General features: G+C 42.5%; 9 protein-coding genes and 1 non-coding gene across 15 annotated transcripts; 3 read left to right on the plus strand and 7 right to left on the minus strand.

Moving 5' to 3' along the window:
- Positions 1-11,939: 11,939 nt before the first annotated feature.
- Positions 11,940-15,676, plus strand: LOC130184827 (serotonin N-acetyltransferase-like). The gene is made up of 3 exons (XM_056400874.1): positions 11,940-12,880; positions 13,178-13,332; positions 13,432-15,676. The coding sequence occupies exons 1-3, from the start codon at positions 12,724-12,726 to the stop codon at positions 13,798-13,800; spliced, it is 681 nt and encodes a 226-aa protein (XP_056256849.1). The 5' UTR covers positions 11,940-12,723; the 3' UTR covers positions 13,801-15,676.
- A 1,553-nt stretch (positions 15,677-17,229) lies between these two features.
- On the minus strand, positions 17,230-29,193 carry evplb (envoplakin b). Its single transcript, XM_056400871.1, has 22 exons — positions 28,696-29,193; positions 26,146-26,245; positions 25,885-26,039; positions 25,576-25,699; positions 25,357-25,488; positions 25,222-25,263; positions 24,953-25,114; positions 24,580-24,687; positions 24,385-24,480; positions 24,168-24,278; positions 23,728-23,874; positions 23,467-23,621; positions 23,243-23,340; positions 22,944-23,116; positions 22,642-22,820; positions 22,385-22,523; positions 22,059-22,252; positions 21,780-21,930; positions 21,600-21,683; positions 21,356-21,493; positions 21,165-21,257; positions 17,230-21,026 (listed from the first exon to the last, which is right to left on the minus strand). The coding sequence occupies exons 1-22, from the start codon at positions 28,734-28,736 to the stop codon at positions 17,541-17,543; spliced, it is 6,108 nt and encodes a 2,035-aa protein (XP_056256846.1). The 5' UTR covers positions 28,737-29,193; the 3' UTR covers positions 17,230-17,540.
- Positions 29,194-33,118: 3,925 nt separating this feature from the next.
- Positions 33,119-38,777, minus strand: ddx5 (DEAD (Asp-Glu-Ala-Asp) box helicase 5). Of its 2 annotated transcripts, none has more exons than XM_056400872.1 (13): positions 38,616-38,777; positions 37,713-37,878; positions 37,487-37,583; positions 37,269-37,402; positions 37,119-37,184; positions 36,719-36,860; positions 36,475-36,635; positions 36,186-36,358; positions 35,981-36,091; positions 35,812-35,873; positions 35,661-35,720; positions 34,090-34,311; positions 33,119-33,865 (listed from the first exon to the last, which is right to left on the minus strand). In XM_056400872.1, exons 1-13 carry the CDS (start codon positions 38,666-38,668, stop codon positions 33,456-33,458), a joined length of 1,857 nt encoding a protein of 618 aa, XP_056256847.1. In that variant the 5' UTR covers positions 38,669-38,777; the 3' UTR covers positions 33,119-33,455. The 2 variants fall into 2 exon arrangements, with proteins under 2 accessions (XP_056256847.1, XP_056256848.1); XM_056400873.1 differs by having other exon boundaries at positions 33,695-33,865; positions 34,077-34,311.
- Positions 38,778-40,205: 1,428 nt separating this feature from the next.
- On the minus strand, positions 40,206-89,006 carry smurf2 (SMAD specific E3 ubiquitin protein ligase 2). The gene is made up of 19 exons (XM_056401018.1): positions 88,460-89,006; positions 66,826-66,864; positions 65,553-65,661; positions 60,977-61,110; positions 58,036-58,101; positions 57,286-57,370; positions 56,972-57,055; positions 56,120-56,334; positions 54,212-54,296; positions 53,026-53,184; positions 52,846-52,893; positions 48,014-48,215; positions 46,357-46,460; positions 45,980-46,094; positions 45,323-45,501; positions 44,702-44,960; positions 44,413-44,614; positions 43,110-43,185; positions 40,206-42,964 (listed from the first exon to the last, which is right to left on the minus strand). Exons 1-19 carry the CDS (start codon positions 88,509-88,511, stop codon positions 42,865-42,867), a joined length of 2,313 nt encoding a protein of 770 aa, XP_056256993.1. The 5' UTR covers positions 88,512-89,006; the 3' UTR covers positions 40,206-42,864.
- Positions 89,007-90,983: 1,977 nt separating this feature from the next.
- On the minus strand, positions 90,984-94,564 carry kpna2 (karyopherin alpha 2 (RAG cohort 1, importin alpha 1)). The gene is made up of 11 exons (XM_056401019.1): positions 94,442-94,564; positions 94,101-94,216; positions 93,852-93,992; positions 93,368-93,456; positions 92,991-93,259; positions 92,807-92,901; positions 92,309-92,572; positions 91,944-92,177; positions 91,613-91,795; positions 91,341-91,490; positions 90,984-91,244 (listed from the first exon to the last, which is right to left on the minus strand). Exons 2-11 carry the CDS (start codon positions 94,155-94,157, stop codon positions 91,155-91,157), a joined length of 1,572 nt encoding a protein of 523 aa, XP_056256994.1. The 5' UTR covers positions 94,158-94,216; positions 94,442-94,564; the 3' UTR covers positions 90,984-91,154.
- An 864-nt stretch (positions 94,565-95,428) lies between these two features.
- On the minus strand, positions 95,429-120,832 carry bptf (bromodomain PHD finger transcription factor). Of its 5 annotated transcripts, none has more exons than XM_056401005.1 (32): positions 120,091-120,832; positions 118,035-118,857; positions 115,219-115,439; positions 113,316-113,501; positions 112,934-113,113; positions 110,969-111,181; positions 110,766-110,851; positions 110,111-110,463; positions 109,560-109,691; positions 109,252-109,381; positions 108,844-108,979; positions 108,439-108,723; positions 106,788-108,321; positions 106,469-106,593; positions 106,165-106,293; positions 105,905-106,055; positions 105,665-105,788; positions 105,329-105,572; positions 104,615-104,782; positions 104,022-104,158; positions 103,809-103,920; positions 103,464-103,708; positions 102,092-103,241; positions 100,467-101,932; positions 100,298-100,380; positions 99,922-100,147; positions 99,320-99,819; positions 99,060-99,236; positions 98,650-98,842; positions 98,007-98,091; positions 97,615-97,801; positions 95,429-96,270 (listed from the first exon to the last, which is right to left on the minus strand). In XM_056401005.1, exons 1-32 carry the CDS (start codon positions 120,602-120,604, stop codon positions 96,231-96,233), a joined length of 10,335 nt encoding a protein of 3,444 aa, XP_056256980.1. In that variant the 5' UTR covers positions 120,605-120,832; the 3' UTR covers positions 95,429-96,230. The 5 variants fall into 5 exon arrangements, with proteins under 5 accessions (XP_056256980.1, XP_056256979.1, XP_056256981.1 ...); XM_056401004.1 differs by having other exon boundaries at positions 112,934-113,116; XM_056401006.1 differs by having other exon boundaries at positions 95,429-97,156; positions 112,934-113,116.
- A 952-nt stretch (positions 120,833-121,784) lies between these two features.
- Positions 121,785-121,866, plus strand: trnas-aga (transfer RNA serine (anticodon AGA)). The gene has a single exon. It is a non-coding gene; the product is annotated as a tRNA-Ser (tRNA).
- A 3,729-nt stretch (positions 121,867-125,595) lies between these two features.
- Positions 125,596-154,769, minus strand: grb2b (growth factor receptor-bound protein 2b). The gene is made up of 6 exons (XM_056401783.1): positions 154,609-154,769; positions 152,975-153,230; positions 134,915-135,012; positions 131,546-131,668; positions 130,775-130,943; positions 125,596-128,828 (listed from the first exon to the last, which is right to left on the minus strand). The coding sequence occupies exons 2-6, from the start codon at positions 153,050-153,052 to the stop codon at positions 128,643-128,645; spliced, it is 654 nt and encodes a 217-aa protein (XP_056257758.1). The 5' UTR covers positions 153,053-153,230; positions 154,609-154,769; the 3' UTR covers positions 125,596-128,642.
- A 1,402-nt stretch (positions 154,770-156,171) lies between these two features.
- On the plus strand, positions 156,172-159,306 carry mchr1b (melanin-concentrating hormone receptor 1b). Its single transcript, XM_056401879.1, has 2 exons — positions 156,172-156,543; positions 156,825-159,306. The coding sequence occupies exons 1-2, from the start codon at positions 156,474-156,476 to the stop codon at positions 157,853-157,855; spliced, it is 1,101 nt and encodes a 366-aa protein (XP_056257854.1). The 5' UTR covers positions 156,172-156,473; the 3' UTR covers positions 157,856-159,306.
- Positions 159,307-163,166: 3,860 nt separating this feature from the next.
- On the minus strand, positions 163,167-223,655 carry usp43b (ubiquitin specific peptidase 43b). The gene is made up of 16 exons (XM_056401437.1): positions 222,635-223,655; positions 216,560-216,706; positions 199,845-199,948; positions 194,804-194,896; positions 189,775-189,910; positions 189,188-189,332; positions 183,339-183,501; positions 181,196-181,307; positions 173,892-173,995; positions 171,449-171,526; positions 171,191-171,320; positions 169,145-169,487; positions 168,136-168,294; positions 167,414-167,587; positions 166,109-167,224; positions 163,167-165,564 (listed from the first exon to the last, which is right to left on the minus strand). The coding sequence occupies exons 1-16, from the start codon at positions 223,259-223,261 to the stop codon at positions 165,554-165,556; spliced, it is 3,642 nt and encodes a 1,213-aa protein (XP_056257412.1). The 5' UTR covers positions 223,262-223,655; the 3' UTR covers positions 163,167-165,553.
- Positions 223,656-224,717: the final 1,062 nt, after the last annotated feature.

Consider the following 224,717-nt stretch of genomic DNA (forward strand, 5'->3'; position numbering starts at 1 on the left):
GGTATACTAAGGCATGAAGACTCATAAAAGCGACATAAGGTCATAAAAACACCATAGCATAGTATAAATGCATAAAACATAGTATAATAAGGCATAAAAAGGTCATAAAAACATCACAGGATAGTGAGGCATAACAAGTCATAAAAACGTCATAGTATAATAAGGCATAAAAAAGTCATAGTATACTAATGTTAGGATTAGGACCTTGTGTTCCTTTTCTTTCCCTCTTGTGCTCTGCTTTTTTCCCCTCCCTCCAGTGTGTGTGTGTATGTGTGTATGTGTATGTATGTGTGTCTGTGTCAGCTGGTCGAGGCTTCCGGATTCCTGCTCCCTCCAGTTTCCATACTCACCTGCTTCTCATCATACAATCAACTCCACAACCGGCCGCAGTATAAAGGACCAGTTCAATTTACCATTCCCTACCATTCTCTCGTTTGTAAAAGTGGTTTTAAATCTGCGGCCAAGCTCAGCTTGCTGTTTGCTCTAAGTCTTTCTGAACTTTTTGTGGTGTAAAAAATGTCATAGGACAGTTAGGCATTAAAAGCCATAAAAACGAAATAGTATTGTAAGGCATTAAAGGTGGTAAAAATGACATAGTATAGTAAGGCACAAAAAGTCATAAAAACTTCATAGTACAGTAAGGCATAAGAAGTCATAAAAACGACATAGTATAGTAAGGCATAAAAAGTCATGAAAACATCATAGTATAGTAAGGCATAAAAAATCATGAAAACATCATAGTATAGTAAGGCATAAAAAGTCATGAAAACATCATAGTATAGTAAGGCATAAAAAGTCATGAAAACGACATAGTATAGTAAGGCATAAAAAGTCATGAAAACATCATAGTATAGTAAGGCATAAAAAGTCATAAAAGCATCATAGTATAGTAAGGCAAAATAAAGTAAAAATATAGTAAGGCATTAAAAGTCATAAAAACGACATTATATAGTAAGGCATAAAAAGTCACAAAAACGACATAGTATAGTAAGGCATAAAAGTCATGAAAACATCATAGTATAGTAAGGCATAAGAAGTCATAAAAACGACATAGTATAGAAAGGCATAAAAAGTCATAAGTATAGTAACGCATAATAAAGTAAAAATATAGTAAGGCATTAAAAGTCATAAAAACGACATTATATAGTAAGGCATAAAAAGTCACAAAAACGACATAGTATAGTAAGGCATAAAAAGTAATGAAAACATCATAGTATATTGACGCATAAAAAGTCATGAAAACGTCATACTATAGTAAGGCATAATAAAGTAAAAATATAGTAAGGCATTAAAAGTCATAAAAATCACATAGTATAGTAAGGCATAAAAAATCACAAAAATGACATAGTATAGTAAGGCATAAAAAGTCATGAAAAAGTCATAGTATAGTAAGGCATAAAATGTCATAAGTATAGTAAGGCATAAAAAGTCATAAAAACGACATCGTATAGTAAGGCATAAAAAGTCATGAAAACGTCATACTATAGTAAGGCATAAAAAGTCATAAAAAAGAACATAGTATAGTAAGGCATAAAAAGTCATAGATATAGTAAGGCATAAAAAGTCATAAAAACGACATAGTATAGTAAGGCATAAAAAGTCATAAGTATAGTAACGCATTAAGAGTCATAAAAACGTCATAGTATAGTAAGGCATAAAAACGTCATAGTATAGTAAGGCATAAAAAGTCATGAAAACGTCATAGTATATTAAGGCATAAAAAGTCATGAAAACATCATAGTATAGTAAGGCATAAAAAGTCACAAGTATATTAAGGCATTAAGAGTCATAAAAACGTCACAGTATAGTAAGGCATGAAAACGTCATTATATAGTAGGGAATAAGAAGTCATAAAAACGACATAGTGTAGTAAGGCATAAAAAGTCATGAAAACATCATAGTATAGTAAGGCATAAAAAGTCATGAAAACATCATAGTGTAGTAAGGCATAAAAACGTCATAGTATAGTAAGGCATACAAAGTCATGAAAACATCATAGTATATTAAGGCATAAAAATTCATAAAAACGACATAGTATAGTAAGGCATAAAAAGTCATAAATATAGTAAGGCATTAAAAGTCATAAAAACGTCACAGTATAGTAAGGCATAAAAATTCATAAAAACTACATAGTATAGTAAGCCATAAAAATTCATAAAAACGACATAGTATAGTAAGGCATAAACAGTCATGAAAACATCATAGTATAGTAAGGCATAAAAAGTCATAAAAATGTCACAGTATAGTGAGGCATAAAAATTCATGAAAACATCATAGTATAGTAAGGCATAAAAAGTCATAAAAACGTCACAGTATAGTAAGGCATAAAAATTCATAAAAACGACATAGTATAGTAAGGCATAAAAAGTCATGAAAACATCATAGTATAGTAAGGCATAAAAAGTCATAAATATAGTAAGGCATAAAAAGTCATAGTATAGTAAGGCATAAAAAGTCATAAAAACGACATAGTATAGTAAGGCATAAAAAGTCATAAAAATAACATAGTATAGTAAGGCATAGAAAGTCATAGTATAGTAAGGCATAAAAAGTCATAAAAACGACATTGTATAGTAAGGCATAAAAAGTCATAAAAACGACATAGTATTGTCAGGCATAAAAATTCATGAAAACATCATAGTATAGTTAGGCATAAAAATTCATAAAAACAACATAGTATAGTAAGGCATAAAAAGTCATAAGTATAGTAAGGCATTAAGAGTCATAAAAACGTCATCGTATAGTAAGGCATAAAAAGTCATGAAAAAGTCATAGTATAGTAAGGCATAAAAAGTCATAAAAACGACATAGTATTGTAAGGCATAAAAATTCATGAAAACATCATCGTATAGTAAGGCATAAAAAGTCATAAAAACAACATAGTATAGTAAGGCATAAAAAGTCATAAGTATAGTAAGGCATTAAGAGTCATAAAAACATCATCGTATAGTAAGGCATAAAAAGTCATGAAAAAGTCATAGTATAGTAAGGCATAAAAAGTCATAAAAATAACATAGTATAGTAAGGCATAGAAAGTCATAAAAACGACATCGTATAGTAAGGCATAAAAAGTCATAAAAATGTCACAGTATAGTAAGGCATAAAAATTCATGAAAACATCATAGTATAGTAAGGCATAAAAAGTCATAAAAACGACATCGTATAGTAAGGCATAAAAAGTCATAAAAACGACATAGTATAGTAAGGCATAAAAAGTCATGAAAACATCATAGTATAGTAAGACATAAAAAGTCATAAATATAGTAAGGCATAAAAATTCATAAAAACGACATAGTATAGTAAGGCATAAAAAGTCATGAAAACATCATAGTATAGTAAGGCATAAAAAGTCATAAATATAGTAAGGCATAAAAAGTCATAAAAACGTCATAGTATAGTAAGGCATAAAAAGTCATAGTATAGTAAGGCATAAAAATTCATAAAAACATCACAGTATAGTAAGGCATAGAAAGTCATAAAAAGTCATAAAAACAACATAGTATAGTAAGGCATAAAAAGTCATGAAAACATCATAGTATAGTAAGGCATAAAATTTCATGAAAACAACATAGTATAGTAAGGCATAAAAATTCATGAAAACAACATAGTATAGTAAGGCATAAAAAGTCATAAGTATAGTAAGGCATTAAGAGTCATAAAAACGTCATCGTATAGTAAGGCATAAAAAGTCATGAAAAAAGTCATAGTATAGTAAGGCATAAAAAGTCATAAAAATAACATAGTATAGTAAGGCATAGAAAGTCATAAAAATGACATCGTATAGTAAGGCATAAAAAATCATAAAAATGTCACAGTGTAGTAAGGCATTAAAAGTCATAAAAACAACATAGTATAGTAAGGCATAAAAAGTCATAAATATAGTAAGGCATAAAAAGTCATGAAAACGTCATAGTATAGTAAGGCATAAAAAGTCATGAATATAGTAAGGCATTAAAAGTCATAAAAAGGACATAGTATAGTAAGGTATAAAAAGTCATAACAACGTCATAGTATAGTAAGGCACAAAAAGTCATAAAAACGTCATAGTATAGTAAGGCATAAAAAGTCATGAAAACCTCATCGTATAGTAAGGCATAAAACATCATGAAAACGATTTAATACAATAAGGTATAAAAAGATCATACTACAGAATGGCATTAAAAGTCATAAAAAGGACATAGTGTAGTAAGGCATAAAAATTCATAAAAACATCATAGTATAGTAAGGCATAAAAAGGACATAGTGTAGTAAGGCATAAAAATTCATAAAAACATCATAGTATAGTAAGGCATAAAAAGTCATAAATATAGTAAGGCATTAAAAGTCATAAAAACGTCACAGTATAGTAAGGCATTAAAAGTCATGAAAACGTCATAGTATAGTAAGTCATAAAAAGTCATAAGTATAGTGAGGCATAAAAAGTCATAAAAACGTCATAGTATAGTAAGGCATAAAAAGCCATAAAAACGACATCGTATAGTAAGGCAAAAAAGTAATAAAAACGTCATACTATAATAAGGCATAAAAAAGTAATAGTATACTAATTTTAGGATTAGGACCTTGTGTTCCTTTTCTTTCCCTCTTGTGCTCTGCTACTTTCCACTCCTCCTGTTTGCTTGTCTCCTTTTTGTCATCTGTGTCTGTATAAGTGTGTGTGTGTGTGTCTGTGTGTGTGTCTGTGTCAGCTGGTCGAGGCTTCCTGGTTCCTTTTCCCTCCAGTCTCCATACTCACCTGCTTCTCATCATACAATCATGTCCGCAACCGGCGGCAGTATAAAGGACCAGTTCAACTTACCATTCCCTACCAGATCTCCTCTTTGTACAAGTGGTATTAACGCTACGGCCAAGCTCAGCTTGCTGTTTGCTCTGAGTCTTTTCTGGACGTTTTGTAATCCTGTTGTGTTTGTGCTTCAGATTCATACTCCAGCCATCCTGACATCCTGACATCCTGCCATCCTGCCACCTGCCCGATCCTGTCTTGTCTTACCAGCTTGGATTTTGTTTGCCTACTCAGCTCTGTGGATTCCTGTTCGTGAATCTATCCTCGCCATTACCCTACCGGACTTTCTACAGCCCCATGCCCTCAGCATTGTTACCTATAGTTCAATAAAAGACTTGTTTTTGTCACTACTCTGTGTTCTCATTGTGGGTTCAGATCATACCAGAAGAAGAAGGCATGAAAGAATCATAGTATAGTAAGGCATGAATAGATCATAGTATAGTAACACATGAAAATTCATAAAAACAACAAAGTATCATGAGGCATTAAAAATCATAAAAATGTCATAATGTAGTAAGTCATGAAAAGTCATAAAAACTTCATAGTATAGTAAGACATTAAAAGTCATAAAAACGACATAGTATAGTAAGGCATAAAACATCATGTAAACGATTTAATACAATAAGGTATAAAAAGATCATACTACAGAATGGCACAAAAAGGCATAAAAACGTCATGGTATAGTAATTTATTGAAAGTCATAAAAACGGCATAGTCAAATAAGGCATAAAGAGGTCATAGTACAGTAAGGCATTAAAAGTCATAAAGACAACATAGTATAGTAAGGCATAAAAAGTCATAAATATAGTAAGGCATAAAAAGTCATGAAAACGTCATAGTATATTAAGGCATAAAAAGTCATAAATATAGTAAGGCATAAAAAGTCATAACAACGTCATAGTATAGTAAGGCACAAAACGTCATAAAAACAACACAGTATAGTAAGGCATAAAAAGTCATGAAAACCTCATAGTATAGTAAGGCACAAAAAGTCATTAAAACGACATAGTATAGTAAGGCATAAAAAGTCATGAAAACATCATAGTATAGTAAGGCATAAAAAGTCATGAAAACATCATAGTATAGTAAGGCATAAAAAGTCATGAAAACATCATAGTATAGTAAGGCATAAAAAGTCATGAAAACATCATAGTATATTAAGGCATAAAAACATTATAGTATAGTAAGGCATAAAAAGTCATAAAAACGACATAGTATAGTAAGGCATAAAAAGTCATAATTATAGTAAGGCATAAAAAGTCATAAAAACGACATAGTATATTAAGGCATAAAAAGTCATGAAAACGTCATACTATAGTAAGGCATAAAAAGTCATAAAAACAACATAGTATAGTAAGGCATAAAAAGTCATAAATATAGTAAGGCATTAAAAGTCATAAAAACGTCATAGTATAGTAAGGCATAAAAAGTCATAAAAACGTCACAGTCTAGTAAGGCATAAAAAGTCATAAATATAGTAAGGCAGAAAACGTCATAAAAACGTCATAGTATAGTAAGGCATAAAAAGTCATAAATATAGTAAGGCATAAAACGTCATAAAAACAACACAGTATAGTAAGGCATAAAAAGTCATGAAAATATCATAGTATAGTAAGGCATAAAAAGTCATGAAAATATCATAGTATAGTAAGGCATAAAAAGTCATGAAAACATCATAGTATAGTAAGGCATAAAAAGTCATGAAAATATCATAGTATATTAAGGCATAAAAACATTATAGTACAGTAAGGCATAAAAAGTCATAATTATAGTAAGGCATAAAAAGTCATAAAAACGACATAGTATATTAAGGCATAAAAAGTCATGAAAACGTCGTACTATAGTAAGGCATAAAAAGTCATAAAAACAACATAGTATAGTAAGGCATAAAAAGTCATAAATATAGTAAGGCATTAAAAGTCATAAAAACGTCATAGTATAGTAAGGCATAAAAAGTCATAAAAACGTCACAGTCTAGTAAGGCATAAAAAGTCATAAATATAGTAAGGCAGAAAACGTCATAAAAACGTCATAGTATAGTAAGGCATAAAAAGTCATAAATATAGTAAGGCATAAAACGTCATAAAAACAACACAGTATAGTAAGGCATAAAAAGTCATGAAAATATCATAGTATAGTAAGGCATAAAAAGTCATGAAAACATCATAGTATAGTAAGGCATAAAAAGTCATGAAAATATCATAGTATATTAAGGCATAAAAAGTCATGAAAATATCATAGTATAGTAAGGCATAAAAAGTCATAAAAACGTCATAGTATAGTAAGGCATAAAAACATTATAGTATAGTAAGGCATAAAAAGTCATAAAAACGACATAGTATAGTAAGGCATAAAAAGTCATAAAAACATCACAGTATAGTAAGGCATAAAAAGTCATAAATATAGTAAGGCATTAAAAGTCATAAAAACATTACAGTATAGTAAGGCATAAAAAGTCATAAAAACGACATAGTATAGTAAGGCATAAAAAGTCATGAAAACATCATAGTATAGTAAGGCATAAAAAGTCATAAAAACGTCATAGTATAGTAAGGCATAAAAAGTCATGAAAACATCATAGTATAGTAAGGCATAAAAAGTCATGAAAACATCATAGTATAGTAAGGCACAAAAAGTCATAAAAACGACATACTATAGTAAGGCCTAAAAAGTCATGAAAACATCATAGTATAGTAAGGCATAAAAAGTCATAAAAACGTCATAGTATAGTAAGGCATAAAAAGTAATAAAAACGACATAGTATAGTAAGGCATAAAAAGTCATGAAAACATCACAGTATAGTAAGGCATAAAAAGTCATAAAAACGACATAGTATAGTAAGGCATAAAAAGTCATAATTATAGTAAGGCATAAAAAGTCATAAAAACGACATAGTATATTAAGGCATAAAAAGTCATGAAAACGTCGTACTATAGTAAGGCATAAAAAGTCATAAAAACAACATAGTATAGTAAGGCAAAAAAGTCATGAAAATATCATAGTATATTAAGGCATAAAAAGTCAAGAAAACCTCATAGTATAGTAAGGCATAAAAAGTCATAAAAACGTCACAGTCTAGTAAGGCATAAAAAGTCATAAAATAGTAAGGCAGAAAACGTCATAAAAACGTCATAGTATAGTAAGGCATAAAAAGTCATAAATATAGTAAGGCATAAAACGTCATAAAAACAACACAGTATAGTAAGGCATAAAAAGTCATGAAAATATCATAGTATAGTAAGGCATAAAAAGTCATGAAAACATCATAGTATAGTAAGGCATAAAAAGTCATGAAAATATCATAGTATATTAAGGCATAAAAAGTCATGAAAATATCATAATATAGTAAGGCATAAAAAGTCATAAAAACGTCATAGTATAGTAAGGCATAAAAACATTATAGTATAGTAAGGCATAAAAAGTCATAAAAACGACATAGTATAGTAAGGCATAAAAAGTCATAAAAACATCATAGTATAGTAAGGCATAAAAAGTCATAAATATAGTAAGGCATAAAAAGGCATAAATATAGTAAGGCATAAAAACATTATAGTACAGTAAGGCATAAAAAGTCATAATTATAGTAAGGCATAAAAAGTCATAAAAACGACATAGTATATTAAGGCATAAAAAGTCATGAAAACGTCGTACTATAGTAAGGCATAAAAAGTCATAAAAACAACATAGTATAGTAAGGCATAAAAAGTCATAAATATAGTAAGGCATTAAAAGTCATAAAAACGTCATAGTATAGTAAGGCATAAAAAGTCATAAAAACGTCACAGTCTAGTAAGGCATAAAAAGTCATAAATATAGTAAGGCAGAAAACGTCATAAAAACGTCATAGTATAGTAAGGCATAAAAAGTCATAAATATAGTAAGGCATAAAACGTCATAAAAACAACACAGTATAGTAAGGCATAAAAAGTCATGAAAATATCATAGTATAGTAAGGCATAAAAAGTCATGAAAACATCATAGTATAGTAAGGCATAAAAAGTCATGAAAATATCATAGTATATTAAGGCATAAAAAGTCATGAAAATATCATAGTATAGTAAGGCATAAAAAGTCATAAAAACGTCATAGTATAGTAAGGCATAAAAACATTATAGTATAGTAAGGCATAAAAAGTCATAAAAACGACATAGTATAGTAAGGCATAAAAAGTCATAAAAACATCATAGTATAGTAAGGCATAAAAAGTCATAAATATAGTAAGGCATTAAAAGTCATAAAAACATTACAGTATAGTAAGGCATAAAAAGTCATAAAAACGACATAGTATAGTAAGGCATAAAAAGTCATGAAAACATCATAGTATAGTAAGGCATAAAAAGTCATAAAAACGTCATAGTATAGTAAGGCATAAAAAGTCATGAAAACATCATAGTATAGTAAGGCATAAAAAGTCATGAAAACATCATAGTATAGTAAGGCACAAAAAGTCATAAAAACGACATACTATAGTAAGGCCTAAAAAGTCATGAAAACATCATAGTATAGTAAGGCATAAAAAGTCATAAAAACGTCATAGTATAGTAAGGCATAAAAAGTAATGAAAATATCATAGTATATTAAGGCATAAAAAGTCATGAAAATATCATAGTATAGTAAGGCATAAAAAGTCATAAAAACGTCATAGTATAGTAAGGCATAAAAACATTATAGTATAGTAAGGCATAAAAAGTCATAAAAACGACATAGTATAGTAAGGCATAAAAAGTCATAAAAACATCACAGTATAGTAAGGCATAAAAAGTCATAAATATAGTAAGGCATTAAAAGTCATAAAAACATTACAGTATAGTAAGGCATAAAAAGTCATAAAAACGACATAGTATAGTAAGGCATAAAAAGTCATGAAAACATCATAGTATAGTAAGGCATAAAAAGTCATAAAAACGTCATAGTATAGTAAGGCATAAAAAGTCATGAAAACATCATAGTATAGTAAGGCATAAAAAGTCATGAAAACATCATAGTATAGTAAGGCACAAAAAGTCATAAAAACGACATACTATAGTAAGGCCTAAAAAGTCATGAAAACATCATAGTATAGTAAGGCATAAAAAGTCATAAAAACGTCATAGTATAGTAAGGCATAAAAAGTAATAAAAACGACATAGTATAGTAAGGCATAAAAAGTCATGAAAACATCATAGTATAGTAAGGCATAAAAAGTCATAAATATAGTAAGGCATTAAAAGTCATAAAAACATTACAGTATAGTAAGGCATAAAAAGTCATAAAAACGACATAGTATAGTAAGGCATAAAAAGTCACAAAAACGTCCTAGTATAGTAAGGCATAAAAAGTCATAATTATAGTAAGGCATAAAAAGTCATAAAAACGACATAGTATAGTAAGGCATAAAAAGTCATAATTATAGTAAGGCATAAAAAGTCATAAAAACGACATAGTATATTAAGGCATAAAAAGTCATGAAAACGTCATAGTATAGTAAGGCGTAAAAAGGCATAAATATAGTAAGGCATTAAAAGTCATAAAAAACGACATAGTACAGTAAGGCATAAAAAGGCATAAATATAGTAAGGCATTAAAAGTCATAAAAAACGACATAGTATAGTAAGGCAAAAAAGTCATGAAAACGTCACGTAAGGCATAAAAAGTCACGAAAATGTCATAGTATAGTAAGGCATTAAAAGTCATAAAAACAACATAGTATAGTAAGGCATAAAAAGTCATAAATACAGTAAGGCATAAAAAGTCATGAAAACGTCATAGTATAGTAAGGCATAAAAAGTCATGAATATAGTAAGGCATTAAAAGTCATAAAAAGGACATAGTATAGTAAGGTATAAAAAGTCATAACAACGTCATAGTATAGTAAGGCACAAAAAGTCATAAAAACATCATAGTATAGTAAGGCATAAAAAGTCAAGAAAACCTCATAGTATAGTAAGGCACAAAAAGTCATAAAAACGACATAGTATAGTAAGGCATAAAAAGTCATAAATATAGTAAGGCATTAAGAGTCATAAAAACTTCATAGTATAGTAAGGCATAAAAAGTCATAAATATAGTAAGGCATTAAGAGTCATAAAAACGTCATAGTATAGTAAGGCATAAAAAGTCACAAAAACGTCATAGTATAGTAAGGCATAAAAAGTCATAATTATAGTAAGGCATAAAAAGTCATGAAAACGTCATAGTATAGTAAGGCAGAAAACGTCATAAAAACGTCATAGTATAGTAAGGCATAAAAAGTCATAAATATAGTAAGGCATAAAACGTCATAAAAACAACACAGTATAGTAAGGCATAAAAAGTCATGAAAACATCATAGTATAGTAAGGCATAAAAAGTCATGAAAATATCATAGTATAGTAAGGCATAAAAAGTCATGAAAACATCATAGTATAGTAAGGCATAAAAAGTCATGAAAATATCATAGTATAGTAAGGCATAAAAAGTCATGAAAATATCATAGTATAGTAAGGCATAAAAAGTCATGAAAACATCATAGTATATTAAGGCATAAAAAGTCATGAAAATATCATAGTATAGTAAGGCATAAAAACATTATAGTATAGTAAGGCATAAAAAGTCATAAATATAGTAAGGCATTAAGAGTCATAAAAACGTCATAGTATAGTAAGGCATAAAAACATCATAGTATAGTAGGGCATAAAAAGTCATAAAAACGTCATAGTATAGTAAGGCATAAAAAGTCATAAAAACGACATAGTATAGTTAGGCATAAAAAGTCATGAAAATTATATAGTACAGTAAGGCACAAAAAGGCATAAAAATGTCATAGTACAATAAGGCATAAAAAGGCATAAAAATGTCATTGGATAGTAAGGCATAAAAATATAATAGTAAATAGTAAGTCATTAAAAGTCATAAAAACGACATAGTATGGTAAGGCTTAAAAAGTCATGTCAATGTGTTTTAGGTTAAATCTGGTTGCTGTGGACAATATAATTTTGCTTTCAGTGTCAGAGTGGACTTTGTGCATTGACTTTAACCGTTTATATGCATTATGGAAATTTGCACACGGTATTGTCCCGTATACACTTTCTTCTGTCCAACTTGTTCCCAGCCATTGGCTCACAGTCAGTCTGCCTTACTATAAAGACAGGTGGATCTTGCGCTGCGAGCTTTCTCCCCTGAACGTGACAGTCGCGACCTGATCCAGACAGTGTGTGGTCACTGTTCTCCTTAACACACAGCGACAGGACTGTGCTGTCCTCTCTGTGAGAGGAGATAAAGTGTCTGTAATGCGCCGAGTTGTGGAAACAACTAGTGTAATCCTTCCTCATGTGACTCATAGTAATAATCACTTCATAATGAAGAAGCACGAGAGACAAAGGCAGAGTGAGAGCTGGCCGATCAGTCAGTCCACAACACCTCAACATCCTCCGGTAAGTGTCACGGTAGACTTGTGCTTGGAGAAGTTTGTTTTCATTATTTAATTTCATTATTTCACTCATTATATTGGAAGCTAATACATGACCAATTGCTTGTGATGTCTTGAAATGTAGTTATTACTATTTGCTATGTACTATTGTTGTGGCATTTTCCCAAAACTTTTGTGAACTGCTCCTTGGTCGGTGCCCCCACCCCCTGTGAACATGGGTCGCAGTCTATTATTAATAGGCCTGAAGTTCAGTGAAAAGCATTTGTTTGTCAAGCTGTCAATTGGTTTTAGAGACAAAACCCAAACGGCAACAATGGACACAGGTAATTGTAGGGTTCAGAAAATTGCCTGACACAGTTGTGACCTTCATTCATTCACTGACATCAAATATTCAAATGCAAATTAGCTGGTGAATCACAGCCGGAGAGAGCTGTCCTATAAATACGGACACAAACCATCCTGTCCTCCTCGCAGGGCCCGACAGAGGTGATCCTGCTTGAGCGGGAGAGAAGGAGACAAGACCAGTTTCTTTTTGGGGAGAAGAGAGTGAAATCGTATGATGTCTGTTGTGGGCGCGCAGCCTTTCATCAAACCAATGCAGTCAGTACCGTCAGTATCGCCTGGTATCCAAAGGAGACACACGCTTCCCGCGAGCGAAGTCCGACCGCTCAACACGCAAGATGCAATAAGCGTCTTTGAAATCGAGCGAGAAGGTAAGTGATCAATCTCATCAGTCAGGAATTGGAGGAGAAAATCCGCTGATTCTGCTGAGTGAACCGACTCATCACAGAGACGGATGGCTTTGCCTAAAACTATTCCTCATCTGGTTTTGTATTTAATTTAGTCACTTGAGAGATTTTCTTTTATTTACCTTTTAAAGTCACCGTGGTAAACTTCTATTCTACGATTAGTAAACTGTTTATCCAGCGGTCTGCGCCATTTCAGGTGTGCGTAAAGTTGTGCCATACTATTATTGCGCACGGGCCAACCTCTCTCTCTTTCTCTCTCAGCATTTATCTCAGTATCAGGTGATTGTCCCCTCCACCTGGATGAGGTGCGTCACTTCCTCACGCTGTGTCCGGAGCTGTCCATGGGCTGGTTCGAAGAGGGCCGGCTGGTTGCCTTCATCATCGGCTCTCTCTGGGACCAGGACAGACTCACTACAGTAAGACATCCTGCATGTCTCCACCTTTGCCATTTAAACCCTAAGAAAAAAATGCAGAGGCATGAACATTAATTATGATTTCTAACCACTGTGCTCCAGGAGGCACTGACTCTCCACAAGCCCTGCGGCTCCACCGTCCACATCCACGTCCTCGCCGTCCACCGCACCTTCAGGCAGCAGGGCAAAGGTCCCATCCTGATGTGGCGTTACCTGCAGTACCTCCGCTGTCTGCCCAACGTGCGCCGGGCGGTGCTGATGTGCGAAGACTTCCTCGTTCCCTTCTACCGCAAGTCAGGCTTCAAGGTGCTGGGGCGCTGCGCCATCACCGTGGCCAACCTCACCTTCACAGAGATGTGGTACCCCATCAGCGGCCACGCGTACATGCGCCGCAACAGCGAAGCCATCCGTTTCCCTCAGCATCCCCTGACTCTGCCGCTTACAAAGACTGACGAACATGTTGATGTATGACATGCTGGTTTCACGCGGTAGCCGCACAGGTTGACTTTTATTTAAAACCAGTGTTGTACTCTGTAGGATGTGTCAGAGTTTCTCTCAGTTCTCAGTGGCTGCTTACTCTTATTTGTTGGACTTTGTTTTCCTCTAGTCTCAAACTGAAGCTCATCTTGTGTGAAATTCTCTTAATGTGTACAATAAATCCAAGAATGTACTATACTGTCATGTGATGTATTATATGTAACCAACTTCACTTTGTTAGACTGTGTGTATCACTCACCTGTGGGAGGACTAGAGTAGCGTGTTGAACTATAACTCTAAGTGGAGTTACATTGATGATGTGTTGCATTTATGGTAGACATATGGATTCGTGGCTGTACAGTAAGCTGTCTCCTGCTTAGCACCTTTCTGGGCTTTCCATAACTATGGACTGACGTCAGCGAGCAGGCTTTAGCTCGTCCAGCTCTATTAGGGGGCTTTAGCTATTGTAAACATCAGAGGATTTAGAAGAGGATCCATGCATCAGTTAGACCGCACGTCCAATAACCTTACATGTATGCTGCAGGTTTTTGGTTAGACGATACAGCTGTTGCAGTTTGTTAAGGCAGACTTTGTATGGTGATTTTTTTTTCTTTGTTTGTGTCTGTTACAGTATCACAATTTAAATAAAATGTTTTATACTGTTTTTTTTAAAATGAAAAAGTTTTTGATTTGTCCTCTCTGAGATAATTCACGTTTTTTCTTTTACCAAAATATAATTTGATGCAAAAATACATTTCTTCCATATCCACACTGACCGACACGCTTATCAGATCAAAGAACTACTGCAGATTTTCTTGAACACCTTTATAATGAGACACGCCACGCCTCCCTGTGTCATCTTTATGCTGGTGTTTTCAGATGCCTCTGAACTGGATGCACAGAGTTGGTGGGAAGCTTCATGCTCTTGACTGGAGCTTTAATCCATCACATAGTCACCGACTCATGTCTAATCCACCAACGTGCCAGGGTGAGCAGCTCCCGCTCCTCTGAAGGACAAACTTGGCACTCACAAGTGGTCACCTCAAAAATGACCCACAACTCCAATTAGCACGGAGCGAGCAGGGAGTGGGTGCTTGAAGTCTGATGCCAGTAATTTTTTAGATGTCATATTGTGCCAAAGTATTAATTGTTTACCACCTTCTTATACATAGAAAATAATAATAATAATATTTCAGTTTTGTCGCTGAAGTCAGAGACAAACTGATCTTTTAACTCTATCAAACAGTGTTTTATATTCACAGTAAAATAGACTAGTAGCAGCAGGTTAGTGTTTCTTTGTTCTTTCCATGATTCGCCATATTTACACATTGCACACGGCCTCATGGAGAAGCAATACCCCAACAGAGTCTAGTCACACAGACAAGGATCACAAGGCAGGATACCGATTCTAAGTATTTTGGCAGTGATATTAAATTGACACCATGGGAATGTGCAGAAAAGAGCAATCGTCAGCTGTGTTGTCTTCTCAGAAATCTAAAGTATTTCAGGTTGAGACTCCCTTTTCTAAATCTCACTGGTCAAGTGTACTTTGGGGAGGACAACTGTGATAAAGAGTTTTCACATTTTCAGCCACATTTTCTCCTGCAGACGGAAAGTGTCTGCAGGATGAAGATGGCTCGCAGCGTCTTCGGTTTCAAGCTGATGCGGCCAGCTGGCATCTTTGCACAGTTGGCTGTCGGTGAAGTCTGTGATTCAGTTTATTTCCTCTGGCACAGGGTTTCAGACCAGACCTGGAGAGTAAGACAAACTGATGAGGAACTTTTGATAAACGTATTTTAGGATATTCAGGAGTCCATCTGTGCTGTGTCTTGTGATGGTTATTATAAGTATCATACTATCTGTTTATGTGTTTTTATGCTTTTATTTAAAATCTCTGAAATGTGGTCACTGCTCCTGATATTGTGGAAGAGGGAAAACACAGCACAGTGCTCACTGAATAACAGCGCTTTAAATACCAATTGATATGGTATTGGCATGATTGCAGGGCAGGCATACAGGAGGCTTCGTCATCAACATTTACAGAGGGAGCGAATAAGAGAGAAAATGTGCCAATGCTCATTGTCAAGGTTTAAACCATCAGCACCGCAGCCTCGTTTAATAACAATAATAATCCAGCACCAAAACAAAAAGGAGCTGCCAATTATCACATACATCATTCAGGCAACGGTGCAGTCAGTGCAAATGAGCCATTTATGTTTCCACGTCTACTGTATGTGATGTCGTTGTAATGCTGTCGGGTTATTTTGCATGCTTTTACCAGGAAAACAAGAAACAATAAACATCCCATAATCCACAATTTGATTCCAGACCGAAGGTTGCACGCTTTGCTGTCAAAATGTTTACATAAAAAAAACAAAAAACTGTATAAATATGCAGCCAACAGTACACACTGGCTGTTTTGTCAGTACAGCATCATGCTATCTAACTGCTTCAAGTGAGATGACACAACCATCAGGGAACATCCTTCACCCCCACCACCACCCCCCACCCCCTAGACACAGAGTGGGGCCACTTCAGCCTCCAGACAGGCTCATGTGCAGTAATCCCGCAAAGTCCTTTCAGTCACCGGGTAATCTGGCAGGCAGACATCCCAGCGGCAGAGAGGCCGCATATTCCCACATCAACGCTGTTTACTGTAACCTCCACTGCGAGGTCAGACAATTCCAAAAACCAAAACCACCTTAAGATTTCTCAGGGCTTTTGTTTCATTTTTTTTTTTGACACGTGCCTCATCCATGTAGACCTGTGAGTTTGACCTGGTTAACCTTAACACACTACGTGCTGGTATGTGAGTCATATCTAATCTGTATCCTTAATCCATCATTTCCAAGCATATGACTCGCCGGGGTTTACGAGCATTGTGCATCCATTTTGCCATGAGACTAAGTATTACATGCAGCGGATGATTCACTGTCCAGCGGATGATTCCAGGAAGTTCTTTCTGGAAATGGGAATTAACAGCACGCCTCATGAACTGTCTATACCCCATATTATTACTGATTACTGATTAGCACTACACAGAATAAAGCTGAGGCTGATAGAAATGTCATTACTATTTCATCATAAACCAGAATCCTGGACAAATTAAAATATTGACCTGAATGAATATTGGCACTAATTGAAAAGTTGAGGGATTAACAGAGTTAGTATAATTCATCTGGAAGAATTAATGTGAAGTAAATTGTGTGTACAAAATCTAATGGGAATCCTTCCCACAATTATTGAGTTAATTCAAAATTGAACCTGAATGTGGAGCTAAATGTGAGCAAGGTAATTAGGATTCTTCCTCTGGGCCCTTACGCCTGTAAAAACTTTAAATCGACTCAGTTTACAGACATACTGTAAGTGCTGTAAATGGTTAATGTATAATAAGTTTTAAATAACAGAACAGAAAAATGAAAGTGAAGTTTGTGGAGTTTAATAAGCACTTGTGAAGGATTCAGTTAGAGAATGCTGAATAAACAATATCCCATAAAAAATAAACATTACCCTCATTTTTACAGCTGACCCGAGAATAACCCCAAAACAAGAAGTAGATCCACATGTACAGTCCCACCAAAAATTTACTTTTTTTCTTCCCCCCATTGTTTTCACAATGTATTAGTGTACGAACATATCCACTTTTCATTTATTTCTTTACGTGTATCAATTAGCATACACCCTCTACCACCAGTGGCTGAAGCGAAAATGCCAACACACCTTAAACCACACATCTAAAGATTGTTGTAAGAGTTGAACCGATAGTTTGAGTACGATGGAGCATTTGTGGCATCGGTGGAGGCCACAGGAAGCAGCAGGAGCCCTGTGCTGATGTCTCTCTTACACCGATCCATCGCCTGCTTGTATGTTATCTTCTCTTTGGTGATGGGGTCTACCAGCTCTTTTGTGTGGGAAGCCTCGTCTTGCAGATGACTGTGTGTTTCACTGTCAATTAGTTTGGCGGCGAGAGCTTCTTCGACAGTGAGGCGACCTGCTTTAGCGGGATTCACCAACCCGCCGGTCAGGTACTGCGCCTCCATGTACCTTCTGGCATTTTCTCTGGGGATATATCCTTTCTGCGCTGCCAGACCTACTGCGAGACGGTCTTTGGTCACAGGATCCTCGACTCCAGTGAAGGCTTTCTGGGCATTCAGGAGTTTATACATGTGAGCTGTATCAATGAGACCATATTCAGCTGCCTTATGGACAGAAAATTTGTCCTTTTTGGCGATATCAACAATTCCACCGGAGGCTGCCTGTGCCTCAAGCAACCTAAAAGCTGTATCGGTATCAATGAGTTTGCGGGTGAGAGCGCTTCTGACGGACATGCGGCTTTCAGTGGTGTTGTCGTAAATACCAGAGATTGGGAAATGCTCATCGCCTGAAGCATTGAGGCTGTTTGAACTGCCGCTGAGGTGAGTGTTGAGGTTGGTGTAGGAGGACCTCAGAGAGGTTGACATGGAGTTCAAGGGAGAGGTCGGGGTGGGTTTGGTGGGTGATCTTGGGGTTGTTAATGGAGGAACGTAGGGCTTTCTGGTTTCTCCTGCGACAAGGAGGGCAAACTCAGAAATGGGCATTTTCCCTTCCTTGTAGCGGGTCACGTCGTTCTGAGTCAAGCGACCATCTCTCAGAGCGTCCTTGACAGAGTACTGCTTCCCGCTCTTGCGATCCTGCAGAATTGTTGTATCCCCATCTGGACCAGTTGAACTGATCTCCTCCCAGTCACACTCCAACTCTGACAGGTGGATATACTGGTTGCGAGCAATTAGCCCCTGCACGTAGGCCTCATAGGGAGACATGTCTTTACCGGTTTCTGGATCCAGGATGGTGATCTTCGTGGAAAGATTTGTCTCTCTGGTGTGAGTTTCATTCTGGTCCTCCTTCTTGATGTTGCTCTGCAGCTCAATGATGACTATCTCCTTCTGTTGTATTAGGTCTTTTTCATTCAGGATCGCTTTCTCCAGCCTTTGAATTTCACTGGATGTCTTGAGACTCCTTTGCCTTGCCATCTGGTTTCTCTCACTCATAATCTTGGACTGCTGCTGGAAGGTAATGCTGATGCTCTGTCTTTGCGACTCTAGCATTTTGAGCTGGCTGAGGAGATCCTCTTTCTCTCTCTGCAGAAGATCTCTGCTACTGATGAGTGTATTCTCCTCATGAGAGGTCACAGACTTTGATGTCTGCAGATGGGAAATTTTGATGCTGATGCTCTGAATTCCATCTTCCTGGTTCCGCCTGTGATTTCTCTCCTGTGTTACCAGCTCCCTTAGATGTTCCCTTTCAGCCTCCACTGCTGGGTCTTTCTCTACACGAACAACTTCTCTGTAAACAACCTTCTCGATAGACTTTTCCTTTTGCAGAATCTCCAGTTTGACCCTCAGGTTGCGGATTTCTCTCTCTAGACGATTGATATTGTCACCTTCGGTCTCCATGTCAACACGAATACCATCAGTCAGTCTCTCCAGCTTTGGATCCCTCTCCACTTTCAGGACCTCCTCGATGACGATCTTTTCCTCAACAGGCGTTGGATTGTTTTCCAGTTCATAAATGCGAGATTTGACCTGCCTGAGCTCTGATTCCATTTGAATCTTCCTCTGACGATCATCCATCTGAGCCAGGGTATTCTCTCTCTCTACAACCAGGGATCTAAGATGTCTGACTTCTAACTCAAGCTTCCTTCGGGCTTTAATTTCTTCATCCAGGGTCCTGTTCAACTTCTCATGCTCCAGGATCTGCTTGGGATCCTTCTGAAGACGTACCACGTCCTGCATTATGATCTTCTCCTCTGGCTTTTGCCTTTCAAGCGTAATGAATTGGTTCTGGAGGTCAAAGAGAAACTCCTCCACACTGCGACGCTGCTGAATCTCGTCTCTTACGTTCCTCCGAAGTCTGTCAGCCTCTTTCTCCAGAAGAGGATCGTTCTCATATTTGATGAGCTCTTTATTCACTAGCCTTGTCTCCACTTTGGATTTCTCAACTTTCAGCTCATCTCTCTCTATACGTAGGTGGGTTAGCAGCTCCAGGATGGTGTCGTAGTTGACTTGCAGACGGGAGACTTGGTTCTTCAGCCTTTGCAATTCCCTGACGACCTCCGGGCTTTTCTCTTCCTTGATCATCTCCTTCGTTACTTCCTTGTACTCCACTTTGGGTTTCTGAAGGCGCAGAGTAGTTAAACTGGTTGTCACCGTGCTGATGTCTTTTTCCAGGTCTGTACGGTGTCGGGCAGAATCCTGCAGCTCCTTCTTAAGACGTAAAAGCTCTAATTCCGTCTCAGGATCAATTCTGTAGATCTCATTGACGATTTCCTTGACCTCGACTTTCTGCCTGAGCTTATCGACTTCACCATAACGCAGCTGAAGGGTGGTCAAGTCCTTCATCAGGATAGCGTTCTCATCTTTCTCCTCTTCCAAGGTGATTCGTAGTTTCTTGGACTCTTCAAGCAATTCTGGGTCTTGCTGGACTTGCTTCACCACCTTGGTGACTACCTTGGGTTGGATGGTGGGAATGACCCTTTCCAGTGTGTTTATCTGGCTCCTTGTGCTGAAAATGTCATCATTGAGGGACTTGCACCAGGACTCCTCCTCCGCAATGTCACTCTGGAACGTGAAAACAGCCTTCAGCATCTCTGGATCCTTTTGAAGTCTCACCACTTCCTTCTTAACAACCCTCTGCTTGATTTTAGGTTGCTGCTGAGCCAGGACCGTGAGCTCAGTTTTCACATGGACTGTCTCAGTATCTCTCGTTTGGAGCTCCAGTCTTATCCTCTGCATCTCATCTCTAATCTTGGCTGCCTCTTTATCAAGCTGCGGGTCTCTCTCGTATTCAGTCAGTACCTTGGTCACCAGTCTAGGTTCGATTCTGATCAGCTGTGTTTCCAGTTTGAGAACCTTCTCATTCATGATTTCTATCTCTGAGTTGGTTCTTGACCTCTTCAGTGATTCCTCCTGGATGCGCTTTTTCAGGGACTGCAATTCCACTTCCACCTTGGGGTCACGGTAGTACTGCACCACCTCCTTCTCCTCCAACCTCTCCACTCCTCTCCTGCTCCTCAGAGAGACAAACCTCATACGGTATGTTTCCAGGTCTTTTTCAGCATGTAAGCGTCTAGCAACCTCCTCATTTAATTCTTTTTTCAGGATATCGCTTTCCTCCACGTCCTTCTTTTGGCTCTGTAGCTGCAGCTGCTGATTGACAACTACCTGACTGACTCTCTCTTCATTCTGTACATGAATAAAACAACAAAGGAAAGAGGTCACTTCAGAACAACTGACAGTGATGATTTTTGAGCAGAACATCGGGTATTATTCTACTGTAACATGACTGCTGTTGATATTATTTTGATCTAATCGATATCATACCCTGGCCATTATGTTCTTTGCCGTCCCCAACTGGCTGAGTAGCTGGTTGTTCTCTGCAGACACCTCAGAGAAAAGGTTCAGTAGATTTTTCTCCTTTAGTAGAAGCAGAAGGCAAAATGAGTTTAAAAGCTGAAAATTAAAGAGTTAAAATGCGGAGAATTATCTACCTAACAAATATCTTTAGGCCGTACCTTTCTCTGTACATCCTGAGCCATAGTTGAAGTTTGATGTCGCTTTAGAACTGGTTTCTCCTCCTCCTCCTCATCGTCGTCATCGTCGTCGTCGTCATTCAGAGTGCTGCGGTAAGTTTTTGACTTAACCTCATACTCCTGAAAGGAAATATAATTAAACGTTGATGGATTAGGCATTTGGAGGTACGTACCTAATGTAGTGTAAATGGTATGATATGAGAATAATGTCATTGTCTGAACTCACATTTAAGACACTCTGCAGTTCACGGGAAAGATCCTTGACTCGGTCTAAATCACCTGATTTCTTCCTGATGTCCTCAATCACTTTCTAAACATGGGACATGATTAAATAACCACAGCTGATAAGACAAAGCAAAGCATTTTTTTATATCATTGTTGACAAACACTAAACACTTCCACTCACCTTCTGAGAGTTCTGCTTAGCTGTTATCTGTGCCACACCATCAGTGGGTTTGATCTTGTTATTGGGCAAATTGACCAAGAAGAAATCCAGTGACTGAACAGCATTCTGGAAATCTTGGTTTTTATTGTTTGCTTCCTTTATGAGAGCGGACCTAAAGCAAAATATAAAACAAATACTCAAAACAATACAATTACAAGCAAAATACATTTGACAGGACATCAGAGGAATTACGAAAACATATATATATGACAATAACGCCTGAATCTGTTTTCCTCTCACCTCTCCTGGAGCTGATTATTGACATTCGTGAAACGGTTCTTCAGATGTTTCACCTCGTTCTCTTGGCGGCGGATGTCAGGACAGTATTCATTGAAACCCTTCTGCAGGGAGCTGCACGCCTGCTCAGTCAGGTCCAAGTCTCTGCCTAACTGATTCAACGCATCTTTCTTTGAGGCGACATCCTTACGCATCACCTGTTTAGTGTTTGGCGGCAAAAAAAAAAAAAGAAAGCACACATTTAAAGAAAGAAAAACACATTGGGTTTCTTTGGGCGTTTAATTTCTAGCATCACATGAACCAATGACTTAATCGGTTTTTGGTTGCACCTGCAGCTGCTGGTTGCGGCTCTGGAGGCCATTAGGTTGATGAAGAAGGGTGCCATCTTTGGCCAGCTGGTCCTCAAACCCGGAAACAACGCCTTCCACATTGTGCATTTGTTTTTCCAGGAACATGGAGGCTGTAGCTCTGGTGAAAGGAGGGAGGCAATGAAAAATACGCAAATGACATTTGTGGGAAAATGTGAAATTTCACTTTGAATGCTTTTATGTTTAAAGAATATATAATTTCATTCTTATCGTCTTACTTTTTATTATAAACATCAATGAGGGTGTTGATGTCGTCGATTTTATTATTGGCAGCACTGAGTTTGACAGGCAGGGTCGAGGCGGTGGGTCCCAGGGGTTTCTTGGCCAGAATCGGCTCCATCTCTCTCTGGAGTCCAAACTTCTCAGACTCCAGCTTCTTCACCGCCAGAGCAGATTTCTGGAGAGCAAGTCATACGGTTCGAACTGATCACAACCACCTAGATGCATCTGAACATGCTCAGGACTAATACAGGTAACGTAACTGCAGGTGATATTATCAAAGCTTAATGTTCATGTTCACCTCCTGCTCTTGCAGCCTTTTCGCCAGGTCTTGCGTGGGGCTGCGGTTGTCTAGTGGGGTCCTCAGCCGACTCAGGATTTCTTTTTTAATCTGCTCCAGGGCTTTGTTGGTCTTGTCTAGTTCATTAGCTATCTCTGCAGCTCTGGGATCTTCCGGGGCACTGTGCGCAGCGGCTGAGGAGGAGCGAAAAACAACAACATTTCTACAATGAGAAGTTAGATAAGCCCAGACTTTTTCATGATCTTTTGACCAGGAAAAAAATTAAAAGATAAATAAAAAGGTGTGTGTTTTCTTCTCACCTGCCCTCTGAGGGCGGATCACCTCCACAGTGGGGCTCTTCAAGGACGACATCAGTGCAGATCTGCGGGTCTTGAGGTCAGTCAGTGCGCTGTCCAGGCTGAGCACACACAGACAACGTGTTTCATTAAAATCCATCACAGGTGAATCATCAGTCAGTTAGTCTCTGCTGTAATCACATAGAAAAAACAAAGGAAGGAAAACATAGTGTGTTTGCACTGTGTACCTGTTTACTTTCTCCAGGGCCTCAGCATCAGGCGGTGGGACCATGAAACACGCCCCGGGGAGGGTTACGATCTTCCCACCGCTGTTCTGAAGCTCCCAGTCCTTGTTATCAGAGTTGGACTTTAGGGTGAGCTTCTCACCACGTCTCACTGTGCCCTGAAACACACACAGACAACACGATCAAATAAGAGATGATAACGACAAGAATGTTTTTTTGCAAATTTAAAACACTTCTGAAAGGCACACTGATCTTCTCTCCTACCTCCTCATCGGCCCAGTCACACAGAGACACTGCAGTGGTGAGTCTGGTGGGATTCGTTCGTCGCAGCTTCAGAGGGACAACGTTGCTGCTGAGCTCCCTGAGGGCGGCCAGGCGCTGCTCGTTCCTCTTCACGGCTGGTTCATCGCCCTGAAGGTTTTATTGAATTAGATCAAACGTTACACCAGCAGACAAGGTTATTAAGCATTTCTCCATTATCTAACCAGGTGCAGGTGGAAGTGATTTTGCTGGTCATGAAGAAAGCTCCAGAGGTTTGAAGAAGAAGCTACACATTTCACATGTTTTGGAAATATACAATGAGTCCACACGCCCAAAACTATATGAAAAAGTTAGTTATAGATCTTCTCTGACACAGTGAGGCAATCCTTCCAGACTTTCTACAGTTGCACCGAAACCTTGACATCAGAAAACACTGTTAGTACCTCCAGTTCCAACAGGACTTCAGGGTTGCTCTTGTTGGCCAGAGACCTCGGGTCCAGAGTGGAGTTGAGTCTCTCCAGGGAGTCAGACAGCGTCTCTGCATCCAGCTGGAACTGCAGTGAAACAAACAGTCACTTCTTAACAAACTGCACTGGTGAACCGGAAACTATCTGACTCAAAAGAAGAGCATCATCACAGTCAGCGGGAGAGCTCCTGTACCTTCCTGTAGTCTTCAATGTTGTCCAGGTGTATCTCCTGGGCTAGACACAGGTTGAGAAAGGCTTGCCACTCAGCCTGCACAGCATCTTCGTGTGTCTGATGAGAACAAACGACTCCGTTTAATCTCATTTTATTTGATGCAAATGATGACTGATCATCGTTACCATACAGATACGCTCCTCATGTCAGATGTACCTTTACTGTTGGGGTGCCAGGGTGATCCATTTCAATCAGACGATTTCCCTCCACCTGCAGCTGGTTGACTTCACGCTCATGTGCAATCAGTCCGTTATTTTTGAATTTCTGTAAATAAACATAAAGTGAGATGCAGAACACATGACACAGTGTTTTCAGTGTTCAAATCAAATCCTCCCAGCAGCTTAACAGTTACTATGTACTGCACTGGTCACACCAGTTGGGTCCCTAGCTGGTGTAACTGGTGGATTATGCTTGAAGGCGAGCAGACAAACAAAGTTTTATCACTCTTCTGTCCCAAGTCTCTCCACCCATGGAAAACCCATCAATCAATCTACAATCTACCAATACTGACGCCACTGTGGCCCCTCACCTCGTACTCCATGCGGACACCTGGGGGGTCGATCATGCGATCGCTCCAGTCTCTCTGGAGGATCCTGTCCTGCTGGCCCGACAGGTAGACCAGCTCCTTGCTGCAGCTCTGCAGGTACTCGTACAGAGAGGCCAGGTTGCTGCGCCTGTGCTGGGAGGTCTCCTGCAAAACGCACAAGTTGCATGTAACATATACACACCACGCGAACACGTGTAAGTTACACACATCCCTCCGAACTTCATGGTGAAGTGGGAAAAAAAACAACTCACGAAAAGTTTGGCATATTTCTCTTTGAGGGCGACGTACTGCTCCTACGAACAAAGGAGATGAAGAGACATGAATATGTTTCATCCTGCGTGTCGTTCTGCAGAGTGCGCGCATGTGTCGGTGTGTGATGGTGTTACCTGGGAGGTGGTGGTGCTGGGCTGCAGCTGGGAGCTGTAGGCCTCGATCTCCTGGTGCAGGATGTTGTGTTCTGCAATCTGCTTCTCCACATCGAACAGTTTGGGGCCATATGTCTCTGCCTTCAACTGCCTCTGTGAAACACAACGTTCAGAAGAAGATGTTTAGCTACTGAAACCAAAGAGTTTTCAGTTTCTGTGCTTGATGCTGCATCAACTGACCAGTTTTTCATCCAGCAGAGGACCCCAGCCGATCTTCTGTGCCAGCTCCAGGTCTTGCACCTGGTCATACAGTTCCCTGTAGGCGGCGCAGTCCCTCCCCCAGCGGTCATGCAGGTTTCTCACACTGAAAACAGGAGAATCAGACACACATGTATTACAGTAGGCCGTGAGTAGACGGGCGGAGAACAGTAAAAGGGAATGTGGAAGTGAAGCTGTTTCGGTGGAATGTGATGCATCTAGTTTCAGGTGTGTCTGTTGGCATGTGTCCTCGTGTTTGTGTGGGTTTTAATATGTCTGAGATAAACTCACTCCTTCTCTATCTCGGTGGCCTGCGGGTGCTGCAGCCTCTTGGATTTGTCCACGTCCATGAACAGATCCTTCAGCAGCCCCTCGGCCTCCGCCAGGTTGTCTGCGTTCTCCTTCTGGTGGATCAGCTGCTGATTCTTCCCCTCGCGCTCCGAGTCCTGCGCAGGAAAGAAACAACGTCGTTGTCAGATGAAAACCTCTCACCTTGAACAGACATGTGACTCTAGAGCTTATATAGCTGCGGTGAGCGTGTGGACTTCTTACCAAAGCCAGCAGCTCCTCTGAGTGCAGGATGTTCTTCTCCACCTGGTCTGCGTTCCTTTGCATGCGAGCGATCAGCAGAGCCAGGTCGCTGGCCTGAGACCTGGGCGGAAACACCAGAGAGAGAGAGAGACGACAGTCAAACATTCACCTCTGCACAGACACTTGAGATGTTTTTTTGTTTGTTTTGCATGATTTGAAGATATTACAAAACTAATATCTATAAACACAGTTGGAAATAATTATGTTTATATATTTTAAATCAGATATTTTACTGTCATTGAAGTCGCTTGCTAATGGACTTTTATGCTCAACTACCTTTAGAGCAGAGTAGCCTGCAGTTATTCTATTTCAGCATCTTTTACACTTTCTGAAACATAAGATTTGACAGCGCCTGGTTTTTACAGTGGATGCATTGAAATCTTTTAGTTCAGATGTTCACATGTGGAACGACAGGACGCTGAAGGTAAAGTGTCAGACGTGAACATAAAACCCGGTAAAAGAAATCCTCATTGGCATGTCACTCGTGAAAACTGTCTGCAGACCTGTTTGTGCTCTCTGAGTGTTTGTTCTGTCAGACGCTGTGATATGAAAGTCAAGTATTTATCCTGACACACCCAGATCAAGACCCAGGGGACACACTGTACGGGTGGGGGGGTGGGGGTGGGGGTGGGGGGGGGGGGGGTGGGGGGGTCCCTCCCATTAGCAGTCAAGAATGTGGCCCTGTGTGTGACACAGACATTCCTGCTGAGATGAATGTGTCACTCTGTGTCACTTATCAAAAGAATGGGGCCATTAATCTCCGGTGGGTTATTACAGCAGCAGTCAGACATTAAGGCTCATGCAGCAGGTGGAGGAGGATTAGTTCCTGCATTTTTTCTTTTTTTTTTACTGCTCCCACTGGTGGAAAGTAACTGAGTGCATTTACATGAGCACTGTACGTCAGTATTTTCTTTTCATGCTACTTTATAAAGCGAATGTTGCTCTTCTTATTCTACTCCATTCATTTGAAAGCTTTATTTAGAAGTTAGAAGCTCTTCATTTGGTTTGTGATGCTTTGTTATAGATGAGACGACCCAAAGGTAAATATGAGTAGAGCTGAAACAATTAGCGGATGAATGGATGAGTCAGATGACAGAAAATTAATTTGTTTGATTTCATTCATGTCAATTTTCATGACAAAAATCCCAATGTGATAAATTGCTGCTTTAATTTTAATCATTAATTAATTAGAGGTTTGAATTGTGAGGGAGCCACTTTGCATTCTGGGTAATTATGAAGGACATTTCTCACAATTTTTGAAGTTTTACTAAAACAATCAATCAATCAAGATTGACATATATTGGGGGCACCCTGACAGCCCAGTGACTCAGGTGTTTACCACGTGGGTCCCCTGCTCTCTATCTCACTGTTTCCTGTTTCTCTTCACCCCCCCCCCCCCAAAAAAAAAAGCTGCACACACATTAATGCATGAGTAATAATAATAATCTAGGACCATTTTTATTCATTTACTTCTACTTCAGCACATTTTCCTGATTATAAGTAACATTCTTCTCCTCACGTAAGATTTTCAATGTAGGACTTTAACTTGTATTTTTACACTTTTACTCAATGAGGTGATGACTGAAGACTCCCTGCACCACGCGCAGCCTCTTATCTCTGGAAGCTTTCTTGCCATAATCACAAATATTTCTTATCAGAAGCGATGGGAATGCGTGCAGGCGGGCACACCCAACTGTGAAGGCACCCCCCACACCCACACCCACCCCCACCCCCGCGCGACAGGTTGCTCCCATGGAAGTCAATCACCTGCCTAGTCACTGTTGATAGAAGTGGGGGTGAGATTGCGCAATCTCAAACGTCTAAGTGTCCACACATTTATAACCATGTGCAACGTCATAAATCATGACTGATGGCACCAGTTGTAAACCTGCATGACATCGCAATGACGACAAGCTGCACCATCATTTATTACACCTCCTCAGGTGGATTACAGCACCGAGGCACGCTGTTGACCTATCAGCTTAATGAGTCCACACAGCGGATACACACCTTGGGCAAAGATACAAATAAAAGCAATGTGGTCACTGTCAGTGAGTCAGGTGAAGTGACAAGGAGACAATCAGAGAGGTAAACTTGACATGTCAAGTTAGAAACACGGGGGTGTTGTCAGAGCAAACAGGAAAAGACTTGAGACTTGTTATAATAAGGGACGGTTCATTCATTTTCCCAAGCTCCTCGTGCTCCTTCAGCGTTTTCAGAATGAATGAATGTATTTTAACAGTAAGATCATCGTTACTTTCATATGGCACCTGACTCCTGTGGTGCATTTATATATAAAACAGCTCCTGTCCTGTGCAAACATTACTGGGATCATGGCACAAAAAAATCTCCACACGCAGCATGAACCGGATTTTAGCTTGAGGGAGGAAAAAGAGCAGAAACAAGACAAGAGACAGTAATATAAGACTGGGAAACCTGACACACACACACACACACACACACACACACACACACACAGAGAGAGAGAGAGAGGAAGTTGTCCAAACTCACTTGCTGATCTTTACGGGACTGTATTCCTTTTTACTCGACATCTTGAGAGACTGTTCAGAACCGTCCGTGTAATCTGAGTCCGAGCGGTGTTTTCTTCCAGCTCCTCACTCTCCCCTCTCCTCTCTCTCTCTATCTCTCTCCTCTTTTACTCACTCCTTCCTGTCTCTTGTGGCGTCTCCCCTCAGTTAAGGAGCGTCCACCTGTCTCAGCTCCTCCCCGGCCAGCAGGTGTGTCGTCAGTGAAAGCAGTGGAGGAGCAGACCGGGCGGACCTGTTCCGCGCTCCCGCCGCTTCACAGACGCTCTGACTTGATATTCTAGGAGCTTGGACTCCGCGCGTTCATTCTAGCCATGTTTAATAGATCTCCTTGCGTTGTTAAAGCATGAATAAGAAGCAGGTTGTGACCCGTGAAAGATTACACTTTAAAATCCATAATATTGATTGAGTTCTCCTGTAGTCTTAGTTTTGTGACTTTACATACCTACCTACAGAAACGGCCTCTGACCTCTACAGCTGCTGCTGTTATCAGCTCCATGCTACACAGGGACATTATAAAGCACTCACTGTTTGCACATATACAATCTCAGAGGAATGCAGCAGAACAGGTCACTCCATGACTGAATTTCAGGATCATTATTAAAACGTCCTCTTTTTGTTTATTAAGACAGGTCAAGCAGGTGATTCATTCAGTTTGCCATGTGTCATATCTCCATATTTGTAAGTATAACTCACAGAAACTCAAAGGTCTGTCAGAGACTAAAAACACAGAAAGGAAGAACATGAAATCTATATCTATAATGTAATATATCTAAGAGATGGTTATGATCAGATTAGATCAGAAGAGTCAGCAGTTTTTCAGGTTGTAACACAGTGTCAACAGTGTTGGGGAGTAGTGCATTACATGTGATTAAACTAGCAGTTTAACAGTAGCTTGCTGGTAGTTCAGCTACATTCATACGTCCATAGTTATTCAAGTAATTTAAATTGCTTTTTTCTGCTACTACTGAAACTACAAATAATTTGGGGCCATAAAAGGAAATGAAGGGTTGTTTATTTTTTATTTTGCCACCACACCACTGTGATTGACTGACCTGTCCTGACCACTGTGAAGGCACCACCATGCCCCCCCCCCCCCCGGGCCATGGGCAGGTGTTCATCCTTGCTAACAGCATTGTGTTAAAACTTCCTGAATCTCAGCCTGAGGAAGAATCACCACTGAAGCAGTTATTGTTTACAAAACCAAAGCTGACATTCAAGTACTTTCTCAGGAATAGTGGAGTATTTCAGTTTTGTGGTTCATGATTTGACCTGTGAACAAGCAGGTGCTTTTGCATTATATTTTGTTATAATTTTTGTATCACATGTTCATTGTCAATTTGATCTTTTTTGGTCACTTTTTAGTAGCTATATTTAACCAAACAAGATTTTCGCCCTAGTGTAGCTTTGCTGTAATCCAGCTTCTTCCAGTATAAACTAATTAGTAACTCGTACAGTTATTCGAGCGTTAACCACAAGGTGTAACTTTTCACATTCGAGTTTTGGCAAATGCAGCCTGTGAAATCAGGATGTGTCTTATTAATTAGTGGCATTTTTTTTTTTATTACACTGAAGCCTCCTCTGGGATTATTCCACCCCCAGTGTGACACAGAAGGCATTTCTGATTATCAGTGGTTATCTGTCACACACCCTGTGAAATTACCTTTGTTGTGTTCTAGGAGTGAAGGTCTGGTGAGAGGAATGCTAACTCCACCTGCTGCCAAAAAAGAAAGCTGATAAGAAGGTGCATGTACAGTATCTGACATAGGTTGTGTGTGTGTGTGTGTGTGTGTGAGAGTATGTGTTAAGACAAAACACAGGTATGTGGCGTTCATAGTAAAGCAGGTGAAGGAGGAGGGAGCACCTCTGCAGGTAGAGCGGAACAATGCGACTTCTTTCCGCCTCAGTGGGTAGAAGTTGGTTCAGCATGCTGCTCCGGCTCATGCTTGCGGTGGGTGTGTCTGGCGCACACCCAGAGCAGTTACTCTTCAAGCCAACACCTACATACCTGCAGGGAGAGAGGGAGGGGTCACATAGCAGGAACAAAAAGGTTAAAGTAACCGAGATCACTCACACTCTAACATCTGAGTGACAGCAAAACAACACAGTGATGATTGAATCTCACCCGGCCTCGACATTGGTCCCCGGTGGTACTTTAACTGTTTTCACACTGTCGTTTGAAACATTGATATTGTTAAAAAATATTGATTATTGCAGCTTTGCTAACGTGTAAGTAAAGTCACTCATAGTGATGATGCTACAAAGAGGTATTACCTGAATCTGCAGCTCCTCCTTACAATGAGTTTCAGCTCATTGTTTTGGTTTTCTGTTTGCAAAAAATATATATACATACATATATATATATATATATACATGCATACAAATATAGATAAAAGAGCCTGATGTTTCCCTCAGGAGTTGGTAGAGACTGAAGAGTGAGCTTTATCAATGTTATGTTCACAGTTCGTTTCCGCTGTTTTGCAAAATGACCACAGTTGATTTTACACTTCTTTACAAAAGCGCTGATAAGCAGTAACATTTGTTTTCTTCACATGGTTCAGATGTTCACGTTACTGTGTCCACCTCGCCCACCTGTTTAAACTCCACATTGTGCAATTCACCTGAGATAAGCACAGAGTGTTTCACCTCCGATAACCTGTGTCACTTATTCTTCGGTTTCTTTCTGCCGACATGTTTTTTTTTTGTGTACAAATGATGCTGTCAACAGCAGGGTGAGGCCGTCTCATATCATCAGGATTAAAAAAAAAAAAAAACAATTCTCTTACTGATGAAACGAGGGACGCTCTTTAGTATTTACCCAGAGAGCGTTCCACACATACTTCCAGGCGATGCTTCTGTAAATATGTGGAAAGCTATTTAATTCAGCCGCGCCCACAGCACTTGAGAACAGCAGGGACTCTGGTGTGTTATCAGCAGGAGCCACTGACCTGTGACCCGGTATCAGTCTTTTTAAAAGAACACACGGCTGAGGTGGGGCAACAGCTGAACAATGACACCCGTCACATGGACTAAAGGGCCCAGTTAACAACATAATGACAAAATTTATCATTCTTAGCATCAAAAACATGAGTACCAAACAATACTAAACAATTTATATGTTTGACAGCAGAGAGATTCACTCTGAAAATATGATAAATACATATATTAGAACATTAATCACTTGTTTCTTTATAAAGTACCTAATAAAATTGTGCACAGTGTCCGACAGCCAAGATAAATGAGTGGTTTAGACTGTTTTTCCTTTAAATGAAAAGTTTGAAATTCCAACACACTGAACACTTTAGGTGATTTTATATTTCTGTTCCCATGGGTCAGTTGTTTCTCAATCTGCCCATGTGCAGCAACACAGTTTTCTCATGCATTCATTCATTCATTCATTCGCCATACCGCTCATCCTTTCTGGGTCGAGGGGGTGCTGGAGCCAATCCCGGCTGACGTTGGGCGAGGGCGGGGTACAACCCTGCACAGGTGGGCCAGTCTATCCACAGGGCTGAAATATAGAGACAAACATTCATGCTCACACTCACACCTACAGGTAGTTTACAGTCTCCAATCAACCTGAACCTGCATGTCTTTGGATTGTGGGAGGAACCCGGAGCAGCAAGAGGAAACCCATGCAGGCACGAGAAGTACGTGCAAACTCCACACAGAAACCTTTCTTACTGCTGCGACAGCGCTAACCCACTGGTGCACCGTACCGCTCATGTCAGAACAAAGCACTTCAGACAAAAAAAAAACACACTGGTTAGTGTTTGTTTTGTTTTTTTGAGGGTGGAAAAGGCCGTTTGTTCCTCCTCCACAAGATGGAGACGGAGCTTGAAAACAGCTGACGGGTGTATTTGGGTTGAGGAGAGTTTAAATTGTCATTGTTTGAGACTTTACTGGCTTTTGTCATGAGATGTTTTCCGAGAGCCGTCATCAAATTATCATTAGCGTGGCCAGTACATCTCCATTATAAGTCATCTTTACCGGCATGTGATGGGCACAAGACTGACCGGGAAAACAAGTTACCAATCCCTCTCAGCTGCTGGGACACAGGACAGGAAGCGTGCACGAGGGAGGTGCTGATGTGCATGTCATATACATTTCTAATTTTGCTACTTATGTTTTGGCAACAACAACAAAGCCAGAATCACTGTAACCACCAGTTTCCCCTTGCAGATGTTATACAATATCACACACATGAAGCCTTTGATATTAAGTGACATGCTGGTTTGAGCAGTTACCATAGTGACTGGACATGGTGCCTGAGTTACTATATTTGTGAAACATGACACCTGCTGGAGAGGAAGGGTAGACCCAGGGTTAAAAATCAGATGTCACTAGTAACCTGCAGAACTTTTCCAAATTTAGAACAAAAACCAAAAAACACCAAAGTCTCTTTTTTTTGTTTTATTTGAAAGATCATGCAGTGCACGTCCAAGGTAGGAGCTTAACATCACTTTCAATGATACACGTGAAAAACCAATACATTTGTAATTACCTAGTACAAAACAAAACTAATTACCGAGGAATGTAACAAATTAAATAATAGGAAAACAAGTGTGCAACACAACTACTGCTGCACTGCAGATCTTAAAAGGTTTGATAGGAGGTTGAAGTTGTTTGTAACCCTGTTGAGTAAATACAAAAATTCTGGATTATCTATTGAACTTAAAACATGACAAAAAGCAATAAATTACTTCTTTCAAGTGTGTGGTGCGTTTACTGAGAGAACTGAGGAGGCATGGGGTAGGGCACCAGCGGAGCAGGATGCTGCTGTGGAGCCTGTGCCTGGGGGAAGGGGAAAGGGGGGTGACCAGCGCCGTTCTGTGCGCCAGGCTTGGGAGCAAACTGCTGGGCCTGGAAGTTGTTCTGGCCTCCAAAGGCTCCCGGTTGGCTGTTACCAAAGTTGGACTGTCCATTACCGTTGTAGTTGCCTCCACCGAAGCCGTTGCTGCTGGTATTGCCCCCATAGCCTCCATTCTGTGTGTTTGTGCCAAAGGCTTTGTTTGGTCCGTTGTCAAACCCTCTACCGTTATCCCTGTCCCTAAAACTGCCAAAATCCCGCCTTCCAGAATACCTATCCCGGCGGTCATCTCTGTAATCACCACCTCTGCCTCCCCTTGAACGACCTGGAAGAGAAAACAAGCTTTTAAACAAAGAGAAAAAATGGCTACAGTCATGTTATGTATTATTGTATGATTTTTTGTTAAGCAAAAACTGGCTTGATACCGCTAAAGTTCATGAATCCATCCCCTTCTCAGAACAATCAAAAAAAGAAAAAAGCAGCAGGAAAAAAAAAAAAAAGTGGCTGCAGTTCACAGCACAGTTTCTGTATCTCACCAATTAGATTTACCTCCTCTGTCTTCTGCCATCTGGAGGAGCTTGGGGTTGATTGCCTGGTTGGCCTCACGAAGCACAGAGATGAGGTCGCTGGCCTGCCTCATGTTGTTTGGAGTGAAGAAGGTATAAGCTGTGCCTGTCTTTTGGCTACGAGCTGTTCGGCCAATGCGGTGGATATAGTCCTCTGAGTTGTTGGGGTAGTCAAAGTTGATGACAAATTTCACGTCTTCAACATCTGTAAGATTGTGTTGCGTTGTGGCATAAAGGAAGAGGAGGACAGCACACAAAAGACGTGCGCCAGCGCCACCACAACAACCAGATCAAAAACAAAGAGGCCAAGTTAGTACTGTCATGAGGTGGAGATAGCGAGTAAAATCCACAAGCTGCAAAAAACTGGAATTAGGCAAAGCTACAGATACGTTTACTCCACGGGGAGACTACGGTGGGAAAAGAGAAACGATGCACACTCCATTAGCTTCCAATCCAGTGGGATAAAATAAAAACCCTCCCCCTCCTGAGCCACTGGCAACCCACCCTCAGAAAGAATGGATCAGAAGTCTTACCATTTTTTGGAGTATGCATTCACTAGTCCATTCCCATTGCAGCACACGCCCCACATACTGTCAAGTGACCCTCAGGTGTCTGTACACAGTAGGGCTGCTATGCACACTACTGCCTCCTAGTGTTCTCAAACTAGCACTTAACCAATGTCCCTTCGTCACGCTCACTCATGAGATGCTGGCTATAATGCTCACACTGCAGTGTCTCTTGCCAAGAAAAGCGGTAGCTCTGAACCAAAATGCAGGATGCCTACAAACAATGCATCCCGACTCTCGGCATGGCAAGATTTTTCCAGACCCAGTGTTCACTTGATCTTAATGTCTCTCGTTGGCAGGTCTCGACATGACTTTGAAACGCAGGCGAGGGAGGAGTGTGAGCTTGGATTTTGTCCAAGTGTGTCCAACTAGCATGTCCCACTGTCACCAAAAGCGCCAGTAGCCATGTCATTACAGAGGTGAAGGTATGATCGATCTGACAGACTGCTCTTCCGACAGAAGTTTAGGAAACTGCAACAGTAATGCCACCCATGCTTTACAACAGGTTTACACAACAGAAAGCACCTTCCAAATGACTCAAATGGCTTGCAATGCAGTGCCCAAACAAATATGCAAGACAATAGGAGACAGTGTAGCTGGGCTTTGAGCTGGGACAGTTACAGAGCCTGGGTGTGTGAAGCAGTCCAAACCATTGCCAGAGAACAGACGAGCATATGGGGGAGGAACTGTGGCCAGCCCTCAACTCGCCCCCCTTTTTAGGCAGGCCAGAGCGTTATGCTGCACTTGGGCCTGGTCACCTCTGTATATCTGCACGACTGGGAGACCCGTGCCTCGCCAGTCAGGACACCTCCAAGAATCCTCCTTCCCCCTCTGGAGACCTGGGCTTGTCATGCCAAGGCCCTGCCATATAGACTGCTCCTTCAGGTCAGGGGAGAAACTCAGAAAGAAGCAGAAGAGTTAAAGAAAGCAAATACACTTTCTTTTTAAAATACTTAGGAGTAAATAACAGTTCAGGGAGGATACTGACCTAGACCTCTGGAGGCAACATCTGTGGCAATGAGAATTGGAGCCTTTCCATATTTGAACTCTGAAATAAAAAAATAAATAAAATAAAAAGATTAAATACAAGACTGCTAAGATTACCCTGAGATGTAAATTTATTGGTTATTCAAGCTTACCATTGAGAACCCAGTCTCTTTCCTGCTGGCTTTTATCTCCATGGATTCCCATAGCCGGCCACCTAACAGAAGTGATGGGGTCAATGTTAATTTTTTTGTACTTCACAACTAGAAAGTCAGAACAACAGAAGCTCTCATGTTTTGAATCTGTATTCATTTCAACACGTACCCATCCCTTCTCATCCTCCTCGTGAGGTCATCACATCGCCTCTTTGTCTCTACAAAGATGATGGTCTTGTTCTCCTTCTCACTCATGATTTCCTCAAGCAGACGGATGAGTCTGAAAGAAGACAGTTGCTCCGTAAAGAATCTATCACTAATGTCAAAAGATCTGCTTCAACACTTGGCGTTACCAGCATGGACATATTACTCACTTGTTCTCCTTCTCTCCATCATTGCAGACATCCACGATCTGCAGGATGTTGTGATTTGCACTGAGCTGCAGTGCTCCAACATTGATCTGGACATACTCCTTCAGGAAGTCCTCTGCCAGCTGGCGGACCTCTTTTGGCCAAGTGGCACTCCACATCAGGGTCTGACGGTCAGGCTGCAAAACAGTACAACAATTAGCAACCAGTTTGCTCAAAGTAATATACAGACAGTGACATGGTCTTTCACTTCTGAATGTGTTAAAAGCCACTAACTAAATCAAAAGTAACTTACTCTGATTTGGTCGACAATTTTCCGGATCTGTGGCTCGAAACCCATGTCCAGCATTCTGTCAGCCTCGTCCAGTACAAGGTAAGTGCAACGTCGAAGGTTCGTCTTTCCTGCTTCAAGGAAGTCGATGAGCCTTCCTGGGGTGGCGATGCAGATCTCCACACCTATAATGATAGTTATTGTAAGAGTTACGCGCTTGACACCAAGGAGAATGTTTTAAGTGTTTCGCAAAAGAGATAAAAAATACCTCTTTCCAAGTCACGGATCTGCGGTCCTTTGGGTGCTCCACCATAGATACAGGTGGACTTGAGGCGAGAAGCTCTGCCATATTCTGCAGCCACCTGTTGCACCTGCTGAGCCAGCTCACGGGTTGGGGCCAGCACCAAGCACTATCGTGGGGAAAATTATAGGTTTTTAGTCAATGAACAGGTGGGTATGCATCTCACACCACCATGATCAGCGTTCCTTATTCTTTCCTTCCTATTCTGAGTGCTGAAATAAGAAGCACATTGGGGAGGCTACTTTCTGGTCATTTTTCAACATCAGACCACTTGTATACATGTTACATTAATTTGTGATTTACCAAAAGCCCATCTCTGAGATAAAAGCATGGAGAACTAGTGTGCAACTCTGTTGTGACTACTTACAATTGGACCGTCTCCACGTTCCAGGAAAGGCTGGTGGTTGATGTGCACGATGGCAGGCAACAGGTACTGCAAAGCAAAATAACACTATCAGCACAGGTCGTTGGAGTATTTGTTGATATTACAACTAATGTCTTTTGTCAAACAACTTACAGACAGCGTTTTGCCAGAGCCAGTCTGTGCAATGCCGACCATATCTTTGCCACTAAGAGCCAGAGGCCATCCCTGAGCTTGGATGGGTGTTGGTTCAGTCCAGTTCATTTTGTTGATCACATCCATCACATAAGCTGTAGAATAGAGGACAGCAAATTAATTGCAGCACACACAAACCACCTTTGAGGTATAGTTTCTCTAATTATGGTAAAACTTACATGGAAAGCTGGCCTCGTGGAACTTGGCAATGGGATTTGGGCACTCTCGCCCCTTCACTGTAATTGTTTTGGCCCTCCGGTATTGTTCAACTTCTTGCTGCAAGATAAGAGCAAATGAAACTTCAGTTCAGCAGTCATAACCCATTGCATAACTGCAACACGTGTGTGAGGGAGCACATTTCAAGCTGTGTTGCGTAACATTTCATGGACCACGCAGATTACATACCGGTGGCCTCCGGGTAACGTCGGGATGCTGCTGATAGAAGTTTTTCTCAAACTTTGGGAGCTCGTCCAGGTTCCAGTGTTTTTTCCGCAGCCGATCACCAGGGTTGCCGAACTTTCCTCCACCGCCACCACGGTTGCCACCAAAGCGAGGAGGACCACCGCCATAGCTGCAATAAATTAAGTCGTGGTTCACAAAGTCAGATGGGACTGAAGTTATGGCATTAACGGGGGCAATAACAGCAATTCAAAACGATCAGAGCACCATCTTAACTGCGTCACTCTGAAATTATATAGCTGCCATATACTTTCCAGCCAGCAGAGGAACAATGGAAAAACAGCCGGCATTTTGTATCCGCATTCAAGCTGCCACATGGCGAAAAGCCGACTAGCCAGCTGTATTAGCATCACTGCTCCGCGCTGGAGCAAAACACATTACATGTGACCAACAAAGTAAATATCGTGGGCAGACTATCGTGTAAAATATGTAGATAACATAGTAGTCCAGCGATTTCCATAGTCTGTGCTGATATTAAGTGTTTCTTACGGGGATGAAATGAGAAATGTAACGCCGGGTTAGCTAACGGGAAGCTAAAGCTACCCTGAAGCTAACGGAAAGCCACCGTGCCGGGGCACGAGGCCAGACAAGGCCTTGAGCCAAAGACAACGGGCTCCGTTCACCGGAGGCCTTGGCCTTGTGTGGGTAAATAAAGCCGTACAACTGCTTGCTTTTCACATTTGTAGGCTCTCAATTAAAAACAAATAGTTAATTGTGGCAATTCCTTCGAAATTCAACCACAATATTTAGTTGAGCGTCTTATTTTTTCGGCGACGAGTCTTGTCAGCCATTTCTACGAATCACACAAGAGCAAAATTGGCCTCAAATACGAAAAAGGAATGTACTTACCCTCTATCTCTATCTCTGTCCCTGCCGCGGTCTCTGTCGGAATATCCAGGCATTTTGTAAACTAACTTTATAAATAAAAAAGATAAATACTCAACACTGTGGCTTAACCGCCGACTAAAAAAACCCGACCGGCAGTGGTGCTGAAATGCCGGTAATGTAAAAATGAGGTCCGGTTTATATAGCAAGAGGAAGTACACCTTCCGATGTGTTCATCCGCCATACGGTTCCCGACTTCAGTGTTTGACGACTGAAAACATAGACACACAGCGGAACTGTGATACTGTTTTAAATTCACTGTAACGCTTATCGAAAATATTACACAAGGATCCCCCAAAGCCCCTACTGAATATACTTTATGATCTAGCTTAGAACAGTTTCATGATTAAAGTTTTAAAAATCACACACAATTGCTTGTATAGATCTTAAAGATCAGGAACTATATTTGGTATCTACTGTTACACTTAGAAATTGCCAGATTAAAGAGAAAATCCTAAAAACTCTCTTTTCCGGTGCTTCCATCTGATACACAGTATTATTACGACGTATGTTGGCGGATGAATATGTACGAGACAGAAACCGGTGATTCGGCTTTTGACTGTGCTTCCGTTGGATTACGGTAAATGACGTCATCCAGACCAACCCAAACATACAGGGAACTATTTTTTTTCTTTTCCATTTGTAATGAGATCCTATGTGTGATACTTTTTTTTTTTTTTACTTAACTTCTGTTGAAATAAGTGAACAAACAAATGTTAATGACTTATTACAGATTATTTTGTTACAGAACTAGACTATTGATACTCAAAGTGTGGCAGAAAGTTGATTTCTTCCAAAGGAGAAGAAAGACATCATGAAGACTACCTGTGAGTTTTATATGAAAAAGAAAACTTGTCCTAACATAGATAAACCTCTACAGAAAGTGAAGTTTATTCACTAACTTAAATGAAACCCAAAAAACATTAAACATTGAGCAGTAACTCTTTTTATGGAAGTTGCCAAAATTATGTAAGGTGAAATGCACAAACATTTTCACTTATTGTTGATAGTGATCACTGAGCCAGTATTTGCAAAGAAGGGAAGAATCAAAATATGAACCATTATTATCATAATAAAATTTAATCTTCTATCCTCTTCTTTCCAGTCTGTGCATAAAATTTGTCAAAACCTGTCTGTACTATGATGCAATTACACATCTATGAAAATAACAAAAATTGTACCTGAAACCAGCCCCCAACCCCACCCTGTTCATTGTCATTTTACCCCATTTCCCTGCCCCCCTGCCCCCCCAGCCATCTGCCAGACGTTTTAATCCAAAGTGGTAGCAGTGAATACACAGTGGGTGGTCAGGGACTTGTAACATTCAAATGTAAGGCACAAGTCTTTGCATCCCCCACTTGACATTTATTCTCAGCCACTAACAAGCCCCTGATAATTTGACCTAATGTAAATCCTTTCTGTACCAAAGGATCTGTTTAAGAACACAACTATATTAGGTAATCTAACAATAATTCATATTAAATACTTTCTTATTCATAACAGCTGAAGCAACTGTTTAAAAGTTAAAAGAAAAAGAAAAAAAAGACAGATACATCTTTGTACAAGGCCTTAACATTGTTAGACAAAGGCAAGTTTAATTAGAACTAATTACACACAAAAATAAAATACTCTTACAAAATGATAGTGTTAACATACATCAAATTGCATCAGTCAGCTATGAGAGATATAGTCCTGCTAAGTGGATCATGCTATTTAAAAAAAAAAAAAAAAAAAAAATAGAGCGGCATCTCTCAACTTTGACTTGTTTAATAAAAAGTTCAGTTCTTCAATGAGAGGCAGCTACGGGGCAATGCTGAGTAATGTAGTGTAGGAATAGACAGTAGGGCGATCAGCTTGTGCACTGGACTTAAAGGTGAATGAATATCTGGTGCAGAAGTCACCATTAAATACACATGGCAACCTCATTCTGTTTGTGTGCAATTCCTCTTTTCAGTTCAAGAAAATCCTTTTTTCTACTTAAGTTAAAGATAAATTACAAGTTGTTTGATCCACATACAGTATATGAACAATATCTTATTACTGTACAAAGCACCATCTGAGGACACTTTTCACTTTGCATACACTCGTCTACATAAAAGAATGAAAACGAACAGTTCATTTTTTTGTTTTTGTTTTTTTTTTTAGTGTATGCAAACGTTAAGAACAGTCCACGGTCATAGAGATTGCTAGACAGGCAGCATCTTCTGAAAACATTCAAGAATTTCATTTTAATGGTAGAAAACAATCCCCCTTTCTCTCTAAGAAAAAACAAAAAAACAAAACAAAACAAAAAAAAAAAAAAACCCCATCACTGATAGAACTGTATAGCAGGCTAAAAACAGGAGTTCATCTTATTCAGTTCACTTTCAACCAAAAGCACATATGGAGACATGCAACAATTACTGTGTGTTAATGGTCTGCTGTGGGCAAAACAATGCAAATGACAACACTTTCTTTTTCTTTTCTTTTTTTTTTTTTTTTTTTTTTTTAAACCGCTTAACATTCAGGAAATCAAGACAAATGGTCAGAACTGGTCGTCGGATCAAAGGACACTACAGACTACGTATGACATCTCCTGAGAATGTGGCTAGGTAGAGCTCTTGATTTCTTGGAAATGTTTCGTGGCCACAAACAGGTATGAGCATGAGTAGTGTACTGTGCACTTTAAGCAGTAGTATGTCTATGAGTAAGGTTGCCAATATAAGACAAAAGTTAATGCTATTTAGCACCACATGGCGAAAAAGGTAGTGGAGGTGTTACTTTTTCCCCAAAACGACAACATGGAGGCAACACAGAATAGATTATGATGGACTTTGGACTCTTCTGAACAGAATACCATTAGAAAGTAATGGTAGGCTTCATGCTAGTGACATTAATATAGCCCAGCTACAAATGACGAACTGTTAAAAAAGCGTAATAGAAGGGAAACAACACACCACCATATGCAGCTCCAGGATGAAATCAGTAGAATTTAAAGGGTGCTCAATATTTGCAAAGATTCATTCATTCAAAAATGTTTATGGCACTCAAGAGGACATTGTGATTTTAAGATTTTTTTGCCCTTAAGACAAACCTCTCCTTGTACAGTACGAGAGAGGTCGTGTCAAGAAATAAACCACAGCATTCTTTAGTGAAATTCAGTCAAGCTTAGTTCTGTTTTCACAAATTGTCTTCTATAATTTAAACAGTAACACTTAACATTTAAAAGAATTTATTTTTCTGAAACAATGGAAAAGGGGTTTCTGAAATATAACAACAATAAATTATATATATTATATAGAATTTTATTGTTTCTTTTTCAATTTTCCCTGTTATATAAAAATAACACATTTCAAGCTATTCATTCATTTATTCATTTTCAAACAAAACTAGCTGTCAAACGTACGACGAAATAGGGTTTTCTGGGAATGCAGCGCTAGTTGTTGGGCAGCGACTCGGGAGCAGAGGTCCCTGCTGCCGTCTTTGGAGAGGGTTGTAAACAGTCGGGGCTCTGCCTAATTCAGTCTCTAGTCTCGCCGTCTCATCCACGCACACATCCCTGTTTTTCCAGCCTTGGCGTTACTGATAGCCCCAGCGTGATCACTCTGAGGCACCAAACAGCCCGAGTCACGCACACTCCGCATCCAAATTTAGTGTTTCCAAGTAGGTTGTGGTAACCAATAATAACCCTGTATTCTAGCAAACAAACCAGTCTTGTTAATGTCGTTTCAGAATGGACCGAGCTCGTGTTCTGCTTGGTAAAATGGAGCATTGCTACATGGATACAGTCTATTTTTTTAAATGCTAAAATGAACTTAGAAAAAAAGAAAAAAAAAAAAAAAAAAAAAAAGAAAAAGGGAAGAGCCGGCAAATTTTTGCAGGTTCCACAAGTTAGTAAATAGTCTGAGTTATTAGCAGCTGAAGAGATCCTTTTCAATGATAAAAAAAGACATAAAGGAGGGCCGGAGGGTCTAAAAAACCCACAGTCAGATGACATTTTCTGGTCTTCTCCGCCCCACCCTCCCTTAGCTTGGCCACATGTCCCTGGGAAGTGTGTGCGTCCCTGGGTGAAGCAACCGTGGATGACCCCCGTCTGAGTGGATTGATTTGTTGGAGGTGTGTGTGTGTGTGTGTGTGTGGGGTGGGGTGGGGGTGGTGGTGGGGGTGGGGGGGGCACATGATAGCCAAACCATGTTGCTTCTAGCTGTTGCAGAGCTCTGCCCTCATCAGTGACTCACTCTACAGCAAAGCCGCACGTCTCCTCGATGGCAGTGAGCAACTTGTCGTACAGTTTGTCGTAGTGCTCGTACGGAGGAATGTCAATCCGATTGAAACTGGGAAAGGAAAAGAAAAGAAAAGAAAATAAAAAAAGAGAGAGGGTGAGAGCAGATTTTAACAGACAGAAGATGAGCTTTACTACTCTGCCCTTCAGTATTAAAAGCAGATCGGAGAGTCTCATAATGTTGACAGTCTGCTCACCAGGTGTGGGCTTTGGGCAGGTTGTTGGTGCTGGCATCAATCTGATGGATGGTAAAGAGCCGTGGGCCTGCGGCACCTGTAGAGACAAACCAACACTTCAGTGAAACAGACTCTCTCACACCTGCAGATACAGATATTTACAGAGTTTGACATCTATTCACAGCACAGTCTCCTGGACGACTGCTTTTTATTCATAGAGATGAGGTCTGCTTTAAGTCAAGAATACGGAAGCAAAGAAAAGGACGAAAGGATTTTAATCTCGGAAGCAAGTGATTAATTGTAAAATTTAATCACTACTGAATACTTAATGTTAAAATTTAAATACCACTGAATTTATAACACTGAAATATTTTAGGCTAATATCTATTATTGTTCTATCATCATCTATTAATACCCTCTATATGAATTTATGACTTTTATTCTGAAACTTCCAGGTAGAGATGAATGGCCCAGTGAAAAACCGCAGGAGCTGCATTTTTTTATTTTGATAAAAAAGGTAAAAATGTGTCACAACATACATAAATGAAGCATTGTGTTTCTCCGCGGACACCCCCGGCCTACAAATCATTTTCTCCAGACATAAAAGAAAATGTTTGTTTGGTACAAGAAACAAGGAACTGACTTTGTCCCTGAACTGTGGCCCGCAGACTTACAGACACTTTAAGTCCAAGTTTGTGTGCGAGTTGTTTTTGGGTCTTTTGGCCTCTGCTGATGTTTTGACCGAGACAGGATGGCCATGTTATATAAAAGGTGTGTAAGGGTGCTGTCTGCCTGTGGATCATGGTGTACTCCTCATGCCTGGGTGCTCTGTCTCTGGGCAGCGCCGTCTGCCAGGATGGACCTGCTGAACCACTGCACTATGCTCAGACTCAGGGTTCATGTCAGGTCGGAGAAACCCAGAGACACACACACACACACACACACACACACACACACACACACAGAGAGGCAAAGAATCCCAAACACACGTCCCAGATTGTGTTGACAGAGCTTGTGAGTGGTCAGCAGGCTGTGTGTAACAAAGACACAGTAAAAGCTACACCACCACACCTTCGTTAACTATTCATCTGATGTTAAGTATTAACATTTCGCACAACTTTCACCTGCATGACCTGGCTCAGTCTGGTCCAAGTCCAACCCACAAACAGAGCAATTCACACCGAGCCATATCATTAAATCACAGTGTTCTTACAAGCATTAGACTGTCTCGCATTTATTGCATAACAATAAATATTTACATTTTACAACATTTACATTGCAAAACACGTGTGCGCATGTAGTATTTTGTCCCGGCTGTTCTTACCTTGGAGGGCCTTGAAGCCCTGCAGAGGAACTCTGGAGGAGCCGGTGACAAACTGCAGCAGCCGCGCTCTGCGCTCCTCGTCGAACGACTCCACGGCTTTCCAGAACCATTTCACAATGTTGCTGTCCGGAGTGCAGTGTTTGAGCCGCGTGTTGGACTTCCAGTCGTTGATGTCGATTTTACCCAGCCCACATACAATCAGCTACAGGTACAGAGATCATGTCAATACGCTGGATTTACAAACCTGAAGATGAACTGAGAAATAAGACGCGAGGACGCATTTAAATACCTCCAGCTCCTTCTCGTCAAAAGCCTTGAGCAGGTGTTGGGGGATGACCTCATTGAAGCCCTTCTGTAGAGCCAGGAACTGGGCCTCTATTCCTCGCAGGAAACGCCAGTTGACGTAGAGCCGGACGTACTCCTTCTTGGTGTCCTGGGTGACGGGGATGCTCTTACCGTTGGGCTTGAGCTCGTGCTGGATGATCTCTCCATAGGCATTGTGTTCTACGCAGAAGGTGTGGTCCAGCACACCTGTGATGTCATTGTCCCTGGAGTGAGAGAGCAACATTAGAATTACTACTTCAAGGTAACAATAGGATTTTTGCACAGTCACTGTTGGTAAAAAAAAAAAAAAGAAATACAAAGAGTTTTTCATTCAGTAAAACCACTGATGTAAGAAATATTAAAAAACCCTGGGGGGCGCTGTCGTCATAGTGTGGGAGAGAGATTTTAATGTGGGCAAAACACCAAACTTTTTTCTTTTTCCTTTTAAAATTTGAATACATGTAACGTGCATCGAGTGGTCACAGAAATACTGAGCATCACGCTGTGAGTAAATGAGTTGTAATTCTTCACAAATCCTTTCGTTTTTCATTTAACACAGAAAAGTCAATTGATTTCTTCCACGTACAGAATCCAGACGAGACTGTTGTGCAGGTCGGGGTCAACAGACTCCATGTCGTCCAGGGTGATGGGTTTACCCAGCAGCTGTTTGTAGAAGGGTAGAGTGAAGCCTCCGTCTATGTAGTGGCCATGGAACACTGCCATCCCCATGATACGGCCAACGAAGTGAAAGTATGACAAGTGCTCCTGCAGGGAGACAAAAACATCTTCAGTTTCCAAATGAGCAGACAGCATGTTCGGGGCTGAGCTCCAGTTCTCCTCTGGACTACATCTAACGTACACATTAGGAATTTGTTACTCAATATTAAACCTCTGAATTCCCCTTTTGACAGACCGTGCTGTTCTAGGCGATACAAACAGTAAACAACCAAAACAGCACAGTGTCAACACAACAGTTAAAACCACAAGATCATGCCTGCTGACTGGAGAGCAGCGGCTAAATGGACCGACGCCAGCCCAAACAAACACAGAGAGCGACAAAGTTGTGTAATAGAAGACACAACGACCCAAACCTCTTGACAGTTTCTGAAGTGAGGCCTATGTCTGGCTGCATAATTTGCTTAACTGGGTTGAGAACTCTCCATACAAAACGTCTTGAGTCGGCGTGTGAAAGCCACGCGAGACAGGTCGATGCTTTGTGTTGTCAGTAGTGACTGAGACTCACGGGGTTGACGGCAGAGTCTGGGTTTATCTGCAGTGTGTAGATGTCATCGCGGGAGTACTGGAACAGGCCATAGTACGGGTTCAGCATCTCATGCGACAGCAGATAAAGCCACTCCCTGGAGATGGCAAGGGAGAAAAAAAAACTAATTAGATCTTCTGTGTAACTGTAACTCGGAACATAGTGAGTAAAAACTTTAGCTGATGAAGAAATTACTACCAAAAAAAAAAAAGAAGAAGAAGAAAAAACCAGACAAAACAAACAGTGAGTAAGTTGTGTGGTTTGGCACTCTTCCACTAGGAGGCAGACCTCTTTATGCAGCTTTTACAGAACCAAATTCTGTCCCATCCACCACACTCCATTCTTCTCCGGCCTCTTACCTGGCCACGCCGCCATAGTCGAGCCCTTCTTCTCCTCTAAACTTCACCATTAGCCTTTTCCACAGGTCCTTCGGCCTCATCTTCATCACCTGTCGATACGATTCCTGCAACACAGACACAAACAAACTTTGTCAAAAGACGGTAACAGCGTCGGTTAGGCAGCTGTTTACACCTCTGCACTGTGTTTGCCCTCCTAGCTGCTGGGGCTTTATGGTTCTACATGATCGTCTGCAGAGAAACAGTTAAAGAGAAGACTATCCATCAGTTTGCAAGTATCAATGCGAGGGGGCCAGACTCCAGTGATGCACACACTCTCTACACTTATGTCATTCACAGCCCATGCACTGCATTATGGCACCCGTTTAAACACGACAACTGGTGGACCAAAGGTTGAGACTGTCCTAAAAGCAGTGAAGTTAAAAGCTGCACAAAAAGGAAAGTAGTGGGGAGTTCTCTGCACACACACAAAAAAAAAATGAGACAGATGCAGTGTGGCGTTACAGCAGTCACTTTCAAAAGGCTCTCTGTTGTGAAGCCGAGATCTCTCCGCCTCAATCGGTGTTCATCCCATGTGCAGACGGCTCACAGCGTCAGGGGGAGGGTTCGTTTAAAGTGGATTAGGGGCAGTTATAATAAACATAGCCATAAGACTATAATAACACAGCCTCTCCGACAGCCAGGTTCCACTGTGCCCTCCAGATACAGCAGACAACTGAGAGGTGCTGTGGGAGAAATGGGAATGTCTTATCTACACCGAAAAGTACACATAAAGACAGCTCTGACAGTCCACCAGCTAACACTTGCCTATTCAGTCATAATTTAATGCTTCAGCTGGTCTGGAGAAGCTATGCAGTTATGTCTCGCTCAACCTCAAGACGTCTTCTGCCCCCCACCCCCTCCGCCCCTCTCTCTCTCTCTCTCTCACATTGAGATCAGCCAACAAAAATGTCTTCGTTCAGATTAACAGACGCGGCTGTTCCAGCACATTCCAGTGCATATTTTATGAGGGTCATGCAGTCTGTTGCAGGTGGTGTTGTTCTGATGAGGGCCCTGCACCTCCTAGATGCAGGGGAAAAAAAAAAACTCCCCCGCTGAGAAAATGTACTTGAGAAAATCCTCATCTCAAACAAGAGGTCTGCTTTAGATTTTGAACAGACTACCTTCACACTTCAGAGATAACCCGTGTGTGTGTGTGTGTGTGTGTGTGTGTGTGTGTGTGTGTGTGAGTGTGAGAGAAATCATTCTCACAGCCAACTGTTATGGGCAATGACCTTTATGGGGGTAGAAAAGAAGAGAAAAACCCCTCGGAGAATGTTTAACATAACTTAGGTGAGTCTATAAATAACTTTAACACAGAATGGAGGGTGTGTCTTTTCTTACAGTGCCAAATGTAAATGTGTTGGCTGCAGTTTTGGGGAAATGGAGTGCTGGTGGTTGTGCAATGGAGCAAATATTACATCACTGTCGTGTTTTTCTAGCATTCTGTTATGCATTTTTTATTTTTTTATTTTTTATTTTCACGCATCCTCAGGCTGTGACAACTGAAATTCCCACAGGGTTAAATTATGTATCTGTTTCTGAGTATTTTTAATAACTCGCAACCCCTTGTGAGCTTCAGATGATATGATAACATGACTGAGCTTGTTTTTTTCGTCACCTCAAAGATCTCCTCACGGGACACCTCAATGCGGCAGTGGCCGGCCTGAGGCTGCTGCTGAGACAGTTCCTGGCGGAGGATCTTGAGCTTCTGAACAAGGTCTCTCTTGTACTTGGGCACCGTGAGGCACTCGGCCTCCTCTGGGAGCTGACCGGGGGACACCAGAGCCTGCTGGGCCTGATCCTTCAACTGGTTCTGACGACTGGAGGGCAGACGACAGGGAGAGGGAGACAGCAGCAGCAGCAGGAGGAGGAAGAGGTAGAGAAAGGAGTGGCATGGGAAAAAAGCGAGAGAGAAACAGGCCAAGAAAAAGAGAGGGGGGGGGGGGGGGCGACAAGATCAAAGACAAAAATGGTAAGTCTTAGGTGTACCAATACAAAATGCAAACATGCTTACTGGTGAGAAAAAAGTAAGCAAGCACTTGTACAAAAATAACAAGAGCAACGCCAAGAAACTCAAAATACAGCTTTCTGAGAGTGAGAGTTCTTTCTCTGTCCTTTGCTGACTGCAGAGAACGAGAAGTAAACACACTGAGGTCATCTGGGAAGCACATCAAGTCAAACCGCTGCCACGGCCCCTCGCAGACAGACAGACATAGGTGGAGGTGGGATTACGGGAGGTAGGACATCTCACTCACTCACCCTCACTCTCCACCCCCTCACACACACACACACACACACACACACACGAGACGCACGCACAAACACGTACGCCGCTTCCTCTCTCCTCCTCTCTACCTGGCAGAAGCCTGGTGGTCTCACACAGAGAGAGATCGCTGAACTAAAATAAGTTTTGGAGGGGGGGGGGGGGGGCAATGTGACAGAGGGAAAGAAAGTTCTGCAGATCTCTGTTGCTTTTGAATCATCGTGTACCACTTGTGGTAACGCAGGGTCACTGAGGCCACCTCGCAGAGGCGTACTGGTTCATTTTGTCGAGTCTAAAAGTTTGAGAGGCGGAGAGAGAAAGAACACTGCGGACACTGTCACCGACAAAGTCATAACATGTACCAGCCTACAAAGCTAAGATGTAGGAAATAAATATTTAGTCGAGACAGGATTTATCACCTATTTTACCATTATAAATGTGTAATTTATGTGAAAAAAAAACACCTAGACAGAAGAGCTATATCAAGTGAAAGCTAGCTGGGGATAGGAGGTAGCCATGGCTAGCCTTAGCTAAAGCTAAAACTAAATGTACTAATTTAGATGTAAACCAATAAAATTATCCATTTGGATGAACCAATGTTTCTAATTTAGTTTGTTGTTCTACAAAACTAATGAGGCAGTAGCTAAATGCTATCATGATGGATAAAGAAAAAAACACCTGCTAAAGCTAACTAGTTTAGCAGAACATCAGTAGCTGCCAGCTTAGCTTCAGACTTAAGTGGAATTCATGTGGTTAACCTAATTAATTCAATGTTCGGTTTGATGTTTTGTTATTGTTGTTACTGTAAACTAATAGTCGAACAGACACAAACAAGACACGTTTAATCCAAGACAAGAAAAAGGTGAAACACACATTTTGTTTGTAGTTGTTTTCCCCCCTGAAGAGGCAGAGTGCAGCATCTGCATTTTTTATGGTTTGCCCAGAGACTGTATATAAAAAGAGCTTGCCTGAAAACTTCACTGCTTCTGTAGTTACTGCTCTCTGCCTTTGTAGAGCAGTGTAGCCTGAATGTACAAAAGTTTAATCTCAACTGATTCAAAACTTTGCTGCTGGCTTTCAAATAATTTCTCATAGTTGTCTTTTCACTCTAAAGCCAATGTGTTAAAAGACAAAAGAGTAAAAAAGAAAGTAGCATTTGATGCAACATTCGTAAACAGTAGCCAAGAAGTGTAAACAGTGCGGCCGTGAACCGTCTGTATCTGTGGGTAATGATGACAGAGGTCTCGACTCTGGCGCAGGCCACTGGATGGCGAATACGACTTTGAAGCGGGCGCTGTGTTTGGGAAGACAGCCTCTGAGGGTGGCACAGTAGGGAGGGGGCACACAACACACACACACACACACACACACGCACAGAATCAAAGGAGCCTTTATGGGGCCAGCACTAAAGGATTATTTGCACAATGGCCTTTTGCACTTCAGTGGGGGGTAGCAGGCACACTCGGCCTTGAGCAGGGTCATAAACACCAGACTGTAGAGCCGAGCACAGAGGGTGGCGGGAGCATACACATGTCAGTCTGTGTTCATGTAGTACGGATGTATACATAGGATGCAAGACTCAAAGTGATGCCAAGGTTAAAGTAAACAGTTTCACTCACTCTGACTCTTTCGTAGGTAATTACATCAAACCACTGCAGTAAACAAACAGAGGAGGAACCTCGACCGTCAGCCAGATCACTTCTTGTCAGATCACTTCACGTCAGACGTTCATTTAGCTCCAGACTCCTACTCTAAAGTATCCGCCCAACAGCTTGCATTTTCCACTAACCGCAATGACAACTTCATCTTAACAAAGTGACTGAAGAGCCGCAGTGGATTCTGCTGGGCAGACACCAGAAACCAAACTCAATCACTTCCTGCTATCCCAGAAAGCCACAGGGCCCCATAGGACACTCGAGACCTCCTCATGAATCCCTTTATTTCCTGCAGACTAGACTCAGAGGGAGGGAAGGCGAGAGAGGGAGAGGGGAGGCAGGAAGGGCACTCTCCCGACAGCACCCAAACACTGTAGACAGCTCAGAGGGTGGGTGGGAGGGAGGGAGGGAAGGAAGGAGAAAGGAGGGCACGGAGCATCTCTTCCTGCACTTTCACCCATAAATCAAACATTCCTGCTCCGTGTCTCCGGCTCTTTCCATCATGGTTGCAGGCAAACATGATCCACAGCTCTCTCCTCTCTTTACAGCTCTTCACTGATGAGCACGACTCTGGTGCATGTTACCTGAAGTCGCTCTCTGCAGAGACAACTCACGGTAATAAAATGCAGTGTTTTCGCTCCGAGACAAACCACTGACGGTCTGGGAAATGACACAGTTACTTCTCATGCGACTGTACGCAGGGCAGTCCTGCAGCCGGGTCTTTAAACCGGCCAAGGATTCAGTTACCTATTGAACAGTGACCTTGACCAGTCAAGGAGCTTGGATTCAGCAGAAGATTACAAAATCATAGAGGAAATATAACCAAAACCGTGCTGTGGATGCTTAGGCAATGTCTTGAGCAAATAAAAAAGGCCAATAAACTTTAACTTTGATGGACATACATAAATATACATACATATATATATCAAACATTCTTGTGGAATGACGGCACCAGGGGCGAAAATTTCTAAAATCCCTGACTTGATAAAAGGCAGATGTCTTGATGGAAATCCATGACGACTGATATCTTTTCCAGAGTTTTGTCACAAGCGAAAAAAAAAAAAGTCACTCCAAAGTCTTTTCTTTTTTGCAGTAATAGAACAGCTTTCACTTAGGACAGAAACTGTACCCAAAAAAAAAAAAAAAAAAAAAGATCATCTATTACACTTTTCATGTAATTAAAATGGATTGAGGAAGGCTTAAGTTAAACCTCAGTCACGCACAATTTATAAAGAAGTTATTTCACAAATCTCTGGCCAAGGTCCATGTGTCCTTGAATAACCAGGAGATGTACAGCACTCCACAACTCAAATCTAAAATTTCATATTATTTAACTTTTGACTTCACAATAAAGCCACATAACAAAAAATGTGCAAATGTGCCCGATGACAACGACACAGCACTAAAAACACGCGCAGTTACACACACGCTAATATTTTTCTCTGTATAAAATAATTCCTGTGTTATTACTTCTAAATAAATTACACATTTCCTGGTTTTTGATGTGAAGTAATTACCCCACCACTTATTATCCTACCAGAGCACATATACAATAGAAATTCTATGCATGAGATTTTCACACATCTGGGCATAATCATGCTCATGACAAAAATGCCTACATTAAAAACAAATGTGGCGTGCCAGGCTACATTTTTTTTTATAGGACCTTTCAGACAGCCGTAGATGAAAAAAAGCAAAGCGAATACAAAATCCCAAACACGTTCTTTGATCCATCAGAACAGGAAAAAAAGAAACCTGATCTCTCCGTCGATGCATTCCGTCTCTCTCTCTCTCTCTCTCTCTCTGCACGGAGGAGGAATGAGGTCAGGCGGAGGAGGCCCACCAAGGCACCCGTACACTGCTCCACCTTTGTGCAGCAAAGGCCTATGGGTAATTCTATGGCTATTGTAGCATAGTATGTGTTTGAACAGCTGCACGGAGGAAGAAATTCTCAACATGTGCATCCATGCACACAGGCATGTATGCACGCACGCACGCACACACACACACACACACACACACACACGGTTCATTCATTGACTTGGGCATCAAATTTATGCTCCGTTTCCTGGACGTGAGACGCTCCTCAGCTACAGACACAGCAGCCTTGGTTTCCACTCTGCTATCTGATGTCTGGCCAAAGCCAGCTTTGTGACGGATTGTGTGCTAAAACGCCTTTATGATCAAAACCTCTGTGGAGCTGAGGAATTTGAATTTTTTTGTGTGGAAAGAAAGACTGTGGAGGAGTGTGCTGTTTATGTATTTCTGTACGTGTGTGTGTGTGTGTGTGTGTGTGTGTGTGTGTGTGTGCGCATGCACGAACGTCTGCTCAGCACAAGCGCTACTCTTGAGCGCTGAACCTCTACAGGTGGTGAACACACCTTGGCACGGGATCCCACTGTAAAACATTGACCGAGGGGGAGGCAACGTGAGTAAGTCTGTGAATGTCTGAGTGTGTGTGTGTGTGTGTGTGTGTGTGTGTGTTCCCGTCTGCGTGCAGTGAGGACTACTGGCGACGAGCCCAAACCTTACCTGACATTCTGACTTTCGATGCCTCCTCGAGAACCATTAGGGCTTGGACTACAGACACGAAACAAAGACAAAACAAAGACAGAAAATAAATCTCTCTGCTTTTATACCCAGTTTTTTTATGTACCGTCTAAATTATTTCACTATCTCATTTCTCTGGCTCAAGGGCGCTGTCGAACTCACTTTAGGACTAGATGCAGGTTGGCAGAGAGGCGTGGGTCTGTGAACTGCGTGGTGCGGTTGTTGTGGTCGACAAAGTAAACCCTCCCGGTGGCAGTGTTCCTTATCTCCCATCCTGGAGGTAGAGGACCCAGCTCCTCACAGTTCACATTGCTCAGATCTCTGAGGTGCAACAGAGGAGAACACAACACCACAACAAAGCATTAGTGCGCGAAAACTGAGGGAAAATAGAAGCAACGTAGGGTGGGACAGGAGAGAAGAGAGACAAAGCACGCACACATCAAATTCTAGATATAAAACATACCAAAGCACTGACGAACTGGACTCAGGCGGACAGCAGGAGTCCGAGATGCCTGAGAAATCACTTTTATTCTATTTTTCTTCTTCCTCCCATCTAAATTATTTACTGCTGCCCTGCAACCCCTTTCAGCTGGACTGGAAATTAAAGCAGGCTCACTATGCTGGCGCTGACTTTTCTGTTTTGCATGGTTAAAGCCAAAAGGGACCGCAGCCTCACGAGGGATGAGAGAGCTTGGCAGCTAAGCCATCTGCTAATGTTGGAGCTGTCTGAGGAGCACTCAGTAAGGTGTGGCGTGACCAATAGCCTCCTATCAAGAGCAATAAAAATATCATCTATCACTCATGTACTGATAGAATGCGAGCGAGCAGCGGCCAGGTATTATAATAGCAGTCATGTTTTATTGATAGCGTCTGGAGTGCACTGGGTTGCTGTTTTTGCACATGCACATTGAGATCTCCTTGCGTGTGCGTTTCTTTTGGAACACGGTAATCAATAGGACACACATGCCTGAGCGAGGATTGCCCAACAGCTTCTGGTACGGCTGACTGAGACCTGTGTGCTGTTGGCCATGTGTCCCCAAAAGTGAGGCCTTTCAGGGGCTCGTGCCAGACGAGTGAATCCCTCCCCGAGCCCCGTGACATGGGTCTTCTCACAGCATGTCAGACTCATAATCTGCTGCAGTGTTTAAGTTGACTGATTTAGGCATCTGTGGAGACCCACACCCCATTTCCTCATTCATGAATTTTATTACTCTTGCGGTTTATGTGCCGTATCTTGCAGTGTTATATTGAGGGATAGTGAAAAAGAGCAAAACAATAAAAAAGCGATAACAGAGGAGCATGATGTTGTGTCGTCTCCCGGAGGTCGTAGATTCTGCAGCAGACGTACCTGGGTACTCGGGGGTCGTGCCACGTGCTGACACCTGTCTGAGTGTGGAGGAAGTACACTTGGCCTTGCTGTGTGGTCCTTTGCTCTGTGTAAAGATATAAAAAGGAGGTTAATCAATGCAAGATTTGTGGATCCTTAGTGTGAATAGGTTTTTTTTAAAAATGAATAAACTAGTGCATTTTGCATCAACCTGGGCATCAGGTGTAAGTCAAATGTTTAACATATATGCAAAATGAAACCGAGTTTAATTCATGTGCCACATATAGACAGGTTGTGCTTATAATCTGTCTGGGTAAGAGAGAGATCACACAGATGGAGATAAAAGGACTGCCTGAGTCAGTGGAGATCCCAAAAGGCAGCCAGGAAGAGGCAGAGGAGGGAGTGAGGGGACGGGGGGGAGGAGGAGGAGGAGGAGGAAGAGGTGAGAGACAGGGTGAAGAACATTGGAGAGGAAAGAAGAGGAGAGACGGGGTTGTCTGACTTTTGAGTTGGTGAGCTCATTCATCACGGGCTGACAGAGATATTTCCATGGAGCTGCCTGCCAGAGAGCTCTTCTCTGGCATCTCTTTGGACCTACCGCCCTGCTTTAACATGCATGTACACACAACCTCCCAAAACCCCCACCCACGCGACGAGTGCACGCTATACGTTCACCACACGGGGGTGACGTCTCTTGGCTCATATGTGTGTGTGTGTGTGTGTGTGTGTGTGTGTGTGTGCGCTCACATGAGGAGAATCAAAACTGCTGACAGGTTTTCACAGGAACTGCCCAAGCAGTGAGAAAGTGAGGCAGAGATAGAGAGAGCAGGAGTTATGGAGACTAGCGTGGTGCGGCTCGGAGCAGCCTAATCTGTGGGACTGAGGGCAAAGCTGCGATACGCTTCTATGGCTCTGGCTCCCAAATCCTCCACAAGATTTCACTGTGAGGATAAACAAAACTCCCTAGGGCTGTGTGGGGATCGCAGTTTGTGTGACTGTGTGTGTGTTTGCTTTTACATGAATGCGTCTGATTGTTTGACTGTGTGCAGAGAGGAGAACAGAGGGTGTGGGGGGGGGGGAGTGAACGGCTGCCGCCAGCCTTTAACAACTAGATCAATTCAATTAGATTGTCTAAAATGGAGCCAGTATTTCAGGCTCCTTGTGTGGAGCTGCAGCGTCATCAGAGCAGCTGGACTGAATGAGGACACAGATTAGCCGGGTTACTGAGCCCAGTGTTGAGCAGGGAGGAGGGCAGAGGCGAAAAAAAAAAAAAATTAAGACAACGACATAACGACGATGACACGACTCTCAGTGGAAGTGGAAACGGCCTTTTGATGGGGCATGAAAACAAAAACAGCATGTTCTGATGTAATCAGGATATTCAATATGTATCCGTCGCATCAGAAAGCTGGAGTCAACGTGCCGGATCAGGTGTTTTCCAACCTCTTTTAAAGACGTGCACCCAACAGCCCTGACAGATGAGCTCGACACCCCCAGTCATGTCCCGAATGCGTTCCTTTCAGCTGGTTTTTAAACTGGATGTTATTTAACACTAGTAATTATATAAAAGTGGATATTAGTTACAGTAACTTTTTTCCCACAGTTTTTCCACATACCACCGGGGAACTGCAAGCACTGTTGTTTGGAATCTCTGGTATAGTGTGTCATCCAGTGTGTTTCCAGTGGATGTGTGTGTGTGTTTTCATTTCCATCATCAGTTACCAGTGTTGTGGTTTATGATCTGCTCATTTTTGATAATATATATCCAGACACATACGAGTGGCATACACTACACCAACCTTGAACTATTTTAACTACTTAAAAAAAAAAAGAAGGAAGAAGCAACAAGGCCGTGATGATGCATTTTCCGTAAGGTTTATATTTTCCCAGCTGGAAGGCAACCAGCACAACAGCCCCGCGGTAACTAACCGTAGCCCTCAGGCAGGTCCGGGGGCGTGTGCAGGTGGGTTCTGCTCATGTAGTTGCGGTGCCTTTGTGAGCGGACCCGTCTCTCCTGGGCCCGCTGGTCGCCGTCACTGGGTGGCAACGCTGTGGTGGGCGTGGCCCCGTTCGTACTGATGGGCGTGTTCTCATCCACGATGCAGCTGAGAGGCCGGCCAGGGCTGGAGTACTCTGATGCAGGCCTGAGAGGAGCAAACGGGGAAGGGGGGGAGGAGGAGGAAGAGGAAGAGGGTGATGGGGAGACAAGAAAAGGACCAAATTGAAAAGGTTAGGTAGTGGTTAATCAGTGTAAGAAATAAAGACAGAAAATAATGTGTAAGAGGAAAGAAAACGAGGACGACATCGCCCTGAACACAAACGGCAACAAATCAATAGGCACCATTTAGAAAGTCTTTTGCACTAACTAGGAAATCCATGCAAGGCAGCACACAAACAGACTCACTGAGTGAGTACTGAGACTGCCTGAGGTAAAGCGTGGTAAGAGCTGAGAAATAAAAAAAAAAAGGAAAGTGGCTGATAAAGACTGTAAAACGGAACAGAAGTACAAAAAGTCGGAGACAGAGCAGGGAGGAGACGCCGTAATTTCCACTCTTGTCAGCTCTGTAACTTCCCTGGCTCCTCCACATCATTAAACACCACTGACTGGAGCTTTGTGTCTGACACCTTTTTTTTTTTTTTCTCAAGGAGCCCACTCCGGTTTTGGACAGAGTTCCTCAGTTTGGGAGCACTGAGGTCAGAGATGAGGTCTTCCATCGGCCTGTTGCTGTTAGATTTAAGAGGTCTGGGTTTGAGTTTCTGTGGGCTGCAGAGTGTACTCACCTGGTAGGCCTCTCCCACTGTGTGGTGCGTGTGATGTGGTTCAAGTACTGGATTCGTCCAGACGCGGTCCTCCTCTCCTCCCAGCTGGCAGCAGAAACACACACAGACACAGCAGTGAGCGGACATGGTTAAGTAGCCACAGAACCATCTAGTAGTCTCGCTGCTGTCTCACCACATGAAAATCTTATATTCTGTATATCTTTACCCCTGTACCTGAAGGCAGCGTTTCTTTTTTTTTTTTGGGTTAGGATTTGCAAGAGCCTCTAAAAAAAAATCCTCCTATGATGATAAGAGATTTCCCCCAACTCACTCACCCATCTGGAAGATCATTGTCAAACAGGCGACTGCAGTCCACCACAGGGCCTCCTGTGCCTATCCGGTCCCTAGACTGCAGGCTCACTGCAGCAACACATGGCAGACAGATGCACACACTAGGATTACTAGACAGCAGATTACAGTGCAGGCACAGATATTTTATCGAAGCACAAAATTGAGCTATATATCTTTATGAGTTACAGGAATAAGGTTAAATTTTATCAGTGGTGTACTGCAGCGACTGGTTAAAAGGAAGCAGCGTTTTTCTTCTACCACTCTTATTTTTTCCTTTCTGTGGGGAGAGTCTGGAATTATGGCATTATGAAATTTAATCCTAAAAATGTACACAAATACTGATAAATGTGACATTTAAAACCATCGAAATGACTAGAGCTCAAAATATTTCACATTTATATCGTCATAATAACATTAAAGAAAATCCTCAAGGGTATTTTTCACAAATATATTCTATACATCAGCGTGCAAGAAACAAAGGAGAACACGGAGGCTCGTTACAAGCTCCATGATCACTACAAGAACTGTCAAACAATAAAGGATGACTCAATATTTTCATGGATTAAACAGAAATTAGCTTTAAATCACCTTCCTTCTAAACTTTTGCTTTAAATGCCGCCTATGAGAGGTTCATATTCCACCTTTCATGATCATTTAACACACAGTTAATGAAGGACAACATGCTGATTTCTTTTTTAATGCAACTTCCATTTGATTACATTTTGATTACTCACCCACTATCTGGCCTCTGACTGTGTCACTGTCATTGGGACTCAGCTTGTTCAAGTCTAGTCTCTGGTCTGTTTAGGAGAGGATGGAAAGAAGAAGTGGAGACAGAGAGAGACAGAGAGAGAGAGAGAGAGCAGAAGCAAAGGCAGGGGGAAAGAGAAAGAACACAATTAGACAAACAGGAAATGAGAATAAAGATGAAAGAAGGAGAAGTGGGGACAAAAAGAAAGAGAAGAGAGGATTCATTAGTTTCTGAGAGATGCATGTAAACTAGCATCTGATGGGATGTATTCTTTCCTCGATGGACAAATCCCATTGCTGTGTATCATTTACATCACTCAGAGTCAATTCCTCTCTCCCTCATTATCCGTCTCTCATTCTTCTGTCTGCAGACCACAGCTTGGCTTTGCCCTGGAACAGATGGTCTGGTCTGTGGAACAGCCACGGGCTGTAAAAATCTCACTGAGCATCGGTACAGAGCAGGCTTCAGTTCAAATGCAGAGGTCAAACATTTGACAAATTTCAGTACAAAGCCTGCACTATTCCGCTCAGTCTTAGCATGGACATGAACTTCTGCCAAAGTCTGGAAACTCTTTGTCTGAACTTCTTAAAGTCTGTGGAATTTGAGAGTGAGGGAGAAAGAGAGAGATCAGGCGGAAAGAAAGAAAAAAAAAAACAGACCTAAAAAAAAAAAAAAAAAAATGTCCAAGTTGCCTGCAGACATGAGAAATGCCACTATCTGCTCTCTGTTGTCTGGGTGCCATGCAGATCAGCTCAGGATGTCTGTCTAGACTAAACAGGGACCAAAACAGGCAATGGTCAAACCGTTACAAGGCTGGCCAGAGGTCAGCAGCCGCAGAGAAAACACAAAGCTCACACACACACACACACACACACACACACACACACACACACACACAGTAAAAAACGTATGCAGAAAAGTGCACTCACACATTGGAGATGCATAAAAGTATATACATTTAAATACTTGTGCAGTCATATACACAAAGACGAGAAAACGCAGACACTCTGCAATTATATATAAACATTACAGTCAACCAAAGACACTCTGCAATTATACACAAATGTTGCAGTCAGCCCTGTGCCCTCACTAAGGCCTGCGGAGGGGGACAACACTCAAACTGCTGCTAAAGGCGCACAAAACACAAAAGAATGACAAATACACGGAGGGGGAGAGACCACAACAGAGAGAACACAACTAAATCTACGCTTACACTTAAATAGCTGTACAATTATGCATGTCTGCGTGAAATGACCGGTTGTCTAGATCGGCAGACAGAGATAGAGGGAGGTTAGTCACAACGGCATTTTGTGTTTATGTACGTGTGTGCACGGCGCTGCCAGTCTATGTAGGAGACCGACGCTGAGACGCAAGGGGTGAGGGGGAGGCCAGGAGGAGAAAGGAAATGCAGAGGCAAACCACTCACAGCTGTGGCACAGGGTTCAGGTTTCCTGTGTCGCTCCAGGAAAACAACAGTGTCAGGGGGCTTCTAGGAAAAACCGGTGGGATTCTTTCCCGTTCAGGCCTACGAGGCCGCGGGCCCGGCGAGCAGGTACCGGCTCACCACGCAGAAAAAAAAAAAATAAATCACTCCAGACCGCTTTGTTGAAGCTACAACTGTCTGGCACTGCTTTTACTAGGAGCCATTTGCTAAAGCCTGTATCTCATTTATCCAGTTAGCTTCTGACATGAGACATTTTTACTGTAATTGCAGGGTGATGTTGATTGGCTCTTCCTGTTCTGGCAGGGGCAGAGTGTTGACCCCTCTCACACCCTGGTCTGGCCTCTGTCAGCCCTAGTGAGGCAGACAGGACATTAAAAGGAGCTACTCTATGTTCAGTCACTTAGCCCTGACAGCAGCACCGGGTTATTAACCTCTGCTTCTTATCACACTACAGGTACAAGGACTGCCTCGATGGATGCGGCCTCATTTTTTACAATTAGGGCTCCGGCAATCGGATCATTCGGTACCAACGATTGACGTTTCATGGATAATTGCGATAAGCGATTCAGAAGTTATTCTCCTCCGCAGTACAGAGTAATGAACTGAGTGAATGAGAACGACACGTAAATAGCTTAAAAAAAAAAAAAAAAAAAAAAGCAAAACACACAAGTCACGAATAGTTTGGCAAAAAGATCTGTGCTACAATTTAATAATGTCAGAATAAGCTGATCTGGAAAAACAGAGTCACTGCATCACAGCTGCCTGCATCCTGCACTGAGGTATAAGACAATAATTTTGGAGTAAAACAGCACCAACAAATTTGTGTCTGTTTTTTGTTTCTAATAAAATCACACTATATATAGAGTATACTGATATTTACCACTAACCCCCGGTTCTTCTACGAGGACCTCGACTGCGCTAAAAGCTTTTAAAATGGTAACCTGTGGAGCTCTGGACCACTGGTAGCAGGATGGAGTGATGGTTTTTATGAGTGTGTCCTTTGTTTTATTTGTTTTATGCACGCGCGAGAGGACACATGCAGGAACACGTGTGGCGGGATTCACATCCTGCCTCAGGTTTCACCCTATTCTGCTACAATAAGGGCAAAGAAGAAGAAGACTGATTTACTGACTTAAAATATATAAAAACAAACTTTGCAACAGTTTTGTGACGAAGGAAATGCTCTCAGACCTCAAAAATACCCACAATGCCTTTTGTTTAGAAAGACTGAAAGTAAACGTATGTAAATATTTATGATATTAGCCGTTAAGTATCCATTTCTGTACCAGCTTATATTCTATGGAAACCTTAGCAACACCTAAGGCTTACATCTCGCAGTCTTACATTCAATTCTTACACAGACCAGACAGCGTCACATAGAGGTCAGAGATTTGTAAAATTAACAACGGCAATAAATCAACTTAAAAATGCGATTGTGCGTAGACAGGATGCTGCAGCTGATCCACGGTCTGACACTTACAGCCTGTGTCTTTAAGGCGGTTGATGGCGTTGGACAGAAGGCGGACACAGCCCAGGAACCCGGCCCCTTGCTTCTTGTGAATCTTCTTGTGATTCCACACACTGATGGTGATGGAGTCTGATTTTCCAATGTATCTGAGGGGAATAAATGAAAGGAGACATAGTTAATTTTCAGCGTTGAGAGGCCGATGTGACCGGTTTTAACGAACAGCGTCTGTGATTCAGCTTCAGTTTCTGTGATAATCTTCGCCCCGAAACATAATTGCTCATTAAACTAAAGCTGTTGGACTTTACTAGAGAAGCAGTGGTGATGTCAACATGTAACGCGTCACATGTTGACAAAGAGTCTCGCTCAGGATGTACCCGGCAATGCAGGGGAGACACACATCCGCCACAGAGGCTACCGCTCAAGTCTACCTCGCCAAGGACGCATTACAAGACACAGTCAGGACATGGAGGAGGAAGAGGAAGGTGGGGAGGCAGAACGGGATTTTCCAGCCAGTAAATCTGACCCTGAGCGTCTGAGTATGAGACAGAAAACCGTAAGCAGACTGTGATCCTGTGAATCATTTATAATATTCACAGCAGCCCGCCGCACATATCAGCAGAAGTGATTTATCTGCGGACGGAGGGAGCGGAGATACAGTAGAGAGAGAGAGAGAGGGGAGATAAAAAATTTTTAATTACAATGACTGGATGAGCAGCCAAAAAAAAACTTCCTACTACAACTGAGAAAACACTGTAAACTGTGGCTGTGTTTCAGATCGCAGGAAAAGAGTCAACATTTGTCTTTTGGCTTTTTTAAAAATAAGGCTGACAACAACCTTTCAGCTCTCGAGCCCCTTTTGGGGCTCGTAACATAACATTTTTACAAAAGTAAAAATAACTTTTCATAATAAATGGGAACGAAAGAAACAAAAAAAAAAAAAAAAAAAGGTAAAAATGACCAGCTTGATTAAATCTGTTAATTGAAAACGTAATTAGGTATGAACAGTCATCAATCACGCTGTCAAATGTAGAGGGCTGTAATATTACTCTTATAAATTGAGGGAGTTTTGCCTCCTAAACTAAATTACTGAAGCTGTGCAGGAAGAGTTTAGGGATTATCAAAGTTATTACAGTTCATCCTGAGGGGGACCATGAGTGTTTGTACCAGGTTTCATGGCAATCTGCCATCCATAGAGCCAATCCACTATCTTAGCCAAAAACAACAATGTTAAAGGAACAATCCTTTGCCTGCTGTGCCAGTAAAGAACTTGATCAGGTAATTACACTGTATTCAGACAGACAACGACAGGCAGCTAAATAAAACAGACAAGATTATTTCCTGATGGCGTGTACCCGTCTCCTCCTGTACATTTCATACCCGCCGTCGTCTCGGCCTCTCCTCCTGTGTCAGGCGAGACCGGGACGTGATAAAGTCTCACCCATGTGAACCTGTTGTGGCACATCTGCTCGGGTGGGCTCCCTCCTTCAGTCAAAAACTAATCATCTGTACGATTGGCAGGACTACATCCCACTGTAATTATCATGCTGCTTACTAAAAGGGATATGAAACAATGGGGCTGTGAGTAAGACGTCTGGACATTTTGAGTCCATGCCAAATGCCTGTCTGGGGTGCGATGTGAGAGAGCTGCTATGTCAGACAGACGTGACGGGAGGGAAGTATTATAACCAAACCCTAGTCATCTGGATCACCCTCCATGTAATAAAATTCATTAGTCTGGCTAAGATTTTTAATACCAGTTGCAGGCAATCACACACACACACTGCATAAGAGACAATGGGAAAATTGCAATAAAAAGGAAAAACCAGCAGATTTAAAGAGGCAGATGTGCTTTCTAAATACATCCTTTTATTTGGCAGACTGTATTCATGCAAGACGCATCCTGAGCACTGTTTTTAGTAGCTTTTTGTTTTTTTTTTCTGCACCAAATTCCTGCCAGGAACATATGGTCAAAATAAAAGAAAAAAGCCTTACAGCAACACTAACAATCTGAGATACAAACGTAACAATAAGGGCAGGAGGACTACTACGATTCAAAACCTGGGACTTGATCCTTGCCGTCGCACTCAGCAGGTTGGCAGGTGTTACGTGGACTTACACCTGTGAACAGGACTCTGTTAGCTAAACTTAACACTGTAAAGTAAAGTCAGGGTGTGAGGGTTAAATGTGCTTCAGGGAGATACAACTTCACCAGGCAGTAGGTATGTGGAAAGACTGTGGGGGTGCTCAAGTGATTTAATAAAGAAAGAAGGAATTTGCTATTAAAAAAATCCACATATTGAATCAGCTGTAAGACCTGAACACTACAACAGGAAGTGTGAAAATGAATCAGCAGGCGAACAGAGAGGTTTGAACAGTTTGGTTGAAATAACGTGATTCATACACTTCAACTGTATGAGAAAATTATTGTTACAATATCTGCTTTTTATATAATCAACAGGGTGAAATAACATCCGGTTTAAAATGAAATGAAATGAGCATATTTGGAACATGTCAACGAAAGGTTACTTGAGTTCATCTCGAGAAACTGCTCTGGAAAGATTCAAACTAACTGTAGTTTGAAACGAAAGTATAATAAGTACACCAGGGGGGATATTTGTTAATTAACGTGATACACGGTGAGAATTCACACACACACACACACACACACACACACACACACACACACACACACACACACACACACACACACAATACAGACATCAACAACACCCTGGAACCGATCAGTTCTCTGATAAACATATAGATCAGGGGAATCTCTTATTCTTCTATTGCACTGTGGCACTAAAGCTCTTCCTTCTCCGCAGCCTTACTTATACTACGCAGTACTACTGAGGATGTAATAGAGCCTTTAATAGTGATGCTATTTAACCGGGTGCTTGCACAGAAATTCAGTCCACCACCAGTTCAGACACTGGTAGGAAAATAGATGGATGAGTGTGTGTAAATAATTGTCGTCTGGACCGGGTGCTTAACATTGCAGATATAGTTTTTATTAATGCTGAATCTGAAGGGCGTCCATTTAACCAAATGTGAGTTTGCAGTGGCAGGAGACTCACTTGAAAACAACGTCATGGCGCTCAGTAAGGAGATGAAGACCCTCTTAAAGAAATCATTAAGTTACCAATAATTACTTGCGTCCTTGTCCTCAGCGGGAGTGACTGTAATGCTAACGTTTTCCCTTGATGTTTCCATGTGGTTCTTGAGTCATTGTCTGTTTTACACACTCGGTTCAGGCAGAATGAGCCGCAGTGGCACGCAGCCACACCGACTGTGTCTGCTATCCCTGGCATGTCGGCCACATCCTGCAGCAAAACTGAAGGGTCACAGTTCACGGGCCAGTTTGCTGGCTGCGGCTGACCAACGAAACCAAGCCCGAGGGCGCGCACACACACACACATACACACAGACAAACACACACATAAACAGGCACACTTCAACAGGATTTCTACACCCTCACATGAGCACATATAACAAATGGAAAAAAAGAGTCACTGCCAACAGCTTTAATGCACTAGGCTGTATCGGGAACACCAGGTGTTGCAGGCCCTATTTTAATAAGTGTGAGCCAGCCAGACGGATTTCTAGGCTGCTCTCAGTCAATTAAAACCCGTCTCCTCCAACACACCGTCTGAGAGTCCTTCTGCTGGCCATGAGGACAAACACCGGCAGACAGTAAAGTGGGTACAGCGATGTTTTTTTTTCACATAAACCCAAGGCAGCCACGTCCGTAGGCTCCTGGTACGAAGCGATGCAGAGAAGCTCCGCCGAGGCCACGAGTCTGTGTTCTCCCCTCCATCTATTTATCTTTAAGGTGTGCGTACGTGCGCGTGACTTTTTCCCTCTTGTCAAATGTGACATGAGCAGCTAATTTAACAGCCATGTAGAGAGAGGGTCCTGTATCCCCGGCAACCAAACAAACGGAGACATGTGCTTCCTCTTGCTGTTGGCTACGCATGACGGTTTGGATAAACACCGGGCGAATACTGGAAACTTTCACTCTCACATTTTCACTCACGCGCTCCGTCTCTATTTTTTTCCAGGTTACTTTCACAGGACGAACCATCTTTGGGAAAAAGGCAATCAGGGTGCAACAAGACATGCACGTGTTTCAGTCAATGGAAGAAAATACTATTGGAGACTCCGCTCCTTTTCGGCGCTTTAAATACTGTTCCAAGGGACATTTTTAGACTGTTTGCTGGCGCTGCAGGGTTATGTCATTACAGAGAATCTAGATAAGTGAGAGGCCAGATGCAACGGCTGTTTACATCTGTTACTGTTCAGGTCCCGTTAATGGCACTGGCCCGACACGTCTCGGTGTGCTCACTTATCAAGGTTAAATAAAGAAAGACGTAAAAAATTGTGAGGCATTGTAACAGCACAAGTATTGCCTCAAACTGCTGTTTGTAATCAGATTAAGTCTTTAGTTAGGTGGGAGGTATTCAAATAAACCGAGAAGGAATCTAATTTTTTTTTCCTCTCTCTCTTTCTCTCTAAAAACAGATGCAAGAAATGACTGTGTGAAGTGCGATGAAAGAATAAAAAATAAAAAATAAAAGCTCTGACTCACAGGTCGTAGTGTTGATTCCACTTGGGGTCAAGTGTGTTCCTCACAGTGTCTGTAGAGTGGCATTGCCCCGAGCCGTCCACAACCACCTTGGCAAAGGGATCGGGGAGGCCTGCAGAGAGAGAAGAGAAGACAGCGACGCCGTACACTCAGCCACTCTGACCAAGAATAAATATCAGATAACAAACTGTTTGATGACACACACATGACAACGTTTCACAGCAGTGTTCGCTTGCTACGCGGCAGATGGGGGTAAATACAGCTGACACAGATGCTGTGGTGTTTACAGCGCTTGTTTCCAGACATCGTCACAGATTACTCATTATTTACGTCCACAAAATGTTTGTCTTTTGATGTCAAATGAGGTCCTTTTTTTCAATATGGCCATTCCAAGTTAGATGATCAATAGCAGTTATCAGGAAAATTATAAAACCTTTGCTGGTTGCAACATATGTGTTGGGTGTGTTGCGCAAAGCTGCTCTCTAGTCCCTGTTTTACATTATTAAAAACAAAGTGCAGAAAGACTTTGGCTTCTGATGATTTGTGATGGACATCTGTTTTTATTTCCAACATTTTGTGCACAACATGATTCACCTCTCCTCAAAGCAGAGAGAGAGAGAGAGAGAATAATGATAATGCAAATGAACCTCGGTGCAAATAAGTGGATGTGGTTGGAGCACGAACACTAACGGACACAAATGCATCAACAGACAAGTTTTATCTTTAGTTTCAGTGCTGCTCTGCACCAGCTCCCTGACTGAATGTTTGCTCAGCTCCTGAGCGTTGGAATGGCAGGAATGGGCACCACAGAAATCACCTGAGTGAGCAGAAGACCTTTACATGCTCATTCACCATGACAGCCCGACCCAAACACACCAAAACACTCACAGCACCGCAGACACCTACACACGACTTATTAAGTCTTTAGAAGACTAAATGAACCGGCTGTTGGTGGTTGTGGAAAAGTATGCAGTGTATCAGACACAGTATGTCAGGGCTCACGCTCCAGTCCACATTTTTGTGTTTAGAGCACAATGTAGACAACACTCTCCTTCTACCAAGGACATGTGTAATAAACCATCCACATCTGCTGAAATGGCTGTGTAAGTGGATCCTATTGTGTTGTTGACAGCTAACAGCAAAGAGCACCACATTTCTCAGTCTCGAGAGGTCTGTACAGTGAACGCAGCATATATCCACAAAACCAGGAGGGAAAACAGGGTGTGAAAAGAACAGACAGGTTTATCATAAACAGCTGTGATTGGCAGGTACTTACGGAAGAAGTCCTTCTTCACCAGGTTTTTGGCACAGAGGACTGAAAAAAAGTAAGAGTCAAGGGTTAATTTAACATAAACACTGAATTCACAAATAGTAAAATCAGAGTTAGGAGGTTAACAATCCTGCTGACGACCAGCACGGCCGTCTGAAACGGCTCATTTACTTACTTTTAAGTTTTATGTTTTTACTTCAGACGCATATGTTAGAAAAGTGGCAGGAATGTGCATGGGTGGGCAAGCAGGAAATGATTTGTCTAGTTCAGGATTGAAGTAAGAAAACACTGCAGAGAACAACTGCATCACGGGTCTGAGTCACACACAGACTAACTTTGGTATAGACTACACAAACCATCGCTTGCCTACAATTAGATTGCATTTCTATAGCACAGAATGCCAACAGTGTACGCCAAGACACCTTGTCAGCAACAGCAGAGGAAGCAAATCCAAAGCTGCACGTTAAAAACTGAAGCTTTAGAGCAATTAAGACCTGTATTAGTTGTATCATTAGATTACGAAAACATGTCACTGTGTATTCGTCGATACAACGTTCAGCCTCTCAGCTTAGAGGAGGTGATGTTTTGTCTCTCGCTCTCCTTCACAAAGCAGCCTGCCTGCAGCAGAGAGGCTTGATCTTGTTGATCTACTCCAGGAGCCATGGAGGCGGTTGCTGAGGTGATGAGGCAGAGCCATTTACACCCTCCCTGCTGTATATGTGTGGATGGAAGTTCAGTAACCACCTGGGCGTCTGGAGTTACAGCCAGTGAGTCAGGCACATGGAAATACAGTTTCGGCTTAGCTTGTTTCTGTGATAGGGTTTGCTGAGGAACAGACACTAATTGGTCTGAATACTGATCTGGTATTGGGCTGGATAAGGATGAGACAAGATTAATATATTTGTAAAAATATATACTGATAAAAACCCACAGCAGTGAGAGAGCAGTTCATATTTTTCACAGCAGTCATCTTAAAGAAACTGTGCTAAAAATAAAAAGCTTCACCGCTTCAAAGACATTGATGTGATACGGTTGAAAGTCTCACTCCAATCAAAAGTGTGTTTCGCTCATTATCACTTCACTCGGATGTTTGAGTTTCACTCTGCGGAGCGATGTATGTGCAGAGTTTGATGCTACAAGGCTGATCTCACGTTGAGCTGCCGAAGAGGGAGAAAGTCTGGGCTTACTTTAAACCCGACGGTTAAGACGTGTACGTACTGTAGCAGCATGACTTTTTGACATTACACAAGTTTGGGAAACCAGTGGTGATCCGACTTGACAAAGTGTGGAGTGGAAACTCGAAACCTCCTGTGCACATACGTTGAGAATCGACTGGAGAGAATCAGGAGTCATCTTGAGTTAGTTTAAGATTTTCAGTGCGAGAGAAGCCAGAAATCCAAACATGTACGGACTGGATATCACCTTACAGTATTCTTTTTATTTTTTTTTACTTGTTTTATTTCTGCATTACTTCATTATTGGAAAATTATAATATTTATTATCAAATTTAATCAAATTAAGTTTTTTTTTTCCTATTCTTACTTTTAAATTAGATCTCAATCTCAATGTGACTTCCTGATTAAATTTAAGTTTAAATGTTTGTGTCTTTTAACTGTTAAAAAGGAAAATTAAACGCTACTAGAGCTGCAACCATCAAAATTAATCTGTAACTTTTTAGTTGCTTTAGTTATTTTTAAGCAGAAACATTTGCTGGTTCAAGCTTCTACAATTCGAGGATTTTATACTCACACATCACATGACAGTGGACTTAATATTGCATATGTGGGGAATTATATTGTGTATTTTTCATTATTGGCATCGTTATTGACCATCTGGCATTTTATGGACCAAACAAAAAGATGAATTGCTAAAAATACACAGCAGATTAATCAATAGTGAAAAATAATAGTTTTTTGGAGCACTAAAGAATATATTTTGGAACTAGAATGACACACCACTGTTGCACTGTTTAAGAAAAGCCATTAATTTACCCTAAATTGTTCCCATCCATCCACAATGTTGACATACGGTCCTAGTTTTGTTGTAATGTAATAGCCGACTGGTCTAAAGATGTCAGCTGCAATATGAAAGGCGCCATGCTGCCATATGTCACGACCAGCTCCAGGGCTGGATTTGCAGGTGAAAAAATAAGCCAATTAATCAATTAATAGAAAAACAACTGGAAAATACTCTCAAAATATTCTCGTGGTTTCAGCTTCTGTTGCTTTTCTTTTCTTGTGTGGGAGCAAACTGAATCTCCTTGGACTTTGGGCTGATGTTTGGACCAAGTCAAAGATGTAAAGATGTCACTTTGGACTTTTTCCACCATTTTCTGATGTTTTATATATCCGATTAGAAGATTAATCAATGATTAAAACAATGATCAGTCGCAGTCCTAGCTGTTTTTTTATGTGCCTTTTCTCTGGCTTGGTGCACTCCCCTCGTGTGCAGGTGAGAGTGCTCAGACTTTACTTTGCTAACACAAATAGACAAAGGCACACCCACAGTGGCAGACTGCAGCTTAAGCCATTCAATATGCAGCCGTTGCCTATTCATCTTACCCACCCCCCATCCCATGCCACACATACTCAGACACACAACCACACCATTTCAAATATCACCCTGAATCACTTTAGGCCTGAGCCGGAGCAGTTTTTGCCCGCAAGGAAACGGGAGGAGGACGAAACTTCTAAAGAGACGTGTCGACAAAATTAAATACGCAAATCACCAGCTTCACACACCAACATGTACTTATGCGTGGTGTTTACAGCTGCACAAGGGACACACACACACACACACACACACACACATGCAGGGTTGAGGGTTTAATGACGAAAGCCCCATTAAGAGACAGAGAGGAGTGAAAACAGACGACTAAACTAGATGCATACCCTCCTGGGTGGGGGTGGTGGTGGGGGTGCAGAACATGCTCGACAGATGAGGAAGAATTTCTTTCCGCAAACATCCCTGGGAATGTGTTACGTTCCAGTGAAACCCACCTCATTTCTAAAACATCTGGAATGCATCGCTTTTGGTCGCACTCTTCTTGAACACTCAGCCGAGCATGTGCACGCACACACGCACAGGCCCCCTGAGACACCTTGCTCTCCACTCCAACTATTAACATCACTGAGGAATAAGTGTGTGTGTGTGTGTGTGTGTGTGTGTGTGTGTGTGTTTGGGCACACTTGGAGGCTTTGAGGGAGGTGGACAAGGTAACAGGTGACAGTTTTCTGTGTGTTTCCACAATGTTTCTGCCCAAACGTCATAGACAACATGAGTATAATATATATATAAAAAAAGAGCTTGACAGTGATTTGATGGTGTTTCCAGAGGTGGGGGGGGGGGGCATCAAGCACTCTGTTCCCTAAGTCCAGAAGTCACAATGCAATTAATCCACATGAGGTAGAAGAGAAAGAATCGTGAACAACTGGGAAATTTTTACTTCTATAAAAGGTAAGGCTGTGGCAACAACACCTACATTCGTAGTCCAGACAGGAACGAGGAAACGACAAAGACAAAATGAGACCGGCTGCAGGGTAATGCACGGCATGACATGGCTCTCTCACACACACACACACACACACACACAACACACACACACACACACAAGTCACCTCAGCTTAAACCAAGCTAAGTGTCGGGAAACCTGCAGACCCTCCTGTGCATAAGCAGTCCTCAGCTAGCCACACAGCAGGAAGGCAACACTACAATTATACCTATAAAGGCTCCTTATGAAAACATATAAGGGGGGCTGACGTACGGCCGAAAACAGAACGTGTACAGAAAACCACTGGAATGGTAGACACGGGGAAACAATGCAGGAGGGAGGCCAATTAAGAGAGTCTGAGGCTACAGAGGAGAGGAGCGTGAAGACGGCAATCAGGGCGCAGCTGAATCCAACCATCAGAAAACAGTTGTCATTACACACTGAAGAAACAGTCATTAAAAAAAAAAAAAAAAAAAAAAAAAAAAATGTAATGATGATGTACATGGACTTACATTGAGCTGTGTTTTACAGATGTGCATAATGGGCAGTTTCCACTCTAAAAACCTGGCATTACACTCTGACGCCGACAGTGTCATTTGTTACGCAAATAGTTGTGCAATAAATTTTTTTTTTTTTTTTTTAAAAAGGTGAGGAGCGAGGAGATAGTGACACTAAAGCTCAGCAAAAACAGGAAGCACCATAGAAGTTTGTTAAACGGTGGGCTTAGGATAAAAATTGAAGCTTCCACCTCGACCGTGTAAGGTGCAAATCATTCCTTATTAACAGTCGTCATGGCAACACGATAGGAGCCAGAAGAAGTTTCCTCTGACAATTTCTAACCCCCCCCCCCCAAAAAAAAGTACAAAACAAAATGCAAATGAAAGCACGGTTCATCTGCTGTTGTTATGTTGTTCTTAATATTATGAATTGGTTCACGGAGATAAACAGTTGGCGGCTCCAATTATACAGTCTGGTGCCGCTAAACGCTCTCAGAAGAAGAGAGCGCAATGAAACGATGCAATTAAAGCAGTCAAACCACAAATGATGGATGACATGAAGGAAACGTGACAATTATGTTTGTCTCATCGCTCCACAAGGATCTGATGAAGTCACATGCTTCACGTACGTCGTGATTTATCTTTTATTTTATTTTTTTTGTTTTTGGTGACCATATCTACGTGCGACACGGCCGCCCTTACCTCAAACAAAAAGACATGTCAAAGTACAGCAGAATTGATCAGTAAAGTCCGTCTCTGTGACAATGTTTTGGTTACGGTCTACTTAGCTTAGCCGCGCCTGCACAATGTGGTGAGTTCAGTGAACAAAGAACTACTTATGGAGTTAGCGCAACAGTTAGCGTTGGCTGCACATTCGAAACTCACAGTCATCTGACGCAACAGGCTTCTTTCACTGCTTAAATTTGTTTTACTCAATCCCTCTGTAAATATCTAGTGCGACCCAAGCCAAAGAACACAACGTTTCATTTCTGTAGGAGCCCGTCTATTCTCCTTTTACTCCTAAGCTTCCACTTACAGGAGAAAAAGTGAAACTACCCAGTCTTCACATCCAAAAAAAGAAGGGGGGGGGGGGGGGGGGGGGGGTCAGAAACTGGCCTGAGCCGACTACTTCCTTTAGTTAAGCTAAGGTAGAGTGATTGATGCTGCTCCGACGTGAAGAGGGTGGGGCTGGGTTTGTGGGACCCTTGGTTAGAGCTGCCATGTCACCCCTCTATGGCAGGATTCAGTTTAATTCATGTTTGATGATCTTCTCTAAAGGATTTCTGCTCTGACAGTCACTTCCCACTCTTTGTACGCCGTCATCTGAATTTCTAACACGCACCCCCCCTCCCCCACCCCCCTGAGCATTTAAAGTCTCTCTAATGATGTTGTTTTAATTTTAAACTGTGATGTGCTGAATTTATTCTGAAAAGAAATCAAATAAATAAACAAAAACAAAAGGAGTAGCGTGTTGGGGGGGGGGGGGGGTCTGAATGTAGGGCAGGCAGGCAAGGGAGTGCGGGGAGAGAGACAATGAACAGAGAAGCTTAATATTTTAATCCAATGATTCAAAAATTAAATGTATGTCTTTTTTTAATATACTCAGGGATCTATCATTAGTAGCTAAATGGCCCAACACACACAACAGGCCATTATATGCTGTTGCCTCTTTACCCGCCTGCTCAAAGAAATCCCCCAAAATTGATGCTGTTATGGGAAATGGAGTCCTGATGACAGAAGCCTTTCCCAAGAAAAGGAAGTGGGCGAGCTTGCACCTACAGGGCAGTGTCGTAAATCTGTTGTTTTATTGGTCACCCCGGACTGGCTTTCTCATGCTCACACACACACACACACACACACACACACACACACACACAAATGTAATTATGTGCTCCCTCTCTTTCTCCTTGTACATAAAGATGGAGGAGAGACACATACGTCAGCAAACACACACACACACACACACACACACACACACACACCGAGTCAACCCTCACAATGTGATGTGAGACATACACACGACCCTGAGATTTAAAATAAAAAAAAATAAAAAATGATGGGAAAACTGGAAACATTAAAAAGCTCGTTTCAGATGCCAGCTACAATCACATCATTATTGTTCCATGGCTGCACTGTACACAGAGTTTTTTTTTAAGGGAGTGGCAATATTCAGTAAAAAAAAACAAAAACTGGAATGAGTTGCCAGTGTTAATAAAGGGTGAGGGGTGAGACCAATTCAGAGCTGAATCAGAACTGAAAAACAGGAAGAAGAAGAGTGAAAAGAACTACACAGGATTAATGTCCTCATTCCTCAAAGGTGTGTTGGTGGGTGGATATTATACTGTCCCCAAAATAAAACCTCTCCCCGAGCCTGTAAACATTTCTGAAAGAGAAAGACAGTTACAGGGGAGCAAAAACATATTATAGCACAATATTTCACGAAAGAAAAAATGTGAAGAATGGGACAATGTACATCATAAACTCAAAAATGGACTGCTATATCATCCAAATCTTACGGATGTTTGGCAGTTATGTTCTTGTCCTTGGTGGGAAATATAAAAGCTGCTTCTCTGAACATGTTTTATTGGGGTGTTGGCCTGGACAGCTGAAGGTGTTTGGGAAAGAAACTCCAGCGCGTTTTCCTCAATATCTGAACAATGAGATTCTTATCTAGAACAATTAATAACTTTCATTATTGAATAATCTGCCACTTAAGTTTCTCGATTAATTGATAAATCGCTTTGTCAATAAAATGTCAGACAACATTGAAAAATACCCTTTATGATTCATCAGAGTCTAAGATCATGTTTCCATCATATACGTGTTAGAATAAAAAGGTAAAACCAGAGAGATATCTCGAAGTGATTACTCGACTATCAAAATACAGTTGCCGATTAATATTCTGCCAATCGACTAATCGATGAAGTTTTCATTTTAGATTTGCTTGATGTATATTGTTATTTGAGTCATTCGTTATTTGCATTTGTACACAGTTTAAGCGTTAGAAGATTATATTTTCAGGCAGATCTTGTGTCATATCACGAGCGTTTAAAACAGCCAAGTCTGCATCACATATAGGACTGAACCATGAGACGAGGGTCTTGTTACCACTCAACGCATTCTAACTTTCACAAGACACACAAGACACTCACTCCGGAAAAGCATCACATAACCCCTGTGCATCTCGGCCCATCTAAAATCCTCCGTTGTCATAGCGACGGCAAGTATCGAGGCAAAGCTGAGAGAAGGGTTTCTCTGTGTCGCCTGTGTTTCTCATTCCGGTCGCACCGCCTCACACAGCCAGGGACTGCAGCGCTGACTGATGGGGCTGAGGGAGGGGTGATGCTGGAAGGGGGGGGGGGGTTAGAGACACCCCCGCAGAGAGACAGACAGGATGAGCGCCACCGAGAGATTCACAGCAGGAGACGGGTGCAGCCGTTTAAAAATGACAATCAACGAGAAAAAGTGTATCGGAGGCCTTTTTTTTTTGTTTGTTTTTTTCTCCACTGCAGCAAATCACTTACACCAGAACGGACAAGTCAGCGCACAGTTTTTCACCGCCAGCTGGTTTTGTAGGAGGCCGTCCATACAACACAACATCAGTCAAACACACAGGCGCCTGAGCGCGTTCGCTGTGAGTAATAAGTTTAACAGCTCCATTCGAACGATGGCTTCACCGAGGCCCACCTCTCCATCACGGGCTCCTCCACACGACACTTTTGAGCAGGAACAGGGATCATATACAATTCCCTCCATCTGATAAATGAGCAAAACCTTTTAGGCTGAAAGGCGCTACACGAGTATTGTTATTTTGAAACTAGACCAATGTAGACGTGTAAGGAATTTGAGGGTGTGATTGCATCAAAGCATCGTTTCAAAAGTAAAAAATATATATAGCATCACCTAACAACCACCTACAGCCTCACACATTACCACAGGAAGGAACAAATACCTGGCAAATTTGTCAGTGACTAAGTGGAAATATAACCTGGTGGCTCACATAAGGAGCAGGGGTGTTGTGCGTATGCTCTCGGTAGCTGCCCGGCTGACTGCAGCTTATTAGTCACATAATGGCTTTCCACATTACAGCCCAAACAGGGCTGCCTCCCCGAGGACAGCAGAGAGGGCTAAGCAAACACCACATACAACTGATTATGAGCTCAGATTTGCTTAGCTCGTTCCTTTTTTTTGCCGGGGCCTGTCTGTCCCTTCATAAACTAATTCCTCCGAGTGGCAACAGCAGCTCTGTGCGGGCAGAGACCGAGACCTTGGGGTGAAGTTAAAGTTCCACCTGTGGGGAGAGGATGGGCCGAGTTTCTCACAGGCTGGGACACAAAGAGCCCCACTGTGCAGGCGAATCAATGAAGTTCACCAGACTCAAGCCAAACACCTGGGGAGGGGTAGGTCACGTGACGTCTAGTGGAGGGGAGAGGAGGGGAGGGGGGGGAGGGTGTCACCATGGCAGCAATCGCCGGTCGAGAGAAAAGATGAAAAACCGGGAATCTACTTTCGTCTGTCGTCAACCGATATATTTTAACAAGTCACACACCAACACAAAGAAGCATGGGAAAAGAAAAGAGCAGTGTGGGGAAAAGAGGGTTCACACTGCCTCGAGTCTGATGCTCTGCGGTTAACCATCACACTGGAGTCTATGAGGTGGAGGAAATGGGGGTGTGGGAACAGAGACGACCGCCCGGTCATATTGCACCATTCCCATCCCTGTCCTCAGTCAGAACCGTGTGGAAACACAGCCTAATAAGAGGAAGAGGGAGAGAGGAGGCATTTCAAAATATCAGCCGTTCTCTTGGTTGCATGGAATCCCAGCCGTCTGAGAACCTAAACAAATCTCTTCAGGCCTACTAGCTCAGGTTGACCCCAATCTGAACCTCGCTTCCTGTCCACCTGGTTCCTCCAGTCCAGTGCACTGACCCAACCCCGCCAGACAGTCTGACACATCTTCAGGGAACAGTACTCCCCCACCTCCTCCCACAACTCTCCCAGCCCCCAACCTTTCCTCTGCCTGTCTGCCTGTTTGTTTGTCTGCCCTGTTTTGACTCCAGGCCCAGGACCGTGTACTCTCATGCGCAGCATTGTTCTTCCATAAACAAAAGGCTTCCTTTTCCCCTCTCCACTCCTCCCCAACCTCTGTGGGACTTAAAAACCTAAAGGGAGGGACAAAAACAGAGATGAAGAAGTCTGAGTTATGACTGACAAGTGCTGATGGGTTGTGCCGGTGAACCTGTTCTTTCGCCGTCTCTTGCTAATCTCTCCTAATCAATCTCCTCTGACAGTACGTTGGGTAATGTTTGGTCTTGAACGCTGCCTCTGTAAGCCGCCGTCACTGAGGCTGCAGTGGAGGGCGGCTGATATTAGCTGGGTGCTGAAGCTTCTACGCATGGCAACCTCACAGACATGGAGCCATTCAGTCTAACACAGGAAGGAAATAAGGCGCAGTTCATTGGGAATAAGTCCAAGTTCATTTTGAACTGAACCAACTCAGCAACTGACCAGTAGTCCTTTTTAGTTCCTGATGAACTAACCTTAGGGACTAAAAGTCCCTCTACAAGTTCCTGTTTGAATTTCCACAACATCGGAAGAACCTCGAAAACTAGACGACGGATGAAAACACTGTTTGAAACGCAAATGTTGTTGTATCTATTGGAGAATACGTTTAATTTTTTATTTTTTTTGTTGTTAATTAAAAATAAAAGACAAATGCAGACGTGGAAAAACTGGTCAGTTATTTAATTCTGCTTTGGTGCGTAACTGTGATGAGACTTTTAGCAATCTCTTAGCAATTATCTTTTTTCATTCAGTTCATACGACAACTTTCCAACTACAAAAGACAAAAATTAATTTTGGCCCCTCGTCAAGGAAGAGCACCTGTTTTGTGGCTGATGTACGTGAACTGTATTTGCTGCACAGTCTGTTCTTGACCAATCAACGACCGGCAGCCCTTTCCTTGAAGCTTTCCTCATAATTTCCTAGAAATTATTTGGTATTTAAGTTGTGAATTACTAAGTTATTTCCAAGAAAGTTGCAACAGTTCTTAAATACCTGCTTGTTATTCTCAGGTTTTTGAGGAAAAAAAAAAAAAAAAAAGTTGTTGGAAATGATGTGGTAGGTGAATGAAAAACAGACATCACCATCCATCAACGTTTCCTAGAAGGTCTTCTTAATTTACTGGTGAATATCAGCTAGCTTTCCAGGAAGTCTGATGGAAAATATGGGAACTGGTCATCTTAACAACCACGGGTTTAGTTCCTGAGTATCTCAAAAAAGGTTTTTGCCCTCAAATAACAAGAGTGACCGACTGCCATCGTCGGGATCTCGCACTCAACAAAACTTCCAACTGATTAAATATTTGCTTCCACATTCGGACACATGTAAGATGTAATGTAAGCGAGTGTGTCTGCAGCAGCAGCAGCGGCAACAACAAAAAAAACAAAAAACAAAAACCTCATTGTCGTTCAAGAGCTGATACCAGACAAGCTCTAAAATAAGCCCCGCTTTACGGTTCGGTCCAGTGCCACAGAGTCAACCACAGCACCCATTCACCGAGTGCATTCTGCGCTGCCCTGCTCATGACAAAAGTGGGTTACTTTTTAAAGACCTGGCTACACCACTTAACTTTAGCTCTTAACTGGAGTCAGGCAGAATAGAGTGAGGAAGCAGGGTAGAATTTCAGGAACTGGGTCCAACTCTTCATGGGGTGCAGGCTAACTGTGGAAATGTGGTTAAAGCAAACTGACTTGTAGGCACTGGGAAATATCTCAGCTCTGGCAGATTTTTTAAATCATAGCAAATCCACTTATGTAATATGTAAATCTGATAAGACTTCTTCTGGTCACATATTACAGATATTAGAGTCGTTGGTAGCAAAGTGATCATGGAACTACTAAGTGCCAGGAAAATCTTCTAATGCCTCTAAACAGACCTGCAATTTCCAAGATTTAGAAAATTAGAAAGGAAAAAGAGTAACAAAATCTCCCCCTGCATCAATTTATACTGAGAGGAAAACAGAAAGGAACACTTCACAAAAAATAAAAAATAAAAAGAAATAGGGGAAAAAGGTCTTGATCCCCTCCTCCGAAGTTTCGAAAAATTACAGAGGCATTCAAAGACATGCTCCATCTCCATTTCACACGTGCCCCGAGCGAGGAGGGGAAAGAACAATCCTGTCAACAATTGAGGAGTGGAGAGGAAACCAGCAGTGAAATGTATTAAGAAACTCATAGTCCCTGTGACGTGCATTAAACACCACAAAGCAAACACAGAACATTTAGATTCCCAGGACTCCTGTTACACACTTGAGGAAAAGGATGTCTGGGGACATCTGTTGCACCAAATCACTGTGACCAGACACGTAAAAAAAGAAGAAAAAAAAGAAAAGAGGAATTAGAGGAAAGAAAAGACACAAGACATAATAAATCCCCCATAGCTTCTCTTCATAAAAAGGATAAAAGGCCATGACTAAGAGAGGCCATATATCATTATACATCACGCTCAGCTCCTGCTGGAAAAGTGATGAGCGATCTGGTGAAACTGGTGGAGACACTCAGAGGAAGCAGAGACCTGTTCTGCCAGGTGGTATTATATCTAAATGATGTGCTGCGGTTAGAAAAATGATGCAGCATTAAAGCCCAGCGACTGGTAGACATTGTTAATGTTTGGGCAAACAGCCAAGATAAAGAAATGGGCAGGAAGTTGAGTTTTGTTTTGAACTTATTTTAGGAGCTGCGATGCGTAACGCAGGCGGGTGTAACCAGCACAGCTTCCCCCCCCCTTTCTTTAAAACGATTAAGAATGAATGCTGCTGCCAGGTGAAGGACGACTGTAACTACATGGACAATGAATGTAAGTAATTGTGTGTGTGTGTGTGTGTGTGTGTGTGTGTGTGTGTGTGTGTGTGTGTGTGTGTGTGTGTGTGTGTGTGACGCATCTGTGCCAACAAAAAGTGAATGGACAGGCCGGTCATGATTGAGGACAAACTTTTTTAGAGCTGCACAATGAGTCAATGAATCAATGATTTAATTGGCAGAAAATTAATTGGTGATTACTTTGATAATAGATTAAGCATTTTGAGTCTATGAGATATGTAAATAAATAAATACACTTTCTGATTCCAGCTTCTCGAATGTGAATATTTTCTGTTTTCCTTTTACGACAGTAAACTGAAGATGTTTTAGTTTTGGACTGTTGATCAGAAATGACAAGCGTTTGAAAACGTCACTTTCAGCACTGGGAAAATGTCATTTTATAGACCAATCGAATAATCAAGAAAATAATGTACAAATTATATTGATAATGAAAATAATTGTTAGTCGCATCAGCCTTAAATCAGATGCAAAGTGAGTGGCAACAATTAGTCGATCAATCATTTAGTCGTTTAATCAGCAACTACTTCAATCAAATAATTGTTTTAGTTTCTTTGTGAAACTGAACTGAATATCTTTGAATTTCACACTGTTGGTCAGACAAACGATGTCGCCGTGGTCTGTGGTAAACTGTAACAGGTGGTTTTCATTACCTTCTGTTATTCTATAGACAAAACAATTAATCGATTAGATGAAAATCAGCAGTTTGCTAATTAAAACAGCCATCAGTTGGAGCCCGAGACGCAAACGTAACAGCCTTTCAAGCCAAGAAAAACCACATGAAACAAGTGAAACGTCAACACCAAAGTAAACTGACGACCTGTGGGAAACACTGATGTTGACCCAAGATTGTGTTCCAGCTAAACCAGTGTTTGAACGAGGACAAAAGGTGTAGATTAGAGATGTACAACTCAAGTCAAGGTCTTATCTTCTTTTTGCAAAAACCTGTTTGACTACATGGGGAAACTCACCACACACACAACCACACGTGAGAGGAAAGAGGCTGGCAACCTTCTTAGTGTAAGAACATTTCATCCATCTCACGTCACCTTTTCCCTCCGTGATACAGTCCACTGTAATTGCATAATAGAGGAGTCCACCCCGACTATTTTCAGCTCCAAATAGTGGGAAACCATGCCACAATGGCAATTTTTAGTGGCATTCTTGTTACCCCTGCATAGTACATCACTCTCTCTTTCCACTCCGTGTGATACAATGTGCCTAACAGAGAGTCATCCAGGCGAGTAAAGTCTTCCACAGTACCATCACTGCTGCCGCTAAGTGAGAAGTCAAAACAGTGAGCAGAGCAGAGCAGAGCACAGCTCACGCTTCTGCAAGCTTGCACTGCTGTTGGCCAGGACCCGAGCTGTTGTGAGTGGCTGCACGGCTCCCCTAGCTTCTTGGCTCCTTTGCCCCCCCCCCCTTCCTCATCTGATGTAATGGAGGAGAGTAGAGGAGAGGCCTGGAGACCGAAGCTGCAGTGGTGGAGAGAGTGTGGATGGTACCAACCTGTTTAGCAGACGTTGAGGACCACCACACTGCTGCGTTAATTGCCAGAAATACTGCTTTGCTTCTCCACTTTGGTCCCCCCCCCCCAAAAAAAAAAAAAAAAAAAAATCCTGGGGAGGTTGAGTTTCTAAGAATGATTTCTCAGCTTCATCTGGGAGCAGGATTACATCATTACCACCCGGCCATATTTTTCCTTCTCTACCATCTACTTTGCCAATGAATGTGTTGGACAGAGGCCCCTCAGCCGCTTTTAACAATCAGGACAGTAATCATGTCGTAATCGTAGATGAAAGCACTGCGCAACCACCTACTAAAGCCCTGCCTCATTTCTTCGTGACGTAAGGTGTTCACCACTCAGTAATTATCTATATGAACTAGTCTTCTCACTGAGAAAACAACGGTGGTCTCTTGATCTAAAGCCACGGACCAGACGCCGCCCGTGTGCAGGTGCGCGCCGTAAACAACTTTTACTATGTGCTACAAGTCGTGTTTAAATTAGATGACACGTGTCTACGGGACATGTGTTGTCATGTCTGAGCCAAATTTAGCCACGCTTCAATGAAATCACCTCTCACAGTCTGGTTTGTCAAATATGAAGCCGTGTTTTTAAAAAAGACGTCAAATATGAAATCACGGTCCTTAAAGATGAGCTACGAGTTTCAAATTGAGAAGAAGAAAAAAAAATAAATAAATAAAAATGTGTTGATGTGCGGAGAATGTTACATGTGACTATCACAAGCCTGGGCTCAGTTTATTAATTTATCCAAACAACAATTTCATTCATTCATGGGAAACCAAGGTGGAAGTAACTTCTGGCTCGTCTTACAACAAGTCATCAACTTGAAAAGACTTTTTCAGCCTCAAGCTCTGGACGTGAATTCGTACATCAACTGCTTAGCCTGTAATAATAAGGTTTGCGAGAGTAAATATTAGGCTACATCTCTGAACATTCCCAACATGAGTGACTACAGTTTCTGTAACATCTGCCTGAGAGCTGAATCATCAGGCATTCGGCACTCCCAGTCTTGGTTTTTCAAGGTTAGTTTCAGTATGAATTTCCCGTGAAACAAACCACAAACTCTTATCACACAGGTAGATCTCAAGAGTCATCACACATAGACAATGAGTAGCGAGAACCTCGCAGTCTCTGTACATAATTTAGGATCTTTAAAAATCTAAAGCAAGAGAGTAAAGGAGCAAAAAAAAAAACCTCATTGTTTAAATATCACATTTGGTTCTCTATGTATACGCAGTATTTTTTTTTTTACTGCACAGGAATTCTGTGGTGTATTTGTACAACTTCAGCAGAGATGCCATTTGAAATGTGATCCGGTGTGAATATAAACATCTCTCTTCTGATCCCGTCTCCTCAGAGGACTGAAGGGGCTCAAACGTCAGGCCGAGGCACGGACAGACGCCTCCAGTCAGCTGTTGGCGTCTTGCGGCTTTTGCACCAAACACCCCCCCCCCCGTACACCCTCTAGCCAGTAACGCTGGAGATTTGAGAGACCCCCATCTGCTTGAGGTTAGTCAGAGTTAATCGTATCAACCCGTGTCCATCCAGGTTTAAAGCAGAGCCGGCACGTTGAAGAATTAATCTCAGGTTACCCTCCTTCATCAAAAAGCTGGGCAGGAACCCTCTGGCCACCCTGCCTCCACCACCCTTTCTAGGGGGAAAGTGAAAGCACCCTTTGCATGTGTGGATATTTGTAAGAGCTAATGAGACTTTGCGCAAACTTGCTGAGTGATCTCACCTGGGCACACTGCAGAGAGATGATAATAATCACAGACATCCCTACAAACAAATGAAGGAGCGAAAAAAGGCTTAACGCCACAGCTTAAATCACAACCACAAGGCCTTCACCTTCCACGGAGGAGTTGAACATTGACCAGTGTAATGATTAGAGAAAAATGGCTCTGTTGTACTGGCACGCCATTGTGAGCTGGGCACGGGTGTGATGGCGGACCACCACACTTTTCTCTCTTGACAGCACGAAAGCCGCAGATGCTGTGAGACAAGTAATGAATTTGATGTGGTGAGGCTTTACTAGAGGAGCTGATGTATTGAATTCATCACCATTTCAGTATGAATTTCCACAATAAACACATCGCAAAGGGGCTGCTCCATCCTCCGTTGCATTCATTTCAGGAACTAGAAGCTCTTGCAATCGAGGAATCTATGCCTATAAAGCAAGGCCGTTCTCTACTATTGATATGTGACTGAAGCTGCGGTAAAAAAAAAAGCTTTGATCAGAACAGCCTCCAATCATGAGGCCGATATCTCGTGCTTGCCCTTTGTCATGCTTTGTAAAAGCTGAAACAAAAAAGTTCATTTCACCAGTGTAATATTTAAAAAAGAACGATACAAACAACAAAACAGCAGCAAATAAAAAAAAATACAAATACATAAATATAAACATTAAAAACAGCCACATGAAGGACAAAAGCAATCAATGAAAATGTCTACTCCTCTTCGGTATAGGCTGCAGAAAACTAAGGGCATCTAAAGTTAAACAGGGTTCTAGACCGACATTGGATATGCATGCGGCCGCCCCTGATAAAATAAAAAAAACACCCTGAAGTGCAGTCCCTAACTTCAAAGGGAGCACTAGTTTGGGAAATAGGCAAGAAATCGAGGGGCGAGGGCAGTGGAGGAGACAGCATGGAGAACAGCCAGGCGGGAATGATAGGAGAAGAGCCTGCGGACAATAAAATCAGTTTAGTTCTCGCTGGAGCTCCCCTCCCTCACACTCGCCACTAATCCAATTCTGACCCATTAACCACCACAGCCAGGTTAACAGTGCAGGCCTTTGAAGAAGGTCTTTCCCAAACCACCCAGGAGGATTAGCACTTCTCCAAGGCCAAAGAGACACTCTCGCTCCCTGCACTCTTTCCCCCTGACAGGGCGACGCAGAAGGCACACGACCGGTGCATGCTTACTGAGTGACACAGTCTGTAGATCCTGAACTGAGATGTAAAAAAATAAATAAATAAATGTTTTTAAATCATATGACTCATCCTGGCTGAGTACACCGCACACACATTTAAATTCTTTATGAACTGTAATTAACCATGACTTCCTGCATATTGACTCCATAAATCAAAGACGTGGAAATAAAAAGAGGACGATCTTCCTTCTCTCGACCAGGAGGGTGGAAACCCGCACAATGATCTACCTTGAGAGAAGTACACCTGCATGTGTGAGACACCACACGGGCTGGAGACCAGTGCTACAGGTGCTCTGGTGACAACAAGTTGCCCCGTTGGATTCCCTACTACAATACATAGAACATCCCATATATAAAAAAGGTGGATATTACAGTTGAACCGCCAGTGTTTAGGTTGGTTTGGTTGAGTTTGTATTCAAATTTTAGCTAACCATTTCAACCATTTATCTATTACTTTTAGCTTTTAGCAGAACTAGTTTTCAAGCAGGTGCAACACATAATGTTCAGGTGTTACAGCTGACTCGATATGTAGACGTACCGTATTTTTGAAATCAAAAAGTGAGGAAAAGTCTTTGTATGTACCCGCTGCAGTTCCCTGCAGGAGTACCCCCGAGCTACAAGTAGCCCTGGTTGGGAACCACTGATGTAGGACAGTCAAGTATAAACAGAGAACATGGTTGGTAACTTTCTCTGTCCTTTCGGGCTCCAAATGAAACAGGGTGTGCGGATCCAGGAAAATATTATCTGTTGTTAATGTTACAAAGCGGTCATTCTGAAGTGTTGATGCTCTCCTCAGCAGGAAGAGAACGTCTCCCCAAACCACACATGCCGCCCACTAATCTAACCCATGGCACGCTGTTATAATACAGTGACAGGATAGAGCTGTAAGCCACCCAGCGACACAACCAACACACAAGACGCCTCATGTCCTGCTGAGTAATATGACTGCAATTCTTCACTTTATTGTTACAGGGGAACCTCAAAAGGGGGTTTCTGGACTGTTCTGCTCCCCACCTGTCAGGGGTGACGTTTGGACAAGTGTTTGGGTCTGGGGAGCACTTCCTCTCTACGAAGCTGCCCACTCTCTCTCCCCCTGCTACATCTGGTCTCCTCCGGGCCGTTTGCTGGCGGCGGTTGAGGGTAAAGCAACCGCAAAAGGCTTTGTCCTCATTGAAGAGCAGCTGAACCAACAGGAAAGCCAACCCCAGCCAGTCAATTAATTGATGGAACAATTTAAAATTATGGGAGGCTCTCAGCAGGGGGAAGGAAAACGTCTACAAATGATATGCAATAATTGCTTGTTACGTTCCCTTTTTGATTCCCACACCACATTTTTTTTTTTTTTTCCTGGTCTTTAGCCGCCATTATTTTGTTTTCTTTTACATCTTGTTAAAGCAAAATGTGGAAATGTTTGCTCAAAATGCATGTCCATGATGGGCCAGTAGACTCAACAGTTCACCACATGCAGCTAATCACTGTGTATTTACAATGTATCCTGTCTGAACACCCAGATGAACCCAAATCACTTCCATACAGCCACTCTGTAAAATGGCTCTGACTGAGACCACATGAATGTACAAAGTGCCAGTTCAGACCACATTAAAACTCTCTTGATCATCAGGTCCTGTGCCTCCACAGCCCCATCTGTGCCCAGCTGTGGGGCTTTTCTTCTTCCAACTATCCAACATCCAAAGACCCCCCATCTGTAGACTAAAGTCGGACCGAGCTGCATTGAAAAAAAAAAAAAAAAAAAAGCGAGACCTTAGCCTTTCACTCAAAAGCCACACAGTGGGCCAGTGTGAAACCCCAGGGCTTTGGTCGCATCTTTAAAATAAGTCTGTTTGATTCTCAGGCAGCATCTGTGTCCATTCAACTGTCAGTCGTCTTACAAGGGAGCAGAGCAGGGAAGTTTTCCAACAATTTTATCGCAAATAATACAACTCTCTCTCTATCAGTGGAGTCGGCCGCAGCACTGTCAAATCCTGATCGTTCGCAGTGAAATGAAAAGATGCAAAAGCTACACCTACAGAGAGAGAGAGAGCATCACACAAACAGAGGATCAGAAAGCACGGAGGAAGCTCAGTTAGTAAGGGTGGGAGTGAAATATGCTTTGGACTTGGTCTGAGGGGGAAGAAGCTTACAGTCGGAAAGAACAGGAGTGACTCAGAGAGGAAGAGGTGGGAATGCGAATGGAGAATTCTAGGGAATCCCACTGAGATAGCTCTCTTCGCTAGTCTGCCGCGCGCCAAAGAATTCAGATGAGCAAACCATATGCTTTAACAAGTCATATGTAAACTCGCAGCTAAGACAAAAAAACGGCAATAAACGTCAAGAATCTGAATCAGACCAGAATATCAAACAAACAGCACTTCGTTTATTGCGCTGCTTCACGTCTCTCTGGGCAGAAAATGCATTCAAAAAAAAAAAAAAAAAAGGCAAAGACGGAGCATCGTTGACTATGCGATGTGTGATTACAGTTTGTGACGAATCGGACGGACGCAATCTCTTTTCTGTCTCAATCGAACTCTGTGACTTTGCGTTCAGCTGCATGTCATCAAATTTACGGCTGCATGGAAAAGTGGTGCAAATTATGCCATGAGCTATGTCTGCATGACAGGATTTAAGAATGATCAGACCGAGCAATGAGCCATGACTTAATGATGTAATTTATGACTCGGTGGATCATGCATGTAATGCCATTATCTGTGTTTGTGTGTCACATAATTTAGGAGTGATCAGCTGTAGGAGTATAATGGAAACCTGTCCCGTGTAGTCAGGGGGCAATTCTCACCCCAAGTGTTAGTTTTAGCAGCTTGCTTGCCATATTTTTCCAGTTTAATAGCTGGCAAACATCTGCAACATCTGGTTCAAATGGACAGGGGGGTTGTCAGCAAGGAGAGACGCCTACAGCACAAACAGCTACAGGCCTGTTTAAATGTAGCAACTCATCATTCACAACCTGCCTGGAAACAAATTCATCGGCAGCTATGTGTCAAAATTCAGCTCGACTACAGATGACAACATGCAACTACAATGTCGCAATGACACTCTCTGGGCCCGTTACTCCCCAAACAGCAATATAATCAACCTAGTATACACAGCTGTGCAGAGCTACACAAAGAAACACGTAATGAGAGTATGTAGTGAAGCCTCTATGTTAAAAGTGAGCACTTTGGCTCGACCGCCAGGCGGCTGCCTTTACTATACAGCTTCCTCTCCGGCTCCGAGCTCTGCTTCGCACTGTTTTCCAAGCTGGACGCACTGAGCTCAGCTACAGGAGCGAGCTGACCATGTGGATGGCATGGCACGATATTACATAATTCTGATTCTGGAAAAAAAAATTTTTTAAAAACGTACACTGAAAGACATTCAGATTGAATCGTGAACAAGTTGGAAGTTTTTAATGGAGTGATGGATTTCTATTGTTCCCCAACAGGGATTATATTTGGTCTGGGAGGGGTGTGCAGTGTCACTCAGCATCAGGAGGAGAGGTGGTCTGCGAGATCCTGCTCTCGCCATTTTTTCACAGTGAACTCGCATTCTTAGCATTCCACCAGGAGACCACTGCGGTTCATCTCAAAACCGCGGTGACAAACTAATTCACGACCTAATGGACCCGTCTAGATTTCACAATCCAAGTCACGTACAGACAGATTTCGTGGTGACACGTCTCTGAGGGACATCAGCGGACGATAAATAAAGTAAGGTCAGCGGGCTGGAAATTTTACCCAGTGTCAAGAACTACAATGACTTGTTTGCCTGCAACAGGTTCGTGTCTTAATAAAAAAAGGTTATTTCATGGTGAACACAATTCAAACTGTCACAACAATTCAAATGTTACACTGCAAAATGCTCTAAACAAGTCTGAGAAAAAATTTCCTCTGCGAGAACTATTACAGAACAAAAGTAAGCTAAAAGTGCCCGATGTCAAAGGTGTCTACATGCCCTTATCATATATATCATTTTATGAACGATGGATATTTAATCTTTGCTCAAACCCCTTCTCATTATGTGTTGAACTGTGATATACAACACCTGTGTAAAATGTTTGCCGAAGGCTTGCTGTCCTTGGCCACCTTGCATCCGCAGCTCATTAAATCCTTCTCATCGAGATCCCTCCCTCTTGTCTCCACTTATTCCTATCAGAAACTGCACCAGCTTAAATATTTAATTTGGCCCATCCTGATAGAAATAGACGGCCCCCGGAATTTGATTCAGGTCAGATCCTGGACGTACATCAAAGGTGGCAGCTGTCAGGCGCGTCTCCCAGTCAAAACAGTGTGCACTCATGTAAACCTTTTTTTTTTTTTTTTTTTTTTGCTGTTTATGTTGAAAAGGCACAAACCAAACAGCTCAGGGAGAGATGGAGAGGAGGAAGGGGGGGGGGGTGGTGGTGGTGGTGTCCAAACAGACCTGCACAACTGTATGTTACTTAACAACAAATTACTCAGGCTGAAAAAGACCCAGCTTCAAGTGTTTCACAGTGGAGAATGTATGAAGCGCTCATTAGTTGAGGCTGAACTAATACTGCATGGATACAACTTAATGGTGACCTGTTTTAACGCCAGTAACAAACAAAGGAGGCAGCTGTCTGTCGGGGGGGGGGGGGGGGGGGGGGGGCCGTTAAGGGACACTGCTCACTGTTCAGTGGCAGTTGCAGACTCTTGTGACCTGTGGAGCTGCCTGTCATCTCAACCGAGGTTTGTTCTGGCATAAAGGCTTGATTATAGCCAACTGGCAGCCTTGTGTTGGCTAGGCTAACGTCAGCTAGCCAACTTTACGTGAGCCCGTCTTCTTGTCAGCAGAGCAGTTTGTTAAGCAGTGTTTGGAAACACTCCTGCGCTGCAAATATTTACATTTAATAGGATAGGTCGGAGAGAAGACGTGTAAAACATAGTCCCTCATATCGGTTTTTTTCTTGAAGCCACAACCAACTCAAATGGCAGGGCAACACAACGCACAGCTACGTTACTCCGGGACCCGTGTTATGGCTGGTGGTGGTGGTTGCTGGCGACAATCACAAGGTTGTGTCTATTTCCAAGAACAGTAATATCCAAATTCAACCTTATCTACTGGTCTACCGGGCCAGTTTCCCCACTGTTAGCTAATACTCTGGGGGGGGGAAAAAAAAAACACATATTTTAAATACAATATAGCTGTTCTCAAAATCGTAAAAAAAAAAAAATCACAGGAAAAAGGAACCGGCGGCAAGCCAACTCCATGGCCCATGGGAACTGTTCCCATCCAACAAATACACCGAGCCTTCCTAGCTAGTGTGTGGGGGAATATACTTGGGGATTTAAAAGCGTTGCTAGCTACCTGTTAGTCGCAGCTTCACCGGGCCATTCCGCCGAACTCCTTGGTTAGACATCTCCTCTTGGTTCCGGACTTCACTGCACGGAATAAAAAATGTGTCGCTAAATGTGAAATATAACAAGGTTTATCAACCACTCCGCCAGTTTTAGACAATAATGGAGTCAAGGCATTGTGGCCCGGATGTGGACTGAACTGCCATAGCGATCGCTCACAAATGCGAAGAAAAAAAAAAAAAAGAGAAAAGAAAATCGCGGGTGTAGCACTGCTGCAAAGTGCATTTACTAATTAAAAAAAAAAAAAAAAAAAAAAAAAAAAGACTTGTCCCCGGTGAAACGTCTGAACGAGCTGCGGCGCTTGTAACGCGGCGTTTATCTTCACATCTTCGGAAGGAGCCTCTGCCTCGGACTGAGTCCTCCTCTCCGCTCGGCGAGAGTTGAACTGTGGAGCCCTCCAGTTTTAGATCCCACCTCAGGAGGCTGCTGGTAGGAGCTGACCAGTGACGACAGCACACATTGGGGGGAGTGAAACATTTCTCCAACATGTGGCACCTAACTGTAATTCACACACACACACACACACACACACACACACACACACACAGGTCCCAGTGTTGTCCTCGGTGATGTGTCCTGATCCTCGGGTTTTTACTTTGATGGGATAAATAAGTACAGCTCCCCGAGTCTATGGTAATTTATGACTTTTTACAGGGGGGTAGCTGCAATCAATAGATCTGTAGGCTCCCTTCCACCATCATATTTACTTCATTTATGAGGAAGAGGAGGGTTAAGGAAGAGGATCGCACATGTGACTTTTTCTTTTTTTTTTTTTTTAAAACAGTCAATTCAGAGTTTAAAGTCACGATTCAGAGAAAAAAAGTCAGAATTCAGAGAAAGAAAGTCAGAATTCAGGGTTTAAAGTCAGAATTCAGAGAAAGAAAGTCACAATTCGGAGAAAAAAAAGTCAGGATTCAGGGTTTAAAGTCAGAATTCAGAGTTTAAAGTCACGATTCAGAGAAAGAAAGTCAGAGTTCAGAGTTTAAAGTCACGATTCAGAGAAAGAAAGTCAGAATTCAGAGAAAAAAGTCAGAATTCAGGGTTTAAAGTCACAATTCAGAGAAAGAAAGTCAGAATTCAGAGAAAAAAAAGTCAGAATTCAGGGTTTAAAGTCACGATTTAGAGAAAAAAAGTCAGAATTCAGGGTTTAAAGTCAGAATTCAGAGAAAAAAGTCAGAATTCAGGGTTTAAAGTCACGATGCAGAGAAAAAAAGTCAGAATTCAGGGTTTAAAGTCACGATGCAGAGAAAAAAAGTCAGAATTCAGGGTTTCAAGTCACGATGCAGAGAAAAAAAAGTCAGAATTCAGGGTTTGAAGTCAAGATTCAGAGAAAAAAAGTCAGAATTCAGGGTTTAAAGTCAAGATTCAGAGAAAGAAAGTCACAATTCAGAGAAAAAAGTCAGAATTTGGAGGAAAAAAAAAGTCAGAATTCAGAGATTAAAGTCAGAATTAAAAAAATATATCATAAAAATAGTGTACTCTTGATTATTTCCTTATAAATAAAATAATATTCAGTTTACTGCCATAGATCCGTTTCACAGCAGACAATTGTATTCATCTGTCATAACGGTGTGACTGCGAGCCAGTATGAGCAATACCAGGAACCTGTGAGGTAATGTATGGTCTGATTGAGAAGGAGAAACAAAAACAAAAAACAGCTGATTAACAGTTCTCATAATGGCAAAATATTATATCCACAAAGTAAAATTTATGCACACGACATCCACTTATTGTGCTTTTTACAAAAAAATTCTGTTGTGTTGCAAAAATACAGAACTCTAAAACTGCAGCAGCAAATAGTCAGACAGGATTTTACCATTCTGTATAATGATCTTGGCGATAATAATTTTATCTTCTGTTTTGACAATGGTGAGGTAAACACATTTACACTGTTTATCTTAAAATCAATCTACAAGAAACGGTTTACAATGGAGCAGACGTAAGATGGCACCCGCTGGTTCAAATTTGTAATTTGGCTCAATACATGGCTGCTAGGTTTCATTTTGGAGAAGTGGATTTGAACCAGATTGAGTTGAGAATAAACTCCAGTTAGTTAGTCAGACTTAGGCCAGTGGTTTTGTGGTCATTGTTGTAGGGAAAAAAAATAAATAAAAAGACAGTACTAGTGTTCATCTTTAACTTGTCACATAGCAGAACTTATGTCAGTAAATACACTTATCAAGAACAAAAAAAAAAAGTTTCAAAAGTCTGAGCTCACTTTCCCGAATGGTCTCAGACTTCTGAAACTTTTCAGACCACACTTTATATGTATAAATAAATATAAAAAGATCTTAAGAGTATTTATTTAGACTTTCACCATTGCAAGGAACATGGTGGAATTCATTGTAAACTACTTGTAACTGTAGTTACTGTAAATGCAGCGTTTACAGTAACACTACCGTCTTCCGCTGTGAGTCATAACAAACCACAGCACTGGTGCGATATCACTGGTCATGATAAAATAAAACCCCACACATGATCAGATAACTTTATTTACAATCTACATTTTTTCAGTCACTTTAAAACAGTATGTACAGTACGTACAAGAGAAAGAGCAGAACTCAACAAAACAATTACATGAACAAAAGACAAACAGTGGTAATGAGAGTACAGTAGAGCTGAGAGAAGAGGTATTAGAACAGTATCTAGAAATTGAAAGTGCTTTGGTTTTCATTGATCTGGAATGCATAACCATCAGTGGTTGTTTCTGGGACCACCGACTGCACCACCTCCTCCTTTAAAAAAAGAACATAAAAACGGTAAGCCCACTCATGGTCATGGGAGAAAAGTTCATTCTAAAATTAGTTCAAAAATCTTAAAGAGAGACTTACCTCTTCGGAGAAGTATTTCTCAATCAGGTTAAGGGCTGCTTTGTACACCATCTCATTCTCGTGAGACTGCAGCGCCTCAATCTTGTCCAGTCCACCACATTCTTCGATCATTAGACTCAGCTTGTCTGACTCCCCAATTTTATCCCCAGCCTGACAGGAAAACACACATCAGCGCAAGTATTTCACAGCCATCCTGCCAGCTCTACTGACAAAAATCAGGAAAAATTGCGATTAACACACATCTTATTTTATTACCATGACAACACACTCACCATGAAGATATTGGTAATGGCATCCAAGATGACGAGGATAGTTTTGCTGTCTTTAGTGGAGAGTAGATTCAGAAGAGGCTCAATCACATTGGCTTGAACAAGGTAAATCACCTGCTGAACAGTGCCCCCGCTGGTGAAGTTTGTAACAGCCCACACAGCCTCTTTCTGAGTTTTGTAGTCACCCTGCAGAGAGAGAGAGAGAGAAAAAAGATAAACATGACTTGGAAAGTTAGAGAAATAAAAAACGGCATCTGACTGACAATAGTGTGGTAAAAGTGAAAATATATTTTTGCCCCCACCAGTAAAACAAATCCGACCAATAAAAACATACCCGTGCAAGCGTATCGACCAAGTATGGGACTAGGCCTGAATTGATGACCTCCTGGATTTGGGTGTCCCTCCCTGCAGTGATGTTGGACACAGTCCAGGCTGCCTCTTTCTGGATGTTGGCTTTTTTGTGGCGCAGCAGTCGGGAGAACATGGTCAGGGCCCCGGCATCAAGTACGGCCTGAGTCTGCTCATCTGTACCTGTCACAATGTTGCCGATAGCACGCAGCGCAGGGGTCTGGGGAAGGGGTGAAAGGTAATTTTAAAAACCTGGGAGAACCCAAGGAATTGCTTGTGTATCAGACTATATGTGTTATGCACAGAGGCTCCACACAAGAAGCACTAACACGAGTGAGACTTCATACGTACAACAACGGGCAGCTCATCAAAGCCAAGCAGCTTCACCAGGCGGGGAATTACGCCAGCTTGGACCACCACCTCAATGCGGTCATTTGCGCCATCTGTCAGGTATGACACAGCCCAACACGCGTCAGCCAACACCTCCAGGTCATCGTGGTGCAGCAGACGAATGAGAGCGGGTAAGATCTGTTGGATTGCAGCCATAGGTGGGGAGGGGTTCTTGTTGCGGCAGAGGTTCGACAGTGTCCATGTGACATTTCTCACGTAGCTGGTCTGCAAAGCAATCAAGCAAGAGAAAAAGGGAAGGAATCAGTTTGACATGGAGCAGCATTTAGTTAACTCGGGGCACCCCCTAGTGGTCAATGAGAAGAATAAATGTAGGTTGGGTGAGCAATTTGAAATTTGACCATTTAAGAAAGTATCAGATATTACATGATGCAAAAAACAAACAAAAACAAAACAAACAAAAACAAAACAAACTTTTATAGTTTTATACAAAACACTTACAGTAAACACAGACAGGTCAGGGACTGCCAGCAGACTGAGCAGAGGGGCCACAGCTCCATGCTTGATGACCCTGTCTCTAAGAGCTGATCCATCACCTAAACAGGGAAAAGAGAGAGAATGACCTTTGCTTCTAATCAAATAGTCACAACCATCCTTAAAGACAAAAATATACTCTGTCAATTACCAGCAATGTTTCCAAGGGCCCAGACTGCTTGCTCGCTGATATGCTGGTGGAGGGATGTCACAAGGCTTATGAAGGCAGGAATGGCCCCGCCCTCCACGACAGCAGCTGTCTGATCAGATGTCCCGGAGGCAATGTTGGTCAGAGCCCAGGAAGCTTCAAACTGGATTGGGGGACAGTCTATCAGCCCCAGGAACGCGACAAACTTGGGGATCAGACCGGCACTGATCAGCTGGTCAATGGGAGGATGTTTGTCACGAGAGAGCAGTTTCCTGCATTCAGGACAATACAGTAAAAGTGAGTCATTGTGGCAGCAGTTAGTCGTTTTTGAATGTCCAGTAAAGCTCAATGTACGATGTTCTTTAATGAACTGTTATTACCGTGCAGCCTGTGTAGCCTGGAGCTGGGACTCAGCGTTGCCGCTGTTCACTCCTGCGACGATCTCTTCGACTGTCCAGTGCCTGGCAGCCTGTAAATTGTTACATACCATTAGCAATGTATTATGGGACACACAACATAAATGGCTTAACACAACAAAGCAAAGTATTGCAATAACCCTGCCAGTTTTAAGTGTTTAACTGTTGTTGATTATCAAAAAAAGGAAGTGTTGAAATTTGAAACTAAATTTTGTTGGGTTTACTTTACACTGGGTTCTCTTACTTACTGGATCATGGTGGAGTCCAAACATTTAAATTCAGTCAACACCAGGTAAACAAACTCTACTTCACAGTACTACATTTGTGGATATTGGATTAAAGTAGTGTTCTTTTGTTAGTGATGATGTCCAGGACAGTTTCCACCTCCTGGATATAGATCTCCTCGGTTTAAAATAATGCTTTTAAGAAAGAAAAAAAAAAAGTATACCTGACAGTTTTGGGTTCTCTCTTGAAGAGGAGACGTCGCCTCGTCAGGAAATGCGGCCACATTTCTTCTCTTGAACATCTGGTCATCTTTCTTGGCCTTGCGGAGCTCCACGTTCACCTCCACTCTCCTGCGTCGAAGCTCCTGCATTTATTTCAAACGAAAACGAATCCCGCATTTATAACCACAACTCTTGAGCCAACACCTGAGGATAATGCAACTTGGATAAAAAAAATAAAATAAAAAACTCACACTAGCATCTCTGCCTTTGTTCTTGAACTGGTTCAGACGAGCGAGGTTCTCAGACATTTTCAAGTGACAGGAAGCAGCAGCAGTGAAAAAAAAAATCAAGTTTTGTGGGATTATTCCTAAAAAGAAATAAAATAAATTAGCCGATATATTTTGAGCTGCCTCGTGATGCTCTAGCAAGGGGAATGACAAACACGTCAAACTAAGCAGACCGTCCACCATCCATTAACATAGGCTTACTGCGAGCTAGCTTAAGTTGTTAATATAGCACGCGACACACATTAAAAAAAGGAAAATTTAAATTCTTTTTAATATAGCTTACTATGCAGTTAGCACGGTCTTACCTTTCGCTGGAACAGAAGTTGTGGTACACGGAAAGTGCCGCACAGACCTTTAAATTCCTACAACAAAGCTTCCTGATTGGGCTGTTCGAGCGAAAGCATCCGGCCGCGTGCGCTCATTGGACTGTTTGAAAAAATCACGGAGCGCACAGGAAATGTCGTCACGCCACATTAACATCGCGAGAATGTCCGTTAAAAAAAAAAAAAAAAATACAACGCTGACTCTGGATCAGTTTTTTTGCCGTGTCTGTGACTTTTTCACTGTACGTTAGGGATGGATGAATTGTTCCCGGATCGGTGTATTGTGGCTCCAGTGTGATGGCATGTCTACAGTTCACACACGTCTCAAATCTAAGTAAACAACTCTTCTTCATGCTCATTTTAAAAATCTAAAATGATTTTTTATAAAATTAGTTTCTTAATAGTTGCTTTAGCAAATAGCCTTTTATTTTTCTGAACACATGGTTTTAACTTTATGGTCTTTAATTACGTTAAACCTATTTGTCTTTCAAGGAAATAACATTTATAAATCAAAACTTAACTTCAACCAACTATAGATATATTTTTTAAGACTAAAGAAAAAAAAGGGAAAAAGATTGCTTAAGCCCATGGTAGTGTCCTTATATATCTTCTTTTTTTTTTAAGGCGGGGCATTTTTACTTTGACAATTAGTTTATCAAAAATTGTTAGATTCATTTTATTTTAATTTCATTTTGTGTCAGTTGACTAATTGATTAATAGACTAATCATTTCTCATTTGATATGGAAAATTTTATATAGTCTCATTTAAACATAAATCACTGTACTGACAGCTATTCTATAGCACATCTCAGGTTTCATCAATTCTTTACCTTTTATTATGATTTATTTGATCTATATTTATACTCTCCCTGCCTTATATTACAACTCTTGAGCTGCTATGTACATGCAGAACCTTCTGACACGCTCAACATTTTGAGATGTCTTCCACAAATAAACAAGAGGAAGAAATCAGTCTTTTCCATTTTATTAAGTTCCATATACATCAATATTTCTTCAGCTGTAATACAAAAAAAGAAAAAGGAATCAAGTCAAAATCTGACAAATTTTTACAAACAGGACAGGAACCTTCAAATACATGGTTTCATCCTTCTCAGTCAGTCACTACTGCAGAGCAATTCATTTACAATAGCTTATTACCATACTTTAAGTAGGTTATAGAAGTTTAACCAAGCAGACTACTGATGTCCAGATATTTAGTACAACTGTCTTTCATGCCACTTCAGACTAAACAATGAGTGGAAATGGGAGAAAAAAAGTTGTTCCACCATGATATCTGAATTTAGACACAAAACTCTTGATACATTATGCTCAGTAAAACTCAGCCGTTGTACAGTCAGTATTCAGCTTCCTATTTCTTGGACATGATGACCACAAGGATGGCCTGAGGGATTTTTAACAAGAAAAAAAAATAAAAATAAAAAGACTGCGATCAAAAAAATAAAGTACATGGAAATATGAGAGCTCCTTTAAGAGTCTTTTCTCCGAGGTAAACTTTCTTCTGAAATGCCTCAGTTGTTCACGCTCCTCAGTACAGTCCCACTGATGAAGGTCCAAAAAGGTCCCTTAGAGCTGAAATGGGCAGAGGGCAGCTCTGCCTCAACAGTTCAGTGAAAGCAGCAGTGCCGGGTGCACCAACAGTCAGAGGAGCAGATCCCAAACACAGGCTGAGGCAGAGTCCGTCACAGAGTTACAGTTCAGAAAAGCCATATTCTTGGCAAGTGCATTTTGTTTCAGCAATGTGCGATGCTTTCTAAGAGGCTGAAGAAGACTGTAGCTTGTTGTTATGAGACCTACAGAATGCGGAGAGAGGGGAAAATTGAGAGCCCTTCACATTTTTGTTTATTGTCGTGACATCTCAAGAAACAGACACGGAGAACGTGGAAGTGTAGGCAGAGGATCCTGCAGCCATGTTGGTGTAATTTTATTGGGAATGCCTTTATTACTGAAGAAATCTTCCACAACTACAAAACTGAGGTTACATTATTAAGTGAGGAACAAGATGAGGTCAAATTCCTGATTCTTCGTGGTACATTTTGGTCTTCTAAAACAATACTATCTAAAATGGTTTGCTTCATAATTATTTAAAACATCCAAACATTCAAAGTCAGATATATCTTACAACCATTGTACAAGATAAAACGTATGTACACTCAACACAACCAGCTAAGTCAAACTCCAGGTGGAGAAACATACAAAACGTCTCATAAATATCTCTCTTATAATAAAATATGCAGCTTTATATATTCTTATATATCTGGTAAGGTCATCATTCTCAACATATCCAATCCAACTCAGATGTTTAGCAGAAAATAAATACAAGTTCAGAACTAAAATGTGTTTAAAACAACCTAGATACTGTGATGGATTGTTCAAAAAGGCCAATATCCTGATCAGAACAAAGGATGTCCCTCAATTACATGATTACCACTTTTCAACATGGCTGCTATTTTGTGATTATTACCAAAAATATTGTTGTTGAAAACTTCAAATTGTGTGACATTTACATGATAAGCACATTTGGTGTTTAAGTGTGTGTTCTTGTTTTTTGTTTTTCTTTATTAATGGTTATTTTTTTAGATTTTCTGGAAACAGAACGTTCCCATGTCATTATTACTAGAAACCCCAGCATCCAGTCCAGACTCCAGCTAGACTGGCCCACTTTAAGAATCTGACAATCTGTAAGAAAGAAGAAAATGGGATGGCATAAATCAAAGGCATGCAGAAAAGGTGAACAGACACAAATGCAAGATGATACACGATACAGATGTCACACGGCACTACGGTTTGCTAAGACATCGGACATAATGTCTTAAGGGTCGTCAAGCTCTGTTGGTTTTAGTGCGGCCAGGCAACCATTAAAACCATGTGACTGTTTAAAGCCGACTCTACTCTACAAATAAAGCACATTCTACTGCCGAATACCGTCACTTCAGACATGCCAGTGCTACAAACACAACTAAAAAAAAGTGAGTGGCAGGCATAAATGCAAAAATTAAGAAAAAAAAGAATAAATGAAACTGACGTGACAGCCGATGTGGCCTGAGTCAAAAGATTACAGAACGCAAACATAAGCATGGAGAAGAAGAGAGAAACCTGGGAACCTTCAGAGTGGGAGCAGGAGCACTCAACCTTACCTGCTCGCTTTGAAACCTTTGAGCTTCTGTACAAAGAAGGCTTCCAGCACCTCGGCACACTGAAAGAAGGGCGTATCGTTGGGGTTGTAATAGCGGCAGTTGTCGAAGATTTTGGTCACGTCGGCCACGAACTCCGTCAGCTTGTGGTAATGTCGCTTTTGCAAACGGGTTTCCATGGTGGAGAAGTCTGGGAGGGACGGAGAAACGCGTCAAGTGTGAGAAGAATGTGCACAAAATATCATGAAATACACAGTATGGATTTTATCTGGATCGTTTCGTCACTCTGGGGAAATTAACAACTCGTACCTTCCACAATGGGAAGTAAAACACATTGGACATTTTCCACTGTAAGAAGCAGCCACTCGAGAACAACTGCCATCATTTGTTCTTACCCATTGGCTCCTTTATCACGCGATAATAATCAGGTGCATCGTGGGGATCCACTGGTTCAAGGAAAGGCCAGGCCATTTTGTGAGACTGTCGAAATAACAAGAAAAGATTTTTTATCATTTTAAAAAATCACGAACAAATGAAATATTACAGCTGATGGTTTGATATCGACCGTGTCGATGTATAGTTTCTATTGTTATATAATTTACTTTTTATTTGATCATTTTTAAACATAAATAAATAAACATTTGTGTCTAATGTCTACTCTTTCTCCCTCATTGAAAAATACAGAAAATAAACACAAGATGTCTCCAACCTGACTGAAAAGTTCCTCCACTGTGGATGTTCACTGCAGGTTTTCAAGGTTTCACATCACACTTGTGTGAAGCTGGACAGACACTGCATTTATATTGCAGTTGCTGTTACTGTACGCTGTTTTAACTAATGCTAATGTTGGCGCTGGAGCGATAGCGAAACATACAAATAGCTTGTTTAAACTTTTCCTCTTCATCTGATTAATGGTCTAGTGTCAAACTCAGCACTTAGATTATCCTGCACAGTGAAGCTCAAACATCCGGCTGAGGCATTAATGTTATTAATAATATCATGTGAGCAAAGACAGTCAGACATACAGAGGTGTCATACCTGTAACGAGCGTAATATTCTTTTCAACCCTTCATAGTCTTTGTCAGTGAGCGGCGTGAGGACTGTCATGGCGTCTTCTGTCGACTGACACTGCGGGCACACGTATACGTCGATGTGGTTGGCCTCGCTCTGCAGGATGCCCACACAGCGCCCGTGGTACCAGTTCTGGCAGCGGTCGCAGCCTATGTAAAACCTGCGGGCGGGCGGGGGGGGGGGGGGGGGGGGGGGGGGGGGGGGGGAATGGGATGCACCCTGGTTAGGACACCAACGAACAAGAATGAATGGGACAACGGATTCTGAGAGATCAGGTTTCCGACACCGTTTGCATGGTTAGTGGGATTAGATCTGACCACAAATTGTGAATGTGAACACTTAAAGCTGATGACGAGTTATGCATTGTGCAGCCATACTGTGATTCGTCATATGGTGTCCGGCAGATGCAGTACAGCTCCTCGTTGCTTCCTCCCTCCTGGCCACGTTTACAGTCGTTACACACAAAGTCCTCCAACTTCTTGGCCTCCTTCTCCGTGATGCCGACACACGCGCCATGAAACCAGTTGGAGCACAGGTCGCACCCTATGTAAAACCTGAGGGGGAAAAACATCATTGGGGTTTTTGTCTCATTGGAATCATGTGTGCATTACAGCGGTGCAGAGAAGAGAGAGCTTACTTGGACTCGTCGTAGGGTGTTTTGCAGATACAGTACAGTTTGGTGTCCTTCTTGTGATCCTTTGAGGTAGAAGAGAGCTTCTTCTTCTTCTTGTGTTTTGAGGAGCTGGAATCTCTGTCCTTGTCCCGGTCCCGGTCTTTGTCCCTGTCCCGATGTCTGTCCCGCTCTCGGTTTCTCTCCCTCTCTCGATCCCGGTCTCGCTCTTTATCTCTGTCTCTGTATCGGTCTCTGTCCTTGTCCCTGTCCCGTTTCTTGTCCTTGTCGTGATGCCTGTCCCTGTCTCTGTTTCTGTCTTTGTCCCTCTCTTCTTCCCTCTTGCGTTTATGGGATGAGGAAGGTGAGGTCACTGCGTGGGCACTGTGAGAGGAATGTGTGGAGTGAGCAGGATGGGAGGAGTGGGAAGATGCCGCCTTGACTGTTGCTGCAGCAGCTTGGGTGATAGCAGCTCGGGCCTTCTCTTTTTCTTTCTGTAGCCTTGCTATGTCCCGCCTCAGCTCCTCCTGAGAGGGAGACAAGACATGCAACGTTCACGTGTAGCATCCTGCTTAATGTATTTTAAACTTCGACTGACACAGATGAGTGAAGGCAGAACATGTGCTAACCTGTACTTGCAGCTGCAGCTCCTTGTCCAGCAGCGCCCTCTTCTTCAGGATCTCAGCCTTCAGCTGCTCTTTGTGCTTGTACAGCAGCGCGGTCAGCTTGGTCGCGTTCTGCTTGGAGCGTTTCTGCTCCACCACCTCCTCCTTCTTCCTCTTCTTAGCCGCCTGCTTCTCGTCCTTCTCGATCTTGTCGAGAATGAACTTCATCACCTGGTTGCACACAATCATTCTGAGGGAAGGAGGACAGAGCGGCGTTAGATACATTCATTTCAGTTCAGTCGGTGGTGCATTTATGGGATGGCTTGCACATTAGAATACATGGACTTTTATTTCTAGCTTTGATACTACGAGTACAATCATATTTGACAAAGATGCAGACCTCTGGTTCTCCTCTCTCTCCGCTGCAGCCAGAGTCTTCCTCTGTTTCAGCTGCTCTGCTGTGGCATTCTGCTTCACGACCGCCTGACAACAAAAACAACATTGCGTTAATATCTACAGAATCTAGACGCTGTGAGGAAGGAATCCTTGTGAATTGCTCTGTGTCTCACCTGTTTCTGGATGCCATCGCCGGGGCTAACAGTCTGCAGATTTTGCTCTTTGTGTTCCCTTTTAGCCTCGTGGTGTTTCTTCTTCTTTGGTTGTGGTTGTTGTTGCTGCTGCTGCTGTGGTTGTTGTTGTTGTTGCAGTTGTTGTTGTTGTTGTTGTTGCTGCTGCTGCTGCTGCATTCTCTGAAGCTGCTCCTGGACGCTCGCTGGTGCCTGTATAGTCACCATGTTCTGGATCTGGTGGGCCTGAATCTGCCCCCCTGTCTGCTGGATCTGGATAGGCAGCTGCAGTTTGATCTGCTGTGGGACTGTGCCACCCTGCTGCTGTGCCTGTGCCTGGATCTGGGCTTGGATCTGGGCTGCCACGTGGGGTGGCAGGGCTGACAGCAGCTGGACTGGCTGTTGCAGCCCGGGAACAGTGATGAGCTGATGTCTGATTGGAGACTGGACCTGAAGCTGAGGCTGCGTTTGAACTTGATTTTGGTTTTGAGGCTGGAACTGGACTTGGAGCTTAGCTTGGACTTGGGGTTGGGCTTGGACCTGAAGCTGTTGCTGTACCTGGGTCTGCTGCGGTGACTGGACTTGAAACTGGGGCTGGGTTTGGACTTGAGTTTGGACCTGGGGTTGCTGCGGGGCCTGAGGCTGAATCTGGCTCTGTTGCTGGAACTGGACCTGAACGTGGGGATGGAGTTGTGTTTGGGCCTGAGACTGAACCTGAGGCTGGGACTGAACCTGGGGCTGAGGTTGGACCTGAGGCTGTTGCTGAGCCTGGGGTTGGGTTTGCGCCTGTGTTTGAAATGAAGCTTGTACCTGGGGGTGGTACTGAGGTTGGACCCTTGACTGGAGTTGGGCGTGGGCCGGGGCCTGAACCTGGGGCAAGGTTTGGTTTTGGGACTGAAACTGAACCTGAGGTTGGATTTGAGCGAGGGGCTGCACTTGGGCTTGGGGTGCCCGCGGCTGAAACTGAACTCGGACCTGGGGGTGGATTTGGGCTTGTGCTTGGGACTGGAGATGCGCTTGAGCCTGAATGTGTGGCAGTTGCTGGACTTGGCCAAAGGGCTGGACCTGAATCTGTGCACGGATCTGGGCTTGAGGCTGGGGTTGTAATTGAGTACCGGTTTGGGGCTGGAGCTGAGGCTGGGAGGGTCTCACAGTCGTCACGACAGAAGAGACCGGTAGTCCCTTCATGTGAACCTGCACTGCTGAGACCGGCAACTGAGGCACCTGCTGCACGGACACCACAGCAGGGTGCTGGACTTGTGCTTGAGACTGAGGAGTAAGAGAAGCTTGAGGCAGAGGGGTAACAGGTGAATGTGTGGAGACAGATGCAGGGGCAGAGGCAGGTACAGTGGCCAGGACAGGAGCCTGAATGGGGGCTGCAGCCTGCTGAGCTGGTTGAACTGGAGTCTGAGCTTGAGATGCGGCTGGAGTCCAAACCTGGGGCTCAGCGGCCCTCTGCTCTGTCAGAGCTACAGAAGAAGAGGAGACGTGAAGAGATGTCATTCATTAAATTCAACCATTTTTACAGTCAAAATTCAACCACTGTATTGTAAACTGTGCACATTGTAAACTGACAGAATATAGCAGGATGGTATTGTGGTTATGGTGGGTTGTGGTGGGTCCTTTACCTGGCACTGAAGGTGTTGTAGAGGTGGCTGTGACTGGTGTGACAACTGCACTGGCCACAGCAGCATGAAGGGGAACCGGAGCCGTGGCTTGGATTTGGGTTAGAGCTTTGGCTGGGGATGGGACAGCGATATGGGTGGACACGACGGCTATGACGGGGGCAGAGACAGGAGCAAGAGCAGGGGTTGGAACTGGGACTGCAGAGGGAAGAGAGGCAGAGGCTTGCATTTGGGGTAGGTTAGTAGCGGCTGCTGTAGCTGCAGCAACTTGGGCAGTCTTGACTGAGACAGGCGCTAAAGCGGGGGCAGTAACGTGCATCTGGACAGGGGCTGAGGATAAGCCTGGGGAAGAGCTGAGGGTGTGGGCCTGGACCTGGGGTGCAACTTGTCCCGAGACAGGTAGCGACACTGCAGTTTGTGTAGGGAATGAGCCTGGGGTGAGGGTGGAGACTTGGGATTGGACCATGGCTTGGACGTCAGTTTGGTTTTGTGCAGGGGCTGCGGTGAGGACTTTCTGAGTCATAGCTGGTACTGCATTTTGTGCCAGGGCAGGCACTGATCTTGCCATGTGGGGTTGTGCGAGGATAGGAGCTGGTGAGGAGGATAAAACCTGGGTGGAGACCTGGGCTGCAGCTTGCGGCAGCGCGGGAACAGGAGCGGAGATTTGCGACTGTGCAGGGATGGGTGATGGGGTAGCAACTGAAACCTGTGACTGGGCTGCAGCTTGTGCCGGAGCGGGCACAGGGGCTGCAACTTGTGTTTGCATGGGAATCGAAGGCGGGGCGGGGGCCAAACTTGGCATTTGTGTTGGGGCAGGTAGTGGGGCTGCCATTTGTGTTTGGGCTAAGCCTGAGGGAGTCGTCTGGACCTGCGCAGCGGTTCTGGCTTGAACCGGAGCTGACATTTGGGTTTGAGGGGTCTGAGATATGGTGGGCTTTGTAGGGCTCGCAATGCTGGGTGCCGACGTTGAAGCCGCTGGGGACGGGGGCATGGGAGTGAAAAGGAAGCGCTGGACCTGGCCGTTAGGCATGGCCGCCTGCATTAACTGCTGACCAGGGCCAGGGATGACCGTTACACCCTGTGGGATGATTTGCAGCTGGCCCTGGGTCTGGCCCTGCCCCTGGATCACCACTGTCAGACCGGGGTTTCCACCCTGCAGAGATGACGACAAAAAGAAATTTAACCTTCAGCTAACAACAATATAATAATTATAACTTGGTTGTGAGAGGTAGAGTTTGTGAGTATATAAAGTACATTCAAAAACATTTTACTTTACTAATTAAAATAATTAAATATATTCCCCATATTCACAGAGGGAGAGAAAAATAATTTTGTGTATTATTGGGATGAAAAGAAGTTAAAGCGTGTCCCTCACCTGAGCGCCCTGTGTTAGCTGCATGAGCTGTGCCATAGTTAGTTTGACTTGACCCTGTTGTGGTCTGTTGGCCTGCGGGGGAGCTACAGGGGGCTGTCCAGGAGCCGTGGTGCCTGCACGAGGTGACGGTGCAGGACAAGGTGCTGCTCTCTGATTTGCCGCCGTCTGCACAGGTGTAGAACCAGGCACAGCCGTGGCTGCAGGGTGCCCGCGGCCCATCTGGGTCACGGCCTGCTGAGGTTGGCCTGGAGGGGGATGAAAAGGCAGAATTTTATTTTATTTTGTGAGCCACAAAAAGCCGACCACAGTCACTGCAGAAAGGAAATCATGAGCTGGACAGAACACCTTGTGGAGCCAACGCTGGACTTCGGACCATTGCTGCGCCCACAGAGGTAGACAGGGGAGATGACTGGCTCATCGTAGTGCCTGGCTGTGTTTGGCCTCCTGCTGTAGTGGCCTGCAAAACAAAACCAACAGTAAAATCATCCATCATCATGCTTTATATTTCCCATAGCGTCAAGTTAAGATAAAAAAGGATAGGGTGAAAAAACAAAAGACCTGTTGCTGAGTAGTTGAGCCGGAGGTGGTGGCTCTGAGGTTGATGTTGCCAGTCGTAGGATGTAGTGTGCTGTACGTCCTCAGGTTCGCAGGAGGCCCAGAGGGGAAAATGCCCAAGACTTTCTGCTGGACTACACCTGTTGATAAGAACAGTTATGTAAGCAGAGAAACAAACATGTAAGCAGAGAACATGCAGTAATGCAGTTGGTGGATGTGCTGAAGTGGCCAGGCATGCTCTGTTTGCGTGGGGCAGAGCTTTGAAAGGTCTTGTTTGTCTAAAACAAAATAAAAAATAAAAAGGTATCTGTAAAGCAATTTAAAAAAGCTCTTGCACTCAGTTCATGAACAGGAGTTTAAACATCAGAGAACGGAGAACGGACTGTACAACAGTAACAAAAAACAAAAACGCAAGCAGACCTTTGGCCATAATGCGAAAAAAGAAAAACAAAACAAACACTGGTTGCATCATCCATGCTCAACGTCAAGACTCCATCACAAGGCAGATTTCTGCCTCTCACATGACACTCTTTCATCCATTTTGGCACGTGTAAGCCCAGAACCAGCGGAAAATGGATGACACTCGTGCTCCCTACCTCCTTGAGTAGTGGGCATGTTGAGCGTGACAATCTTGCTGTTAGCGGGCAGGGGGAGTTTGGCGGCGAGGACCTGGCCAGCCACAGTCACTGGGCTGCCAGCGATCTGGAAGGTTTGCTCTGAGGCGGTGATGCCGCTGGCCACGGTGGCCACCGAGCCAGAGGAGGCTGCAAGACACACCATGCCACCTGCGGTCATGCATACCCACAAGGGCCACCACAAATGCCAGTCTACAGCTGTGGTGTCCACTGGAAGGCTCGAGTCAAACAAATGGGGCTGGTATTTCAGCGAGTTCGGATTATTGATTTGTCTTGTGTTTGAAATTTTGATGATACGCAGCCTTTTGTTTTTGCCTTTATATTTTTTTCAGGCTCAAAAAAAAATAAATCTGGTTTCAACAGGACTGAAAGTGGACACCACGAGTCACAGTCAGTTTGGCAAACCAACATAGAAGTCTGACACACACAAAAAAAAAAAAAAAAAAAAAAGAAGTTGTAAAAGGTGAAGTCCTGCCGATGACTTTTTACAAATTGATGAGGCTATCAAACGATTCAACAAAAATAAAAAATGAAAAATGAAAAAGAAAAAGGTCTTTTGTACGTCTGCTCATCTCTAACAGAATATGATGGATGAAAAGACACATGGACCGTTTTGTGTGGAGGATTTCAGATGGGCTACGGATGATCCGCACTCCTCGTCTTGCGCCTGCTTACCTGAGCTGTTGTTGGTCTGACCCTGTTTGACCCAGGAAGCGAAAGACTGGTGGAAGTTCTTGTCTTGCTGGAAGGAAACCGGAGAGCCCAGTTTGGAGGCGAGGACCATCTTGGTTCCAGATGCGACCTGACCCGTCCTCTGGCCCGTGGACGCCGGGGTGCTGGGAGTGCTGGCTGAGGTGGGGGTGGCGGTTGTTGTGGAAACGGTGGCAGTTGTACTCGGTCTCTGCTGCTCCAGACGTTTCTAAAACAAAAAGTGATATATATAAGTACATGGAGTTCGGTGACCCAAAACATGGTCTAACAAGCCAGAAACCCTGACAACAGTGCTCCCACCTGTTGAGCAGCCAGTCTGGCCTGTTTCAGCTGATTCTCCAAATGGGCCTTGACATCCTCGGCTGTCTTCAGAGCACTGCCAGTCTTGGAGGGATCTATACCCTGTGATTTCTCTCTCTCCACCCTGTAACACCAAGGAGAAAAAAAAGGGTCAATCTGATGAATCGGCGCTCCACCTCGAGAATTCAGTGTTCCTCCCCATAATGATAACGTTAGGGGGCTCGCTTGTGTGTTTCTCACCTCTCTGCAAAGGCCCTGATCTCCCACAGCTCCATCTCCTCTTCAGGCACCCATGTCTCCACAGCGATAGGCCCGGTCAGCTTGGCCGGCTCCTGCTTCTTGGGCCTTAAGGCGCTGGAGCGCAGGCCTTTCCTCTGTGGAGTGGGGGTTTCTACTCACGTGAAGGGAGAAAAACAAACGATCAATTATCCTTGTATTACGCCGGCACGACTCCTCCGGCCCTGGATCTACATCGTTTCTGAACTAGTGTTTTCTTTTACCTTTGGGAGTGTCTCTGTTTCCGAGCGGACAGATGATCTTCCTGATGCAGTATTCTGAGCGGATGCCGTAGGGCCCAACGTCTCTTCGTTTTATAATCTCTGTTGTGGTGATGTCCGTGTCTGTGGTTTCTTCGGGGAGAATCAAACACATTAGCGCATCACTCAACGGTCATGATACTACAGTAAAGTAGAAGTTGCATGTCTGAACCGAAATAGGAACGAGCAGGTTTCCCCAGAAGCGTCCAGAGAAGAAGAAGTGAAAAGACGAGCACAGGTGAAGAGGAAATGCGTGACGTATTCTCACCTTTCCGGGTCGTCCCCACAGCGGCGGAGGGTTTAACGGCCATGTCGTCCCAGCGGAGGCAGGCCCACAGCAGCCTCAGCATCAGGCTGACCCCCGCCAGCGACCTCACAGTCTGGAGACGGTACCTGAATGCGACGACAACAAACTGTATTCGTATCGTCTTTCTAATGCAAATACAATAAATACACACTTCAAAAACCATCAGCAGAGGAAAACGGCGATGAGATTCATTAAGTCATAATATTGTCAAATGGTAATTACAAGAAAAGAATTCACCTAGTTTAGTAATCTTTAAGCACTAAACCAATGTGTCACAAACCTCCATGTGATCCCAAAGGTGGGCCGAGGTGAAGGGTAGGGCCATATATCCAGGGCAGGCTTGGCGTTGTAGTTGAAGATGGGCACCTCTCTGATGCCCGCTCTCCTCGCCAGCCTCTTCAGGTCATCATTCGGCAGGACGAAGATGCTCTTCTTGCTGCTCTTGGTGACGAATTTCCGGTAGGACGGCAGGGCGGTGCCCGAGCGGGCCTTCCTGGATTTGGAGAACCTCAGAAGGCTGACTCGGCCTCTGGTGGAATACTCTTTACTAATGGTCATGGAGCTGCTTGTTGTTGAACCACAGGCGCTCGTCTTGCTGTCGGTGACTGGAAGTTTGGCCTTCTGGGAGACAACCGCCCCGGGCGCAAGGGAGCTGGACTGAGCAGTGGTGGAAGTGGTGACAGAGGAGACGGCGGTGGTCGCCGCAACGCTGCGGGATGCGCCAGTCGTTGAGGCATTTTGAGGCTCTGTGGTGGCGATTGAAGACTTCAAACCTTCGCTACTGCTGCCGTTGTCGGTGCTATTGCTATTCACGCAGGAGACGCTTGACGATGGAAGCTTAGCAGGCATCGTCCCCTCACTGTCCTCACTCTTACCGAGAGCGTCTCCTCTCTCCGCCACGTGGTTCTCCAACTTCGGGACTTTCAGCGGAGGTGGGTGACATTTGTCGGACGCATCGTTTTGCGAGAGGTCTCCGTTCATTAGAGACTTGACAGGCTCTTTGATGTCACCCTGGACTTGACTGGACGGGTCTGAATTGATGCTTGAGTCCTCCGTCGTGCTGATCGCAGTTTTCCCATTCACCTGCACCGGACCCGTCTTGTTTCGGTCGACCTCCGCGCTCTCTGTGTCGCTCTGCGCGCCGCCTTGCTCCATCTCCTCATATCCACGTTTCTTGGCGTTCTCTGGCTTCTGTGTTTTCTCTTTGCTTTCTATTGCCTCCGATATACAATTGTTTTTACTGTTGAGCTCGGCGTTCTTTAAGGATTCTCCATTCACCTCTTTATGGGCTAAGGCCTCCGCTCCACTCCCCTGCACAGCTTTCACCTCCGTCTGTTTGCTGTGGTTTGTTGCTGCGGAGTCTGTTTTATCCTCCGTCTGCTCCTCCTCAAATTCAAGCTTTTTAACCACTTGGTCGTTCACCTGTAAGCTCTCCTCCTTCTCTTCTGCTTTAACGCAGGGAGTCACAGCAGGCTGCTGTTTGCCTAACGTGGATCCTTCAGTCTTAACTCCAGAATTGGGCTTCGTGGCAGCCATTTTGGACAGCAGGGTCGCCTGTCTCATCCGCTCCAGCCTCTGTTTCTCCTCCAAGGTGAACTGCTTCACCCGGCGCTCCAAGAGCCCGTCCAGCTTGGAAGGCTTTACCTTCTTCTTATAAGCCGTCCGCAGCTGGAAGCCCTCGCTGACATTCACCACGTCATAGTAAAGGTTTGACGCGGCGGCCTCCTCCTTCTTGGGTTGTTCCACATGCTGCACCGGCTCTTCCCTCACGGGCCCCACAGAAGGCGAGGGAGGGTCTTTGTTTTCAACTTGGTCTACAACAAAAAGTCCCACAGGTCAGTGGAGGTTGGAAAACATATTTGATTTCCACAAACAGCACCAACGATAAAATCCAAAAATAAATGAGAGATAATTTAATTTCCACTATTTACCTTTCTCGTGACTTGAGGCAACAGTTTCTGGGCAGGGGTCAACCTCCATTTTTTCATCTTCTTTCTTCTCTTCCACAGTTTTCCCCTCCTCCTTCTCTGTGGGTTTTTCTTCCCCTTCGGAGTCCTGAGGTTTGCAGTCCTCCTCCTCTGATGAAGTGCTCTGCGCTGATGCAGTGACAGACGCTTGCTCCTTGTCCTCATTCGCTGCGTTCTGCTTCTCAGTTTCCGTCGACTTCTTCTGGTTATTTGTGCAAGCTGCTGCATTTTCCTTGGTCATTTTAGCTGCTATAATAATAATTAAAAAAAAAAGATTAGTATACGAGTCTAAACTGCCAGTAGCAGAAGAATATATCGATGAAAATAAAAAGCAGTACTAGTGGGAATTAATGCCAGTTCAGCCCTTACCCTCCAGTGCTTTGCGATAGTTTACGTTTGTGTTCCCGGGGAGCTTTGGAACAAAACGCGGCACGTGGGTTTTACTGACCCAGCTCCAGCCACCGTAACCAGTCACTCTGTACTCCTCTCCCTTCTGCTTCCACACCTAGATGGAAAAAAAAAAAAAAAAAAATCATGAATCTTTAAAATGAAGACAGTTATACACATTAAAATGGAGAAACAAAATCAACTGTAAAGCAGTTTGAATGCTCGAGATCAGATGTCAGGGTGAAGTTGAGAATGCATGAATAGTGTTTTTCAAATCTGAACAGTTGTGTAAATGCATTGGTTAAATGGTGAAATAGTTTAAAGTAATGGTTGAACTGCTAAAAACTTCTCAGTAAAACCTCCTTTCATTGGGAGCAGCTGCTGTTTTACCTGGTGTTTGATGGGGATGGTGTACTTCACCCAAGTGGCCTGCTGCAGCGTCTCCTCATCTTCCAGTTTTTTCTCTCGCTTTTTCACCTTCTCTTTCTCCTCCCGCTCCATGGAGGTCATGCGATGGAGCCTGAAACAAGAGAAAACACAAGAGATATAAAAAGGTACAACAAGCAGTATTGAAAGTTGGGATGCTCCAGAAATCACTGGTGTAATTAAGCCCTGGTTAGTCTTTGGAAAAGCCCGCTACATGTGTGTGTAACCAGCTGCCACACACTTCCTGCAGTGAGTTTTTCTTCTTCTTTTACCTTGTGTGTCCAAGAGAATCTTTCCAGACAGGCAGCATGACGACTGGTTTGATGGCACACTCCAGTATGGCCAAGGCCAGAGCGAATTCCCTGGCCTTGCTGCACATCTGCACTGCTTTGTTCCAGTTGGTCCTAAGAAAACCAGACACAAACTGTATCAATCAACAGGTAAAAACAATAGATCACAGAGAAACTACGTCTTCCGTAAAAGCTTAACCATATTTGAAAATGTTCATATTTTGCGAGAACCTAAACGGCTTATTTTTCTATCTTTAAAGAAACAGTTCAACATCTTGTGAAAATATGCTTATTCCCCTTCTGGCTCTCGTCTGATCTGTAAATATGTAGCTGGTTTAGCTTTGCACAAAGGCTGGAAACTGCTAGCTTTGCTCTGTCCAAGGGGGATAAAATCCAGCTAGCAGCATGCCTGAAGCTCACTAATCAATAAATTATATATTCTTGATGCTATACAAAAACTGAAGTGCAAAAAAAAAAAAAACTATGAATTGTTGTGTAGCTGCCTCTCGAACACTTCTGAACCTGAGTTGTACCTGTGCGATGCCCAGTTGGGATGCATAAACGGCCCGGGCACGTTGGTTTCCAACTGGATGATGGTGAGACGCAGGGTGGAGACGGTCAGACTCCGCGAGCCGTAGATGGAGCCGTTCCATTTGAACTCGGCTGCCGTGGTCAGGCTGAACTTGTGGGACAGGTGGCGTCTCTTGTCGTGGTCCTCGCGGTGCTGATGTTTGTTGAGGGCCAGGACGTTGGTGCTGTACTGGTTGTGGTAGACCCTGTATTTCCCCTCCTGACCCAGTTTGAACAAGCTGTTCAGATTCACAGTCAGGTCTCTTTTCAAGAAGCTGAGCCGCGAAGATTCGCCATCGGAGCGTACAGGGGACGACTGAAACACCAGAGGGAACATAAACTGTGGCTTTAATAACCAGAGGTTTCACATCTTCTGACACCCATGCTGATACAACAACTTTTGAGTACGAACCTTTTTCTACAAAACCTTTTCATCATTTCATCAAATCAATCTAATTAATGCTAATATGACAACTCTGCTTAAAGAAAACACACAACACACTGCTGGGCACAAAGCCAGTAGTGAAAGAAAATATTAAAAGGATCTGTCCCCTCTTTTCGTAAGACAGAAAAAAAGCAGTACTTTTGTTGTAGACCTAAAACAACACCGGCACTCACCTCTTTGCTGCCTCTGGGTGTTCGGTTATTCAGCTCCTGTCCTGCCGCTCTCGGCTTATCGCTCTTGACCCGTTCGTTGTACTCGTCTGTCGTCCAGAAAGCAGATACACCGTCAGCGCAACAACAAAACAGACACTTTAACTTCCACCCTCTGTGTTTTATTTACTTTCTGAGCAGCACTAGCGATGCTCTCTCGTGCTTACCTGTCCCGTCCTGGCTGGTGAAGGAGGACTGAGAGGACCGATCAGCCAGGTCAGGCGGGTCTAGTTTCCTGAGGCTCCCAGATCCAGAAACCTGGCTGCCGCCGCCGCTCGTCTCTGGCTGAGACAACGGCTGCTGGGGCTGATCTTGGGTCGGCGCCTGCGAGTCGTCAGGGTGTGCGACTTCACTGCTAGACCCTGCTTTCACATCTTCATCTAAAACAAACCAAAGAAAAATACAGTAAGAAAGCCTGAGTATAGCTGTAGATGAAAGTGTTAGAGGTGCTAAGAGTGAAATGGAAGGACATTCTTACAGGCAACATGCTGTAAGCAAAGATGGCAGCTGATATCGCACATGATATTGGCAACTGCTGTAATTAGGAAATTCTCAAAAAAAGGCTTGCTCAGTGTATGACGATGTCTTAAATCTTGGTGTCAGCATTCGACCGACAAACTGTTTTAAAAAAATAAAAATGTTTAGTGGAATATTAAGTGTTTCATCAGTCTAGCTGGGCTTATAAAACCAAACCCATCTTGGACAGGAAAAGCAACACAAATCCAAAATAAGCTGCGCACTTTGCTGCAAAGCCAAATTGAGACACCAGCTCTGCCTTTGGGTTGTAACAGGAGAGAGAGAGAGAGTCCTGCATATATATGCAGCTCTTTGTTGACAAGGTAGCAGGTGGGGCTTCCAGGCAGAGAGCCTTTTGTCTGAGCAACAGAAACCCACCCAAAGGCCCATAAATTGGAATGAGAATAAGGAGCTGGTTGTGACAGACGTGGCGCGGTGGCGGCGGCTGCCAAGGACGCCGCCTACCACAGTGCCAAAAGTGTGCTTTTCAAGACCATGACTGGAGGAGACGATATACCAGACAGGACGAGAGACGAATGCCGACATTTTGCCACCAAAGCAGCAGCTGAAGGCGACAGCTTAAGTTTGGTGCAAGAGTAGGACAAGGTGAATGGCAGAAAATGGCCTGCAACAGCTTAAGGTCTCCGTGGATCAATTACATGGAGGAGAAAATATCCTCTCACTATCTAATTAGATGTAAACTGAAGATAATGAAGAGATGCTGTGACGTTCCAAAGGATCAGGCTAATTACGGTCAATCGAGCGTTGCATAAAAGCTTAAATGTTTTGGATGAGCCGCTAAAAGAGGAGGAGCATTTAACAGCCACAGCTCTCAGTGTTTTGTCTGAAATGTTATTTATGTCTCAATAAAGGCGCGGAGATCCCCTCTCTCACAGTGTGGAGCTGATTAGAAATTCAGCTGAGGAAACATAATATATCCACTAGGGAATATGTATATACATATATGTCAGAGAGACACACTAGTCTGTTTGAAGTCATGCAAAAAACATGAGGGGAAAACAAAAAATGTTCCATAAATCAACAGCCAGCCAATGAAACAACATGAACAAATGCAAACCGAGACCCAGTTTGTGACGAGCAAAGCAGCATAAGATGCTCAGACCCGAAGGGAAACGGGCACACCGACCTGTCAGACAGAATTTGAGAAAAATATCTAAACCTTGCAAACACAGCAGAGTCATGAGGAAAAAGAAATAAACAGTCTCAATTCAAAGCACTGGAGCATCTACAATCACCTGTATATTATTGCACGTTTTCCCCCCGATGGTCTACAATGAATTAAGTTTCAGAACAAACAAATCTCTTCACGTTACGACAACATATCTGTCCTGAACCCAAGTCAGCATCCTGTTGCTCAGGGTGATAGACAGGTGTTATATGTCAAAGTCTGTGAGTGATGTAGTTTCCCCCGTTTACTGAACAAAGCAAATGAAAGGGGTGAAAAGGGCACGGCGTGGTTAGCGGAAACCAGCCGAGACAATGAGACAAATAAACACAGATGCACACGTGCAGCCCAGCGGGAGGGAATGAAGTGGGGGGGGGGGATAATGGCGGGATAGCGGAGCGGACATTAGCCAATGTTTGACTTTGAGCACCTGTCCTTTCCTGCTTTGCCACCGGAGGGGACTCCCCACTCTCCTGACTCCTAGACTGAGCAGGCTCCGCTTCCTCCTTTGATTCAAGGGATTCTGTTTTAGGCACAGCTGAGTCCTGGGAGGCTGAACCGGGGTTAGCATCAGACACGCAGCTCTCCTCTGCAGCAGGGGGAACCGAGGCTGCTGTGGTTTGACATACATACACACACAAGGCAAACAGCACTAGCTGAGTCAAAATACAGTATGTGTTATCAGCAAGTCAACATACGATGTCAGAACAGCTTTGCACATACGGTAAAACTACACCTGCTGTTACCAGTGCTGTTGGATCTGTTCAGTTAGTGACATGTAAGATAGATTTAGAGCCGGAGTTCACCTTTACCTTGGGAACTAGCCTCTTCCTTGTGTTCGGCGTCTTTGTGCTCTCTGTTGTTGAGCTGCGAGCTGGACTCGGCGGTGTCCTCCGCCGTTTTAACCGAGCCCGTTTCTGCTTCCTTCTTAGCCTCCTCTGCTCGCCTCCTTGCTTCCTGTGCCTCCCGCTTGACCTTCAAATGCTCCATGATCACGTCTACAAACAAAATCAAATGAAGCTGTTGCTCATTTACACGTTTTGTTGCTAGATCTGTCGCTAGTCTGTAAATCTAGCGACAAATGCACCAGGTTGTTGATCATGCAACTCTATCACTCACTCAGTCACAGACCTTCATGTTTACAGGGCTGGCAAAAAATAACAGGAGTGATAAACAATGATCAATTAATGAATTGTTTCAGCTCTACGAAAAACACTTAAGAGAAGCATCCTAACGAGGAAACTGGAGCGTAACGTTTTCCTATCATAAAATTCCACTTTTGAGTTTGAGACGAGCTTTGACAAGTTAATGTGACAAGTTATAAATTAAAACAAAGTAATAGTGTGAACTTGGTCTTAGATGCCAGCATATCCACAGTCTATAACTCAAGTATAAGTCAATTCAGCAAAGAAAAATACTCCCATCAGCACAGATCCAAGACATAGCAGATGTTCTTTCATAAAAGAAAAAAAATAATAAAAAAAATCTCCAAAGAATCATGTTTCATAACTACAACTCTCACTGGGAACAAAGCAGCAGTGTCCCCACCAGCTCAGATGAGGGAGAGCAAGGTGCAGGCGGCACTGTGCTGCAGCAGTGGGCTTTTAACACAGATGAAAAATACTAGCACTAACCATAAATCACTTATGATGGACTGTAATGGCCTCACAAAAACGTGGCATTTACTTCCATTTTTGGCTGCAGAATACTTATTCAGACCTCTAGCTTTTAAAAGAATGCCAGAGGCTCTTCCCCAATAAAACACATAGTACCCCCGCTGTCGTTCTTGTTAGTGGAATCGGGCTTTTTTCGGTGACATACACAGGAAAAGTAAAATCAGACAGATCTGGCAGCTTGTCACACAGAAGCGGAAACTGCTGGCGTAGTATTCAAAAGTCATCTAACTATTGTGACTCCTTGGAGAAAGGCAGACGGGGGGGAAAAACAGTTGCTAGTTGTCTGATAAAGCGTGAAGCAGGAAGAGAAGGCAGCACCTAACGTTTGTGCGTCAACTGTCATCACAGCAGAGCACTGCTGCCCGAGAGGGGGAGGACATACGGGTTTATCTGATAGACTGTAACCCTGCAGGTCAAACACAAAGATTCATACATGATGCAAACATGTTGTGGTTGTTAACAAGCAGCAACCTCCGAGGCTGAAAAATTAAAGCCAACACAGAAGGACCAAAAAACCCGACTCCAGAAGTGGGTCAGTCCCCGAAGACTTCCAGGTTAAACTTCACAGTAGAAATAAACATGTCCACAGCCTGGTACAAAAAACTGTTTTGGTCTCTACGGGTGATTTCCTCCTTCATGACAACTGTTTATATAACTCACTTAAAGTTTAAAGTTAGGCTTAAAGTTATGTATGTATAAGTGAGGGAATGCCACTTCGAGTGACAGGTGGATGAGCGTACACCTGCCACAAGCCGGCATGCACCAAAGTCTCAGCTCCACACACAACCCCCTCCTCTTTGCCAATTTCTGTATTATTAGGTTCGGCAGCAACAGATACTGGCAAGATGGCGACGGCGGGAGCGGCTCACCTATGAGCTTCAAAACCGCTCCTCAGAGACCTATAGGTGACGGTTGTTAACGGTCAGGTCAAACGTTTCCCTGTGTACTGTGTATTTCCCGGAGTACATCCTACTCACATGTACTACAGGGTTCAAATTTATCTCTATTTTGTGATGTCAAGACAAAATCAAATCTTTACCGTTGACAGCAGTGAGGTAGGCTTTATTGTTTCCACGGGCTTTGTTGGTAAGGTCCTCTGTGATGTCCATGTGAGCTTGGACTTCCTCCTTCATCTCCTCCAGAGTGGCATGCAGGTCCATCTCCCAGTACTCTTTATCCAGGCGCTCCATGAACTCCTCCAGCTGCGCCTTGGTGCTGTAGTACCAGATCTTTTTCTTCTTGTCCTCCCCGTCCTCTTCCCTGGGGAGCGAGAACAGGATAAAGCTCTTAAATAACAGAACAAGCCACGCCATTTTCTCTACCACCTCACTGCAGAGGACGGTTTACAATACGAATGAACTGAGACAATATAAACATGTTCACTGCTTGATACAAATTTAGACATGTATTCATTTATATTACCTAGTAAGATAACATGACTGGTTTTGGTAAATACCCTGTAGATTCTGTGTTTCAACTTTTATTAAAGAAACATTAGCTTCTCTTCTTTCAGTTGGATTAAATAAACTCTGCACTCTGTTGAGATGCCTAGACGAGGTAAAGAGAAGGATGTGCAAACAAGCTGAAAAAAATAATAATAATCAGTTTCCATACTAGAACTGAATTGCAACAGCAAGCTGATTCATGCATTATGATACTAGCTACTGGTATGCGAGAAGAAATGAATATAATCAGGCTCAGGATAAAACTGCGTCCAGGACGGGTTAAACAGTGACTTGTAGCAGACTGCTCATCTACTTTAAGTGTCTCATTAATATTCTGTTGGTGCACAACAGTTCAGCTCAAGAGCTGAGCGCCTGTTTCTCCCCAAATGAAAAACAATAAAAGGCTCTGTCAAATACTGTCTGACAGTAAGATGAATTCAGCTTCTCATTTATAAAGGGCTACGCTCAAAGAGAACAGAAGTCTGGGGGGGTGGGGGGTGAGGGGGCGTTCAGGAAAAGCATCACTGCCAATAAACAGATAAAGGAATCGGATTGTATGTTTCCTTTATAAACACTAGTCAAACAAATGACTGAATTCATGGAAGCATGTTGCATTCTTTCGTGCCAAACGTGTTTCCCCCTCCGTAACTTTCAGTTTCATTTTCCAGTGGTTTCCCTTTTTTTAGGCTGGAACACACACACACACACACACACACACACACACACACACACACACACACACAGCATCAAGACAGGTCTGGTAACGTGGCTGCAGTATTGTACTGGTTCACCCAGGGGACCTGTTTGTCATACTTAGGGTGAATCTGCATTTGGCTTCACAACAACACAAACTCATGAGATGATGATATTGAATAAGGCTGTTACTGAATATTTACACGGACCGGCGTGACCCAGCAAGCTGCTCCTTGTTTTTATCATCTCAGATCACGATAAGAACTTAGGTGTTTATAATCTTCTCTAGAGCATCAACATCACTATATTAATAAGAATAAAAACACAATCAGCAATTATCAGCTCGATGTTCAATTTATTTAAGTGTGTAATTAATTATTATTTTTTTAATCTGAATAAACTGAAGTAGAGCTGAACGCAACGATAGATCCAATAACAAAGGAGCAAAGTGAAGAAGTAATAAAGAATTAGGATAGCGTGATACCCGGGGGAATTTTATAACTGTTTTAAGGAGGAAGTCACAGGCCTAGTGCAAAAAGTATTTACTACTGCTCTCGATGAGAATGACCGGTGGTCAGATGAAGGGAAAGATCCCACAAACTGTGCGTCATATGAACCAACACTCGCTTCTCCTCAGTGATGTAAAGATACTGAAAACAATAATGGCTGAAAGAATCTGGACGTGTATTTATTAATAGAATAATTTCATACCTGAAAGACGGGGAATAAATAGCGTCAGACAAACCCTGAATATAATCTCAGTGGCACAAGAGAAACGACCTTCAATGCTTCTCAGCTTAGATGCTGAGGAAGCATTTGCTAAAATTCATTGGCTATATTTGGATCATACACTTGAGAAAATGGGATTTCATTTAGATTTTAGTAATCAGGTTTAAGGACTTTATTCCAGACCACTGTCATGGAAGAAAAACAGGAGCAGACGAGGACGCCCCCACCCACATTATTATTTGCAATTACTTCAGAGCTGCTACCGGAAATTCAAGAAACCTAGACTATATGGAAAGTAAGATGGAGGAGGCTGCGATAAAATAGTGTTGTAAGCGTATGATGTCACTTTATTAGTGACCTTCTAACTTCTACTCCAACACTTTTGAAATGTTTGAAGGGTTTTGGGAGAGTGTCAGGTTTTAACAATCATCTAGAGCAATGACGCTTGGTTTGGAGAATGGGCAGAGAAAAGGACTTATTATAATACACCAAATGTGAATGAATGAGCTAAATTTTGAAATAATTTAAACAGTTACAAGATAAATTTGGTTTATCCTCGAAAGATTTTTATAGAATAGAGAAATGATTTAATGTCACAGAGGGAATAAAACAAGTGACCCACTCCGACTGAATCCTTTTTAAAAAAAAGATTACGGAAGAAAAGCACAGTATGAAAATTGTGTCACAAATATATTAATGTTTGCGATCACACCTGTCAGGGAATACTCTGGATATAAAAGACAGGGGGGGAGCTGGAGATGAATGTTATTATGAAAGAAGGAAATTGAGGTATTTTATAACTTCTTTCATTTTAGCAAAGTTTGACAGAAGTAGAACAACTTGTGCTGGAGGGACTGTACACAAGTTGGAAATCACAACCACATTGTGCAAAATTGGAGTCACACTGGGAAGAGATTCGTACAGAAATACTGTGTATACTGATTTACCACTAGACCCATTGTATAGACTCATTGAGGATCCTACTTACACAATAATCCTTCTGTTTAGGAACCAGTATTTCCTCTGGTGCCGGTCATATCCAATGGGTTCCTGGCGGATGTAGGGCTTGTTCTTCTGTGCCTCCGTTACACAGTCTGTGACACCAGGCACCTTGTGTGCCACACAAATCTCACACTGCCACTCGTCCTCTGGAACCTCCTCCAGTGGTGGTTTCACACACTCCAGGTGATAGACAGCTGAACAGGTCTCACAGCACAGCAGGTCACCCAGGCGATGACACACACGGCAGTGATCGTCATACTGCATGCTGCCGTCCGACATCAGCTCCTCACGGGCGATATTGGTGGTGAGAAACTGGTCCACCAAGAACTGTAGCACCTTGATCTTACTTTCAAGAGGGCCGTAGGGATACTCATCCACTTCCTGGTATGGAAGGACATGATGGTACTCCCGGTCGCTCTCACAGTACGCCCGCAACACCTCAGGCCATGTCATGCCGTCAATAAAGTACAGAGTGGAATTGACACTGTCCTTGAGGTCAGCGGGGCCAAAGGTAGTGTTGGAGGAGTCCTCCTCCCGTAGGATGGCCTTCAAAAGGGAAATATGGGTCTCTGCTATTAAAGTGCACTGCTCCTGGCCTACCAGTGCAGCACAAAAGTCCTCAAAGCGAAAGGGGGAGAGACGCAGCACCGTGCTGAAGTTCCGTAGCACCTCGTAGATGGAGGTGGCGTTGAGCAGCTCCTCGTTAGGCACCAGGAGATCCTCGGAGGTTTTAGGAAGCTCCAGGTGAGGAATCTCCTTCTCCTCCAGGATGGGAGTGCGAGGCCGGGGAGCTCGTACTTTTTTCTTCCCTGTGAGATAAACAAAGATAGTTGTGAACAATTAGACTGCTTTGATTCATGGGCTACAGCAAAGCATAAAACTTCTAAAAATGTTATTTATAGTTGTATGAAAGGACTGAGGGTTACACTTTAAAAACAGCCACATTATCTATATCGCAGTACTGAGCTACAATACTGTGATATATGTTATTTTCAATATCGCCTATCTCTTCGTATTTAGCAATATCCATCCTTTGTGTATCCATATCTCCAACATCAGATGGTTAAGTGCTTAATTTCTGAATGTAATTGTAATTAACGTCATTTCCCCGTTCAAGGAGACAAATGTGACAGAAATGTCAGAATGTGAAAAGGATAAATTGTGTCCGGATGATGGCAAAACTTTAAAGTGTGTTACTTTGGCTGAGCCGGCTCAACACATGGCCGGTGACATTATTAGCTAACAGGGACTGTCTCATCCTCCTGCATCCAGGAAAACACTAGCTCCCCGGGCCGGCTAATGATGTAAATGTTAGTCGGACTACACCGTATAATAGTTATTTCTCGGTGTTGCACAGTAAAAAAAAAAAAAAAAAAAAAACATTAACCATCATTTTTTTTTGGAGTGATTGATTGAAGGGTTTACAGAGCTGAAAGCTTGCAAAAAAAAAATGATTAAAATGACAGGCACGCTGGCCAAGCTAAGTTAGTTAGCTAGCTCTTATCTCCTCCTCTTCATGATTACCTTCTATAAATGACAAATATTACATATACACCCAAAAGAAGTGTTGAGGAAAGCTATAAACACATAAAGTTACCGTTATCTAACACTGCATGCCTGTCTTAAGGATGACAGTGGTCAGCACGAGCTAATTTCGGTTGCTAACGTTAGCGCGCTAGCAGCTAAGTTACTGACTGAAATGCAACTGAGCGGTAATTCGAGCAGCAGGGATTAGCAGTGATCATTAAGGATAGGTATGGATTATTTGATCGGTGTGCTTTAAGACGTTTTTGACAGACGGTGATGGCGGCAAGGTAAACTGGCGGTACAGCTACGGACTCAATCCACCTGCAGTAGCATTAATGAGCGGACTGCGGCCTGTGTTCATACAGTGTGCATTCTCCATTTTGAACAATAACCTACTGCTTCCTGCACTGATTAAAAACAATCATCAGCAGCAGCATTTGGGGGTGTATTTTCCATTCCCCCTGGAGGGTATGTTGAGACACTGGGGCCACTGCCTGATCATAGTGTTTATTTACCCGGAGTGCTGGCGTGTGTGCTCTGGCTCCGAAAGCTACTCTCTGTACAGTAGCTGGCATCATCCTCCTCCTCCTCCTCCTCCTCGTCCAGCACATCATCTTCAAGGCAGTCAGAGTCCTCTTTGAGGCCCTCATCCTCTTCGGACTGAGGTTCCTCCTCAATATACTCATCCTCCTCGGATCTCAAACTGACAGCATCGTCCTCCTCCTCGCTCTCGTGGTCGTCGTACACCACTGTTTTGGACGCAGCCGTCCGCCTTCCTCCACGACCCCCTCTGCCTCCTCTGCCGCCGCCGCCGCCACCTCTACCTCTTCCCCTGCCCCGTGTTGACGTGCCGGGTCCCCCTCTCTTCTTTCTCGCCGGCTTGCTGGTCTCCCTTGTGGGGCTCTCCTCGTCCCCGCTGTCCCGCAACCTGGGCTTAAGATTCCTCCTGGGTCGCAAGCCCCGGGCCGTAGCTGGGGACGGCTCCTCGGCTTGTAGCGATTTGGGCGGCCTGCCTCTTTTCCCTCTCATGATAGGCGAAATCTGTTATTTTACAGTCACAATTTTTGCGTTTATTTAGCCTACACGGACGCGAGCGAAAGCGGTACCGCCACAAAGCTGGACCGGTGGGGATTCAGACGGTGTAGTAACCCCGTGATACCCCTGTGTCTGTCCGGGTGCGAAAGCTCAAAACGTTAGCCCGGCGTCCCGTTTGGGTTCGCCTAGAGCCGCCATTTTTCTTCTTCTCTGCCTCTCTGGCTGAACAAACAGCAGGCCCTCACCAGAGGAGTCACGTGATTAGCCGATACTACTTACTTACCCAGCTCAGTGGCAGCGATGACCGAAATTATTTTTTTTTTTTCTCACAAGTAGTTTCATGTTTACGGACTTACTTGTACTGTTTTTCTCTCAGTGGGCGGTTTCACCTTTTAATGAAAATTGTTTTAGATCCCTGTTTTTTTTTTTTGTCCCCCCCCCCCCCCCCGCGTATTGCCGCTTCCAGATGTTATAGATGTCAGCAAACACTGCAAATCACGCAGATAATGAAATGAAATAAGTTAAATCAACTAATTAAATAATTTTAATAATTTTAATTCATTTTAATTTTTTAAAATATTAAGACTGGCTGTAAAGTGGCCAGTTCTCTGTGCTCACAGACACCTGCAGGTGTGTGCGAAGCAGCAATCAAAACACATGGAATATATCTGGTGATTGGATGGTTTTATATGCTTATATTACTTGATGCAATAACGCGTAAGAAGTCAAGCAAAGGTGGCACAAATTTGAGTAAAGCATCGTATTTTAATGTTTATCACATGTTCATGTACATTATTATTCTGAAAAGTAGGTACAGTGACCCAACAATATGTGCCTGCACAGAATAAAATTTTAATATCACTTTAGACGGATTACAAGAGGGTTTATTGACTTACTATCAAAACCAAACAGTATTTATTTTACTGATACAGTATTAATAAAGATGTAAGGACTTTGCAACTGTAAGTAAACTGAGGATAGATTCGCTCTAATGTTCACCGCCCTCTGCTGCCATTACACCACTGTTAAGACTTTACAGCTGACTGCCACTGATATGGTTTTAATGTAAACGAATTTTATATCAAATGCGTAACATTTCATATAACACTTCTACAGTTGTAATATTATTTGGAGTGAAGTATTAATAGCTAAGAGACATCCCCGTTGAATGTAAGTTGTCGTGGCCGAGTGGTTAAGGCGATGGACTAGAAATCCATTGGGGTCTCCCCGCGCAGGTTCGAATCCTGCCGACAACGTCAAATATTTTTTGCTGCCGTTTTATCCAGATAATGTCTTTAACCTACAATGGTGAATATAACACCTCGCGACAGCTCCACGTTTACACAAAGCGACGACATTTGCGGGTGAAATGTCGCGTTCAGTGTCATCAAAGCAGCACTGGAGGTGGCTGGAGTCGCCACTCTAATGGTTTAAAATGATGAAACAGCGCCCTCTATTGTTCGACCGGGCGACATCGCTAGGACTGCTGTGATTTTATTTCAGTAAATTAATTGAGTCCAAATCTAAAAATCCTTAATTTATATCTGTTAGTGGAGAGGAGCTTTCCTTAGGGGCAAATCTTTGTTTAACTCTTTGTACTTTGTCATACTGTGGTTCAAATGTCAACAATTCAACAACTGCACTAAATAAATACAGCAGGCAACATGACCTGTATTGTCACGATCTGGTCCATATGTTAGATATATTTGATATCTAGCAGTATTGTAAAAATGTTTTTATTATCTGTATCTTTCAACGTTTCCCAGTGATTCTGAAAATTATAGTATTCGTCCACATCCAGCTTGTTCTACAATTAAAAAAATACAGACAAAAAAACAACAACAAAGAAGTGATTTAACAGGTAATAAACTGTGGAGATCAGACAGTAGGTGGCAGTAATAAACCAAAAATACATGCACTGGTCTCAGGACACCAAGTCAGCTTGAATAAACTTGGATTGATGTTGGGGGGGAAAAAAACTCTGTCACATACTGTAAGTTATTTCAAATATTTATATTTGGTGTCATCGTTTGACTGCAGCTGTTTTTTAATGCTAGAGTGAAACAGTTTAAGTGGATAAGCTCTCCTCCCACATGTCTCCTCTCAGTTGTGTGTACCTGTCTGACTTTAAATGACTGTTTTGCCATGAGACATTTGGCAGCAGCAGGACCAGGCTGGCTGAGGTAGAAAGACTCCTGTGTTTGAAATATACAGGCTGTTTTACATGAGGAGAGCTTAAACAAGTTAAAACTGCCTCACTACGATGTTCTGACAGAGTATGACAGAGAAACTGGAGAGAGTTTAGGCCTCGAATTGCAACTTCTGAACTCCAGATTTCCACCTAATGTGATCCAGAGGTCTCCCTCGAAAAAAACCAAACCCCAGCCACAGAGGTCACCGTGGGGCAGGAGCGTGTCAGGGTGCGTTTTGTGCTCATCTCGTTTATCCGTCTGTGAGCAGGGAGTGGAGTGGAAAGTCTCAACCTTTGCATGCCAGATAAATGCATGCGTTCATACAGTTGAAATGAGTGATCTGATATCAGACACCTACACAGGGACACCGATTGTTTCCATGGGTTCATGATTTAATATATTACATGAGAGAGTTAAGGTTGCACTTTGCGGCCCACTCAGGTGATATCATTAAAAGCCGTAAACGTGGACAGAAATAGATTCGGAAGAACTCGAGCTCGGGGGAAGTTTTTCAAACTTTTGGATCGAGGGGGGCCGTGATATAAAGTAATGATAAACTGTGCTTTTAAAAAAAAAAAAGAAAAAAAAAATTACACTGTGTTTTTCAGTGCAATAAATGAATGAAAAATAAACATTTTAAATATTTTAATATAGAATTATATCAGTTACGAGCTGCATTTTGTAACTCCAAATACCTTAAAGTGGCCCCTGGACACAGACGCATAAAAATCCAACACCATCCCTCCGACACTGAGACTCAAAGAGACACAAAACGACTACAAATGTCTCTCTGTGCCACTTTGTGCTCATCTTGCGTCTCTTAGTGGTTGATTTGCGTCTATGTTGACATTTTTGCGTCTCTTTGTAGTCATCTCGCATCTTCTCCTTGTTTTGAATGTCTTTGTTAGTCACTTTGCATTTCTTTGTGTTTGATTTCGTGTCTCTTTGTAATCATTTAATTACTTTTCCAACTTTCCAACAGCGACTTGATACAGAGGCTCCGGTCCAGGGGGTTCCTGATACTGTGCTGGTAAAACCTGTTCTGTCATCCAGCCATGATACAGGCGAAGCACCTGAACATACAACACAGAACAGCAAACATTTGCCAAACACCTAACCGAACCCTGACATCTTATTCTATCTACCTCGAATAATATCTGTCTCTGAAAATCATGTCAAACCGTGTGTTTGAGTGGATTGAGCTGAAAATATCAGTGACTATAATTATGATGCTGAGGGACGTGCACAAACGGGTCACTAGTTCACACACTAACAATAATCTTCTCAACTCTGCACAAAATGTCCTCCTCACTTGCAAATCCTCAAATCATCTTAAAATGTCCAAACACGGTGCCGAGCTGTGGGGCTTTTAGTGCTGGCACAACTGTTGTCCGCTACTATAGAAGCACCATATGGCAAACGGCCTAGTCAAGCTTAAGAGGTAAAAACCCCTGGGGCAGACTTTGTGCTTAGGCCTTTACTTTAAAAAAAAAAAAAAAAAAAAAAAGCCGTACACAATTATGAGAGACTTATAATTTCATATAGATAATCTACATCGGAAAATATTAATTCTATTTGAATGACAGCCTGTGGACAACGGAGGCCACAGTGCAGCCGCCTCTCTGAGACACATTAGTGGTTAAAGGTCAGACAGATGAAGAGCAGCACCGGAGCAAGGCCGAGCTCTCTCATGCCTGGAACACGCTGCAGATGAGAGGGCTAGAAAAGAGGACAGCAACCCTGATGTAACAGTGTCTGCTTAAGGCATTTGGTGACAACAGCAGAGGTCCGAGCGGAGCCTGGTCTGGAGAGAAGAGCTAAAGTGGTGCTCTGAGTGCTAAAAGTCCAAATGTGGAGCAGACGGTGCAGCAGACCGTGGCTAAACGTGCCGTTATAGAGATCTGACTGGGCTGCAGCAGAGTGCAGCATGCACAGCACCCCGGGCTTCTCTTCAAGAAAATGAAAGCATCAGCTTCCTCTTCACTGCTTCGTTTTGATCATCTTGACACATGCACATCATCTGCACCTCGACACCAACAAGAGACGCTTTGGATGCGTTTCGTTGCAAAATGAGCCCCGATGTTTCAACTAAAACCACTCACTGACTCACCGCTGTTTCTCTGCTGTCTGGGAGAAAATCCATTTCAGGCATAGGTTGCTAATTTTGTAAATATGCAGGTTTTCCGGTGTATTTTTAGATTATAAACCCATATGATTTAATGCAACACAACTATTTAACTGCGTCTGCATCCTGCATGTCAAGGAGGATAAATCCTTTTGTGACCATTTGGGAGCTGTTGCACGCTTTAACCCATTTTTATTACAGGTCAAATAAGCATAGTGTAGCGTTTAATGGGCGCTATGCACAACTCAAAACGGTGCTGATGTGAGAACACAGTATGTTGTGCTGGTGAGGAGCAAACCAGAGCTAATGAGTGCATCTCTCAAATCCTTTTTTTTTTTTTTTTTTTAAAGCAGCTCCCGCAAAGACAGAAACCGGCACAGATGACAAAACCATCTGTGCTTTCAAATGTGTTAACAAGCAACGACAGCTCTGCCAAAAAAAAATCAAAGCTCGCCCGATTTTCACTGTGATGGATGAGTCATCACAAGTTTCAAGTCTGCAAGCTGATTATCATACTGCACTGGTTAGTAGACTACATGGAAACCACTCACTGTCTAGAAGATGGAAAGATACATGAATGAATCTAAGATTTTGAAAAAGGTCAACACTCATTTTAAACGAAAGCTACATAACATTTGAAATAAGCCTCGCCTTGACTCATGCTCGCTTTTAACTTTTCAAATAACCTTTCTGTCATTTAATGTCAAAATATCCACCAATAGTAGACATATCTATATTAAATTCAAACTAAACTATGTTATTTGTGTGGCCGAAATATTAATCACTGATACGTGATACATACGTGATAAGTGAATGGTATTTTTTATAAACATTTTCATCAGTTTTATGCATTTTATAGGAAAAATAAGTCTGTTCTGTACATTTAAGATGGAGACTTCGACATTGTACAACAAAAGTGTGAGATCATTATTTACAAAAACTCAAAAAGAAATGAAAACTTTGTTTCTAAACTTTATATCACTGAGAACCTGTAAAAACAAGAAAGGAAAAAGAAAAAAGAAAAGAAAAAGTTAAGCATGTTAAGGAAATGAAATAATTTTAGGATAAATCAGTCGCACTTGACATTTTTTAAGACCACGGCCAATTAATCTGAAACACAAAAATAACTTCATTTAAAATATGAACACAACATAATATTGAAACAACTGTAATGAATATTCTTGTTTTGTGTATTTTAAAATTGGCCTGTTGAAAATCCACCTCCTCATCTAACCATCAAGCAAGGAAACAAATCAGTGCATTTCCCAAAAATGTCAAACTATTCCTTTAAAAATGTAAAACCTCAAACACACGCACAAACAAAACATTAGTGATAAAATATAATATATAGTGTTTGAGCTGCAGTGGCCGCTGCTGATGCTGCTGCAGGTCGGCAGGTGCAGCTCAGTCTTGCAGAGACTCAGTTACCAACCAGATCCACGAGAGAATCCTCCTCCAAAATACAAACCACAAAAAATGATTCTCATTTTTTAATAATTGCATTTTATTAATTGAAAACAAAAAACAAAAAAAAAAAAACAAAAAAAAACAAATGCAAATAAAAAAACAAAAAAAACAAAACAAAACCGTATCATTAGGTAAGACGAGGCGAGAGACACTTAAATAAGAAGAGTTCCATGTTGGTGAGGACAAAGGTGAAGGCGGGTTGATGTAGGAGAGGGGAGAAGGGGGTTTTGGGGGGTGGGGAGGGGTTTGCTGGATGGGACAGGTTGGATTATGTACACTGTTTCTCACTGCAGGACTGGCAGGCCCCATAAAGGGAGGGGGCTCAAAGTAGCAGGTCGGAGACACTGAAACACCAGAGAGAAAGGCACTATCCAGAGAGAACAAGAAAAACACAAACCAATAACACAAACACAGTAAACAAACACACACACACACACACACACACACACACACACACACACACACAGGACCAGAAATAAAATGTTTGACAAAAAAAAGTGCTTGACCACACGCCACATTGGACAAAGATAAAAAAAACAAACAAAAAAAAACAAACAAAAAAACAAAACAAAAAAAATCTTTTACATCGTTTAAGCTGATCTCTCAACTTTTAGCATAAAAGACAATCTCTCAGTTTTCTGGACTGTTAATCTGTGCCAGCTGCAGATCTGCACTGGTGATTACACAATGTGATTATCCAAACTCATCCTCTTTGCTACGTGCAGGTATAACAAGGAGGAGAGCGTCTGCGTATGCATGCATGTAATGAATGTGTTTGAATATGCATGTTAACTACCTGTACATATCCTCATACACCACTCTCTTTCTTTTTTTAAGTGAATAATCCGCAACATTACTATTTCAGCATGTCTTTTAAAATCCCTTGCGTGGTTGTGTAGTTCAGTTCTCTGACCTTGCTTCCCTCATGTTAATGTCTATGGACTCAGTCAGCTACATTCATCGCCCAAGTAAAATGGCTGCAATAAATACATTGGCTTTGAAAAGGTGGCTGACCTTTATACAGGGCTTCGTAATACAACAGCTCTTGCAGCATTCATGGCTCTACTTGCTGGTCAACGTTAGCTTCCTGACAGGATTAGTTTCTTCTCAGGTTTCTTCTCATTAACTTTTACTTTCATTGCATTATAGACAAGAGAAACCTTTTCAAATGGAACTGATGACCCCTTAAATATCATGCTGTTTTATCTGAGAGCCCTCAGATAGACTCAGAAAAAAATAAAAATAAAAGAAAAACTTAATTGACAATTCAGCACATTCTAGAGCTACCAGGTCTTATTCAAACTCACAAGGATTGAACATAATTTACAAATGGAAAAAAACACAATTTGTGATGAGAGGTAAAACAGACAAACACATACAAATATATAATATATATTCTTAAAAAATGGATTCTCTCTATAGTTGATTTATTTATACAGCCAATGGCTGATGTACACTGCTCACGTGCCAATGAACTTAAACATGGAAACTTTCTGTAGATTACTGTAGATGGCATCATTTCTTTCCTCTCTTCTTTTTTTTTTTTTTTTGTACATTTTTAAAACCATTTCTTCTTTTTTATGTTTTTAAATTTTTATTTTTTTTCTTTAAAACAGAGTTAGGGATTTATTGGTAGGCATTTCATTTAGGAGATTAAAACAACATGCGGCAAAAGAAGAAGAAGAAGAAGAAGAAGAAGAAGAAAAAAAAAAGGAAAACAAAAGAAAGGCAGAATGTTAAGAAGTTTAGGAGAAGACAGAAGCAGCTGTGGGAGCGGTAGAATCATTTGGTTATCTTCATGGTTGGTGCTCTACGCTTTAGTTTCTCTGCATTTAGATTTCCCTCAAAGACAGTTCAATCCTCGACGAGGCGTTCACTGGGGCGGTGAACGTTCTCAGCACAAGTAAGAGTTGATTTTTTTATTTTATTTTTTTTTTACTTTTTTGCTCAGCTGGCACCCACACAGCGACGCCTACGACAGCACTACTCCTGCTTTAACTCTCTCTCTTTCAGTTGTTTGCGTTCTTCCTGTCTGCTCCTGTTATCGTGGAATGGCCGAGAAGGGGGGTGGGGGGTGGAGGGGTTGTTTGGGGGAGAGAGAGGTAAGGGGGGAGGGGTGGGGTCGGGTCGGATTGGGGGCTGATGAAGAACGATGATGATGATGATGATGGTGGTTGTGGTGGTGGTGATGGTTGCTGTGTTGTGGTTGTTGTTGTTGTTGTTGTTCTTGTTTACATGGTCTGACTGTTTACATGTTCCGATTGACAGGCGTGACGTAGTTGCGGGGGAACATGCCCGTTTGGCCGTGGCAGCCTCCTTTCCACCAGTTGGGGTCAGAGTTGTCGAGGACTTGGATGAAGTCGCCGCGTCGGAAACCCAGCTCTCCTTCCTCCTGGGGGTCAAAGTCAAAGAGCGCCTGCACGTACGTGGGATGCTGCGCGATCAAAAGAAAGGGAGAAGACGTGTTAGTGATGAGAACAACAGGTTAGCAAAGTGACACGACAAACATTAACAACTGTGAAACATTCACAACTGATTTCTGACTTGATGGTGACTTTGGTTAAAGTGACATCATCAGTCCCTCCAGAATGTCGCAATCATCGCAACTTTCCCGCAAATTTGACCGATCACACGGGTCCCTGCGCAAAACCTCGATGTACGTCATCAAACTCACTCCTTTGGTTTTGAAGCATGTTGTCAGTAGCTGTTCTTCATGTCTGCAATTGTTTCACCAATTGTCCATTTCAGAGAATCAGCTTTGTTCATTACATGAAGGTTAATATCAAACGTACAGGGGGCAAAAACCTGACGAAATTTCAATCAGGAAACCAAAGTAATTTCACTGGTTGCTCACAAATCTCGATCGTAGTCAACCTCGAAGACTAAAACAGCAGCGCTGCATCCTGCTACATGACATCATCACAACCTTTATAGTTTCTATCTCTCTTATATATACACAGACTTTCCTCTCTCGTTAGCTCTCTATCACCGTCTCTCTTCCCCTCTCACCGCTCCACCTGCGACTTCTTCTCGTCTCTTTATTTTCGGAGTGGTTTTTGGTTGCATTTCCTGTCTTGACCTGCAAGCTGCAAATTTGCCGCAAACAAAGTGATTTCAGAAATACTCTCTTTCCTCTTCCTCCTACTGTTTGCTCATGTTGACGTCCAGACTCGCACGTATCAAAGCACAGCTGTAAATAAATCTGCATGGGTGGAGGAGCCAGTGTGTGTGTGTGTTATTTTTAAATATTTACAGAAATAAACCTCACTCCAACCTGTTTATTTACATTAGTTTAGATCTCCAAACACCTGTCAGATGTGTTCACTTACTAAAAGATATAAGACAGAAATATATAAGTGTTTATCAATGTATTTGTCCACATCTCCTTTTGTAGACACCCATAAGCGGAGGCTGTTGCATGGACAGATGATCAATAATAATATAAAACAAAATTAAGTTGTAAAAGCATAAACTATGTCTTCATAGGAGAAGTTGAATACTGTACATTAATGAAAACCTAAATATGTCCTTTTATCTGCTTATAACTACATTATAATGTGTTAACATCAAATGTTTATTACATGGCTTATAAATGCTACGTACTTAAAGTGAAGAGTAGCCATTTTTTTTTTTTTTTTTATTATCCTTGGTTCAACTATGCGTGACATTAATGCAAAAATAAATGTCATAACCACAAATATCAACCTACTGACTCAGTGTTGCTATGAAACCACAAAGAATAACACAATGGATCTGTATCAGCCACTTCATGTTGTAACTTTTCCTCTTTTTCGTTTTTTTCTTAAACACTCAGGATTTATGGACATATACTGAAGATATGTTTCAGTCACAGAAATGTGTTTTATTACATGTAACTAAACTTAAACTAATGAATGTGAGTAATGTACATTTCTGGGAAATGAAAGTGTGATATGTAAATGACTGTTAGAAAAGCGTGTCATTTAATGATGTCTAATTGAAGATGTGATAACACACTGAATGATAGAGGTTTTTTTTTTTTTGTTTGTTTTTTTTTTTTAAATCTTAAGGGAAAGTCTCTTTCTCCCACATCATAATTCAAGCGTTAGCAATTTACTTTCTTTTTAACCACCACCAGAAACCAGGGGGAGTATTTCTGCAGACAACATTGCTACAGTAAGTTCATGTGCGGTTAGGCTGACAACCAACATGCTCTTTCTGGCTCTGCAGAGTTCAGGACTTCACTCATCAACCAGTGATGTAGACCAGAGGGAGAAGGGAGGGAGAACATCTACACGAGCATGTGTGGTTCTGGCGAGTTCAACAATCCTTCACCTCTACATAGATTATATACGTTCAACATTAGGTTTTTTGCCCAGTGTTGCAGATGTCACTTCTTACCTGGGGGACCTGCTCTATGTCTCGCAGAAAGATTTGCTGATTGCGGGAGACTGAGGTGGAGCGGTGGTAATCCACCAGCTCGTTGAGGGAGTTAAACTTCACCACCCATAGGAAATACTTTCCAGCCCCATCACGAAGAACCTTGAAGTGCTGGACGTCATTTCCAAACCTGCAGAAGGTCACAGAAAACAGAAAACTATGAGGACAGAGTTGTACGGGAGGCAGTGCACAGATTTAAATAACTGCAGTGGGTCACTCACACACCTCACTTATCAAACAGGTGTGTCTGTGATAGTCTGGTAAGTGTTAGTCAAATGAATCAGTCATGCCAGTAACAGACTGACATTCAATACTAGCTGCCTAAGTGGAGCCAGGACAGTCCAGACAGTAATTAAGATCCATATCTTAGCACCAACTTTACATGTAACCTGCTGTGAACTGATGAGGCTTTTGGGAAGGTCAAACTGGAGCCAGACAAATAAGAGGAAATGAGCTCTGTCTGTGTCAGCTAAAAAACTAAGTACTCACAGGGCTGATCTCCAACACTCAGAGAAACACTGGTCACCAGAGGGCAGCACTGAGACTTCACGAGAATAAGGAAGTGGCTGTGCTAATGACTCAGACACACTGAGAATGGAAACTTATGAACCTGATCAGTTGTGGAAACTGTCCAGTGATATAAGTTTAATGTTATAGAAAAAACAGTGTGAGTGTGAGTCATGTTTTTTGTGTTTTTCTTTCTGAGTGATACACCGGTTCGGTTCTACTTACTTCACAGAGAGGGAGAAGTCCCCTGGTGCACTCTCGCTCTCTCTGATGAGGAAGGCCCCATCGTGCCTCTGTTTGTTTAGCATCTCCTCTGCTTTGGCGCGGGGAATCTTCCCGAAGAACCACCTGAAGGACGAACAGAACAGGTGCAGGTGAGATCTGAGTCAATGGAGTCCACAGGAACACTAGATGGTTTTGTAAACACTCTTAGTGAGTATAATGAAGGGGAAACACTGTCTGGCGATTTAGAAGTGTCAGACAGTGCTACGACAGTCCATCTTTCTTTTATGTTGCTCAATGTTCTCAGTGTGTGGGGGGGGGGGGCTGTGCAGCATGTTGAAGGCTTTCAACGCTGGTCATTGGCTAACACCAATAAACAACCACAGACACTCACATTCTCACCTATGAGCAGTGTGAAAATTTGTACAGAGTGTGAGGAAACCCAGAGAGGACACGGTGCGAACATCACACAAACATCACGCACATATCACACATCCGACTGACTGAAAGCTTTCAGCTGAGGAGAAAACAGTGAGGACAGCGCTGACCACTGATCCACCGAGCCACCCAGGGGCGACAGTCAAAGAGCCAAATTATACAAGGAACTAGATGTAGTTGAGCATTAACTCAGACTGTCCTTCAGCCCTATAAACCTTCCATCCACACACCAGGAAGTTAGGAAAAAGTTACACAAGCCTGGGACAATCCTCTGAAGCTGCAGTGACCATCCGCATACCAGGAAGCAGATGAGGTCATTACCTTGTAATAGTGGCAAAAAAAGACTTGTTTAACAGTTCTCCTAATGTGAACTCCAGAGCATCTGTGTTTCAAAATCTATAAGTTGAGAAGTATTAACTTTAAAAAAAAAAAAAAAAAAAAAAAAATCTTAAATATTACAGCAGGCAAGTTCATAATCTATCTTTTAAGTGGCATGCATTTATTTTTAGATGCATATATGCTACTAATACATCAGTGAGAAAGCCCTGACAGAGAGAATAAGTGAGTGATAAAGATGGAAGAGAAAGCATCGAGTGAAAGCGAGTGGAAGCTCTTCACTTGTGTAAATAATTAAAAAGTACAGTCAGCCAAAAGATGACATCTTGGCTCCTTTACATGTAGCCTAGGTGAAAATCAATAATGAAATGGCCAACTCTTAATCTGGTTTGTATCTGGGCCTGGCAGCACAGCAAACCTGCGCACTGAATCTCTTTCCCTGTTTGATAAAAGTGATAGCGGAGCAATTAATGGAGCCAAGGAAACGACTGGGATTAATGTCAGTCACACTCTGTCCCTGTGAGGTGGAGTGCTCCATGCTTTCATCCTGTTGTACCACTCTTACTCTTGGATTGTCACACAGACCTAAGCATCAGCCACTGAAACACAGTCGCTGTTGGGGAAAGGCTCTGTGTGGAAACAGAGAGGACTTGGAGCAGAGCCAGGCTGTATTGTGCGCTGCTGTATAGCACAGCTATGTGTGCATGTCTGCTGGGTTGTGTGGGTGCCTGGCGCTTTCGGGTGGCACTACATTGTCACCACAATGGGAGACAAAGGCAAACTCCTGCCACAACATGGCCCCATCACCCACTGTATCTCCTCCATTACTGTGTGGGACGGTTTCCTTCAAGTGCAATTTTACAGGAAACCTACTTTCTAACAAAAAAAAAAAAGAAAAACTATTAGCACATGTTGCATCATATGGAAACGCACCAGATTTTTCTACTGTACCAACACTCGTCTGACTCAAATCAGACTGAAAAGTGGGCTGACAAAAAAACACATTTCCCGAAAAACTACTTTACTGATGACGTCCAAGGAGGCAGCAACTCTGCTCCACAGAGCTTTACAACTGAGCCTATCAGGACCAGCAACACGACACATTAGACAACCTCTCGCAACCACTGAAGGCAAAGATGGAATTAGCCTTACCGGTAATATGACCTGCAGGCTATTTCTCAATAAAAGCAGGCTATCAAATTTGAAAGCTTTTACTATTAAAAAGCAGATAAGTTTTGACAACACCCCTATTTGACATTTTTTTTCCTCTGACTCTGCTGACAATAATACGTTTTTAATAGTTGAGTATAAACACACTAATTGGAACGAGTTGCTTGATTAGTTGTGATGAGTGTGTTTCGCTGCTGCTCTGCCTGTTTGTCAGCTCATAATGAGCAAATACATAATGCAGTTTTGTTTTGTTTTTTTAAAAAGAAAAACCACAACCAAGCACACAAGCCTCAAGTAGAGGGAGGTGGGTGGTGTTGTTTTGTTGTTTGGTCCCAGCCTGGACAGAGATGAGTGTAAGGTTAGGGTTGGGGGGAGACACAGTCAATGACCTTATTATGTGCTGGATGAAAGTTTAGTGGGTGCAGTTATATTATAAATATCTTCAAAAAAAACTGTGTTGAAATTACTCTACTTGTAACATAATGCCCTTCTGCACTAGCTAAGTGCCAGGTCACATGAAAGCACCTTAACAGATCTTCTCTTGTTTTTTCTCTTGTAGAAATGTCAGCTCCTGCACATGCACAGCCTGCTAAATGGCACAGCCTTTCCTGTCCCCTTTGATGTGGTTGGAATAAGTGGGAGGAAGGAAAATGACTCCTAAACCACTGATGAGAACGCAATATAAAAGAAATGATCAAATTGAGAGGTGAAATCTACCTCTTGCGCGAGACAGACTCTCACTGGTGACAGGTGATTCAGATAAAATGTAAGCGCAACCTTTCTGTTCATTTATAGAAAACACTGCACTCAGTACGAATGTGCTGAAGCTGTAACAACCCCTGAGAAGCTTCATTATAATGATTATCAGAGATGTACGATCAGGCCCAGCTGAATATTGATTCCCCTTTAACATCGAATAAAGATTACAAACTTGAGCATTATTGTTTCACTGGAACAAAAGCCACAGAAACAACAACAACAACAACAACACAGCAGCAGTAATAGAACAAAAAAAACAAAAAAAAAACAAACCCCAATACAATAACTTTCCCCTTGGAAAAAAAAAAGAAAGATAGCCGTGATAGTTCCCTGGCAGTGATGCAATAAGGTCAATATTCAATTAAGCGTAAGAGGCCTCAAGCACATTAATAAAGAGAGAGCTAATCTGGCACTGAGCACAGGTCCAGAGGTTATGTCCTCTAAGGATTTCGCCAGGCGTTGTCTAAAGTGCTTTAACACTCACACAGGACAGTGCTGGTTGGTAGTTCGCAACCAAATCATTTTTTTTCCATAGAAAAGAGAAAGACCAGAAAGAAGTGAGTAGTAGAACATATAATGTATGACATGTATATAAAAAGACACTTTCACAAATACATAAAGACGGATTAAAAAAGTGACATTAGAGAAACCTTTGTGCTCAATACTTACGGATGGGCTTTCATCTCTATGTAATTCTTGGGGATGAAACCGTCTTTTCCATTTAGCTCTGCCTTGTACCAGTTCTGATCACACTCTTCATTTAATACCTGGTGTTGACAAAGAAGAGAGAAAGAGAAGTCGTTCAGGTTAGTGCCACATACCAGTGTCAACAATGGAAAGCAGGCACCATACTAAATTTAGCTTTACGGTAACTGAATTAATTTCCTGTGACTTCAGATGGTGCATGTCCTGTATGCTGGAAAACCGGTTGGCAAATATTAGGCGACTTAAAAACCAATAGCAGAAGAGAACAATAGGCCACAAACACAACTTCAAAAGACAAGGTTGCGATTGGTTAAAGAACAAATGTGTTTGTATGCGACCTGCGCCGTTAGCTACAGACATTCGGTACGCCTCAGTGACACAGGGACAGCTGCGAGGGCATTCAAGTCTGACAGAGCCACAGTGCAGGTGTGTTGGGCTAGTGGATCATCCATCCGTGTCCGAGTCCATATATGTTATGCGACTCTTTGTAAGAGTGTGAGTTTGCTGATGAAAGATGTGCGGCGCTGAAGGAAATTAACCTTCACGCTACAATAGCTGATTTACCAATGCAAAAAAGGTGCAAATGAGTGTTGCTCCATTCAAGAAAAAAATTAAAACAATTTTTTAAATGTCTGTCTCAAGTTAATGCCACGTGAAACCGTTTAAAGCTCTGGAAAATTCATTTCTAGCACAACTTCTTTTAATAGGTGAGTTTCTGAAATCAAAACAAAAAGGTAGAATAATAGCAAATCAACTCTTCCTTGTAATACACTATGTCTAATGTGAAATCCTTATTGCATTTCTGCAACATCTTGACACGTATGAATTTCAGATGAAAACTGTGCAACAGCACTGAGTCATCCAGCCGCCGTCTGAATTATGCAAAAAGCTGTCAAAGCCTATTCGATAACTTATAGCCACCACAGATCAGCAGAGTATAAAGCAACAGAAAGAGGATGTGATATAACGTCACACAACCAAGCTGTCACTTGTTTGATTCTTTGAGCAGCTTCAAGTAAAGCAGGGCGAGCATTAATCTCACCAGTCAGGCAGAATCCTGATTTGAAGAATGACTCGAGTTTTACTCAGAAGAATTGAGCCAAGTCTGTAAAACGCCATTCATTCACCACCTTTGATCCTTGATGCACGTCAGGCTCAAACATTTTTTCCCATGTCCTTCTATTTTCTAAATCACTGTATTTTTTTTTCCTTTGCCTCCCTCTTCCACTCCCCTTAAATTGATCATTTTCCCCTAGCCCAGCCCAAGACAGCTGTCCAGTTGGCCCCTGTGTAGTGTGAGTGGCCGGGGTCTATTTGCACCAGGGAGCTTGCAGAATGCCAGCTGTCCCTGGCCTTCTCCAGCTGCTAAGACCAGCATGACTGGATGAGGGAGTGGCCTTGAACCAAAAAAGCTAAATAGGGGTGGGGGGTGTTTCTATATGTGTGTGTAGCACAATGGACTTACAGATATTGGGGTAAACTGTAATACACAGAGAGACGGGAAGAGCCAGAGAGGGTTAGTGTGTTTATGCTAGTCAATGCTGTGCTGTCTGAGCCAAGACTCAAACAAAAGGGCCTTAGCCGCCTCTGGGCTGTATGTTGACACACCAAACCAACCTTTAAGAACCAGCGCTTTCAAAGGCAGACTGATCCAACACTGAGAGTCCTTGTGGCCAGCTGACTGCCAACATGCAGGTCTCTGCTTACAGTTGCGCGGGCAACATCAGCCCATGATCTGATGATGGCACTAGATGAAAGGTCAGGGGACCAAAGTTACTAAAATTCATCCTTAGGGGACCACAAATGTCTCTATCAAATTTCATGGCAAATACCATCCATAGAGCCATGATGGCTTTAAAAAAAAAAAAAAAAAAAACACAAAAAAAAGGGGGGCAGAGGTGGAAGATATGATGACGGGAAATTGTGTCAGTAAATGATCTTGCTTTTACTAACTTGCCTCCACAGATTCAACATGTTCAATCAGCCAAACCACCATTGGTAAGGGAAGACTCGTGCCAACATGCCAAACAACACAGCAAAAACTGTATGTGATTGTTGGCTGCAGACACCCAATGACCGCCCATTAGCCAAACGAGGGAGCAGCATGTCAGAGTCTTAAGATTACTGATACTGTGAACTCCAACTGACCCCGCCTTCGCTTTCTCCATATATCACACATTTGTGACCAGATCAAGTGTTTGATTTAATTAAGTCTTGCATGTGTTGCTGCCGCACTAACTACTGTCTCATACGAAAGCCAATTTTGAGATGCTAAAACAGCGCCCTGGGCTCATAGTCGTGAGCAACATGTGACGGTGCGAGTGACTGATTTGCTTGATCTATGTATGCTGGAGTAAAACAGATTCAGGGAATCAGGCTCACAGCACAGCGTGCCTGCCCTCAGGGTGTTTTAGGAGTGCTGATCTGAAGGAAGAGGTGCTGTGTTCAGTTAGTCACTGGGAATGCAGAAGCCAAATTTATTCTGGCACACACACGAACAAGACAGTGCCACTTTCACCAGTTGTAGGTGAGATAATTTAAAACAAACAGAAAAAGAAAAGAAATACTGTAGGAGTACAACATGTGCTCGTCTACAGTGTTGTAGGTGGTGAAGTTGCCAAGAAGTCAGAGAGACAGTCGTTCATCCTCACGACCGAGGCTCAAGCCCACTTGTTGGCAAACATCCACGTCGCTCAAGTGCCCTTCAAACCCTAGCAGCTCCTGCAGTGTTGATCAGTACAATAAAAGTAATATTAATGTCCCTATAGTTAATACAACACACAGTTCACCTCATTCTAATGCATTGTATCATTGAGAAGGACAGCGTGTCTTGCAGAGAGCATAATGTGTCACTGGTCCCCGTGAACTTGAGTAACCTTAAATAAATACCCAGTCTACAACCAAAGTTAATAATAGAGCACAGCAGGTGCTGCAATATACTGTACGCCTGAGCTTATTTGAATTGCTAAGATGCTTAAGTGAATTTTCCAGGAGTTTCAAAAACAAGCCACTGTTTGTACAGGGGGGGGGGGGGGGGGGTCTAATTAGTCAGTGTCTGATGAAGATATCAGAGTAAAATTAGTCAGTATCTCCAAATACTGATTACATTTTACTTTTTGTTTGCTTTTTCTGTTAACCTACAATTTAAAGTGCACCGTAAAGCGCAGCTGATGTCCAAATAAAACATCTTTGGTGGAGCATGTTCATATACACGGTTTAGTTGCTGTGGGATGAGCGTCTCTCAATGACTCAACTGACAACACAGCAAAGTGTTGCACGGCTCCTAAGGCTCCCTTAAATAAACAAGTAAAACCCATCCAAGAAAAATAAACTTGTGGGTACATTAACTCCAGACTTCATTTCCAGCAAATGTAGAGCAGGACAATCAGGCTATCTAGATATTTGAAGTTTTGTTGAAACGGCTTTATAAAAAGTTACATGCTGTTAGATCTCTACAAGAAATAAAAAAACTATTTTATCATCTTTTACACAAAACAGAACTTAGTAGCTACTGTTATGACCAGAACTCAAACTGTCAAGTTGTCAATAACTAGACCAAGAATCACACTGTATATAAAAGATCCTGCTTCACATCACATTTCAAGTCTGGGCTTTTTCAGCCAGAAAAATAAACATGGACATGAAAATGTAATTCCTTGTATTTATACCCACATGGAATTGGGCAACCCGCCTTCCGCAACTTTAACAGTTGGAATCATCATGTTTAATTTTCCTAAAAGACAGGCCTCAGTCTGAACAATGAGACAGCCAATAACTGGAACAGCTCCTCTGTCATATTTGGTAAAACAAACAGCTGCAGTTACAGAGAAAGTTTCCTCACTTCCTTTAAATGTCAGCACAGGGTTGGGCTGAATAGCTTCTTTGCCACTGTCACCTAGCACCACTGACCACAGCCTGCAATTCTGTAACCACAGAAAAAAAAGCTGTGGTGCGGTGCTGTAGTATAACCAACCACCAGTCTAATGATGCAGTGTAAGGATTAGAAAAGATAAGAGGAATCACTACTCTGGTGGAATCACCTACACGTTGTTTTTCCAGCACTGTGTCCATTATTAACAGTATTGTAGTGGTTTTAAAGAAACAGTGTGACATTTTGTGGAATATGCTTATTAGCTTTCCGGTGCAAAGTCAGATGGGAAGATCAATAACACTCCAATATCTGTCTGTTAAACATAAAGCCACAGTCGTCAGGCCTGGATCAGAATCTGCCCATCAGCACATCCACAGCTCACTAATCAACACTCTATACCTCGTTGGTTGAATATAAAAAATCCCCAGGGTAAAAACAACACTTTGCTGTTTCACAGCGGATCATGTGCCAGACTGTGTTTCTAAGGAGTTGCCAGGCAACCAGGAGACTCCTAAAAAAGCTAAGCTAATGGCTGCTAGCTGCAGCTTCATATTTACCATACAGGAACGTATCACCTAACTCGAATGAGTGAATAAGTGAATTTCACAAAATGTCAAACACGTCTTCAAACAGGACTGAAACCTGTGGTGACCAATTTTTCGAGTTTATTTAATTTTTTTTTAAGTCATTATCTTTTTAGCTATAACTAGACATTTTCTCAGATAAGACCTTCAAAGATCGACCCATAAATGCTTCTGGTGGCTCTAAAAACTGAAAGAATGGCAGCCCATGAGGAAAAGCAGAAATAAAATATTTGCTTGGCTGGCAGTTTTTTTTTTTTTTTTTTTTTTTTTAAACAATACAGAGGAGACAACTGCAGCATTGTGTTTGACTGAGCTCTGTCTCTCTGTTCCAAGCTGAGCCAGCATTGTGCTATCACACTTCTGTGGATGACAGGCATTCCCTCACTCTCTCTGAGGTTTTTTTTTTTTTGTTTTGTCTTTTTAATCTGATTGAGCCACAATAGTTGTAGGAGTTTCTATTTGAGAGGCTATGGTCCCGGCAAGAGATTATCTCCTCCACAGCTGCCACTGCAGACTCACTCCTCCCCCTTTCTTTCTCTTTCTCTCACATACGTAAATATTAGACATAGCACTTCCATCCACAAACCCATGGCTGCCATTAAACATGGGTAGCTGTCATTCTTACAAGACATAGATCCACAACTCTTACCAAGCTATATTGACTGGAAGGGGTGTAGGTAACAACCACAAAGAGATTAGATTGAAATCCTTACTTTTCCTGGACACTTAAAACTGAATATCACAAAGAAAATCCTTGGTATCAAAATAAGTATGTTGCTAAAAGAAATAACCACATTCAATAGGTGATTATTGCACAAGGTGTACATAGGATCGGCTTACTAAACACAAGATGGAGGTAGAAAGTGGTGATAACAGTGAGGTACACAGTGAGACGGACAGTGGGGGCAGAGAAAACAAGATGCTAAATAAACCACGTCTGCACCGTCCATACGGGATTGCAATAAATCAGGAGCAGGGATTACCCTTGAGTGTGAGTTAATCTGAGCGTGCGGCAGGTCAGCCAGATAGAAAGATAGACAAGCTAAAGCTTCATCAGACCCTCAGAGGACGAAGCGTGTTGGGTCTGCCAATTTTAATGGAGCCGTTTATTTGTTCACCAGACGGGAACCATGACAACATCAAACAGTGCTCCGTTATCTAATCAGACCACAGAAAATTATCAGTTACAAGAGTGTACCTGCAAATATGCAAAACGCAGTCAGCCACTGGCAAGAGAGAGGAAGTACACATTTGAAGAAACCCAAAGAGAACCACGGGTCTGAAATGGAAGACTCGGTTTCTGCCCTCACCCTCAGTTCTTAACCAAGAAGAACAAATTTGGTTTGTGTTACATAATACTAATCACAATTCCACAGAATCAGAGAGATCGGATAAGGAAGTGGTCCTTTGTAACTCAATAGGGCAACATATTTGCAAGGCAACATAAAATTTGCTTGTTAATGTGTGCACATCTATGCGTGTGTGTGTGTGTGTATGCCAACTGTCTGGCTGTCCTGCAGGAATGGCATTTGAGGCCTGGTATTCTGACACATTGGCAGCAGTGGTGACCCCTGAAGAGGCATGGGGACAAACTGATTCACCCCCTAAACAGTGCAGTGTCTAGGATAGTATGCAGAGACTGTGGGATCGAGGCTTTAAAGAAGACGGGTTATGTGGGTGTAATAATTTTAAAAACCCTGACGGAGCATTTACTCATCTAAAAGATAAATAAGTGCAAGCGAGAGACAGATTTAAAAATCACAGAAGGTTTGGGGGTGTGATGAGATGGGGTGTGAAAACACAGACAAGTCTGTTTTTTTTTTTTGCTTTGTTTAGCAAAACAAAAAGCCGTCAACATGAGTTTGACCTCTTTTGCTCCCAGCAGGGAGGCTTCAGACTTAGATCAGGCCAGGCCGGAGACAGGGCGGCAATGAGTGCCACGCTGATGCAGAGAGAAACAGAGGAAGAGATTACAATGGATTCAGGCAAATGAAGGCTTGTAACACTTGTAATTAAAATAATGCTCCAGGCCATTACCACATGGTGAGCCTCTCTTATAGAGCAGCAACTGTAGCTTCAAACACACATTGTACCTCCGGCCCAGTGAATAAAATCAATGTTGGACACAAAGCAAAAGAAGCTGATTATGGCAAGTGCACCGACTCTTATACAGAAGCCATGTTCAAACTTGAGGTAATACAGTAATAACACCCCCACCGTTGGAGGCATAAATACACTGAATAGTGAACTTTGTATTTTCTTGATTTGAAAATGATAATGATGATAGTTGATAACATGTTTTTAACAAACAACTTTGACACAGATTTTCTTCACACCACCACCAAATACACACCACACACTAAGTGGGGCATTTTATAGTTGAAAAATCAGCTTGTCAAGTGTTCTAGTTAAAATATCTGTAATAAGCTGATATCATATCTCATGTCTGATATCAGTCCAACCATATATATTCAATTTACTATGAAAGACTAAGAAAAGACTGAGAAAATCAACAATTATTCATTTTTGAGCACTTGTTAGCAGACGTCTTGTAGGTTTTCTGCTTAAAAACAAAACAAAAAAACCTACAAACTAGTTACTGATTCGTTATTGATTAATTGCCAAATTGTTTTAGCTCCAAAGCGTGATCAATGATTACAAACAAGACAAAGAGTATTGTATGTAGTCTCCAACAGCCTTTGGACTAATGTAACCAGGATGCAAATGTTGGTGATGGAGGATACAACAAGTTAGTGTGTTGTTGATAAGATAAAAATAAAAAAAAAAGACCATCTCATGAAAACTGAACAACAAATCATGATGCCTGATGATGAAGCCACCAGCAGAACCAGACGGGTGGAAAACTCTAACAGTAGAAGTGTAAGTTTGGTTTAGCCCCACTCCTTTCTCCCCTCAGTGTCAATTTGACTCCAGCAACTGGGGGCAGGATCTTCTCTTACATCATGATGTTGTTTTTCACAGCTTGACTTCTCGGTGCTGTTTATGTTGGCAATGCCCTCTAATGACTCCAGCTTTAAAAAAAAAAAAAAAAAAAAAAGCGACCAAATCTGTTGTGCAGTCAACAGATGTGACAGCTTAGACGATTGTGTGTATTTAGGAACAACAGTTGTATTGCATTAAGAATGGGCTTGATGCTGTCTGATGCTAGTGCGAGTTTTACCAGCTGTTATTGAAGGAATGAACCAACAATACAACACTGACATCCAATACGAGGCCTGAAGTTGATGATCTACCATGTCATGGAATATAGATCACTATGACCCGTATCAAACATGTTTTGTTTTTATAATGTAATAAACATTAGTCAAATCAGTCTTTGCCCACTTTTACACTGTTCCTCGCTCGTATGCCGTGCAGAGTAGGAACTAAAGCTGAGCTGAGGAAAAAAAAAAAAGCCACAAGAGAGGGAATGATAACGTTTGGTTTAAATACAGCTGTCAGTGTCTTCATGGCACATCAGGAGGGAGTGATGGTGGGGATGAGAAGGAGAGAGACCTAATTACAGCTCTCTGACTCAACACCCTGCTACAGAGAGTTAGAGCAGTGAGGAAAGAAGCAGAGGGAGCGAGAAGAAGAAGAAGAAGAAGAGAGCGAAAAACAAGACACAAACAGTGACAGAAGACAGATCAAGAGGGATGAATAGCAAAAGCGAGAGAAAGCGACAGAAGCTGTGAGAGAGAAAGAGGGAGAGAGCGAAAGAAGAAGACAGAGGACCACTTTGAAGAATCACACTCCTTGTGATCAGCTTAGGAAAACTCCTCAAGGGCAAATAACATAAAATGAGGGCATCTCTTTTTCAGAGCAGCCAAACTAGCTATGTTTTATTCTGCAGAGTGCACTGTCCTCCATCTGCGGTAGCTGGCTAGCTAAATGCCATCAATCCACTGAGAGGGAAAGTTGTCTTTTCATTCCCACGCTCGCAGCTTCTTTTCTTCTTTTTTTTGTACCCATTAGATGTACCTGCATCTTTCAGTTGGTAACTGTGTGAAAAACACATTGAGATGACATGGAGTTAATCAGAGTGACATCAATTGGGATTTTTATGTCCAGGGGTGGTGATCAAAGACACCCGAGCCGTCCTAATTCCTGCTTTAGATGGCTGATTAAATGAGTTACACAGCTTGCCTGCAGTGGATTACAGAATTAGAGTGTGTCTATGGTTCCCTTCATCATTAGAGGTACATGTGCACCATCATCAACGATTAGGAAAGAGTTAGGAGCCAGCAACAAAATAAAGCATTTAGGAGCATCATCACAACAGCTCTTAATGTGGTAATCTGTATCTAGGGCAACTAGGATTGAGTTGACAGTTACGGGCCAGGTTTGATGTAAAAAGCACACTATTGTCCACCCCTGCAGCCAGGACATGAGCAGTGAAACATACCAGAATTGCGTGCATCACCTGTAAGGTTGATTAGTCACCAGGAACGGTAACGATGTTACGATATGAATTTTCACTATATTGCTTACGATTGAGCAAACTATTTAGTGTATATCACATAGGGAGTAGTGTTTGAGTGAACTAAGCTGCGATTTCAGACACCGCTGCATGTCGACTACACACCGCCAAATGATCTGTCAAGCGCCGTAATGGCACCTGTACTGCTTCTACTCTTTGCATAAAGTCTACAGGCTGTTCTTGAGCACAGACACTGACTGCTCTGGCAACTTGTGAGCGAGCAAAGAACAGAAATAGAGGGAGAGAGAGAGAGTATCAATTTAAGAGAGTGGGTTTCAGCTTCAGCACAGGCGTGAGTGCTGACATATTAAACCTTGCCCAGTTGGGCAGCTATTAGGCCAGAGTGGGTAGTTGCTGGGACAAATCAGTGTCAGCCTGCTAGGCCTGTTGCCATATGTTGACTTGAAGCAGTTACCTCAAATACACCAACACACAAAATGGGCCGACGACGACGAAAAGGGAGAAAGGCAGAAAAAGGTTAATGCAAACACACTTCCCTCCATTAAACAAGCTAAGGCAATATTTGCAGTTGCCACATCTCTGTCCATTGCTGCTGCAAACAGCAGCATGCAGGTGGTGGTGTCACAAGCAGAAAAAGTTTGCCAACCCTAACACTGCTGTTGTGAAGTAGACCACATGTCTGCCCACTTAGCTCTCATGTTTTTGGCAACCAGTGTTTTACTAAAATCATTTTAAAGCACAAGTTGTGTAAAGAGAGAAAGCAACACCTGTACCCGATTCCTGGTTTGTTTCAGTCAAATTCAGTCACTTGAAAGTCCATCTTTTACCTCAAAGCTGGATGGATGTGTTTTGCAATATTTACATTAGTCTCCCTCGCACATCACATTATGACAGTTTCCTGTCTGGCGTTAGCATTGTTGCCCCAAGTTTTAATAGGTGAAAGAGGCAAGCGAGGATTTCACTGGCTGAAATAATAACTGTTGCCATCAAGTGTAATCAACTGTAGACAATTAACATTAATGCCATGATTCAGCTGAACTATTCAATTAAAGTCTTGACTGGTGTGTGTTTTGTGTGCTCTCTTCATGCTGGTGTCTCCACTAGTCACACACAGGGAACGACGACACCCTCACGAAAACAACATCACCATTTCAACCATTTTGGTATTTGAAGAGCAACAGCTGATTGTGCTTATGGATCCTCAATAATGCTCCTGGTGATTAAAAGAACTTACATGTTCATGATATTAAGCATCAACTAATGCAATTCCTAGTAAATAATGCTGCATTCAATATGTTAATAAATTGTATTCTACAGCACAATTAACAGAGTATGTCCTTAATACCTACATCGTGAACCACATGCCCTGTGGTTATATGTCATAGCAAACCTCTGGAAAAAAGGTTTTCTTATATTAATAAGGTCACAGTTTTAATTACACGAAAGAGAAGAGAAGAGAGAAAAGCAGAGTCAGAATAATTTACTTATCCAAGCTTTCTCTCCAGAGATTCTGCACTTAATTAGAAAATAGTCTGCTCCTATTCAAATGTGAGCACGCACAGTCTCTTGGACTCCAGTGAGACCCTACAAGGCCGTTGGCAGTGTAAGTAGGGGGAGTCTCAACTTTATCAAAAAACTGCACAATGAGCAACGTAGCAGCGATTTATTGACCTTTCAGCTCCACAGTCAACTGCACCGCTACTTCACAGAGATGGCCAAAAAATCTGCAGAAAACCACAGCTGACTTGAACTTCGTGTGTTTGGAAAGAAAAAGAATCAAATAGTGGGATTTGGATCTGGGTTTGGAGCTCAGGCTCTAATGACGGCTTATGAGTCTTTCGAGTAAGGTTTGGATTTTCAAGACATTCATCACAAGGCAGCGCTGATACCACTCTTCCTCTCTTCAGTGGTCGAGTGGATGGGGAAGGGAAATCAATACTCTAAGCACTAATAGGCGATGAGGGAGCCATTAATCAGGGGTGGGGTGGAGGGCCTTGAGAGAAAGTGTTGAAGTAACCGGCTAAAAGCTCTCTCCTCCTCTACAGCAGAGCCCCTGCAGAGTTACAAGATGTCTGTCATAGGCTTACTGTAAAAATAATGAATTCTTAGTGCAGGGAAGTTCTAACTGTGTCAGAAAGGACTGTGCTCGTGCTTCTCTGTGTGACTTCAGTGTTGTAGTGTGGTAGGTGCAGGCTGTAGAGTTGCTGGAGTTAACTGGAGACACAGGAAGTTGCTGGGGGTTGGAAGACGACATCAAACAGGATGTGAAAACAGCTATGCTGTAGCGTTAATGTAAGCACACACGGACACGCTGCTGCTGGGACAGACAAGACAACTTCACCACATATGCTAAGAAGATTCATAATGTTTTGGGGCAGCAGGATGGATGGGTGGGTGGTGACTGCAATTCTGTCTTTCTCGAAGTAAATACTCTTTTTGTGAATTTCGTTCACATTCAGGTGAAACCAAGGGTTCAAATGTTAATGCTGTAATGTAAGCAGCCCAAAATGTAGAAAATTTTCAGCTAAACTAGAAATTTAATTTGGTAAAAACACAGCTCATTCTGTAGCACTCCGTTTCTAATATTTCCTTGGAAATGAAAGCCTCTTCACCACGTTTTTCTTCTACACAAACTACCAGCCCTGCTTGTCAAAAGTCTGAATGGACATGTTACTATTTAGACTCATTCAAAGGCACCTCAGATAGTTTTTTTTATTTCTCAGTGTAATAATAGCTTTCATCTTCTCTTTTGTGAGCTGACATTTGGCTCCAATAATGATCACGGAGCGTCTTAATGTTCTCCACAAAAGCCTTAAGCACTGTTGGCGATCTATTGGCAAGCTCTCATTCAATTCCTGGGGTGACTTTAAATTACAGTTTTATGGCGTACTATTACATTAATGGCTGTAGTATAATATTGGCATAGTGAGCAGGACTTAAGCAGAGTTTAAATAACAAGTGCTATGAATCTGCAGACAAGAGTTTGCAGAAGTTGCAAGGTGGAGAGGCAGATCTTACACTACACTACACGGACAGAGTTCAAAGATCTGCTGACAGGAGCTAATTCTACCAGCTTGCAGGGCTGTTAATCTTTATTTATTTAAGGAGGAAATGAGAACAAGTGCTCAGTGCTCAGGGCAATGGCCACCCTCTACTGTGGTCTGCACATGCCTGCTGCTTTGCCTCTAGATCTGCTTTCTGACACAGAAAATGTACAAAATAAGACAAGACAAGATAGGCTACAGCAGCAGAAGCATACTCTGGGGCGGCCATCACAATCATATTGATGGACTGAAACTACATAAAGCGATATAACTTCTTCTTCTCCCACAGTTGTGGAAATGATGAATGATGATGATTTACCCCCTATTGATTTTTACACTGTCATCCTGATCTGTTCAACTGCCATGATTACAGGTCATCTTCAACCCCGAGAGTGTTTCGAGTGGTAACGATAAAAGATGTGCGTGTGTGGGCCTCATTGTACAATCACAACTTCTGAAGGGGAACTATCTAATTAAGACCAAGGAAGCATTAGCTGTAAAAAAAAAAAAAAAAAAAAAAAGAAAAAGAAAAAAAAAGCTACATAAAACTTCAAATATCACAGCACAAGGTTAGATTTATACATAGCTCCTCTAACGATTACTGGTAACCACCCTCCACCTTCCCCTTTTTTGTCTATGCATCATGGGAAATCACACTGTGAAACTGAACTACTCTGCATTATGTAAATTTGTCATGGGCCCACACTCTGCACATTGGTACTGTGAGATGTTTTACATATAAGCTCTTGCTTCAGTGCTGTCAAACGTTCTTATGTCTGTATTCGACATTTAAGAATCAGACAACACATCCGTCTCTAGATTCATTATAGGAAAGAAGTTAAAACAGTTACAACTTGAATCTGTCTGCAAAGATAAAACAGGAAGGTAGTTGCAACAGCTCTGTGTGCCATGTACTGATAAGGAGCAAAAGCAATATGTAGAGTAAAAATACACACCTGATTATAACAGATATACTGTATTAACCATTACTGGCTCTGACATGATTAGCATCTGTCAAATGAAGAAAGTCTAGAGGGGTTGGCGCCTCTGTTATACTGTGACAGTGTGCTTCACTACTCACGAACTGGTAAATGAGAGAACTAAATGTTGGAGTATGACTCAAGGCTGCAAATTTGAAGTCGAGCCTGGTCTCAACAACCAGCTGTGTGAGTCACAGTGACACAGTGCCTGCTAGCTGGCTGACAGTTATGGAACCCAATTATTAAAGATCTTGGTGACATTAGACAGTATTAGCGTTCCTTCACTGTAATTGATGCCCATTAGTGTTGTTACACACATTATTAATTAAAGCAGGCAAAGCACAACAAATGTGTAGTGGAAAAATAGCAATAGCTCACATTCAAAGTAAAAAAGAAACACTCATTCAAAGGTGACCAAAAAAAAACCAAATTGAATTCTCAGAGGGATCACAGTTTTCTCCTCAAAGATTTAGCATCAATTTACAGAACTCAGAAATTGGAGTTCTCAATATTAGGGAAATTCTCACACTACATTAAATATGAGTGGGATGCTTAATCCTGTCCCGTTTGTGATCTCACACCTACATGGGTATTATGACAAGTGATCTAAGGTGGCATGCACACTTCTCATAATGATTAAATAGGTCAACACGACAGGATTTGATGTCCCTAAAACATCCTTTTCATCCCCTTAGTGGCAGACCATTAGATAAATACTTGCATAAAAGGCCTGTTCTAAAAGCAATTGAAACAAGGAGGAAAACTGCTTTGTGGCAGTGTGGCATTAAGCCAGAGCTGGAGCTGCCTAATATTTGGCCTTCAACACAGTGATTTCTACTGAGTCACTCAAACTGTAAGTAACTGTACTGCTGATGCTGATCATAACCGCTAAGTGCACCAAGACACATTGGTTTTTCCTTTCATCTGTTTTTGCCACAGATGAATTTTGTATCTACAACAAATTACCATTCACATATTGTAAACATTCAGAAGTGCGATGTTGTGAATGAAAAAGTGAAAACTGAAAAAAAACCAAACAGATTTTCATAGCAACACAGCCACCATCTCCCAGCGATACTGGAAATGGTGAGAAGTTAAGGATGCTACATACAAGCAAAGCCTTAACACGGGCCTGCTCCCTCATGAGAGGGACCCTTTGTCCTAAGAGCAGAGCTGCTTAGTATTAGTATCAGCAGACAGATAGCAGTGGTGATGGAGGCAAAGAGGCCACAATGATCACCCTCCACCTCAGAGAAGTTTTCTTTTAGATACTACTACTCCAAATGCTTGTGTCTTGCATGTTGTACAGCATCAGGTAAAGCAACATGTACATCAGATGTAAACTGACACGGTGAAAATACGTTTCTTGAGTGTGTTCTTTTATTCATAGTTATGTTGCCAATTGAGAGGGGAATTTAGTTTAGTATTACTGATGTTTGAACAGCTGTTATGTAACCAAATATCCAACTGGACTAAAAAGCAGAGTGCAAAGAGCAAAGTGAGACAGTAAGCAAGAGAGACCAAAGTGCTGCAGCATTATTTAGTACTTATTTCTTTGGGGCAACTAAACAGGGCAGATAAAGCATCACACAAAATGTTTAGCAACCACACTAGGCAAAACACACTGCTAAAACTAGGCCAACCACTGACCACTTTAGGGTATAGCTATGCTAAAATTACACAAGCTCATCATCAATTCTTTGGAAAGCCTTTTTTAAACTTGCAAAAATGTTACATTTTCTCTCTTCTTTTAAACAACTCTTCTTTTGCCATTTTTTGCAACATATACAAAAAAAAAATTATTGATATCCTGTGATCGATAAAGCAAATACCACTGCTGACAGTATGATCTTCAAAAGTAGCCTTATAATCCCTTTCTAAATAACATTTAATACAAGTCCACCTTTGCAGCAGTACGTTTCAGTGAGTGACAGGAGCTTGTTCCATCTTGTTTCTCAGAAATTACCCGAGGGGAAGCATTCAGACTTGAGACTAATGTATGAGTACTGTGAAGAGGAACAAGAGAGGAAAACAGGATAAAGAAGATCAAAGAAATGGAGAGGGGGATGGTCTCTGACAAACATCATGCCACTTCATTCAGTCTAAAAAAGTGAACCGGTCCTATGGGCAAAGCAGCCAACAAATGATTCAGATGAAATGTGGACAGTGCTGGAGGCAACACTGATGCAGGCTTTCCTTCCCCATTTCAGTTTCTTTCTCCGGGCAGAAATAACCTGCAAAGCGTTTTGTAGCTTTGAAAGTTTGTGCACTTACAGTACCCACCAGCGAGGTCAAATATGTTAGGCCTGGATATATGAATATCTATTTGAAAGCCATTATGTGTAGCAGTGTTTACAACAGAATTAGATTTGACTTGAGGTGGAAGCTGACAGCGGTGGGGGGGGGTGGGGGTATTTGTATATACGGCACTCCACTGCAAACATTTTAATTGCCAAGTACTTTGTAACATATAACTGAACAATACCATTGCTTCACGGTGTGTAAAACAAATAACAATCCTCATCAACTCGGATTGGGTCGCTGAGGGTTGATTACTTATTGTGATTGGTCAGTGACAATCAGTCCAGCTCGCCTTCATGCGCACCTCGCATGACAGGCACACAAAGCAAATTTTTGTGTCTGGTGGACACAAACATTTTATAACCGTCCACCAGCCCACCACTGCTGCAGGATTACTCCCAATGCTCCTGATGGCCAGCCCGACTATGGCAGATGGGTCTTTTCTCAATGTGTTTGTGAGAGAGAGAGAGAGAGAGAGAGAGAGAGAGAGAGAGAGAGAGAGAGAGAGAGAGAGAGAGAGAGAGAGAAAGAGAGAAAGAGAGAGAGAGAGAGAGAGAGAGAGCAGGAGGGCAAGGAGGGGTTGAGTGAATCAATGTGCTGCATACAGCTCTACAATAAAATAAGATTTTACCCATTTAAAACAGTAAAAAAAAAAAAAAAATCAATGTGAAGCAGTCGATGTCGATATTGTGGTTGGCAACCACAAATAAATCAATAAATTGGAAACACTGGTGTAGCAGTGGGCATCAAAGTCATACATTTTCCAAATGCAGAGTGGCATTGACTGTATCTGTTAACAAAGTAAGCCAGCTTGGGTTGAGCTACATGATATATAACATGAGATGATTAAAATGTGAAATTACAAAATCATTTATATTGCATCGCAGTTTTTGTTCAACCTCAGGCATTGTGCCAAAGTCGACAAACACATAAAATAAGATTGAATCTGAAAAATTAAGAAGAATGAAAAATGTTTTAGTTTGTTTTTAGTCATTAATGTAAAATGGCCTCACTTAACATCCTCCTCATGCTGTTTATGTAGGCAGACACACAGAGGGTTTGGGGAACAGAGCTAAAAGCTAAAAGCATTATACAATGAAGGAAAAAAACAAGAATTGAGAGCAACAACATGCTAAATATATGGGGAACTAAGAAGTACAATTTAGGCTTTCAAATGTAGCAAAGATAAGTAGAAAATTCAACATATTTCACCAATATTCAGTTTTGTCTAAATTACCCAGGCACCAAAAGGCACATCTCATCTCTAATGATGTCAATTAAAGGAAAAAAATCTGTGGTATTTCCCATTAACATTTGGGCTGGAACTCTGCCATCTCGTAAAAAGCTTGAGGTTTTCCAACAAGACAGCTGGCTATAGAAATGAGAGGAAAAATACAGTACCTTCTCCTCTCATATGCAAATTTAATAAGCACTCATATTTAGCTCAGTGTTTCCTGGGCTGTCTCTTTTTCCCTCCCTCTAGGCCCCCCTGGTGAGATAAGAAGTCTTTTCAAAACTCACTTCTTAAATCTCTTATTCTGGGGGAAAAAAAACAGCACTCATCCCCTGATAGAACAGTCGACTCATCCACACCAACTGACTTTTATATCATATATACACTGCATATTATAAGACAGTATAAAATCAAGGTATTTCATTATATTGATGCAAACTGCCGTGACGCAGTCTTGCACACTACCCACATCACTAGCACATGGGCGGTGCCATGTCACATGGACTAAAAAGCAGAACGCCCTTCAGATTCTGTGTGAGGAAGACAGCAGTAAAACTACATGGTGGGTATTTATTTAAAAGTCACTATTGATCCCTTAAGTGACTGTGGAGCCAAAAACCCTCTACCTGTATGTCAAGGAAAAGCAGATGTTGCCCACAAAAACAATATATTGTGTTGATCAAAGATCAAGTCATGCATTATCAAAAGGTAGTTTTAAACTGAGTATTTGCCTAATCTTTATGCGCTGTTGCCTCTCCATCCTGCCAATCATGACTTTGACTCCAAACACAAGGATTGGGATGATTGCATATAAATCCAAGAATCATTGTGTAGGAAAACTGCAGTATGTAATTTCTAATATCTCAGCTTCTTCATCAAGGTCAGAGTATGACATAAACCCTTTTCGTGCAACAGCAAAGTATAAGGCTTTGAATAAGCTTCTCATGCCTGAGGATATAGACATGCCTGGGGTTTCACACAGAAGACTTTAAATAGCTCATAATGGAACAGAACCCAAACAAAAACCTTGCAGCTTTTGCCTCTTTTTAATCACCATGCCTTCAGCAGTGTAACATTAGCGCTGCTCCTTTACAATACTTTGCTATCATACACTGGGCCACAGAATCTAGGCCTAAAATTTTGTTGTTCTGTTGCCACACTTAATTACCATGTGCACCATCACATGATGCAGCAGTGTGTTTTGAATTTTAGGCTATAGCCCAAGTTGACTGATCTTTTTTCTTTAAAAAAAAAAAAAAAAAATTGCTTTATGTTTAACAAACACATGACAATGTTAAATACAACTGAAAAAGAAATTATTGATCTCAATGTAAGATACAGTCTTAACACTGTAGTTTTATTTGGGGGATGATTCTAATCCTAAAAGGTCTTTGTCTTCTTTTTCTTTTTAAACAAAATAAGATTACTGTTGATGGCGCTTTCATTTAACACAGGACTGATATGATTAATTTAACAGGAAATAAACCTACAGCAATAGGTATTTTGTTTCATAATTATGAGTAATACAGACAAGCCCTAACATCAAATGATCAAATAGCTGTCACTTACTTTAAGGATTTCTCCACGCTTGAAACTAAGCTCATCATCAGCGGTTGCTTTAAAATCGTATTTGGCAATGGCCTCCATGGTCCTTGCTGCTTGCTGGAAAACTGCTTGGATGTGGTTGTGTGTTTCAGGGACTGAATAAAAAATAAAAACACGTATCCAGGCTTCTGTGGCCAGATGCTTCTCTCCGAGTCTCTCCTCCCGTCTATGACCCGTTCCTTTAGGGCTTAGACCTCACATAAAGGTCAGAGTAAGGTACCTGTAAACAAGAAACAATGTGATACTCAATCAGACTAACTCAAATGGTTTGTTAAAAAAAGAAAAGGTTGATAGTTTGGCAAATGTTTGTACTTTGTGAAGTCTCATTTAAAACATAAAATATCCAATATCCAAAATATAGCACACAAGTACTAATGATAATCTCCAGTGGCAAACCTATGTGAAAAGGGGGTTCAGGCCTTCGTGTCCTGTTGCTACTACTCTGGGCAACATTCATCTGAGGACACGAGCATATTGATGCAAAGTTCCCAATCACAATCAGCAACACTATCTACATACCCTCTTGACAGCCAACCACCCGGGCCAACCAGAGGAAAGTCAGCAGCCTGCTTAAGCAGAGCTGACAGTGATACAATGGTTAAACCTGCAGTTGCTTAGTTAAATGGATAAAGCTACGTTATCCCATTAAGTTGTTTGCTAATATGCTACCGTACAGCTCTGATGAGTTCACGGTAATTCAACTCTGCGAGTAATAAGGCCATTAAATCTGACAGCCGCCCAGATAACAGCTATAGTAACAAACGCATGTTAAATTATCTGCACATACAAACTTTATTTGCTTTTTATTCAAATTCAATCCATCTCTCGTCACGAATAATCAGTTCATACGTCAGCTAAGACAGTCCTAAAATGTGACCGTAGCCATTGTTTACAGTAATACAAACAACCAAACTCATGGCCACTATAGCCTTACTGAAAACAAACGAACAAAAAAACACATCAGTGTCAAGTATATTAAAGAGAAGGTAACGAAGAGGGGAAACTGAAGTCCGAAGGGTGGGAGACCTACAATTATCCTCCAGAATTTATCACCCTCTCGTGACTGTCAAAATAATGTTAGATTTCAACATCTATCAATGTGCCATTTTGAGCATCAGACCGCGTTTATTTATTTATTTATTTATTTATATATATATATTTTTTTTTACCGTTTTCACGCGAGTTCGAGTGAATCGATTCCGTTCCAGCAAACAGACTGCGCCCAGTGTTCTAGAACGCTGGAGCTAGCATGCCGGCTAACGGTCGGGTAACAATAACTGCGATGCAGTGTGGTTATCAAACTTACCCAATCTAATTTATCACAACGGCCAGATTAACAATGACTTTACTCAAAACAAGTGGACAGTTTAAAAACAAACACCCGGATGATTATCAACGCTCGAGGCCTACTGGCTAGCTTCACGTTGGCAAATGTGAAAAGGAAGAAAACACCTTCTTTTTTTTTTCATAGCGCAAGCTGTTGTTGCTAGCTCAGTGGCAGTTAGCCCAGCTAACGTTACTGAACTTGACTAGCCTGCGTCGTGAAAGGAAACAGCACACAACTTTTATGAAAAGAGAAAGCGTCAGTAAAAACTCACCACTCGAGATATTCCGTTTCAATGCTGCCACCGTAACAAACAAAAACCTGTCGTGTAACTATCCACTCCCTGTTTCCTCTAGAGGGGCAACAAACGATGTATGTCTGGTGTCGCTTACACCCCGTCCTACGAGCCTAAATCTAGCTACTAGCATAAGGTTTTGCGACGTTTATTTCCGCTTCCTCCCACAGTGCTGGGAGGGTCTCCCTGCTGTTGTGGCTGGAGCTCCTCCCTGTCAGTCTGCTCCACTGGTCTGTCAAACCCACCACAGACCTGTTACTGTCACCTACAACTGTCTTCTTTAATCAGAGTTATTTCATATTACACTCTATCTATCTATCTATCTATCTATCTATCTATCTATCTATCTATCTATCTATCTATCTATCTATCTATCTATCTATCTATCTATCTATCTTTTAATTTAAATATTTTTATTATCATATTACATATTAAGTTAGGGGTGAAACAAATTAAGGTGGGGCATCAGATAAAATAATAACAATAAGACCTGGCTTTATTAGTCAGCACGTGCTCTGGTGCTGCATGCTGTACTTCTCTGTAATAAGATTCAGGTGTTTTGGTGGCTTCTATCAGTCATAAGAGTGTGATTGATAAAAACTGACCACCTTAAAACCACCAGATTTACCAGACATTCTGCTGGTCCCTCTCATAAAAAAAAAACATTCACATGATTTCATGATTTATCATTATTTGTTTTTATGCCTGGATATGTCCTATGCAAAGCAGCCAAAAATATGCAAACACACACGCACGCACGCACGCACGCACGCACGCACTCACACACACACACACACACACACACACACACACACACATTAACACACGCACAGTTTTACAGACACTATGATGTTCTAGATGATTTGACAAAATAAATAAACAAACAGATAACAAATAGAAATAGCCCCTGTATTACACATTCTTCACCTTCCATGTTGCAGCAGCAGAGAGTGTGTTATCTGCTGCTTTCATCCCACTACACAACCCATTATTTGACAAATATTTTGGATAGTTGGTCGTCTTTCTTTGTTTTCATTTTTTGGACATCTGCTTTTAATTCTGACCTGTCCATCTGTGACAACAGAGACATGTTAATACCTTGACAACACTGACACCTAGTGGAAATACTAAAACAGCCTTTTAATTAAAAACCTTTTAGAATAGTTCTAACAGATAGTTGGCTTCACTGTTCAAGCACAAATGTCACGAATGGCAAAAGTTCACACCAGAAAGAAATATACTTATTATATAAATACAGGAATATCGTTATATAATACGAGTTAATGAATATGAGATATACAGGTGGACGGTATCCTTTAAAAATATGACGCAGCTAACAATGTCACTGAAACCATTCATCTGGACAGTATGGAAGACAGCACATGGGCAATGAATTGGTGACTTATTATTAAAACAGCCCTGCGGTGTTTGTGGTGGACAAAGGCTGTGGCTGAACAGGAAATCTTAAATGAGGAGAGGAAACTTATCTCTCTCTCTCTCTCTCTCTCTCTATCTCTATCTCTCTCTGCATCTGTTCTCTGGGCAGAAACACAATGACAAACTATGACAGTGGAAAATATCTGTGCGTATTGGAATTTGACCGTTTTGCCTCCTTACGTGGAGCTGCCGGGTTTCACACTGACAGACCTGAAGACTGCCTCCCTCTCTGTTTTTTTTTATTTTTCTTTTTACGCGCGTGTTAGTTGTCTCGTGCTGCATATAAGCTATTAAACCCATAAACCAATATTTTTTCAAATTCTTTTATGCTGCTGTTCTCATGGTATCTCGTGTGTAAAATAACGGTTATGTAAGTTGTTATTATTATTATTATTATTATTATTATTATGGGGATGGACTTTGCCTACATATCGAATTCATCTTTTTCATCCTTCAGTCCTGAGAATGTAGAAGAAGGTAGGTGGCTTGTTTATTCTGTTTTTGTTTTTTGTAATTGAGCATCAGACTATTGAATTTCACTCAGTACAGGATGTTTGTGTCATAACTGTAGAGTTATATTAAAACACAAAAGTTTATTTGCAGATGTTGAGTTTTAATATTTTATTATTTATTCATATTTGATCATAGTGAGTGATTATTGTGACTTAAATATAAGTGTATACAGAGGATATTTATAGAGAAAAAAAATCACAGGCATCAATATATAAGTGACTGACAGGGAGTATTCTTTTTGCCAGATCAGGAGCAGTACAACAATGTGCTCATGCCCAGCATCTTTGGTGTCATCTGTTTCTTTGGGATCTTTGGAAACTGTATAGTCATCTACACCATTGTGAAGAAGACCAAGCTCTGCTCCCAGCAAACAGTACCAGACATATTCATCTTCAGTTTGTCCATCGCAGACCTCCTCTTTCTCCTTGGCATGCCGTTTCTCATTCACCAGCTTGTGGGTAATGGCTCCTGGTGCTTTGGTGGCACCATGTGCACTGTCATCACAGCACTTGACTCCAATAGCCAGATTGTCAGTACATACATCCTGACTGTAATGACTCTTGATCGCTATCTGGCCACCGTGCATCCCATCCGCTTCAAACACGTCCGAACCCCCTTCATGGCCGGGGCGGCGGTCGCTCTGGTGTGGGTGTTTTCTCTGGTCTCCATCACTCCAGTCTGGATGTACACGGGACTCATGCACCTCAAGGACGGCTCGGTCGGCTGCGCCCTCCTGCTGCCCGACCCCGCTACAGATACATACTGGTTCACCCTCTACCAGTTCTTCTTGGCCTTCGCTCTGCCTTTGGTGGTCATCTGCGGGGTCTTCTTCAAGATTCTCCAAAACATGTCAGCTACAGTTGCTCCACTGCCCCAGCACAGCCTGAGAGTGCGGACGAGAAAGGTGACCTCTATGGCAGTGGCCATATGCCTGGCATTTTTCATTTGCTGGGCCCCTTACTACATCCTGCAGCTGGTCCACCTGGGAGTTCAACGGCCCACCTTTGCCTTCCTGTTTGCCTACAACATTGCCATCAGCATGGGCTACGCCAACAGCTGCATTAACCCATTTATCTACATTATTCTAAGCGATACATTCAAGAGGAAGTTCATTGTAGCCATTCGTCCGTCTCACAGGGTTTTCAGGGTTGCCCCCGCTCTGGCTGATGGCAGCATGAGTCTGAGGATGGCAGCAGACAGCTTGCATCCATCTCACTCGCAGTCATCGGGGGAACTGCTTCAAAACATGCTGCCGGTCACTGTGGCCGTGCGCTGAGATGAGACAGTTAACCAGTCAGTCCACGACCACTGCCAGCAAATCACCATCTGCCACTACTGAGCGCCTGTTTCCCCAGAACACACCTCTGTTTACATGAAGCTGCAACCAAGGAGGAAAACTCATTCCACATAGCGACTTTATTGAACTACACACTACATTTATGCGCCAAGTTGTTATATAGTGTGTGACATTACAAGGTCAGTTCAGTGTGAGTTGTTATCATAGAGAAAAAAGGAACATCAGTTTTCTTCCACCTTATACATAACATTTTCAAACTCAGTGAACTACAGAAAACACATTCAGATATTGAACTATGGAATGATTCATGATTACTGTATCTCTGCATTTAAAAAAAGAGGACAGTTTCTGTTCCACACATGGCTCAATAAAGGCCTTCAAACTAATAATATATTTTAGTGCACCATGTTATTTTCACCATGCAGAATAACATTAACCTCATGATTCTGCAAACCTTGATTCTGTACCTCATCATAACAGTTTTTATCATCTGAAATATCATCCATCATCATAATCATATCATCACAAATATTTGTTTTAACTGTATTTAATTGTATTAACTGGTGTATATTGCGACCTGCAGTCAGTATTGTTGGATAATTACAGAATCTATTGTGTATTTCATTATGTCCGTCACACAGTTTGCCAGTGTATGTGATTTTGACCGAGCCATCGCACTCGCAGCCTGATCATTCTATCAATAGCGAATATGTGGCTTTTGTATTTTACAGCAAAAATCATGAGTCTTTTGTACAACACCAACTGCACTTTATCACATTTTAAATGATTGAATGTTGTAACTTTGGCAGAAAAAACGCTGCCTGTCTGTTTACCGTGTCATTGCTTGTGTATTGAAACTTATGAAATGTCAAAACACTGTATTTAGCAGTGGAACACCATTCAAGCTTGTACAAACAGTGTGTGTAGTAATAAGTGTAAAAGCTCTGCTAGGTTTTAGAGGAACCTGCTGCTCTTCACGTGCCATGTGACTGATGTGTTTTGAAATCAGTGGCTAAGTGGCGACAGATTGCATGTTCTCATCAGCGAGGACAGAGAGTCTGCGTCACATAATGGCTCCATTTCATTTTAAATGCAGAGTTTTCTCTGTGGGAGGTGATGGTCTATAGGTCCTGCTTATGTTACAGAGATAATCCTGTAGATGTCATTACTTGTATTATCCACAGTGACATTATACTGCATGTGTGTGGCTGTCGTGGCTTGTGATGCTGTGATGCGGGTATTAGTCTCTGTGTATTTAACTGGGCATCTTAACCGTGATGTGAACGCTGTGGAAATGTGCCTCTTTGTAACCTGCTGTATGTTTGAACTGGTTAATCCTACTCCAGGAGATACAGTGGACTGTCTTTGACATGCATGAAGTGAAATAAAGTGTTGAGCTCAATTGAAATATATCTCTTTGGAAAATCATTTTAGACTGACGGTTTTCTCAGACTTTCAGAGGCTCGAAAGCAAAGACGTTTCATTTTTCTTCAGCTTTTTACATCAGAAGACTTAATGCTCATCCCAAGTCAGTCGGTCAAAAGGAATCAAGGTTTGTCCCGTTATCTGGGAAAGAACAGAGGGCTGGAATAAAATCAGGATTGCATGGTATTTACATGGTAATTCTTAATCATAAGAATAAACCCCCTGACCCCAAATAATGAAATAGTAAGGCAATTATTGACTCTCCACCCTGGTGAGAGCTGATCTGTGGTGGTACCAGGACATAAAACCCTGAAACAACATGAGTCCCTGTGTTATTACTTTTAAGGCTTTGTTACGAGTCTGTAGCTTTTTGAGCTTAAAGTCAAAATTGCTATTTATTTTACTTTGCAAGTGAAGCTAGTGTTCATTCTGAATTCAAAATTCACTCCAGATTTTCATTTAGTTAACATGCACTAATGTGTAGCTACATCAGCTAATGAGGTAATAATAAGTCTTTGCTGAACTTTGTGCTTCAACCCAGTTACAAATATTAAAATATCATTTTCAACATTCATTTTAAGACTTGATGGGGTGATAACACCCTGTGGTGAAGCCTAACCATCCTTGTAATAAGATTTTGACTCTTGGGCAGCACACACAGTGTGTGTTATGTCATATATTGCTGGGTTTTTGCAGATAAATACCAGTGACTCTTTCAGTGTGTGAACTGAAGAGACTCGCAGCTTTTGAAAGTCACTTGTTGCCCTGTATTCTTTCAATCTATAGGAAACTGTAGATGTTGATGTTGATGTCCATGCGAATCAAAGACAGCAGCGAGTTGTGACGTATCCCTGTGCTTCATGTTCACAGCATATGAAAAGTCCCATTAAAGGTATGAAGGATAGCACAAAGGTTCAAGGCGCTCATGAGGAGGCGAACAGATTAGTGAACAGAGCCTCGCTGTCGAGCGACAATTCATGATTCTCGGAAAGTCAATCAAACAACTGCAAAGAGACACAAAACAACCACAAAGAGATGCACTACCAGTGACACCATGACACACACAACAAGAGGTAAAATTACACACACACACACACACACACACACACACATACACAGTTTGTTGTTTTTGAGGGGCACAGGATGCCATTTCATTTAAAAGGGGTATATGGACATGTCATAATGAACCTCTTACAATGAATGCAAAACCGTCAACCCCCCCCCCCCCCCCCCCCCCCCCCCGTAATTTTCAGTGATGACATCCTTCGGTGATGGTGACAAAGCACAGCAGTAATGGCCTCGAGGAAATAAACCACCGTCACACAAAAATCCACATGAAGATAGGCGGCGATTACTCTCGCCGTAATGAATTTGGTTCAAAGGAAGGAACCAATCTCCAGTTGTCAGAAAACAGCCACATGACTCCTGTGTCATGCTGAATATATTCAGAGCACAGATGTTTGCAGCCATTAGGAAATTAGATGTGTGGATGTTAAAAAGATGAGTAAATGATGAACTCCTATCAGTGATCCCTGCCAGTTACCATCAGTATAGACAACAACAAAACATGGAGCTGTGCTGTTGTGACTTGTTTTTCTGTCTCTTTTATGTAGCATGCTCACATGGGGTTTTATTTAATTTAGAAAACAATTTCACTCCTCAGTATTGTAGCAACAAGGAAATGGCCGGAGGTCTACATGAGACTCTGTGCCTGTATTTAATTGCTTGGAATAAATGTCTACAGTCATAAACAAACAAGTTTAAAGGAAAAGTTTTCAAGTTTTCTAATTTATGGGGCTCCAGCCCTGAAAGTTTTCCCAAAAGCCCCAAATCTTATATGAAGTTTATAATATAACTTGGTGTCATTTCCTCTCAGTCTCTCTGTCTGGACGGGCGAATCCGTGGAGCCGCATTAGTACTGCACTGGGGTCACTTATAAGTCGCCCACAACAACTTGCAGGGCATTCAGGCTTGATGGTTTCATCTGCGGCACGCTGGGCGAGACATGAGTCACAACGAGTAAGAGCACAAAGGGAAAGGACAGAACAACCTGTGGACCAGGGGAGGAAGCAGGAACAGGTGAAGAGGTGATGAGGGGAGAGAAGAAAGAAAGTTGAAGTGAAGAGGAGGAAAATATGCGATGAGGAACCCAGGAGGAGAGGAGAAGAAGACAGAAGAGGAAGTCTGGATTTAAGAGGGTGAAGAAGAGAGTAGAAAGGGCGGGAAAGAATGAAGGAGAGAAGAAGAGATGAGATGTGAAGGTGAAGAGGAAGAGGGACGTGTACGGAGGAAGACTTCTGTCAATATTATTCCTGTGAACTGATCAGCGAGTAAATGTGTGATCTGTAAATATAAAAACACCTTGACACACGGTTTGAAATCTGAATCTTAGAGCTCAAGTGTTGCCTGTGTCCTTCAGCTGTTTACAGTCCAGGATCCAACCGACTGAATTTCATATAAACAGCATTTTTACGGTTATTGTATTTTGTATTTTGTGTGTGTTCCAGCAACACACTGACTTATATAACAGGGATTATGTGACACAGTCACTGGAAAACATTTGGCAACAGGAACTTGGTCCTTGCACATCGGGTCTTCCAAAGAGAAGTAGAGTAAAAGAAGAAGAGGATTTAATTAGACTTGAAGAAAACTTGCTGCAGAAATTTGCATCTTAAAAGGATGTTCTTTTAAAAAAAAAAAAAAAACGCCCTTTCTTTGTGTAGCTTTCAAAAAAGCAACCAAGTAAACAAGAAGTGTAAAGACCGTCTGGAGCCTCAATCAGTGAAGTAATGGCTGAAATTATAGTCTTATCAAATAACAGTCTGGACCTCTTACAGGCTTGATGGTTGGGCTTGGAGGATACGTTACCAACTTGATAAAGAACCTTCTTGCTGCTTCTGCTGCACTGCTGCAAAATAAACAAATGCATATTAATAACCCCTGTTGCCCCCCTAGTGTCGTGTTAAACCCTCGTAATAAAACGGGTTACGAGCAACTTCACATCCCTGTAAATCCTGTCTCTGCTCACCTCCAGTGGTGTTTCCTCTCTGAGAGCCAATGGGACACAAGAAAACAGGCTTTCACAGATCATTTATAACATTTAATTATAATTCATTACTTATATTTTATTCATAACACTGCTTTTTTAAAAAAAAAAAAAAAAAAAATGAAATCAGGGTTTGGTGAATTTTAATTGTGTCTTTTGGAAACGATTGATTGAAAGCTTATTCAGGACTCCTTTGAATTACATCTATCTATCTATTCATATTGTTTTCTTCATCTCCCAACCCACATATGACTGTGATTACATTGTTATGTTATTATTATTATGTCATTTCTGTTTATATATATGTTGTTTATATATATATTAATGTGACTCTGGTTGGTTTTCTTGTATCCGGCGAGCATTTGTGGACAACTGCTCTAACTTGATTTACACGAAGCCATTTGAGTGAATTTACTGAGTTCAAATAATTCAAGCAGATGAAAACTGCTGTTGGTAAAATCAAGTGGGAGGCACCGTGATGATGATCAGCGGCAAACATGTTGTGAAACAGTCAAAGATCCATCTCCAGAGGTTTGGAGATCCAGCCGCGTTTCTTTGAATTCACTCTCGTATCACATTCGTTCCCTTCATTCAGGCACCGTCGCTGCACGTCAAGCAGCAGCTGCACTTAAAAGTTTCTCAGTACTCTGGCCTTACTTCACTGTGTTTCAGGGAAACCAGCCTTTATCAGAGATCCCCACAGCTGACTCCAACACACCGTCTCCGATTCTAAAGAAACATCTGAGCCGCCCGGGCGATGAGAGCCAGAGATAAGAATGACGAAAAACACTCTGACATAAAGCATTCAGCTCCACCGAATTCATTTGTGAGAAATGCCGTGTTTAATTTGCGATTCCGTAACACTTGCAGTACATTAAGCAGACATTATAGACAGTCCAGTACAGGGACTTTTGTGTGTTGTGTCCAATTCACCGCCACTTACCGTATGTATTCATCTGATACATTAACCTGAAACATACAGTTTTAATCTGGTACTTAAATTACATAATTACAACATCAGGTACAAAATGTAGAGTTTTAAAAAAGTTAATAATAAAATATAATCTAGCCACATTTCCCAAGTAATGTCTCAGAAACATCCTTCACTTGCTCTCATTTCATTTTGGTAGAGTGTAGTTAAACAGTGATGTTAAATGACACAACATGAAATGTGAATACAGTTACAGTGTAGACAAACCAACCTGGACTCGCACCTTTCTATTCCCTAATAATCCCCAGTGACAAAAACAAAAATTGTAAATTGAAAATTAGACACAAATCACAAAGTGGAAATGAAGGAAAATTCTTATGAACTTTTGTTCTCCTGGAGTTCAGCTCCTCCTCCTCCTCCAGCAGAGAAATCAGACATGGTGCAGATACAGAAACAATGATTATGACTGATGACTGTGAGTTAAATACATATATTAGAAATCCCGACTCCGCCTGTGGTGGTTACTTTATTACAGTGTGTGTGAACGTGACAAAGCGTGTTTACCATTGGGACACACCACATCTCTGTGGCTGCAGAGAAAGAAGAATTGTGTGTGTGTGTGTGTGTGTGTGTGTGTGTGTGTGCGCAGTATGAATCCTCTGTTCTATCCTAAATGAGAAAACTGCTTCATACTGAGCTCTGCTTTTGTGTGTGGTGTTGTGAGTGTTCACATCCAACGTCAGTCACGAGAGACACGAAGCTGAGCAGAGATGGAAACACAGACTCCCTTGTTGCTGCTCTGCTGCTGGGGCAGTGAGTTCTTTATCATCCCTCCACAGACCGAACCTGATCAAAACCCAAAGCTACAGGTCATTTTTCCAAGTTAACTTCAAGCTAAGCTTTTATTTTGAAGATTCCCCTCATATATTTAATCTGATGTACACCCACAAACATCCCATAGCTGAGTTATCTGTTGGTGGCAGGATGTAGATTAATTATCTTATCAGTTTGAAACACAGAAAAAAGAGAGAAATTAGTTTAGCAATCGTGGCAAATGCATGTTACATGTTCTACAGATAAAAACAAGATTTCTAAATGTGTTTGATGAATTCTGTGTGAAACAATTTTACAAATAAATACATTGCAAGTTAGATAAATAAATATATATATTATATATTTATGCACATTCAACTTTAAATTTATTGATAAAATTTGAATTTTGCATATAAATATCTAATAATAACTTTTTTGTACAATTATTTACACACTGTTAATTGTGCGTGTATTGATCGCATGAGACGTTTGAATTGGGTTTATACAGTTGTGTATGCTGTGTTCAAGTGCAGGTGAAAAACATCCAGCTTTTCAAATAAAATAGACACCTCCATATAATTGACAATAATTTAAAGTGATTTTACTTATTGAATTTTTATAGTTGTTCAAATTGTTTAGTATTTGTCTGTGGTTTGTGCAGTTTATTTGTGAACACCATAAATTACACTCAAATCGTCATACACACTTGTGAGTCTTGTTTTTATTTGCAGGTCGTGCAACATGCGTTTGTCACTCTGTTATTAATTGAGACTAATTTCTCTCCGAAACCAGATTCCTGCTTTTTGTCCAAACTGGGTGCAGACTAACTGCTTCTAACTCATCGATGTGACTCGGCATGTAAGCGCTGGTCACACGGAAACATTTCTTAAGCAAGAAAGTGCAGTGGTGATTTGACAGGACAATTATCATACATGACAAAGCAGTGATGCCTGTAGTTATAGCAGCCAATTTACAGTGCGGGTGTTAGTACTTTTTGCAGTGTTCAACATCTTTACACGTTTTAGCCCATTATCTATATTATGTACAGTATATGCTGAAAAGATTCCAGTGTATACCACTTTAGCTGACCAAGTTTTTCTGTGTATAATGGGCTAAAAACGTGCAACGTCAACAAATCCACCCTCTGCTTTTCAAATATTGATCATAAAATCCAAAATAAAACCATATTTTAACAGCAGGCTGCTTCGTAAAACAAAAAACCAGGAAAACACAAAAATCACATTACAGCAGTTTCTCTCCTCGGTAAATTCGACTCTGCATAGATTTAGTTTAAGACACACACAGGTAAGAACTTATAACAGTACTATGAAGGGGAGAGAGAGAGAGAGAGAGAGAGAGAAGATGTACTGCGTTCCCGGCGCCGCCTCCTGCTGCGAGCGTCTCCGTGTGCCGAGCGTAGAGCAGAAGAGAGGTCCTAGTGTTCAAATGTCATTCTGGGCTGTCACAGAGGCACTTCGAAAACAAAGCAAAAACAAAAGCAATCAGTCACATGGTAACCACTCACTCAAGTAATCACTATGATTGATATCATCAGGGATAGTTTGGGTTTATTGACGTGGGGTCGTGCGAGGGAAACAGCAATATTCTACATGAAGCGGATGGTTTCAGAGGGCGTTATTAAACTTAATTAACTTACACCTTACCTTTAATAATAATAATAATAATAATAAAACAGACAGGGCTACACTTTAATAACTGATTTACTACAAAGTCTTCCAGGTATTTTGTAAAACTGAACTCAGACTACTCTGTCACTGCATGACTTACAGCAGCAGGGAAGCTTCCCAATCAAATCCTGTTTACATCGTTATGTTTTTCTGTTCACCTGTTTTTCCTCTTTTTAAATGCCGACATCAGGAGCAAAAATCTCAATGTTGTGCTTTAACTTGTGTCTATCTGAGCTTTCTTTGCCACCGGCCAAACAGAAAAGACAATTCTGTATCTAGCATAGGTTTGTAGCTGAGCGTGCGCTGCTCAGGGACAGGTCCGCGCCTACCCAGGGAGGTGGTACTGTATCGCGTCCGCTGCAGAGTGGCGTAGCCGGGCTTGTCCGACAGCAGGATGCGGTGGGCCGGAGGGACCACGATGTCGCCGTTCCTCTGCAGGGAGGCACACCTGCGGAACGTCAGGTCCAGCTTCGTCTGGATGTTGCTGGAGCTGTGAGCGCGCTGTATGTCCACGGGGTCGTGATGTCCGGCCTTTCCGTTCGCCAGCTGCGCTCTGCAGTTATGGGCGTCACACCTGGGGATGACGCAGGCCTTCCTCTCTTCAAGCGCCACTGTGGTCAGCGTCCCATTGGAGAGAGAGAGTTTAGCTAAATTACTGCCCGCCAGCTTCTCCAGCTGTCCGTGGCCATCCGTACGCCCGTTTTGCCCCTTCATCGGTGACCTGGGAACGTCTTTCTTCATGAAAGCAGGTTTGAAAAAAGACAAGAGGCTATCGTGGCTGCGACCCTCCTGTCCCGTCTGTCCCCTCCTGTCCTCAGGTTGAATGACCATCTGTAACAAGTCTTTCTGTGCCCTGGAGGTCACCCCTGTTTGGACCTTAGTTCTTCTCAAAGTGGAGTCTCTGCTCGGAGGGGCGCTGTGGCTGATGTGCCCCCCTAGAATGGCTCCTCTCTGCAGCTGGAGCTCCAGGGTCCTGCCCTGGTCCTGCCTCGCTCTCTTAGATGACCTCTGCCTCAGAGAACCATCATCTCTGGCTTTGCCCTGGCTGATGTTTCTCTCCATACAAGGTCTGCTCTGTCCTTCTGGTATTTTGGGGGAGTAACAAGTGTCAGAGCTGAGTCTGTCCGTGCAACTAAGGCTGCTGCCGCTGGGTGAGCTGCAGTCCTGTCCTACGTCAAAGGCTCTTCCCTGCGCGGTCCTTTGCGGTGGGGTGGCCACCAGTGTGATGATGGGGTCTTTGGTACATCGTGGCCGGCGCCCAGACTCCAGGTACTCCACCAGCTCTCCGGGGCGGGTGGGGGTCGGGCGTTTAATGCGGTCCTTGGAGCCGAAGGACCATCGCAGAGGCAGAACTTTGCTCATGGTGTCCTTGGGCTTCATCGGTGATCTCATGCTGACACTCCTGCCGTGCGTCCCGCGGACAAAGGGCTTGGCTTCAAACCCATCTGAGGGAAAAAAACACGACACATGACACATACATACTAATGTGTACTTATAGTCTGTTTTAAAAAGGGCCGGATTAATATTATTATTCGATAATGCACTTGCTGCTACCGAGGTAACCACGAGTGTTGCCAGAGCAACATGGAGTGAAGTCTTAAGGATTATAACTTTAAGACAACGAAAAAACCTACTTGTTTCTACTGTTTTGGGAGGTTCATCTCCGAACACCGGCAGCTCAGGAGAGTCTGGGGGCTGCACGGGCCCCGGCGGTCCAGGGACGGGGCCTCCTGACACGACGCTGCCCCTCTTACTGCCCCCAGTGAGCCGGACCAGCCAGTGGTCAGACGTGGATGAGCTGGTGGAGCCTACGGAAGAACAAAAGCATTAGAATGGAGCTAGCAAGCCACGGTTGGTCATGAACCTGCAACAGCTAGAGAGAGGAGCCTCCCCACAGCAACAGCTATCGCCTCCACAAAAGTCCCGGTGAGGAAAAAAAAAAACCTGCATCCACTCTGCAAAAAAATGAAATCCGTGTGATCACCGCCCGAACTCCGTCATTACGCTGAAACCATCGAGATAAATGTTTCTCTGACTCCAGGAAATGAAGACCTTTGATGGCAGCAGCCTTTCTCTCCAACCGCAGAGAAGCTTCACTTTATTGGCTAAAATCAATAACTGAGATCACACTGATAACACACACTCACACACACACACACACACACACACACACACACACACACACACTCTCATGCTGCTGAGAAACTGTTCATCAAACAATTCTGGCAGACTGAAATTACGGAAGAAAAATAACTGTCTTTTTGCAGAGCAATCTGTAAGTAATGACAGGCGATATTTTGTCGCTGGGACATAATGGGAGAATCCCGCCCGACAGAGAGTTTTTGAAAGGACTAACCGGTGACGGAGGAACTGGCAGACCAGGGGGGGATGGCGTTTCTTCTCTGGTAGAACAGGATGTAGGCCCCGCGCGTGCACACCTCCCCCTCTGGAACCGGCTCGGCACTGCTGTCGTCGTAGCTGTACCACTGGCCGTCCACCGAGTTCCTGCAGAAGGCTACGATCACAGGAACAAAAGGAAAGGACGTGAAGTGACTGGAGGAAACGACAGAGAGAGGCTTAAAAATGTGAACGTTGATCTCTTTTGGTTGGTGCCCCAAATCATACGTAGACATTATATTGATTTTCATTACTCCTGGATGATACGCAGCTGTTTTAAAGCCAGGTAGCAGCACTGCGTCATTTACAACGAAGGTCACAACTGATGGTCTAAAGATTTCCTGCAGTCGAATGATTCATTATAACGCTTTAACAACACTCTTTCATCTAACCTGAGGGCCTCATCTGATCATGTTAAAGTGGGTTTATAAGCTCGGTCTAATTTTCAATGAGTTGTCTTTGATGTTCATGTGAGTAAAGTGGTAAAGTCCTATTTTGATGCCTGACACATTTAACCAAGTCATGGCCATTCGTCTCATTCGTAAGTCTAGAGGTCGTCCACGCTGTTTATCCTGTAATGCTCTTTTAGATCACAGCTGATACAAAATGCTGCTGCTTGGTTTTTTGTTTTTTTTTCAACACATGCTATGAGAAGCGACAACATCAGACTAATTAATCCTTGCCGCTCTTCACTGGTTACTTGTCAGGTTTAGAGTTGATTTAAATTTGCTGTTTGTTTTTACGGCCTTGCATAGACCTTGACGTCAAGGGTGAGCGTGAAAACTCCTCCTTCCTCTTTTGGATTCCTTCTTAAAACTAATGTCGATCTCATTCCTTCATCTTAACTCTTAATTCTCTGTAATTGCTTGATCTTGTTTTATTTTTCATTTTGGATTTAATCACTTATTCTTTGTTTTTACTGCAAACTACTAAAAGGTTGTGATTATAATGATTAGTATAGGTCGGACCTGTGTAATGTCCACCGTGCATTCCTCCATGGTGGTTGCACACGGCGTACAGGTCGTACAGGAAGTCAGGAGGAGCCTGGTCGGGTCGTCGGGGCTGCTTCCACCCGGGCTGGGGGGGGAGCGGATGGGTGCCGTGGTTACGGTTCACCATGTGAGGCGTCATGTCCAGGCCCGCCAGGGGGAAATGCACGAACGTGGTGAGCTTGTTCCTCCGCTCTCCCACCTGCCTGAAGCGCTTCAGGTGCAGGATCAGGATGTCCGGCAGCGTCCACAGGCTCATCTTCACCATACCCTGCTGCAGCTGCTTACAGTGCGGGCACTTCCAGGCATCGTCTGGGGCAAGCTGGGGAAGGAGAGTGGAGGAGGGTGAGAGAGACAAGAAGAAAAGGAGACAACAAAAACTGAAAACTCTTTCACTCCACCTCTTCCTGAAAAATCAGAAGCTGAACCTCCTTTGTTTTTCTTATTCCCCTTAATTATACTCTGGGAAATGAAGCGTGACTAAACCTTGGAAACTCGCATTCCCTTTACATAAGCGCTCATCAACTCTTCTTGGGAACAGGTAGTACATTTCGATGCTGTTGCCATGGTTACCACTTTTGTTCACTTTTCCCGCCTCCCCCCATCCCCCGATTACCATCTCGAATACTGGGCAGTGAGGAGTCGTCGCAATGCACAAGGTCATCCAGTTAAAGTTTACAGTGAAGATTTTCTCTTGCTCTTGGCAAAGATCCTGTTTCTTCTGTCACGGCCGCCATCGCTGAACCCAGAGAGAGATATATACGGCGCATTCAGGAAGTATTCAGAGCCCTGTTCACATTTTGTTATGTTAATACCCCATGATGACCAGGCGAAAACGCAATTTTAGAACTGTGTGAAAATTTATATATATATATATATAAAACACAATATCTTGCTTTAAAATTGAGCTCACAGACTGGATTATGTCAAAACGCAGATCTTTGGAGGGAAAAATCTGCTCCACTGAGAGTTTTCCTCAGAGCACAAGACTACAGGACAAACTCAATTTTCCTCATTTAGACAACTAATCAGCATCAGTTGGTTCATCCAGAGAAACATTTGCCTGCCCAGACTGAGTAAACACTGACAGCAGTGTCTCCCTCATGTCTGCAGCGCCGCTGTGTGGTGTCACAAGGTAACAGCAGCAGCAAAGAGGATTTAACTGAGGGTAACACCTCACTGCTTTGACACAAGATGCCTTCAATGACCACATCTTTCAAATTTCATGAATAGTTTTTTTTTGTGTGTGCGTGTTACTGTAAATCAGACGACGTTCTGCTGCATCTACATCTTTGTGGTGAGACCAGTCATCAGTACGAGAGCGGATCGTGTTCAGAGTGTTCTGGTTGCTTTAGTGGATTCTGGATGTCAGTGCGTTTGTTTGTGTTCGACTGTTTGAACTCCGTACACAGAAATGTGTGTAACATTGTAACACACACTGTATATACATTCATCTTTAACATGTGCTATTTTTTAATTGATGGAAAGTAGTAAATATAATATATCAATATTAACAAACTGCAAAACTATGTTATAAATTAAATGATGAATTAAATGAAACATTAGAGAAACTAATGTCCAAACTAAAGCTCTTATATATTTCATGATTATATACTGTGTATTTCTTTTTTTTCTTCGACAGCCATCGTGTTTACTGAATCCATACATTTACAACTATCTAACACGGTTCCTGTTCTGACATCTGTTCTGCAGTTTGGCTCATAGTTGCACAAAAACACAAAAACAACCTTTCTATCACTAATTATATCTGCTGCAGAACGGCTTAACTGTTGTCACTATCATAAAATGAGTCACGTCGCTGCTGCCGTTACCAATTTAACACTCTGAAGAAACATTAAGAACAGGATTAACGTCACAGAAAATCTATGGTTCAGATAAGGCTTTTATACCCACAGCATCTTACAAGAGGAGATTAAGGAGGGGATTCAGGAGGCTCAGTGTCACGGCGCACGGCTGTTAACGGCTGTCGCAGGTAGCAGGTGTCTATAATAACAGACGGACTACCTGTTCCTCTTTGGTGTAGAGCTGGAAACACTCATCCAAGGTGCAGCTGTACTGTTGGACGTGCTGCTGCTGCTGATTCCTCACACTCTCCGCGTCTTTCACCACCTCCTCCTGAATGTTACCAAACAGGCTGCGGCCCGGGACAAAAACATGCAGACAGCAGATTCTTTTGTCAGGTTAACAGAGCATGAACGCTGCAGTAAACACGCGATGGTCTGCGACATATATATATATATATATATATAAAAACTCACTGACCAGTCTTTGATTCTGTGCTCCCACTCGATGATGAGCTTGACGTGCGGAGGTCCTCCTGAGCCGCAGAGCTTCAGAGCTCTGAAAGACACCAGGACAAAAAAATCTGCTGCATTTTCAAGTTGAGAGACATTTACAGGAAACGTTCTGCACCAGCAACTCTTTCTCAATCATCTGCAATGTACTTGTGTTGATGCTTTTCAACCACTAGGTGTCAGCATTACCACACTGCATGAACCCTTGACGTGTGGTGCACAGACAGAGAAATGAGAAATGACGCTGCTTGTATGAAAAAGAGACTATGTGGGATTGTACTGGGGATTTTTTATGGGCAGACAAATGTATTAGAAGCTACAATATAAAGGTAAACATTGTTATAGGAACCAAAACTTAACACAGATCACAGAGAAGCTTCAAAAAATTCAACAGCGAACTGACAAAATAATCTTAAATCAAAGTCCACTTAAAAGCTTTTTTCTGGAATTCTCAACCACATCTCATGATCTTCATGAGATCTAATTGTGAGATTATTTTGTCGAACTACTATTTCCAGTTTAAGCGTGAAACGTGGGGGATTGTTGGGTGCTATTTGGCACTGAACAAGCAAAGCTAAACTTAATTTGCAAGAAGCAAAGTCAACTGTTGATGCAAAGTGAAAGAGCGGGAATCTACTAAAGGGCGTCTATTTATGTCTGTTTTCACTATGACACTGTTCACTTTGAGAAGAAGTCTATGTCCGTGCTAGCGGCTAGGCAAGGCTGTACTACACATTAGTGCTTTGGTGTCAGCATGCTAACATGCTCGCCGTGACAATGCTAATATGCCGATTCTAAGCTGGTTTTCCATGTTCGCCGGCATTAGCTTAGCATGTTACCGTGCGGACGTTTGCATCCTCGTTGAAACATTTCACTAAAAACCACAAATCAAGTCAAAGTAAGTGGAGACCATCAATGTCTGTGCAAAATTTCAATACAATCCATCTAATAGTTGTAGAGAGATTTGTGCACATGGGGTTGTCTGTGCGGTACGTTCTTTTACTGCAAATCAAATTTACCTACAGGTACAAATAAAGTAACCTAACATAATATTTAATTTGGTGGAAGAAAAAAAACCCCAAAAAGCCAGTAACAAGTCGGTTTGTAAGTTCATGTTAGTCACATATCCTGTATAAGAAAATGTATCTGCCATTTGACATGGACTCAGAGAGGCTGACAGATTGAACAAAGTACACTAAAACACTTGTGCTGGTACATTCTTCTACTGTTTGATGTGAGTTGACTTGGGGACAGAACATATTTCCGAATCATTAGAGTTCAAACACTATCATTACATTAGTTTCTAGGATACAGTGTGTTGCACATTTGCATTTCAAAAGATTTCAAAGACATTTGGCCCCATCAGCACCGTTCAACGAATGAGTGAACTGTTCTCAGCGACTACACAAATGCAAGTCCTTTCAAGACTTTGCCAAAATGCCTGTTTGAAACGGCAATTCACTTCTGCAAGTGGAAAGCATCAGACATGCAATCATGAAAAGGGATAAAAAAACGTCTGCACGTTTCAGTCTGCTGCTGTAAAATACATCATACAACCTTTACAGCTGCTGTGACGTGTAATGAAAAGATGAGATGAGAAATCAAACATCTGCACAGATGGTGTCAATCAAAAACAAATGCTGGACTTTCACAACTTTAACAGTTACACTCGTGTGTTTTTACGTCATAACGTCTTCAGAATCTGGCTGCCTGCCTGTAGTTCTCGAGAAACGCTTGATTAGATTAGATTAGAGCAGATTTAAATTGCATTAAAATTGATTACGTTAGATCAAATTTGAATGAGCTTGTGGGAACATTGGGTCATTTCAGTATTGAAATGTTTGAGCATGATACCAGTAATCCCACAACAAAAGAACGTATTTAGAATAATCTAATAATCTCTGGTCCAATAATAGGAGAAGGTAGTGTCCAGACAGGCCGTCAGCCAAAGCGATAACGGTCGCTGGAGTTGAATGCTTACTGTGTTCACATCTGCAGAAACGTTCTTCTTGCCAATACAAACACTGAAGTAGTATGTACTGTATGTGTACTGCCAGGCACGCCTGCAAGAGAGATGGACGGCCTTTTATTGGCTCTTATTTGGATCTGATACTCGGGGTGCTTCCCAAAGCTGCATCAAAGGATTCAAGCAGGGACCACAATCAACAACCCCCCCGAGAAACTTGCGCAGAACAAAGCCAGTAAGATTTCAAAATGCCAGTCATATGTGTGTGTATGGTGATCTCTGGAGACGGAGGGAAAAATCAGTTTACACATCCAGAGCAGCAGCATGTTACAAGAGGTGTCTGGATGTGTTTAGAGACGGCTCATGCTGCTCAGCTGAGTGTGTGTGTGTGTGTGTCCTCTACCGGGATTAACGTGACGTGTTTGCGTATTTTCGACAGCCTCACCTGTCGACAGCAGGGTGGTAGAGCGGCCGCCCGTCCTGAGGTGACAGGTAGCTGTAAAAGGCCGATCCTCCCACCACACGGACGTTGAACAGCACTCTGGTGTTCTGGAAAGAGGAGCACAGCGAAGACACTGTAAAGCCTCGGGCAGCAGCGGCATCTTAATGCTTTATTGCGGCACTTGTTCTTTTGTTTTAAACATTGTCAACGCTTTGTATATTACCTTGATCCAATTGATTACAGTTGTACTTCTAACTAAACAACATTAGTCTGGCGAACCAGTCCCTAAAGATGCTTGCGCAACAACCCAAGAAGGCAGCGGTGCCCCACAGATCTGCAGTTTTATTGGGCCGACAAATCGGTTCTCACTGAAAACTGAAATTAAAAAAATGAAAACCTTTTCCCATGTTGTGTCATATTCACTAAATCATTTTTTTTTATCATGTTTCAGTTTGCATCATCAGTCTGTCCACCGCTTTTTATTGTTTTTGATTTTTTACCCAGACTGAAATATCTAAACGACCGCTGGATGGATTGCCATGAAAGATCTCACAGACATTCATGGTTCCCAGAGGATGAGTCCTACTGACGTTGGGTTGATTGCAATGAAAAGTAATTCAGACGTCCACCCCCCCCCCCCCCCCCAGGGTGAACTGTAAAAAAACCTTGGTGATCTTATTACTTTTCATCTAGCGCTTATGTCCAATACTTTGGTTTACAACCTAATACCTGCAGAACCGATGACGTTCCCGTCACCTCAGCCGTGTTTACTGCTAATGAGCAAATGTCAACTTGCTAAACTCAAATGGGGAACACTGTAAACATTATACTTAACATCAGCATGTTAGGGGTGTTAGCATTTAGCTCAGAGCACTGCTGTGCCTCAGTGCGGCCTCACAGAGCCACTGGCACGGCTTGTTAAGGTCTGAAAATGAGCGCTGCCACACACCACACACACTGATTCACCACAACAAATTATGAGAAATGTCACTGCTTGTAGTTATGTGTTATTCATCCATCATGGTTTTGGTGTAACTGCTGTGAGATACTTTCATAATGGAAAAATGAGAACACATAGCTCACAGTTTTGCAGCCGCAGCAATATTTCTCATGACTTTTACTGTGATGAGATACTGCCGCTCAGTTCGGAGACTTCAGGCCATAAAAATGAATGAATCCAATATGTGTGCAAAAGAAATTTTATATGGTTTGTTTAAATTACTGATGTCTCTCTTTTTTTATTTTGATTAAAGCAGAGGATGTGCAATAATCCAGTCAGCAAATGAAGGTGTTTAGCACAGACATTTACAAGCATTTTTACAGGCTAGAAACGGCCATTATTTCACCATCACGCTCGATCTCAACAGGTACGACACCCTGACAGCAGCTTCAGGCCTCATCTTATGATCAAAGCACAAAACAAACATTTCAACAATTATTGCAAATGTTTAATGAGCAGCATCAGATGAAGTGGGGAAGTTTTTCCTCATATTTATTGCCCCCTCATCCAGCGAACCGTCATTAACACTTATGGGTCTATTTTCATGAACCGAGTGACACCAACTGTGCATTAATTAATAATTAGCACAGTTGTTTTGTAACGTATGTTGTGAGGTCACAGTGACCTTGACCTTTGACCTTTAACCACCAAAATCTACTTGAATCCAAGTGAATGTTTGTGCAGAATTTGAAGAAACTCCCTCGGGGCGTTACTGAGATATCGCGGTCACGATAATGGGACGGACGGAGAACCTGAAGACGTATCGCCTCACGCCGTGACTGTCGCCGGCGCCGAGGCATAAAAACGCTGCCCTGCCTGTGAGTCAGCTTTGACAGACGCACTGAGGGGTTTTTATCTAACATGGATAATTTTGCTGTGTTAGAAGTGGGCCACCATGAAAAATAGGCTGAGGCCTGCACCTGCGTTTTTAAGTTCACAGCAGTTTGAATCAACATGTAGCACCTGTGTTAACGTACCGTCTTACAGAAACAAAAACATTAATAAACCCATAGATAATCGGACCGCGCTCTCGTATCTCTCTCTGCTGGATTGAAAGCCAGAGTTGAGAAGAAATACGAAAGAAAAAAAACCTGAGGTATAATATTATCTTTTTCTCCTCGTTTGAAACACGTTCATATTACTCCCAGATCTGCTTAGATTGGAGGTGCTCTAGGAATGAAGGAGCGCTTTGCAAAAATGAAACTGATTTCCTCTTGTTCCAGTGAAATCTGAGTGTGTAGCTGCTGAGCCCAAACACAAACACCCACTCCGGGTTTTGTTGAGGAGAGCTCTGACGACGAGGAGCACAGCAAAGCAGACAGCAGATTCCTGGAAAACGTTCATATGATGAACACATGAACCCGCAGGAATGCATAACCCTTCAGTTACACAACACCTCCGAATCACTGCCACACATATGCAATATGCCGCATTATTAAAAGCATCGGGACGGTCAGCTGCTGAAATGCTGCAGCAGTTAGTACTGAAAACAGGAACTACTCATTCTGAGTACACGCACAGAGTCGTGTAATTAAGACTGTATTATCTTCTCTTCATCTTTCAGCATCTTGTGTTTATGGACACTGCGGGCATCAAACTCCCCTGTGGTGCTCAGGCGGTTGTTGCTTTTCCAGACAACCCATCAATGTTTTCCGTGTGTTCATTTTCAATCTGCGGTATGAAATGGAATGCAAGATGACAAGTTTAAACCCAAAAATAAGTTTTCTTTTCATTACATTCGTGTTTGGGCTCAATGGGAGTCGCAGTACAAGGCTTGTGTGCACATGTGAAGACCACCCATGGAGGAGTCCTGCTAATTCCAACTTCTCAGGAATAGGGTTTTTTTTTTTTCTTCCAACAAACATTGTTTGAAAAATGATATGATATACATTTCCACACATTCCAAAGGTGTTTGCAAAGCTACTTCAACAAGGGGATTCACCGGGTCTGTGGATTAGATATTACATGACAGGCCGGCCGAGCTCTGAACTTCTCCACATGCTGAGGCGGTGTGTCTGGGGCTGTGGTAGGAACGACTCTTGGATGGTGGTTTCTTTTTGTTTTTACCGTCTCCGAAGCCACAAAACACAAGAAATAAAGTGGAAGGAACGAAGTAAAGGATGTGTTTGTGTCTGCTAAAACTAAAAGATGAAAACTAGCTCACTACCTGCGACGTTAATCGTTACTTGCTAACGGTTTAAGCTAGCTGACGTTAGCAGCTCTGTCTCAGCAGCCCAGTCAAGCTTGTTATGTAAGATAGAACAGCAAACACATTGGTTAGTCCTCGTCCTAAAAGCCTTTAACACAGTTAAGCTTAAAAAAAACTCGTCTTACATTTAGCAACTAGCTAACTAGCGATACAAGAACAATGCTGTTTATTTCCATGTATTGGAGGATGCTGTGTTTTAGGCCGGGACATGCAGCTGTAGTGTAGGAGCCTAAAAGCATTTTTGTTGATGTTTAAGTGGTTAAATAACACAGTTCATTGATTGTTGAATAATTTAAATATTTACAGTAATCAAAAAGGTAAATATATGATTCTTTAGATTAGAAATGTGTGGTTATAATTTAAAATATGTAACATTTCATTTCTAATTGATTGGACTGTGTAGAACTTGGTTAGACCTTTAATGATCCCACGCAAAGGGAGATTAGGGGCGTTACCGAGAGGTGATCACGGCAGAGAGAGTAGAGCCACACAGTTTTTTGACCTCTCTCTCACTCTCTTTCTCTATCTCTCCTTTTCTGTATATTGACTTTTATTATTTGAAAGTGGAAAAGATTTTGTTTTGTATCACCTTTTGATGTAAAGTAAAGAATTTAACTTTACAAGTGGTCTCCTGGAATTTTGTGGATTTCGAAGTGGACGAGAGGGATGATAGAGCGTCAAGCTATGGCTTTACTAAATGGAAACTTACATGTAGGACATGACATCTGTGTGTCGACTTACTTAAGACCTTTTTTATACAAGATGAACTTTCCAAAGCTTGAATCATAAAAACGTGTCACTTTTTGAACAGCACATCAGCAAAGAGACCATGTTTGTTTTCCTCCGCAGTGGCTGGATGGACAGACGAAGAGGAATATGAGAGAAACAGGGCGGTGTAAACACATTGTGTGTGTATGTGAAAAGACAGTAAGTGTGAGTGAGAGGGAAAAAAATGAACAAACGAGCATCTGAGATCTGGTCGGGCTCCGAGCGGTGTCACCCCCCCCCCCCCCCGTCAGCGCGAGTTTCTGAGAGGAGGAAGAGAAAACCTGTGAAAATTCATCGCAGCATCCTGCCGGAGGATCGCATGAGCACGAGGGCTCCACAGACACTGGAGGAGACGATAAAGTTTTTTATGCTGCCTCATGGGAAAATCCTTGGTCTTGCTTTTCGACCAAGGTTAATCACTTTTTTGTGCTCAGTGAGGGGAATGTTTTGCGGCATTGTTTGTGCCTGACAAGGCAAACGATCTCCAATTACCACCCAATGTAAAAGAGCACAGTGTTTCATTATGCTGTGAGTTTTAGCATTGTGTGTGTACAGCAGATTAACATTTGTCTGTGTAAGCAACGTTCAGGGCCAATACACGCACTGTGTGTTAGTTATCACACCAAAATCCCAACAGCTCAGGGTCCCCGAATCAGAAATGTAGTATGTGTGTGACAGTGGTCGTCTGTTAATTGCAGTTCTGCAGATGATGAGTGTGCTGTGGGATATCATACAGCTAGCTCTGCTTCAGCGAGCATCAAGCCAGCCACTGTTAAAATCAAGTCGTCAATTGGTGTCAGCAGCAGGAAGAATGGCTGTCAGAGAGGCCGTGTTTTTGTTTCTCTCAATTGCATCTTTGCTGAAGCTAAAATTAGACAGAAGCGGAGAAATCCACTTGTGAGTGTAATTCATTGATGCAAGAAAACTACAGTTTCTGCTGAGATGAAAGATTTAGAGCAAACATCTGCTCTGAGCATTGCTCCTTTCTTGGCAGAGGTAGGATCCAGCAAACTGATTATACTGTACGAGCCTGGTTTTAATTAAACGGCTGACAGCATGGGGCACAAAAGGAGACTACCGATCTCCAACGCAGTTACTGAAAATGCTGCACCTGACTCTTCTCTCTCTCTCTCACTCTCTCTCTCTCTCTCTCTCTCTCTCTCCTGGCACTTCTCAAAGAGCACTGAGTAACGTGCACCGAGCCGGTCAACACTTTTCTCGCAGAACAATCCAGGCTCCATATGGCTCTTAATTGCAGCTGTGACATTGATCGGAAATCCGTTTGACTAGATGATTAACAGCATGCTACTGCACACAATCAGATCCTGAAACACGGGCGTTTGTACTGTACAAGCAAGTGAGCAAAGCAAGAAAACCGACCCTTTGGCTTCAGTGAAGTAAATAATTGAGTCGACAGTGACATACAGCAGGGGGTGCATCGAAGAAAAATACGCCGTTGGCGTTTCTGTCATTGCGTCCCTTACGTTGCACCGTAGTCACACCGACAGCGGAAAAGTAAACGAGCCTACTGTGCTTTCTTTTTTCTTGGCTTCTGACTCATTTAGTCTCATTAGCACACACTGTCCTACTGCCTGTCACAGAGATATATATGCAAATATATATAATGTACATTGTGGGCGTAAAAAAATCAGGTGTGTTTCCCGAGTGGTCAAAATTGAAACTATACACATTACCTCTTAAATTAAAAGTTAAATATTTCGGGACATATGTTTATTTGGTTTCTGATTTCGGTTTCTAATTTGCAGTTTTACAGAGGTTTATGTGACTTTTTATTAGCTGGAAGCAGTAACTTACTCAAGTCTCCGCTGGTTTCCTGGCAACAATCTTTGGCCAATGCCAGGCCAAGCTAGCCGTTAGTCCGTTTCCAGTCTGTGTGAAGCTAAGCTAATGGTCTCATATAAAGCTGTAGCTTCACGTTTACTCTGGAGTTATGAGAGCACTTATCAAACTCTCTGCGATGAAGCAGATGAGCACTTTTCCTAAACTGTTGAACCCCGGCTTTAAATCAAGCAAAAAGCAAGATTAGCATGGTAGCCAGCTAAAGCTAACCCAGAGTAAAACGCAAAGTAAGATTTTGCATTAGCACTTTCCATCGCTGCAGTTCAGAGACTTTCTGAATGTAAAGTAATTTTAGTGCAGTGTTAATTTGCATTCAATAAATTCACGACTCAGCTTTGCATTCAAATAAACATCATCAAGCATTATTTTTTTTTCCTGCAACCTCATTAAATGATTCAGTTGCATTATCTGTCGTTATTCTCTTCAGCTTCAACTGTTGTAATGTTTTCTATTGGTTCCATCCATTTCATTTAAAACGTTGCTGTGTTCGCCCTCCCCATGCATACAAAAGGCCTTGTTGAAATTTCACACACTGCAATTTGAGCACTTAATATGAATTTATTTCTTGTGTCTAATGTTATTCACCTGTGTTTTTTCATTTAAAGTTTCAATTACTTTTCCATCCTGTGCAGACACAAGACAGAACACCCTAACTAAGACTGAGCTGTGTTCGCTGCAAACAGCTCTGACCTGCTGACAAAGTCCAGTATTTACTCTTAATACTGGCACTAATGAAGGCAGAGGACTCCTGCAGCAGAGGCCGGGGCGGCATCAGTAAATGTGATAGGGCCGCAATATGTCCGTACTGGGGGATGAGTAAAAAAAACGTGTCCCGGTAGAACACCGTAACCCGTCCCAAACCGTTCCTCTTTGCCTCCAGCTGACGCTTCGAGCTCTCGCACCTGTACCACACAGTGTCTTTGTGTGGGCATGCTTTGCTCCGTCCCATGCCAATAAACATGTCTCGGAACAAGTGCACCAGCCGGCGTGGCAGGAGGGAAGCATGTCCCCTCTCAGCCTCCAGCTGGTGCTCAAAACTCACCCGCCCACACTACACAGCTATTAAATATGAGTTTTACAAGCATCATGCAGCAATTTCTATTGACTTGCTGCACATGGCTGTAGTGCAACTTTGGTCCAGGCTTTTCTGGTTGTGGTTGGGGTGAATAAAAATCAAATAAATAATAAATCTCTCCACTGTAGCTGATGCTGTATTTCTGCAGATTTACTGTATGACTGTCTGTATCCCACTGCTTTAATTAGCAGAGCAAGTTGAGTTTTGAGTTGTGTCTCATATTCATTTTTGTCCTTTTACTGGATGTGAGATCATTACCAGCTGGCAGGCTTCAACTGGAGGACCTGGGTTTGAATATTTGCTGTGTTTTGATATTCCCATGAAGTGAGGTAAAACAGAATTTGTCTCGCATGAAACAATAAATTATCACATTATTATAAGTAGCCGTGCGGTACCTGTGCCTGAGCTCCATTGATCATCAGGTAATAAAGTTTGCTGAGGATGCTCTGCTGCAGCTGGTCCCAGGAAATAGACCGGTCCTCCCTCATCAGAAATGGAGGCCCAAACCTTAAACGGGGGACGGAGGAAATTAGTGTTACAGGGTTCAAAACACATCTCACAGCAACTCAACTCAAGCACTCCAAATCTCTCCTCCTCCTTTTTCTATTGTAATGTAAATAATTATTTATTAACATTATCAGCATTAGAGCAGAATTCTCATTACAGCCTTTCAGTGGAAGAAGAGACGGAGATAAGGAGGAGTGGGAAAAAAGCTTGATGACGACAGGGACCACCTTCATTTCAGATGATAGATCACATAGCACGTTTATTATAATACACATTTAATTGAGGGCAGCCCTCCATTGTATGCTTAGGATTTATTAGTATGAGATCATATGAGCACACATGTGCAGGAGGAGACAAAGACGCTCATACACACAGTGAAAGATGACATGGGGTATTATGAAGAACTGTATATTAAATGGCAGGAATATAACGATAATGAATGAAAAATAACCTTTTTTTTCAATTATATTTCATGCTTCTTTTTTCTTTTTCCTTTTTAGATTTCTGCAGACCTTGAAACCAAACAGATCATCAGTCACACAATTTTCCCATTAGATCGTAAGCAGATACCATGGAGATCCTCCAAACAAATTAGGCTGGATTACTGTTCAGGATGGTAACCATTAACATTCTGTGGCGGCAGCGTGACCACGACATGGGAAAAGAAAAATACACTCCACAAAAACGGAAAGGAAAGGGGCTTAAAATTACAATTAATTTAATTGGAAACTGCTATGGAGCAAGAGACAAAACAATTCTCCTCATCGAGCTCATAGAAAAGTGTTTTAACTCACATGACCTAAAGATCGACACAGAATGCAGTGAAAACATTTAACAGTCTGACATCTTGTCTGATTTATTTCCCTCTTTCAAGACATTTTTCACGGTATCATGCAGTGAAATGTATCATCTACTTCTGAGTTCACAATGATCTTTATTTATTTTTCCCCTGCCTTCACCGACGTGAGAAGCTAAATGTCAATGAAATCAAACTGTTGACCTTCAAGAGAGGTAATGCGAAAAAAAATAAAACCGCAAACCTTTTTTACTTTCACACATAAAATGTGAAACTTTCTGAATTCCCGTCGACTAATATCCATCGAGTTTCACAAACCAACAACACTGAACGCTTTCACACTGTGCCGAGTTTCAGAAATGTACCTGTGATGCTGTTCTACAGAGAACCAGAGCGAGAAACAAGTATGTGACTCCAATGTCATTTTCTTGGCACAGACAAGTCGTCCAGCTGTCATCTGATGAGAGCGAGATAGGCTGGTGGTTTGATCAATGACGGGGAGGCGTTTGAAGGAGAAACTGAGACGCCCACGCTCACGGATGGGATTGGACTTTCTCACAGCTGTGCTGGCGAGCTCACCTATATTGATCTCTCTGGACTCTGTCAGGGAGACGGGTGTGTCTAATGGATCTTTATATCGTGCCAGATGTCACATTCCTCAGTCGTTTGATATGAAACTCATCTCACAGTGAGATGTGAGTCCTTTCTCCAACAGGGAGCTAAAATGACCTTGATGTGCTTCAGCAGAGCAAGGCTGGAGAGAAAACATGTCAGCCGAAACACTGCACGTAGAACTCACATTCGGTTAAAGGCTGTTAGTGAAACCAATGAAAAATGATTAGTATTGTATTGGAGGATGGAGCTAGTTAGCCCACTTAAATAAACTAATTAAAATGTTATTGACTCCAACATAAGCGATGGATGTTTTGAGAGCTTGACAAGCAAAACAAGCGGATATATTCCTGCTCGTCAGTCTACTGCTCATTGATAAGACTTCTCCAGTCCACTTGTAGGCTATAACTGACATTTCCTTATTGAGGACAGTTTATAATTGAAATGACATATATGTAAATACGGGACTCCACTCGCAAAGTTTCTTCGAGGCGGGTCAGTAAAGAGCGTTGGCAATGCAGCAACAGCAAAACTTACAAATAGAGAAGATAAACTCAACCCAAAGCTTGACAGACCAACAGTAGTTATGGTTGGTGTTCGAAGGGTCGGTTGATGTTATTTACCTAACAGCCTGTTGTCCTGCTCCTGCAGCGTTGCACACCAACAGAAGAATCTTGACCGGGACGCCCTGGTTGAGGAACTCTGACGACAACGTCCCAGATGACGGTAACCTCTGACCTTCAGGACCGGTGGAGTATGGAGACGATGGCAGGCTGTGATGGTACCCTGGAGAAAGTCAAAGGGGGGTGGGGGGGTGGGGTGAGAGAGCGAAGAAATGAGAGGCAAACAGCCTACTTTAACATTGATAGCTTACAGCATGACATTTCACATCTTCTCCTTCAGAAGGAAAAAGAACTGATTTCAAGTACTGAAAATGTGATCATTCAACTTAACACCTCTAACAAGGAGAGAGGAGGAGGACTGAGATGTATAAAGTGGCGAGACAGCAGCTTTCTATTTGGGGAACAGTGATTCAGAGGGGAGAACAGATGGACCAATGGCTGCCTGCACTCTCAGCAGGAGGTATTATCTGATGCAGCTTCTGCTCCACATCCTGTCCTGGTGGGGTGCCGAGCATCACTCGCCTTCCGCTCCCCCTCGCGTCTCCACCAGCGGCGAGGGGTGTGACTGACTGGGCGCGAAAAGCCCAGATTATGAGATCCCAGTGTGACGTGACGTCGGCGGTGATGCGTTTCTCGTCTCTCACACAGCTGACAACCGCTGGGGCTTAGCACACAGGTCAGCATCCTCAGAAGTTCATGGTGATAAATCACATGGGTAAATTAGACCCTCAGACGCAGACGAGAGCGTATTGATTGACCACGGCGGCTGCGCTGTCTCCAAACTTTTCATTAAACGCTGTTGTTTACACCCGACACATGATTCATCACTGACACAGCAAATGCCACTGCTGAGCATCTTGTTGCTAGGATCCTTGCAAAGCAGTGAGCCACTGTGTTAGCCCCCCCCCCCCCCCCCCCCCCATCTAACAGAAGTAATTGGGGTGTGAGGTCATTAAGCTTTGCCTTGTATGAAGGGAAAGACCTATTTAAAACTAATCAAAGTCTACATATACACCACCGACGCTTTAACATTAAAACCTCTGATTGCAGTGTCTTGACCCTGAGAATGAGAGTAATGACAAGTGCGCACGGCTTTTCATTTATTAATGTCGTTCTAATCAAGCAAGTGATAAAACTTGCTTAAATCGCTCGCTGTAATTTACATGAGCGGCGACCTCTGACAGCTGCGGGGATGATTTATGGGGGTAAAATTCGCCTTTTAAATTCTCAGTGAAACATGTTCATGAAACGGCGGTAAAATGCAGATGTCACCTCCTGGCCTGTCCCACGAAGATTTACACAGGGAGGCCTGGGGTGGAGAACTACCTCTCGTCGCTCATTAAATCAAAGTTTTTGTATCGGTACCTGTCATAAAATGCACTGCTGCTGCTCATATTTTTCAAGGCTCTTGTCGCTGATTACACTTTTCTTCTTTCTTTTTTTTTTTTTTTACTTGTTTACAAGATGAATAATGGTGGAAGTATTTGGTGTGTGCTGAACAATTCCCACAGCTGTACTGAAAAAGGCACTTACACTACACCCATTTGAAAACGTGTACCATACACACACACACACCAAAAGTAAAGTCTGTTTTGCCCACATACCTGTTGATCATAATCTCTTGTTGCCAAAAAGCCTCTAACTAATTCTAAGTAACCACAGGAAGTCTGTGAACTCATCATTCCTCTGCACTCTCAGGCTTCTTTCATTGTCAAACACACACACAGGATGAGCCAGACTAAACATAGCCAGACTATGTGAAAGCCCATAATTAAACACCTCTGCCTCTAAAGGGATCTACTCTACCCACAGCTACAGTACCCCCCCCCCCAATCCCATTAGCTGTCTGCTCAGTCATAGTCAAGGTCTTTGAGCAAAAATGGTGGTTAGACACATACATGCACATGATATCTGACTTAAGCTTATTTCGATTTCCTAACACATATTTATTTTTAAATATTACATAATAAGTAATTTGTTTAAAGAAATGAATTTATGGACTGAGAATGTGACACATGGTGCCAAAGTAAACTACCACTAGCTGTGAACCAGGGGGCCGGAACTTGAAAAATTTGTTTTTATATTGGAAGAAGTGAAGAAAAAGTAATTGAAGTCATTACCTGACTGTCTGCAATGGACTTCACACAGTAATATCACAACCTGGAATTACCTTTATGAGAGACACTTTTGATTCTTTTGATCTGTGGACACTTGCGAACTAAATGAACGTGATGCGATAGCTTCAAAGGCAGGGAGTCGTCGTTTTATAAGTTGTCGTTCACCATAGTTTATTACAGTACAACAGTTACCATGGTCAAAATACACCACCAGGACTATCCCCCTTTTCTTTTTTTTTTTATTTCATAGGTAAAAACATTGGATATTTTAATGATATATTGACCACCGAACTGGTAATGTCCCTGATTTTCATTTCAGAAATCTGGTCATCTTATTATAGAGACAAGAGTTAACATTAGTGTTGGTCTCATTTCATTCCACAAATTTTTTTCGAGCTATTTCAGTATGGAGCAAAATGAACTGAACGACCAATTAATCCTTGACAGATGGAAACAGAAAGGGAAGCACCACTAGTTGCACGAAACGACATTCTGCAGCATCAATGGATTAAACCTCCTCAAGTCACGTCTCTGCATGTTTGTCACATGTAAACAGTCCATACGTTTATTAACAAATTCCAAAGTACAGTATGAAAGATGATCTCACTTTACTGAAAACTGGGCTCTAAATGAAGAGGAAGGAAGAACCTGTTTTCTGTTTGTAACAGAAATAAAAGAATGTGAAACGGATCTTTAACTGTGAAAGCCAATTATCTATTTCCAAATATTCTTTGGCAGGTGAGCCCATATTGCCCAAATCTCGTCACTGGCACCGGTACTCCATACAGTGATTTTATGCTTATTAATTTCTGTCAGTGAACCATCAAATCCCAAACAGAGAAGATTTCTCTCTCAGATAACTCTTTGAAGTTTTATACAATATTAATTATTAATGTAAACCTCAATTATATTGACTGCCAGATGGTAAGCTCATGAAAACGCTGCAATCCAAACACAAACAGAGGCACTTAATCATGTTTCCACTGTCCTCAATTCACCAAGACGACATGAATGGTGTCAAAGCAACGATTAAAACGTATGTGCAGCTCCATCGTGAGCGAAGAGACGATAGTTTATCACATAAAGCTGCTGTTTCTTAAAAAGGAATACTTTCCAGTCTTTATGCTAAGCTAAGCTAACCGGCTACTGGCTGTAACTTCATATTTACTGTACATGTACGAGAGTGGTATCGTGGTATTCTCCCCTAACTTGGCAGGAAACATATTCCACAAAATGTTGAACTATTTCTTGAAATTATAACCAACAGGAAGTACAAAGGTCAAAGGTCAGAGCAATAGTGGCCAGCCAGTATTTCTTAAGATGGAAGTGGAATGAAATGATGAGAGTATAGAGGAGAGGTGAAATATGCAGAGCTAAAACGATGATGTAAGAAATTAATTTGAAGACTAGAGCAGCGAGGCTGGGAGTTGGGAAGGTCACTTGTTGGGTTTGTTTTTGGCATAATCTAACGCTCTGTAATTTTTTTTTCATTCATGGCAGACACTGACTGAACAGCAACCTCACGCTGTGTGTAGCGGCCAGTCCTCTTCAGGAGGTTTTAAATCAAAGTTAGGACTGTGGCTAACTATTACCTTGAAATTCACTGAATGGATGCCGGTGAAATTTAATCTATGAAGTGTGGTACGAGTAACAAGGAAACAAATGCGCGTAGTGAAGCATGATAAAACTGAGTTACAATCAGATTTTTCTGCTTTAAATTTCCCACAAGATGTCCTGGCTGCTCTCACAGAGACCCATGTGTCTTCATTCAACACCTAAGGACATAATCTACATTGATAACTTGCGCTTCACAACATAATTACTACACTAACCTTCAGTGAGACCCCCCGGTTAGAGTTTGTTTTCCTGTCTCGTATCTGATCCCTAAGACTTTCATTTAAATGTTCAATATATAATTTTCTGCTGCCAGGGGTCTCTTTTGTGAAGTTGTTGTGAAGTACTGTGGGATCATGGGAGTTGATGTCTTCACCGCTATTGCCGTCACTGCAGTCAGCGTCTTCCGGTTAGGATTCCTTCAGTGTAAATCTTTAGGAGGTTTTCTCCAGAACAAACGGACCCTGGTGATTAAAGTCAGTAAAAACACAGAATAAAGCACTTTCACGTTAAGTATCAGTCCGTCCTGCATCTCAGAGCCGAGCTGCTGCTGACGTTTGTTATAACTTGTTTCTCCTATAACTTCAGATCCAGACGACCGGTGACTAAAATCCTTCATCCAGTAGAAATATACAGTTTTAAAAAACTGCATCGTATCGTAAGCCTTGATCACTTCTGGCAGACGACCAAAACTCATGTGCAAAGCGGGTGTGAGGCTATTGACAGGCGACACATGGAAAAGACTGTTACCTTGATTAAAATCATGGATTTCTCTTGGTTTTTACGTTGCATTTACTCATTTTCCAGACGCTTTTATCCAGAGCGACTTAACAAGACTTGACTCAAAACATTTTTAACACAGGTTTATTTAGTTGTTTTTAGACATTTTAATGCGGAAAAGTTACATATTATAGCTTTAAGCGTTTACGGATAATTGATTAATAATTGATTAGGGCCAGACATAACTGCAGAGGGGGCATAATCACAATTTAAGGTGTCAGACAGTGTAAAAAAAATGTGCATTTTAAACATTAATACAGGACTTTAATGGTCGTCCTTACTCATATGCTATTTTGATCTTATAGCTTTCATTAATCACAAACAGAGAGGCAGAAAATATTTATGTGCTGCAGCTGCACTTGCCTTTTATTGAGTGAAATAAAAATAAATAATCTTAATTTGTCATTTATGCATTTAAGTAATTTAAGAGAAGCTGGTGGGATATTCATTAATTAGCTAAGTAAGAGACTATTTTACATTAAGCAACAGTACGAGCTAATGCTGACATTTAGGCTTACTCAGTTTTTTTTTTTTTTAACGTCAAAAAAGTCCCGGAAGAGATAAAAAATAGTGGCGGTGGGAGGAGAGGTATTACATCTAAAAGTGAATAAGTTCGACAGCAAACAAGCACATTTCCTAAAGATGTTAATGTTCCTCTTAAGATGATAACATCTGTGTTCTCACCGGGTAAACATAGCAACGCGAATGACGGCACAATCTGCTGTGCACAGGAAAGTGTTGAGCGGTGATGCAGACTCTATATCAACCCCGCAAGTCAGAGCCGGTGAGAACACAGGGGGATTTAGTTTGAGCGAGCAGCAGACCAGCCAGACTGTTTGGAGGGGGCGAGGGTGGGGGCAGCACTGCTTTGTGCGGTCATTGAGCAACATAAATTAAAGCACTAAAAGTCCCATTTTTCAGACAGAACGGCAGCGTTAACACAATGCTGGGACTCACCGCCCTGTGGGACGGGACAACGGAGCAGAACCTATTTGCTGACGGCACAAAGCGAGAAACAAGGGGATACTACGCACTGAGGTACTTCAGAGCTCGCATCTGAGGAACAGATGAAATTACAAGAAAGACGTAAGACATAAATCTGCACAGGGAGGACGTAATTCACAGAGCTGTGTGTGATGATATATATACTTCTTAACGTGCTCCCCAAGGGCCGCCGTGCAGTAAGGTGCGTTCCCCGAGGGTTTCGTTAAGCAGAGTAACTTAATAAAACTGGTTTGTTTTCTCACAGATCTGTTTGTACATCCACATTAACGGTACCAAAGACAATGTGTTGTGACTAAAACTTTAGCGCCTGTTGTACTTAAGTCATGCAGCTACCTGAGATCCGCGCAGAGCCTCCTCTGATGTAGAGGGGCGGAGCCTGGAAGGCGTAGATGACATCATTCTCAGCGATGCAGGTTAGATCGTCCTCATCAAAGAAGGAGCGCTGAAACCCTGTGGAGTAAACCTCTGTCAGGATCACCTGGAGACACACACACACACACACACACACACACACACACACACATTAGTTTCCTTATTACAGTGCCATTATAAAGCTTATAATGCGTATAATGAGTGAACTTTGAACCCACTTGACACAACACCAACAGATCTCAAATCCAGCGTAATTATTTATTTAAGCTGAGAGTAAATTCAAGCCGATGGGAAGGATAAAAGGTCAGAATAAGACACACTGCACTATAAGCACACTCATTTTTTAATGCTCCCATATTTTGCAATTCTGTCTGTTTTTATTTTCATTTACATATTTTATCATCTACTGTTTACTTTCATTGTCCTTCTATTCACCCTAATTCTATTGTACTATTTCATTTTTTATTGTAACTCACTTTGAGTGACATCTTCTGTTTAAGAGGAATACGGGTCCACACTGACCTCTGTTTATTCCTGCTTTACGTTACCTGGTCTGGAGAGATTTTCCCCTCGTCGGCCACCATCCTCCTCAGGCAGGCCACAGAGCCAAACAGAGGCACGGCCAGCCCGGCCCGCAGGTACCGCTGCCCTTTGGTGCTGAACACCAGAGTCACACACAGCGGCCTGCCACACATCAGAGCACACAGTCAGGGACGGTGGGAAATAGAGCGGCCTCTATTTTGATTTTTATGTGCCATTCCCACTGCAGCCTCCTCTATGGCCAGGGAGGGACAAAAGAAGACTTTCATGAATAAATCAATACATTTTAACATTAATAATAGATCATTAGGAGTTTTATGCGTGCGAAATAATGGAATCTCTATTGCATTTTTAAAAACAGAGCGCGCCTGCCTCTGACCTCTCCAGAGTCAGCGCTGACATGAGCAGGGTGCTGGGACGTAATGGCTTCCGTGAATAACAGTAAACTGACGAGACATGGAGGACCTCCATCAGGCACCTGTGGGAGTCTGTGTCCGTACGGACCTACGGCCTGGAGACTCTGGCTAAACTGCTAAACTCAAATCTTTTATCTTTGGGTGGGGGGGGGACTTGAGTATTTGAACTTGAGAAGAAAGGTGGAGAGCTAAAACAGAAACACGAGGAAGCGAAGTCAGAACATTTCTTCTAAAAGATAAAAACAAAAACAAAACTGAAACAGAAACCTAGAGAGAAACCTGCTGCACAAACTTAAAATAACTTCTCCTCGGCAGCCGGAGAGGTTCGGTAACACAAAGCTGTTATCTGCGTCTGTTTATGTCATAAAAATATTATGTATTTATGTTCAGATTCATATTTACATCACTCTACCTGCTCACAATATATACAAAATAAAATTTATCATATTTCCAACATTTACCTGAATTGATGAAATATTAAAGCATACATGAATGAATGATGTCATCCATCATGGCCTTACACTTAACAATAACCTCGATGGCTACATGACAAATAATCAAAACAAAATAAAAGTCTCCACATCAAAACTCAAGATCAGCAGCTGAAAAACCAAAACAAATCAGGATTCTTCACTTGGATCTTGTCCATAAAATATTTCCTCAGGTCAGTTTACAGAAGGAAACGAACAAATCCAAACATTGCTCTTCAGGAACGTTGTGAGACGCTGCGGTGGAGTAAAGCTTGTCGGCCTCGAAAGCTCACTCAGCAGGTTTAGTGACTCTGCTTAAATAAAAGCTCAGTAACTATTAATAACTGTGACATTAGAGTTTGAACGGTAGGAAATTAGAGGTCAGAACACTGCGCAATAAAAATAAAAGGACTGGAGGTTGTGTCTATAATGGAGAATGTAAAGTTTGTCTGAAGCGTCTGATTAAACAATGAGAGAGCTATAAATAAAAACCACATTGATTTTATTAATTGAAAAAGAAGATTGCACATGACATGGGAGGAGTCCAGGTAAAAAACAAAGTTAAGCCCAGTTCATGGTTTCTATTGGGCCTCGGACAGATGCGGACGTGCTTCTATTTATCACCACAGTCAGGGGTATACGTGCACGGACACGTGCGCACACGTGCACGCTTCCTGTCAGCAAGGAGGAGAGCTTTTTTGTTCTTGCATTTGGCCAAACAAAATGACAAAAACTGAACCAAGGAAAGTTCTAGTGTTTATAACAAAAACTGACTTTAATTTTAAACTGTACCTGGACACCAGAGATCCTGATACCACTGTAAAGAGTGAGTTGCCAGTGTGTGTGTGTGTGTGTGTGTGTGTGTGTGTGTGTGTGTGTGTGTGCAAAAACTCAGATGCTGCAAGTTATGCGTGCATAGCATTACCAATGTATTAATATTCACTTACATCCCTCGTATATCCACAGTGTTTTTATGGAGGATCAGTTACATGCCAACAACTCAACACCAACCACTGTTTCACTGTTTCCACACACTAAGTGCATGTGGTGGTTTGGCTCCATGTTTCTGAAAGATCTAAGGGACCCACTGGGTTTACGTTCCTCAAGCATATCAGAAATGTATTTCCGCCCCGAGCGATGAAGTGATCCATAAACTGAGAGGCAGCACTTTGAAGTTGGCTCTATAACTAACTGGAAGGCAGATTTCTGCATAACAGGACAAATCTGCATAATTTCTACTGTTCGCTGTTGGGCTACAGTAGTATTGTTTCATCTGTACACAAATTACTGAAGCGACGTGTTCGCTCCTGTTCCACTGATTTGGGTTGGGAAACAGGAGACATCAAAAGAGCCTAGCGCAGAGCGTACAGTAAATTGGCGGCATTTATCAAGCCGCTGCTCAAGGAGGTCTCGCAAATTTATGCAAATTATGTTTTTTACTAATGTCCACCATGAACAAATCAAAACAGGGTAACAGCTAAACCACTGCAGTGGGGATTAGACTGCAAGGGTCAATAAAAGCTTTAATTTCAGTATTAATTAGAAACAATTCCTACCTTTTTCTTAATTTACTATATCAAAATGATTCATTACACTTCAACTGTTAAAGCCTTTAGACAGCTACAGCCCCAACATGTTGCTCAAGTTAATGAATCTGATTAATGGCTGCAGTTGTATACAAAAGGTCCATATCACATTCACAGAGAAGCAGCGATATAGTGTAAACAAAACCATCCAACATGCAAAGTGCTCGTGTCGTGCCAAGGGACACGAGCCCAGTGCTTGGATAGCCGGGCACAGCAAGTGTTGGTTCGGTAACAAGCAGTGTGTGTTTGTGGCTTACAGACATGATCTGGCTGAGAGAGAGAGCTGATCTCCTCACACAGAGAAATGCTTTAAAATACAATCCATCTGTTTATCCCTTCAGAAGTGTTTTCCCTCACCCTCTCTGCCACACAGTGGAAAAAAAAGAAAGAAAAAAGGACGGTAACTAAATACTCTGGACTTGGATCACTGTCAGAATGAAGCTCTTAAAAGCCATTTCCCAAATTAGAAGGAACGTTGGCTGAACTTGCATGAACTATTTCAAAGACAAAAACTAAAAGGAAGTAAATAACTAGCGAGAAGAAAAAAAGAAAAAAGAAAACCCTGGCAAACCTTAAAACAGCAACACACACCTCCGCGTGTCAATCATGTAAAAGAGTTGAGCTTTAAATACAGAGGCTGCACCGTGTAAAAAAAGGTACAAGTCGGCCAATCAAATGCTTCTGTTTAAGTTAAAGAAGCAGTCGGACATTTTGCTTCCTTGCCGTGGTGTGATGTGAAAAGATCAGAACCTTGTCCGTCTGTTCAACGTGTCAACTGGAGCCAGGTTAGCGGTTAGCTTGAGTTAGCATTAAAGATGGCACGTGGGGGAAAGAGCGAGCCTGTAACAAAGTTCATCCACCAGCGCCTCTGAAGCTCACTCATTAACACTTTATATCTTCTCTGTTTAATATGGACCCAAAAAAAACGAAATGTAAAAACAGCAATTACCTCCTTCACGTGTTTTAATCCGTCACGTGGACGATTAGTTTCAACACGTTTGGACTGACGGATGATTAAAGTTAGAGTTAATTTTTTGGTTTAACTTCTGCATGTCGCAATCAAAATAACAAAAGACGCCGTGGGGTGACACTGTGAAATAGCGAGGGATCATGGGAGTTGTTGTCTTTACGACCATTGCTGTAAACTGCTCCCGGTGTCCTCTCCTCCCCTATACCAGGGGACACGTTTCAACAACGAATAAAGACGTTTCACATTAAAGAAAATCAGTGATTCACCGACACAGGGCGTCTCCGAGGGGCCGGGGGCCGAGCCGCCCAACATTTTATTGGCTTTTTGTCTCCAGGCGTTGAGGTGATTAATATCGTATATTTCTCCTGGTTTGAGAATTACTTTTTGATGACATCTGGGATAATGTAGGTATACAGTTCAAAAACATATATAGCATAGGTGTTTTAATGTGAAAGGTTACATGTATCTTACATTTATACACTGACTGTACTACAGAGAAGAAACAGAGGGACCCAGAAAAGTTTCCAAAAACATAGTACAGGCCAATGAGGAGTACTGAAAGCATGTTGGTGTTTCTGTGTACAAGTTTGACAGAGAGAGAGACCATGGCTTAACTATAGCGAGGGAGGCACTGGCTGTAAAACAGAGACGTGAATGGGGTCTCCCTCCTTGATAATGTCAGGATTTCCTGAACAGGCTGACCCGCGTTGACCCGACATGGAGGCTGAGTGGGTGTTGTGACGTAAAGCTGAATAACACATTGTTCCTCAGCGCTGAGAGGGTTTTCCCACCAGCCGTTCAGCTCCACAATGACTTGTGTTCCTGCCGTATGTAGTGTAGGAACAAAGCTGGGTGTTGACTGGGCTGTTTTCTTACTGTAACTTATTCATGTGTTTGCAGAGTCAGATGAGTTACATGATGCTAACACTCTCCAGTTGGTAAATATGAAGCTAGAGCCAGCAGCCGGTTAGTTTAGCTTAGCATAAAGGCTGTAAACAGGGCGACACGACTAGCCTTGCTCTGCACCTCTACAGCTCACTGATCGACATGTGATATTCTGTTTGTTTAATTGGTACAAATACAAGAGTGCTAACCTTAGAGCCAGGGGTGCCCGTTTCTCTGTTTCCAGTGTTTACGCTAAGCTAAGCTAAGCTAAGCTAACCACCTGCCGGCTGTAGCTTTATATTTACCGTACAGACACGAGAGTGGGATCAATCTTCTCATCAAGCTCTTGGAAAATTATTTTTGTTGTAATCTGTGTAATAATAGTCAGGCAATCCTAGAGAGCAATGATGCTGCATATTAATACTGAGACCAGGTGCCGGTCACACCATCATTTATGGGCCGAGGAGGTCGAGCACTTGGTTCGGTTCAAAGTTTCTTAGAGCAAGATACTGAAACCTTAATTGCCCTTGATGTATCGTCGGTGTGTGAATGTGCAGGTTTGGTAGAACAGCACTTACATGTATAGGAAAAGTGCTGTATGAATGTGTGTGTGTGTGTGTGTGTGTGTGAGAATGGATTTTTGTAAGGCGCTTTGAGTGGTGGAAAAACACTATATAAGTGCAGTCCATTTACCAAGCTGCAGTGCTCACCTGGTCTGGCGAAGAGGGATGGGGAGGGAGATGCAGAGGAAAGGGTCGAAGGTGTTGCTCTGTTTCAGACAGTGGGGGCATGTCAGTGAAGATCTGAGGAAAACAAAGCACACAGTCACATTAGATTTTAAAACACACACACACACACACTTGCAAATTAATCTCGGAGTCGTCCTGATTAAGTCGGGCAGGAAAGGAGATGGCTTAATCTTGTTACGCAAGTGAACAACACAGGAAGAATGAACACGCTGTTCCATTCAGAACGCCTTGATCTGATGGTGAGAAAGGGGGGAAAATGAGTGATGTAACTGGTGAGAATGAGAGAGACAAAGGGTTGGGTGGGTGGGTGGGTTGGAAAGTAGTAGAAGGTAGAAGAAGCCCCCCCGGGTTGATTGGTGCAGTAAAGGGGGGAAACCTGCAGGAGCTGTTTCCATCTTGTTGCATCACTCTCACCAGCGCTGCTAATGCTCATTTGATGCCATTACGGGATCCCGAGCTGTGAGACTGAGGCAGTTTCCCTGAGTGAGGGTCTCTCTTCCTCTGCATCTGAACGCACAGGACACAGATCACCGAGAGAGGAAATGACCGAACGCACGGAGCAGGGATTTTCTGTTCCGACAGTTTTCCATTCATTCGCTTTTTGTTCATGATTACACTTCTTTCAATTAATCCCTCTTCATCTTAACGGGAGGAAATAATTTATTCCAGTGAGCTAATTGTCCGAGCAGTGAGTCAGAGAGTCCACTGGAGTTAATGGGCTGATGGCTGGAAGTGATTTTCTAAACTGTCCTGCAACTAAATTAAATCTTTTGTCCGATATTTTTGAGTTAATCTGCGCAGGATTTCCTGAATAAGTCTTCATGTAAATGCACAATAATTAAGTGAATGTTGAATAGGTGCTTACACGACAGGAACAGACTTACAAAGGACAATCAAACTGCCCTGAGGAAACATCACCGCAGATCCTTCTCACCCTCGGCGCAACCTACTTCCAACTTCTCCCGTCCGGGCGGCGCCACAGAACGCTGTACGCCCGCACAACCAGACAGCGAGCCATCACCCTGGCGAACACTTCAATCGATCACACAGAAACAATAACCTCTGACATCAAACATCGCACACTGTAATATAGCAAGCAAACAATGTAAACATACACTCATCCCCTGCCTGCATATTTATCTAGTATTTATTATTATCTAGTTTTTGCACTACTTTCATTGCTCTTATGCACCGTCTGACCCATCCAGCACTCGTCTTGTTCTTAACTGTATATATATTTATATATATATATATATATATATATTTATATGCATGTACCTAGCAGCAATGAAAAACCGGAGATAAATTCCTTGTATGTGTCCACATACTTGGCCAGTAAAGCAGATTCTGATTCTGATTCAGATTCAATCAACATCTGTCAATACACGGACCTTATACTGTATATACAGAGATTTATTATCATTATTATTATCATTATTATTATTATTATTATACAAAAGGTATGTGGAACGATTGTAGACCAGCTCAACAAATTTAAAAATAAGTTAAATATATCTGCATATCGAGTCGTCTGTGACACATGATTGAGAGTGCATGAAAACTAGTTCGCAAGCAAGAAGAGAACTAATGGATAAATGGTTGAAATAGATCATGACAGCTAAAAATAACACTTAAGACAGTTAGCTAAGGTCCAATTCTCTAACGACGAGCTACAATGCTTCTATCTTGTCTCCTTCAGCACAGGAAACACATTCATTCATTAATGCATTAATTGAGCATTAATTGTCCATGTGTCATAAATAAAGTTGGTTTAAAAAAAAAAAACTTAGTGTAAGTGCAGTTGGATTGTCTTTTCCTAAGTCCTCGTGAATTCTCCTTCACATCTTTCCTTGACGTTTTCCATCGAGGGCGAGGAGAAGGAGATTATTTTGAGTATTCGGCCGCAGCCCTGGATCAATGGTTGAAGCAGCTTGGGATCCACTGATCTCACTAACTGGTCTGTGCTCAATCCTCAGCGGATCTTTTGCAGACTTACATGTAGAAGCAACAACCGATTTCATCTGGTTTCAGGAGGAAGAAAAAAAGATTTGGTGAGAAAAAGAAGGGGAAAAACAAATAAACAGGAAGATTGTTTAGGGAATAAAAAAAAAATAAAGATTCTCTTGAGAAAAGACGAGAGCGCCAGTTCTCAGTCCTAACATTAAAAGACTGCAGCTGTACTTCGCAGGTATAAACATAACACGGGTTGCACCTAATAAAAGCAGAAAGAAAATAGCAGCAGTCATTGCTCTTCTGCTGTAATTGAAACTTCTTGACACAACAGAGTTAAGTACAGTAGATAATGATACAAAAACATCTACAGTGAACTTCTGTGGATCAACACGGAGGGCATCGTTTTATTTTCATGCAGTCAGCTACAGGGCCGCTGTTATTACTCTGATTTAGTTTTTCATTTCAAATATGAGATGAAATAACTTTTTTTTTTTTCTTATTTCATCAATAATTCTCCTACTGTAACGGCTGCATATAAATAGATAACAGTCTTTGTGCAAAGTGTGTTGGGGCCTTTACGACCTTCACGCGGCGTCCTACCACTGGAAATGAAGCCATAGATGAACTGTTGAGATGTGGCACCTGACAGACCCAGAGAGGGAAGAGAGAGAGGGGGGGGTGGGGGGTGGGGGGGTGAATAAAGCTCTATTCAAGCAAGCCCAGCTGACACTGGCTCTTAGTGGATCTCTCCCTCTTGGCAGAGTAGAATGGCTGCCCTACGGATGTCTTATTCTCGCCAGGAAACAGTGAGGGTAGCTGCTGCACTCCATGCATACAAATCACACTCAGGCTCCCACTAAAACATAGATGTGCCCCGCGCTGCTCGAAAACACTTAAAAAAGAGAAAAGGAGCAAAGGAAGAGGTGATATTCTGGCGATGCTCTAATGGAGGAAGCGTGCAGAGGTTGAGAGGTATGTATTCCCCCCCCCCCCCCCCCCCCTCCCTCCCTCCTCCTGTCTGGGATGCAGCCATGCTGAAGAGGCTGTGCGCTTGATGCTCTGCACTATAACACACTGCTGAAGGCTTTGAATTTTCCCGAGTGACACATCACCTCGGTATCTTTATCTAATTGATTCTCTTTCCTACGAGAGGCAATTAAAAACAAACAAAAAAAAAAGTCTCAGGTTAAAATTAAACAGATTGGCAGCTAATCTTCTCGCCAAGCCTGGCAGCTATCCTCCGCTGTGGGGGATGAAAAATGTGGTTTTATTCACCACGCTAATGCTCTGAAATCGAAAAGGCATAAACCGTAATGCGCGCCTCATAATTCACTAATTGAAATGGCGATACAAACATAATAAACAGATCCATTACTGGGCCTGTAAACTCCGAAGTACCAGAAGCTCAATCCTGCCGCTCGAAACCGCCACAAATCAGGGGACGTGATCAAAACAAAAAGTTTATCACATAGTTTTGCTTCATTTCCAGCACGTGGTGACCGACAGACGTAAGCTGGAGATGAAGTAACGCTCGACTCCGTCAACTCTCGCTGCTGGATCACGTCGTGGCGGTGCGGCCTCAGGACTGAGAAGGAAAGACCAATTCTAGAGCGTTTATCTCCATGGTTTCCTTTGTATAGTTTGCCCTTAGCCAACCAAGTCATGTATATAACTGTATTTATATATACTGTATATATATCCGCTCTGTGCCATCCCATACTGCGTCTCTGGATAGCACAGTAGTTGAGTAGGAGAGGGGAACAAATTCTCGCCTACCAGGCTGTTAAGACTGCTGCTTCCTGTCTAGACACACCCAAGGTCTCACAGCTGAAGCATTTGACAGCGAGGGGTGGCAATTAAGAGATGCGCTCTGACAGATGTATTACTGGCAGTCACACGGAGCTGACAATTTTTTCCCAAGGAACTGGCAGATGGAAGAAGGTATACCGATAAAACAAGATGTTGGAAGCGGTTCGGTCTGGAGGGACTACTTTTTAATTAAAAAAAGTTTGATCAATTAAAAAAAAAACCATAGATCAGATTTTGGTGATGATGCACCTAAGAGCTGTGTGGTCGGTCAGTTCGGTCAAAGGTTTGTTGTGGATGGAGTCACGAGGTTTTGCATCAGAATCAGGAGCTTGACACAGAAGCTGCAGCTAACCGGGGAAATGAGCTGGTTAGAGACTGGAACCTATGAGGGTATGAGTTAAGAGTTTGAGTTCTGTCAGTTTAGGGTCCTTGATGTGAAAAGGGTTTGAGAGCCACTGTCCTACAGGACACGGTGCATGGACGAGTTTGCCAAAGAGACTCAACCTCTGAATGATGCTCCACTCCCTGCAGACCAATTAGCTGCCTCTCGATGTGAGACTGGATGACTGATTGATGGGAGTCATCAGGACACATCCAGCTGCATGTGAACTGTTAATAATACAGTGTGGTGAAAAGCTGTTTTTTTTTTTTCTTCTTCTTTTTTTTCTGTCCATCACCACAAAATCCCAATAACCAAAAAAAAGAAATTCACAAGGTATTAACAACCATGCAAAATACTTCAGCGCTGGCACGGCTAACAACCTCAATTATTTCACCCAGCACAAAAACTAAGCACTCTAAATAAGTACTTGTACCAAAGGGATTTCTATTTCCCTGAGAGGCACAGAGGTTAGGGCAGCGGGGTAGTTTTTCATCAGACCTTTTCAGTATTACTGCTTTTGTCTGCTTGGTAATTACTGAGTTGTGAAGATTTACTGTTCTTCTAACCTGGCATCTGCGTCTCTGAGGACCTCTCGTTAAAGAAATAATGACATCCCCATTACAGCTGCTGTATGTAGCAATTACACTATAATTGGAACAATGACGCCCCAAACACCACGTGAGCGTGAGCGGGCAGTCCGGTGCGGACCCCTGGTCTCTGCGGACCTGCTACTGATAACATGACATCTTCATATGGTGCAATGGATCACCTAGAGCCTTGCTGCTAAGTCATCGCTTAATTGTGACATTTTATTCGTGGCGGGTGCGAGTGCGGTCGTGTTTTAGGAGGGAGACTCACTTGTACTGGGCCTGGAAATGCTCCTGGACGAAGCTGTGCTGGACCCGGGGCTGCTGGGACCGGGACGGGTCAGGAGACGGCGCCTCTTCCGCTCCGGCGGGGCCCTGCAGCACAGAGGAGGCCACCCATAAACACAGAGCTGTCACATTTGTCACAGTCTTCAGAGATCCATCACACGTTGCCCGGCTTGTCAAGAGTGAACTCAAACTGTAGCAGTGCAACAATATATTTGGAGAACAGAGGCTCCCGCGGAGAGGCAGCTTCAGCACATTTTCTTTTTTTTTTTTTTGCTTTTCTTTGGCAATAAAGTGATATTGTGAAAAGTGGTGGAAAGCACTGACCTAAACATAACCCCCTGGGAAAACCCTGTCTTTATTCTTTCATCTACTCACCTACAACAGAGAGGAAGCTGGCCTTGGATGAAGATAAAAGGAGAGGGGGAAAATATAAAAAAATAAAAATAAAAAACAGAGTCTGATCACAGAAAAGACGTACAAGGTCACAAAACAAATGTGTGGGATGGCACACACAGTGAGTATAACTCGCAACCACTGCTGCGCGTTAATGATGCAGAACTGAGCCGATAACCTTCTGCTTCAGTTTTACAGAGCAATAAACACGTTTTCTTTAAAGGCCTCAACACTGCAGTGTAACATTTTAATCAAACTACAATAAAGGTGCACAAAGGTTTTGAGCTTGTGTCTTATCCGACTCCGGAAAAGATGGAGTAAGATTAGCTATGTTGTTGTCAGTAAGCTAGCATCAGTAGCTGGTTAGCTTAGCTTCACAGTCTGTGACATAAACAAAGATATTCTATAACAAACGGTGAACACTTCCTGTCTCCTAAGTGGGTGTGTGTGGTCTTGGTCTTGCTTGTCTATGTCAAACGATAACAACAACACAACACTAGATACATCTATTTATCAGCTAGCTTGATATCTGATCAACCCAGTGCAAGATAATATCAGGCTAATAATATTTCCCCACCAAAAATAGTTAAACAATAATAATAGTAGCAAATATTAAGCACAGAAACACAAGTCTCATTTCAGTTTTACTATTAATTCAGAAGAGAGAGATTTTATCTGTGGTGCCAGATCTTGCGAGTGTGTTTGCTGAGACAGAGACGGGTTATGAACAGAGTTAATTTAATCCTCATTTGTTTGTCTGAAAAACGCCATTTCAGCGTCGGAGGATTTCTGGGCCGTGGAGGTGGTGAAACCCACCTGACACAGATACAGGAAGTGATGATTCGCTCAGTAAAACAGCAAATTCTCGTTTTTTTTTTAATACTTCATTTTTTGTATGTATTTTGTGGCAACAATCTTCTCATCTAACGCTTAGCAAGAAAGCAGAGTGAGTGTGTTTCCCAAAATGCCACGCTGCAGAGGGCTAAAAACAAAAACTGTTAAAAGTTATAATAAGCAGTCATATTGTTTGGATATCTCTGTACAGTATCAGCTCCATTTCACACCTTAGGAGCCAGGAAAACATTCCTTCAGCTACCAAGTGGTTCTGCTTAAAAGGCCATAAGCACCTTGTTAGCATTTCTCTGCTCGCACGCTATCAATCCCACAATAGCCCGGTGAAAAAGTCATCTACTTGAAAATGCATTAAGTCATCATATCATTTCAGCTGCGCTTTTACACCGGGCTGGCCGGGGCCAAAAACGGAAATGCACTTTCCAAACTTTCTCTGTTGACACATGCTCTCTCTCTCTCTCTCTCTCTCTCACTCTCTCTCACTCTCTCTCTCTCTCTCTCTCTCTCTGTTTACTGGTTCTCCGATTTTCTAGCTCATGATCCCAGTACTGGCTGCCACCGTTCCCAGGCTGGCAGCTCGACCATGACCTCCGCTCACAAACGCAGCTGAAAGGAGGTTTAGAATTTCTAAAAAGGGAGGAAGAGAGAGGGAGAGGGAGAGGGAGGGAGAGGGAGGGAGAGGGAGAGGGAGGGAGGAATCAGTGCGAGGCGGACGCAGACAGAGAGACAGGAGAGTCCTTTACAGTTCAGCACCATTTCAATAAATCCTGAGTCTATTCTTCTGAAAGCACGTGAGCTTTTCAGAGACGGAGCGCGAGACTGAAACCTGACCTTCCTGCTGCTCTGTGCTTCAGCAGGCACTTACAATCACAAACCCCCCCCCCAACTCCCTCTCTCACACTTTTCCCTCTTTGCGTGGATTTTTAAACTTTAAAGCTTTTTTCAATTCAAAGAAAAAAAAAATGTCACTACTGCCAAAGAGATGAGGTGATCTTACTTGTTCCTGGTTCACATTACACACGCAGTGCAACCCCCTCGGACTCTCCTACTCCCTTTTTCCCGCCACATGCTTGGTAATGGATTCCACCGCTATCTTTTTCTTTTTTTTTTTTTTTTTTTACACAGAGATAACAAAGCAACGTTCAGGCCACCAAGTGCAGACAGAGCCGGTCTTATCACTCCTCAGAAATCCCTGCCATGTCGACAGACCAAAAGGCGTCAGGCTGTGTGTTAAACAGTAGCTCGTTGACGATGTGGACGTTTAAGAGCAGTGAGGAAGCGGGACGGGGTTAAACTCTGATAAGGCCTCGCTCATCTGACCAACTGCCGCCGGCGGAAGAAATTGTTTTACAGGTTGTTAAGAACAGGAAGTCCATCTTAAGAGGTGCCATGTGCCGTTCTGAAATTGAGATTTCTATCTTTGAAATTGGCTGTCAGAAAAATATGCCAACTTCAAGCTGATAAAAAAAAAAAAAATGCAACAAAACAAGCAGGCAACAGCTTAAAAAGCTATTTTTAGAGTCAGGTCTCACCGACAGACGGCTGTTACCACAAGGGAAGGGAAAAAAATAAAAATGGGAGAAACACAGCGTGTGAAATTTCACTTTTTACATTTACCTCCAGCATTCTTCTTCTGAATACACTGTACAATACACACACACACACACACACACACACACACACACAGCTGAGTAACTGCACTTCCATCATTCCCTCAAACATCACTACGACTGGGTTATTGTGTCTCCTCATTATCTTATAGAGCAGTCTGGATTAAATCAGCCCGTGTTGCCGCCTCCTGTCGCGGACACTGTGGCGACTGATTCGGGTCGTCTTGCTGTAGATCGGTTTTGTTGTTTTCTGTGGGAAAAGCCACATCCAACCATTTTGTAAAGAGTTGGCTTCTTCTGTTAGTGCCAGTTACTTTATTCCCTTTTATGCCATTGGTGTACTAGGACTTTCTTCTTGCTTCCTACCTGGGATATTTTCGGATCAGTCTGGGCGGGAGTACCTTTCAGCAGCAGGTTTCCCCTCTGGGACCATAGAGCTGATTTAACTTTAGTTTTTCTAGTGCAGCAGCAGCATCTCTCTGATTCTTTCACGCCTAACCTGTTTGGTTCAGTTAAAACGAATATATAATGCCTTGTAATCAAACTGTACAAGCCATGTATATATATATATATATATATATATATATATATATATATATATATATATATATATATATATATATATATATATATATATATATATATGTATATATCTCTGTAAATGATCCGGTAACCACGGTAACGCACAGTCAAAAGCAGTATAAACTGTGCTTTGATGTGCCTGTATCCTTGCTTGTATCTGCAGTTCATTAAGCCCATTAAACAGTGTGACAGTGATCCTCTGATTTATTGCAGCACAAGACGTCTCTACTTGTTTGTCATTACTCATAATATAAGGTTGATTTACTGTCTAATTTTACTAATAACGTTTTATAATCAGTTCTGTTGTGGCTCCAAACAGCATCACATTCACATCGTACAGATCTAAACTGCAGTCAGGCACCATGGAGGGGGGTGTTGATAATGCAGGATGTCCAATCAGTGCATCACCTGTCAGTCCACACGACTTCCTGTTTACCTGCAGGGCGGTTTGTAGAACCAGACCACAACTAAAATGCAGCAATGTGTAATTCCCCCCCCCCGGCCTGAAACGAATGAACTGAACTACAGGTGTGAAAGCAACACGAGAGGAGGGCTGGCTCACACCCTGACGCCTTGTTCAGACTCCCAGCCCAAATCTGTTTGTTTTTTTTGGCATATCCAGATTTGAATTGGATTTATTTTCAGAAAGTCTAGATGGAAAAAAAACACATGAAATGCGATTCCAATCAGATTTCTACAGATGTGTCTCAGCCCGAGTCTGGACGCTCAAATCGGATTTCAAAGCGATTGTGCGAGATGATGAAAAGCTCCATTTCTCATTCTTCCGTGTCACCCGGGTAACTACACCTATGTCGTTACCACAGCAACCGATGCAGACGGGCCGGTGACATCTGGACACATGGATCCGATGTGATCGCTTGCAAAAAGAACAGGTCTGTCCCGCAGATGGGATTTGAGGAACAAACGGGATTTGCCTGCAGCTCCCTCCACTTTAGGCTAATGACAGTAAATGACTGCAGACTCCAGAGCGGTTAACTTCAACACTGCAGGCTTGTAATGCATGCAACAACACATTTTTCTTCAACTGGCAGTTTGTTATGATGAGACTCCTTACAGCTGCTTTGGACAGGAACACAGGCGAGCTGTAATCTAGGACTGAAGTTAATGTCGGAGCTCATAATGAGGTGGAACTAAAACCAGGTCCACTCGTCTGAAAAGGGTAACACGGACAAATATAAACACAGCAAAAAACGAGCAATTGCGAATATCCAAGATATGTCAAGTCTACCTCGGCTTAATCCGTAAGCCTCGGTGCCAGGGGGGCGGGGGGGGGGGGCGTGTGCCAGCGCCCGAGGAGCACGGAGGAAAATTAAAACTCAAATCCTTCACCCTGGCACCTCAGCGTGCTGTAATTGATTTTCTGGGATTTAGATAAATGACAAAGATACAGCATGCAAGTTGAGCTGTGGGCTGGAGCCCCGGCCGCTGGCTCAGCACTGTCAGCAGGAGGCCAGAGTTCACCCCTGTGATTTTTTGAGCTGACTGAGAGGAAGAGAGAGAGAGAGACAGAGAGAGAGATGGAGAAAGAGAACCGTGATAAGCACATTGTTGTGCAGCTGGCTGCTGAAAATCAGACAGCTGCCTGAAGAGGGTCATTTCCTTCAAACAACAGGAAACACCAGCTGATATCAGCTTCTATATTAATCGGAAGACCATTGTGACATTTCTGGTCTCCTGGTTTCTAGACAAAAAAAAATATTCAAAACTGATGATGAAGATTCACAAGGATTTTATTTTTCTACATCGCATCAAAATTAAAATGAACATTAGTCCAATATTGACTCAATAGAAGTAGTAGCAAACCAATGCTGATGCTGTAAACGTGAATGACTTTTATGTGCTCGGAGGACTTTCCCACACTGAGATCGATGTTATTGAGGAGAGTTTTGGCAGCCGTGGAAACTGCGCCGCGTTCACTCATTATCCACTTCAGCTGCGAGGACGCAGACTCGCGCGGATGAGCAGCTCGCTCACTGAATCCAAGTCTGTTGACTCCTGGTCATCTGTACTTCAGCATGAAAGCCTGAAATCGCACAGATTAACGGTGCACTCCGTCCCTTTGGGGGTGGGTGGGGGGGCTTTCAATAATTCACCCCAAAAAAGAAAATGTTGGCTGGGAGTGATTCATCTCTGCGAGTCGACCCACTCTCGCTCCACTGTGGTGAAAATCCAGGAAATGTGGCCCACATCCCCATCCTCACAGACCACCTGTCTCATCCTGATGGATTTTCGGGGATGGGGGAGGTAGATCGTAACGGGGGGGGGGGGGGGGGGAGTGCTCCCAGTAATGGCCCTGATGTGAATAATTTACACAAGCCGTGGAAACACACTGGGATGGACATGTGCTTCTGCTGGAGAAAGCACTATAGTGGAGTGATTGAGAACAAGACCCAACAGCACCTAAACCCTGTGGTGACCATAACACAGAGAGAGAGAGAGAGAGAGAGAGAGAGAGAGAGAGAGAGAGAGAGAGAGAGAGAGAGAGAGAAGAGAGAGAGAGAGAGAGAGAGATGTGAGGCAGGAGTACAGACACTGCACGCGCCTGTTCATCGATATAGACAGATGGAGTTACAGCGAGAGAAAAGACAGAGAGAGAGAGAGAGAGAGAGAGAGAGAGAGAGGTACATCCAGTCACTGAATGAGTAAGAAAGTCAGAGTAGTACACACAGCTGACACAGAGCATTGATAAATAATGGACAGTCTCCCACACAACACTGGCTCCTGTAGCGCGCGCACCTCTCTATAAATAGACCCGATAATAATGATACTCGAAGCTTTTTCTCTCTGACCCTTCTGCCCATTATTCCCCGCTACGGGCAATTACTCTGTGTGGGGTGCATCTCGTATGGATATGCTAAGTGCCCAGACACCGGCGCGTGGACAGTTCTGGAGGGCGGACCGGCTCCGTAGCAGGTCGGCTTCCAGCAAGTTATACAGATGACCCCCCCCCTTATCATTATAACATCTGAACACAGGAGTGCACCTGTGATGCTCATCTTCAATTTACTATCATTATTATTATTATTATTATTATTATTATTATTATGTTTCCACCACAGAACATAGTATTTCTTTGGCTTTACGTTGTTATGCATTATCACCAGGGTGAGTCACTGAGAGCAAGCATCAGCTCTGAAGAGATGTGCTTCCACACTCCTCACTGGCTGCATGGATCCTGCTCGGTGCTCTGACACCCCCCCCCCCCCGCCAAAGGTACAATCAACATAACGAATTTCTGCCAAAGAGATCAATACAGTGTCACAAAAGTCGAGTTCGTTTACAGAGCGAAGGTGAACCGTCGAGCAGCTCAGGCCACGTTGGCATCACTCTGAGATCTCCCCTTGAAATGTTTCCAAAGTCCTAAAGCTGCCTCTAAATACGTGAACTGCCCCTTTAATATTGGTGTAAACACACTCACTACTGACTGTCGGTGAGTCTGTCAGCACTTTGGTCCGGACTGAGATGGTTCAGTAACCGCAGACATCCATGTTCCCTGCAGGATGAATTAGAAACACTTTGGTGATTCTTCATCTTTTCATCCAGACGACCATCAGGTCCAAATCTCAGTTTGTCCAGTTCTTTGGTTTATGACCAAACAAAACAAAACTAATGACATTTCTATCAGCCTCAGCTCCCGGTGTCCTGACGGTGTACGAGTCACATTTTAAAAGCAGGCCATGAGTGTTGTGAGTAATACTAAAGATGACATCGACTTAACCAAAAGCCCTTTGCTAACTGCCCAAACAGTCTGACCTCAGAGTGAGTCACAGATAAAGGACACTGACTGAGAAGATGATGTGCTGTCTGCAGTTAGTTTCTCACAGCGGGGAGTTTACGCGTCCTGCTGCGTTTCCTCTCCTTCTCAGCGACAGGACGCGCTGGAGGAGCTGAATCTCTCACAGGTATCCGATGTGACCCTTTAGATATTCTGCCTGTAGAGAACTGGCAACTTGATCAGGTTGTGTTTTGTCCAATGCATGCTGGGATACGCTCCCCAGCTGTATGATATTGTCACAGATAGGGTCTGAGGATGAGCGGGGACGCAGCGCATCAGGGCCAAAACCGACCTCATTAACGGAATAGTTAATTAAGCTCATTTGTTTTCTTGCAGATAAGAAGAACGAGACCAAACTAATACTTTAAATGGATCGAGTATCAGCCAATCGTCACCAATCCACGACAGAGGAGTGGTAATGCCACTTCTCGCACCTAGATAACAATAATTACATTTTAATGTGAAGGCAGCGTTAGGCCTTTACTGCGAAACAGGAAGTGGTGACATCGACCCGCGTGGTTAACGTTACCAAAAATATTCTTCCTGTAGTTTTTCTAATTGTTCATTTAAGCCTTTTCAGCAGAGATCACCTGGAAACTTTGCATAGTTGGAATATGTTTCATAGCTTGAGAAAAGAGACTCATTAACGATGAACTTACAGCAATTAATATTAAAAAAAATTGTTGTTTATAGGGCCACCACTTATATTTATAAATATTATAAAATATAATACATATCTCAATCAATTCCACACAGAGAGGTTTACTGATTATAAATGTGGGAAAAGAAAGTCGTCAGAACAATAAAAGGCCAATAAAGCTGGATCAGTCCATCCTCAGTGAGGAGGATCCATGTGTTCATGTCAATAACTTTGTGGGACAATAAATAAAACTCATTTGGGGCGGTATGGTGGTGCAGTGGTTTGTTCTCCTCTCAGGTGAAGCCGACTCTAAACTGCCCGCAGGAGTGGATGTGTGGACGGTTGTTTGTCTCCATACGTCAGCCCTGTAGACGGGTGACGTGTCCAGGGTGTATGTCAGCTGGGATTGTTCAAACAAAAAAACAAAAACAAAAAACAGCTTTCTCCTGAAGTTTGCACGGTGAATGTGACTTTGCGAGTCGTATCTTAAGAAGATTTATCCCACCTTTAAGAGAGCAGCGGGAGAGGCTGAGGGGAAATTAATTCTAATGAAGGCAGGTCGGCCTCCTGAGCTGATGAGGTTTATTATTACCCTCCTGCCTCTGCGGCTGCCGCTGATCACCGCGGTGACACAGACGAGGATGAAAATGTCTGCGCACGTCAACAGAGACCCACAGGAGCCTCTGGTACCTGCCAGCTACGTAGAGTTTGAACGTCTGTCACAAACAGCAATAAACACGTTCATGTGCTCGTACACACACAGGAGCGCTGCTGAGGATTAAAAAGGGTAAAACACTGTAGGAATACACATTATTAAAGCTGGTTCCTTTAAACTGATATTTGTGGGTGAGGTTGGATTGATAATTATTGCTTTTTTTTTTTTTTTTTAAATCCATTTATCTTCACAGGCAGATTCAATTTAACTCAAGATAACACATTAACACTGGACTTGGCGTGACAGGCATGCCTCCCTGCTTAAATCACTTCTATCAACAACTGTTTAAATCATCCCAGTCAGCTCGGTTTCAGGGCGATTGAATTGACACACTCTGGAAAAGCTTCCACTCAGCAAATATGAATCACTTAAAAACTGTTGGGGTCGACGCTGTCTGCCGTTCAGACCCGGCAGAGACCGGGGGATAATTTGAGCGTGGGAAGGAAATTTCTCTTTATTAAACAAAGAATCAGTCTGTTGATTTAACTGCACTTCTCTACAAAACAAGATGCTGCTGCTTTAAAAACTTTCAACGGGTGAGATATTTAACTTTTGAAGTAATTAGACAGATGTCACACACTCTTTCTCCAGCACCGAACAGGAAGCAGCTCACCGACACTGCGCCGAGGCGAGGATGTGAGTCACTGAGCATTTAATAACGAAGGGAGGAAGGGGTAAATGGACACAAGGAAAATAATTTCAAAATAAAACCGGAAATAATGAATACAAAGTCCAAACACAATCATTTTAGGGGCAGATCATGACAATTATAGTGTTGAGTTCCTAATTTCATATAATAATAAAGATAATAACAATAGATAATAAAGATCCCCCAATCTTATAGTGTGAGACTAAAAAGTCTGTGACTTATGACACATTGTCTTTAGAGGTGAGAGCATGTCAGACTTTAGTCTTTTAAAAGTCTTTCCTCTTTGTGTATGGGATATTAATGAGGAAGTGTTTTGTGGGCTCGCCTCCCTGCGGAGCACAAGTGCAGTTTTTAGAAACGTCCTTTAACTGTTCTTTAAACGGGCGGTGATGCATTGTGTTGTCTGAAGCAGTCAGACAGTTTCAGCTTAATTGTGTCTGTGCCACAGTGAACAACCCCAGGCCTGAAAACCAGCTTCTTTTTTTATTTTTTATACCAGGAAGCAACGATGGCGTCATGTCCAACCTCCAAGAGAGACACTGACTGAACATTTAGATGGACACATGAAGTTCACTTCAGACTTACTGTGCATCCACACACAGATATCTCTCATCTCAGCATCTGTAAGGGGGGGGGCTTAAGACTCTTAGCCAATCAACACTGATCTGGGTCGGGGGTGAGAGAGGACCTCAAACGCACAGAGGTCACACCCGGACCCTTCCCTTCAAGCTGTTTTTCCAGCTGGGTGGCTGCGGGCCACAGGAAGCCATTTCAGCTTGGCAGGGCAGACAGAATCAAAGGCAGAGCGGAGAGGAAACACGCACACACACACACACACACACACACACGCACACACACACGCACACGCAGCACATAACACACAAGATTCACAACAGAACCATTCGCATCTAGCCCTGACGGGGAGCGGGGAGCAGCACTGACCACACACAGGCAACTGTGCGGCTCTGCTGTGGGTTTTTTCGGGATGCACTTACAGCCGAGAGCTGCTCGAACGAGTTAAAAAAGAAACTAAGTCTGAAATCTTGGTACAACGTCTGGGTCACTGTCTGGATGTGTGTCTAATTTCAGTACAAAAACCGCCCACGCAGCACACATCAAGAAATCTCCAGGCATGGGGAAAGGCAAGAGAGCTGATAAAAGAAACAGGAGAGCCACATTGTGACTGTCGGGCTTTTAATGTGAAGGAGGACGAGGACCAGGCTTATCAACAGCTATGGAGACGTCAGTGTGTGAACTCTGGGGAATGAGCCGGTTTGTGTGTGTGACCTGATCTTCATCTGAGTAACAACAGTGTCCCCGAAGCTAATATCACTCAGAACACTTATAATATTCTGTAGCTTTATTGATCATGTACTTATAGCTAAGGTGGGCTACATTTCTTTTCTTTAAACTATTTCAAAAACAAACATCATCAAACAAATAACGATTCCCGAAGCTTTAAATGTCATTTTAAAATCAGAATTTAGAGTTAGGATTTAAAAATCACATTCAGACAACACTTTAAGTCACACACGCACACACACACACACACACACACACACACACACAGACACATGCATATACACACGTGTACAGTGGGGTTTTATTTGTCCAGTTGTTTTTATGCTAATTCCATTTTATGAGGTTATTTGTTTGGATGTTTTAGATTTGATAACTAACGTGTCTCTAACAATGTTTGTCTTTATGATCAGATAAACAAACAAATAAAATAAAATATTGGGTTAGACTATTAAGTGCTTAATCTGTGAGTGAGAGCACTGCAATTTCAAGTGAATGCATTATTTTGTTATTATAAATTAAATTATGTCGGTTTAATTTATTCCTCAAATATCCAATTTACTTGGATTCAGCAGTGATTACGTCCCACAACAGTATTTGTAGTATTTAGTATTATTATTATTACTAGTATTACTTTAATATTGTAGTATTTATATATACATCAAGGCTCGTCATTCTTCGCAGTCCGCCATGTTCACGCATCTTAAGCCACCAAAAGAAAGACCAGTTTCATTTGAAATGTTATACAGTTTTATAGAGTTTTATATACTTTAAATGTATAAGAAACATTAAGTTATACGTGGCTAACTTGGCCGAGACATCATGTGCTTGTTTCATCGTTTCAAAACCATTTAAATTCAATTTTAAACATTAACAGCAGAAGTTGACTGAAGCAAATGTAAGTAATTAAACCCCCAGTGATGGTGATAACCCAGAATTAGTTGAGTAGCTTTTAATTCAACAACACAGTAATTTTTACCCATTTCTGGGTAGAAAACATAACCCCACCCTGCTGGGTCAAAACAACCCATGGCTGGGTCAGTGCCGTTTTTGACCGGGCACCCACACATCAGTCAAACTGTCTATAAATGGAGATGATTTAGCTGCGTGTCCTACAGGTGGGCGTGCAGCTGAGACCACTCCAAAAGCAAACAACTCGGAGTGATCAGTAACGAAGAAGCTCAGGGTAACAGATGGAGACGTACAGGAAGCTGGTGAAACGTCTCTGTTCATGAGTCAAACAAACACAAATCATGGTGCATGGCTTAGAGTCTCCAAAAAGTTTGACAAAGAGCAGCTTGACTCTCCACAACACTACGGGGAAAATGTTCTGTGGACTGATGAAACTATAAATTGTTTGGAAGCATCATGGTTTGACAGTGGGGTGTGGTCCAGTCCGAGCCCGGACCTCAACCCAGTGCAGATGCTGTGCGATAACCTCAGAGAGCCGCTCACACCCGACATCCTGAGAACATGAACAAACTTCCTCCTGAACACTGAGCAGCTCCGACCAGCAGCTACTGGACGAGCCGGTTTGAGGTTATTGCTGCCAAAGGAGGTTCAAGCAGTTATTAAACCCAAGGGTCCACTTACTGCTTCCACCAGCGCTGTGAATGTTTAATGGCTTTGTTCAATAAAAGTTCACAAAAGATTATAATTGTTGGTGTGATATTAGCTTAGGGACTACATTTGTGACTTGGATGAACATCAGATCCTGTTTCGTGACCAATTAATGAAGAAAAACCGGCTCATTCAATTGTCCTTACTTGACCAGGCACGTTCTTTTCTAAACAGCTACACTCCACCAGCAATGTTTGTCATGTAGAATCAAAGAAGTAATTTCTCTCTCCGTTTCCCCATCTCTCTGACTGTCACTACCGCTTACTGTCCCCCACCACCAGCACCAGCACCAGCACCACCCTCCACTGCCCGACACCATCGCAGAGAAACTCAGCCTCACCTCTCCGTCTCTGTAGTCGCGCTGCACAACAAGTGTCTCTTTCTTCCTGCCACTTACAAAGAGCCACATTCATGAAGCAGAGCGAGACAGAGAGACAGAGAGAGAGAGAGAGAGAGAGAGAGGGAGAGAGAGAGAGGGAGGGTGAAGCACTGTTTCCTCAGTGATCAACGATCAACAAACCCAGAGAGAATGTGCGCCACATGAGTCAAAGCCACGGGGAGTCAACGCCAAATGTTAGAATGTGTGTAGTGCACGTCTGTCTTGTGTGCGTCCTGGACTGCGAGCCGTCACACACAAACTACAAAACCAGGGTGACACTCAGTGGTTTGCGACTACACAGCCAGCCCAAGGAGACTGTGGGATGGGGTGTGTGTTGTAAGGAGTGGGGGGGGCAGGTGTTCCCGTCATCCTTCTTCGGGCTCTGGTTCTCCTCTGCCAGCCATTAACAGCACATGCTTAAAAACAATTAGCAAAGACCCCGCAGGCTCCCGAGTTAGCAGCAGCAGAAAAAAGGATTGAGCTCGCAGAGTCCTCGGCTGCGATTAGGGAACGTGCGTGGACTGGTAAATGTTGCTGACGCCTCCCGTCAGCCCGGCTGTGACCCTGGATGACTCCTGGCAGCTACAGAGCTCCAGTGAGGTGGCGGCGGAGGAGATAAACGCCGAGGTGAACCGACGAGCAAACAAACAAAAAAACAAACAAACAAAAAAGAAATCACAGAGCGAAACTGATCCTGAATCAGTCTTTAAAGTTTCAGAGGAATGTGATTTAGACACTTTTCCTCCAGCTGCCCTCCTCCTGCCCTCGGTGAGGCCCTTCACAAGGCTCCTTTGTGGGTGTAGCAGCGATAGCAGCCTGCATACCGCGGCTTTACTGTACATTCTTGCAGAGATAGCAGAGCAGTGCATAAGAGCTACAAGAGAGACGAGGCAGAGGATAAGGAAAAGGAGTGCACCGTGATTCACGAGGAGACAGAATTACTAGAATTACTTCCCTCCCCTCCCTGATACTAAGCAGAGTATCTATCTGACTGCATGTTTCCTCGCTGATAAAAAAAAAAAACGAAATCCATGACAACCTTGGTGTCTGCAAAGAGCCCACACTGGCTGATGGCAGCAGGCCTGGACAAACATAAGAGACAACTGTCACATGAGATTCTCTGCTCTGGACAGAGGCCACAGCGCTGCCCTCTTGTTCTCTTTCTCTCTCTTGCTGCAAGGAGTATTTATTCATATGCAGCGTATTCTATTATAACACCGTATTCTTCTGAAGTGATCCCTAATTAAACATGTCACAGTTTTTTTAACAGTCCCATAAAAATGGGCACAAAGATTAACGAGGGAACGGAGGCGAATCATAGACATCAGGGCTAATGCTGCAAGTTTAACCTTCCAGCAACTGAAGAGCTGCGGCTTATAGGCATCAAACTGATTAAGACGTTGCGTCGACGCACTTGTTACCGGTCAAACTCCCACAACCGTTTCATACTTTACGACTTAGTCAACACAGTTGGAGTCATCTCATCTTAACAGCTTCTATTTGCAACTTCAATCTTTTGTTTGTGAGCATAAAGCCTGTGACCATGAAAAAAGGGCTGGAGCAAAGAGTGGACATCAATTAAGTAAATGAATAGTTTCCTGCAGCCAGTGCACGTAACGTGAGTCTACAGCCGTGCCAGTGGCTCTATGAGGTTGTGTTTTTTGGTACAGTGTAGCTTTGAGCTAAATGCTAAAATCAGCATGCTAACACGCTCGCAATGAAAATGCTAACATACTGACGTTTAAAAGGGCAGCGCTACGTCTTCAGGGCAGAGTGGAGGCTAGCAGTGAGCCGCTATCGGAAAGTGATGAGACGGGTCGGGGGCTAGCTGGTTAGCGTGCTAACTTCAGTAGAAGAAAAGATGTGATAGAGACAAGAATTAACATTGGTGTGTGTATACTTTCCACCTCTGGAGACAGATGTTGGTGAGTAAAGGAATGAAGTGAACTCCAGACTGGTGAGTAAACAGCTGTTAATGCTAACGCTAGCTATGTAGCAATACAAAAACTTACAAGTAGCTCTTTTAAGTAATTTAGTTTAGCATGTCACAATGCTAAAATTTGCTAATCAGCACGAAACACAAAGTAGAGCTTTCCTGAGGGGACGACGGATCACCGGGAGTCAACATGATTCATCCTCTGGGAACCGTCACTAACATTGTGCTGTTAGCCTGGCCAACAATCACAAACTGGACTCCAATAAAGTTTTGGATTTTGACAACTGCATTTTTTAAAACAGCGAACCTGTTTGAAAAGGCCTGAACTTGGCAAAACAGCCGTCGCCACAAAGGTGCTAAAACAATACGTACAATTGCATTTTAAACTGGAGTTACCGAACTTTAGCTTCACTGGCTCCGGCCAATGCTCTGCCTAACCCTAACCCTAACCCATCCAATCAGAGACAGGATACTTGTCAGTTAATTGTCCTCCACACCTCACCAGCTCCTTGGGTGTTAACAGGGTGTGGCGACATTCTCCCTGGGGTGTTGCAGAGTCATCATGACAGACCTTATCAGCAGCTCTCATGCCTTAACCTCCTGTCATGTCCTGTGTAGATCCATGTGAACTCAAAGACACAGTCCAGACCTGCCTGCCCCCCCCCACACACACACACACCCTCCACCCCCCCACCCACGCCTCCTGCATTCCCCTTAATTAAAGCACAACTCAGCGCACAGGGAGATGGGAGCTTAGTTCATGTGATATCAGAGTATTGTGTATGAACAATAGCAACATAAGAAACTTAGGGGAGTTGTCAAATAAGATTTCCTTTGATACAAGCAGATTCATTTGTCTCACTGCCTCATTCAATCTCTCATTTTCCACTGGACGGATCAAGTGTCGCCTGTGGTAGAAGAGAGGAGCAAACACAACACTGAGAGGGAAAAAGAAGCTGAGCTCACATCCACAGATTGGCCAAATTTTTCAATGTGACCTTGGCTTTTGCAATGAAATGCTGCGCTGACGGTGCACTTCCCGAAAACGTTGCTTTATCTGCAAGAGAAGGTTGTATGTCGGTCAGGCCAATTTTCATAGAAAATGTATAGCCTTGGGAGTGTAGGACCCCCCCCCCCCCCCGATCTCCATGTCTCCCGATCCCACAGTGATGAAACAACAGAATAAATCATTGCAGTTAGCGCCCCGGGAAACAACAGGCACCGAGTTTGAGTAGATTTATTTGCAATGACTCACCAACAGCAAGTGGAGCACTTTTAATAAATTACGCCACTGGTTATCACCCTGATAAAACTACAAAAGAAGAGGGATATCTCTTTTTTTTTTTTTTTTTAATGAAAACATGTCTTAATATTACATGAAAGTTCTGCTTTAATGTCTCAGTTCAAAGTTCCCTTCAAGGAGCATGAGGATGCACCGTGCCTGCGGGCCCACCTCGAGGAGGAGCCGCGCCGAGAGAAAATCAAACACCAAATCGCCACACTCGTGCTCTCCACAGACGACGCATTAGACACGGAGCGAGGCTGCACACCCTCAGACCGCCACGCTGGTTTTGCCGGCATGGAAACCGCAGTGCTGAACAAATTTGGAGACCCCCGGCGGTAACCTCCCAGGAGCTGAGATTATGCTGAAACACCTGTGAACAACCTTATCAGTGAGGTTAGACCTGCTAGTTTGATAACAACTCAAACACAGGAGATAAGGACCACTGGAAGAAAAACATCTGCTGTTACGCACTCTGCATATTGTATGTGAGATCTATCGTTGGCCACATTGCTGCATGTAATGTGCGTTATCTTTGGTTCGTGCATGAACATTTGGTCTGGTGAATGGAAAGAAAGAGAAGAAAAATAGAAAGAGCAAACGAAGAAAGTTTAGAGAACAGAATCTCTGCTGGAAAAGTTTCCACCTGACAATAAACGCACAGGGACCCGGTTTAAAAATAATACAATTTCACCTTAATTAATACACGACTTGATGATCTCTTAGATGCCATGTAATCACATGAACTAATAATGCCTTCACAATATATCAAGCCACAGGGGTTCATGATATATTATGCATTAATTCATGTCTTTGATCACAATGAGTCATGATGTATTAGATATGCATCAGTTTAGTGTGCAGAGAGAACCTTTATTGTAAAATGCTGCATTAAAGCAGACGCGTCGCCTGATCAGTGACACGGGGTCGCCCCTCGCCTCTTACCTTTGCAGGAGCTTTGGTCTTGTTGTTGTTATTGTGGGAGGCCAGATTGACGTCCTCGTGGACGCGGTCCAGCAGCCACAGGAGGAACTCCAGGGCGTCATGTTGGGAATTACCCCGAAACTGCGATCCATACTTGGACACAATCGTCTGGAGAGAGAGAGAGAGAGAGAGAGAGAGAGAGAGAGAGAGAGAGCGAGAGAGAGAGAGAGAGAGAGAGAGAGAGAGAGAGAAACAGACTCGATGAAACTGTAATTTTTCCGCAGCTACAGAATCATGACAGTGTGGTTGATTAAGAGCCTTTTATGAGCCAGGAAAACGGTTCAGTGCTGTAACGGTGCTGGTGTGAAGTTATGACTTCACAGAGGAAAAAAAAAAAAAAAAACCTCCCAGAAAACCCATGAATATAAATGATCCCGTCCACATAATCCCACATTTTTACTTCAGTGAAAAACAAAAACAGTGGTGGTTGGTTTAACTGGCTTTTATTATCTGACAGCTTGTCAGAATTAAAGCCTCAGTCGATACCTGGAAAAGCCAAATAAAACTGCCTCGCCTAAGATATCCTTCTTACAGAATTCTCTCACACATAATGTGAATCTCGAGCGCTCCTTGCTTACCGGTTTTGACAGCCCGGATGTGTTCTTTGGTACAACCGAGGCCCCTGAATGGGCAGCTCTGCTCCGGGGTTCTCCACAGAACGCTGATCAGAGGAATCCTAGAATTGCAAATTTGCCCACAAACGCTGTTCACGCTTCCTTCTTCTGCACCCAGCCCGGGCTTTCAACTGATGCAGTCATTTCAGATTGTGGTTTACCAAAAATCTGCCTTTGTCTAATGTGTTGCCTGGTAATAAAAGTTTTACTGTCTGTATTTCCTTCCCTCTTTTCTTCTTAAGACAGTATATTTCAATATTTTTGACATATAAAAAAAGATGTGTGAATACCATTCTTATTAAAAAAGTAGGTTGAAGACTACTTTAGCTCACACACAGTATAATGTGACTTTAGATGTCAATGGCACCCAACTCAATTAGGCAGGAATTAACTCCATGAACCACAGCTGGCAGCCTGCAGAAGCACAGGCAGTGATGAGAGATTATAGCAGAGGGAACAGATGACTGTAATCATTGCTTCATAATCCACTAATATGTGAAATGGCTCTTATGACTATTACACCATAACATGTGGTATAGGGTGTCTGACGAGGAAGCTAAAGGCCTGTCGCTGAAGAGCTGCTGGCCGTTTGAATAAAAGATAGAGAAGAAACATAAACTCAAATCAACTTCCCCTTCAAACGTTTGGGAAATAAATAAAAGAAATAAATAAAAGAAAAAAGAAAAGTGGAGCCAGGACGACATCCTCAAAGTTCAGAGACAGAGTTACAGACAGGAGTGAAAAGTGAACATAAAAATTCATAAACAGAGAAAAAACTGCTGGTGGAGTCTTGGCAGAGCGATAAGGTTCTCTAATCTTCTCCTCTGATCTCGTCTTGAAAGTGAAAAGCGAAGCGTCCTCTGCCTCGCAGATCCCAAAGAAGTCGAAAAGTGCCGGGTGTTGTCATCCCGACACTGGATCCCGACGATGATCGTGAGATAAGTTTGTCACAAAATATGAACGAACAAATACAGAGCTGAGGTTTCTTTCTTTTTAATTGGAACAATTGGACAGTTGTATGTCAGTGTATTATATTGTTGTTATTGTTGTTGTTGTTGTTTGAGGTACTTAGTCACACAATGGATAATACAACGAGCTTTTAAAATACAACCAGTGGTTCACAACCTTTGTGGCTTCTGACGTCGTGTGTCGTGTCACATTTCGTGATGATCAAATGATTCAGATTTTCACCAAAAACCAAAGATTAGAGAAAAAAGTCTAGAAACAGATTCATCAGAACTTTGATTTTACTAGTTTCCTCTAAGATTAATCAGATTTATCTGGTGTTTCTGTAACTGGTGAAACTGTTTATAAAGTAGTTCGAAGTAACAAGTACAGTGCAGTTACATGCTGAAGACACGCTGATGCTTCAGTATTAATCATCTAATGATGTCATATATAATAACATATGAGTCAGAGGGACAGAACCAGCACTTAAACTTTAACACTACATTTTGCTACCAATACTTAAATGGGATTTTCATGCATGACTTTTACTTGTAATGGAGTATTATTTACTTTAAATTAGGGATCTTAATACTTCTTCCACCACTGGATTCTGGGAAGTCTTAAGTTTGCACTGAAGGTATTTACAGCCTTCAACATGTGTTCTCTGCACGTTGGTTTATTTCCAACACACACATGCACGGTCCATATAATGTACAGCTCTGTAATATGTCCTCTACACCGTGAAATTGAAGAACATATATGAGATTATAACTGATGTTTCTAAATCAGTCTGAGTGGAGAAGATTGAATGCAGTACGTGCAGCATATCTTTCTTTAAATTGATGCTTTTGAAACATACAGGCTTTGTGAAGAAACGCTATACAATATAAACCATGAGAACCGTGGACACGCACTAACCTAAAGTTGTTGTGCAGCTAGTCATTACAGCAGAGCAATAACAGTAATTACCATCAGCCTTTTGAAGGTGGCAATTGTCTCAGTGATATAATTGAGGCTGTGGAAAGTGCTCTGTGTTTTTTTTATTGCTCACTGTGACATTATGGCCACTGGCCAGTTTATAACCATAAAAGATAAAGAGAAAATAAGAAAACTCTCCATCTATCCTCCACATCATTTAGCCAATGTTGAATATTTCAGCTATTTACCTTTAGCTATTTCAACTCATTTACTATTTAAACATTTAAACACTTTAACCATTCATTCATTCATTACTGTTTAGCTAGCTAACAATTTAATCTGTTTATCCATTACTTTCAGAAAACTAACCTATTTGATCCCTTTAATTTAGCTATTTAAACCATTTACATTACTTTTACTTTGAGATCTAAAAGATTCCCTCTGATTAAATCAAGTTTTTTAATCTTGTTAACATCTGTATGATGTTTTTTTTTTTAACATAATAACAAGATATATCATGAGCGAAACAATCGGTCAACGCCATGACTCAGTATTTCCACCTTGGAACTGCAGTGAACCAATGACAGCCAAGGTTTAATACGCCTCAAACCTAAGGAACCAATCGCATCAACTTGTGGGGGGCGGAGGGCGGGGCTAAATAAATCCGAAACCTTGTCAGTACAGAGAAGGAAAGTTAGCATTAGCGCAACCGCTAACACTGTGTCAGCCACAAGCTAACAAACAACATAAACAAATAACTAGCTTACGGCTCTGACACGTCTCTTCGTGCACAACAAACAGATGATACTTTTAATGTGGGGAAAACCACATTAAACAAAATATCAATCATAGCAGAGTATTTTCACAGACCTTTTTAACTGTTCAATTTAGCTCCTTTACTTTGATGTTAAGCTAACGTTAACGAGTTCACCCATTTAGCTTTTAGCATTTAGACTTTTAGCTGACCGTTTTAGTTACTTTTAACTGTTTTAACCGTTTATCTGTGACTATTAGGACTATTAATCCATCACTGTTAACTGTTAACTACTTATTTGCTTACAAGTTTTGATGCAGTGTCAATCGCAATCTGACTTACTGCAACCAGCGACAGAGATAACAATTACAAATGAACGTGGAGACGGCAAACTATGTCACATACCGTCAGTGGTGACTGTAGGGAGGAGGACACTCCTGTTCACTCACCAATAACTCCCTTCTTTTCTCAGGCCTCCCCTCCAGATAAATCTGCTGTTGAGTAACTGTTTGAGTTTCAGGGGTTGTCCCTGTCCAGGCCCCTCTGTGCAAACACACCATCCTTCCGGGGGGGGGGGGGGGGGGGGGGCGCGCGTGTGAACCGTCCAGATCAAAAACAAAAAAGAAAAAGCGCACATCTGCTTCCAGGTTCAAGAAACTCAACGCATCAGAGACACATCTGTGAGAGCGGAAGCTCGGGGACACACCCAACAAGGTGAAATATCACAAGGCAACAGGAAGATTTATTAAAAACGGTCTCCCTCCCTCCCTCCCTCCATCCTCTCGCGCCTCACGAGCCAGGTGGTACCGCAATGTGAGCGCCAGGTGTTCGGCAGGACTTTTGCTGTTTTGTTTTGGGTTTTTTTTCTTCCTCACTGGGACTCTGCAGCCAGCTGACCTGTGAAGAGGCCACCGCTGATTCATTAACTCTGACGGACCTTTTGGATCAAACGAGCTCCACATGAACAGGGTCAGGTGAACCGGAGCAACATTAATACGCCTAAAACAAAAAAAGGTGCAGCGCAGTGTACGTCCTGTTAAAATGGTAATTGTCAAAAAAAAAAAACACACACACACACACACAAAAAAAAAGAGTTCCCTTTCATCATTTCTTATTAAAATTCATGTGGTGTGAAGATGGGTACAAAAGGTATTGCGCTATTAAGTCTTTTTAATCTGGCTGCTTTAGCTGTAGCTTTGCAATGCCCTCATGGCTAAACACCTGACTTCCAGAGAGGCCTGCACAGACTGATAATCAACTTACAAAAACAACACATTAATTGAGCCACTTAAACAAAGACCAGTCCTTATTTTAAGAATGGTTTGTTGCTGTCTGGAGCTCCTGCAAGCTGGAGGCTCGTTTAGCCCGTCAGACACGAGCCTGAGAGATATCTGGTTATTTTACAAAGCCTCCCTGCAGGCAGCTGTGATATTACTCAACCAGCAGTTTCAGAAAGGCCTGGGGCCGCGTGAACTCTACACTTCTTATGGGCACAAAAACCAGATCCCCAGAGTGAGTGAGAAGGGGAGCGTTCAGTGTCTTTCTTTTAATCTTGGCGAGATGTTTCCGCCGTGATTGTTGTCCGGAAAATATCCGATATCAGACTCCTTGTGAGGCAGGAGTGTGTGGAATTTGTTGGGATTTATTGGCAGCAAGAATCACGGCCGACAGAATTTATGGCGACAGGGGAGTTGAGCTTTTTTTTTTTTGCAGAGCGCACAACAGATGTGAGGGCAAAAGAGGAAAAGAGAAATAAATGTTTTATAATTGATCAAATTGATTTTTCTGACTGTCAACGCTGTGTTTCACCGGCTGCAAATTACTAACACTTAGTTGGCTTCCTCATTACAATACATTGGAGTGTGAGAAGAGACAGTCAAGTACCTATACAGCAGGGGTCAAGAGTGGCCATACTTGCACCCGTTTCTTACAGAGTAATTAGCATTTCCAAGAATAGATCCATTGTGGAGTTTCTTTGTTCGCTGCTCCATATTATCTACTTCTTGCCTTGAACTATGGCTCAGAGAAATCCAGAGCACAGAGCTGCAGGCAGATAAAGTGCGGTTGCTTTTCTCTCCCTTCCCCCCCCCTCCCTCCCCCCCCCCCCCCCCCCCCTCCCCCCCCCATCTCCAGCGTGGGCATAGAAGGAAAGCCTGAGGGTCTCCTGATAGGGCTGGTGTCACAGCCACCACCACCCCCCCACCCCGATCTCCTCAGGGGAAGGAAGATTTCTTCTTCAGTGGAAAGTAAATCATCTCCTTCCCGTGCCAGTACACTTTGAACCGCAGCAGCAGTGAATCTAAATCAACGCTGTAGTGCGCAGTTTTCGCAGTCACCTGCGCCCTGCCTCGCTCTCCAGGCGGTGAGAGGAGATAGAGCACTAGTTTATGGCGCTGCCATTAGGGAAAGGATTAACTTAAAAAATCTTCACACACCTGCAGCCGATAGAGCAAAACCTTTGCTTTTACATGGACATATAGTGTCACGACCCTGTGACCTCAGACGCCTCATTATCACACGGAGTCACAGCCCCCCCCCCCCCCTTTTTTTTTTCTTCTGTCTGATCATTACATTCAGGCCACTCTGCACTTCATACTGTTTACGGCTTCCTGTCTGCAGAACGTGTGATTATGTTTGACTGCAGCTGCTTATTTCTGCACGTGAGGAACAAATAATGTCAGAGTGGGTGTTTTAGTTAATGATAACTACTGCAACTGTGATGCTGCCTCCTAACATTGCCCATGTGTGCCATTATCATTACAGAGCTCATGTGCAGCTGTAGACCTGTGTCTCTGGATTTACCTTGAAGTCCACAGACAGCTGTGGCGTGTACTCCAGAGTCCACAGAGCCCTCACGAGTGATGCCAACTGCTCCGTGACTTCTCCCCTGGCGAGCCGCGTCTCCTCGCCCTCCATCACCCCGTTTAGCCCGAGGTGAGTCAGGTCCAGCTTGTACCGCTCCAGCCCCAGGTACTCGGCGAGCAGGTCGGTGTTGCTCAGACACTGGACCACGGCGTTCATGAAACAGGTGTTCCCGTGGTTCTTCAGCCCCAGAACACCCGGGATTTTGTCGCCGTACTGGTACAGCAGCTTCTCTCTGCCGATGCACAGAGAGGAAGACGTGCTCGAGGTGTTTTTCACCACTCGCTCCCAAGTCACCTGTACATCCTCTTTGATAATTCCTGAGCTCGCGCTGAGGGTGCAAGGTGCGCCATTCCGGAAACCTCCATCGTCGTCCTCGGCGTCCTGCGCGTCCGCGTCTCCAAAGTGGGTGAAAGTGCCCAAAGTTCTGATGATTCTGTTCATGAAACTCCCCACAGACTTCAACGGTTTCTTTCGGAAGAGCTTCCCAGATTTCGGCTTCTTTTCCTTGCGCTTCTCCTCCTTCGATGTCGGCATTTCCTCCCTGGCTCTGCTCTGTTTCTCCATGGCAGTGTTCCTCTACTCGCTCGCCGGTTTATTCTGAGGCTGATAACCGCGTGAATTCCGGCGCCGGTGTGTCACTTCTCCGCCAGTGTCCCCTGTCCGGATCGCAGAGGGAAAAGCGCGCAGAGGTGACACCATCGCGGAGCCAGCAGGCACAACAGCTCACTGTTATTCCGCCCCGCGCTGACGGCAAACCTCCCTCATCCATCCCAGCACTTACTGAAGGCGTTCATTATCACTCCGACACCGCTGTCACAAGCGGCATCTCGTCATTCCCGGCACAACGTGAGCAGCGCCGCCGTCCAGCTGCAGCACTGAGCGCTCCCCTCCCACCGCTCCCAACTTCGCCCGGAGAAGGCTTGTGATTGTGCGACTGCCCCCTCCCACTTTCCAGCACATGGGGGGAGGGGGGGGGGGGTAATACGAGAGAGCACTGTACACTGGATTTATGCTGTTGGAAAAAAGCAGTGGTGGAAAAAAAAAAAGAAGAAAAAGTACCACTATGGTGTGAAAGTACTCCATTACAAATGACCTCATTACTGTCATAGTAAAAGTACCGAAGTATTATCAGCTGAAAGTAAAAATAATCATTCTGTAGAAAACTGGCCCTTATGAATGTTGTATTATTATATATGACATTAGCAGGTTGTTGAGATGAATGTATTAAAACATGTGACATATTGTTGTAGCTGGGATGGAGCTTCTTTTAACTGCTTTATATACATGTAACATTAATTATTATACATTTGGATTAATTTAATTATAAGCTTTACATATTAATTTGTGTTGTATATTAAGTGGTGCAATATTATTTGCATTTATATTAATTAATATTACTGCAAGTCTATTCTATTATTTCATTATCAGTTGCAGTACTTTATTATTTCATATATAATTTGTATTCAAGTTGGTTGTTTGTAACTCCTGTAGTGTGGAGCACTTTTGGTTCCCAGCTGCCACTGTTTGCAGGGGGACAGGTGTTAATGTGACAGTATGAGATGCACATGGTGGTTCAGTCTAGTGGTGCCCAACCTGGGGGTCAAGCCCTCCATATGGTCACAAGAAAAACCTGAGGGGTCATGACAAAACTAACCAGGATTTTTTAAATACTTTTCTCCAATCTGTTTTTGAATTAAATATTTGCCATTTCTTTGAGGTGCAAACAGTTATTGAAATGAAACCATGTGGGAAATCTGAAGTGAAACTGCACAGCTCAGACGTCGGGTCCCAGCTGACACTGCTCTTCCATAAATGCTCACAAACCACAAAAGGTTCAGAACCACTGGTTTAATTCAAAAAATAATAAAAAATCCATTGTATTTGATAAACTTACCACATGCTTTTATTTAAAATCATAATCTGAAAGTAACCAGTAACAGCATCTGGAGCAAAAAGTACCTCAGAACTGTAGAGTACAGAGTAAATGTGCTTAATTACATTCCACCACAGCTTCCCACAG

The sequence above is a fragment of the Seriola aureovittata genome, chromosome 17 (genome assembly GCF_021018895.1).
Source record: "Seriola aureovittata isolate HTS-2021-v1 ecotype China chromosome 17, ASM2101889v1, whole genome shotgun sequence".
Taxonomy (NCBI): Eukaryota; Metazoa; Chordata; class Actinopteri; order Carangiformes; family Carangidae; genus Seriola; species Seriola aureovittata.

Coding starts and splice junctions, on each gene's coding strand:
- LOC130184827 (XM_056400874.1), top strand. CDS start 12,724: ATGATGTCTGTTGTGGGCGCGCAGCCTTTCATCAAACCAATGCAGTCA. Junction 12,881..13,177: donor CTTTGAAATCGAGCGAGAAG/GTAAGTGATCAA, acceptor TTTCTCTCTCAG/CATTTATCTCAGTATCAGGT. Junction 13,333..13,431: donor ACCAGGACAGACTCACTACA/GTAAGACATCCT, acceptor ACTGTGCTCCAG/GAGGCACTGACTCTCCACAA.
- evplb (XM_056400871.1), bottom strand. CDS start 28,736: ATGTCGAGTAAAAAGGAATACAGTCCCGTAAAGATCAGCAA. Junction 24,688..24,952: donor GTGTCCGCATGGAGTACGAG/GTGAGGGGCCAC, acceptor GTTTATTTACAG/AAATTCAAAAATAACGGACT. Junction 24,279..24,384: donor ACATTGAAGACTACAGGAAG/GTACAGGAGCTC, acceptor GTTTCACTGCAG/TTCCAGCTGGATGCAGAGAC.
- ddx5 (XM_056400872.1), bottom strand. CDS start 38,668: ATGCCTGGATATTCCGACAGAGACCGCGGCAGGGACAGAGATAGAGAT. Junction 37,403..37,486: donor CCACGAGGCCAGCTTTCCAT/GTAAGTTTTACC, acceptor TCTATTCTACAG/CTTATGTGATGGATGTGATC. Junction 33,866..34,089: donor GATGGCAGAAGACAGAGGAG/GTAAATCTAATT, acceptor TTTCTCTTCCAG/GTCGTTCAAGGGGAGGCAGA.
- smurf2 (XM_056401018.1), bottom strand. CDS start 88,511: ATGTCTAACCAAGGAGTTCGGCGGAATGGCCCGGTGAAGCTGCGACTA. Junction 58,102..60,976: donor CCGCCTTAAAGACACAGGCT/GTAAGTGTCAGA, acceptor TCTCCTAAACAG/ACCAGAGACTAGACTTGAAC. Junction 48,216..52,845: donor ATCGAAAGTCAGAATGTCAG/GTAAGGTTTGGG, acceptor TCTGCCCTCCAG/TCGTCAGAACCAGTTGAAGG.
- kpna2 (XM_056401019.1), bottom strand. CDS start 94,157: ATGTCTGAGAACCTCGCTCGTCTGAACCAGTTCAAGAACAAAGGCAGA. Junction 92,178..92,308: donor TTGATGAGCTGCCCGTTGTT/GTACGTATGAAG, acceptor CCCCTTCCCCAG/ACCCCTGCGCTGCGTGCTAT. Junction 91,245..91,340: donor AGAAATACTTCTCCGAAGAG/GTAAGTCTCTCT, acceptor CTTTTTTTAAAG/GAGGAGGTGGTGCAGTCGGT.
- bptf (XM_056401004.1), bottom strand. CDS start 120,604: ATGAGAGGGAAAAGAGGCAGGCCGCCCAAATCGCTACAAGCCGAGGAG. Junction 106,056..106,164: donor AAACAGAGACACTCCCAAAG/GTAAAAGAAAAC, acceptor TCACGTGAGTAG/AAACCCCCACTCCACAGAGG. Junction 104,783..105,328: donor TCAGACCAACAACAGCTCAG/GTAAGCAGGCGC, acceptor TGTGTCTTGCAG/CCTCCTCTGGCTCGGTGGCC.
- grb2b (XM_056401783.1), bottom strand. CDS start 153,052: ATGGAGGCCATTGCCAAATACGATTTTAAAGCAACCGCTGATGATGAG. Junction 135,013..152,974: donor AGCGTGGAGAAATCCTTAAA/GTAAGTGACAGC, acceptor TGTCAACACCAG/GTATTAAATGAAGAGTGTGA. Junction 130,944..131,545: donor GACTTCTCCCTCTCTGTGAA/GTAAGTAGAACC, acceptor GACCTTCTGCAG/GTTTGGAAATGACGTCCAGC.
- mchr1b (XM_056401879.1), top strand. CDS start 156,474: ATGGGGATGGACTTTGCCTACATATCGAATTCATCTTTTTCATCCTTC. Junction 156,544..156,824: donor TCCTGAGAATGTAGAAGAAG/GTAGGTGGCTTG, acceptor TCTTTTTGCCAG/ATCAGGAGCAGTACAACAAT.
- usp43b (XM_056401437.1), bottom strand. CDS start 223,261: ATGGAGAAACAGAGCAGAGCCAGGGAGGAAATGCCGACATCGAAGGAG. Junction 173,996..181,195: donor TCAATGGAGCTCAGGCACAG/GTACCGCACGGC, acceptor TCCTCTTTCCAG/AACACCAGAGTGCTGTTCAA. Junction 169,488..171,190: donor TCTACACCAAAGAGGAACAG/GTAGTCCGTCTG, acceptor CTCCTTCCCCAG/CTTGCCCCAGACGATGCCTG.